The sequence below is a fragment of the Enhydra lutris genome, unplaced genomic scaffold (genome assembly GCF_002288905.1).
Source record: "Enhydra lutris kenyoni isolate GAN:26980312 unplaced genomic scaffold, ASM228890v2 scaffoldscaffold1, whole genome shotgun sequence".
Lineage (NCBI taxonomy): Eukaryota > Metazoa > Chordata > Mammalia > Carnivora > Mustelidae > Enhydra > Enhydra lutris.
Genome location: NW_019154085.1, coordinates 14,773,898 through 14,991,228, shown reverse-complemented (window position 1 = coordinate 14,991,228; position 217,331 = coordinate 14,773,898). Strand labels below are relative to the sequence as shown.

The 217,331-nt window shown below is 35.9% G+C and overlaps 2 protein-coding genes and 2 pseudogenes across 3 annotated transcripts in view; 1 reads left to right on the top strand and 3 right to left on the bottom strand.

The window, feature by feature from the left end:
• Positions 1-12,701: 12,701 nt before the first annotated feature.
• On the bottom strand, positions 12,702-196,172 carry LOC111155465 (neurobeachin like 1). Its single transcript, XM_022515656.1, has 54 exons — positions 196,127-196,172; positions 170,706-170,797; positions 166,096-166,257; positions 158,532-158,613; positions 157,648-157,775; positions 148,450-148,532; positions 142,598-142,683; positions 138,568-138,874; positions 137,040-137,146; positions 129,458-129,544; positions 127,321-127,404; positions 123,809-123,907; positions 123,141-123,721; positions 122,280-122,412; positions 121,537-121,656; positions 119,295-119,598; positions 116,854-116,939; positions 112,736-112,825; positions 109,320-109,488; positions 108,727-108,860; positions 108,127-108,286; positions 107,918-108,020; positions 107,222-107,378; positions 105,377-105,535; positions 102,867-103,026; positions 98,639-98,727; positions 96,039-96,614; positions 95,519-95,694; positions 94,649-94,802; positions 94,014-94,142; positions 88,774-89,079; positions 88,527-88,676; positions 83,285-83,442; positions 81,046-81,170; positions 75,268-75,394; positions 64,483-64,631; positions 63,519-63,652; positions 61,815-61,916; positions 60,076-60,171; positions 59,565-59,689; positions 57,296-57,436; positions 53,744-53,874; positions 49,588-49,697; positions 42,014-42,131; positions 39,149-39,246; positions 30,106-30,222; positions 26,853-26,942; positions 23,101-23,210; positions 21,454-21,626; positions 19,074-19,168; positions 17,299-17,415; positions 16,492-16,653; positions 14,807-14,955; positions 12,702-13,001 (listed from the first exon to the last, which is right to left on the bottom strand). The coding sequence occupies exons 1-54, from the start codon at positions 196,142-196,144 to the stop codon at positions 12,725-12,727; spliced, it is 8,175 nt and encodes a 2,724-aa protein (XP_022371364.1). The 5' UTR covers positions 196,145-196,172; the 3' UTR covers positions 12,702-12,724.
• Positions 147,499-147,948, bottom strand: LOC111142387 (annotated as a pseudogene).
• Positions 154,140-154,447, top strand: LOC111142288 (annotated as a pseudogene).
• A 9,355-nt stretch (positions 196,173-205,527) lies between the features above and the next one.
• LOC111153967 (calcium responsive transcription factor) overlaps positions 205,528-217,331 on the bottom strand; it is a 104,883-nt gene continuing 93,079 nt past the window's right edge. For both annotated transcript variants that reach the window (XR_002641054.1, XR_002641061.1), the window contains one exon: positions 205,528-205,556. The gene's annotated coding sequence lies outside the window, so the exon portion shown is untranslated. The remainder of the gene's footprint in view (positions 205,557-217,331) is intronic.

The following is a 217,331-nucleotide window of genomic DNA, read 5'->3' as shown; positions in this document are numbered from 1 at the left end:
GGAACTAGAGGGTATCATGTTTAGTGAAATAAGTCAATCGGAGAAAGACAACTATCGTATTATCTCCCGATAAGAGGAAGTGGAGATGCAACGTGGGGGGTTGGGGTAGGAGAATAATAAATGAAACAAGATGGGATCGGGAGGGAGACAAACCATAAGTGACTCTTAATCTCACAAAACAAACTGAGGGTTGCTGGGGGGAGGGGGGTCAGGAGAAGGAGGTGGGGTTATGGACATTGGGGAGGGTATGTGCTATGGTGAGTGCTGTGAAGTGTGTAAACCTGACGATTCACAGACCTGTACCCCTGGGGATAAAAATACACTATATGTTTATTAAAAAAAAAATTACTCCTTGCCAAGATAGAGATTTTTCTTTTGGAAAGATAATATAAGCAATGAGCTCCTTGAATAAGATTTGTCTCTATATTTTCCATAGCATATGTATCATATATTCCCTTAATAATTTATTAATAACCTTTTAGTACATATTTATTAAGAATCCCATACTTGTTACCTAATATTTAAACATATGTAGCAATAATCTGGATTCTTATAATTAATATGTCAATTGGCCTTTCATTAAAGTGAAATTAAAATTGTTTCACAATGGTATATTTCCTTTAAAAAATTTTTTTTTGGCTTATGATCTTATGAATCACAACTTACCTAACAGCCATCCTAATACATCTCATCATTCTTCAGATGACTGCCTGTGTCTGCTCTGATTAATGATATGCCGGGCTTACAATTTACATTCACAGGGCAATCGATGATCCCGCATTTCCTTGTTCTGATTTTTATTTTTTTAGTAGTCTTTACACTAAAGTGGGGCTTGAACTCATGATCCTGACTGAGATCATGTCGCATGCTCTTCCAACTGAGCCAGCCAGGCGCCCTCAATAGTGTATTTTTAACCTCTGATCCTTTAATATAATTTCATTTGATCCCTAAACCATCATTAACGTTCTATTTTGTACACGAAGTAACTGAAACCAGATCTTTAGTTCCAGGTACATGCCCTTTCCATTATATCACAGTCTATTAGACATAAGATAGTATCTCAGAATCTTGACCAATATTGTTGATCATAGATCAAAATTTCCTGTTTCAATATACTTAAAAAATAGTAGTGAACCTAGTACACCAGTACATTAGGATCTATTGATGGTATGTAAGACAACTGTGAGAAATTAATTAAAGAATGAAGTTTTGTGTTTTTTTTAAATTTCATCCATTTGTTTGACAGAGAGAGCACAAGTAGGGGAGCAGCAGGCAGAGGTAGAGGGAGAACCAGGCTCCCCACTGAGCAGGGAGCCCGATGTGAGGCTTGATTCCAGGACCCTGGGATCATGACCTGAGCCAAAGGCAGACGCTTAACAGACTGGGCCACCCAAGCACCCGAAGAATGAAGGTTGTCTTAAGAAAAAAAACCACTAGAATGAATATACTGCTTGCTATGGTGTTACGGACTATCTCACAAAAGCAAGGCAGTCTTAATTAAACCTTTTACTGATCTGGCTTTGACTGTCTTGTGACTGTGAGTTCTTACCAGATGAAATTAATGCAGGAAATTTCCAATTCTAGCACCATCTTCAATAAAAGTGTAGTATCATATATCGATGGCATCAGGCTAGAAAAAGACTAATGTTCATTTCTCCGTGTTGTTACTCTGGATCTAGACAAAAGTACTTAGAAAGACCCTGACACAGAGCTTAGATTCTGTTTTATTATGGATTAGGATTTATTAACAAACATAGGAAGATTAGGTCAACATTTAGACTGTCAAAAGTTGATGAATAAAAGATTTTAATTATGGGAAAGGAAAGAAAGTTGAGGGAAAAAAGCCCAGCTTAATGTATTATTCAATGAACTACAAATGGATATCTCTGGCTTATGATCATTTCCTGAGGAGGGAAATGTAACAAGTTTCTGAGGTGGCTTTAAAACCAAAGGCATAATATCTGTTGTTATATATAACAAAAACTGGTCAATTAACCTAACATTTATCTTGTACACACAGGACTGCAGAAGAAATTCTCATATGAAAGCAGTGATCAATTTGCTGCTTAACAAAAACTGTATTTAATCTCTTGCTCACTCAAATAATTTAGCCAAGGCTAAATTCTAATCAGACTATGATGTGAGAATTACAAATCAACTGAAGAAAGTAACATCATTTTTTTATTTGATTTGAACCCATTTTCATATACAAAGCTAATGTATTATGTACAAAATAAATGTATATTCTTAAAAACTGTTAGAATACAAATTTCCAAAGGACTAAAAAAAGTGCAAAATTCTCAATTATCTTCAATCATGCTATACAGAAACAAATCAAATATTAGCTCATATACACACACTGAAAAATTTTCAAACACAATGTAACAAAACAAAACATACATCTTATATATTCAACCTTAAAAAGATGAGGAAGGAAAGAATGTATTGCACCAAATTAACAGTAACTTCATTATAATGAGAAGACTAATCAAAATTATTTACACATCTTTATTAAAAATTTTCTCAACTTTAAGACCTTTTTTTGGCATACAAATATTCACTGAGTCACAGTTTGCACAGTCAATAATTAGATATAAATAAGGCTTAATATTCTCTTTTTCATGGTCAATTCCAGTAGAATAAATGAGAAGGACCGTTTAATGATAACTACACAACTTTTGAATTCCTTAAATATTTAAGTAGCAGCACAATTTGCAAGTATTTTTCTTTAAAACAAGTAATTATGAATTTTCAGCTGTCCTCCTCTGACTATGTGCATTCACATGCATTCAAGTCACTGTCACCCTCTATGATAACACTGAAATGTTCCTATTTAATCTGGGTCCCAGAAAAACCAACATAAGAGACAAATCATATGTGGTTGATATTTTTCTGTCTTAATGGATTCATTTTTATAGCAGTGCATCTGACAGACAATGTCTAGCTAAATCTCTGATTATTTTTTGCTAAATTTTTTGCTCCAAATATATAAAAGCTAACAACTGGGGGAAGGAACGCCATACTCTTTAGGAGTTTCTGAAGAAAACAGACCAGCCATACAGTTTTTTTTTAACAATTCTTCTTATGTAAAGTAAAGCTAATTATAAGACAAACAGTATTCACAAGTATTTTTGATGATAGTATTTTTGAATCACAGAGAGTAGTAACATGTTAGAAGAGGGGGGGGAAAAGTCTAAAATGTAAAAGATCTTCAATAGCAAGATCTGTTGTAATATGTCATAATTTTAGAAGAAGGTAGAAACTATGATAAATACTTTTAAGAGCAATCAAAATCCCAAAGGAAAAAATAAAGTTATTTTCTTTAATCCCATATAAGAAATTAAGAGGCTGAATTTTTTCAGTTAGGTCTAACAACTGGTATCTCCTTACCAGAGCCACTTCTAAAGTGTTTATGATTAATATGATTTTAACATTCTGAAGAGCAAAATAATGCCAATCACAGGTAAGTTTTTTCCTTCAAAATGCAAGATAGGCATTTGTTGAATTTATAGGTTGAGCCCATTAAATTTTTTTTTTTTTTGAGCCCATTAAATCTTAAAAACGCATTGCTTGGATAGTGTAGGAAATGTTTCCAAAGGAAGGAACATCAAAAATAGCATTTTAACTTTAACTAGTTAGTACCCTGGCTACCAGAGAACCTCTGGTTTTAATACTTATTATTTTGAAATATATTATTACCAAAATAAAATTTTAAAAGGTCCAATTGGAGTAAGACTCTTTAAAAAGTTTATATTTTAATCAAAAAATATAATTTTATTTTTCAACCCTACCTAAATCCTAACTTTCTATTCTTAAATTACAGTGCTACATTGTAATATTACAAATAGCTAATCATTTTGTACATTCAAAAAGTTATAGATTTTAAATGAGACAGCCATCATATTATAAGTGGAAAAACACACACAAAAACACCCAAAACGCCACTAACAGTCAACTTTGAAAAATGAATGGGTAATTCAATGACAGAACTGTGCTGTTTTTAGTTATTATGGTAATATTTGTAAAATAACTTTCAAAGGAAACATTAAAAATCTATACCACAGAAAACAAATGTTATATTAGTGACTTTCTATTTGTTCTTTTCCCTTGAATTTTCAGTTTATAAGATTATAGGCATTAAGACGAAAGTGAATACAGTTGTATCTCTGTCCTTGCATTTTTCACTACAGCCATTAGCTTCATAGGTCCAAATCCTTTAATATGTTTAGAAATCAACCACATGTGACGACAAATGCCAGTGAGATAAACTAATATGTCTGATGAATTATGTACTCTAGATAAAAGTATGTGATAGCCACTTCTAGGCAGGTTTCTTATACTGAAGAAAATCATACAACTCCTATATCTAGGATGGAGATTATATATATATATATATACACACACACATACATACATATTTTTTTAAGGATGGCTTTATATTTTTAACATAGAAAACTGCATCATTTCCAATATAGGCCTAAATATCTTAAATGTTAATGCTTTATTTTCTGTAATATTAGGACTTTTTATATGAAAAATTTAAAGATTATTTCCATACTGGGAAGTCATCAGAAGCACTTAGGGAATATATCCAGTGCTTTTTAATTAGAAAAATTCTAACGATTACTACCTTCAAGGCTATGAGAGCCCTAATTCTATTTTTAAACCTAGCATTTGGTAACTCGTGCTTTTTATTAATACTTTAAAGTGTTAAATAATTCACATACACAAAATATTCACTGACAGTCACTAGGAACTAATAAAAGCAAACAGACACTTTTTTGGAAGCAAATTTTAGTTATAATATTCAAATGTGAAAGGTCTGAAGAAAGTTATAACTGAAAAGGAAATTTGACCGGTTCAGTGGCAAGCAAAACAAAGACAAGAAAGCCACCTGAACAAATTTAGAAAAATGTCTCCAAGTGGTGCCTGGGTGGCTCAGTGGTTAAGCGTCTGCCTTCTGCTCAGGTCATGATCCCAGGGTCTTGGGATGGAGCCCCGCATGGGGCTCCCTGCTCTGCGGGAAGCTTGCTTCTCCCTCTCCCACTCCCCCTGCTTGTGTTCCTTCTCTCGCTGTGTATCTCTCTGTTAAATAAAATAAAAAAAATCTTTAAAAAAAAAAAAAAAAAAAGAAAAATGTCTCCAAGGATAATGATTAAACCTATTTTCATATAGGCCTGTGAATAAACAATCTGACTTATAAAAATAAACAGATATAATTTCTTTTTCTTTCCTTTTTTTTTTTAAGATTTTACTTATTTATTTGACAGAGAGAGAGAGAGAGCAAGAGAGGGAACACAAGCTAGGGGAGTGGGGAGAGGGAGAACAGGCTCCGCAGGGAGCCCAATGCCATGTGGGGCTTGATCCCAGGACTCTGGGATCATGACACCTGAGCTGAAGGCAGACACTTAACAACTAAGCCACCCAGGCGCCCCTGACTATAATGTCTATAGTGTAAAATATTTTAAGACTTAAAAATCCTGAGGCATAATTTTTTTATACTAAGAGATTCAGAAAGTCCAGAGTAGTGCCTAGACTTCTGTATATTTATAGAACTTCACAGACAAGTCTGATCTGCAATCCTAATTAAGAAATACTGGCTTAGAGGGGCGCCTGGGTGGCTCAGTGGGTTAAGCCGCTGCCTTCGGCTCAGGTCATGATCTCAGGGTCCTGGGATCGAGTCCCGCATCGGGCTCTCTGCTCGGCAGGCAGCCTGCTTCCCTCTCTCTCTCTCTCTCTCTCTGCCTGCCTCTGTCTACTTGTGATCTCTGTCAAATGAATAAATAAAATCTTAAAAAAAAAAAAAAGAAACACTGGCTTAGAAAATTCTAGATTCAAATTAAAGAAGTTGTGGCCGGCATTTTAATAATATTGAAATGATGGCTAATAATACTATATGGTTGTTGCAATAATGTCATAAGAAAAAGCACCACCAAGATATAGGAAAGTTCTTCAGAACAATGTTCTGGGTGGGGTCAAATTTTAAGCAAAGCAAATGTTGGTTATATATGATAAAGGAATTAGGCAAAAAGAATATTGAGAATGGATATTTGTTGGGAGTGATAAAAATATTTAAGATTGACCACTTACTGGGAAAGAACAGAGTCAGCTGATTAAAGTAACAGTAATCAGGACAAGCTAGGAGTCTGGGTGATAGAGGAAAGCAAGAGATTAGATTTAGAAAAGAAAAAGAATATAAATTCATTCTATCAGTTAAAAATTTTATCCCACAGACAGGTGTAGGAACTTATTTATGAAGACAATTGTATTGATGTATTTGAAAAGACCAACCTTCACTCATTCACACACACATCCTATGATAGTACATGTAATATATATTATTTAATATTTATATTTAATATAGTTCATGTACTTGCATCTTTTCACTTGAAGGGTGATAAAGACAATGCTACTCATTTTATAAATGTAAATATATAAGAGGAGCTAACCTCTTTAAATTTAACTAAAAGATTTCCATTAGTGATTTTTTTAGTAACAACAATAAAAATATACTTAAAGGCCATGTGTCTATCATCATTAAATAAAAATCTGATATTTGAGTTAAAAAAATTTTTTTTAAAAGATTTCATTTATTCAATTGACAGAGAGAGAGAGAGATAGCAACGGAGGGAACACAAGCAGGGGGAGTGGGAGGAGAAGCAGGCCCCCCCACTGAGCAGGGAACCTCTGTTATGGGGCTCCAGCCCAGGACTCTGGGAACATGACCTGAGCTGAAGGCAGACGCTTAATAACTGAGCCACCCAAGTGCCCCTCAAGTTAAAATTTCCTCAGCCTACTCTTATTCAAGTAAAATATAAACAATCTTAGGTTAAGATTCAACTTTCAAATCTAAATTCTAATTAATTATGAGGGTACATTTACTCCTTCAAATGCATAAAACTGATTTTCAATACCAGTTCTTTAAGGATAATTGTTATATGCCTTATATAGAGAAAAAAAGGAAGACTCACTGACATTCCTTGCTAATGACATGAATGCCTGGCATTTTCTTTCCTACAAAAAGGATGTGACCTAAAAAAATTGCTGTGACCTAATGGAAACTAACAGGTAGAAACTTATTAATAGATGACATGAGCTTCACAGGCTTAAAAGATTTTAAGCCAACTGGACAAGCTTTAGTTTCATCATATATTTTTCTAATTTTCATGCCCTGATCTATTTTTTCTTTTCTCCTCCAATTTTATCTAAGCATCATGGAATACTAATTGGAGAGTGAAAAATTGGTTCTTTATTCTCTAAATGAAAACAGTTATTGTATGTTTTAATATCTGAGACCTCACTTTCTAGGAGTAAAATCATTATCCTAGTATAAATCTCTATCACCAGGATGCTGAGATCTTTCATTGATTTCGTTGATGATTTCCATCATCACCAGTGTCAAGAAGCAAAAGCAGATGAAAATTTCCTTAGATAACAAACTTCATAGCAGCTAAGTTTAGATATTATACTGATGAACTAAAATCACCTGTTATTCTATTCTAATCATACCATTGTTCATTTCTCCCATTATATAAATAGAAACATCTTCTATGGATAACACCTAAATATACCAGAATCCCCCAAAGTATATCTTTCCAGTGATTTTATCTAGTCATTTTTAATTCAGTGGGCTACACTGTTTAGAAGAGGTTTATATTTTTCATATAGAGGTTTATATTTTACTATATTTGCTTACTTTAATAGCTGAACACAAGTTCCATTCCCCTAGACTAGTATTAGTATTCTTAGGTTTTCCTGAAAATCTTACATTTTTGGTTTTTACTTTTTGGAAAAACTAATATAAGGAAGCATTCCACAGTTCTGAGCACCTACTGTTAGTCCAGGTAGGATGTTTATTTTACTGTGAACGAAGGGTCTTCTATTTGTGCTACAAAATGAATACTGCTTGTTTGGTTCTTCCATCTAAAGAGCAGCAAAGTAAAACACCATAAATTTGGGGATTTTGCCCTGAAAAGTTAAACTTCTTTGTAATTTTTGTAAGCATTCATCCAAAATAATTCCAAAACCAACATTAAGTAACCTTAAAAATAAAGAAGACATCCTTATACCAAAATCTCCAGAGGAGTAAGCAAAAGAAAAATTTCCAACATTTTGATTCAGAACAGTTTAAAAAAAAAATCAACATTTAAAATATCAAAAGTCAATCATGTTGGTTCTGATGACCTGAAACCTCCTAAAAAATGTAATATAAAAAATTGAATGAAATAAATAGAAGCAACAAATCTCAATAAATAATTATTTCTATTGACTTGTTTTGAGACCTTTTCACCAGAAATTTCTTAAGTCCTTAAAATGGAAATTTTCACATTTATATATGCTCTATTTTACAATTGCTGCATTGGTTTATTTCAGTGCTATTTACCTAAAACATAACCGTTTTTCTGTTGGTGGTGGTGTTTTCTTTTGCTGAACAAAGCAGGGGATTTTAAATAATTGGAATGAAAATTCTTTTATAAATTATTAGTCCTAACTCAAACAGATCATATCTATTCAAAAAAGCTTCCCTAAACTGAATCTTGTACTTCTCTTAATTGTTTTACTCACTCATAGGATTAAAGAAAATGGTATTAAATACTGTGGACAACTGAAGAGAAGAATTACAGAGGGAAAGTTTCTTAAAGATGCCATTGAGAAGAAAACTAGATGTAAGGAAATCTATGATTTGTGGAATAAAAAGGAGTATTATAAGAAACTATTATTGTGAGAAGTCTTTTTTTCCCTTCTGATTACAGACCCCTTTATGAAAGTCACACATGCACTCCTGAAAAAAATGCAGTTAACACACAGAATTTCCATACAATTTCAGAGGATTCATAAATTCCCCCAAACCCATGGAATCTCAGATTAAGGACACTTATAGTTGAAAAAGCTCTCTGACTTAACTCCAAAGATGACCTTATAAAAGCACTAGGTTTAACAATCTCTTTGAATTCCAAAATAAATCAGCTTTTTACTTTAAAATATTGAATATTAAGCATATGTAATACTTAACTATGTATAATAAAATTAATTATAATCTTAAAAGTTATACATAACATGAAATAGAAATGTTTTTAAAAAATTACTGTATCTACATGACAAGTTTAAGTGATAGAAATCTTTTCAATTCATTTATCAATCACATGGAAGTTGTAGGTAAAAATGTTAATGTATTTGGGTATCATTGCTAACACTTCTAATTACAAGGAAAGACACAGTATTTGCTTAGTAAGGAATAAGCCAAGAAATTTTGAACTTCGCAAATATAAATTGTGTTGCAAATGCTACTTAAAAGGTCCACCTGTCAAAATCATAATCAGCATTTTCCCTTCATTATACTACTAATGAAATATATCTGCAAAATATATCTCTTGTTTCTCTTATTCCTACTTAACCTTTATTATTTAAGCATAATAATGTATTTCAGTAAGTTCTCATTAGTAATATGCTAAGTAGTGGAATGACCCAATGTACCGGTTTCAACTGTTTTATATTCAACTTATCATGAAAACCTGGAATTTACATTGAGTTTTGAAAATCCAAGTGTGCAACAGATGCCTTTAAAATATTACCCCAATCAGAAGTTCCATAAATAAACTGATGAATTTTTAAATATGGTGGTCAGTAAATAGGAAAATGATTAAATAAAGAATAAAGAATTAAAAGCCATGTCTCTCAACTATCCAATCATCTGTACTGTTCTTAGAAATACCTTACATTTTGCTGTTTAGGATAATAATGGAATTATATACAACTTCTTCATTTTTGGAAGTTTTTTTCCCCAATGGATCTAATGATCTTCAGGAATGAACCACAAATCTAATTCAATTGTATTTTTTCAAATCCGTCTTGGTGTAGATCAAGAATTAGTCAATAAGACTGGATTCAATGTTAACCAGAAATTTTTAAAGTGGATAATAATACAACCAATGTCTTTATATACACATAGCATACTGAATTTTGGTAATCCCTAAGCGATTTTCAGTGATAAAAGCCCAGATATATTTCAGAGAGTTGAGAGATGTGGTTAAAGTGCCAAAGCAATAAATCAAGTTTCATTTATCCATGACAGAAGATGGAAATAGTAATCACTTGAAATCTTGAGTATTATATTCAGTTTCTCCAGCTGAAATCTGGCTGAGTCGCTTGCTAGATCCCCACAATTTTCGAGAAAGCTGACCTGAACGCATCTGTTTAAAGTAATTCAGAGAAACAAAGAATAGATGTTATTACAAAAAAGAAAAAAAAAGAATAAATGAAATTGATATACAAGACACCAATTCTGTAGAATGCAGAACGTAGTTTTGTTAACAGAATAATTAACATTTTAGTGATTCGTGATTAATAGTAATTAAAGAAAGGCTTCTCTACGTTGGTTGTCTTTCAACTAAGAAAGGTCTAATGCTAATGTTAATTCTAAATTTTATAAAATTAAGTGTCCCAGTTTGTCCAAATTACCAAATTACCATGTCCCTTTCTTTATAAATTAACAAAACCAGATGTTATATGCAACTAATGAATTGTTGAACACTACATCAAAAACTAACGATGTGCTAAATGTTGGCCAAATGAACATAATGAAAATTTTTTTAATTAACAAAAGTATATTTTACTATATTAAAATAATCTTCTGAAATTTTACTTTAATAAGACACATAAGTTGAGTATTTTCTCCTCTTGTATTCTAAGTAATATTAATGCTTGTCACAAGGATAAGAAAAAAGTAAAATAATGTTTGGATAAAAAGAAAATAACTTCAGGATATTCTGATATATAAGAATTTAAAAAGATAATATAACAAGAGAATGATAAAATGTGATTTAGAAAACAAGAATAGCATCAGTTCTCTGAAGATAAGAATCACATTTTGTCCATCATTAAATTTTTACCACCTGCCACACTTCTCAGAATATAATAATTATTTATTTTTTTTTTAAAGATTTTATTTGTTTATTTGACAGAGAGAGATCACAAGTAGACAGAGAGGAGGCAGAGAGAGAGAGAGAGAGAGGGAAGCAGGCTCCCTGCTGAGCAGAGAGCCCGATTCGGGACTCGATCCCAGGACCCTGAGATCATGACCTGAGCCGAAGGCAGCGGCTTAACCCACTGAGCCAACCAGGCGCCCACAGAATATAATAATTATTAAATATTAATCCAACTGGTGAGTAAATTCCCTTTAAAAGTGCTTAAACTTCTAGGTAGGGCAAAAAAAGAACCCATGTGGGAAACATTTCTCAGTCTAAGCATATGATTATGATGTCAGAATTACTTTCCCAAGTGCAACCTACTTTTTAATGGTGATTCATCTGCCACCCTTTTTCAATGGTTATCCTTCTCTAAGGTACACTTATTGAAGGGATAAAAAAAAATCAAGTCTCATGCAAAGACACTTTGGGATGCTTGTTTTACATTTTCATTTCTAGATGTATTTCCAGAAACACTGTTTCCATACTCTATTACCACATTACCACTTTATTTATAAATACAAATTTTGTACTGAGAATGTAACATATAAAACTGATGACTTAAAATACACATTAATCAAGATTTTGATCTTTTAGATAAATTCAGATATTGAAATAAAAATCTTTTCATACCTAAATCTTGATTTAATTTTGATACTGTCATATACAATTATATTTCAATTATGCAAGATTCTAAGTATTCAATTATATACTAAAGTAGAACTATACTTCAGCTGATACATCCAAAGATATAAAATGATAAATACTCCTATTCAAAATATACACATAATTCAGATTCTCTGTGTTGTAGACTACAAAAATCTTTCAGTGAAGACAAAAAACTTATTTAGTAAGTAGTACAAAACATTGACTGAGGCCTATGAAATGAAGCTATTTAGGGTTTTTTTCCCCAGTCAATTTTTAGAAGAAAATGTGTGCACATAATGGTCACTTCACTTAAAAAAAATCAGTAAAATAAAAAAGTGAAGCATACTCAGTGAGAAAAAGTGCTTAAAATGTTTTAAATATAAGTGAATACCAAGATATGGACTTGCTGACATTGTTTGGGGGATTGTTAAACTAAAGGTAATTGACAATATCAATTTAATAAGACCTCTGTTTTGTTACAATAATATCTTGAAAAAGAGTATAAGAACTAACAAAACCTTAAAATATATATAAAACAAAAATGCCCCCATGATCCGTGGTAGATTTATTAAAACCAGTGACAGTGTGTTATTCACTAGTGTCTTCTCTTGAAATGATTCCAAGAGTTGCCATTATTTTAGATTTCTCAGAAGAGACTGATGCAATCAGTACAAATTTATAATGCTTAATTTGACTCTATATAATAAAAGAAATTTTCTAGAAGAATCACTAAATTACTTGGAATATAGCCACTAAGTTTTCGAAGGAACAATACCAGACTTATGGTATCTGAATATTCAGTGATTGATAAGCCACTGGCAAATCTATAGTTAAGTACAAGAAACTCACTGAGAATTAAGCATATTTGTTCTGCTAATTCTGGTATTCTTGTTGAAAGTAAAGTATATAGTTTTATTGTTGGAGTCTGTATTTCATTTTTTATAAAGGCTTTTATGTATTAGAAATCCAAGTAGTGTCTTGAATCTAGATTTGGAAAGATAGATAATAAAAGAACTTCCTTATTCATATAGAGGGATAGAAACCACCAAATATGTGCTTTCACTTATATCACAATATAAACATCACTCTTGAATATTAGATTTATGCCCTTTTCATTTACTGCCCTTTGAAAAATCAAATTTGGTTTTTAGTTTGTTCATCCATAATGGAGACTTCTGATTCAGCTGGAACAAAGGAGAACCAAAGGAATCCCCAACAGTATGGGAAAAGAAGTTCTTGATGCTGTGTTTTACCTCAGCTGGCTTCCCAACACCCACTACAATCAATTTGCCATCTTCTAATCCTACAAGAATATGGCTGTATTCTTTGGTGACACAAACACAGTGGATAGGCATTCGCATGGCTAATGGGTTCATGCTGAGATTCAAACTAAAAGAGAAATAAAACACACACATAATTACATGGATACATAATAGATTCAGAGAATCTTATACCTGGAAGATAACCTAATGATCATCTGATTCTGGATTCTAATTTTACAGGTGTGTAACTTAGATTCAGAAAGCCTGAATGACTCACCCAAGGGCCCACATTACAGCATTACTTAAAATATATACTGGTTTTTTTCTAGTCTCAACATCTGTTTTTCTTCTAACCATATATACGATCTCTCATGAAATGATTTTTACCTTGTTGATTAAAAAGTTAAAGTAGAATAAAAAGGAAAAAGTTCAAAAAGTGTTCGTGTGCATGTTGGGGAGTAAAGTTGATAAAACTGTTCTATTTGCCTTGTCTTAGAAAGATGTAATATATAAACATATAAGATAAAACATAATAAAATAATATATAATATTTAAAAACAGAATGATATAAAAACATAACACAATACTCAATTATGGAAAATGTCCATGGCTTTTAGGATTAAAGAATAAAGAATCCTCTGATGTACACACTATGTTTGGACAAACCTGCTAAAAGATCTCATTCATTTTTCTGATCTGTGGTTCTATTTTTTTTTCCCCTCACTACTGATCTGGGATTCTCTTAACAATACTGTAAAAGAAAATGTTGGAAAGATATGATTCAAATAGGGACTCAGTGCTTTACTGCTGGAGAAAGAATGACAAAACTAAGAAGAGAATTACAAAAATGGGGAAAGGATGTTGGTACAGAAGTGATTCTGATATGAATGTGGTAAGAGAGAACACCCTGGGATCAGGAAATGATTTATAAGAAAGGTTTGGGAGGGGCCACGACCGTCTCAGGAATATAAATATAAATATAAACCATAATAAATTTTTTAAAAATGGAGGAAAGGATATATTTAGGAATAAAAGGAATAACAGTGCTTTGTATATATGTTAGTAAATATGAAGAATATAAAACTTAAAAACATATCCACTATTTAAACATCCTTTTCCCAGTGCTTTAAATAATAAGACTCCCCACCAATTTTACATATACATAATACACAATCATGAACAGATACATTAGCCTTAAAAATACTTTAGCTTGTTTTGCCACTGTTAAAAACAATTTTTAAGACCTAGCTGTAGTTTGTAAAAATTCAAACTATAATTGAACAAATTTACAAATCTATAATCCAGGCTTGGCACAATGAAAATTCTTTTTCTGGCTTTTTAAAAAAAAATTTACTATGCTAAAATACACATAACATAAAGTTTCCTACATTTTTAAAACATACATCTATATTTCATTTACTAATCCAGAAATAATTTAGCTTCCCCAATTTTTTTCAGAGTTGTTAAAAATGACAGGTTCACAATAAATGATAAACTTTACAAAAGATTAGAAATCTGTGATTGCTGATTTCTACTCTAGGCTGCAAGTATTACTACCTTTTCTTTCTTTCTTTTCTTCTTCTTCTTTTTTTTTTTTTAATATTTTATTTATTTATTTGACAGAGAGAGAGAGATCACAAGTAGGCAGAGAAGCAGGCAGGAAGTAGGCTCCCTGCCGAGCATTGAGCCCGATGCGGGACTCGATCCCAGGACCCTGAGACCATGACCCAAGCCGAAGGCAGAGGCTTTAACCCACTGAGCCACCCAGGCGTCCCTCTTTCCTTCTTTTTTTAAGATTTTATTGTTAAGTAATCTCTACATAAAACATGGGATTCGAACACACAACCCCAAGATCAAGAGTTGCATGCTCCAGTGAGGTGCCCCTATTACCACCTTTTCTTAAGTCAGACTTCAAAGAATCTTATTATTTACCTGTGGAGATTTCTTATGGACAGGAAGCCTTGTAAGCTGCCCGTGATAATATGTTCTCCAGTGATACATATATCTGATACTTGTTCTGTCAGGACTTGGGACCCTAGATACTTGCCATTTATGGAAAACAGATGTAATGCATTCTTATCCTGTAAAGATTAGATGAAGAAAATTTAATGATCTCATATGAAAATGGGGTTTTAATACTGGCAATTAAAACTGTGACTATAACAGAATGACTACTGGATTTAAAATTTTGAAATAAACATATAGTTATGTTTATTTTTTATTTTTATTATTTTTAAAGATTTTATTTATTTATTTGACAGAGAGAAACACAGCAAGGGAGGGAACACAGGCAGAGAGAGTGGGAAAGGGAGAAGCAGGCTTCCCACCGAGCAGGAATCTGGGATCACAACCTGAGCAGAAGGCAGCCACTCAACCAATTGAGCCACCCAGGCGCCCCTACAGTTAGTTATATTTAAAGAAAAAGTGTGTAGACAATATTATTACTGTGATTTTAAATGAGAAGTAGCTGTATATTTTAAGAAAATATTTAAATAAGTAATTGCCAAGTAAATAAATATTAAACAGGGACTCTCATCCCTCCAAAAGAATTAAAATCTCACTCAGCCTAAAAAAAATCCCACAATACATTTTTTTAAGCCCCACATTTTTAACACAGAACAAAAAGACTCTCTTAACTTTTTTTAAAGCTACAGTTTTTTTAAAAAAAATTTATTTTAAGTTATCTCTACGCCTAGTGTGTGGCTTGAACTCATAACCCGGGGATCAAGAGTTTCATGCTCTACCAACAAAATTTAAAAAAATTTAAAAAAAAAATTTTTTTTTTTTTTTGAGAGAGAAAAAGAGAAAGAAAGAAAGAATGTATGTGTATATGGGCATGCAAGTGGGGGAGAGGCAGGGGGAGAGAGAGAGAAAGAGAGAGAGAGAGACAGAATCCCAAGCAGACTCCCCACTCAGTGGGGAATCCAATGCAGGGTTCAATCTCACGACCCTGAAATCATGACCTGATCTGAAATCAAGAGTTGGATGTTTAACCAACTAAAGCCACCAGGCCCCCGGTTCTCTAAATTTTATTATTTTAAAAAATATTTTAAAAAAGATTTTATTTATTTGAGAGAGAGAGAGAGAGAGCGAGCGAGCACGTGAGCGCATAAGCCTGGTGAGGGGCAGAAGGAGAGGAACAAGCAGACTCCTTGAGCAGGGAGCCCACCTTGGGGCTCAATCCCCAAACCCCAGGATCATGACCTCAACCAACTGAGCCACCAAGGCACCCCATCAGTGCTCTAATTTTTTAAAAACCTTGACCATGGAAAGAAAAGGAATATAATTCATAGCTCCTTTATACCCAACCTGTACAAAAAGAATTTAATTTGGTTATAATTTCCACTGAAGCTTCTGAAGTCCCACATAACCAGAAATTCTTTTTGCAATCATATATTATATAGATCAATAGAAATCCCTAAAACAAAATATGAACATGAGGCCAACACTATGATGGGGTCCATCTAATGGTAAGGAATAAACAAATTAAAAGATGAACATATCCTTTTAAAAATATGGTGTTCTTCATCAAAATGCCTCATATATACAGTATAACATGGAAAGAAAAAGACAGGCTTATAGATAGTCTAGCCCTCCTGCATGTAACTGTTATATACCTTGAGATTGGTCTTTTCTTCAATGCTGGAATAGATAACAATATGTCCTTCCCGAGATATAGCCAAATTAGGAACAGTCAGGAGCACAGAACTCTCAGAAGGTGGCCGTAAAGTCCTCATGTATTGACCTTTCTGAATGGTATGTATAATCACAGTGCCATCCTACATACAGAAAATAGTAGAGTATAAAAAAGAGAAACAGAACAACAAAAAAGAAGGCCAGATAAATAAATACAGGAAATGAACTCAGAAAATGATTATTCTACCAAGGACTCACGTTATCTTAGGAAAAATTTCAATCTTGAAATTTGAAATAGTATTTTATTTCATGAGATGCTCTCTTTCTGTAACTAATAAGACCAGTAAATTACCAAAGTAGAATCCAGTCTTTTTAAGTTTCTTCTGTGTTATGCTACTTCTGCAAAGTCCTACACAAACAATAAAGAATTCCTATACTTTTACCAGTCCCCCTAGAAGAAAAGTTGTCATTCTAATTTTAACATATGTGCCTCCAAAGCAAGTATGAAAATAAATATAAATATTCCTTCTCAATTTGTAGAAAAAAACTAGCATTTTTTTTGAAGATTTATTTATTTATCTTTAGAGAGAAAGTGAGGGACGGGGGGCAGAGGCAGAGGGAGAGAGAATCTTAAACAGACTCCCCACTGAGTATGGAGCCCAAGGTGGGGCTCAATCCCATGACCCTGAGATCATGACCTGAGCCAAAATCAAGAGTCGGATGCTTAACTGACTGAGCCACCCAGGCACCCTGAAAAAAGTGAGCATTTCTTAAAGGTGAAATCTTACCCTTGATCCTGACACTGCCATATCTAGTTCAGTGCTGATGCCAACACTCAATACCTCATCGGTGTGTCCATACAGAATCTGAAAGGGTTTAGATGCTAAGCCCACAGGAACACCTCCCTAATGTCAAAAGAGAAGCAAAGGTTAATTTTCTAGTAGGCTATTTTCTACAAAAAGGTTTATACTATATTTAAATTGTCTAATCGCAAAGTAATATTGCAACTAGTTCTTACCACAGCATCTATTCATAACAAGACTCATTCTTGTGTTCCTCCTTGGATTCTCAAATTATTCTCAGTCCTTTGAAGCTCCAAAACTTAATCTGAATCATTTCCAAGTTGACTGCATTGGATCAATTCTAACAGGTGTATTTTTTGTCCTTTTCACCCACAGATTTGCTCTTCCTGTACTACAAATAAACTTCATATTCTTTCTCTGAATACTTTTCTTTCTTTGTTTTTGGTTGACATAAAATGTCTTTTCTTTCTTTTTTTTTTTTGGTTGACTTAAAATGTCAGGTATACAACAATGATTCAACAGTTCTGTAAATTATGTTAATACTGACCATGGTAAGTGTAGTTATCGCCTGTCACCACACAACATTATTACAATATATTAGCTATGGTCCCTATGCTGTATCTTTGTGACTTATTTTATAGAACTTAATTATTTTAAATATTTCATTTTAATAATTTGATATTCAGCCACATCAACTCTGTTGCTTGTTGTTTCTACTTTTGAGTTTATTTATTATATTTGTAATGGTATTGGTTTTAATATTGGTTTGATTCTTCTGCAATCACCCTTTTCATCTTATTTTTTTTAAGATTTATTTATTTTTAGAGAGAGAGAGAGAGCACACACATGAATGAGTGGGAGGGAGGGGCAGAAAGAGACGGAGAGAAGCAGAACCCCCACTGAGCGTGGATCTGGATGCAGGGCTCCGTTCCATAACCCAGAGACCATGACCTGAGCTGAAATCAAGAGTCAGTTCCTAAGCCGACTGAGCTACCCAGGTGACGATTCTTTCCATCTCTCTCTCTCTCTCTTTTTTTTTTTTTTTAAAGATTTCATTTATTTATTTGAGAGAGAGAGAGAAAGTGAAAGAGCACAAGCAGGGGGAGCAGTAGAGGGAGAGGGAGAAGCAGAATCCCCACGGAACAGGGATCCTGACGTGGGGCTTGATACCGGACCCTGTGATCATGACCTGAGCTGAAGGCAGATGTTAAACCGACTAAGCTACCTAGGTGCCCCTCCTTTTCATCTTATTACGCCACTGTGTGATTTCATCTTTGAGGTCCTTCATGTTTTATTGAATTGATATTATATTCTTCTAATAACACAATTTTATTGCAGAGATCTCTTTATACTTGAGTTGTTGTCTTCACCTGTGTTTAGCATGTATTGTTTGTACATTACTTTCTATATATAGATATAGAATGTTTGAGTAGTTGCCATGGTATTTGTTTTATAATTATATATAGAGTACATATCTATACTCTTACTCTATATTAAACTTAAAGAAAAGTTAATTACCAATGGATTAAAGATTCAAATGTAAAAAAGAAATAAAGAAAAATATTACAAGAAAATTTTTAGGTAATTATTTTAACAAATTTGGAAAAGAAAGACTGTTAAGCAAAGTAGAAAACCTAAAAGCCATAAAGAAAAAGGACACTTTCTTGAAGGAACATTATGAAGAGTATAATACGGTTGATGAAAATAATAATCATCAATTTTTAGCAGTCCCACCACAAAGGAAGATAAAGTGTAACTACCTGTTGTGTTATTTGCCATATCATACATGTAGTATCTCTGGAACCAGAAATCAAATGTATTCCACAATAATCTGTAGCTAAACAAGTCACAATATCTGTAAGAAAAAAGGAATTACAAAGGATGAAATGGTGTGGTTTTTCTGAATAGAGCTCTAAGAGCAATTTTAATTTATATTCTAACTATTACTAAATCAGTTGTTTTAGCAGGAGAAGTGTTAAGAATGGCAACAGAAAAGCACTGGGAAAGGGTGACACAGGAAAGAAGCAGTATTTTTTTTTTTAAGATTTTATTTTTAGGGATCCTGGGTGTAGACACCCTGACTCTAGACTTTGGCTCAAGTTGTGATCTCAGAGTTGTGATATCAGGCTCTGAGTTGGGCTCTGTGCTAAGAGTGGAGCCTGCTTGGGATTCTCTCTCTCCCTTTGCCCCTCTTCCTCCCCAACTCCTCCTTTCTAAAATAAATAAATAAAATCTAAAAAAAAAAAAAAAAAGAATGTTAAAGATTTTATTTTTAAGTAATCTCTGTACCCAATGTGGGGCTCCAACTTACAACCCTGAGATCAAGAGTCACATGCTCTACCAACTGAGCCAGCCAGGCACCTCAGGAAAGAAGCAGTGTTACTACTGGGTATTTACCCCAAAGATACAAATGTAGTGAAAAGAAGGGCCACCAATGTTCAAAGCAGCAATGGCCACAGTCACCAAACTGTGGAAAGAACCAAGATGCCCTTCAACAGACGAATGGATAAAGAAGATGTGGTCCATATATACAATGGAATATTATGCCTCCATCAGAAAGGATGAATACCCAACTTTTGTATCAACATGGATGGGACTGGAGGAGATTATGCTGAGTGAAATAAGTCAAGCAGAGAAAGTCAATTATCGTATGGTTTCACTTACTTGTGGAACATAAGGAATAACACGGAGGACTTGGGGAGATGGAGAGGAGAAGTGAGTTGAGGGAAATCAGAGGGGGAGACAGACAAACCATGAGACTGTGGACTCTGAGAGACAAACTGAGGGTTTTGGAGGGGAGGGGAGTGGTAGGTTGGGTGAGCCCAGTGGTGGGTACTATGGAGGGCACGTATTGCATGGAGCATTGGGTGAGGTACATAAACAATGAATTTTGGAACACTGAAATTTTTAAAAAATGGAAAAAAAAAAAAAAAGAAGCAGTGTTAAACTCAAGTAGGAGAGCTTTGAGAGTGAAGAGTATACACGGGGCAGGGAAATGTCTGCTGGAGTCCGGGCAGTGGGTGAGGTGGCTTGGAATGGATTCCCAGGAAGTTTTGATATGCTTCTCTGCTCTCTTACTCTCTCATTCCCATTCACCTTCTACTCCCATTAAGCACTGCAATCCTGTGGAATATGTACCTCTAACCAAATTAGTACATACTACATTGCAAATTCTCAATATGAAATAGATTTTTTTACTAAACAGTAAAAACCTGAACTAAGTGTCATCTCAGGAGTCACCTGTATAGAATTAGTAGCAGACTCCATTTCCCTTTCCTAATAGGTATACTAGGGGAAAATCTACATGGTCTTTTGTTTTTAGAGACAGCGAGCGTAGAGAGAGGGAGGGACCGAGGGGCAGAAGGAAAGAGAATCTTTAACAGGTTCCATGCCCAGCGTGGAGCCCAGTGCAGAGCCAGACACGGGCCAATCTCACATCCCTGAGATCGCAAACTGAGCCGAAATCAAGAGTCAGACACTTAACCTACTGAGCCACCCAGGCACTCCCACAATATTTTATTCTTTTACTGAAGGCTGAAACACTAAGAAGCACCAGGTTAAACTACCTTCAGTAATTTACCTCCCTCATGCTTAACTAATAGGGCAGGAGATATCTTATTCAACAATGACAGATTATTTTTTTTTACCACTTTGTCTTAAAATTCTTATTTGTATTAACTAATTTTTATTTATTTTTATTTTTAAAAGATTTATGTATTTTGAGAGAGAGGTGGGGTAGAGGGAGAGGGAGAGAATCTCAAGGAGACTCCTTGCTGAGTTGCAGAGTCAATATGGGGCTCCATCCTACTACCCTGGCATCATGACCTGAGCAGAAATCAAGAGTTGGGTATTCAACCAACTGAGTCACCCAGGTACCGGTTTTCAACTAACTTTTTAAAAAAAGACTTAGCCTAACATTGTTCAGATACTATAAAGCTGTATTTAGTTTGTATAGTATTTAGTATATCCCAAATACATAAATACTCTTAAAGAAACCATAATGCTCTTAACACTGCTCTATCAAAAAGTCTACTTAGCTTCAAAGGTAAATTTTAATGCTTTCTATAGGAACATGTACTACTTTTGTAGTTAGAAGAAAGTGAAACTTTTCTTTTTTGGGGAAAAAAAGTTAATACTTACCCATGTGTCTAATATTGTGTGAAATAATTTTGCCTTTTGTAAGTGACATCACTTGAATGCTATTATCCCAGTGTCCAGCACTGAAAAGCAACTTCGCATCATGTGATACTATGAATAGCTTAGAAGTGATCTCCAGCCCTGGAGCAAAAGGACCATTCATAATACGCTGAGTTCTGTAAACACAATTAAATATTAGACTTTTCCTTAAAAGATCACTTAGGCTGATACCAATTATTTTTTAAATCTCTCTGAAAAAGAAAAAAAATTAATCTGTTCAACCATTCAATTTGAAATGTCCATTAGTGAATGATAACAACTTTCAGAAAATATATTAATAGTATTCATATTTTTTATTACATAAGAAGGTACATAACAAATAGTCTCAAGGGTTAAGCTAAGAAGTTGAGACTGGTGAAGGTGTGGAAAAGATTTAAGTCTTGCCTTTCAAAGCCAATTTGGAAGATTGTCAATTCTGTAAATGGTAGTATCAAAGTATAAAGGACAAGATAATGATATGACAGGATGAGGAAAGTTGGAAATCAACTGAAAAAAGGAATCTACTGCACAGGCAGATAAATGTGTACTTAACAATACTCATGAAGATGATTTCTCACTCAAACGAAAGCAAGGATATGGGTTTTAACTGCTTTCCTGTGAAATAAATACCTGTGAGGTCAGCCAATCTAGATTTTGCAGACACACAATGAAGTTATACACAACCAATGAATCATTGAATACTACATCAAAAACTAATGATGTACTATATGTTGGCCAACTGAACATAAAAAAAGAAGTTATTACACTTCAGTGTGTACACAGAGAATGAGGGTCAATCTGACAGTTCAGCTCTAGAACATTATTATTCAGTATTAATTTGCTGAAGGTATGCTTTGTACCAAGCACAACAGTACTAAGTTCTGCATGGGATAAGAAGGAAAAAAGACATCGCTCCTAATAAACATACAGCTAACACAACTCAGAGTAAGGGAAACATTACTTGAATTTAAAATGTAACCTTTGGATATTTAAAAAATTAACTAAGGTAATAAATAAATAAATAAATAAATAGATTTTAAAAATCTAAAAGAAATAAAGTAAAATTAAAAAAATAAAAAATTAACTAAGGTACATAATAAATTCTTATATAAAATACACAAGGCTTATTTATAAGTAAAATTGTGCAATAAAAATACGATCAAGCCTAAAAACTACTAATAATTTCTTTTTTTTTTTTTTTTTTTAAGATTTTATTTATTTGTCAGTGAGAGAGCAAGAGAGAGAGAGAGTGACGAGATCGGGCGCGTTCAGGGTGGTATGGCCGTAGACTAGAGAGAGAGAGTGCCACAAGCATGGGGAGTGGCAGGCAGAGCAAGGAGCCTGATTCAAGATTCACTTCCACGACTCTGGGATCATGACCTGAGCTGAAGGCAGACGTTTAACTGACTGAGTCACCCAGGTATCCTAATTTCTGTTTCTATAATGGTATTATAAAAATTATTTTATCCTGAAGCCAGGAAGAGGGAAAAAGGGAAGAAAATCTACATGTCTCCTGTATTACTTTCCAAATGACACCAATCAATTTAGTTGTTTTTCCTGGCAATAAGGTACCAGGTACACCTGTTTTGCTTTAAATATTCATTTACTTACTTTGGATTTGTTACAGTTTGATCTCTGATGAATGTAAAGTAATTGGAAATGTTTCTGTCATAAGGCAGCCATCCATGGGTTCCAACAATGTAATTCATGTTTACTGTTACCTGGTAAAGAACATATGAAGACAAAAATGAAATAAAAGATTAAAGAAAGCAGCACAAAATAACGAAATGCTCATATGATGTTAGCATTTACCATTTAAGGAATAATGTGGGATTGTGTACTTAAAGCACAAAATTCATTAATTCTTTTTCTCTTTAAGATTTTATTTTTAGGTAATCTCTATACCCAAAGTGGGGCTCAAACTCACAACCCTGAAATCACATACTCCACTGACTGAGCCAGCCAGGTGCCTTGCATTAAGCCTTAATAATAATAATTAATAAAGTCTTAAAATGGAAAAATCTCATTGTCTATTCTTATCTTTTAGTTTATCTTATATCTCATGGCAAGACAAGTTGTTCAACTATCTTTCCTCTTTTTTAGATTTTATTTATTTGAGAGACACAGAGGGAGAGAGAAAGAGCATGATCAGAGGGAGGGGCAAAGAGAGAGGGACAGATTCCCTCCTGAGTGGGGAGCCCAACGTGGGGCTCAATCCCAGGACCCTAAGGTCATGACCTGAGCCTAAGTCAGATGCTTAACCGACTGAGCCACCCAAGGGCCTCTGTATCTTTCTTTAGTGAGATAATTTTCCTCCTCATTTCTCAAAGTTTACTAGCATCTATTAGTTGGCATTTGGAAGAAATTAAAAGTATTAAAAAGAAGCTCTCTCTTAGTGATAGTCATAGTGAATATTTTTTTTTAAATAAGATTTATTTATTTGAAAGAGAGAGAGAACAGGCAAGCACAGGGAGGAGGGGCAGAGTGAGAGAGAGAATCCCAAGCAGACTCCCCTCTGAGCACCGAGCCTAACACACAGGACTTTATCTCACAACCCTGAGATCATGACCTGAGCCAAAATCAAGAGTCAGAGGCTTAAGCAACTGAGCCACCCAGGCGTCCCTTTAGTGAATAATGAAAAGTCCCCCCCCCCCCCACCAAATTATAAAACAGATTACAAAGAAGATATAACTTAAAGAAATACAGGTATTAAAGGTGAAAAATCACAAGAATTCTACCACTGAAAGGCACTTTTTTTTGGGAGTATGTCTTTCTAGACTTTTTTTTCTAAGCAAACACACAATATACATAATTAGAAAAATAGGTTTAATTCTGGAATCTCTACTGATCCCTGTACTATATTCTTGTCTTATAATTTGTACATGACCGAATGTGAATAAGACAGACCTAGGTTTGGTCCATGTACCTGGGTCCCAGATCCCTTGCTTTCTAGCTCTGCAACTATGAGCAAATTACATTTGAGTTTTAATTTCTCATCTGTACAAGGGAAATAATAATAGTGCCTATCTCACAGGATTGTCGGTGGATTAAATTACAAAATTCATGTAAAGCACTAACATGTCCTGAGTGTATATACCTTAATCAATTTTGTATTATTTCTCATTTTCATTCTTTTACTGCCTTATAATATATTATAATAGATGATGTTATATTGTATTTTTCTTGTACAAAATTTTCTGGTATTTTCAGATATTTATTATTCCAAATAAACTTTAGAATTACAGTTAACTTGAATAACGCTATGAAACTAGAAGTCAACTTCAAGGAAAAAAATCTGCAAAGACCACAAATACATGGGGTTAAATAGCAGGCTCTTAAACAATGAATGGGTCAACCAGGAAATAAAAGAAATAAAATATATAGAAAGAAATGAAAATGAAAACACAACAGTCTGTCTTTGGGATGCAGCAAAAGTGGTCCTAAGAGGGAAGTATATAGCAATAGTGGCCTACCTCAAAAAGCAAGGAAAATCTCAAATATTCTAACCTTATACCTAAAGGAGCTAGAAAAAGAACAGCAAACGAAGCCTAAAGTAATAAATGATAAACTAATAATAATAATAATAATAATAATAATACAACAGATCAATGAAACCAGGAGCTAGTCATTTGAAAAAAATAATACAACTGATAAACCTGTAGACTCAATCAAAAAGAAAAGAGGTGTGCCTGGGTGGTTCAGTCTGTTAAATCTCCAACTCTTGGTTTTGGCCCAGGTCATGATCTCAGGGTTGTGAGATCAAGCCCCATATCAGGTTCCCCACTCAGTGGGGAGTCTGCTGGAGATGCTCTCCCTCTCCCTCTATCCCTCCCTTGCTTGCTTGCTCTAAAATAATAAATAAATCTTAAAAAAAAAAGAGAGAGAGAGAGAGGAAGTACCCAAATAAAATCATAAATGAGAGGGGAAAAAATAACCACCAACACCACAGAAATACAATTACAAGAGAATATTATGAAAAACTATATGCCAACAAATTGCACAACCTGAAAGAAACAGATAAAGTCCCAAAAATACATAAATTGCCAAAGCTGAAACAGGAAGAAATAGAATCTGAATAGACCAATAACCAGCACTAATTTATTTTTATTTTATTTAAAAACTTTTTTTAAAAAAAAATTTTATTTGTTTGACAGAGAGATAGAGCACAAGTAGGCAGAGCAGCAGGGAGAGGGAGAAGCAGGCTCTCAGTCTAGCCCGGAGCCTGATATGGGGCTTGATCCCAGGACCCTGGGATTATGACCTGAGCAGAAGGCAGCCGCCTAACTGACTGAGCCACCCAGGGACCCTGTCCAGCACTAATTTAAAGGGAAACACATACCCCAATATTTATAGCATTACTACAATAGCCAAATTAGGAAACAGCCCAAGTGTCCATCAATTGATGAATGGATAAAGATGTGGTCTGCCTATCTATACATAATGGAATACTACTTAGCCATAAAAAGGAATAAAATCTTAATATTTGCAATGACATGGATGGAGCTAGAGAGTATTATGCTAAGCAAAATTAGTCAGTCAAAAACAAATACCATATGATTTCAGTCACATGTAGAATTTAAGAAAGAAAACAAATGAGCAAATGGGAAAAAGACAGAGAGAGAGAGGCAAACCAAGAAACACACTGTTACCAGAAGGGAGGTGGGAGGGGAGATGGGTTAAACAGGTAAGGGCGGGGAGGCTGTTAAGGAGTGCACCTGTTGTGATGAGCACCAGGTGATGTATGGACGTGTTGAATCACAGTATTGTATACCTGAACCTAATATTACACTGTATGTTAACTAACTGGAATTTAAATTAAAAGTTAAAAACAAAACAAAACAAAACAACCATTTCTGATTCTAAAAACAGACCAATAATACTCAATAATAAAAAACAGACTCAATAATAAATTGAGACATATTTATTGAAATAAAAAAAAAGAATTACAGTTAAGTAATTGAAATAAAAGCTGTGTATCTAGAAGAGATGTATTTTAAAAAGATTTATTTATTTTAGAGAGAGCATGAGCAGGAGGGGCAGAGGGAGAGGGAGACAGAATCTCAAGCAGACTCCATGCTGAGTGTGGAGCCCTATGCTAGGCTCCATCGTAGGACCCTGAGATCATGACCTGAGATGAAACCAAGAGCTGAATGCTTAAGTGACTGTGCCTCTCAGGTGTCCTCAGAAAATACATTTTCATATTTGATCAAAATAATTCCATAGAAATCTTCTTTATATTTTTAAGAAGTCTTTAAAAATTTATTTTGTCAATTTTTTTGCTAAGTTTTTTGTAATGTATATTTTGTAAGTTTTTTGTAATGTATTTTGATGTAGCAGTGTGAAAAAAATATAAGTCAACTTACCAATAACTCAGGACTGCCTTGAGACATAAAAGAACGAGACTGATTTTTGGGGACAATGGCCTTTATTAGTGGGACACCATCACTAATTCCCTATAAAATAAAGACAGAGGCTTAGTGGCTAGTTCTGCTTATCTTTATTAGGTTTAAGTTACTGAAAACTTCTATTTCTTTGAACAAGAATGAACCCTGTGAGACAGCATTTTACTCTTATCAAAATGTAACATTTAATTAAAATGTAGAAAAGGAGAATCATTATGCTGTACACTTGAAACTAATGTAACATTGTGTGTCAAATAATACTTTTTTAAAAAGCCTAAAAAATGTAGGAAAGGAACTATGTACCATGTTTGAGTGGCATACTTCAAACTTCTAAAACCCGTAATTTTCTTGTATTCTACTACTCTGCTGTGAAAGAGAGATGCAGATTTCAAGGAGCATCAACCATTTAACACAGCCAATGATTTCAAATCTTTCCTTTTCCATTGCCATGCTGACATGAATATAAAGTAAAAAATGTAGACCATATAAGAGCATATTGCCCAATTAAGTCAAATACAATAACTGGTTATATTTTTATAGAAGTTCTTTTTGGGTTTAACCTTCAAAACATAGATCTATCCCATTAAGTGAGAAAATCCTGAATGATGGAACACTAGTACCAGAAAATAAAGTCCTTAGAAAATATCTGCCATTATCTTATTACAACATGAAAGAGAAGAGTGATTTGAACCAAGTTTTTTGATGTAACAGTAGTTCATAAATTATACCTCACATTTATTAGATAAATTATAACCTAACATTATTGGGTATATGTTATGTGTCAGGTATTATTCTAAGATACTTACTTGAATTAAATAAAGAATTATAAACCATACAAAATTAGTCCCTATCTCTTCTCTTCACTCTGTGAATCAAGAGAACAACTTACACTTGCACAAGCATAAATGAACATGGTGTTTGAAGAAATCCATTTATTAGGCCTTTGCTTTCACTGCTACCTCTGTTTTCTTTATCATTTTAGCAACTAGGAAGAGATAACTACAGACAGGCCTTCTCTTTTCATATGAATGAGTGGGGAAATAGCTCCCCCTACAATGATGAACAGGGATTAACAAATTACTAGCACCCAAGGATATTTATTGTGTTCTTTGTCCTGCTCCAGATTCTGGTCCTGGGGATAACTACCCTGTGACATGTTGGGTTCAAAGGGTTCAAATGTCACTGAATCTGCAGATGGAACTTGGAATGCATTATTCTATAAAAACAAAGTCACAAATTATTAGACATGATGAAATAATTTTATCACCATTGCATAATATAGTATAACATGTCCATCAGATTATGTGTTCAATAATGGGTTGTCTATGTGCAGTGAAGAGTTATCATAGCAGGCTCGAAATAGTCTCCTTAGAACGGCCTGCCTTTAAGGTTGGCCCCTGGCTTGCATCTGGGAACTTGGTGGTCAGAGCTCCCTACACTGATACAAAACTTGTCCTCAACGATATAAACAGCTCGTTATTCATAGATTAATTGTGTAAACAACATGGTTTATGCTGAAGACCCTATTTTCTCCTGGGAGTCTGGAATTTTGGCATGTACAAGGCACATGTGACCAGCCCCCAATAAAAACCCCGAGTGTTGAGTCTCTAATGAGCTTCCCTGGTAGACAAACATGTGTTTTCACATTTCATTACTGGGAGAAATAAGCATGTCCTATGTGACTGTCCTAGGAGAGGATTCTTGGATACTTGCCCCTGATTTCCCCTATACTCCACCCCATGTGCCTTCGTCCTTTGCTGATGTTGTTTTGTATCCTTTCACTGTAATAAATTTTAGTTGTGAGTACAACCATATGTTGAATACCCTGAGTCCTTCTAGCAAATCATCAAACCTGAGGATGGTCTTAGGGACCCAGAACACATCCAGGAATTAGTCATCTTTTCTTTTATCTTTCTTTTTAAAAGTTAAGCTCTATGTCTAACATGGGTCTTGAACTCATGATCCTAAGATCAGGAGTCACATGCTTTACTGACTGAGTCAGACAGGGGCCCCAAAATAGTCATCATTTCTAAGCACTGTTTCTATGTATGCCAAGTTCCAGGCAACTGACTTAGATACTTTGGGAAAACAACTGATTCTGGAGAGTTTGTATTGTTAAACACTAAATAACTGTATCTCACTAAACATGAATCTAGGAAAGGAGTGGCAAGAATTAATTATGAAGTGTTTTCAGAAACATGGGGAAACATTTAAAGTACTATAGAGTTTAGTACAACATGATTCATTTGAATAAAACCCAGTATAAAGCTAACTATAATAGAAACTTAATAAAATTTTTTTACACCAAATTATTTAAAAATTCTAAAATTATTTCCCGTGCTAGTGAACCTAAGAAACACATTATAATGATGTTCTAAGGCAGGATTTGACAAACGGCCTATGGTACAAGTCCAGCCTACCACCTGTTTTATAGGCTGTGGGTAAGCAAAGAATGGTTTTTACATTTTTAAACGGTTCTATTTTAAGTGGTTACATATGTACCTATATAACATTCTTGATTTTACCTTTTGACTACAGAGTCTAAAATATTTATTATCTGGCCCTTTAAGAAAAGTTTTCCAATGTCTATTGTATTGTGTGAGAGCTATTGCTTTTTTCACACATTTCCAAACTATTCTTTATAACTTTTTATCATCATTTTTTCTTCTTGCCAAGAATATTATGTCTTAACCAAATTCGTAGGTATAAATGCATTTCACATTTACACTGTGAACGAAAGTAATTCAGTATGTATATAAACGTTAGAATTTAAAGTACTCTTTCAATTATAGCAATAACTATCCTGTTTTACTTGATTATTCCTTCTGATATTAGCAATTAACAATCTGACTTATTGGGACATATTTTATAAATGAGCAGACACTATAATTAGGAGTTATTTTACACTCTCTCTACGTATCATTTCAGCTGTCATGAAAAGCAATTTAAATCAAATTATTTATTCTTCCTTGTCTGGAAAGTGTGAAGTAGAAGACAGCAAGCCAAGAAAAATAGGTCTCACTACCACTCAGCAGCAAACAAAAACCTCCAGCAAGATTGTTTTAAAAACCAAAAACATATTATTGCAATATTACTTACTTACTATTTTGGATTAAATATTATGACCCCCCCTCCTTTAGAGAATAAAAGGAACATTGATTGGTGTATAGAATTCACAGAGAAAATGCTTTGATATTACCAAGTTGGATATTACCTCTATAAAAAATGACTTGAGTTCGGAGAGATGTTGAAATACATTTAGGGTTGAAGTGTCTGTTTTGGTCTGCTTCTGCACTGCTTCTTCTGCTGACAATCTAGGAGGATGTGGTTCCTTCAAAATAATTTTAAGAAAAAATAACTCCATAACTATATTAAGACATCTCTCACTGTATTCCTGCAGCCATACTGGACTCTAGCTACAATGGATTACATACCATGAACTGTTGACAAATTCTAGGCCACTGTTCAGAATACTCCTTCAGCAGAGTTTTTATGCTGCTCATTTCTAGAGAAACCCTAATTCTACTTTAAAGTTTTTCTTACTGATGTCTGTCTTGAATTTCTAAGCCAGAATTAACAATTCTCTTTTATTATTTTTACTAGCACACTGTTTTGTTTAGTATTTTATTTAGTAATTATTTCTGTGTTGGATTATGTAGTTGTTTATGGTCTATCTTTTCCAACTAGGCAATGGGTATCTTTTTAAAGATTTTTAAAATAATTTTTAAGTAATTTTTAAGTAATCTCTACACCCAATATGGGGCTTGAACTCACAATCCTGAGATCAAGAGGTGCATACTCCACTGACTGAGCTAGTCAGGTACCCTTAGGCAAAGGTATTGTAAAATCAGAAAACAAATCTTACTCATTTTTGGATTTTTGATACCCAGAATAGTGTATTGAGTGTGATAGATGCTTAATAAATATTTGGTAAAATTAAATGAATCATTCAAAAGTCAAAATTTATATGGGTAAATCCTTATTTCCTGAAATAAAAATCAAAATGTCAATACTATCAAAATCAAATTATAAATATTGCTGCATTCATTTTCAAATAAAATATTCTTCCTTAACTTTAATGTCAGCAACACAGAACAGTGTTACCTTTATTAAGTAAGAAGTAGGGGCGCCTGGGTGGCTCAGTGGATTAAGCTGCTGCCTTCGGCTCAGGTCATGATCTCAGGGTCCTGGGATCGAGCCCCACATTGGGCTCTCTGCTCAGCGGGGAGCCTGCTTCTCCCCCTCTCTCTGCCTGACTCTCTGCCTACTTGTGATCTCTCTCTCTGTCTAACAAATAAATAAAATCTTAAAAAATAAATAAACAAACAAATAAATAAGAAGTAAATGGCAAATCAAATTAATAAGCAAAAAGTATAATTAAAATATATAACAGAATTCCATCTAAAGGGGATTTTTCTATATCACAAAATATTAGATGACAGAAAATAATATGACAGCTATAAGTACTTCAATATTTAGCTCTCAATCCATATGAGTACTATTCACTTTATTTTATTTTATTTTATTTTATTTTTATTCACTTTATTTTAAATCAAAGGCTGACTGGAAGTTAAGATGGTGGAGGAGTAGAGGGATCTAAGTTTGTCTCATCCCTCAAATACAACTAGATAGTTAACAAATCATTCTGAACACCCAAGAAATCAACTGGAGATCTGAGAAAAGAAATGCTGTAAGTCTAAAAGTAGAAAAGCAACCACTGTTTGGAAGGTAGGAGGTACAGAGACTTGCATCCAGTGTGAGAGAGCTGAGGATACAGCAGTGGGGAGGAGGCCTGCTTAAGGAGGCAACCACAAAGCATCATAAGCAGCTGAGTGCAAAATCAGAACTTCTGGAAGATTGCTCCTACAGTGAGGGACATGCCTGGCTTATAGGTGCTCAGATGGTGAAGTGGGGCAGAATCCCAGGTGTGACAGCATGATCTGAGGATCCCTGGGGTCACAAGAAGAACGGGTGGCACCTAAGGGTGGCACAGTTCCCAAGTACAGGAGCAGAGAAGCCAGCTGACAACAGTGAGTCTAAGTGCCAGCTTTCTGCTCTGTGTTGCCATAAACTGATCCCCTGTGTGATCAAGTGACTGCTTTCCTGAGACAGGTTTCCCAAATGGCAGAAGGGTGGCAAGACCATCTCTGGGAGGAATAGGGCGGGTCCAAACCGTGGGAGTCCTTAAACTTTGGAATTTTGAAATTCAGTCAGGTGATAGGGATAAAAAAGCTTGGACATGGGGAAGGTGAACACAGAGTTCTGACAAAAATGCGGGAGACAAGAGTGAATGAGTGCTTTTCTGTGAGGGCTCACTGAAGAGTGGGGGGCACAAATTTTCAGCTTGGGGGGCTAAAAAACAGAGTCCTGCCATATTCATCCTGCCTGTCAGTGCTAAAGTCCTCAGGGAGCAAAAGAGAGCCACCTAGTGGAGTCTGCAGCCACTTACACCAGCCCCTGCCTCCCTGTGCAATGCAGGCACATTTCCACTACAGCAATTCCACCTGAGAATGAGCACAATGGGGCCCCTCTCCCAGAAGACCAGCACAAACAACTCCCCTGTACCAAGTCTACTGATCATAAAGGGCTGAAAAACTTCAGCTCTAGGGGAAAACAGTAGCTAGTATTCTTTGTATTGTTATTCTTTAGTCTTTCATTATTATTTTTTGTTATTTTCTTATTTTTTTCCAATTCCTTTTTAAATGTTTACTTTCATAAACACTACATAGATGTTTTATTTTTTGTTTCTTTTCATTTTGTGTGTGTATAATTTTCTTATTTTGGGATCTAGTTTATTTTCTTTTTAATATTTATTTGAGAGAGAGAGTACAAGAGAGATCATGAGTAAGGGGGAAGGGCAGAAGGAGAAGCAGACTCCCCAGTGAGCAAGAGCCTGATGTGGGACTTGATCCCAGGGCCCTGGGATCATCACCTGAGCTGAAGACAGATGCTTAACCATCTGAACCACCCACATGCCTGGGATCTAGTTTCTTTTAACAAGCAGACTAAAACACATCCAGGATTTAGTTTTTTTCTGTTGATATTGTTGTTTTTCTTTTTCTTTTCTTTTCTGGACATAATGACAAGACAGAGAAATTCACCCCAAAAGAAAGAAGGGGGGTTAGTATTCACAGTCAGGAATTTAATTAATACAGATATAAGTAAAATGTCTGAACTAGAATTTAAAATGATGATTATAAAGATACTAGCTGGGCATGAAAAAAGTAGAGAAGACCCTAGAGAATCCTTTATTGTAGAGATAAAAACTAAAATCTAGTCAGGTTAAAATTAAAAACCCTATAACTGAGATACAGACCCAAGTGGAGGCCATAAAAACAAGCATGAACAAAGCAGAAGAGTGAATCAGTGATACAGAAGATAGAATTATAGAAAGTAATGAAGATGAAAAGGAGAGGGGAATAAAACTATTAGAGCATGAAGGCAGACTTAGGGAGCTCAGCAATTCCAAAAAGTGAAATAATATCCATATTATAGGAGTCCCAGAAGAAAGGGGACAGAAGGTTTATTTGAACAAATCATGGCAGAGAACTTTCCGAACATGGGGAAGGAAACATACACTCAAGTCCAAGAGGCATAGAGAACTCCCTACAAAAGCAACAAAAATAGGTCAACACCATGACATGTTAATAGTGAAACTTACAAATTACAAAGATAAAGAGAAAATCCTGAAAGCAGCTTGGGACAAGAGGTCCTTAACCTACAACAGTAGACATGTAAGGCTGGCAGCTGACCTGTCCATAGAGACCTGGTAGGTCAGAAAGGACTGGCATGATGTATTCAATGAGCTAAATGGGAAAAATATGCACCCAAGAATACTTTATCCAGTAAGGCTGTAATTCAGAATAGAGGGAGAGATAAACAGCTTCCAAGACAAATAAAAACTAAAGGAATTTGTGAACAGTAAAGCAACCCTGATGAAAGGGGGCATATGAGCAAAAAAGATAAGAAAAGTAACAATGACCAGAAAAGAACATAGACAATCTACAGGAGTAGTGATTTTAAAGTAATACAGTGATACTGAATTCATATCTTTCAATAATTACTCTGAATGTAAATGGACTAAATGCTCTAATCAAAAGACATAGGGTATAAGAATGGATAGAAAAATAAGACCTATTGATATGCTGCTTAAAAGAGACTAATTTCAGACCCAAAGACACCTCCAGATTGAAAGTGAGGGTTATCTCCACCATTTATTATGCTAAGGGACATCAAAAGAAAGCTGGAGTGACCATCATCCTTATATCAGACAAACTATGTTTCAAATTAAAGACTGTAATAAGAGATGGAAAAGGACACTATATCATAATAAAGGCGTCGATTCAACCAGAAGATCTAACATTTGTAAATACTTATGCCCCTAACTTGGAAGCAGCCAAATATACAAATCAATTAATAACAATCTTAAGGAAAGTCATTGATAACAATACAATAACAGTAGGGGACTTTAACACCCCACTCACACCAATGAAGAGATCATCTAAGCTGAAGATTAACAAGGAAACAAGGGCTTTAAATGACACACTGGACCAGATGGACTTCACAGATATATTCAGAGCATTTCATCCTAAAGCAGCAGAATACACACTTTTTTTAGAGTGCACATGGAACATTCTCCAGAATAGATCACATACTGAGTCACAAATCAGGACTTGACCAGTACAAAAAAGACTGAGATCATACCATGCTATTTTCAGACCACAATGCTATTAAGCTTGAAGTCAACCACAAGAAAAAAATTTGAAAGGGCCACAAATACATGGAGGTTAAAGAACATCATACTAAAGAATGAATGGGTCCACAAGAAATTAAAGAATTTAAAAAAATACAGGGAAGCAAATGAAAATGAAAACATGACAGTTCACAACCTTTGGGATACAGCAAAGGTGGTCCATAATGAAGTATATACCAATATAGGTATACCTCAATATATACCAATATAGGCCTTCCTCAAGAAGCAAGAAAAGGCTCAAATACACAGCCTAACCTTACCCCAAAAAGAAGCTAGAGAAGGAACAGCAAATAAAGCCTAAATCTACCAGGAGAAGAGAATAAATAAAGATCAGAACAGAAATCAATGAAATAGAAACCAAAAGAACAGTAGAACAGATCAATGAAACTAGGAGCTGGCTCTTTGAAAGAAGAAGATTGATAAATCCCTGGCCAGACTTATCAAAAAGAAAAGAGACAGGACCCAAATAAATAAAATCATGAATGAAAGAGGAGAGATGACAACTAACACCAAAGAAACCAAACAATTATAAGAGAATATTACGATCAATTATATGCCAACAAATTGGGCAATCTGAGACATGGAAAAATTCCTAGAAATATATGAACTATCAAAACTGAAACAGGAGTAAACAGAAAACCTAACAGACCTATAACCTGCAAAGAAATTGAATCAGTAATCAAAAATCTCCCAACAAACAAAAGTCCAGGGCCAGATGGTTTGCTCAGGGGAATTCTACCAAACATTTGAAGAATTAATAATTCTTCTTCTGAAACTTCCAAAAAATAGAAATGAAAGAAAAATTTCCAAACTCATTCTCTGAGGCCAGCATTACCTTGATCCCAAAACCAAAGACCCCACCAAAAAGGAGAACCAAAGGCCAATATCCTGATGAACATGGTTGCAAAAATTCTCAACAAGAGACTAGCTAACAGGATCCAGTAGTACATTAAAAGAATAATTCACCATGACCAAGTGGAATTTATTCCTGGGCTGCACAGGTGGTTCGACATCTGCAAATCAATCAACATGATACACTGCATTAATAAAAGAAAGGGTAAGAACCACACGATCCTCTCAATAGATGCAGAAAAAACATTTGACAAAATATACAATCTTTTCTTGATTAAAAACCCTCCACAATGTAGGGATAGAGGGAACATATCTCAACATCATAAAGACCATATATGAAAGACCCACAGTGAATATCATTCACAATGGGAAAAACTGAGAGCTTTTCTCTTATGGCCAGGAACACAAAAGGAATGTCCACTTTCATCACTGTTGTTTGACATAGTACTGGAAGTCCTATCCTCGGCAATCAGAAAATAAAAAGAAATTAAAGGCATCCAAATCAGTAAAGAAGAAGTCAAACTCACTATTTGCAGATGACATGATACTCTATGTGGAAAACCTGAAAGACTCCACCAAAAAGTTGCTAGAACTGATACAGGAATTCAGAAAATCCCAGGATATAAAAATCAACACACAGAAGTCTGTGGTATTTCTACAGACTAACAGTGAAGCAGTAGAAAGAAAAATCAAGGAAATCAATCCTGTTCACAATTGCACCAAAAACTGTAAGATACCAAGGAATAAACCTAACCAAAGAGTTAAAAGATTTGTACTCTGAAAATTATAGAACACTTATGAAAGCAATTTAGAAAAGACAAAAATAAAATGGAAAAATGTTCCATGCCCATGGATTGGAAGAACAAATACTGTTAAAATGTCTATGCCACCTAGAGCAACCTATACACTCAATATATCTATCAAAATACCATCCACTTTTTTCACAGAGGTAGAACAAACGATTCTAAAATTTGTATGGAACCAGAAAAGACCCCAAATAGCCAAAGGAATGTTGAAAAAGAAAACCAAAGCTGGTGACATCAAAATTCTGGACTTCAAACTCTATTACAAAGCTATAATCATCAAAACAGTATGGTACTGGCACAAAAACAGACACATAGATCAGTGGAACAGAAGAGAGAACCCTCAACTCTATGGTCAACTAATCTTTGACAAAGTAGGAAAGAATATCCAATGGAAAAAAGACAGTCTGTTCAACAAATGGTGTTGGAAAATTGTACAGCCACATGCAGAAGAATAAAACTGGACCACTTTCTTACACCACACACAGAAATAAATTCAAAATGGAAGAAAGAACTAAATGTAAGATAGGAATCCATGAGAATCCTAGAGAAGAAAACAGGCAGCAACCTCTGTGACCTCGGCCACAGCAACATCTTACTAGATAGAGGTCTCCAAAGGGTAGGGAACAAAGGCAAAAATGAAAATTGGGACTTCATCAAGATAAAAAGCTTTGCACAGCAAAGGAAACAAAACCAAAAGACAACCAACAGAATGGGAGAAGATATTTGCAAATGTCTTATCAGATAAAGGGTTAGTACAAAAATCTATAAAGAACTTACCAAACTCAACACACAAAGAACAACTAATCTAATCAAGAAATGGGCAGGAGACATGAACAGTTATTTCTCCAAAGAAGACATATAAATGACCAACAGACACATCATCTGGCATAAGGGAAATACAAATCAAAACCACAATGAGATACCACCTCACATCAGTCAGAATGGCTAAAATTAATTACTTAAGTCAGGAAACAAGAGGTGTTGGTGAGGATGCGAAAAAAGGTGTTGGTGGGAATGCAAACTGGTGCAGTCACTCTGGAAAACAATATGGAGGCTCCTCAAAAAGTTGAAAATGGAGCTACCCTATAACTCAGCAATTGCACTACTAGGTATTTACCTCAAAGATACAAATGTAGTGATCTGAAGGGGTATCTGTACCCCAGTGTTTATAGCAGCAATGTCCACAATAGCCAGACTATGGAAAGAAGCCAGATGTCCATCAACTGATGAATGGATAAAGAAGATGTGGTGTATATATAGAGAACAGAATACTATTCAGCCATCAAAAAAGAAATCTTGCCATTTGCAATGACATGGATGGAACTAGAGGGTATTATGCTAAGCAAAATATGTCAATCAGAGAAAGATAATTATCATATGATCTCACTCATACATGGAATTTAAGAAACAAGGCAGATGAACATAGGGGAAGGGAAGGAAAAATAAAACATGATAAAAACAGGGAAGCAAACTGTAAGAAACTCTTAACTACTGGTAACAAACTGAGGATTGATGGAGGGGAGGTGAGTGGGGGGATGAGGTAACTGGGTGATGGGCATTAAGGAGGTCACCTGATGTAATGAGCACTGGGTATTACATGCAACTGACGAGTCACTAAATTCTACCCCTAAAACTAATAATATACTATATGTTAACTAAATTGAATTTAAGTAAAGAATTAAGAAAAAAATCAAAGGCTGACTTTTTTGGTAATTTTTTATGGTGATAAAAACTTATCAGCACTACTCTTATGAAAAAAGAAAAGTTTAAAGCTGGTACAAAAATATTATAGAATCTACTTTAAAGCTCAGTGAAGTGTTCTGTTTTCTTCTGTTACTTTTGCATTCTAACAGCAGATAGGTATAAAGCATTGATTTTAAATAGGACTATTCTGTGAAAAAAGCAAATGTTGGAGGCTTTAAACAAACTCTGCTAAGGAACAGTAGCAATTACAAACCTTAGTCTGATAACTGAATTAACAAAAGTTCAACATATTTATAGGCCACAATTTAGATACATTCTTGCTGTAACACTTGTGGAGATTCGATTTATAAATATTTACTACACAAATACTATATGCAAGAAACATATAAAATGATTAGGAACAGTTGCCGCCTGTAACATACTTATAATAAAGTGAGGCAACTAAGGCAGGAAATGTCATTATTAGGATATAAATAACAGCCCACAGAACATGGAAAGTGGTCTGAATTCAATAAAGGAGTTTACAGCTCTTAATTCAGAGGAGACATGGCATGGTAGAAACACTTCTAGGTTAGATGGTCATGAATCCAAATCCTGTTGCAGTAACATTTTAGTTGTTTAAACAAAATTAAGTGATTGGCTTTCTGAGTAAAAATAAAACTCTGCTGTGATTTAAGTTATTGACTATATATGTGGATTTTGACTACAATATTTTGTTATTTCAAAATAGGAACCATCATTTCAATCTATTTACTTTTTTAAAAATATTTTTTATTTATTATTTATTTGACAGATAGAGATCATAAGTAGGCAGAGAGGCAGGCAGAGAGAGAGAGAGAGAGAGAGGAGGAAGCAGGGTCTCCGCCGAGCAGAGAACCCGACGTGGGGCTCAATCCCAGCACCCTGGGATCATGACCGGAGCCAAAGGCAGAGGCTTTAAACCACTGAGCCACCCAGGCGCCACAATCTATTTACTTTTTAAGTGACAGTATAATTTTTCTTAAATTCTAGATAATTCTGAGAGATACAGTTTTAAATAATTAAAATATTCGAAAATGCTGGTAGTACTCCTTAGCAATTAAGTTTTAGACTTCCTATGTAATCAATAACATTTTTTTAATAATCAATAACTTTAATGATACCTTTAACAGTTGACAAGGTGTTTGCCCAAAATTATTAATCATCCCTTCTAAGGCTTTTCTTTCCTTCTCATCTGTTAAGGCATCCAGATCCACAGCTCCTAAAACAAGGAGAAGTAGTCAACTCACTACAGAGTGAAAACAAATCAGGAAGCCACACATGTTTATTAATATATGAGACTGAATAATGTATTTTCAACAAAATATCATTCTGTTCAATTTGAAAGAATACTGCGAAAAAGGCAATTTTTAATTTTTTTATACGATTTTATTTATTTATTTTATAGAGCAAGAGAGCACATGAGAGCTCGAGTAGGGTTGGGGTGGAGGGGGGAGAGGACCAGAGAGAGGGAGAGGGACAAGCAGACTACACGCTAAGTGTGGAGCCCAACTCAGGCCTTAATCCCACAAGCCTGAGATCATGACCTGAGCTGAAATGAAAAGTTGGACACTTAATCCACTGAGCCATCCCGGCACCCCAAGAGGCAATTTTTTAAAAAACAGTGACTCCAAACATTAAATATGTATAAAAATAAATTCCATCCATGATTTAGAACAAAAATATTTTAAGCAAAAGTTAACTGGTAGTGCATAAAAAAATTTTTCTTAAAAACGTACAAACTGGGCGCCTGGGTGGCTCAGTTGGTTAAGCCGCTGCCTTCGGCTCAGGTCATGATCTCAGGGTCCTGGGATCGAGTCCCGCATCGGGCTCCTTGCTCAGTGGGGAGCCTGCTTCTCTCTCTGCCTCTGCCTCTGCCTGCCGCTCTGCCTGCTTGTGCTCTCCCTCTCTCTCTCTGACAAATAAATAAATAAAATCTTTAAAAAAAAAAACTAAAAAACGTACAAACTATCTCACAGTACATCTACTTATTTTCTTCATGATAATCAAGCTGAACCAGGTATAATAATCACACAAAATACTACTGTAAGTTACTGCTTATCTAACAAATACTGGCATAGGTGATAATATCCAACTGTACTTGTTATGGTTAGTAAGTGGCCAAACTAGGGAAGTCGGATTTCAAAGTCTATGCTCATAACTACCATGCATACTAGCTCTCTACAAAACTATTACCAGATGAACATGGCAACACAAATACATGCTTGTCTATTTACCAAAAGGCATGTGGACTCTGTTCAAGTTCACATAAATTCACACTATTCACAATCTTTACTACTGAAGGATTAGAGAAAACTACTTCTTAAGGCTTTTAAACCCTTCAGAAAATGTTCTTGATTCCAAGCTAAACATTAGAATGAGGTCACCTTTTTTTTTTTTTTAAACATTTTAAGAGTTTGTTATTTATAATACTAAAGATCTTCTTTCAAAATCTGCTAACAATCAACACTGAGTTTTTATTTTAGGACCTGACTGAATAGGACACTTACGGCAAGTAATCTAAAATTTTATGCCACCAATAACTGACATTTATAAGATTTGCATATATACTTATTTTTTTAATCCCCTTTCACTCTTCCCTGCACCTATACCCCCTCTGGAAACCATTTAGTTTGTTCTCTGTATTTCAAGAGTCTGTCTTTTTGTCTTTTACTTTGTTCGTTTTGTGTTTTTTAGAACTTATTTACATCATTTTAAAATTCTAACAGTTTTTTTTTTTTAAGTTTTACTTAAGTTCCAGTTAACATAAAGTGTAATATTAGTTTTAGGTGTACAACACAGTAATTCATCAATTCCATACATCACCTGTAGCTCATCAGGACAAGGGCACTCCTTAACCCCATCACCTATTTAACTCCTCCTTCCATCTTCCTCCCCTCTGGTAACCATCAGTTTGTTCTCTATAGTTAAGACTCTCTTTCTGGGTTTGTATTTTTTTTTCCCCCCTTTACTCATTTCTTTTTTTTCTTAAATTCCACATATGAGTGACATCATATGGTATTTGTCTTTCTCTGACTTACATCTCTTAGCATTACACCCTCTAGATCCATCTATATTGTTACAAATGACAAGATCACATTCTTTTTTATGGCAGAGTAATGTTCCATTGTATATGTTTGTGTGTGTGTGTGTGTGTGTATATATATATATATATATATATATATCTCATATCTTATCTATTCATCTATCAACGGACACTGGTTGCTTCCATATCTTGGCTACTGTAAATAATGGTGCCATAAACATAAGGGTACAGAGCTTTTCAAATTAGTGTTTTCAAATTCTTTGGGCAAATATCCAGTAGTGGAATTACTGATCATAGCATACTTCTATTTTTAATTTTTTGAAAAACCTCCATACTGTTTTTCACAGTGGCTGCACAAATGCACAAAGGTTCTTTTTTCTCCATATCCTTGCTAACACTTGTTATTTCTTATGTTTATTATTGTAGCCATTCTGACAGGCATGAGATAATTTCTCACTGTTTCTTTTTTTTTTAAACTGTGGTTTTGATTTGCATTTCGCTGATGATGAGTGATGTTGAGCATTGTTTCATATATCTGTTGGCATCTGGATGTCTTCTTTGGAAACATGTCTCTTCAGGTTCTCTGACCATTTTTAAAATCAGATTCTTTTCTTTGGTGTTGAGTTATACAAATTCTTCATATATTTTGTATATTAACCCCTTATTGGATATATCACTTGCAAATACCTTCTCCCACCGAGTAGGCTGCTTTTTTGTTTTGTTGACAGTTTCCTCAACTGTGCAAAGTGAAGATTTGCATACATACTCTTAACTACTATTTTAAAAAACCACACATCAGTCTCTTAATATTTCAAATAGAAAAGATCATTAAAACAATTTTTAAATGTAGTCTTTCTCATGACCAAAATATCACATATAAACACCTATTAAATGATACTTTCCATCAATGGAATGTAAGATAAAAAGTATAATAGACTTATACCTTCGTAACTACAGTAATAGAAAACATTCAGTGCTTCCACTGCAGCTGGCCCCCTCTGTTTGTAGCCAAAAATCAGATCTATCCATTCATGAAGATGAGCAGAAACATATTCAGACTCCTAGAAAAAGAACACATAATATAGAGATACCTTCCAACTACAATGTAATCACTGGTCCTTTAAAAAAGTAAGAGAAGATTAAAAATTTCCACACACAATTCTTATCAAATAAAACTATTCCAAAATCATGTTAAAACATTTAATTAGGGGCGCCTGGGTGGCTCAGTGGGTTAAGCCTCTGCCTTCGGCTCGGGTCATGATCTCAGGGTCCTGGGATCGAGCCCCGCATCGGGCTCTCTGCTCAGCAGGGAGCCTGCTTCCCCCTCTCTCTCTGCCTGACTCTCTGCCTGCTTGTGATCTCTCTCTGTCAAATAAATAAATAAAATCATTAAAAAAAACACAAAAAAACATTTAATTAGTATCTATTACATATTTACATATATTCTATCTAGTTAATGTAGACATATTTATTAATATTTAATAATACATATATACTTCTTAAATAATGGGTAAGAAAATAACTCAATAGCCTAAATATCAACAACAAAAAACTTAATGATGGCTATGAATATATATTTGCTGTGAAATTTCCATTGAAATAGCTTTCTAGAAATTCAATTCAAAGAAACAAACCAGTTGGTGTTGATTAAAGGTGGCTGAAAGTCACTCCCTCCAACCTAGCCAATCTGACACCACCCCACTAAGAAGGTGGATTGTGTGGCAGGCAGAGGCTTGAAGGACCTCCTGAAGCCTGTTAGTTACGCTTTGAAAGACAGTATGGAAATTGTTATTGAGACAGGAGAAAAGGGGGCTCAAGTTTATTTCCATCAACGATAGGAAGAGTACCTAATCAACTCATGAATCTGGGGATAGATTTTTTTAATTTTTTTTAAAGATTTTATTTATTTATTTGACAGACAGAGATCACAAGTAGGCAAAGAGGCAGGCAGAGAGAGAGAGAGGAGGAAGCAGGCTCCCTGCTGAGCAGAGAGCCCGATGCGGGGCTCAATCCCAGGACCCTGAGACCATGACCTGAGCTGAAAGCAGAGGCTTTAACCCACTGAGCCACCCAGGCGCCCCTGGGTATAGATTTTTTGGTAATATTAGATTCTGGTGTACAACATAGTTTTTTAACACTTCCATACAGTGGGTGAGGGGATGGGTTAAATAGATGATGGGGATTAAGGAGTCCATTTGTTGTTATGAGCACCTGGGTGTTATCTGGGGATGGAGACTTTCATGCTAATTGTTTTTTTTAGCTGCCTGTCACAAAGTGTGGAAGGAGTAAGATGAATTTAAAAAAATAACTATTCATGCGGTGCCTGGGTGGCTCAGTGGGTTCATTGTCTTTCTTCAGCTCAGGTCACGATCCCAGGGTGGTGGGATGGAGTTCTGCATTGGGCTCCCTCCTCAGCAGGGAGCCTGTTTCTCCCTCTCCTCCCTGCTCATGCTATCTCTGTCTCTCTCTCTCAAATAAGTAGATAAAATCCTAAAAAAAAAAAAAAAAAAAATTCAGGTTTTAAGCACAATTTAAAATATATATAAAGGAGCAGGTCTTGCTGGGTTCTAATTAAAATTATTTCACTCCCTGGATACTAGAGAGCAGAGTCTTTAATTGAGAAATGGCCAAGGTCAGTGATCAAATCAAGAGAGTCACTAGTAAAATACGGCCTAAGGTGAAAGTTTAGTTCAAGACTGTAGCTGTGAAGCAATGTGCTGAGACTTCAAAGATTTAAGGCTGTGCTGCACAGACCGACTCAACTAGAAAATAGAACATTTTTTTTAAGTTTTAAAAAAATTAACATGTATTATTTGTTTCAGGGGTACAGGTGTGTTAAATCGTCAGACTTACACAGTTCACAGCACTCACCATAGCACATACCCTCCCCAATGTCCATTACCCAGCCAGCCTATTCCTCCCCCTACCCCCTCCAGCAACCCTCAGTTTGTTTCCCAAGATTAAGAGTCTATTATGGTTTGGTTTTTCTCCCTCACCAGTCCCACCTTGTTTCATTTTTCCCTCCCTCCCCCCACCCCTGCCTTGCCTCTCAAATTCCTCATATCAGAGAGATCATGTGATATTTGTCTTTCTCTGACTGACTTATTTCCCTTAGCATAATACCCTCTAATTCCATCCACATCATTACAAATGGCAAGATCTCATTTTTTTCTTGATGGCTGCATAGTATTCCACTATATATATATAGATATAGATCTATCTATCTATATATATACACACCACATTTTATCCATTCATCTAGGCTCTTTCCATAGTTTGGCTATTGTGGACACTGCTGCTATAAACACTGGAGTGCACGTTCCCCTTTGGATCACTGCGTTTGTATCTTTAGGGTAAATACCCAGTAGTAGGATTGCTTGGTCGTTGGGTAGCTCTATTTTCAACTTTTTGTGGAACCTCCATACTGTTTTCCAGTATGACTGCACCAGCTTGCATTCCCACCAACAACAAAGGAGAGTTCCCCTTTCTCCGTATCCTCACCAACATCTGTCATTTCCTGACTGGTTAATTTTAGCCGTTCTACTGGTGTGAGGTGGTATCTCACTGTGCTTTTGATTTGTATTTCCCTGATGCTGGGTGATGTAGAGCACTTTTTCATCTGTCTGTTGACCATCTGGATATCTTCTTTGCAGAACTGTCCGTTCATGTCTTCTGCCCATTTCTTGATTGGATTATTTGTTCTTTGGGTGCTGAGTTTGATAAGTTCTTTATAGATTTTGGATACTAGCCCTTTATCTGATATGTCATTTGCAAATATCTTCTCCCATTCTGTCAGTTGTCTTTTGGTTTTGTTGACTGTTTCCTTTGCTGTGCAAAGCTTTTTATCTTGATGAAGTACCAATAGCTCATTTTTGCCCTTGTTACCCTCACCTTCGGCTATGTTTCTAGGAATAAGTTGCTGTGTTCTCCTCAAGAATTTTGATGGATTCCTGTCTCACACTGGGGTCTTTTATCCATTTTGAGTCTTTTTTTTGGACGGTGTAAGGAAATGGCCAAGTTTCATTTTTCTGCATGTGACTGTCCAATTTTCCCAACACCATTTGTTGAAGAGACTGTCTTTTTTCCACTGGACATTCTTTCCTGCTTTGTCGAAGATAGTTGACCACAGAGTTGAGGGTCCATTTCTGGGCTCTCAATTCTGTTCCATTGATCTATGTGTCTGTTTTTGTGCCAGTACCATACTGCCTTAATGATTCAAGCTCTTTGTAATAGAGCTTGAAGTCTGGAATTGTGATGGCACCAACTTTGGCTTTCTTTTTCAACATTCCTCTCACTTATTAGGGGTCTTTTCTGGTTCCATACAAATTTTAGGATTATTTGTTCCATTTCTTTGAAAAAAGTTGATGGTATTTTGATAAGGATTGCATTAAATGTGTAGATTGCTCTAGGTGGCATAGACATTTTAACAATATTTGTTCTTCCAATCCATGAGCATGGAATGTTTTTCCATTTCTCTGTGTCTTCCTCACAATTTCTTTCATGAGTACTTTATAGTTTTCTGAGTATAGATTTTTTGCCTCTTTGGTTAGGTTTATTCCCAGGTATCTTACGGTTTTGGGTGCAATTATAAATTTGATCGAGGGGCACCTGGGTGGCTCAGTGGGTTAAGCCTCTGCCTTCAGCTCAGGTCATGATGTCAGGGTCCTGGGATGGAGCCCCATATCGGGCTCTCTGCTTGGCAGGGAGCCTGCTTCCCCCTCTCTCTGCCTGCCTTTCTGCTTACCTGTGACCTCTCTCCCTCTGTCAAATAAATAAATAATCTTAAAATAAATAAACAAATAAATTTGATTGATTCCTTAATTTCTCTTTCTTCTGTCTTGCTGTTGGTGTATAGAAATGCAACTGATTTCTGTGCACTGATTTTATGTCCTGACACTTTACTGAATTCCTGTATGAGTTCTAGCAGTTTGGGGGTGGATTCTTTGGGTTTCCCACATAAAGTATCATATTATCTGCAAAGAGTGAGAGTTTGATTTCTTCTTTGCAGATTCGGATGCCTTTTATTTTTTGTTGTCTGATTGCTGGGGCTAGGACTTCTAGTACTATGTTGAATAGCAGTGGTGATAGTGGACATCCCTGCTGTGTTGCAGACCTTCGGGGAAAAGCTCTCAGTTTTTCCCCATTGAGAATGATATTCACTGTGGGTTTTTCACAGATGGCTTTTATGATATTGAAGTATGTATCCTCTATACCTACTATCTATTCCCTTTAGAGTTTTGATCAAAAAAGGATGCTGTACTTCGTCAAATGCTTTTTCAGCATCTACTGAGAATTTATCATATGGCTCTTGTTCTTTTATTAATGTATTGTATCACACTGATTGATCTGCTGATGTTCAACCAACCTTGAATAAATCCCACTTGGTCGTGGTGAATAATCCTTTTAATGTACTGTTGGATCCTATTGCCTATACTTCGATGAGAATAGAAAACAGAACATCTTAAGAATCTTAATTTTCCCACAGCAGCCTCCCACTGGACCCACTGTTTTCTAAAGTAATGTGAAATGGTTATTATCCAATAAAGATGATGCCTAAGAAATTCATAAAATTTTATTTTTTAAATTTTTAAAGTCTTTTTAAGGTTTTATTTATTTACTTGACAGAGAGACAGCACAAGCAGGGACAGAGGCAGGCAGAGGGGGAGGGAGAAGCAGGCTCCCCAACGAGCAGGGAGCCCGATGTGGGATTCAATCCCAGGACCCCAGGATCATGCCCAAGCTGAAGGCAGCAGCTTAACTGACTGAGCCACCCAGGTGTCTCTATTTTATTTTTTTCAAGATTTTATTCATTTACCTGACAAAGAGACAGAGAGCACAGAAGGCCAAGTGGTGTCAGGCAAAGGGAGAGGAAGAAGCAGGCTCTCTACTGAGCACAGAGCCTTATGCGGGGCTTGATCCCAGGGCCTTGGGATCATGACCTGAGATGAAGGCAGATGCTTTGACTGAGCCACCCAAGCGCCCTGAAACCCATAAAATTTTAAAATATACTGTTATTACTTCAGACTGCAATAGGCAGAAACTATTCAAAAAAGATGAGACCTTCGGCTTCCAGTTTACTGTGGTTAAGTAAGAGGCTGACAAACATACTCATGGAAACATTTTTTTTTTTTAAATGTAAAAGAAAAAATGTACTTTTTTTTTTAATGTAAAAGAATGACTCAAAGCAGGAAGCTAAGAGCCAAAGGGTAAAACAAAATAGCCATGGGGAACCACTCTGAGGGAAAAGGACTGGGCCCTAATAAAGGAACTGAAAACGTGTCCCTGCTGGAATTCTGAATTGTTGTAATCCAGTTACTGCTAGGTACCTCTTGTTTTTCTCTCCCACCTTTTTAAATTAAATTCTACGCCCAATGTGGAGCTCAAACTCTTAAGCCGATAGATCAAGAGTCACATGCTCTAGGGACTGAGCTAGCCAGGCACCCCTTCTAATTTCTCTTTTAAATGAGAATGTCTATGATGGTTCTTCTGTCTTTGTCACACCACTGTTGTTACATGGGGACAGAGAGCCTGTCTCTCTACTCTACAGTCTTCAGATGCAAGAGCAGACAAACCTGAGTAGTTTTATGCCCACATGCATTTGATTTAGATTACTGACAAGATTCCGGACTTCAGACCTCATGCCTTAATGCAGGGATCAGTAAATTACTTACGGCTTGTGGCCCAAATTTTACTAGCTCCAGATTTGTAGAGTAGTACAAAAAAGCTACATCCATTTTCTTTTGCATTACAGTGGCAGAATTTCGACACAGGCCTTACAGCCAGCGAAAATATTTACTATCTGGTCCTCTACAGAAAAAGTTTGCAGATTCCTGACTTAAAGGTCGCTGACATGAGATTTTGGGAGGATCTTGAGAGGAAGTACATACATTTTGCATGTAGAAGGAATGCAAATAATTTGTAATCAAAGAGCAGACTGTGTGTGGAGGATTAAAGATGGTTGCAAATTCTTTTCCCCTCCCACCACTGAGAGATGGAGTTTACCTTCCTCCTCTTGAATCTGCACTGATCCTATTAATGTCTGACTCTGACAAGGTGACAGAACTGCGGTGACCATTCACAGCCTTAAGCCTTAAGAAAGCATGGAAGCTTCCAATTTTGTACTCCTTCCTGAGCCATAGACAGGTGCACGTCTGGCTACCTACCTAGAGCGACCACACGAATAGGAGATATCCTGAGATTACATGGGAAGGAAGAAAAGCCCAGCATCCCAGTGTCTCTCAATGCATATGACTCCATCTCAGTTGCTATGACTGCAAGGGCATGAGAACCTTTTAGTTGAGACTAAACTAGGATGATAACTTTTTAGTTGAGACCAGTCAACTCACAGAACTGTGAGAGATAATAAAATGACTGTATTTTAAGCCACTAAATTTTGGAGTTTATTGCACAGCAATACATAACTGAAACAGAGGCTTCCAACATATTAATACACGGAGCATGTCTTCCTAAAATCCTAGACCCCAACTTCATATCATAGATACAGAGGAATGCATCTGAGAAGGTCCTGGCTAGCCAATAAGTAACAGATTTTTTCTGAGTTGCTTAATTTTTTTTCCAATTCCTTATTCATGCATAGTGTTATTGCTTACAAATATTTTGATCTAATTCTGATTTTTACAAATCTGACACACTATATACTAATGACATGGAATGTTTCCAAGCCTAATTAGCTTCAGGCTCTGAGACATTTCAGTTTAGACAGAGAACTAAGTGGACTATTGTGGGGGGAAAAAAAAAAGCATCATTTACAAAATGACATAATATCAGTGCTTAACTCTCACAACTCTTTAAATCCCAAACTAGAAATTCAGCTAAAAACTAACATTTTTTAGAAGTGGAATTTAGGATTTAGCAGTCATATTAAAAACTTACTGAAATTCTTCAGAGAAAACAAGAATGTACTCATCCTTGTTTTTTTTTCTTTAAGATTTTATTTATTTATTTGAGAGAGAGAGAGAGAAAGAGAGAAAGAGAACACAAGCACAAGCTGGGGGAGGAGAAAAGAGGAGGGAGAGAGAGAATCTCAAGCAATCTCTACACTGAGCATGCAGCTTAACAAGGGGCTTGCTCCCAACACCCTAAGATCATGACTTGAGCTGAAACCAAGTTGGACTCTTAACTGACTGAGCCACCTAGGAGTCCCTCATCCTTGTTAGATCTAAAACAAATGTGGGAACTGCAAAACACCAAATGACCCCAGCTTGGTGGATGGAATAGCTTAAAATACAACAGGCGGTTATCTTATAGAATACACACACACACACACACATACACACATATATATATTTTGCTATATATCCACAGGACTATACCATATTCTTACTGTATCAGAAGATTCATAGCCTCAAAATAAATTACATTATACTCTCCACAACAGTATACAACAGATGACAAATTAATCTAAAAAAATAACAGCTAGATATACATTAATCTATTCTCTAGAGAACACATGCATCTCTATCTTGGTAACCTAATAACTAAACACAAAAATCTTACCAGAGCTTTCCTATGTTTATAGATGAAATCTTCAGCTGACTTAGCCCAATTGGGGAGAATGACGTCATTTACTACTTCTTTGGAAACTTGCAGACAACCCAAGTTAAATTCTAAGACAAGTAAAAGATAAATGCATCAAATCATTTTAGATTTAAATAAATCAAGTAAAACAGATATAAGGGCACAATTCTTAGCAAAACTGAGACTCTTCTCTAATAGGTGAGAACCAAGTTCCCTTCTTGATCTAAATTTACTGAACAGGTGAAAATAATTCTTTTCATATTGAAATGCATTTTACCAGTTGATTGAACAGGTAAATGAAAATAAAATACTTCTAAATTAGTTATTATAAAGTAAATCAGATTAACAACTGATTTTTGGTTGAGAAGCAGGGTATACTATAGATATGACCAAAACCTTAATCTAAACAAAAATGCAATATTCAGTATTCTGACATTAAAAATAATTAATATAATAGTCCCTGTTAATTTACAAAATACAGCTCCTTAGCGCTTTTGGTGTAACTCATACTTTAAATACACTCAAAGGAAGTGTTGTATTTGTCATAATGAAAAAATATGTATTTGTATAACCCTCTTCTAAGTAATACTGACATAAAGATTTTCTCATATAGTTAAAATACAGTACTTTGACAAAACTATCCCAAAGATGAGGTTTTCTTGTTTATATAGCATGGAAAGAGAAAAGCATTCACATAAAAGATCTTCATAAAGGAATCCACCCTAAAATATCAGTGTGTCCCAAAGCTGGAAAGAGGTTTGAATGTCATAAAATGACAGGATGCACAGGGCCTGTGGCTTTGTTAACCCAACTACTGTGTAACAGACATTGTTGCCAACCTGCTAGCCATCCCTCTTTATTTGGTAACAGAACCTTGATTTTATTCAAGTATCCATCCTTGTGCTTTATTTTATGCCTGTAGCAGGCTGACTGGTATAAGCACAATAAGGAGAGGTTACAAGAAAGGATTTCTCAGTCTTAAGAAGTGACACCAAGAATTAACAATCCACTTCTAAGACACTATTGTATCTGCCTATGAAGCCTAGAAATGCGTCAGTCATTTGTAACCATGAGAGGGACTAGCCAAGGACAAAGCCCAAACACTTGGAACAGCAGAATGAAAATACAGGAAGAACTTGGCTTTGATGATGTTGTTAAGCTACCTGGATACTACCATACCTTAGGGTTTTCACTGTGGAAAATACTAAAATTTTCTTGCACAATTTTGAGTTAGTTTTACTAATATTTGTTTTACTAATTAATATTAAAATTTATTGACATTCTAACAAATGTACTTTGCTTTCTCCCACCTAACTCATTTCAAACAAAGAAGCAATATACAATTAGAAAAGGAAGCCAGCAAAACAGTAATTCAAGACAGCAACTTGCTCTAGTGAACATCAGAAATTGTCAAGCTTAACTTCTGTGTCCAAATTTGTATGGAATCAGAAGAGACCCCGAATCACTAAGGAAATGTTGAAAAACAAAAATAAAACTGGGGGCATCACGTTACCTGATTTCAAGCTTTACTACAAAGCCGTGATCACCAAGACAGCATGGTACTGGCATAAAAACAGACACATAGACCAGTGGAACAGAGTAGAGAGCCCAGATATGGACCCTCAACTCTATGGTCAAATAATCTTCGACAAAACAGGAAAAAACACACAGTGGAAAAAAGACAGTCTCTTCAATAAATGGTGCTGGGGAAACTGGACAGCTATACATCGAAGAATGAAACTCGACCATTCTCTTACACCGTACACAAAGATAAACTCAAAATGGATAAAAGATCTCAACGTGAGACAGGAATCCATCAGAATCCTAGAGGAGAACATAGGCAGTAACCTCTTCGATATCAGCCACAGCAACTTCTTTCAAGATATGTCTCCAAAGGCAAAGGAAACAAAAGCGAAGATGAACTTTTGGGACTTCATCAAGATCAAAAGCTTTTGCACAGCAAAGGAAATAGTCAACAAAACAAAGAGACAACCCACGGAATGGGAGAAGATATTTGCAAATGACAGTACAGACAAAAGGTTGATATCCAGGATCTATAAAGAACTCCTGAAACTCAACACACACAAAACAGACAATCATATCAAAAAATGGGCAGAAGATATGAACAGACACTTCTCCAATGAAGACATACAAATGGCTATCAGACACATGAAAAAATGTTCATCATCACTAGCCATCAGGGAGATTCAAATTAAAACCACATTGAGATACCACCTTACACCAGTTAGAATGGCCAAAATTAGCAAGACAGGAAACAACATGTGTTGGAGAGGATGTGGAGAAAGGGGAACCCTCTTACACTGTTGGTGGGAATGCAAGTTGGTGCAGCCACTTTGGAGAACAGTGTGGAGATTCCTCAAGAAATTAAAAATAGAGCTTCCTTATGACCCTGCCATTGCACTACTGGGTATTTACCCCAAAGATACAGATGTAGTGAAAAGAAGGGCCATCTGTACCCCAATGTTCAAAGCAGCAATGGCCACAGCCGCCAAACTGTGGAAAGAACCAAGATGCCCTTCAACGGACGAATGGATAGGGAAGATGTGGGCCATATACACTATGGAGTATTATGCCTCCATCAGAAAGGATGAATACCCAACTTTTGTAGCAACATGGACAGGACTGGAAGAGATTATGCTGAGTGAAATAAGTCAAGCAGAGAAAGTCAATTATCATATGGTTTCACTTATTTGTGGAGCATAACAAAGAGCATGGAGGACAAGGGGAGATAGGAGAAGGGAGTTGAGGGAAATTGGAAGGGGAGGTGAACCATGAGAGACTATGGACTCTGAAAAACAATCTGAGGGTTTTGAAGGGGTGGGGGGTGGGAGGTTGGGGGATCCAGGTGGTGGGTATTGGAGAGGGCACGGATTGCATGGAGCACTGGGTGTGGTGCAAAAATAATGAATACTGTTACGCTGAAAAAATAAAAAATTTAAAAAAACAACAACAAAACAACAACAACAAAAAAACCCCAAATTTAATCTGCTCATCCTCCTAGCCTGGATACCCTGTTTTGGCAGTTCTAGTCCTATGGCTAAGAGTCTAGAATCAGAGTCCGTCAATAGATTCATTTGATTTTCTGAAAGGGACGAATTTTAAATATCTTACTCTGAGAAATCAGATGCCTCCAACAGCATGTCCCAGAGTGCATGATCAGAGGACACAAAGCCCTGGATATGTTCTCCCTAATGTGGCAAACAACTCTACTACAGAAGCAAAGGGTCAAACATTAACACTTCATACTAGGGGAAGAAAAGGAAATTGGTAATGGTCCTTTGACACTGTAATTTTTCTTAAGAACCCCAGTAGTAACAATCTTCTCATTTTCTTACTGTGCTTAAAAGGAAATCTAAAATTCCTTCATAGAGGAAGTATTTGGATATTTTTAAAGACTGTCTTTGGCTCCATAATGCTCTACTTCAAAAACATATGATTTTTCAAATATTGTGGTAACTTATACCTTGTCATTAATTTCAATTTGCCTCCTCTCTTCTGCTCTAAACCAAGAATCAGCCTACTTTTTCCATAAAGTGTCAAAGAATAAATATTTTTTGCTGTGTGAGCCCAATGGTATCTGTTGCAACTACTCAAATAAGCTATTATTCTATGAAAGCAGCCACAATCTACATGTAGATGAACTGGTTTGGCTGTGTTCCAACAAAATTTTATTTATAAACGAATGAGTCTACCCTGTGAATCTGACCCATGACCTACAGTCTGCAAACCCCTGGTTTAAATCCTCATCTTATCTAACTCATGTACTTTTTTTTCTTTCCCACCCCTAACTCAAACACTTTTAGCCTAAGTGGCTAGCTATATGGCTGAAATAGCATATGGCCATTTTTGCATTTTTGCATTGGGTTCTAGAAAACCCAATACTCTGATAAATTCTCTCACCAATTCAAATATGACTCATTTATCACGGTTCACCACAGCACTTCCCTGGAAAAGTAAGACTACATCTGGGCATCAGTCAAACCCTATCTGTGAATAACAGACCGAGTGAACCTTAAGTAATCTACAGAATATCACAAAAATTTCCTGAAAGGTATTTTTCAGGATCCTTCACTGGGACCCATTGAGTCAAAATTCTTAATCTCTCATTTCTTACGATTTTGATTTTCCAAAAACTCCGGGAAATAGAAGAATTCGGGAATAAGCTCCTTCACATCATATGCATTGTCCATGAGAGCCTGCCAGGTGGCAGGGATGGAATGGAACTGTCGATCTGCGCAGTCAAACCTGCATGTGGAGATTGACAGAGAACAATGAGTAAATTTCAGTGAGAGCAACAACAGCCATGAAACAAGCCTTTCACTCCCTTCAGGTTACTAATGATTAGAGCCTCTCTCTCATTCACCTTTCTCTTAATGTCTAAAAACACAATTTGGGAGGCACTTAGGTGGCTCAGTCAGTTTAAGTGTCTGCCTTTGGCTCAGGTCATGATCCCAGGGGGATCTGGCCCCCCATCAGGTTCCCTATTCAGCAGGGAGCCTACTTCTCCCTCTCCTACTCCCCGTTTGTGCTCTCCCTCTCTCTGTCAAATAAATAAATAAAATCTTTTAAATTAAATTAAATTAAAATACAATTTGTTTTTCGTACTTACAATAATATGATACATTCATATGATAATCTTTCATATTTTGTTGCCAGGAACTAAATACTACAACTTTTTTTTGAAGATTTTATTTATTTATTTGAGAGAGAGAGAGAGCATGAGAGTGGAGTGAGTGGCAATAGGGGACAATGAGGGCAGAGGGAGAGGAAGAAGCAGGCTCCCGGCTGAGCAGGGAACCCTATGCGGGGCTCAATCCCAGGACCTGGGAACATGACCCAAGCCGAAGGCAGACACTTAAGCAATGGAGCCACCCAGGCACCCCTCACTTTAACTTTAATCACTAGTATCATTTTAGTTAGAAGAGCTGAAAACCAAATCACACTGGAGAAAATTTTTAAGTAATTAAATGTAAACCTAAGAGACTTTTAAAGAAAGGCCTAATTTTTGCTGAGTAAAATTCATTACCGAGAGTGAATAAACATTATTTGGATATTTTAGATTCACAGAATTTAAATATCATTATTAATATACATGGTTAACAGATCCATAGGAGAGCTGCTGATTTAATCCTCTATACAAACTCTTCTAAAAACCAGAGGGTGAGTTAGGGAAATGGTTCTTTTTGTAATATATATTAAATATTAATATATAAATATATGATATATTAAATATATATACTTATATATATAAATTTTATATTTTAAAAATATTTTTTATATTTTACTTGCATATACTATTATCTGATTTTATTTTTAAGTTCCACCACAGGCCTATGGTAGTTAAAGAAGCTCAAGTAGTCATGCTGCGATTTTATTATACTGTTTTTACGTATTTTCCATTCACAAAAAGCATAAACCCCCATTTAATCTCCTTTGATATTGTTTTCCTGGATTTACTTAGTAATACCTACCAATCTTGGTTTGAGGTGGAGCTGAACTTAGCAGAATTCTGAATTTAATTATGGTCAGTGATTGGGTCATCAATAAAGTCTAATAATGGTGTATCCAAATTCAAGGAGATATAGTTTTAATGGCAGAATTTTTTTGTTTGGGAGAACTGCTTTACTGAGATATAATTCACATACAATTCACAATTCAATGTTTTCAATATATTCATGAGTTGTGCAACAATCACCACAATCAATTTTGAACATTTCTATCACTCCTAAAAGAAACCTTGTATCTATTAGCAGTTACTCTCTATCCATCCTACCTCAACTCTGGCAACTGCGAATCTACTTTCTGTCTCTATGGGACACTGCATGTAAATCATACAGCATGTGGCTTTTTATGTCTAGTTTATTACATTTAGCATACTGTTTTTGAGGATCATTCATGTTGCAACATGTATCTTTCATTACTTTTATCTACTCATGGCCAGGTAATACTCTGTTGTATGGATATACCACATTTTATTTATTCTTTTATCACCTGACAAACAACCTTTGGGCTGTTTTTACTTTTTGGCTATTACAAATAATGCTGCTATGTACACCTTATATAAGTTTTTGTGTGAACATAAGTTTTCAATTATTTTGGGTGTATAGCTAAGAATGGAATTACTAGGTCAGGATAATTTTATGTTTAACCCTTTGAAGAACTGCCAAACTGTTTTCCACAGAGGCTACAGCATTTTTCATTTCCGCAGGCAGTACATAAGGGTTCTAGCTTCTCAGCATGCTCATCAACACTAGGTATTACCTGTCTTTTTTATCATAGCCATCCTTGGAGGTGTGAAGAGGTTATCTCAATTTGGTTCTGATTTGAATTTCCCTGATGACTAAGGATATTCAGCATCTTTTCATATGTTTCTTGGACATTTGTATATCTTCTTTGGAGAAATGTACATTCAGATCCGTTGTTCAGTTTTTAATTGGGTTATTTATCTATCATTGCACTGTAAAGGTTATTGTATTGTAGACTTCAAGTCCCTTAGCAGATTATACAACCTACAAATATTTTCCTCGGCTGAATGGGTTGTCCTTTACCATTCTTGATGGAGTCTTTTGAAGCAGATAATCTATTTCTAAAGCCTTGTAGTAAAATCACTAATTGTTAAAATCATTAAAAGCTGCAAAGACCCAGTTATACCTTAATGGGGAGAAAACTACCTGCTATCGTGTGTATGTAACATTTGGAGATGGTTAATGTGATCACAGGGACAGAGTCTCTTCTTGAAAGCCAAGGCTTATTGCACTAAAGATAGGAGTAAGGTTAATTTTGAGAGATAAAGACTATATGCATGGAGAATAGAATAGGCAATAGTTTACATAGCTCGATTGGGTGCATAGGAAAGGTGAAATAGTAATGTTAAAGAATAAGGCAATATGGAGATAAAATGTAAGTAAGTAGGAAGCTGTAGAGAGGATACATTGGAAAACCGAGGATTCATAAAGAAGTTTGTTTCTTTAAGATTATCAGGAAAGTGTGAACATAATATATTATAATTCTGAGAGGTAATATGATAATACAGTGGAATCATAGACCTGTGTGGATTATGTAAGAGCCCCTCATTCTTCCTCATTTTTATTCTTTAATAAAATATTTTAAAGAGGACCACACAGGCATTGGTTAGGTTTAAATCTTTGGTAGATGTCATGGATCTAGGTCTAAATCAGTTCAAACTCTCAGTCTCTGGCAGGTACCTAAAACCAGTAAGAATCACAAAGCTACACTAGATAACCGTAAAAAGGAATTCTCCTTAAAGGTCATTTGTGTAAGTCAGTTGGAGTGACTTATTCTCAAACTAGTTTGGCTGTTTTTATTTAGAGGCTATTAAATGAAATAAAATCTAATAGAGGAGACTAAAACTGATAAGGCCCTGTTATATAGTACATGACACAAAGGCAAAGAGTTTTCAATGCTAACATGTGGTCTTAAGAAAATAGCTTATTTGGGGCACCTGGGTGGCTCAGTTGTTAAGCATCTGCCTTCGGCCCAGGTCATGATCCCAGTGTCCTGGGATCGAGCCCCATATCAGGCTCCCTGCTTGGCAGGGAGTCTGCTTCTCCCTCTCCCTCTGCATATATGCCCTCTCTGATAAATAAATAAAATCTTAAAAAAAAAAAAAAAAAAAAAGAAAATAGCTTATTTACCCAAAACATACCTTCCACTCTGAAGCTGGATGTGGAGGGTGGTGAATGGTTCTGTACGAATAAGATAGTGCATAACCCCAGCAGAATTTGAATAGTGAGTACCATAATGAAATTTATCAATAGTTCCCATAGGATCCTCAAAATTTTCATATCTAAAAAAAGAAACTAAACTTTTATAACCATAATAGTAATACTAAATTAGGACATAAGGTTGTAGTGCATTGCTAAAAACATAGTTTTTAAGAAGTCCTTATTAATATTCATTGTTTACATATTCATATCATCATACCAAGTTAACAAATGAAAAAAAATTATTCATTAATACTTTATCTGAACGTAGTATCACTAGAAACAGTAATACTGTGTTTCATATTATGCAATAATACATATTCACTGTAGATAAATTAGAAAACACAGAGTACCAAAAAAGGAGAAACTTAAAATCAAGCAGAGATAATTAACATTAACATTTTGATGAAAATCTGTCACCCTTAATATATAAGTTAGTACACAAATGTATTTCAATGTAAAAGTGCTATACATAATACATTGTTCACAACCTATTTTTTCGTTTAGCAGTTTTCTATTTGTCTTTCCAAATGACTGAATAGTCTACTTTTTAACAGCACCTGGTATTTATAACGGTAACATATATGAATGTATGACAATTTAACCATTTCTTTAGTTTTGGATATAAAGGGTTATTTGATTTTTCTGCTACCATAAGCAATGTGATAATGAGACATTCTTTAGTGGACAACATAATGGAAGAAAATATGGAGGATCAGTCAAGAATTGTGGAAATGAATGTCTATTAATTAAAGGAAAAAGAAGGTTGTCTAGGAAGGAAGATGATGGATAGGAAGACCTAAAGTAGGTAAAAAGGAAAGGATATATATATATATATAGTTAATTCTAAAAGCACTACAAATATGTAATTGTTTTGAATGGTGGTTTGAATATTGACATCTGAATTAGTGGGTACAAAATCTGAATAAGAAGAGTTTTTGGGGGCGCCTGGGTGGCTCAGTGGGTTAAAGCCTCTGCCTTCAGCTCAGGTCATGATCCCAGGATCCTGGGATCAAGCCCCTCATCGGGCTCTCTGCTCAGCGGAGAGCCTGCCTCCCTCCCTCTCTCTCTTGCCTGCCTCTGCCTACTTGTGATCTGTCAAATAAGTAAATAAATAGATCTTAAAAAAATTTTTTTTTCAGCTTTAACTAGATCTGCAAAAAAAAAAATTTTTTTTTCTACATTGTCAAAAAAAAAAAAAAAAGTTTTTTGGAGGAAATAAACACTAAACTTTTCAAACCAAAACAGTAATTAGTTCATCGAGTTGAGGCCAATTTCCTTTTACGCAGAAATCATTAATATTCAGGAGAATAAAAAGCTTTCAGGTCAAAGTCATATCCATCTATGCAAAAACATACACTATTAAAATTTAAAACAGTGTTTCCTGTGGAACAGTATTTTTAAAAGCTTGTTTTTTTGTTATTGTCAAAAAAGTTTGACTAATGGTGGTGAGGTTACATATATACAGAATTCCACTAGTAAATCAAATCAAGTATCAAACACTACAGAGTCCTAAGATAGATTTGCAGATAAAATGAAAAAAAAAAAAAAAAAAGTACTTTCAAATAAATCTACATTATTTGTTTGCAAAATAGTTTTTTGCATTTAATGTAAGTCATTACTGACAATTCATCCACAATTTCACATGGAGAGAAAGGGAAATTAAAATTAGATTATTCTTTTACCTGTCAGCAGCTTGCTTTGAAGAAAAAAATTATAAGACATTCACAGGATAGATCATAAATATACAGAATTATAAAAATTCCTTTCCTTATTAAAAGATAGCAACTTTCTACACATTTCGGTATACTTTATTCACATTATTTGTGAATCATAGGTTAGTATTAATTTTATATCTACCAAAGTATTGTATTAAATTAAAGGTATTTTTTCATGTTGATTAGGAGGTTAATAAGGCTAAAATATCTGGGAAGAAAAATTACCCTTTAGCACATAAAAGGTGAAAAGAAACTCTAAACAAAATCAATTTAAATTGGCACAGAAGTGAAATTAACTGAATACAGGTAAGATACTTGAGGGATAATCATATATTTTCAAGAAGATACATTGAAGGGATTATCAGACTGATTACCAAAAACAGTTGTGCATTTAAGAAAAGTAACACTTGGTTGGCCATATTGGAAATCAATGCAAATTCAAAATACCATCAAAAGTGATGGGTATCTTTCAAAAGGCATAAAATGCACTTACTTTTCTCGCATGGCTTTGGCATTTTTATCATTAACTACCCCAATTGGTTTGGAAAGATCTCGAAATACAGATGGGTTATTAAGGTCCAACTCTTCTGAAGTATAATCTTGTAAAATCCAGGGAAACTAAAAAACAGCCACAATTTACAATTTAGACATTCCTTTCCAGAGAAGTTGTAATATCAAATGCTTATCTAAAGACAAAAAGGGTTAGTCTTTAAAAATATTTTTCTGTTTCAAATGTTTATTCATCTTCAGTTCCATAACCAGAAGCATTATTTGCTATAATTCCACTGGAATATTTTCAATGAAGTGAAAAAAAAAGCTTTTATTATTTAAATACTCTTCATGTTTATATACGTTTTGAAGATAGCAGGTAGAAAATATACAAAAGGCAAAAACAGTTTTTGTATCTTTTTTAAAGATGACAAATAATCATCATACACATACATTTTTAGTGTATTATAAAACTGAAAGGCAATACCATATTTAGAGATTTCTATAAAACTTACCACAGGATACTGCGCAAGGTCATTATAGGTTCGTCCTGCCATTGTATTTATTTGAATGAGGTAGTCAAAATTTGATATCTCTCTGTTCACCCATTTCTAGATAGTACAAAAAGCAAAATCAGAACTAACTTAAATTTTTAGAAGTTAGTAACTATTACTGATAGTACTAACATAATCTTTTGTTCCCATTATCTTTATCATCTTACTAATAAAAGGAATGGGACTTCAAAAAAGGCTTAAATCAATAAACTTTTCCTAAATTTCTTTCCTTTAAAAACTGGTCTTTAGAAAAGGAAGAGAAAATCAAACATAAATTTTTATTATAGTCAAAAAATGCAAAAGAGTTCTTTTTTCCAGTTAAGTTATTTAAATATCTCAAAAATGTCAATTTTAGGACTGTCCAACATGGAAAATTTTGTTATAAACTGATATTTTTAGAAGTGCACATATTAAAGAAAAGCATCCTAATGTACTAAAATGATCTGTAAATTTTAAATAAATATTATCTAACTATTCTCAGAGAACTGCCTTGAGATTTTGCTACATTAGATAATTTCCTATGAGATTTTGCTACATTAGATAATTTCCTAAAGAAAAACATAATCACCATTTTCTTTTAATCACTAGCCTATTAATTACTTACACAGTATGGGTATGCTCGAGAATTTTGCTGACAGATTAACATTCACTTTTAAGTTTACTGTTTGCCTTAAGCAAATAATACGCTTAAGGGAATGGTGAGAAATGAATCTATAGCCTTAAGCAAATAATATGCTTAAGGGAATGGTGAGAAATGAATCTATATATATAGATTTAATAGAAAGCCCAATTATAATTATACTTGAGTGCTAACTTTAGAAGTACTTTAACAAATAAAGTTTATTCCACAAAAAATTAGCAAATACTCCATTAAATAAAGCTTATTCCACAAGCAATACGAAAGAATTGCTGATGATTTCTGAACAAGAGCAACACTTCAGATTATGATTAAAGCATATGGAAGAGGGAGACCTAATTTAGAGACCTAAATTAGTAGACTATTGCCAGTTCTGGAAAACAAAAAAACAACGGCCTTTCCTTGGATGTTGGTAGTAGAAATTCAAGATATATTGGGATATAGGTGAGAACAAAATATACAAGAGCATTAATCAGATTTGGCTAATAGATGAACTGATTTTTTTTCCTTTTTCCCCCATGGGGTCTTTTGTATTTTCCCACATTTTACCTCATGCACAGATAAATTTTATTATTAGAAAAACCCAACAAAGGGTGCCTGGGTGGCTCAGTGGTTAAGTGTCTGCCTTCGACTCAGGTCATGATCCCAGGATCCTGGGATTGAGGCTTGCAGCAGGCTCCCTGATCAGCGGGAAGCCGGCTTCTCCCTCTCCCACACCCCTGCGTGTATTGCCTCTCAAGCTCTCAAGCTTGTATTATCTCTCTGTGTCAAATAAATAAACAAAATATTAAAGACAAGAAAAAGAAAACCCCAGCAAGCCTACCTGTTATATTTTAAAAAGTAAAATTATTAAAATAGAAGAATTTGTAAGATATACCCCATGAACCAAATGGTATGGGAGCTGAAAGACAGGACACAGTGTTAGTGAAACAGAAAGATTCAAAGATAATTCAAAAGATCAATTTGAATGGAAGAATGGTTGTAATAACCAAAATAAAATAATCAGAAGAGGAAAGAGCCTGAAATATAATATGAACATTACAACAGTGTTGAAATTTCCTACCTGTGTCAATCCAGATGCTTTGAATAATTCCTGTGGTGATCTGGTACCATAACTATTTGGAGAATGCAGTGACAACAGTCTACTATATACTTTGTTTCTAACCTATAAAAAACAGTATTTTACAGTTTAAAAATTATCAAGACAAATTGGGATTGCGACTTTTGTAACTGCTTTATTGAAATACATTTCACATACCAAAAAATTTACCCTTTTAGAGTAGATAATTCAGTGGGCTTTTTTTTTAATATATATTCAAAGAGCTGTGCAACCATAAACACTAACTCTGGAACATTTTCGTCATCCTTGAAAGAAACTTCATACTCACTAGTCATCAACCCCCCAATTCTTACTCCCTCTCATTCCCTGAAAACCACTAATCTACTTCCTGCCTCTACAAATCTGCCTCTTCTGGACATTTCTCTTTAATAGAGGATTATGGCTTTAACTACTCTACTAGGTTTGGTGAAGTCAAGCTATATATTTTTTTGAAGAAATTACAGGGTATAATGGAATGATCAGCAGATACTGAATCAGAAAATAAGCTGGAGTCCAATTCCAACTCAGTCCTGTCATTTACTAATCATACTCGCAAATCAATTACTTTACTGAGTCTCATTTATACATTAAACATAATAACCTCTACCCTTACAGTTTTCTGAATTCCTCAAGGCTATACAAATAAAGTAATAAAATTCATCTTTGAACTTCAGTTTCCTCACCTATTAAAAAAGGAGTAACAGAATTTGCCACAGTGAATCTGAAGGTGGCTATAAAGGTTAGAACCACATATAAATGTGTTTTAAAAACTATAAATAAAGTTATACAAATAAATGTACAGTATTCAACAGGAGCATGGTTGGTTTAATTATATGACATAGCTTCCTAATAAACACAAGCTTTGTATATTCCTACTGGGAAATTTTATTTTTAATAGAAAAAAAAATATCCTTTTGTAAAAATACAGAAATGCCCTTTAAACCTCTGAACAAAATCAGCTGTAAGTAAACCTGGATCCCACAAATGAACAGAAACTTAGTTACTGACTGTGCTAATCCAGATCATCTCCGAAGCAGATGAAGAAAATGGAACTGAGTATTCAAGGATTTTATTAGGAGAGATGCCTGTGACAGAAAATGAAGAAAGAGCTAGGCAAGACAGGAGACCTATCAGAAACTGATGCAAGTGTCACCCAAAGCGAGTAACAGAGGGAAGGAAGGTTGGGGGCAAGCATCCCAAGTAACGTGCTGAAGATAAATAGCTAGTATCTTGATCCAGATAATCAGGCTTCAAGGGTAATCTCTTAACCACTTACACTATTCCAGAATTTACTCTATTCCCAGAAGAAATACCTGCCTCATTATTATTTAACTGAACTGAACCCAATTTCATAAATCCTATCATATCCTATATATTGCATATTATTTCACAACTGGATATTGCGTGAGGCACCTATTGGCTGACACCCAGTATTTTACTGATTTATCTACTCATAGATTAAAAACTGAAAACAAGCACCCTAAAAAATACTCAAACATAAATCCCCCCAAAATTAATTTACTCCTTAGCTCCTAAGGCACATGTTTTTTCCTCTAGTATTTTGACTTCACAAATAAGTAGAGTCCAAAGTTTCATTATAGCTCACCAACCAGAAAATTACTTCAAGCTAATACTCTGGGACTTCCAGAAAGGCAGCATCTTACATACCTCTTTTTTGAAATTGAGAAAGTAGTTGGATTGGTCAACATGAAAAATCTCAAGAGCTGACCTCCTTAAATTATAACGCCGCAGGTGAATCTCTCGAACTTGAGAATGAGGCCACTTGAAATCAAAGCCTACTCCTAAAAACAGAAGAAATCTTGTGACCAAGGTACCATATGAAGTTCCTCATGTTATGCAGAAAATATCTCCTAGTTCCTGACAAAAGTAGCACTTAAGGAAAAGGAATTAAATTTCTGTTTCACAGAAATCATTTGTTAAATTTAGTGGATGTTTAAATGGCTTCTTTCATTTACTTTTTTGAGAGAGAGAGAGAGCGAGAGCGAGAGCGAGCGTGCAACATGCATGCAGGGGGTGGGGGGTTGCAAAAGAGGGAGAGAGAGAGAATCTTAAGCAGTCTCCACACCCAGCATGGAAGCGGCTCAGGCTCAATCTCAAAACCCTGAGATCATGACCTAAGTGAAATCAACAGTAGGATGCTTAAGTGTCTGAGTCACCCAGGAGCCCGTAAATGGTTTAAAACTTTAAAAAAATTCTATAGCTGTTCCCCTTCCTTCTCATGAGAACAGAGAATAATCCTGATTATTATATCTCAAAAACATGTTTTCCTTTTCTCTTTATGTTGGCATTTTAGATTTAAATATCCTTTTTCTTTTCAAAGGACTAGGTGAGAAACTGATGGAAATAAATGTACAAATAAAATTAAGATTGCATTTTATAAAAACTTTACAGCAATCTCCTTTCATCAAAACCATTAAAAACATTAATAAAAAAGCATTCCTTTTAATACAGTGTTGAATAATAAATTGAATCCCATATTGACTTTGTATTTCTCCTTTTAGATGCTAGACCACAATTCCAGTCCTATCTTATTATTTTCTTCTCATTAGTATTTGATAAACTGGATACTTAACTATTGAACAACAGAAATTATTCCCCCAGAACTCCTCACCATCTTCTTTTTCAATGCTGCAATCATAGAAGTAAATGTGTTGAGTAGTGATTTCTAATCTGCCAGGAATTACGTCAATTATTGTAATGAGTTCACAGTCTTCTGACAACACCAATTTTTCTTTTTGATCCTGTTCTTCTTTCTCATCACTGTAAAAACAAGTATCAACCAAACAAAAACCACTGAACAATGTATTCTGTGTAAATGGAAAAGAGTATTAAGAAAGTATAATTGCATTACTTAAAAAAATATTTTACTGCATATTAAATTACTGAAATGCTGTCCAAATGTTACTGCTCAATAACCCAGTTTCCAAAAAAAAGTTTTACATTTTAATTGTATGTAACCCATTAAAACAAAACATAGTGAATCTTTAAGACTACTGGCAGAGAACAATTCAAACATGCAGCAATTTGGGATTTTAGTTATATTTGGGAGACATGAATTGAGAACATATGAATCTATGAATAAAGGACTGCATCATTAGTGATGTTTTATAAATAATTATCAGAAGCATTAATTGTAACTGATTCTCAAACTGTAAAATGAGACTTTTCAAGAGTAACTAAATCTAGATAATGTCCCCTGACCGTGGGACTGGGGAGGATACTACTGCAATACCTTACTTAGAGTGAAGTCACCTTGTATCAAGAAAACTGCTTCACTTTATTTTTTTGGACAAGATAACTGGGAAGGGTGAGTCTTCTGGTGGCTTAGGTGACTTCTGACTGCCAGATAAAGAAATAGGAACTCCTACCACTCACAGAATGCCATTCAAGTAAATCTTTCAAGCCAGGTGTTTCCTGGTCCTAGATATTTCACATCTGCCCCATTTCCAGGATAGCAATGACTAAGTCTAATTTTTTCTCCCCAGTGGAGTTCCAGGAGGAAGTATCCTGGAAGTATCAAGTATTACCAACCTAACTGGTGATACTGTAGCCCATGACTTAAAGCTAAGCTTTAAAAAAAATAAGTAAATAAAAATCAAGAATGTTTTTCCTAAACAGTGAAATTCCAATATTTATAGTGATGAAATAGAGAAATAAGTGACCTAAAAGAGTAAATAATCTGAAGGTTATTTATATTTTATAAAAGAAAGGTTTTGTTTTTTTAGTTTATAATTAATGAGACTGAATATTCACTGAATTTACTAGTCATTAAAGTGAGAAAATAAAATCCCTATTAAAAGGCTGATTAATAATATACCAAAGATAGCACCCTATATAACTAACCTTACCCAATTCCCTGAAAATTATCAAGGAAATCTTAAAAATTATTAAAATTATATGAACTTATTTATGCTAACAAACTATACTATTGAACCTGGTCAATTTGTAATACTACTAAAATAAGTTCCAAAGAAATATATGGCATGTGTAGCTTATAATCCACAAAAAAAGTGATGTTCAGAATAAATTATGTATTTGGGTCTTAACTACTCATTTTTGGCTGAAGGTGAATCTTTACAACAGAAAGTAAAAGGGCAGATGTGTAAATCACAAAATTTGAACACACTCCCTAAAGCACACATAATTCTACTGGCAAAGAATGGCAGTCTTTTGGAACAAGGGGCTTAAATATAATCAACTAAATGATTATTGGCTGACCACCAAGCTATACTAACTAATTAAAGGCCAGTTTTTTTTTTTAAACAAACTTTTTGTCTAAAAACAAAACAAAGTGAGACAAAAACCCAATGAGTACAGACATCAGTAGCAACATGCAGCAGGTAAGACATACTCCATAGAATTAGTCCAGGAAAATCACTAAACAAAAATATCACCGCAATAACCACCATCAAGGAAGGGTACAGGAAACCCAAGTGGTTACAATTTATTACCTAAAATGCACAGATTTCACGAAGATTATGAGACATACAAAGAAAAGGTGAAGTATGGGCTATAAAGACATAAGCAATAAAAATAAACTATCTGGGGCGCCTGGGTGGCTCAGTGGGTTGAGCAGCTGCCTTCGGCTCGGGTCATGATCTCAGAGTCCTGGGATCGAGCCCCGCATCGGGCTCTCTGCTCAGCGGGGAGCCTGCTTCCTCCTCTCTCTCTGCCTGCTTGTGATCTCTCTGTCAAATAAATAAATAAAATCTTAAAAAAAAAAAAAAAACTATCTTTGGGGGACCACAGATGTTCAACTTAGACAAAGACTGTAAAGTAGCTATCATTAAATACATTAAAACAAGTAACATAAACTATGTTTAAAGAACTAAAGTGCATTATGGCAACAAAGCCTAGTCAAATAGAGACTGTCAATTAAGAGACAGAAATTACACGTCCACAATAGCCAAATTATGGAAAGAACCTAGATGTCTATCAACAGATGAATGCATAAAGAAGATGTGGTATATATATACAATGGAATACTATGCGGCCATCAAAAGAAATGGAATCTTGCCATTTGCAACGACATGGATGGAACTAGAGGGTATTAGCTTAGCAAAATAAGTCAATCGGAGAAAGACAACTATCATATGATCTCCCTGATATGAGGAAGTGGAGATGCAATGTGGAGAATTTGGGGGGGTAGGAAAAGAATAAATGAAACAAGATGGGATTGGGAGAGAGACAAACCATAAGAGACTCTTAATGTCACAAAACAAACTGAGGGTTGCCAGGGGGAGAGGGGTAGGGAGAGCGTGGTGGGGTTATGGACATTAGGGAGGGTATGTGCTATGATGAGTGCTGTGAAGTGTTAAACATGGCGATTCACACACCTGTACCCCTGGGGCTAATAATACATTATATGTTTATAAAAAAATTAAAAAATTATAAAAAAAGAGACAGAAATTACATACATATCTGTAAAAGAAAGGACCACATGGAAAACTGTCCAATCAAAAAACTAAATGAAAAATTCACCAGAAGGACACAATAGCATATTTGAACTTGCAGAAGGCAGACCCAAGACTCTTGAAGACAGTTCAAAACAAATTATCCAATCTGAGGCACACAAAGAAAAAAAAAGCAGGATGAAAACACCTCAAAGTGTTATTACCATCATGGGGGAAAAAAAATGTGTGTAAAGGAACACCCAGAAGGAGAAGACAGAGGAAAAAGGGCGAAACATATATTTGAAGAAATAATGCCTGACAACTTCCTAAATAACAATAACAGTAACAACAATAATAATAGCAGCAGTAGTAGTAATAATAATCTACACATCCAGGAAGATTTCATGAATATCCAAAGATATCATGGACATAAAGCCAAGGTGTTGAAAGGTAAGGACAAAAAACACAACAATACAGGACACTAAAAGGTAGTGGGATGACATATTCAAAATGCTGAAAGGAAAAAAAAACTTGTCCACTAAGAACTGTATATCCAACAAAACTATCCTTTAAAAAAAGAAAGTAATGGTTCCCAGGCAACTGGATAATCACATAAAAAAAAATGAACATGGACTCCCATGTTATACCACATACAAAAATTAACTAAAAATGGATCAAAGACCTAAATGTAAGAGACAATATATAAAACTCTTAGAAAATGTAAAACTTCTGCGCATCAATAAAATGAAGGAAAACACATTCAATGGGAGAACATTTTTTAATTCATACATCTGATAGGACATTTATTCCTAAAATAAAGAACTATTATAACTTAATAATTAAAAGATACCCCAATTAAAAAGTGAGCAAAGGATTTGCATAAATATTTGTCCGAATAAGATATATAAATAGTAAATAAATACATGAAAAGATGCTTGGCATCATTAGTGATTAGGAAAATGCAAATTAAAATTACAAGGTACCATTTCAAATCATATAGGATAGTATAATAAGTAAACATATAAAAGAACAAACATTGGGGTAGATGTGGAGAAATTTAAATCCCCATACATTACTTGGGGGAATGTTAAACAGTGTAGTCATTGTGGAAATACTTCTATAATTCCTTAAATAAACACAGAATTACTATATGACTAACAAATTCATTCCTAGATATATACCCAATAAAAGTTAAAATGTATGTTGACACAAAGATTTGTACATGAATACTCATGAAGTATTATTTTTAATAGCCAAAAAGTAGAAATAACTATAAGTTCATCAATTGATGAATAAACAAAAGTGGTATAGCCATATGATGGAATTTATTCAACCAAAAAGGAATGAAGTACAGTTCCATGCTCCTCTAAGAATGAACCTTGAATCATTATCTTGAATGAAATGAGATGGACACAAAAGCACACATATTTTAAGAAATAAATTAAATGTTGAAAACAGGCAAATCCAATAGAGACAGAAAGCAGATTAGTAGTTTCCAGGGGATGTACACAGGGGAAAATTGGGAGTGACTACTGAAAAGTATAAGATTTCCTTTCAGACTGATGGAAACGTTCTGGAATTAGTGGTAATGTTCACACTGTGAATATACTAAAACCTGTGGAACAGTAAGTAAACTTTAACCTAGTAAATTTTATATACGAATCTTAATTTTCAAAAAATAGAACTCTAGTTTTTAAGAAGAAGCCAAAAATGGAGGCAAAAATAAAGACTTCCACAGATAACAAAGACTGAGAGAATATGTGGCTATCAGACCTTCCTTGTAAGAAAACAACACAAATCCTTCAGGCTGAAAGGAGATGACACCAGATGTACTCTGAATGTGCACAAAGAAACAAAGTATATAAGCATGGTAATTATTTTCCTTTAACTAATTTAGATAAATGCCCAAAACAGTAACTATTAAACTGTATTGTTGGGAGAGGAGTCCAAGATGGCAGAGGAGTAGGAGTACTTGTTTTGTCTGGTCCCGCGAATTCAGCTAGACAGCTACCAAATCATTCTGAACACCTGTGAACTCAACCAGAGATCTAAGAGAATTGCTGCAATTCTACAAATAGAAAAGTGATCACTTTCTGTAAGAATGACAAGATGGAAAAACTCACCTCAAAAAAGAGAACAAGAGGCAGTAATGACTGCCAGGGACCTAATCAGTATGGATATGAGTAAGATGTCAGAACTAGAGCTCAGAATAATGATTATAAAGATACAAGATATGCTTGAAAAGAGCATAGAAGACACCAGAAAATCCCTTTCTGAAAAAATGAAAGAATTAAATCTAACCAAGTTGAAATAAAAAAGGCTATTAATGAGATACAATAAAAAATGGAGGCTCTAACTACTAGGATAAATGAGACAGAAGGGAGACTTAGTGATATAGAAGACCAAATGATGGAGAGAAGCTGAGAAAAAGAGAGATAAAAAAACTACTTGATCACGGAGGAGAATTTGAGAGATAAGTGATAAAGCAAAACAATATTAGAATAATAGGGATCCCAGAAGAAGACAAAAGATGGGGGGGGCGGCACAAGGTATATTGGAACAAATTATAGTGGAGAACGTCCCTATCTGGCGAAGGAAACAGACATTGAAGTCCAGGAGGCACAGAGAATCCCCCTTCTAAATCAATAAAAATAGGTCCACATCTGAACATATAGTACTGTAGCTTGCAAAACTCAGAGACAAAAAAGAAACCCTGAAAGCAGCTCGGGACAAAAGGTCCGTAAACTACAAGGGTAGAGTGCTGGGTGTTATACACAACTATTGAATCACTGAACACTATGTCAAAAACTAATGGTGTACTATCCAGTGGCTAATCGAACATAATAAAAAAAATGATAAGTCCAAATAAGTTAAAATTTTATTAAAAAAAAAAAACAAACAAACCTACAAGGGCAGAAACATTAGACTGTCAGCAGTCCTATCCACAGAGACCTGGCAGGCCAGAAAGGACTGGCATGATATATTCAGGGTGCTAAAGGAGAAAAATACACATCCAAGAATACTTTGTCCGACAAGGCTATCATTCAAAATAGAAGGAGATAAAAAACTTCCAGGATGAACAGAAACTAAACCAGCCCTGCAACAAATATTAAAGTGGATCCTTTAAGAGAAAAGAGACCCCAAAAGTAACACAGACCAGAAAGAGAGACAATATATAGAGACACTGACTGTACAGGTAATATAATGGCACTAAATTCCTATCTTTCAATAGTTACTCTGAATGTAAATAGGCTAAATGCTTCCTGTCAAAAGACACAGGGTATCAAATTGGATAAAAAAGCAAGACCCATCGATATGCTATCTGCAAGAGACTCATTTTAGACCCAAAGACACCCCCAGACTGAAAGTGCGGGGTGGAAAACCATTTATCATGCTAATGGACATCAAAAGAAAGCTGGGGAAGCAATCCTTGTACCAGACAAATTAGATTTTAACCCAAAGACTGTACTAAGTGGTGAGGAAGGACACTGTATCATAATTAAAGGGTCTGTTTAACAAGAAGATCCAATAATTGTAAATACTTACGCCCCTAACATGGGAGCAGACAATTATGTAAGCCAATTAATAACAAAATTAAAGAAATACAATAATAGTGAGGGACTAACTTACAGCAAGTACTTACTTACTTACCGCAAGGGACAAGCAATCCTTGTCTAAGCAGAAGATCAACAAGGAAAGAAGGACTTTATATGACACATTGGACCAGATGGACTTCACAGATATATTCAGAGTATTCCATCCTAAAGAACAGAATACACATCTTCTCGAGTGCACACAGAACATTCTCCAGAAAAAACCACACACTGGGTCACAAATCAGGTCTCAACTGGTAACAAAAGACTGAGATTATTCCCTGCACACTTTCAGACCACAATGCTTTGAAACTTCAACTCAATTACAAGAGGAAATTTGGAAAGAACTCAAATACGTGGAGGCTAAAGAGCATCCTACTAAACAATGAATGGATCAGCCAGAAAATTAAAGAATTTAAAAAATTCATGGAAACAAATGAAAATGAAAACACAACTGTTCAAAATCTTTGGGATGCAGCAAAGGCAGTCCTAAGAGGGAAGTATAGAGCAATACAAGCTTTTCTTAAGAAACAAGAAAGGTCTCAAATACACAACCTAACTTATACTTGTAGGAGCTGGAGAAAGAAGAGCAAATAAAGCCTAAACCCATCAGGAGAAGAAAATAAAGATTAGAGCTGAAATCAATGAAAAGAACCGTATACCAGATCAACTAAACTAGGAGCTGGTTCTTTGAAAGAATTAAGAAGACTGATAACCCCCTGGCCAGACTTATCAAAAAGAGACGAGACGACCCAGATAAATAAAATCATGAATGAAAGATGAGAGATCACAAACAACAACGAAGACAATTAAAAGAATTACTATGAGCAACTGTATGCCAACAAATTAGACAATCTGGAAAAAATGGATGCATCCCTAGAGACGTAAACTACCAAAACTGAAACTGGAAGAAACAGAAAACCTAAACAGACCCATAACCAGAAAGGAAATTGAAGGAGTAATCAAAAATCTCCCAACAAAAAAGAGCCCAGGGCCAGATGGCTGCCTAGGGGAGTCCTACAAAACATTTAAAGAAAAATTAATACCTATTCCTCTGAAGGCATGAAACATACAAATGGAAGGAAAACTTCCAAACTCTTTCTACGAGAGCAATATTACCTTGATCCCAAGGCCAGACAAAGACCCTGACAAAAAGGACAATTATAAACCAATATCCCTGATGAACACAGAATTCTCAGCAACATACTAGCCAATAGGATCCAAAAGCACATTAAAAGGATTATTCACCATGACCAAGCAGGACTTACTCCCGGGCTGCAAGGGTGGTTCAACATCCACAAATCAATGTGATACACTACATTAATAAAAGAAAGGACAAGAACCATATGATCCTCTCAAATGATGCAGAAAAAGAAATCTGACAAAGTACAGTATCCTTTCTTGACTAAAACTCTTCACAGTGTCAGGATAGAGTAAACATACCTCAAGATCATAAAATCCATGTAAGAAAAGCCCACAGCAAATGTCATTCTTAATGGGGAAAACCTGACAGCTTTTCTCTAAGGTCAGAAACATGACTGGGATGTCCACTACCACCACTGTTCAACATAGTATTAGAAGTCCTAGCTTCAGCAATCAGACAACAAAAAGAAATAAAAGGCATCCAAACTGGCAAAGAAGTCGAACTCTCACCCTTCGCAGATGACAAACTCTCATTCTTCCACTCTATGTGGAAAACCCAGAAGACTCCACCCCAAAATTGTTAGATCTCATGCAGGAATTCAACAAATTGGCAGGATATAAAATCAATGCACAGAAATCAATTGCATTTCTATAGACTAATAATGAAACAGAAGAAAGAGAAATTAAGGAGTCAGTCCCATTTACAATTGCATCCAAAATCATAAGATACCTAGGAATAAACCTCACCAAAGAGTAAAAGAATCTGTACTCAGAGAACTATAAAGTACTCAAGAAATTGAGGAAGACACAAAGAAATGGAAAAAATTCCATGCTCATGGATTGGAGGAAAAAATATTAAAATGTTTATGCCACCTATATATTCAAGGTGCCTATCAAAATACCATCAACTTTTTTCACAGAGGTGGAACAAATGATTCTAAAATTTGTATGGAATCAGAAAAGACCCCAAATAGCCAAAGGAATGTTGAAAAAGAAAAAAAAGCTGGTGACCTCACAATTCCGACTTCAAGCTCTATTATAGAGCTGTAGTCATCAAGACAATATGGTACTGGCACAAAAACAGACACATAGATCAGTGGAATAGAAGAGAGAACCCAGAAATGGACCCTCAACTCTATGGTCAACTAATCTTTGACAAAGTAGGAAAGAATATCCAATGGAAAAAGTCTCTTCAACAAATGGTGTTGGAAAATTGGACAGCCACATGCAGAAGAATGAAACTGGGTCACTTTCTTACACAATAAATAGAAATAAATTAAAAATGGAAGAAAGACCTAAATGTAAGACAGGAATCCATGAGAATCCTAGAGGAAAACACAGGCAGCAACCTCTGTGACCTAGACAGGTCTCCAAAGGGAAGGGGAATAAAGGCAAAAATGAAAATTGGGATTTCATCAAGATAAAAAACTTTTGCCCAGCAAAGGAAACAAAATCCAAAGACAACCAACAGAATGGGAGAAGATATTTGCAAATGTCTTATCAGATAAACGTCTTTATCAAATAAAGGGCTACTATCAAAAATCTGTAAAGAACTTACCAAACTCAACACCCAAAGAACTAATCAAATCAAGAAATGGGCAGAAGACACGAACAGATAATTCTCCAAAGAAGACATACCAAAGGCCAACAGACCCATGAAAAAATGCTCCACATCACTTGCCATCAGGGAAATACAAATCAAAACCACAATGAGATACCACCTCACACCAGTCAGAATGGCTAAAATTAACAAGTCAGGAAACAACGGATGTTGGCAGGGATGTGGAGAAAAGGGAACCCTCTGACACTTCATGGGAATGCAAGCTGGTGCAGTCACTCTGGAAAACTATATGGAGGTTCCTCAAAAAGCTGAAAATGGAGCTACCCTACAACCCAGCAACTGCACTAGGTATTTACCCCAATGATATAAATGTAGTGACCTGAAGGGGCACCTGCACCCCATGTTTATAGCAGCAATGTCCTCAATAGCCAAACTAATAAGAACCCAAATGTCCAACAACTGATGAGTGGATAAAGAAGATGTGGTGTATAGATAGAGAATGGAATACTACTCAGCCATCAAGAAATGAAATCTTGCTATTTGTGACGATGTGGATAGAACTAGAAGGTATTATGCTGAGTGAAGTAAGTAAATCAGAGAAAGACAACGTATAATCTCACTCATATGTGGAATTTAAGAAACTAAACAGAGGATCATGGGGGGAAGGGAGGGAAAAGTAAAACAAGACAATCAGAGAGGGAGACAAACTGTAAGACTCTTAATTATAGGAAACAAACGGAGGGTTGCTGGAGGGGAGGTGAAGGGGGGGATGGTGCAACTAGGTGATGGGCCATTAAGGAGAGCATGTGATGGAATGAGCACTGTATATTATATAAGACTGATAGATCACTGAACTCTACCTCAAAACTAATAATATGCTATATGTTAATTAATTGAATTTAAATTTAAAAATATAGTAAAAAATAAACTGTATTATTGGGGTTAAACCATATGAAAGCCTAGGGGCGCCTGGGTGGCTCAGTGGGTTAAGCCGCTGCCTTCGGCTCAGGTCATGATCTCAGGGTCTTGGGATCGAGTCCCGCATCGGGCTCTCTGCTCAGCAGGGAGCCTGCTTCCCTCTCTCTCTCTCTCTGCCTGCTTCTCTGTCCACTTGTGATCTCTCTCTGTCAAATAAATAAATAAAATCTTTAAAAAAAAAAAACATATGAAAGCCTATATTGATGACAATAATAACACAAAGGAGAATTAAGGAAATTAATATATTTTCTGTTAATACTGATAGACACTTAACAGCTGACATAGCAGTAACAGATCGATGCTGGAAATACAGTTGACCCTTGAATAATGCAGGGGTTAGTGGCACTGAACCCTGTGTAGTCAAAAATCCATGAATAAATCTGACTCCCTAAAAATTTAACTTTTGATTGCCTACTGTTGACCAGAAGCCTTACCAGTAATATACACAGTCAATAATACATATTGAATTCTTATAATAAAGTAAGCTAGAGAAAAGAAAATGTTTTTAAGTAAATTACTCAGAAAATACATTTATAGTACTATACTGAATTAAATTGCAAATATACAGTATTTACTGAAAAAAATTGTATATATGTGGACCCATGCAGTTCAAACTTTTATTATTCAGGGTCAATGTACTTAAGATTATAAGCAAATACCTTCCACAATTTTATAGGCCCCTTTTCAGAACAAAATAATTTTTAATTCTTTCAAATACTTATACATACATATTTACTCTCGCTGTTAAGTCGTCTTCAGGAAGGTCTAATTTATCCTCCTCCATATTGCTAACTTTTACTTGTTTCACTACTTCCAAAAGCAATGAATCACTGGAAGGCTGTGAGTGTTGGATACCTGTTTAAATAAATACAAAATATCCATTAAACACAGTAAAAAAAAATCTTATTACAGGCCTTCTATAATTCCTGACTATTAATTACATAATAATAATAATGTGTATTTTAAGTAAAGGAGAAGGGCAGGGGAATTGGGTGAAGGAGTCAAAAGGTATAAACTTCCAGTTGTAAGATAATAAAGTATTGGGCATATAATGGGCATGAGGACCAGTTAACAATGCTATATGGCACAGCTGAAAGTTGCTACAAGAGATCCTAAAACGTTTCATCATAAGGAAAAAAAATTTTGTAATGATGTGATGGATATTAACTGTACACTGCTCTGATCATTTTGCAATATGTGCATATCTCAAGTCATCACGCTCTACACCTTACACAGTACTGTATGTCAATTATATCTTAATAAAACTGGAAAAAAACTAAGAAGGACTTAACATTTTCTAAGATAAAAAAGCAATGTACAGGGTCCCTGGGTGACTCAGTTGGTTATGCGTCGGCTCTTGGTTTAGGCTCAGGTGGGGTTGTGGGATTGAGCAGTGTGTGGGGCTCTGTGCCCAGAGGTGAGTATACTTGGGATTCTCTCTCTCTCCCTCTGCTCCTCAAACCTCTGCCCCCGCCCCTGCACTCATGAGCTCTCTCTCAAATAAATCTTTTTTTTTTTTTTAAGATTTTATTTATTTTTTTGACAGAGACACAGCGAGAGAGGGAACACAAGCAAGGGGAGTGGGAGAGGGAGAAGCAGGCTTCCTGCCAAGCAGGGAGCCCAATGCAGGGCTTGATCCCAGGACCTTGGGATCACGACCCTAGCCGAAGACAGCTGCCCAATGACTGAGCCACCTAGGTACCCCTCTCTTAAATAAATCTTAGGGAAAAACCTCAGTTTACTACAGAAAAGTTTTTATACATGATTTAGAGTAATCTAGGTTATTTGTGATCTTAAAAACTATTACATGTATAATAAAAGGAATAAATGTTTTAAAAATAGGTTATCTATTTTAATGATGGTATTATTTATATTTCAACATGGGCCAAGTAATCTCTTTAGTTCTAAAGTATGCCAATAAGTCACAGAAAGAATTATTCTCACTGTATTAACTTTTTTTTTTTAAGATTTTATTTATTTATTTGACAGAGAGAGATCACAAGTAGATGGAGAGGCAGGCAGAGAGAGAGAGAGGGAAGCAGGATCTCTGCCAAGCAGAGAACCTGATGCGGGATTCCAGGACGCTGAGATCATGACCTGAGCCGAAGGCAGCGGCTTAACCCACTGAGCCACCCAGGCGCCCTCACTGTATTAACTTAATAGAACTATTCTTACTTTGTATTTGTACTAAGGAAACATTAAGAAAGAAGATGACAAATTATCTTTAATTGGAAGAGAATACATAACCCAAGAGCTAAAGTTTTTTTTTTTTTTTTTTTTTTTCTGGTGCACATGAAATTTATTAAGTAATTCTGGATACAAATATATGCAATAAATGCAATACATTTTATAAACTATACATTTTATAAGAAGGCAGAGCTAGTATAATGGGATGAATGAAGGCTGTGAAGTGGTAAACTTAAATTCAGATTCTGTTCTACCACTTATTAACCAGGTGACTCCTCTGAATCTGCTTTCTTAACTGTGAAATGGGGATACATCACATCACAGTGAGTATAAGATAAACGGCAGCTATCATTATTATACATCCACTTCTCAATTACCTGAGTAACATAAGAATAGTAATAAAAATAACTGCATAATTTATAGGTAGGACTGGGAAAATTTTATGTATGTAACTATGAATAAAGATATTTCAGTTGTGGGAAATAAAAATAATTCATACTAGTGAAGCCTTGCTAAGATTCTCTCTGTTCCTCTGTCCTTCCACCCCTCCCTAATGAAAAAGAAGAAAACAAAACAAAACAAAACAAAAAAACCCTAAGTAACAAAACATTATAAAGATGACAAATCCTCCCTTAGTTTTTCAAATGGTATCATTGCTCAGACATAAAAAATGAGTCAATGTAAATCTGCTTTGATCACACCTTTGCTTATACCTAGGGAGGTACTGGCTCACACTTTTCCTAGAACAATTTACTATTTTTACTGAACATGTTTCTTCATGTAGCCTAATTTATTTTGTATGCCAAAATTTATTGTTAAACACTTAATTAAACAAAGCACATGAGAATATGCAATGAAAACTGAAAATAAGGAATCTAGATAATCCGACACAAATAGAAAACAGACTTTATGTAGATGAATGACATTACTCCATTAAGGGTTTAAGTTCAAAATTTGATAAGATTGGTGAATGAGGGGCACCTGGGTGGCTCAGTGGGTTAAAGCCTCTGCCTTTGGCTCTGGTCATGATCCCAGGGTCCTGGGTTGGAGCCCCAGGGCAAGCTCCCTGTTCACTGGGGAGCCTACTCCTCCCCTCAGCTTGTGCTCTCTGCCTCTCAATTTTTTTTTTTTTTTAAAGGAAGATTGGTGAATAAAATGAGGATGGAAAACATGTCAGGCTAAGAGGCCAGCTGGGAAACTACTGTTAATTTTAGGAAAAGGTAGCACTAAGCTAAGCCATGGCAACAGCAAAGGGAATGAGAATAAGAAAAAACATTCAAAAGATGTGTAAGGGAGAATTAACAGGACATTATACCTATTATGTGTAGGGGATTAAAAGGGATAAGGATAGATTCATGGTTAATATTAATGATTCTGAGAAACTAATAGATGGAGAAAATAAAACTACAACCAAGATACAAGAAAAGCAGAGTCTAGGGTGAGGGGTAGACAAATGAGCAAGATAACGAATTCAGTTTCAGTTCTTTTATATGGAGGTGTCTGTGGAAGAGGTATCCCAACAGGCAGACACGCAACTGGAAACCTTGGTCTAAAGTTCAAAAGGCAGGGGCACCTGGGTGGCTCAGTTGTTAAGCATCTGCCTTCGGCCCAGGTCATGATCCCAGTGTCCTGGGATCGAGCCCCATATCAGGCTCCCTGCTTGGCAGGGAGTCTGCTTCTCCCTTTCCCTCTGCATATATGCCCTCTCTGTCTCTCTCTCTCTGATAAATAAATAAAATCTTAAAAAATATATTTAAAGTTCAAAAGGCAGGTAAGAATTAGAAATACAGGTGAGAAAGCATCATTTCATATACATGGGTAAGGTCATGAAATCACCACTTCACAGAAAGCGTAAGTAAAAGGCAAAATGGTATGGATCAGGGAACACAATCATTTAAAAGGTGACCAAGAAAAGAAGACTAAAAATTGGTAAAAAAACAAACAAAGAAAGAAAAAAAGTTGGAGTTTAAGCACCAGCGCTTGAAAAAAATATATACTTATACAGGAGGATTACTACCTAAGTTCAGAGATAATGGAAACGGTGTAAGGACTAAAAACACGTTGTTGCAAATACTCAGGAAAGAGTATTTCTAATGAAGAAGTAAGAGCAAAAAAATTTCTCTAAAACCCAAACCAAACCAAAACAAACAAAAAAACAAACAAAACAATTTTTTTCTCTAAAACCAAATATTTTTTTCAAAAAATATTTATTTGTTTGACAGAGAGAGAGAGAGAGAGAGATCACAAGTCAGCAGAGAGGCAGGTGGGGAGCAGGGGGGAAGCAGGCTCCCTGCTGAGCAGAGAGCCTGATGTGGGGCTTGATCCCAGGACCCTGAGACCATGCGCTGAGCCAAAGGCAGAGGCTTAAGCCACTAAGCTACCCACCCAGGCGCCCCACTAACTATTTAAATTCCATAATTTGTAGGTGGTTGTGCTCCAAAAGATACTTTACAAATCCCTTGTTTAATTCACAATGAATTTCTCATCAAAAATGTTACAGATAATAGTTAATTTTGTAGTTTAGCCCACAATGTAAAAACTATTCTGCACATTTGCAATGGGATGCTTGCAAAGCAGTACTGGGGTATGTTAAACAAAACAAAATAAGAAAATATTTTTAAAATACTATGAATTCTGGCAGCTGATAAAAATACTTACAGACAAAAATAAGGAGCAGGTAGAACATTTTACAATTATTTCTGAAGGATACTTCGGAAACTCTAAAGAGCTTTAGAGATTGATAACACTATGAATTTTTGTTTCTTCTGTACTATATTTTTGTCACTATTATACTTGGGGTATATTTGAAAATTAGGTAAGGAGAAAAACTGAGAAATGAATAAAAGAAAGAACACAAGTTTTCCTAGATTTATTTAAAACCAAGAAGAAGTGCTCGCTTCAGCAGCACATATACTAAAACCAAGAAGAAGGGTCATAAAATTGTATCTGTGTACCAGTATAAAGGGGTGAGGAGAGGAAGAGGAACAAGAAATTTCCTGGGAGGAATTTCTTCACAAAAAAAGAAGAAAACAATAGGGGACACTATTCTTTAAGAATTACTAGATTCGGGGCGCCTGGGTGGCTCACTGGGTTGGGCCGCTGCCTTTGGCTCGGGTCATGATCTCAGAGTCCTGGGATCGAGCCCCGCATCGGGCTCTCTGCTCAGCAGGGAGCCTGCTTCCTCCTCTCTCTCTGCCTGCCTCTCTGCCTGCTTGTGATCTCTCTGTCAAATAAATAAATAAAATCTTAAAAAAAAAAAAAAAAGAATTACTAGATTCAAGTCATTCACCAAAGATATTTGCTGAGTGATAAGTGTAGTAAAATTTCAAGGAGTAGAGAAAGTATAACTGTCTCAAGATACGTACAGGGAGAACAAGCTGTAAGCAAGTGACTTCATATATAAGATACTCTTAGAGTTTCTTTCATGGGTAGGGTAGGGCCATTATTTTGCATTAAAGGAAATGAGTTACTGCATCTGATTTATTTTAGGATGTAAGACTGTAAACGCCAGGCATCACAGAAAGCACTCTGGATTAATTTATGGCATCAACTGTATTGGCCAATATATTAAGGCAACTTTAAAAAGACTTAAAAACTAGTACTTGAATTTCATCTAAAACTTAGTCACTGAACACAAGGTAGCTATGATAAAGCAAGTTAGTACACATATGACTGCCAATGACTCGACAGTCAATATTTTGGGTATTTCACAGATCTGTCTTCAAAAAGGGAGATATGAACTCAGATGGTTAGAAAGGCAGGGTTTCCCTAAAGAGTTGTAGAGACTCTTTGAAATCTGTTTCGAAATACTGCTAAGCTATGTGTTTTTGTACTTTTCTCTAGAAAAAGGCATTGGCCCATCTAAGATACTAAAGGTTTAAAAAGAACAGGTTATAAAACAAAGATAGAAAGCATTGCTAAGAATTCTAAATATATCTAACATTAGCCTTGATCAAGGTAAGCAGACTAAGGGAAAAGAAACACTGTTTCAATATATCACAATGGATACAAGAGATAGTACATTGCACATAAACTACAGTATCATTTTAGGATTATATATATGTTTTTCTTTGAAAAATTACAATTCATACAGTAATTCATCTTAGATTTAGGCCAAAGGTAACAGAATTTAACCTTTACAACCCTTTAAGTATCAACTAATTTCTGTACACCAAAGCTTTGTAAATAGTATCTTAACATTTTGAAAACAAAATGGCCCCCTTCATTCCTGAGTAAGCAATTCTGAAACAATTAACAAAAACAATACCAACCCACCAATACCCTCACTAAGATAACAAATAAACAGCATCAGGACTCACCTAGATTATCTCTCAATGCACTAGCGTCTTCATGAGTTTTGAAGTTATAATTTGGCACCAATTTAAGTCTCATGCGGGAGTAATTTTCTACATTAGCTAGTTTCCAGTGAATTGGACTTTGCTTCCTATGAATATTCATAAGTAAACAAGTAAAATTACTTAGCTTGAAGTTATAAAGATTGGTTGATTGAAATAGAGTAAGAAAGTATCAGGAATTTTGCATTTGTTTAGCACCATTTTATAAAAACACATTCATTATCTCGTTTGACCCAAAGAACCCTGAAAGAAAACCAGTGTGGATATGCACAGCTGCGGTTTATTTACATGAAGAACCTAAGACAGGCTAAATTATTTGCCTGAGATGCCAAGTTGTTTGCAGGTATCAGAAATAAGAATTGAACATAAATCTTCACACTTATAGCCTGGTATCTTTTACTCTTTAACTGCTCAATGGAAGTTCTTAATTAGCTATACAATGAATTTATTCTAATACAGTATTCAAAGTAAAATAATTTTACTACAAATAACGAGAATATAATTGATCTAAATATAAGAGCTAAAACCCTTAGAAGAAAAGACAGGAGCAAATCTTGTTACCTGGATTTGGGAATGATTTCTTAGATATTGTATCAAAAACAAACAACAAAAGGAAAAAAAGAGATAAATTGGACTTTGAAATTTAAAAAAATTCGTATACCAGAGGCAATTATCAAGAAAGTGAAAAGATAACCTACATATTTACAAATCACATATCTGGTAAGGGTCTATTATTGAGAAAAAGAACTCTTACAATTCAACCATAAATGTCAAACAATCCCATTTAAAAATGGGCAAAGAACTTGAATAGACATTTCTTCAAAAAGATACACAAATAGCCAACAAGTGCATGAAAAGATACTCAATGTCACTGGTCATTAGGAAATACAAATAAAAAATCATATGATACCACTTTATATCTACAAGGACAGTCATAATTTAAAAAATTGGAAAAAATTTACAAGCACTGGTAAGGCTGTGGAGAAACTAGAACCCACAAACAATGCTGATGGGAATGTTAAATAATGCAGTTTCTATGGACAATTGGCAATTTCTCGGTAAGTTAGACACTGGATTATCTCATGACTTAGCAATTTTATTTGTACGTGTATACTTTCTTAAAGGAATTAAAAAACAGATGTTGAGGGGTGCCTGGGTGGCTCAGTTGGTTAAGCATATGCCTTTAGCTCAGGTCATGATCCTGGAGTCCTGGCCCTGCATCAGGCTCCCTGCTCAGGGTGGAGCCTGCTTCTCCCTCTGCCCCAGACCCCACTCATGATCTCTTCTCTCTCAAATAAATAAAATCTTAAAAATAAGAAATTAAAAAAATACTGACACAAACACTTGTTCACAAATGTTCACAGCAGTACTATTTATAATAGCCATATGGAAAACCCAAATGTCTATCATCTGGTGAATGAAGAGACAAAATGTGGAATATCCACACAGTGGAATATTATATGGCCATTAAAAAAGAAGTACTGATACATGCTACAATACAATGAAAACATAATGCTAAGTGAAAGGATTAAGGCCACATATTATATGACTCTATTTATATAAAGTATCAAGAATACACAAATTCAGAGAGAAAGAAAATGGATTGGTGGTTGCCAGGAGCTGGGTAAAGGAATAGAGAATGACTGCCTAACAGGTCCAGGGTTTCTTTTTGCAGTAATGAAAATGTTCTGAAGCTAGACAGTGGTAATGACTGTACACTATGAATGTACTTAATGTCACTAAATTGGATATTTTTAAATGGCTAAAATGGTAAAGTTTGTATTATGTGTACTTTACCACAATAAAAGGGGTGTATTATATATATATATTACATTTTACATTATTTTATATATATATGTAATTCAGCAAAATGTATGTGACTTAGGATCAAGTAAATTGTAAAACAGTGAAACACATAACATCACTAACTAGCTCAAAGAGGCAGTATCAGGAAGACAGATTTAAGACTTAAGTTCTACATGACAGGGTAAAAGGAAGGGAAGTAACTCCATGTGAAAAACATATATACAAAGCTCTAAACATTCCAGACCTGTAATTCACAAAAAGAAAACCAAATTAATTAAATGCAATTTTTTATAAGTTGAATGTTTTAAAAATCGGATTGGAGAGGTCACTGGCTCAAAAAGTTCTAGGCAGGAGTTCTAAAGAAAAAAGGGTTATTTGATAAATAATATCCTCCTACCTTTTAGCCCAAGGTCCTCTTTCAGATGTGAGGTAGAGCTGTACTGCCTTCCAGCGTCTCAGAGTGATTAACTGTTGGCTGCTAAGTTGTTTAAGAGTATTATTATACCTCAAGTTCTCTTGCCGTGCTTTTCTATTAAATGGTTCCACAAAAAATTCCTGAAACAGCAACAAATAATAGCATTGAATCATTTATTTAAAGAATTTTAAAAACCTGACCCCAAAAAACCATGCAGTAAAGGAAAGAAGCTGGTAACCCAACAGTACTTTCTTGTTCCATTAGAATAACTTTCTTTAATGAAGCATATGATTCTAACTATAGTTTATCTGTATTTTGTAAAACTTAAAAAATTAAACATGTGAAGAACTTCAAAAGTGTAACATACCTCAATACAGGATTTTTTACAGAAACTCAGAATTATTAACGTCATACAGTCAAATAAAATGATCTTCCTTTGGGACCCTTTGGTTTTTAAGGCAATGGAATGAGACTCATGCTTAAAATACAGCAGAAGGAAGAGTAACCGCATCCATACTAATACTGGGGACCGGAAAAGAAATGCCAAAGACAAAAGAAATCTACAGGGGCAAATCTCTCACAATGAAAAATTTCAACATTTGGACTGCTGCTCTCTGAAAAACATCCTAGTTATTAGCAAATGAATTCACGCACTTAGTCCAGTTTTCAGGATAATATAGACCCTAATAATAGGTTCTATCAGGATATAACGTTAAGCCCTGAAATTCAAGTTTTATAGTTTTCTAAAAAATTTTATTTGAGAGAGAGAGATAGTGACAGTGATAGTGATGGAAAGCACAAGTGGGGAGGAGAGGGAGAAGCAGGGAGCTCAGCAGGGAGCCCGATATGGGGCTTGATCCCAGGACCCCGGGACCATGACCCAAGCTGAAGGCAGACACCCAACCGACTGAGCCACCCGGGTGCCCCAAGTTTTACATTTTCAAAAAGACAAGCGGTAAGACTGACTTATCTGACTCACATTGATATTCATCTATCAGGAATTAAATTAACAGTATTAATTTGTTTCAAAAATCAATACTGAATTACACTGAAAACAGTTAAAGACATGGATTTAAAAGACATCTTTTATTTATTTTTTATTATTTTTAAAATTATGTTATGTTAGTCATCATACAGTAGATCATTAGTTTTTGATGTAGTGTTCCATGATTCACTGTTTGCCTATAACATATCTTTAGAGAGGTAGTACAGCAGAGCGTGGTTAAGAATATAACTTTGTGGGCTCAACTGGTTAAGTGCCTGCTTTGGCTCAGGTCATGATCTTGATTTTGGGGTCCTGAGATCAGCCTTGCATCGGGCTCAGTGAAGAGTCTGAGTCTCCCTTTCCCTCTGTCCCTGCCCTCAGCTTGTGTGTATATGCTCTCTTTCTCTCAAATAAATAAAACCTTAAAAAAAAAAAATGTAACTCTGGAGTTAGGCCTGGGTACAAATCTTAGCTACTTAATTCTCTGAGGCCCAGTATCCTCAACTCTAAGATGAAGTGGACAATAATTGTCATCAAGAAAGATTAAGATTTAAAGTGCTTAATATAGTGCCAGAAAAGTAGTGAGCTCTCAGTGAAATGTAGCTGTTATTACTATAATTGTTACTGTAATTATTACTAGACCTTTAGGAAATCAATGATTTGGTATTATCAAATATTTACCACAGATCCTTGCTAAGAAAACTGCAGTCATGATAGCTTCATAATAATTAAACATGAATTTCATGGTGGGTGAAGTTGAAGCAAGAAGAATATTTTAAGGTTAGGTTTCCCTAGAAAAGCTAAGAGTAAAGTTGCGGAGAAAGTATTGACTGGAATAGAAATCGACAGAACTATGAGGACAGTGCAACAGTTAAAAAAAAAAAAAAAAGATCTTATTTGTCAGAGAGAGAGAGAGCTAGAGCGTGCAAAAGAGCATGAGCGAGCACAAGCAGGGGGAGAAGCAGTCTTCCCACCGAGCAAGGAGTGGGAAGCAGGAATCAATCCCAGGACCCCTGGGATCATGACTTGGGCTGAAGGTAGTCACCCAGGCGCCCCCACAGTACATTTCAAGAAAAGGAGTAGCAAACAAACAAACAAACAAAACTGTCATTTTGGTTTAACCACATATATACATAAAAATCAGGAAGGATATATACCAAAATGTTAATAGTGGTGGATTACAAAGGTTTCTTTTTATATCATTTTATGGAATAAATGTATTTTTATTTGGTCATCTTTGTTTCATCATGTTTGTTTTTAGATCCTGTACAGATTTTGTTAGATTGATATGAGTATTTTATTCTTTTTAGAGCTATTGTAGACCGTGCTTTTTCAAAATTTCAGTTTCCAGTAGATCGTTGTTAGTATACAGAAATATGATTAAATTTTGTGTATTGATCTTATGTCCTGAAATGTTGTTAAACTCATTAATCACAAGAGATTTTTGGTAAATTCATTCAAATTATCCATATGATCGTAATATCTGCAAATAGTTTTATTTCTTCCTTCTCAAGGTAAATGACTTTTATTTCTTTTTCTATTCTTTTTAAAAAAATTTCTATTTATTTGAGAGAGAGAGAGCTGGTGCAACCAGGGGGAGGGGCAGGGGGAGAGGGACAGGAAAATCTCAAGCGGACTCTGTGCTGAGCCAGACATGGGGCTCAATCCCATGACCCCTGAGCTCATGACCTCAGAGGAAACCAAGAGTCAGATGCTCAATAGACTGAGCCACCCAGGCGCCCCTCTGTTTCTATTCTTAATGCATTTGCTAGGACTTACAGTATAACAGTGACTAGAGGACTGGTGAGAGTGGATGTTCTCACCTAGTTCTCTTCTTACAAGAAAAGCACTGTTTTCCATCTTTTTCCCCCCTACAGATTTATTTAATTGAGAGAGAGAGGAGAGAGGAAGCAAGAGCGGCAGGGGGCAGGAGGATCAGAAGGAGAGAGAATCAAGCAGACTCTGTGCTGAGTCTGACATGGGGCTTGATCCTACGACCCTGAGATCATGACCTGAGTGAAAACCAAGAGTCAGATGCTTAACTGACTGTACCACCCAGGTGCCCCCAGTTTTCCATCTTTAAATATGAAGCTGGCTGTAGGATTTTTGTAGTGATTCTTTTCTATTTCTAGTTTGCTGACAGCTTTGAACATAAAATGGACATTAAATTTTGTCAAATGCTTTCTCTACATCTATGGATATGATCATTAGGTTCATTTTAACAAATATGAATTTGGTCCACTATCATTATATTGATTAATTATCAAATGCTGAAGCAATCTTGCATTCCCAGGATAAATCACCTGGTATAATGTATTATTTTTTTATATATTGCTGGATCCAGTTTGCATTTATGTTCCTAAGAAATACTGTAGTTTTTTATATATTGCCAGATCTGTAGTCTGATTGTAGTTTTCTTGTACTACTTTTGTGATTTTTTTTAAAAGATTTTATTTATTTATTTGACAGACAGAGATCATAAGTAGTCGGAGAGGCAGGCAGAGAGAGGGAGGAGGAAGCAGGCTCCCTGCTGAGCAGAGAGCCCGATGTGGGGCTCGATCCCAGGACCCTGAGATCATGACCTGAGCCGAAAGCAGAGGCTTTAACCCACTGAGCCACCTAGGCGCCCCTACTTTTATGATTTTTAACCAATATAATAAATATACAGTGTTACAGGAGTTTCAGGTGTATTTTTGGATTATTTTTGTATGGTTTCAATAAGAGGATACTATTGCCTTCAGATAATGATTTGATAAGTGATTCTACTTTTCTGTTTTCTAAAGAGATTACGAGGAATTGGTGTTATTTTTCCATTAAATGTTCAATAGAACTCACCAGTGAAACCATTTAGGCCTGTAGTTTTCCCTTTTGGAAGGTATTTATTTACTTATTTACTTATTTATTTATTGGAGAGAGAGAAAGAGAGAGAGGGGGAGAGGGAGGGAGAGAGAAAGAGAGAAAGAGAAAGCACAAGCAGAGGGAGAGGCAAACTCCCTGCTGAGCAGAAAGCCCATTTGGGACTCGATCCCAGGACCCTGGGATCATGACCTGAGCTGAAGGTAGATGCCCAGGCACCTCAGAAGGTTTTTAAAGTATAAATTCAATTTCTTTAATAGATAAGATTATCCAGGCTATCAATTTATTATTGGATTAGTTTTAGAAATTTACATGTGTCAAGAAATTGATCCACTTAAGTCATCTTATTTATGTGAATAGATTGTTTGGTGGCAGTCTCTTATTATCATGTTGGTATATGTGGGGTCAGTGGTGATATGCCCCCATCATTCCTGGTAATGATAATTTTCCACTTTCTTTTTTTGCCTTGTCAATCTGGCTAGAAGTTTATTAATTTTATTGACATTTTCCAAAAGATTTGTTTATTTATTTTAGTATTTATTCAAGAGACAGAGAGTGTGAGTGAGTGCAGGGGAGATGCAGAGGGAAAGGGAAAGAGTCCCAAGACTACACACTGAAAGCAGAGCCTAACTCAGGGCTCAACTTTACAACCCCTGAGATCACGAACAGAGCTGAAACCAAGAATCAGATGCTTAACCAACTGTGCCACCCAGGCACCCCAATTTTATTGACATTTTAAAGAACTAGATTTTAGTTTTAATTTTCTCTACTGTTTTCCTGCTTTCAATTTAATTGATTTCTGCTCTTATTTTTGTTAGTTTCTTATTTGAAACTAGTTTAGATTAGTTTTCTTTCTCTAGTTTAAGATAGAAACTTAAATTATTAATTTGAGGTCTTCCTTCTTTTCTAAAGTAAGTATTTAGTGCTATAAATATTCTGTAAGCACTGATATATGCCCAGCCTCCTTAGAGATATGTACTATCAGCTTAACAGACTTTTTACATATGAACTATGCATAGAACATTTTGACATTAACTTTTTAGTTGTTACTGACTAATCTTTTTCTTTCACTTCTGAAATATTTTTAAGATTTTATTTATTTACCAGAGAAAGAGAGATCACAAGCAGAGAGGAGAGGCAGAGGGAGAAGCAGACACCCCGCTGAACAGGGAGCCAGATGTGGGAATTGATCCATCATGACTAGAGCCGAGGGCAGATGCTTAACCAAATGAGCCACCCACCACCCTCAATTCTGAAGTAATTTTCAAACAACAGGAAATACCATTTGTTTTCAGAGTTCAGACGTGTTTACTCTTATCTGAATATTAAATGCTTGAAATCAACATAAAAAACTAGATACGAAAAACATTTAATAATTTTTACCTGAAACTTAAGCTTGCTTTCTCCTCCTTCCCGGTCTCGTTTATGCATATTCACCATTAAGGCTTCATAACAATTCTTCCAATAAAGTGCCATGTCCTCATGACCCTCATAAAATGTATGGGTTTCATACTGCTTCATGTAAGGCACGATCTTGTAAATATACATATATATACACAGAAAATTTAACAGAGACTTCTATAAAAATGACAACTTAGAAAAATATCACTCAAAATAGATTAAAACTTACATATTTTTCGATGTAAACTTGCCATTCATTTGAACTGCAATATTCTTGAAAATCTTCAAAAAATGAAGAGCTACCATTGGTAAAAGGTAAAGAAGGCAGGTGCAAGTTCATGAAGAGAAGTTCATAGATTTTGGAAACCAGGGTACGGACCAGGGGAATCAGAAATGAATAGATTTCAGTCTGCTCCTTAATTGACTGACTTAGAACATGTTCCAGCTTCCCTAAAATGTAACACGCTTCATCCTGATTTTCAATCACTTTGGTTTGAAGAAGGGTGTTTAGCTTAGCTGACGCCATTGCACAAACCTGAGGAAACCACATAGGTGAGAAAGAACAGAATAAAGCAGACATTTAGCAAATGTTCTCTGGCTCTTCCTGAAGTTTTTTTGTTTTTTTTGTTTTTTTCAAAATCATAATTACAAAAGCAGAACATACAGAAAAGGTGGAGTGGATAATTAATCACCCCAAAATCCATTCTACTCCTTCTTATAGTCTGCAAGGATAGGGGAATGATTCCATCTCTAGTTCCAACAACAGGTCTTAAATGATATAAACCAAACAGAATATCCAAACACCTTGCACAGTGAGTGGCTCAGGTAACTAATCTTTCAGTCAACTCATGTCGCTGTTTGAGTCACAGAGATTCATTTGGGGATGGCCTTATCAGTTCAAGTTCAGAACTTTTACATAATAACTGTCAAGCACTGTGAAGGGTTTCAGATTTTGCCTAACCTCCAAGCTAACAAATTAGCCTGCCACAGTTTCTTAGATGCTGGAAGAAGACATGAGACTCCTGGTTCAGAGACAAAGACCTACAGCAATCCCAACAGCCAGAATATCAGTGTTTAACCTGGTTCCCTGAACTGATATTCCCATGGGGAGAGATGAACAGGACTAGACGATGGATGTACACCAGTGGCTGCAGTATAGGGGAGGAACCCCAAACATAAGGAACCTAAATCTTCTATACCAGGCAGTAAATTAGCCTGAACTTTGCCTTGGAGGGAGACACTATATTACACTGGGCAGTAAACAAACCTGCCTTTTGCTCTGGAGGAAGACAGAATCTCGGTCTTCCAAAGCTGTTGACGATATCTGCATCCTCAAAAAGATAGTTCATAATGAAGACATCTAGTGCCTCTATTTATAAGATACAGAGAAACACAAGAGATCCATGAAGAACTGTCTACCAACAGTGACAGTAGAAAGAAGGACTCTCTCCCTCTCTTTTGAAGATTCTATTTATTTATTTGAGAGAGAGAGCATGAGTGGGGAGGGGGGCAGGACGGGGCAAAGGGAGAGGGAGAAGCAGACTCCCCGCTGAGCAGGGGCTCTATCCCAGAACTCTGAGATCATGACCTGAGCCAAAGGCAGACACCTAACCAACTGGACCACGCAGGTGCTCCAGAAACACTCTTTTTATCTGATACAAATGAGGAAGCATGTAGCACCAAATGCTATTGGCAGATATTTTGTGACAAGGGCAGCCAGCTTAAGACAAGCTGACTCATGAGCGAAAGGAGTGCTGTGAAAACAGCAAATAAATGGAACAGATTCCTTGATTAAATCATGCCTTAAACTGAACTACAGAATTTGCTATTATATGAGCCAATAAATCTCCTAAACTCAGTCAGTTTGGGTTGATGCTTCTGTTATTTGGAATCAAAGCATTATGATACATAAAGCATAGGTACAAGAGAGACTGAGTCCTTGACAGAAATGTCACTACCCTTAAACTTCCCAAGGAAAATACATGTACTAATAAGCCCAGGCAAAGGAATGCTCCATATTCCCATTAAACATTGTCCTTAACCCTGACACAGGAAGGTAAATTAGGTCATAAATGGGGTCTCCTTCTGTCCAGACTAGATCTAAGCCATATAACCATGGTAAGACAAATGATATAAACTATCTCCTTCTCACTTAACACTATATATTACAATGCTGGATCTTATTACTTTCAAAATGAAGAAAAGCAAGAGAAAAGAGGAAAGTTATCAGAATCTGACATCACTTTATGATTGCACTTGTTTCAAATGCAGTCTGAGCTGTATGCACAGGTCTTTGCAGGCCAAGGCACTAAGAGACCTTAAGCAGTCTTTCCACACAAGCCTTAAAAAGGCAAATAGCACCGGAGGAAACAATATCTAAGATGGCTCAAGACTTTAACTTTTCTACTTTTAACTTAAGCTTCTACTGGTGAAACTTTTATACTCTCCTCAGACTTCTGCAAATCCTTCATTTTAGTCTTTGAATGTGACTAAAACAACTTAATTCTAATAGAGAACAACAAATATAAGAAAAAAGGATATAAAATTTCATCATACAGGCAATTCCAATACTAGCAATTCCGGGCTTTTTTGCTATGTGTTTTTTAAAATACTGTTTATTTTAATTAAAGTTAAATATCTAGTGCTTTGTTTTTAACTTATTATCAAATAAACCATATACTTATGTATTTATTTAAAATTATAAAGATACTTGTAATGAATACAAGATAATTTATTTGACCACTGTCTTAATTTTGGATATACACACACACACTACATAAGTAGTGTGATACATATGACCCCTCCCACCTCCACTATAAAGAGTACTGGATTAGGGTCACCTGAGAAATTACAAAAAATACCAATGCTCTAGTTCCTCCATTCTGATATAATTACTAAGGATGATGACCCACAAAGGTATTTTTAAAAAAGCTCCTCCAGGTGATTTCATATTCTCATCACTGGTTGAGTTAACTAGGGACAAAATGGAGACCACACGCTGCACTAAATAAATCAACAACCACCTAATCCTGCTTTAGAAGCTAGAAATGCTGACATTTATGTCAATATAATAGTTATATACAGGCAATTAACTAATAAGTATGAGTGAAACAAAACAAGTTTGTAGCCAGATTGGCAAAGAAGCTCTATTATAATCCTTTAAGGGAAGAAGTTGCTTTCCCAGCCTTTTATGTTTTTACTCCCAAGAGAAAAAAATTAAACAACTAGCTAGTAAAAAATGTTTTAGGTTACTAACTACTGGTAAATAAGGTATCTACGTATAGGTTATGTACTCTATTTATGTTTTGCCTCCAGGTTTTTAAAAATTTAAGTTCAATTTAATTACCATATAGTGTATTATTAGTTTCAGAGTTAGAATTTAGTGATTCATCAGTTGCATACAACACCCAGTGTTCATCACTTCAAGTGCCCTCCTTAATGCCCATCACCCAATTACTCTATCCCCCCGCCACCTCCCCTCCAGCAACCCTCAGTTTGTTTCTTATAGTTAAATCTCTTACGGTTCGCCTCCCTCTCTATTATCATCTTATTTTATTTTTCCTTCCCTTCCCGTGTTTCTGTTTTGTTTCTTAAATTAAATATGATATGACATATGGTATTTGTCTTTCTCTGATTGACATATTTCACTTAGCATAATATCATCTAGTTCCATCTACCTCATAGCAAATGGCAAGACTTTATTCTTTTTGATGGCTGAGTAATATTCCATTGTGTCTGTGCGTGTGTGTGGGGGGGGTATTATACATACATATATACCACATCATCTTTTTTTTTTTTTTTAAAGATTTTATTTATTTATTTGTCAGAGAGAGAGAGGGAGAGAGAGCAAGCACAGGCAGACAGAATGGCAGGCAGAGGCAGAGGGAGAAGCAGGCTCCCTGATAAGCACGGAGCCCGATGCGGGACTCGATCCCAGGACACTGGGATCATGACCTGAGCCGAAGGCAGCCGCTCAACCAACTGAGCCACCCAGGCGTCCCATCATCTTTATCCATTCATCTGTTGATGCACATCTGAGCTCTTTCCACATTTGACTATTAAAAACACTGCTGTTATAAACATGGGGGTGCATATGCCCATTTGAATCTTTATTTAACAAGTATTTATAGAGCCCTACTATGGGACAGACACTGGATATTTAATGGTGGACAAATTAAACAGATATTTTATTTATGAAAATTTCGTCAAAGATAAACACTGAGAGTGACTAGAAGTGGGGAAGAAAAAAAAAAAAAAAGTCCTCACATCTAAAATAACTATCTGGCATACTGGTTGCTACTGCTTTAACAGCCATCAAGCTAGTATTACTGAAAAAGCCCCAAAAGCTATCCTCATCTTACTTCTAGGTAGAGAAAAATAGAATACTACCATGAACATCTATGTGTACAAATGTTGTCTGGAATTTTGGATTATTATCTGAGTATAAGAGTGTGATCATTTTTTTAAAGTACCTAATTCATGTATTTTCCAGTTGCATTTGTTTTTTTTTTTGTTTTTTTTTTTAGATTTTTTATTTTTTTATTTATTTGATAGAGAGAGATCACAAGTAGACGGAGAGGCAGGCAGAGAGAGAGAGAGAGGGAAGCAGGCTCCCCGCCGAGCAGAGAGCCTGATGCGGGACTCGATCCCAGGACCCCGAGATCATGACCCGAGCCGAAGGCAGCGGCCCAACCCACTGAGCCACCCAGGCGCCCCTTCCAGTTGCATTTGAATGGCTGCACAATTCAAGCTTCCACCATCCATGTATCAGAAAGCCCACCTTCTTATTTATCTAGTTTTTCTGCATTTTCCATGTTTCTACAATGAATATGTCACTTTTGTGATTAAGAAAAAAAAAACCCTATTTTTAAATAGCTAGTAACATAGTACTATTCACATTATCATATTATCAAAATATGTGAAAATTTCAATCATCTGAAAAAAATATACACATAGAAAAATACTGATAGTTATTTCTTCTCGGGCTATGGGATGATGGATTTATTTTCTTCTCTTTTTGTTTTTGTGTATTTTCCATAATGAGTACATGTTACTTTTATAATTAGAAAAAAAAATCTATTGAAAACTATGGCCTTTAAAAAATATAGCAACCTTATAGAATTTTAATCTCTATTCTCATCATTATGGCAAGTTTATATATATTAGAAACCATACCTACCCCTACCAAGTACTTAAAATTCCAATTATCAAAAGAAAATAAAAAGGGCTAAGTATAAATCCTTTAAAAGGAAAACTTAAAATTACACTGAGTCATATACATCAGGAAGAAACAATGAGCTGCCTCTGAAGCTTCTTTCTGATTAACAAAACTGAAACTCGAGGGAAATCATGGATATTTTTGGAACTATTAAAAAAATAAAAATACTGAAAATTTATTATCATTTAGTTAGTACACAACTCCTATGCTGCATGCAAAGTATAGAAAATAACACAAAAGAACTGACAAACCTGCAAATTTCCCCTTCCAATGAATCCTAGAAGCAACTGGATTTGGATTCGAGAAAGTTTTGCCCACACTTGACCTTCAGAATACCAAACTGACAGACCATCGAAGAGCAGCATCAGATCATCTAAAAGCTATCACAAGGGAAAAATTGAGAAACAAAAACACTGTCTTAAATTCTACTGATGAGTTTTCCCCAAAGTAATACACATCATAAATATTTCAAAACTAGCTTAATTAATGTTCAATTGATAAAAACCAAAAGAGCTATTCTAGTAATAGCTAACAAAGTTAACTATCACTTTTTATCCATGTTCACTGTATCTGATTAAATATTAATGCTCTAAACAGAGAGGGTACAGGGGCACCTGGGTGGCTCAGTGGGTTAAGCCTCTGCCTTCAGCTCAGGTCATGATCTCAGGGTCCTGGGATCAAGCCCAGCATCGGGCTCTCTGCTCAGCAGGGAGCCTGCTTCACCCACCCCTTTCTCTCTCTGCCTGCCTCTCTGCCTACCTGTGATCTCTGTCAAATAAATAAATAAAATCTTAAAAAAAAAAAAAAAAAAAGAGGGCACAAAATTTTTTTGTTGAATAAAGTCCTTGACTACCAGAAAAATAATATCAAGGAGTTATTACTGCACCTTCTCAGTCCACATGTTTGAATTAACAAGCCCCTCTGACTGCAGAAAGTCCTGTATGATCAGGATGAGTCGGAAGGCATTTTCAGCAGTTACTGGATTCATTTTTGATTCTCTGTTTTCTGTGACTGTCCATTCTAACATGTTCTGTAGCAAACTAAGTGCAAAACAAAATCCTCTTAAAATCATTTTAAGTTTAGAAAAATAGTAAAACATGAAAAGAAACCCAGTTATTCATTATTATGTCTTTAAAGATATACTATCACTGGAAAGGATCAGAAGATATTTAATAACAATGAAGCAGCTTTTTAATCTCTAAAGTATCTATCTTTAATAAACTTGATATAAAAGGCAAAGTAAAAGTTATCTGTTTAATTATAAAAAAAGCTATTGAAATAATTCAAATTCCAGTCTCTAGTAGGTACTTAAAAGTTTAAAGTTGGAAACTGGGAAGGTAAGAAAAAAAAGCCTTATAGGACTTGCAGAAGGTCTAGCCCTGCAGAGAACTCTAAGTGCTTTACAGAAGTAATTTTTATGAAAACATTACTTGGTTCCCTCAGCATGGAAACTCTCAAACATGGACAAGACTGCAGAACACAATACACCACATGTTTACATGTTACAAAAACTAAGTTAAACAATAAGGACTATATATTACTGAAGCCCAAACTAAAGATTTAAATCTCCTCATGCCTTTGAATTTCTTTCTAGATTCCATTAAAATGGCAACAGAGAGGAAAAGGGGCTGAGCACGAAGTTTTTCCTTTTCTCTCACTAAACCCACTGAATCCTGAATAAATGTTCAATAAAAAGTATCATTTTAGACTCCCATCCACTCCAAAGGAAAGAGGAAATCACCAACTGAATGCTTACATTAATTTTATTTCATCTGATGGTCGAAGTAGTTCACTGGATATTCCTGGTTTACTTAGTGCTGAAAACACTTGTCCCCGTTCAATCCAAGTACTATCATCAGACTTTTCTAATCCCCTACACATTACATAGTTCAAAATATTTGTCAGTAATTGAAGAAGCTCCTCCTCACATCTCTAGAAAAAAAGATGAACTAATATCAAATTATTGGAAGGAGGTGGTGTTAAAAGCACATAGAAAGAACCATCACATATACTGACTGTAATCATTTAACATATTTTTAAAGTGTCTTGATGAACCCGTAACTTTGCTAAGTAGGCTCTAGAGATACGAGGATGACTAAAACACCTGCTTTTCTCAAGATACAATTCAGTGACTTCCAGGCTTCCAAAATCTTAGATCATGAGACTCAGAACATGAATAGAATATGGAATTGCTAACAATTACACACTTCTAAGGATTAGAAGTGTGTAATAGACATGTGAAAATAAAAACAGCATTTGGACACAAGGAATTTTACCTCTTGGCTTTCAAGTAAAGAGAAGTCATCACCAAACCCAGGATCATTTAAGACACCGCTCTCTTTGTCAGACTGCACGGAAAAGGATTTGGCAGATTCTATTGGGGAGGGCGTGCTAGGCAGGCTGTCTGGCATGTGACTTCCACTGTCGCTCAGTTCACATGAGTCTATTCCACTGAGATCTAAACTCAGATGTGAAGGGTTATTATTCCAGAATTCTTCTTGATTCTCTGATCTGAAAGATAATTCTCCCACAGAACTATCTTCTTGAAATAATGGTATGTTTGAGTCTAGAGAGTGTCCATCCTCTAAACTCCACTGATCTGAAGACACATTGGCTGAGGCAAAAGAGTTGATTTTTTCCTCATCAATCTTTTCATCAAAGTTCTTCTTAGTATCTTCAGCTGATAAATTTTTGTCACTGTCTTTTACTGAAACAGCCCTACTGTGCTTATGAAGAGTATTTCCATTTTCAAAATTTGTTTGTAAAAAAAGCCTAACTAAAGTGTCTTGCCAACCCACTTGTTGAGATATTTGATGTGCTGCATCTGGCTGGGACTGCAAAATCTGTAAAATCTGCAAAGATTAAGAATACAAAATTCATCAAAAAGTACACAGTACTTCACATCAAAAAGTTCTTTTTCTGTTATTTTAGTGACAAAGTAATTTAATGAGAAACTGTGGGAAGATAAACTTTCACAAGATTATGTTCTTAACTGGATTACAAACTATCTGTAGGGTACATACTGTGTTTTTAACTAATCTGCATATTACTCATTGTACATAGTACTTAAATATTTGCTGAAAGATAAAAAAGGGAAAAAATGATCCTCCACATGTCAACATACTCATGTTGTTAATTTGGTCAGAGAGAAAATATAACTAGAATGAAGTATATATAAAATGTAATAAAGCTATATCCTCTCAACTAAATATTTGCCATGACCCTACTACATTTGTTAAGCAAATACTGAATACGTACTATGTACCAGGCCCTGTTCTGGCCCTAGTGTTAAGGGAGTAGTAAAGAACGACACACTGACACTTTAATAGAATCTAGATATCCCAAGAATGTTTCCTTGGCTCATTTTTTTTTCCAGGCAAAGTTAATGGTTGCTTTTGCAAAAACATATTTTTTCCATTAACTCTATATTGTACAAACACTAATTCTAACAAGATGGATGCCACTATTTAGCTGTAAAAAGAAACTGAAATTAAAGAAGAGACATTGACATCCAATATGTATGATCTCTACTGTACAACTGATTCCACATTTTTTGGATAACAAAGTCTTAAACACCGTCAGATACCCAGTTAAGACCTTTCAAACATTTTTATCACAAAGCCAGTAAACTTCTATGTAGATGAAAAAAATTTTTGCTCCCAGTATTTAGAAAATCTCATTTATCTCTAACTCTGACAAGTGTCATAGGAGATAAATAATGTTGGTAGGGACTTCAGAATCAGTGGCTCTAATTCCTGCTGATGCTGATACAAAAAGCAACATGTCACAATGAGTCACAATGATGTGAAGTTCCTTTCCTCACTAATGCTGTCGGTGAGCTACCATTACTCTACTGATGCAGAATATCCATTTTTTTCTTAGGGAAGAAATTTTCATGATTTTAAAATTTCCTTAAAATAAGACTTATTTTATGGCTACTTTATATGCATGTAATGGATAAAAACGAGGCTTCATTGAAAGCTGTTTTCAAACTGAAAGGAAAGATCAATCTCTATGACCTGCTTCAAGAACACTATGCCAGAATCCATCAAAATGTGGAATATGAGTACACTCTGACACAGCAATTCCACTTCATGGATAATGTCTCACAGATGTACTATCAAAACCAGGTAAAAATATATGTAAAAAAGTTCTTAACAGAAGTTTTACACAGAAAAACAGGAGACAACCTAAACATCCATGAATAGGGAACCAGGTAATACTTTATACAATAGCCACAGAATAAAAACTATACATAGCTGTTAAAGAAAAAGATATATATCCAGACTTACGGATGGAAAAATACAATAACATAATTAGGGAGTAAAAGTAAAAAGAAGAGCAAGGAAGCAAATTAAATAGTAGGTCAGTGACTACTAGTGGAAGAGAGAGAAGGCCAAAATCAAGAAGAAGCACACGGGGTAACTATTTCTTGACTCAAGTTAAAGGCATGCATGGAAGGCAAGTCACTGTTGCTTTTCCACAAAGTTCAAGATTCAGAAATTCTAAAATATGATATATGAATTAGAAATGGTCATAATCGTTGAAGTTTCCTGACAAAAAAACTATTCTCTTGTACTAATTTTTTTTACTGTGGAAAGGAAATATTTCCAGGAGACCATGTAAAGCTAAGAACACATTTTTATGCTGATTTTTTAATTACAATGAAGTTAATTCACCTCAAAAAAGAAAATTACTTATTTATAAAATTGTGTCACTTATAAAATAACAGAAATTAAAACGTACACTCAGTGTAAAATACTCAGTATAAATTTATTCATTAATATATTCATCATGAATATAAAATTATTCATCAGAATTATTCACAGTATAATAATACTGTCATTTTTAAAGTACATCTTAAAAGTTTACTAACCTTTCTGCAGATAACCACTCTGACATTTATATGTGTTCTGTGAGATATATATACCACAGACAACAGATCTTTGAAATTAATAGCAGTATCTATGGTGGGAAAAAAAAATAAAAATTTAAAATTAAATTCCAGAGATAGCGAAAGAGACTGAGTGACAGATAATAATTGTTTCATTTTTATTTTTCTTGCTGCCAACAAGATATCCTTTATTTTTTTCTAGCTTTATAGCGATATAACTGCCATAAAACAGCATATAAATTTAATTTACAACAGGATAACCTGATATACTTATATACTACAAAATAATTACCACAATAAGGTTAGTTAACATCCATCACTTCACATAGTTACCATTTTCCTTTAGTGGTGAAAACTTTTAAGATCTGCTCTTTAAGCAACTTTCAAGTACATAGTATTATTAACTATAGTCACCAGGTTGCGCTTTAGATCCCCAGAACTTATTCATCTTATAAGCGGAAGCTTGTATTCTTTGGCCACGTTCACTCATTTGCCCTCTGCCCCCAGCCCCGGCAACTACCAATCTACTGTTTCTAGGAGGTTGGTTTTTTGAATTTCACCTATAAGTGAGACCATAGAGTATGTGTCCTTCTCTGACTTATTTCACTTAGCAGAATAATGCCCTGCAGGTTCTTCTGTTACAAATGGCTGAATAATATTCATATAAAACACCTCATCATTATCCACTCATCCATCAGCAGACATTCAGGTTGTGTACGTCTTGGCTATTATAAATGACGCTGCAATGAACATGGGGATGCAGAAAACTCTTCAAGATAGTGATTTCATTTTCTTTGGATATGTATCTAGAAGATGGATTGTTGGCATATATGACAGTTTATTTTTAATTTTTGGAGGAACCTCCATACTGTTTTCCACAGTGGCCATCTAATTTGCATTCCCAGCAACAATGCACAAGCGTTTCCCTTTCGCCATATCTTCACCACCACTTGTTATTGTCTTTTTGGCAATAGCCACCTTTTCAGGTGTGAAGTGTTATCTCCTTGTGGTTTTGATTTACACTTCCCTTATGATTAGAGATGTGGAGCACCTTGTCAACTACCTAATAGTTATTTGCATGTCTTCTTTGCAAATATGTCTATTCATGCCCTTTGCTTTTTTTTTTTAAATTTTAGTTAGTTGACATACAGTTCAATACTGGTTTCAGGAGTTGAGTTCAGTGGTTCATCATTTACATGCAACACCCAGTGCTCATCATAACACGTGGCCTCCTTAATATCCATCACCCACCTATCCCATCCCCTACCCACCCCCCTCCATCAACCCTCAGTTTGTCTTCTAATCAAAGAGTCTCTCATGATTTGTTTTCCCGTCTCTTTTCCTTCCCCCTCCTGAAAGTTCATCCATTTTTTCCCCCTAAATTCCACATATGAGTGAAATCATATGATATTTGTCTTTCTCTGATGGACTTATTTCACTTAGCATAATAAACTCTGGCTCCAACCATGTCATCGCAAATGGCAAAATTTCATTTTTTGATGGTTGACTAGTATTCCACTATCTTCTTTATCCATTCATCAGTTGATGGGCATTTGGGCTCCTTCCATGGTTTGGCTATTGCTGATATTAATGCTATAAGCCTGGGATGCATGTACCCCTTCAAATCTTTATTTCTGTATCCTTTGGGTAAATACCTAGAAGTACGATTGTTGGATCATAAGGTAGTTTTTTTAGGAACTGCCATACATTCCTAAGTAGGAATTTATAAATGTTTAGCTTTTTTAGGCTGCCATACTGTTCTCCGGAGTGGCTGCACCTGTTTGCATTCCCACCAACAATGCAAAAGGATTCCTGTTTCTCTGCAGCCTTGCTGTTTCCTGTATTGTTAATTTTAGCCATTCTGACAGGTGTGAGGTGGTATCTCATTATGGTTTTGATTTGTATTTCCCTGATGATGAGTGATGTTGAGTACCTTTTAGCCATCTGGATGTCTTCTTTTGAGAAATACCTATTCATGTCTTCTGCCCATTTCTTAACTGGATTATTTGTTTTTTGGGTGTTGAATTCAATAAGTTCCTTACAGATTTTGGATACTAACCCTCATTTGCAAGTATGTTCTCCTATTTCATAGGCCGCCTTTTAGTTTTGTTGATTGTTTCCTTTGCTATACAGAGGTTTTTCATCTTGATGAAGTCCCAATAGTCCATTTTTGCTTTTGTTTCCCTTGCCCCCAGTGATGTGTCTAGTACCTTGTTCATTTTTTAATTGGATTTTTTTTGCTATGTTGTATGATTTCCTTACATATTTTAGATACTAATTCCCTCTCAGATATTTGATTCACTAGTATTTTCTTCCACCCTATAGACTGCCTTTTCACTTTGTTGATGGTTTTTCTTGCTGTGGAGAAGCTTTTTAGTTGGATAAAGTCCCACTTGTTTATTTTTGCTTTTACTGCTTGTGTTTCTGGTGTTATTGCCAAGACAAATGTAAGCACTTCTCCTCCTACTCATGTTTTCTTCTAGGAGTTATATAATTCAGGGCTTACATTTAAATCTTTAATTCATTTCAAGATAATTTTTGTGAGTGGTGTAAGATAAGGGCCCATTTTCATTCTTTTTTTTTTTTTTTAAGATTTTATTTATTTGACAGATAGAGATCACAAGTAGGCAGAGACGCAGGCAGAGAGAGAGAAGGAAGCAGGCTCCCTGCTGAGCAAAGAGCCTGATGCGGGGCTCGATCCCAGGACCGTGGGATCATGACCTGAGCCGAAGGCAGAGGCTTAACCCACTAAGCCACCCAGGTGCCCCGCCCATTTTCATTCTTTTGCATATGAATATCCAGTTTTCCTAACACCATTCACTGAATAGACTATTTTTCCCCCACTGAGTATTCTTGGATCCCTTGTCACATATTAGTTGACCAGATATACATGGTTTTACTTTTGGGCTTTCAAGTCTGTTCCACTGGTCTATGTGTGTTTTTATGCTAGTACCATACTGTTTGGATTACTGTAACTTTGTAGTATAGTTTGAAATCAAGAACTGTGATGCTTCCAGCTATCCTCTTCTTTTTCAAATTCTTTCTCAAAGACTGAACTGTGGGAAATAGTTATATAAATACTGAAATAACTGTCTCATTTAAAATAAGGATTATAGGGGCGCCTGGGTGGCTCAGTGGGTTAAAGCCTCTGCCTTCGGCTCAGGTCATGATCCCAGGGTCCTGGGATCGAGCCCCACATCGGGCTCTCTGCTCGGCAGGGAGCCTGCTTCCTCCTCTCTCTGCCTGCCTCTCTGCCTACTTGTGATCTCTGTCTGTCAAATAAATAAAAATAAAATCTTTAAAAAAAAATAAAATAAAATAAGGATTATAGAGGGGCTCCAAGGTGGCTTAGCCAATTAACCAGCTAACTCCTGATTTCACCACAGGTCATTATCTCGGAGTCCTGGGATCAAGCCCTGTGTTGGGGAGTATGTCTGAAGACTTTTTCTTTCCTTCTTCCTTACCCTCCCCCATATGCACTCTCTCTAAAATAAATAAATCTTTAAAGAAATAAAGTAAGAATTACAGATGTTTAAATTTTATGAAGAAAATAGATTTAGAATATTTGACAGTCTCCTGAGTAAGCCCTAAATAACTGTTCTTTTCTTTTAGTTGCCTGAACACACCATCCATACTGTTTTGATCTTGTACTATTATTTATCTTTTTATGTAAATGTCTTATATCTTATATACTTATCAATGAGAAGATAAACCATTCAAAACAAAGAACCTTAACTTATACCTTTTGAACCCTTAGCATCTGACATAAACACTACAGTTTATAGTAAGTACTAAAAAAGTTTTATTAAAAAAAAAAAGAGAAACAAAAAAGAATATCTAAAAGAATATCTGAAATTAAGGGTTTAAGCTCCCTAAAGAAAAAAAAACCATGTTTTGTATGTTATTTTCTCCAGCATCCTTTTCTTATTATAGAGGACCCTATTATTTACTAATCAATGAATCAATAATTATTGAAAGCCTACCAAGTAAGGTACTATACTATGCCCTGGGGAGACAAAAACAAAAAAGGTAAATAAAAAATAGTACCCAAGAAAAGCCCTGCTGAATCAAACAATAAATAGTTAAAAAGTAACCTGAGGAAGGGAAAAAAAAACTCTTTAGAAAAAAACAATTGAGAACCATCAAACAGAATTATGCTACTACAAAGAACATTTCTTAAATATATCAGTATTATCAGCCTTAATCATACCTGTATTTATAATTTGATTGGTGAGGCTTTTAATGAGAGAGGTATTAATGGGTGCTTCATTAAGAAGAAGTCCCAATCCTGAATAGCCAACTTCTCTGAGCCGAATACGTTGTTTACTTCGTTCATAAACATTTGTGCATTTCAACATTTGTTCCATAACCTGGTCACAACAGTAATATATTCTTCTCAATACAGAGAACTAAGAACAGTCTGTCACTTAAGTTAATATTAAATATAATGTTACTGTACAAGCATGATTTTGGAGAATCATTTTTTCCTTAAGTGTAACAAACAAACCCAGCAGTAACAGGGAGGAATATTCCATATCATACTCTTATTAAAAAATGGATTTAAGAAGATTGAACTAAAATGCATTTGTATTTAAATAATTAATATATTTAAACCTGTAGTTTACATGTGTTTGCATGTGTTTACATGTGCTTCCTGTGTTTACATGTGTTGCAGATCAAAGAAATAACTTAAAACTTCCTTTTTAATGGCTAAGGCTTAGAAACAAACCCTACAGCCTCCATGAAAAACAAAAGTATGTTGTGAAAGAGAAAAAGGATATTCCAGATCCATCTAGTGATTTATCTAACATTTATGTAACATTTATATAAGAGTTATCAAAATAATTGTCAAGAACAAGGAAACATTTTGTGAAGCAACACATCCATATGCCAAAATGGGAGAATGAATTAGTAATTCCATACTTTTTGAAGTGAGATCAATGTTTTAAAAGTGACATACTGAAACCCTATGGAAAGGGTAATTTTGGCAGAATAATATGATGAGCAATCCATATAAGGCCATTTTTGAACAACTAACATTTAATCTCCATAAAGGAACATTTGTTTGGGCAGATACTTTAAAGAGCAGCCATAGGGGTCACCATAATTAATACTCATGAGAGACTATGCTAGGTAATTTTTATTGCACTTTTGTTTTCCAAAGTTTAGGGATTCCAAACAGCAGCAATCCAAACTTGACCACATACGTAGACCTTATAATGTAACACTAATGAAACAAGAGGAAACAAATGTCACAGGCGATCAGGCATAATGAACAGAATAAATCATGAGAAGTAGAAATATGACTTTTTTTTTTTTAAAGATTTTTATTTATTCATGGACAGAGAGAGATCACAGTAGGCAGAGAAGCAGGCAGAGAGAGAGAAGGGTGGGGGGGAAGCAGGCTCCCTGCTGAGTAGAGAGCCCGATGCAGAACTTGATCCCAGGACCCTGAGATCATGACCCGAGCTGAAGGCAGAGGCTTAACCCACTGAGCCACCCAGTCGTCCCGACTAACTCTTTTTTTTTTTAACAAAAAAGGTAAGGTGGATGGCTTCAACTAAAGTTCAAAGTGACTACTTTGGATAGCTTAACAAAATATATTCATTATCCTTTGACAAGTTACTAACCTCTCTGGCCTCAGTTTATCTGTAAAATGGGACTAATGATATCAACTTCGTAAAGTTTTTGCAAGGACTAAGCTAGCTAATATATGAAGAATGTTTACTGCCTGATAAATAGTGGGTGCTACATAAGGTTGGTTATTATAATTAACTGCTAAAATGTCTGACCTGCCTCACAGACCCATGGTAAGTCAAAAGAGAAATGAGACAAAATTAATGAAAGAGAGTGGGAGGTACACGCCTCTAGTTATGAAATGAGTAAATCACAGGAATAAAAGGTAGAGCAAAGGGAACATAGTCAATGGTATTATAATAAGGTTGTATAGTGACAGATGGTTCCTACACTTGTGGTGAGCACAGCATATGCATAAACTTGTAGAATCACTACATTGTACACCTGAAGCTACTGTAACATTACATATCAATTATACTCAAATAAAAAAATGTATTTTAAAAGAAGGCAGGGCGCCTGGGTGGCTCAGTGGGTTGAAGCCTCTGCCTTCGGCTTGGGTCATGATTCCAGGGTCCTGGGATCGAGTCCCACATCAGGCTCTCTGCTCAGCGGGGAGCCTGCTTCCTCCTGTCTCTCTCTCTCTCTCTCTCTGCCTGCCTCTCTGCCTACTTGTGATCTCTGTCTGTCAAATAAATAAATAAAATCTTAAAATAAATAAATAAATAAATAAATAAAAGAAGGCAAAAAAGGGAAATGAGAGGTTTTATACTGAGGATGATATAACAAAGTGGATTTTCCACTAAATAACTGATCAGATTACAATACAATTAGTTTTTAAATGTTCAAAATAGGAGAAATATATATCAAAACAAACTGAAGAATTAATTAATTAATTTTTAATGTAGGCTTCACACCCAACATGGACCCAACGTAGGACTTGAACCCATGATCCTGAGACTGAGACCTGAACTAAGATCAAGAGCTGGACACTTAACCTACTGAGTCAGCCAGGCACCCATACAAGAACTTAAAATTAAAGTAGACATGAAAAGAGAATTTACATTCATAAAATGGATATTTACAAGTAAATTCATATACTCACAAATGTCCCCAAATATAAAGATGCTTAAGAAATGTTTGTACCTTAAAAACGATTTCTCTTAGTCTGTCAGAGTACTTCTGATTTAACAGCAAGGCATAAAGTATGTCAGCATTTCCTGGTTCAAACAGCAACAAGAAAAGCTGACCTCTAGTTGGGCTGGTACGGAGGAGACTGAAGAGCATATCCAAAATTCCAAAGAGCTTTTAAAATTAAACAACACAAAACAAACAACCACACTTATATATGGAAGTACAAATAAAGTCATAAACCACAAACAGTTATTTAAACTAAATCCTATATACCCTAATGTTTTAGTGCTTAACTCAATGATCTGATGTCTTCTGAAATAGCCCTGCCTTTTACCTCCATTATGCTTTTGGCTTATTTCCTTTTGTAGATCCTTTCAATACGAATATTCACCTGCTAGGCCATATGTATAATGCTGTAGCCACATAAAAAACCATGTCTTCCATAAAACCTTTCCTGGTCTTCTCAACAGTAATACTCTTCTATGAAAACCTCATAGGACTTTGCTTCTCTCTTATAGCTGTTGTCATAGTCTTTTTTTGTTTGTTTGTTTCATAATTATTTATAAACCTCTCTTATCCACCCTTGCTTCTCTTAGGTTAAAAGAATGCTAATTCATTCATTATAACATACCTATAGTATCTACTATTACTCTGTGTGTATAATCAGCATTCAGTAAATACCTCTTTGACTGAATTGACCAAGAAAATATCACTGGCAATGAATCACAGTGGGTGACAACACAGCTATCATGAAATAAGACTATTGGTTACTCTAAATAAAAAGAAACTTCTTCTTCTTCTTCTTTTTTAGTATTTTATCTATTTATTTGACAGAGAAAGAGCAAAAGCAAGGGGAGCAGCAGAGGAGAGGGAGAAGTGGGCTCTCCACTGAGCAAAGAGCCTGATGTGGGGCTTGATCCCAGGACCCTGGGATCATGACCTGAGCCGAAGGCAGATGTTTAATTGACTGAGCCATTCAGGCACCCCAAAAGAAGCTTCTGAAGTAGTCTAACTTTATGGGGAAATAGATTAAGTTAACTCACTTATATAAATCAATTATGAAGTCATGTAATCTCTGAGTACACAACAAATACTTCATTATAGAGCACAAAATATTTGAATCAGCATAAATTAAGGATACTTAAGTTTGGTGCTGAGAGTGGTATACAGAAAGAGCAGAGAAACAGCAGTAAATATGCCTGTGTTCTGTTCCCGTGTTTGTCAGATGTATGACTTTTTAAGTCACCTAATCTACCTGAAAAGTACTTCCAAATGCGCAAATGGGAATACTGATTCCTGGTCTGTATACTTAACATCAGTGGTCCTCAAATTTTACCATGCACCATAATTACCTGGAAGGCGTGGTTCAGTAAGTGTGCGTTTATGACAGGTAAATCTGGTCAGGAACCATACATTGAGAACTATTGTCTTAAAGGGTAGCTCTGAGGTATAAATGAGAAATGTACGTAAAAGTATATAAAAATAGAAATATAATTTATTCTTTATGCAAAATTTTTAAGAACCTATGTTAAAATTCATGTCAGAAATCTGCCCAGTATCTTTGATGACAAGTAAGTATACATTGTGTGACCTATGAAAAAAGGCTTCAGAACTGCCAAACAACTATTTCCAGATACTACTTTTTAGCTAACTAGAATATTTTATTGCATCACCATCTATTATTTTATTTAACTTTCAGTTAGGAAATAAAAATTTACTTCTATAACTGCAAAATACTATATTTTACATAATAAACATCTTACTCTTAAAATATTTTTAATATATGTATAATTTCAAAAGATGATATAGCAACTTAAGTGTGAAAAAGAAAAAACAGATTTTTCTTGAGCAAAATACCTGTTCTTCTTCATTGATAGCAGCTATGTAACCCATAATACTCTGTATCTCTTCATGAGTTCCACCTTTGCACAGAAAATATTTAATTAGTCCATACAAAGAATTCCTTATTGTCCGAATGTCTTCTAGAGACAGCTCACTATATTTACAATCACTCCTGAAAGAGAAAGTAAAAGTGCAAGAATTGAAATTTAAAATGTTTACATTTTAGTGCTTTTTTTATACAAAAGAATTCTTAGTTTAAAAAAAGATGTTTCCATGTAACTATTAGAATTCATGGTATCTTTCTTTTTCCTTTTAAGGAAAACCTTGGGTTTCAATGACAAAGATATAGTTAAAACAGCTTATATTTAAACAACACTAGGTGACAGACACAGTTTTAAGTGCTTTACATGTTATTAATGCATTTAGTTTAATCCTCAAAATGGACAGGATGTCACAGGTTTATTATCTCTTTGTCACAGACAAGAAAACTTAAGCACAGAAAAGTTGAGTAAGTTGCCTACAATCAGACAATTAACGAAACACAAGATTCAAACCCAATCTACGTGATCCATTGTTCATCATCTTAACCTCTGCATCATCTTTCTGAAGTTAAAGGATATTAAAATTTCTGGAAAATAAATAATCTAGACATTCCAAGCAAGCAGCAGGCAGAAAACAACATCAAACTGAGAAGGAGCAAGGACATCATACCCATAATAAATCCTAAGTGTATCTAGGAGAAACTGCACACCATACTTCTTTCGGAAAACTCTCCTGCTGTCTTTGATGATGGTGGAAAGATACTGTATATGACCTAAAATACAAAGTTCACTCTTAAATGAATAACTAAAATAAAACCTCACAAGTAGTTATAAATTTCTAAAACAAATGTAAAATTTGATCCAACAGACTGTTCTCACCGATTCGAAAGGGAAAATCTCCACGGTTCCAAATACGGAAGTCAAAAAGTAAATATTGATACATTTGCTGCAGGAGCTGCATATTTTTCTCTAATGACACCTGTTCAATTAATAACTGAACTGCCATCAGTACATTAACATCCATCAAGGAGCTTGGCACCTGAAATCCAAACAGATGAGGGTCCTGTAAATTTCAGTTTAATAATTATCATTAAGCTACACTTAATTTCAAATGATTAATTTAGAACATCTAAATATGAGAATCTTTGTTACAAAAATAAAAACTTTAATTTACCAATGTACATTAGAACATATTTTTCCACAACAGTTTTAGATTTATCAAATATCCCAAATACCAAGATAAACAAAGTCCTACATATCAAAGATTATATACTGTTATATAAGATGAGTAATTCTTGTAAAAAGGTGATTCAGAGTAGGTTTTAAAAATCTGCCTGTGAAATAAAATTAAGTCCACTAATATAACTGAAGCCACAATAGTGTTTTTAAAAAAACATTTACTTAGTAAGAAGAAAACCCCTAAAGACAAACTGCTAATTACAATCATTGGCCGTATCTTCGAATGTTAAACTAGCTCACCTTCTGCAGCAAGGCACCAAGAGTGGCAACTCCATGGGAGTGAGTAAGATTGTCCTGGTTGATAGGATGTCTTTGAATAAAGTGCTTCACAATCAAGATAAATGTTGCAATTAAATTCCTTTCTAATCTTGACTCTGAGGAATTGTGAACATGTCTTTAATTATCATAATTACTCTAATCACTTTTACATCACATTTTCTATGTTATAGCACGTGTTGTAACAAACAAGAACTTTGGTTGAGCAATTTGTTTCCAAAGGTCACTTGCAGAATGCAAGTGTCAGAGAAAAGCAGTGACTGCATATCATACACTTACATACACATGCAAATATTTTCATTACCCTAAATTTAGCAGTTCTATCATATTTCCACTAATAGTACAAATTAAGGATAGTCAAGAGTAAAACCAATTTCTTAATTTTTTTGACTAAGGTATTATGAACTTTTTGAATCACGTTAGTAAAATTAGGAGTGGGCTGCTTCAGCTACAAATGGTTAAGTTTCTTCCTAACGGTGGTTAAGACATTTTTATCTATTTTTCAATTAATAACCAAATCTCTCAATGACTATTTTGTATTAACTTTATCTCAATACCTGATGCCTTCGTGGAGGTCAGTACAACCCAATCTCCTTCTACAGGCGTTATCAATTCAGAAACTGTGCTTTCATTCATTCCTTCAGAAATCTGTCCTTCACCAAAGTGGCTGATTTGTTCCAACAAAGGAAACAATACATTTAATCCACCTATGCAGTTTATGATGTCCTGAAAAAAGACAATTACAATTTTTTAATTTTATAAAACAAGGACAATTCTGTCATTTATTATTCACACAAGCATGTATAAAGTTACAGTTTGCCAAGCTTTCAGGCAATGTCGAAGTTAAAGGAACCCTTGTTTGGGCAGCTGCTTTAAAGAATAGCCATGGGGTCACCATGGTCGATACTTGAGACTATGCCAGACCATTTTTACTGCACCTTTGTTTTCCAAAGTTTAGGGATTCCAAATGTAAGGGCCTACTTAGCCAGAGCGAGCCATTCTGTTGTTTATGCAGTAAACTTAGATTGAACATGCCCCTTCCCCCAAGAGGAAAGCGCTTAGAAACAGAATTGGTGAAATACAGCCAAATAGCCCCCGATAACGGAGTCCAGATTCAAGGACGTGTCCAGCCAGATGGAAACGTCCAATCAAGGGAAAGTGCACGTATTACCTCCCTACCCGCCAAGGACATGTTCGGCCAGGTGGAGACATCCAATCAGGAAAGCACCTCCCTAACCACCCAAGAATGTGGGCCCTGCCTTTTGGGCGCCAATTCCGACCAGGGTGATAGGCTAATTCAAATAACTACTATGGGGTAGAATGTAATTCAATTGGCCACCTGTGTGTAGTCAGGCTCAACCACATGGCCTTTACTCTATAAAAGTTAGTCTGTGAGGCTGGTGGGGGGGGGGGTCGCCTCTTTGCAAGAGACGGCCCTGGCCGGTCAGTTTGATTCTCAATGCTTGGCACGAAATAAAGCCTTGCTTGACCTTTGCTTTGTAACAGTCTCGTCCTTTTGTCTACGGACCCTTTCACAAACACAGGCAATCTAAATTTGACCCCATTAAGTAGACTTTATAATACAACACTAATGAAATAAGAGGAAACAACTGTCAAAGGCAATTAAGTATAATGAACAACAAAATAAATTAAGAAAAAATTACATTTGGTGGTAGAAATATGACTGACTCCTCTCCTTTTACTTAACAAAAAAGTGAAGTGGGTGGTTTCAACAGAAGTTCAAAGTGACTATTTTGCATAGCTTAACAAAATACAGTCCATATTCTTTAACAAGTTACTAAATAGTGTCTTACAAACCGGGTACTACCCAAGGTTAGCCAACATTAACTGCTAAAATGTTCCGATCTGCCACCAAGACTGAGTTTCATTTATTAAAGAACCCTCTTCATACTTTTTGCCTGTTTTTCATATTGATTTTTAAGGTAATAGCAAGCAAATTAACTTTTTGGATGGCAAGTATTTTTTTCTCAGTTGTCATTTAACTATTTTTGTGTTTGATTTTGTTGCAGTATAAAAATACAATGAATGTAAGAGACACTGAACTCTAGGAAACAAACTGAGGGCTGCTGGAGGGGTGGTGGGTGGGGGGATGGAGTAATTGGGTGATGTGCATTAAGGAGGGCACTTGATGGAATGAGAGCTTGGTGTTATATGCAACTGATGAATCACTAAGTTCTACCTCTGACACTAGTAAAAATAGCTCTTAAAACTAACAAAAAAGTAAAATATAATTTTCTGAAGGAAAAAAACACAATGAACGTTCTTATTAATTCTATTGCCATTTGATTTCCCACAGTTATAACTCAAAGGCACCAAAAACTACTTTGATTTTCAAGTATAATGTATAGCAAAAATAATCAGCTTTCTATATATAAGTAAGATATGCAACTAGCCTTATAAGGCCAATCTTACAAGTGACAGCAAAAGTTAACTTATAAATGGACAAATGTCATAAATCTTACTATTTTAACAGGTAAAATTAAGTGGTTTCATCTCAAAGTCAAAGAGAAAAATGCTTTATACCACGAGAATAACACAAGACTAACATTAACTGATAGATTCATTTTTACACTGGCAGAATTATTCTAATTACCTCTGTTCCACTGAAACAGTAAGTGTATTTAATCAGTGTTAACCGACTACAAGATAAAAGGGATCTGGGGGACTCCTGTCTGGCTCAGTCCGTTGAGCATCCAACTCTTGATTTCAGCTCAGTTTGAGGACTCTCTCTTTCTGCCTCTCCCTTACCCCCCCCCCCCCCCCCGTTTAAATGTGCATGCTCTTAAATAAATAAGTGTTTAAAAGAAAAAAAAAGAGGGGCACCTGGGTGGCTCAGCTGGTTAAGCATCTGACTTTGGCTTGGTCATTATCTCAGGTTCCTGGGATCCAGCCCCACACTGGGCTACTTGCTGGGAATCTGTTTGTCCCTCTCCCTCTGCCCCTCCCGTGCTTGTGCTCTGTCTCTCACTACGATAAATAAATAAATTCTTAAAAATATATATATATAAAAGATATATATATATATATTTTTTTTTTTTTGCCAATTTACCAGCAAGTTGCCTTATAACTATCTTTTATATTTTTAATTTTACTTAGGCTATAATTTCTTTGTAAGATAACTTGCAAGGGAATACTATATTTTAGAAATAGGGTATCTCTGACTTGACTTTCTAAAGTCAAGTTAACTTGACATGAATCTAAATAACCTTTATTAATTTAACAATTCAGTAAACAATGTTACTGCATATCCTTGTAAAATGCACAAGTGGAAAAAAGCTGTGGTACGTCCTTTCAAAGTTCTTAAGGACTACTGGAGAATCAAAGCAAGCAAATATCAAGCAAGTCACTATTTACAATAAGTGAAATGATAAAGTGTTACAGTACTCATGACAAAAATGGTTAACTCAGTCTTAGAAAATAAACAGAGGCCTCTTAGATAGAACCAAAGACATTATGTCCAACTGACACACACATATGAGGCACATCAAGAAGACAGACAAGTCATGATAGCTAGAGAGGGATGCGGGGAAGAAGAAAGTCTCTCATCTTTAGCCTCACAGAGGAGAGATCTGTGTTCAAAGCTAACAAACAGGAGACTACAGACAGAAGTAATAGAGAAGAAAAATGATAATCAATGAAGTCCCTGAGAGGTTAGGAGGGGTCGAAATCTGCCACACAGTTTTAGGGATTAAATACCTTAAAAGTGGAGCAATGAACCAAGACAGTATATTCTTCTTAAGGAAACTGTTAAATTTATGACATAGTTTAAGGAGGTAACTAAGTTTCAAGCAAATTAATCATCCAACTACCTATCTGTTTATACTTCAGTTTATCTTGCCTGCAAAAATTTTCACCGGAACTTATTATTCAGATCAATCCGGCGGTGCTTAAAAGTTAAACTCTTTAAAAGGATCAGTAAAGTTACATATTATATAGCTCATCATTAACTTACCTTAATGTCCCAGTTCACTACTTTGTTTCCTGTTAATCTTCCATGCAAACAATTAGTAGATAAATCAAGACAGATTGAATTTTTGCAGGCCTAAGAATAAAAGGAAAATATGGCAAACAGCTAAGCACAATGAGGACAAAACATAATTTTAACTATATGTGAAACATTTCACTATAATTTAAAAGGGTATATATTATAGTCAAAGATAAGATGGTTACAATATGAAGTTTAGTATTACTATTCTAATTGTCCTTTAAAAGAATCAGGGACTAGATTCTAAAGCATTCACTCATCAAAAATAGGCCACTGCTGCATGCCATTTGACAGATGAGCTATAGCAACAACTTACTCACCAATCACCATAGTTTAAAATTTTTTCTCTTTTAAGAACAAAGTGATAGTTGCCACAGGGGAGGGGAGGAGAGGGCCATGGGCAAAACGGGTGAAGGGTTTTGCTTCCAGTTATGCAAGGAGTAAGTGACAGGGATAAAAAGTAAAGCAAAGGAGATACAGTCAGTGGTGCTGTATCAGTGGTGTATAGTGACAGATGGCAGTTACACTTGTGAGCATAGCATAACATAGACTTGTCAAATCACTATGTTGTACACCTGAAACTAATGTAACATTGTGTGTCATCTATACTTCAATTAATAATTTTTTTAAAATTCTGTGAAGTTAAAACAATTAAAAATAGAGAAGTTTTAAGTCAATTATATGCAAACAGATTTTTGGCTTTTTAAAAAGTTCAGTGTTCTGGGAGCACCTGGGTGGCTCAGTGGGTTACAGCCTCTGCCTTCAGCTCAGGTCATGATCCCAGGGTCCTGGGATTGAGCCCCACATCCAGCTCTCTGCTCAGCAGGGAGCCTGCTTCCCCCCCTCTCTCTGCCTGCCTCTCTGCCTACTTGTGATCTCCATCCGTAAAATAAATAAAATCTTAAAAAAAAAAAAAAAAGTTCTGTGTTTTATTCCCATCAGTATTTCACTAGGCATAATTTCACTGATACATATAAAATACATGGTTAAAATGTGATATAAAAAATCACAAAACAATTTACAAAAATCCAGTCACAGACATAGACACTATTTTCTTCCATGTTCTTGACAATTCTGGTTATATTCATACTCAGAGTCTAGTCCATAATTCTAGAAACTGTCAAATTTATTAACTTCCATAAAGAATTATAAAGCACACAACTTCATGTTCAATCTGTGAATTTGCAGATAATGAAGTATCCTTGAATCCAATCACCATTCCAAAAAAACCCCCCAAAAAAACAAAAAAAATCACAAACCCTATAAATTGTAGCACAAATGATGTATTAGTTATTTTCTTCTTAAAGCAACGGAGGAAATATGCTTTAATAAAACAAATGTAAATCGAGTTTACAGTTAACCCAATGTAAACTATATTAGTCTCAGAGACAGAAATGTTTTTCTCCCATTACAACCTTTGTTTGGATATCATGTATCTATGACTTGTCCTCACACAGTAAAACTCCTTATGGCATGACTGCCTCCCATCTGCTATCCCTCCAATCCAACTTTCACAGTGCAACTTCAGACCTTTTTTCTAAAATGCAAATCTAATTATATTTTGTTCTTCTCCTCAAAATCCTGTGCACTGCCTAGTTAGTCTGGCACAGGAGGCTTGCTATCATCTGGCCTCCACGCGCCCTCTGATTTAATTTCCTGCCATCTTCTCTTCTTAGTGCCTGCTTACTTAGTGCCCTAAACCCAAATATATGTAGATCCCAGTTTTATAGTATGTGCCTTTGAAGGTGCTGCTTGTTAGGCCTGGCACATGCCTCATCAACTCTGCTTTTTAAAACAGAAATCAAACCATCTTTTCTATGATCTTCTAGCCTTCTGAAAGAACCAACCACTCTCCTTTGTTGCTCACTGTATTTTGTACCTAATTCCAACACAGAAATATTGTATAGGTTAAGGATATGCATTAAATAGGCTGAGTTCTATATCCAGCACTACCACTCACTACAATTATGAGGCTAGGCAAGTTACTTGTCTTTACTGAGCCTAAGAAAACTAGACTTATAAAAGACACAAGTAATATCATATAACCCTTAGATTTTTGTGAAGGGTAAGTGAAAGAATACATGTAAAACATTTAGCATAATGTTTGATATAGTGTAAATAATAAATGAGAACTAAAATGAAAAATGCTCATAAAATTATATTGCACTTATTTTTTTTTTTTTACATATTTACTTGACTTTAGGTTATAAGCTTCTTAAAGTCAGACACTTTATTCATCTTTATATCCTGAAAGTTCCGCACAATTCTTGGCTCGGAGAAGACACTCAAAAAATTACCAGTAATGGATGGTTTAACACCTCCTACAAATGAGTACAAAAATGAAGAACTGTTGACTGTCAAAAAAATCCTCTAGAGCAGCTCCTCCCAGACTAGCATTTGTTAGTAAGTGAGATTAAAAAATAGAACATGTTCTATGCTCAAATAACTGGTGAAAAAGTAGGATAAAATAAAAGTAAACTAGTTTCTAACAGGATTCTAACAAGATTTTTCAAGTGTATCATCAATCTCCAAAAATGGATATACGGAATACATTTCTCCAAAACTCTGTTAAACACAGAACCCTCGTATCATGATTTTATCACCATTTTCAAGAAATATTCTTCCAAGAAATTCTTTATTGTATATATTTGTCATCTGAGTTTCTTGAAGTAAAACAAGAATGGCTATTTTCTTATTACAAATTTTTTACTGTTGGAAGTTCCAATAATAAAAATTCAACCTAATGTTATCAAGTTTAAATCTGAAAAAAGAATATGACAACCACAATGCCAGAAAGATTCCGTTAGCTATCACATGTCTAGAACATGCTACCAGATACATTAGTGAGATTAAATTCAATTATTTCCTATCTACTTATAATAGAGTAAAAATAAGTATATGATATAGTTCTTGCCAAGAAAATAAAGTTTAGTTCAGCAGACAAACATATCTTTGGAAAAAAGTTAATGTTACAAAAGGCAAACACTAAAAAAAAGGAGGCCCAAGAGACATGATAGCCAACGCAATGCATGAACCTTGCTCCAGATTAAAGTTTTGAAAAGGCTAAACAAAGTATTTTTGGGAAAACTGGGAAAATCTGAATGAATCATATAGTACAGAAATTATTCATAATTTTCCTGGGTACGTTAATGATTACACAGAAATACTTAGGAGTAAAGTGTCTAATAGTTAAGTCAATCTGCCTTCACAAAAGACTGGAAACAAAGTCAACAGGTATGGCAAAATGTTAGTGATTAGTGAATTAGCGAATGAATGGAGAGTACACAGGATTTCAGTTTACCATTCTTTCAACCTCTCTAGGCTTGAAATTAATTAAAATAAAAAGTTAGGGGAATACAAATGATAGGTAAATTTTATTAGGTCAAATATAACAAATAAGTATTCAAAGTAATAAATTATGACCAGGTACTATCTGGCTAAACTAGAAAAAAAGTTTTACAGTGTATAATCTCACAAAAAGCACTTTCTGGGTCAATGTAACATTTAGTATAACAAAGACAACTAATATTGTTTATGCCACTTTTCTTTTTCTTCCTCCCAGTTCTACATTTGATCTTTCCCTCAGCCCTTGTTGACCTTAATTACTTTCACTAGGTAGCTCTTTGAAGGAAAAAGGACAACACATGCTATGCATATATGCAGTTTCTTTTTTCTCCTTCTGAAATAAACATTCCATTTTTGGGGGTTTGTTTCCTTGCATTACATTTTAAAAATAAACAAAAAAATGTTGAGCATAATTTTGTTTAATCTCTCCTTCCAAAGAAGTAGGATAACAAAAAATTTAAATGGTTTCATTTACTGATGTCAATTCATTAGTACAAATTCCCACCCCAACGATTCCCACTCATACTACTGGGATGACATAATAATTAACATTTGAATCCTAGTTGAGAACTGCACTTTAATTTTATTGCTTTTCCTCTTCTTTCGAAAATTAATAATTTTTTAGTGGAAATTCAAGTCTGTCCTTCTTAATTATCCATTGAAATGACAAAAGGAACAAGAAAGGAATTTTAGCTCATAGGATAGTTACAACTAGATACACGCCATGCATTTACTCTCACCTTTGCAGTGTAGTGAAGAAGGATGTTAGCAGGCAGGTCAGCCATGTCAGACTCCTGAAATTTCCAAGGGCTTAAACAGTTTGGACCTGAAAATTATTTATACACATATACACAAACATCATTGAATATATATGGCCACCTTGGTTTGTGTAATTAGAATAAAATTTTAAATTAAGTCGTTTCCAGCTACTTAACACAGTAAAAACATAATAGCCAAAATGAACTTTATTTTTATACCACCTGTAGTTTGTCTAAAACCTAGAAAAGCTGGGGGGCGGTTAGATCTCCACTACAGAAAGGAAATTTTATATGGTATTAAAAGACTAATTTCAAATATAACTAAATTTACCTATTAATTTGTCTAATGTAATTTAAATTTATATGACAGAAGAGCAAAACAATCAACCAATAATGTGAATAGATAACATAGAAATTGAACAGTAAAATAATAGGACTTACTAAAAAATCAAAGAAACAGAAATTACAGCAAGGTTCCATCTTACACCAAAAAATGGAGGAAACAGTACTGATCATTCCATCTTAATGAGCCTGTGGTGAAACTAGTATACCTACATTTTACTAGTATGCACTGTGAATTTGTATACACCTTTTGGAAATTGATTAGGCAACATTATTGAGAGCCCCTCTCCAAAAAAATTCAAACACTCTGAATATTTATCCTGGGAATTTATCATAAGTAAACCCACCCAAATAAGGAAAAACACCAAAAGTACAATAGTTCATCTCATTTAATACCTGAAGTTTATATCAAATTAAAAATTATAAACAACCTAAGTAAATCATGCAATATGGATTCAATGAACTATTATGCAGCCATTCAAAACAATCATTATGAAGACTATACAACAAATAATTATTATTTTATAAGAGTAGAATTATAAGTTGGAAAAATGAAAATAAAATCCAAACTATATAAGCTGTAATGACCACACTAAATGACTCAGTAACTTTAAGTTTATTTAGATTATAGAGCACTTTCATATACTTTGGTGAGTTTTAAAGTAATGATAAGATTCTAATATAAACTTTCAAAGTTTGGGCAGTCCCATTCACCTCAAAACTCTTATGTTACCTAAAAAAGGTATTTTTACATAAAATAGCTCTTCTGCAGTTTATATGAATACTTAGAAGTTTTGAATTTTGAAAATAGTTATGATCCAATAATAACCATCAGTGTGTATCTTTAAAATCACAGCCAAAAGAAAAGGAAAAAGCCAAAACAAAAATAGCTTATAATCTTATCCAAGGTCTCCTAATTCTTCTGTTCTCATTTCTTCAGGTATATTAACAATAAATTATAAAAATGACAAGTTTTAGAACAAGACTCACATGATTTTAGAATCAGTCATATGATTTCTTATAAATACAGGTTTATATTGTGTTTCACCAATTTATTAAAATCTGTCAAAAGTATTGGCAATATTATATACTGAAAAATGTTCCCTCCACATACTCATATGTTGAAGCTCTAACCCTCTTTATGACTATATTTGGAGGTCTTCAGGGTAACTAAGGTTAAGTGATGTCAAAAGGGCCCTTTATAAGAAGAGGAATAGATATCTTTCTCTTTGCACATACACCAAGTGAAGATGGATGCCATGTGAGTACATAGTGAGAAGGTAGCCATCTACAGGCCAGGGAGAGTTCTCAACAAACCAAGCCTGAAGGAAATTTGATCTTGGAATTATAACATTCAGAATTGTGAGGAAATAGTGTATAAGCCACCCAAGTCTGTGGTATGGAGTTACAGCAGTCCTAATAGACTAATACAGACATTATTATGGATGATGTTTGAAAAATTTCTTAGGGTGCCTGGGTGGCTCAGTGGTTAAGCCTCTGCCTTAGGCTCAGGTCATGATCTCAGGGTCCTGGGATTGAGTCCCACGTTGGGCTCTCTGCTCAGCAGGGAGCCTGCTTCCCCCTCTCTCTGCCTGCCTCTCTGTCTGCTTGTGATTTCTCTCTGTCAAATAAATAAATTTTTTTAAAAAATTTCCTAAAGGTTTGCTTTACTTATGCCTACCAAAAAAAGTACAGTGTACTATAATTAACTATAATTAACTACACTATATTTTACCCCAAAAAGCTATTAAGAGAGTAGATCTTAAATGTTATCATCACACATGTAAAACATTGTAATTATGTGAGGGATGGAGGTCCTAACTAACCTTATTTTGGTAATCATTTTGTAATATACATGTGTATCAAATCATTACATTGTACTTTCTAAACTTACCTGTTTTATGTCAATAATATCCTAATCAAGTTGGAGTGAGGGGGCATGGAATGTAGTAGGCTTCTTCTTCCCTTTCAGCTTCCATTACAAATACTAATACACTCTTCAGATCAAATATATTCTTCAAAATATATGTAGGCAACAAAAAGACTATTTAAGTTTAAACAGTATGACTATACATGCTCACCTGCTAAATACAATGCCTTCACCTGAGGAGGCTGTAGTGCTTCAAAGAAGATGATAACAGACCCTAGCTGACCCTCCAGAGATGTGGGGCAGCCCCATTCACTATCTTGGGTTCCAGCTGATATCAATTTGGTAATCAATTTTGATTTTTCAAGTGTTCCTCCCCAGGAGGCTGACGACAGAATTCCACCAAATGATGTCCGATGAGGGGTAATGGGGGAAGAAAAAGGTGGATCTGGGATTTGGGAAGGTGGAGGAGTGGTGGTTCTTTGCCCAGCTGAACCAATGCAGCAGGAAATAAAAGGCTATAAATTAAGAAACAAAATAAATCACATAATTTTAATTACATCTCTATCTTGATATTGAAAATAAAATAGTACATAAAATAAAGAAAACAAATAGATGGAAGATAAAACTGGAAGTTTTAATTATATTGGATCATAATGTGTGCACGTGTGCACATATATAAAGTGATTATAGATATTACTTTCGGCCTATGGGATTTAGATGCATTACTTTTATAACTCACACTTCAATGAGTACTTTAAAAAACTTCCACTATTTTACTATATTCTAAAATAGAGGAAATTACTACTTTTCTCCCTTTAAAATTTATAAAAAAAACTACACATTAGTATAATAATACTAATTACAGGTTATCCTATAATGAGCATCAGGATGAACTTCAACAAGAAATTACTAGAATCCAGGGAGCCTGGGTGGCTTAGTGGGTTAAGCCTCTGCCTTCAGCTCACGTCATGATCCCAGGGTTCTAGGATCAAGCCCCTCATCAGGCTCTCTGCTTGGCAGGGAGCCTGCTTCCCCCTCTCTCTGCCTACCTCTGCCAACTTGTGATCTCTGTCAAATAAATAAATAAAATCTTAAAAAAAAAAAAGAAATTACTAGAATCCTAGAAGAACTTGGGAAATAATAAATTTCGTTATCTTTAATAAAGGCTCTTTCAAAATCATCTAAGAATTCTCAAAAAACTTTTACACTAACGTTAAGAATTATCTCAGTAAATAAATTCCATCTTATATTTGACTACAATATAATATGTAAAGGCTTAAAGTTTCTTCATTATTAATTCAAATTCAGTGGGATGGAAATGAGTCCAACAAAAGCGTCTCTAAGTATTTTGTATACTTGGTGGGCTTTATTTATTATTTATTTATAGATTTTATTTTTAAGGAACCTTTACACCCAACATGGAGCTCAAACTCACAACCCAAAGGTCAAGAGTCCCAAGCTCTTCCAACTGAGCCAGCCAGGCATCCCTTGGAGAGCTTTACTTAATGACCCTTTGCTCTGCTCTACTCAATTTCTCTGGCTTTCCTATTTTAAGCCTGACTTCATCTAATAATAATGGACTAATATTATTAAATATTAACTTACTATATCTTAGAATATAGAAAACACTTTAAAATTCATGGGCACATATTTAAAATAAACAGAACCTTCTACATTAAACTGAAATTTTTCAAAAGTTCTCAATCAATGGGTCCCATAAAGGGTAGGTTAGATACAGAGAAAGGGAAACACTCTTACACTGTTGGTGGGAATGCAAGGTGGTGCAGCCACTCTGGAAAACAGTATGGAGGTTCCTCGAAAAGTTGAAAATAGAGCTACCCTATGACCCAGCAATTGAACTAGTGGGCATTTACCACAAAGATACAAATGCAGTGATCTGTTGGGATACGTGTACCCCAATGTTTATAGCAGCAGTGCCCACAGTAGCCAAACTATGGAAAGAGCCCAGATGTCTATCAACAGATGAATGGATAAAGATGTGTTTTATATACATACAGAGTGGAATACTGTGCAGCCATCAAGAAAAAATGAAACTTTGCCATTTGCAACAACGTGAATGGAACTAGAGGGTATTATGCTAAGCGAAATAAGTCAATCAGAGAAGACAATTATTTAATGACCTAGCTGATATGAGGAATTTGAGAAACAAAAGAGGCTCATGGGGAAGAGAGAAAAAATAAAACAAGAGGAAACCAGAGAGGGAGACAAACCATAAGAGACTTTTAATCATAGGAAACAAACTGAGGGTAGCTGGAGGGGGAGGGAAGAGGGAGCAACGGGATAACTGGGTGAAGGCATGTGATGTAATGAACACTGTGAATTATATAAGACTGATGAATCACTGAATTCTACCTCTGAAACCAGTAATACACGGGTATGTTAAGTGAATTTAAATTAAAAAAAAAAAAAAAGAGTAGGTTAGATGTGCTTACTTCATTCATGGCAGGAAATCTGAGAGGGGCAGAGACCTTCTGCTGTCCATTGTCATAGATAAAGACAAGGCTCTGACCAAAGGGTCTTTTTCCAGGCATGTGAACAATGGTTATGTTGTGCTAATAAAGTAAGACATACATTTAAAGACTAAAATTACATTAAATCTTTGGAATGACAACTGTTTTCAGAGTATTACTTTATAACTAATTTGTGTGAACAATAGAACATTGAGTTTAAGATAATTAAATGCTGGTTAAAATTCTGTTCTTAAAGTGAATGACAATTTTTTCTGTAGTACTATAAAGTATAAAGGCATTTAATCTGTTCTAGAAATTTGTACATAAATGTAACACAGTATCTTCTCTGCATTTTCCAAGTCTGAGTATTCTTTACAATTAATTTTTCTAATAAGAAGCAATTTATACCTTAAGCAATGGAAATGCAATGTTTTCAATAACTTATGTTCTCATTTTAAATTAATTTCAAAATCAAATCTGATTCTAGAAAACTTGAAAGGAATGATAACATTTCCTTTTAACTTTTTAGGAGAAAACTTACTGCTGCTGAATTTATAATGATGAGGAAAGTGTTATTAACTTCCTTATAAACTTGAACATTCATAGAATTTTAAAGTAAAAATTAATCAACTCTCAAAAAGGAGACAACTCCTGATTGTACATGCACCAAATGTGTTTTTAAAGGAAAGAACCAGAAAGTTAAATGTGATGTCCTAAAACCTTACCCAGAGGGAATCACAGAAACTGTGGTCAGGAAGCATAACTGTAGCATATTCTCTTTTTGTGCACACTGCCACAACCAACATACCTGAATGGGTAATAAAAGCTTCGAAACCCATGCCACTTCCTGTAAAGAAGCTAACAAAAATATATATTATCAGAACTTTTGAAATCAGTTGTTCAGCTTTATCACCACTGAAACACACAAAACCATGTTATCATGATTATCTTTATCAATAATGCTGTGGCTTACATTCTACTGCCAAGTATCAGTCCAGTCTTGCTTGAAAGATAATTCTTAAATCTTTCTGGGGATTAATGGTTTAGTAAATTATAAAAGGTAGCCATATGAGTGGAATTCCATTAAAATTCCAGTAAAATTCCAGTAAAATGATAAACTTGCAAATCTTCAAAATTCTTTCAAATAGGATTCAGAAAGCATAAATGAAAGTCTTAAAAACCGCAAGGCATATTAAAAATTATTAGTTACTGAAGTAACTTAAGTTTGGATGTACATACACAAAGGTTTTCTGATCCTTCATATAAATACACAGATTCTTCAATGGAGCACAAAGATCACCATTCATTTTAAAATTTGTTATTCTTTTTTTTCTACTTTTACAATACTTTTAAGAAGGAACTTTCTTCCCAAACTAGCCTAAGAACTGGCAAAATATTTGAGCTATGTAATCAATATCAAGAAAGCAATAAAACACTTATAATTAAACTGTGTACACCCCAAGGATAAAGAGGCTTCAGCTAAACTGTTCTGCATTTAAAAAGCTTGAAAAGCTTTTTCCTATTTGGGAATTACAGCATATGCTGTTATGACAGTATTCATTTATATTCCGTAACTTGTACAGTACCTGTACAATTGTTTTCTTTTTCCTCCTTTGTTAGCGTTGCCAACAGTCAACTGATCCTGATCTAAGCAAAACCAAGCATTGAAAGAAAAGGCAGACCCCGGCCACTTCTGTATGGAAGGCACAGAAATTCCTGCCATACTATGTGACAAGTTAAAATACTGCAGTGCGCTCTCTAGACTTTGTTTTCGGGCCATTGTCAGAATTGCTCGAGTCACAGGAGTGGTATAGGGGTGAATATACTCAGGTTCATCCACTCTCAGCAATCTTAGTAGTCGACGGATTTCTTCTGAGCTCACTGACTGACTCCCCAAGGAACCATGAAGTGCAATCAAGTTCTCAGCACAAGTTCGGTGGAGGGAAGAATGGGAATCAAGGGTTTCGATGATGTGAATTCCCATGTTTGCATTGACACAAATAGTTCGGCTCTGCCTATTAATACAACAAATTCTTTTCAGCCAATCAGAGATGAAGATTTGCAGATCATGGGATTCTAGCTCTGGAAGCCACCGGATAAGAAGCAAGAGAGGGTGGACATTACTAATGCCCAAAATCCCAACTGAAGTGTGGTCACCCTCTACAGCCTATAAAGTAACATAAAAGACAAAAGGTTAATAACCACCTTGGAAATGGAGATAATGGAACTTGTTTAATAAAGCTAAAAAACTCACCATATTCATGAGTTCTTTAAGTAGTTCCCGTGGTGGCTGACCCAGGGATTTTAAAACCTCAAACATATGTGTATAACCAATTCTTTCTTTAAATACTTCCTAGAGGAAGGGAAAAAGGGAAATAAATCCAACAAAGCACATTTTCAAAGACTGAATTTGTTGGAATATTTAAAATGCTGAGTAACACCTGTTTAATTAACTTAATATTAAAAAGACTGAGTTCAATATTTGCTTCTTACATCACTTCTTCATCTTAAAATGGATTCCACATACCTCCTGAAATATGATGTGACCATAATCCACCAAAATGTAAAATAAATGAAATAAGCAATAATTGTATATTATAAAATTATTATATTAATTTCAGATTAGGGTAAAATCACTTCCTTTCTTCACTTGATTTGTAATCACACAGTATTACGTGAAGTCAAAACAAAACTGAAGAAAAAATGAGGAGACTCTGGTGATAACAGGAGTCAGACAGCAGTCTCAGAAGACTAACGAGTTCTCACAATATTGAGTGGTGACCACAAAAAACTAGGTAGTTTTCTCTCTGCTTTTCGTATCTAAATGGAATACCTTATCTGGAACATCAAGTTCATTTTAGTAAGGTCTAAGTCCTATGTATTTTTGAATTTGTGGGCACACAAAACTATAAAGTAAAATAAAAAGATAACCAAAAAAGCTAGTAACACTAAATTGGTCCAGTAACTCAGGTATAAATTTATACACTTACTATAAAATCAAATAATTCAAACAAAATGGGTAACTGGTTATCTCTGGGGAGGGAAACTAGTTGACTGTGAGCCAAGGGTAGGTAGAAAATCTTTTTTCAAAAGGCATTTTTAAATACTAATTCAAAGGGATACAGTAGCCCTATGATTATAGCAGTACTAGCTACAATGGCCAAATTATGGAAACAGCCGAAGTGTCCATCAATTGATGAATGAGTAAAGAAGATGTAGTGTGGGACGCCTGGGTGGCTCAGTTGGTTAAGCAGCTGCCTTCAGCTCAGGTCATGATCCCAGCATCCTGGGATCGAGTCCCACATCGGGCTCCTTCTTCTGTGGGGAGCCTGCTTCTCCCTCTGCCTCTGCCTGCCACTCTATCTGCCTGTGCTCACTCTCTCTCTCTCTGACAAATAAATAAAATCTTTAAAAAAAAAAAAAAAAAAAGAAGATGTAGTGTGAGAGTATGTGTGTGTACAGATAGATAGATATAGAGAGACAAACATATAAATATATACATGATGTAATATTACTCAGCCATAAAAAAGAATGAAATCTTGTCATTTGCAATGACACAGATGGACCTAGAGAGTATTACATTAAGAGAAATAAGTCTGTTAGAGAAAGACAAATACCATATGATTTCATTTATATGTGATATTTAAGAAACAAGACAAACAGGCCAAGGGCAAAAAAGGAAGAAAAAAAAAAAAAAGGAGAGGGGGAGAGTGCAAAGCAAGAAACGGTGTCTTAACTACAGAGAACAAACTAATGGTTACCAGAGGGAAGGTGGGTGGGTAGGCAGGTTAAATAGGTGATGGGGACCAAGAAGTCTACTGGGGCGCCTGGGTGGCTCAGTCGTTAAGCATCTGCCTTTGGCTCAGGTCATGATTCCAGGGTCCTGGGTTTGAGCTCCCCATCGGGCTCCCTGCTCAGTGGGAAGCCTGCTTCTCCCTTTCCCATTTCCCCTGCCTGTGTTCCCTCTCTTGCTGTGTCTCTCTCTGTCAAATAAATAAAATCTTAAAAAAGAAGAAGTGTATTTGTGATGAGCACTGAGTATTATACGGAATTGTTGAAACACTACATTGTACAACTGAAACTAGTATTACACTGTATGCTAACTGAAATTTAAATAAAAACTTGAAAGAGTACCAATCATTTTTTAAAAGAGGGTTTTTTTTTAAGATTCTATTTATTTTATTTATTTAGGGAGAGAAAAAGAAAAAGAGAAAGAGAGAAAGCATGAGTGGGGAGAGGAGCTGAGGGAAAGGGAGAGAAAGACTTTAAAGAATACTCCATGCTGAGCATGGAGCTAGACGTGGGGGTCAATCTCACAACCTGAAATCAAGGCCTGAGCTGAGGTCAAGAGTCTGACGCTTAAGTGACTGAGCCACCCAGATATCCCAAAAAAGGGTTATTTTAAAAATAACATTTTGAATTTTAAACCATGCAAAGGATTACATAATAAAAAAATTTATATTTTAGTTAAGATTTGAACATCATTCCAGGTCTGAATATCATAATACAGTGCCAATCCATTATACTCATAAACCAATTACTGAGAACTTAAAATGATGTTTTTTCTTACAGCAACTATTATAAATGGGATTTGATTCCCAAGCCAGCCTATAAAAGTTGTAAAAGCCTATCTGGTAGGCATCTAACCATGAGTTATATATAGCAACAACTATAGAGCAATTGTTAGATTCCTAAGAAAAACCAGTGGAAAGCAAGGAATACTACTGAAGGCATGGCTTAGGGAACAAAGAATAATTCACTCATGTCTGCCATTAGAAAGGCAAAACAGGGGGAAAAAAAAAAGGCAAAACATGAAATATATTAGAGGTGGTAGAGAGAAGGTAAAACGGTAATAGTAAGAATAATGATGATGATGATAGACACTGATAATTATTAAGCATTTACCATGTGCCTGGCACTATGCTTACCACTTTACACAGATGATCTCACCAATCCTTAAAACTACTCAATGAGACAATTACTAGCACAAAACGAGCATGAGTGAACAGCAGGAGAAAGTCAGTGGTCGTGAATGAGACAGAAAAAAAACCCTGAGAGTAACAAAAAAGAATTTCCAAGGCCATCTGGAAAAACAAGTCCCAAACTGATAAGGCTGTTCACATGTAGAAAATGTTCACAACCTAGGCAGTCATAAACTGAGAAATAGTGAAAGAGTAATTATTTTATTAATGAAGAAAAACTATGATATAAAATGTAATTCTTAGACACACTAACAATTGAATCACATAAAATGATCATTTCAACACAGTGCTACCTTTGTTGACTGACACTGTAAATCTCTACTAGTTGACTATTCTATCGTATAATCCCAAAGTAGTGCCCATAGGTATTTTACTCCAAAATTATTAGCAAAATGATTCTGACACTGAAATAGTTTGTGACTTTTTCACTTCAGGCGTAAAACCACAGGTATTATATACATACTTTCATATATTACTTTGGGAATTATACAGTGAAAATTAGTTTATCTAAAACAACAATTTATGAAACAAGATGGGATCGGGAGGGAGACAAACCATAAGAGACTCTTAATCTCACAAAACAAACTGAGGGTTGCTGGGCAGAGGGGTGTAGGGAGAGGGTGGTGGGGTTATGGACCTTGGGGAGCTTATGTGCTATGGTGAGTGCTGTGAAGTGTGTAAACCTGGCAATTCACAGACCTGTATCCCTGGGGCTAATAATACATTATATGTTAATAAAAATAAAGTAACATAACATTTTAGAAACTGAGGATGTATGTTTCACCTTAGCAGCTGGAGATTTGTTCATTACTGCTGTCAAAGCCTGAATGGCTGATATAGCCAAACAATCCAACTGTCCCTGAAACACCTACCAGAGAGAGAGAGAGAGAAAAAAAAGGGTAAGAAATTAATAATGTGTTTGAGATTTGTATTCCGTTAGGAAACCTTTGTTCTGAAAACCTGAAAAAATAATTACTTAACATGCAATACATTCCTTTTCCAATAGAACAGATTTCTGAGACATACCTGCAAAAAAAGTTACCTACCTGACAGAAAATAAGCCATGTGTCAAGAAGGATAAAGTTAAATTCACTCATTACTTTGAAATGTTTTGGAAAAAAAACAAAAACCAAAAAGAACACCAAGCTTAATACATGCTTTAAAAAATAATGGACAATCTCCAGAGGAAGGAAGGGAAGTCTATCATTGGAAATTCGATCATATTTTAATTTCCCTTCAGAAATATACTAACTTCCTAGTTTGAAATTTCATTAGCATGTATAATAAGATGTTTAAAATGGTGTTGTCTATTTGGTTTACAAGCCCTGCATTATAATTGAAATGGTATGTTTATTTACCGATCATACTTGTAAACATAAGGCATATCTATTTTTAACATAAAATGCAAAATTTGAGGAAGAATAGAAAATGAAATATCTATAATCATTATCACATTTTTGAGAAGGCAACCCTTAATGTCAAAAGCTGTAAAAAATAATTAAAAAATAAAAACCAGCTTCAGCTTCATTTTGTGAATTTCTGTTTAAGCTTCATCATAAAGAGATGTGTTAAATTTCAGGGCTGTACATTTAGAGGAAAAAAAGTGAAAACAAAAGCTAACATTAACAACATTAAAAAACTGAACATGACTTATATCATCAGGTTTAATCAACCATGAAAGCATAGCAGGAGAAGCAGAAAGTTATGAAAACTCATAGTCCCAAAAATCTGCCTTTGGGAATATATTACTATGACTTAAAACTAGTTATTCCATGAATAGAATTTTCCTTTCTCCCTTCCACTAAAAATGATTTGAGTAAAAGGGGACTCATTAGATTTTTGTCATTTTAAGCTAAGCTCTACCACTTTTAGGCAAGTTATATAAGCCAGTATCTTGATTTTTGTTGATGTTATTAAATATTACTACATATACATAGTTTACATTAATCATTCTGTATAAAGAATTTCATATGAATAAGATCTTTCCTACACTTTGTTCAAGACTACTAGAGATCAGTAGTACCTACAATTAGGAATATTAATATAAACCTCTTATCAATATCATTGTAAATATTTTATTAATCTAAATAAGAAGGCCTTAAGACTAACATAGAGAAATCTAAAATAGTACTCTATAGTTGGTATCTTACATCCTGAACAGAAAATAATAGATTTTCATGTCTCTTTATAACACAGCTCTATTTACAAATCTCGGTATTAAGATAGTAATAAAAGACATCATGTAAGCTCTCTCAAAACATTTTGGGGAAGGAAAAAACCAAAGCATTTTTAATCGGTAGTTTCTTCAAAACTGAATTACTTAATGCTGAAAAGCAACAAAAACTGCTTATTTCTCCTCTATATCCATATAGAGGTGACTCTAAGAAAGGAAAACAGTTAAGTTTTATGCTAAATTAAGATTCAAAGTGTTAAGCATCTTCTCCCCTTCCTCCAGGATTTGGATGTCCACTGAATTATAATCATTACTTGTCAAAAAGAAGCAAAGAATCAAGATATTAAAACTGATCATACAAACTCACAAACAAAGCCTAAGATCCCAATACACTGCAATGCTTAGAGAAAGAAGCTCCCAAAATATGAAGTCACCACCACATGGACAGCATTGATACTGGGATCCCATTCCTGTACTCTGTGTCTCTTTAAACTGAAAAGGATGCACACATATACGGATGGAATACTGTTGATCACTTATATCAACCACCAAGATATCAACGTATTTATCTTTTAGATGAAAAAATTTTTATTTTTAATTTTTTAGCAATTTTCAAAAATAATTAATGAAGATTAGAATTAGATAGTGTTTGTGTATTTTAAGACATAAGAAGAAAAGTACAGGAATAGTTGTTCCCATTGACTGATTTTGGACTTCAGCTGAAACAAGATGCAGGCTTTGTAGATACCTGGTCCTCATTTATTTCTGTCAGTAATTTGTTGGCAAGGTCTTTCTCGTTCTTGTCTGCCACCTTATTGTTAGCATTTAAAAACAGCTGTTAAAAACAGAGACAAGAATAATGGAGAAAGAACATTAAATAGTTACCTATAAGCAGAAATGAAGTTTAAGTGGATTTCCATGTTTCTTGAAAATAAATTCAAGAACCCACTGGTGAAGTATATCACTTTTAAACTGACAATCAACTATTCACTTTTTGGGTTACAAACTAACATTAGTTCATACACCATATAATTAATTGTTAGTTATTTCTCTCTTGGAACTCAAAGTTACTAAAATAAGAAATAACAGCAACAAGGAGATTAGTTAACATTTCTAAATTCTTAAAGAATCAGCAGAAAATAAATGTCTCACAAAAAAGGAAATTTGCTATTGAGACAGACTAAAGATACTGTAGTAAATAATGTACAATAAGGATTCTGTAGTCAAGTATGTTTGTAAACTGCTATTTAACTTTAAAGAGTTCTTTCTGAAAATACTTCTCAGTCTCAGGTACACTAATGTGCTTTGACAAAGGAGGTATGTATTTTCCAAAATTATCAAGAGTTGAGTATAATTTATATTAGTTTCTACACAAAAGGGGATTAGGATTATCTCTGACATACATGGAGATTGCTAAGGGAATCTAGTATTTTGGTTTAAGTGTATAAAACTAGCATTCCCAAAGATCTCAGGCACATTTTAGATAAAAAGAAAGATAGTTCAAATGGAAGTGGAAAGGGAAAGAAAGATTATATAGGAATTTAACAAGAGAATCCTAAGAAGAAAGTTCTATCATTTCAGAAAATAGAAAACAAAAGTCCAGCAATATACTGAAATAATGCGATATAAAATAAAATAAAGATAAGGTATGATATGATATGCAGAACATATATAAAGCTTAACCTAAAATTAGATTAGTGTACACAACATAGGCTTTGGAATAGAAATGTGGATATGAATTGTAGTTCTGCTAATTATTAGCTGTTGGTTTTAAGAAAAACTTCTCTAAGCTTATTTTCCCAAAAGGGAAAAGAATAACTCATGAAATAGAGGCGCAGATTAAATGAGATAATCCATGCTAGGTCATTAACACAGTATCTAGCACATAACAAGGATTTAATAAATGAAAGCTGTTATTATTAACAACAAAATTTACTTTTAAAGATTTTATTCACTTATTTGAGAGAAAACACAAGCAGGGTGGAGGGGCAAAGGGAGAGGGAGAAGCAGACTCCCCACTGAGCAGAGAGCCTGATGGAGGGCTCCATCCTAGGACCCTGGGATCATGACCTGAGCTGAAGGGAGATGCTCAACTGAAGGGAGATGCTTAACTGACTGATCAACCCAAATTTTTAAAATAGTAATACTCCATATTACCTGGTGCAAGGACACAGGAATGCTAAAAACTGACGAGAGCAAAAATGAGTAAAGGCTTTCCAGAAAGTAACCCATATCAAGAATTTTAAAATTACTTCTTGTCAGTAACTGTATTTCTAAACATCTACCTATAAGTGGTCAAAAACTCAAATGAAGATTTTAGAACTAAGATGCTCACTTCAACTTTATTTACAATAACATAAAGAAACCACCCAAATATCATTAAATAGTGAGACAGTTAAATAAATTATGATTCAACCATACACTGAAAGGGAAGTCCTTAAACTTTTTGGCCTCAGGACCACTTAATAGTCTTAAAAATTATTGAGAACACCAAAGAACTTCTGTTTATATGGGGTTACACCTCTTAATATTTACCATACGAGAAATGAAAATCAAGACATTTAAATAATATTTGTTTAGTCATTCAAAAACAATAAATGGGACGCCTGGGTGGCTCAGTTGGTTAAGCAGCTGCCTTCGGCTCGGGTCATGATCCCAGCGTCCTGGGATCTAGTCCCACATCGGGCTCCTTGCTCATCGGGGAGCCTGCTTCTCCCTCTGCCTCTGCCTGCCATTCTGTCTGCCTGTGCTTGCTCTCTCTCCCTCTCTCTCTCTCTGACAAATAAATAAATAAAATCTTCAAAAACAATAAACCTATTATATGATGACATAACACATCTTTATAAAAAAAACCTTTATATTTTAATAAATTACATTAGTGAGGATGGTACTGCTTTTACATTTCTGCAATCTCTTTAAAAAGTCTGACTTGATAGAAGACAGATGAACTCTAATACCTACTTTGCATTCAGACTGTTATGATGATGTTGTTTTGATTCAAGTTTATGAAAAAAATCTCGCCTCAAACTGAAATGTTAAGATTAGACTATAGATTCCCTAAAATGATCTTGGGGACCCCATACTTTGAGAAATGCTGGGTTGAAATATTTGCAGTCATTAAAAACAATGTTTTTGAAAAATATATGGGAAAGACTCGTGATATAATACATTTAAAAGCAGAATACAGAAATATTCACTGGTATTCCAATTTTGTAAAGAAAAGTATATCCTTGGAAAAGGTGCCTGGGTGGCTCAGTCGTTAAGTGTCTGCCTTTGGCTCAGGTCATGATTCCAGGGTCCTGGGATCAAGCCCTCTGTTGGACTCCCAGCTCAGCGAGAAACCTTCTCCCTCTCCCGTTTCTTCTATTCCCTCCCTCGCTGTCTCTCTAGGTCAAATAAATAAATAAAATCTAAAAAAAAAAAAAAAAAAGGGAAGAATATATATGGAAATATTGTTATGAGTATTTTGCCACAGTTTTAAAATTTAAATATTTATATATACAGACATGTTTTATTAAAAGATTAAGAAAATATGTTTTTGATTTCATTTTTCCTCCATTAAAATCTATTATTAATCATTGCTCTAGAACTTTAAAAAAATAAAAAGAAACTTGTTCAAATAAGGCAATGTGTATGAATCCAGGCAAGTACAACTCCCAAAATCAACCTTTCAACTATACCATTCTATGTATCCACTCCCAACATTCTTTTTCACAAAGCATCCCTTAGATGCTCCTTTCATAAATTCTCATTCCTACTAAGACTGCCTTAGTGATAAATTTTTTCTTGTAGTTGATTTTTAGGGGTAGATGTGGACAAGAAAAGGAAGAAAGTGAAGAAAACAAATTAAGGAATGTAAACAAGACAACAGTATCGATAGCTTTCCAGAATCTTATGACTCAAGTCCTCAAAAAAAACTTTACATATTTAGAATACATTGCAATGTCTGTATTTTTAAAAAACTGATTAAAACTCCAAGCAGAAATTGCACTACTGGGTATTTACCCTAAAGATACAAACGTAGTGATCTGAAGGGGCACGTGCACCCAAATGTTTATAGCAGCAATGTCCACAATAGCCAAACTATGGAAAGAACCTAGATGTCCATCAACAGATGAATGGATAAAGAAGATGTGGTATATATATACAATGGAATACTATGCAGCCATCAAAAGAAATGAAATCTTGCCATTTGCGACGACGTGGATGGAAGGAACTAGAGAGTACTATGCTTAGCGAAATAAGTCAATCAGAGAAAGACAACTATCATATGATCTCCCTGATATGAGGAAGTGGAGATGCAACATGGGGGGTTTGGGGGATAGGAAAAGAATAAAAGAAACAAGATGGGATCAGGAGGGAGACAAACCATAAGAGACTCTTAATGTCACAAAACAAACTGAGGGTTGCAGGGGGCGGGGTGGGAGGGAGAGGTAGGGTTATGGACATTGGGAAGGGTATGTGATATGGTGAGTGCTGTGAAGTGTGTAAACCTGCCGATTCACAGACCTGTACCCCTGGGGCTAATAATACATTATATGTTTATTTAAAAAAAAAAAACAAAACTCCAAGCAGAGTGCTAAAGTAAATGTTATGGTTTTGAATTCTTCTCTTTGCTACTAGAAATTTGCTGTTATTTTCTTCTCATTACTCCAAATATCCTTGGAAAGTTTCTAAAAATAATTTTACAATAATTCAAAGCATATCCCCCTTCCAAAATACAATATGGTGACACAAAATAACTCTCAAATGTTTAACATTCATCACAGCTATCAGGAAAGTTAAATGTATGATTCCACTGAATTATATTCTAAGTACTTCACAGTATGATGAAACTCATTTTGACAAGCCAAAGGTCCTCACATAAATACTTAAGGAAATTAATGCATAAACTGGCTGGTGAATCTCATAAAAAACAAAGCATAGAAACTACAGCAGTCAGCCTAAAGTTTTCCATGTAATTCACAAAATGTTTGTTTAATAAGCTTTAGTTGACAATGTTTCCTCTGGGTCTGAATATTTAAACAACAGTTGTCTTGATTCTATTCTGTATTACTATGTAAAACAAAATAAATTCTTTATTCCTTACTAACAAAATAATTTAAACAGAAGTCTATCATAATCATCTGTAGCATCCTGTAATACATTTAAGAACAAAGTTTTTGGGGTGCCTGGGTGGCTCATGGGTTAAAGCCTCTGCCTTCGGCTCAGGTCATGATCCCAGGGTCCTGGGTCCTGGGATGGAACCCCGCATTAGGGGCTTCCTCCTTTCTCTCTGCCTATTTGTGATCTCTGTCTGTTAAATAAGTTAAAAAAAAAAAAGTTTTCATAAGATTCCATTTTTATATATTTAAGAATCCTATTAACCTATCCCTATCAAGTGTATTCAACAATAAAACCTGTACTCCTCCTATATTTAATACACAGAAAACATTTTTCTATTGATCTTAAGTACCAGTACAACAAAACTACTACAACCAGTGAACCCAGGGTCAGAATACCTGGGTAAGAAATCCTGCCTCCATCATGAAACATATTAACCTTGTGCTAATCATTTAATCTCTTAGGACATATTTCTTCATTTGTATAATGAAAGGGCTGGACAATTTATTTCAAAGGTTCTTCCATGTTGTTAGGACTCCATAACTATAATGGTTAGTGATGAGTTTATAGTGATACTGACTAGAATATCCTGCCTAGGACACTACCTCCAGCAGAGAAGGCTGGGGATGGTCCCAAAGCCTAGCCTTCCCCTCTGAAATGGGTTTCTACTCTAGCATTTCCTGGCTCAAAACAAAATGTGGTAAGTGCTATCAAATAATTAAATTTTATTTTATTTTATTTTATTTTATTTTTTTTAAAGATTCCACCCATTTATTTGTCAGAGAGAGAGAGGGAGAGAGAGCAAGCACAGGCAGACAGAATGGCAGGCAGAGGGAGAAGCAGGCTCCCTGAGGAGCAAGGAGCCCGACGTGGGACTCGATCCCAGGACGCCGGGACCATGACCCGAGCCGAAGGCAGCCACCCAACCAACTGAGCCACCCAGGCGTCCCTCAAATAATTAAATTTTAAAACACAAGGACTGTCAGCAAGTCTCCAGATCTAAATTACAAGAAACTCTGGCCTATCCAACAGTAGAAAGAGTAAATATTAGCTCAACAGCATGACTGCTATGCTAAAAAGCTTTGTACTTTTTAAAAAGATATTGTTGACCATGATATGACATTTTTAAAAAATACCTGAGTTTCATATATTGAAGAAAAATACTAATCAATTTTAGCAGAACTACATTTTATCTTAGTGATTTACCCTTCTACAATGTGTGACTGGCAGGTTCTCTTATACATGGGAGGTTTTGTCTTGATGAAGTTGCCTTTGTAACTGATATATATATATATTTTTAACAACAAACAAAAGGTTTTATAAAGTTTTCTTATGCTGTTTTCATCTCCCTAGGATTTCTTTCCTAAGAACAAGTTTAAGGGATGGGGGAGGCTTGTTCACTCTCTAGTGGTAGTTTAGTACTTTAATTGAGTCTATAAACGTTCATCACAATTTACATCATCAATATATATTCCTTATTTTTAAAATGTTATTTCTTAACTTTTCACTGAAAGCTAAGCAACATAGTGACATAAATGCTTTCATGGATCTCTCTCCTAACAGTGTGGAAAAATTTGAGGGGCTGATATTAAAATCCTCCTTTTGGGATATCTGCACAAAATCAGGATGAAACCCTAGTTTTTTCAGCACAGATTCCATGAAAAGAATACCTCAAACTGAAAAGTAAAAGCTCTTTGAAGTAGTTCCATTTTCAAAGACTTTTCAAGAAGCACGCTAAAAAATTTCTGATACCATCTTGAAATTTATGAAAATATAATAATCAGATATTAATTATTACATACTCACACACAAATCTGCTACAAGTATGAACTAGTAAAAAAGAAAAATAATAGCAAATTGGCAGTATATACCAAGAATATTAACAGTATTTCTATTTTCTTACTTTTCCATAATCCCCAATTATTTAAAAATTGTTTCTATACAATGTTCCCTAACTTTAAAAAAGCACATTATGCCCTTTGACCTAGAAATTCTACTAGAAATAGAATTCTAGTCTATGAACTTGAAGGAGTTATGTAACAGCAAAAAAGTTGGAAATTAAGTTGAGTATATGCCATAGGAAATAGGTACATTATGGCACATCTACTTAATATTCTATAGGTATTTAAATCATACAGAGGAAAATGCAAACAAAATCATCTTACATGAAATAAAAACACAAAATTATATACATCAAATGCTCACACCAAATTTTAACAATGTACAACAAAAGACTTTAAAACTCAACAACAAAAACAAACAACCCAATTAAAAAAGGCACAAAGAACTTGCACAGACATTTCTCCAAAGAACATATACAAATAGCCAATAAGCATATGAAAAGATGCTCAGTATAACTAATCATTAAGGGCAAATCAAAATCACAATGAGATACCATTTCATACCCATTAGAATTAGAGATCATCTCTAATTCTAGAAAGAAGAAAATAACTGTCAAGGAGAGTGTAAAAAATTATAACCCTTGTGCATTGCTCACAGGAACGTAAAATGGCACAACCACTGTGGAGAACAGTAAGGTGGTTCCTCAAAATACTAAAAATTTAATTACTATATGATCCAGCAATCTCACTTCTGGAATATATCCAAGAGAACAAAAGCAGGGACTTAAAGAGATACGGGTATATTCAGGATCACAACAGCATTATCCACAATAGCCAAAAGGTGTAATCAATACAAGAGTCCATCAACACATGACTAGGTAAACAAAATGTGGTATGTAGACACAGTGGAATATTGTTCAGCCTAAAAAAAGAAAATTCTGCAATATGCCACAACATGGATGAATCTTGAGGCCATAATGCTAAGGGAAATAAGTCAGTCACAAAAATACAAACACTATATGACTCTACTTACATGAGGTATTTAGAGTAACCAAAAATCACAGAGGCAGAAAGTGGTTGCCAGGGGTTGGGGAGAGGGGAGAATGTGGAATTGTTTAATGGGTATAGAGTTTCAGTTCCATAAGACTTAGAGAGTTATAGAGTTATAGAGTTATAGAGAATGGAAGGTGGTGATAGCTGCACAACAATGTGAATGCATTCAGTACCACTGATTAATACACTTAAACATAGTTAAGATGGTAAATTTTATGTGTATTTCACCATAATCAAAAAAAGAAAATTACTAATAATATGTTTAAATTTGAATTAGAGCATAAACAAAATAATAGCTTTTTAAAGTGAAAGACAACAATAATAGAAAAATACCTTGCAATTCTGCAGCAGTCGTATGAGATGTTCAAAGCAATTACTGTTAAGAAAAATGGCCTGAAGAACAGGCCTATCGGTGCAATCTAACATGGCTGTGATGGTATCTAGGAAAATAAAAACAAAATCATCCATTTATATAGTGGAAAATTTGGGATCACAGAAACATTTCCCTCTGGCCATATTTTTAATTTAGGCTTTTCAGTGACAAACAGATGTAACACGAATTAGGAAGAAATAGGGATGGAGATTGGAAAAAAAAACTACTTATTACTTGTTAAGAAAAATGAATATTTTTATAGTTTATTATTAAAAATATTTGTTTTTCTACGTAAGAGTGACATATATTTCCCAAAGATTACAGTTATTCTTCCAATATAATGCTCAAGTATAACTAACTGTGGTTTCCAACTCGCTATTAATAAGCAACACCTAGTTAGTTATATTCTGCAACAGTCTCATTTATACAGTATAAAATTAGCATGTGGTCAGAAAATAAGACTTAGGGATTCAATCCATTTATGATGATGGTTTGCTCTTGTTTCCTACTGAACAGATACTCTCATTCAGAAATCAAGGGATAACTGACATAAGTAATACAATAGTCCTTAATAAATAAGAAGTCTATTCAATATAGACTCAAACTTTCTTAGAAAGTTATAATTAGTACAATTATAAAACATGTTTTATAAAAGAACAGAAACTAGATAAAAGGAATCTTATTTTCTTACAGAAACAAAGTCTCTTGTTGTGCACTGATCAAATTTCACCAAGATTTTGATGTCCAATATTTTTAAGTTGGACACCACACACACCCTCATACAACCATGTTTTTAAGTCTCTAGAGCTGTACAATAAACCATTAATGTCGGTTATGTCTAGGTTGTAGGATTTAAAAAACTTCTTACTTATCCAAATTTCCTAGTACAGCTGTAATGAAAATATTTTATTTCTATAAAAAGAAACTCTCAATTAATAATACTTGTACTATCAATCTAACAGGGGAATGCAATAAGAAACCACATATACTGATGAAAGCGCTTACAGAGAAAAACCAACAAAACAAAGAGAGGGCAGAGAAACAAGACACACATAGATAGAGGCTCTGAGAAAAACCAAATAGAGGCCCTCTGAAGAAAGGACAGATGTTAAAGTGACATCTACAGATATTTATAGAAGGACACTTAATATTGCCGTATGTTACTCTTGCCATAGGTTAGACAACGCAAATGCCATCTCCTGGAAACTGACCTTTCCTAGAATTTGAAAATAATAGCTGACTTTCTTTTTAACAGTGATGCTTTTACTGGAATACACTTTCAAAAAACAATAGAGGCTCAATTTTGTTAAAGCAAAGATGCTATAAACAAACCGATTCCATGTTAATTATTTTAAAGTCATAATCTAAAGTTACATAATAGCTGAATTAAACAATCCATACTTCTATATGACAGCCTTGAATTTCAAATAAGTCTAAAAAAACAGACTCAGAGAAAACGGAGTATAAGAAATTTTATGTAATACTTACTCAACATTTTGATCTGCAGAGCTATGAACCGGCTTTCCCACTGTCTGGATCTCCTTTGATTAGGTAAAGCTGAATGATCTGAATTTAGCAATTTAAAATAGTTCTCCAAAATAGTGCTGGTTTCCACCTGACGTTGATCAGAGCTGCTAGTGAGAAGGATATGTACCACTTCTGTAAGGCACTTCAGAGTAAGTTCGATCTTCCTCCCCACTTCTTCAGGATTTCCATCCTCCCAGGAATCACAATCTGCCAAAACTCTCATAAGAACTTCCATGGTGGCTGGAGAAATTGCTTGCAAAGCATTCCTCTGAAACATGAAAGATAATAAACGTGAAACCCAACCAAACTGAAGTTCTGTATGTTTGTAAAAATAAAGTTTAATAAATCTGCAGACTTTTTCTTTTTTTATTTTTTAAATTTTCTTTTAAGATTTTATTTATTTGACAGACAGAGATCACAAGCAGGCAGAGAGGCAGGCAGAGAGAGAGAGGAGGAAGCAGGCTCCCCACCAAGCAGAGAGCCCGATGTGGGGCTTGATCCCAGAACCCTGGGATCATGAACCCGAGCCGAAGGCAGAGGCTTTAACCCACTGAGCCACCCAGGCACCCCTTTTCTTTTCTTTGTTAAAGGATTTTATTTATTTGACAGAGAGACAGCGAGAGAGGGAATTCAAGCAGCGGGAGTGGGAGAGGCAGAAGCAGGCTTCCCGCTGAGCAGGGAGCCTGATGTGGGGCTCGATCCCAGGACTCCGGGATCATGACCCAAGCTAAAGGCAGACATGTAATGAATGAGCCACCCAGGAGACCCTGCAGACTTTTTCTTTTAATAAATCAACATAAAAAATTTTAAGCACATACCTGATAGACATTGCTAGTTTTTATGCATATTAAGTTTTCATTTCCTTGCTAGATTACTAGATTTTCATTTTTATTCAGGCAGCAATCTGCCTACATAGAAAACTTGTTTACCACCCTCCCTTACAGCTTGGGGCAGCCATGTGTCATAGTTCTGGTCAAGAATATATGCCAGTAGACTATGAAGGAAATATAACTTTACAGATAAAAACAGAAGGACCCTTTGCTCTTGGCCTTTTCATCTTTTGCCTGCCTGGAATGCAGATACCATGTTTGGAGCCACCTTTAAGTCATGAAGAAACAAACCCAAGAATTAAAGTAATAGGCTAAAGAGAGCAGAAAAGGAATGTGAAAGGACTTAGTCCTTGCCGATGCCATGGAGCTGCTGTACCAGCCCAGAACTGCCTACATCTAGATTTCTAATGCAAACAAAAAAAACAAAAAACAAAACCAAACAAAATCCTCAATTTGGCTAAGCTCCTCTAGGGTTTTATGTTGGTTATAGCAAATTCATCCCAAATGACATAGAGATAGAAGAGGACTGGCTTGACTCTGGTTCTACAAACATATTTCTGAAATTCTAAATAACTGGTAGCTATTCAAGGTGATCCATTAAACTTGGAAATAATATATATTGCCTAAAACTGTTAAATTGATATAGAATGAATCCAAACATAATGATGCAAAATCATCTGAAAGTAACAGAACTTAGGCCATTAGAGTTTGTTATTATCAATATAATAAATAATAGCGGTAACAAGGGCTACAATGGAAGAAACTGTCAACAGAGCACCCAATATCCATTTTCCTCCGCTTCCTTATTAAAAGAATCCCTGATGTTTTGGTGGATAGGAGGCTAGCAGAAATAAAGATTACATTTCCTAACCTCCCTTGTTGCCAAGGAGGCTGAGGAAGCAAGTTTTGTTTTTTTGTTTTTTTTTTTTTTTAATCGAAGTTATTATATGGACGTATTTCCTTTTTTCGCAGTTATCTCATGGAGTTTGGCAAATGAGATTAAAAAAAGATGAGTGTCAGCTTTTTAGCATCTCCTTTAAAGATAGTTGGCATGTGCCATTTGTCTCCCTCCTCATCTCCCCCTCCATTTTTGTGCCCAAAGTGCAAATGCAAATGGTTAGAACTCTAGAAGCTAATCATGTAGCAAAAGAAATAATAACAAATTGACATTCAGAAGGAACCTGGATCCTCTGAAGATCCCAGAGCCACCAGATTAACTCTGGACTACTTACTGCTACTTTATTTTTTTATGAAGGAAAAAGGTAAAACTTCTAACTTAAGCTGTTATAGTTTTAGTATTTACTGCTAATTAAGGGAATCACAAATCTGACAGATCTGTGACTTACTTAACGCTTATAAGCACTTTACATATATCATGTGTCATTTGGTCCTTATGACTATCTTGTAATTGTTACTGTTTTCTTATTATTAAGAAACTAAAACACATGTAAATAAAGAAACTAAAACACACGTAAAGTTTATCCAAGGTCACACAATGAGAGACAGACATGGGATTCAAACCTCTGTCAGTCTGTCTCTAAAGCTTATCCTCTTAACAATGCAAAACAACACATATGTCAACAGGAAGTCCAGGCATGATGCTTGGAGAGGGGAGACCAGTCACAGGACTTCAATTTTCCTGCCCTTTATGAGTGAAAGGACTTAGTCCTTGCCGATACCATTCAATTTTCCTGCCATTTACACCTTTAAATATTCATCTAAATATCTCTCTAAATATCCCTGCACTTACTCTATATTCAATAAATAAACTCCTGACCTCAAAATAGCTACAAGTACAGCTATAACCTGATTATAAGGATGTTGAGTATTTTTACTATGTAAAATAATAAATTGGCCTTCAAGTACCTACTTGATTTCTGTGTGAGTTTTAATTACTGGAGGTCTCTTGATCTCTATGTGAATTTTCATTATGGGAGGTCTCTCAAGGCTTGATAACCCCTGGGCACTATCAAAAACAAGTCTCTGTGTGTTCAAAATGGTAACGGGATCCAACCAGCTTCTCCACTAGTCAAAAACACGTCATTTCCAATTTTATTCATGTATACTTATTAATTCTTATTTTTAGTAGCAGAGAAATGATGGAAATGGGTAGATACTGATGCAAAAGAAGATTATCAGCTAATAAAGGAAGGTGACAAAGCAAACAAACTGAAAAATAAGATTCTAGTCATTATCCCCCCTCACAAAAAAAGACTCTTCTACTAGAGTGAAGAGGAAAAGGAAAGGTAGGCTACTAGGAAACCCAAATAGTATTATTAGCAATATCTGAAACTTTGTTAACCAAAAGAAATCCTATATATTTTCATATTTTATAGTTGTTGCAATGTCTTGAAACATCATGTTTGTCTTTTTTTTGAAATCACATTTATTACTAGACTTGCTGCTCTCTTTAGTGTGTTATAAAAACACATTACTATGTTACAAATTTATTTTAATATTTTAGTAACTGCATTTTAGCATGACTAGTTTCTTTTCCGATCTTATGTATTTTATTGCATGCATCTGAAATATTCCAACAAGGGGCTTTATGCAGGACAAAAGGTGTTAGAAACTTCTGATCTAAACTATGTACTTAAAGAAAACATAGAGGATGTTCTTTCTGAATTATAATCCTATTTCAACTAGTACTTATACTCAAAGTTCACCACAGACAACTTTTAAGATACTCACCTTCAAAAATAAAGAAGTAAGTATTACTAGAATTTCTTTCTTGTGAGTAATAAGAAGCTGGTTGGGTTTGTTGAAAAAAAAAAAAGCACATAAACCTTGTATATATGCATTTAGAAATTACATAGACAGAAGAGTGGTTAACTCATGTATACTTAATTTTGAGTTTGATTTCATAATGTGGAGTAACAAGGGGTGATTTTATTTATTTAAGGTAAGAACTAGTAGCTGAAAGTCGACACAACTAAGAACTTACAATAAAAAGATTGTTAAATATGGTTATTTATGTAGTAATTTTATTGTTAGTGCTAATATTATTACTTAGGTTTTTAAAGAAGTTTTAAATAAAAGATTAGTTCTAAACAAGCCGTAAACTTGGAAAAACATCTGTGTGGCTCATGAAATTACAAAAGAACAAAGAACACACTAAATAACCCATGGAAACCTTTTCGCACTGTCAACACTTTCCTCACCTGCCCACCGGCCACAACGGCTCCAAAGAGGTGCAATAAGCAACACTTGAGACTTTCCTTGAGATGTTCACTTTCCTGAAAACACTCTGTGAATATAACACACAAATAAAACAAATCGGATTTCTCTTTCACAGTATGACTTATCTCTGAGGAATGTCTGACACTGAAACATTAAAAACTATTAGAAGGCTAAAAATCTTTAAAAGGCAAGGTTGATACGCATTTTCTCATAATAAAGGAAAAGAGAAACCATCTACCAGGTAGTAGTTTAGATTAGTTATGTTGTCTCATTTAATTCTCATAATACTCCATGTGAGGATGTTTTGCCCTTATTTATAAATGAGCAAGTGAAAGGTCTTAAAGTTACAGAGCTGCTAAGTGACAAGGCCAGAAGCTAACTGAAATCTGACATTAAATTAGATGTGGTTTTTTGCTACTACTACTTCCTCTTATTAGTATAATTGACAATAATTATTCAACTATAAAATTGGAATAATTGATGAAAAGATTTCCTGGGTTTACTCCAAGGCAAACATTCTGAAGTTCTGGTACCAAAAATAACCTTTCTTTTAATATTATAAAGTATTTTATTGTTTTCAAAAGGTTATACATGCACATGACAAAGAATAATTAAAACAGCATAAAACAACTGTGACCAAAAGTAAGTCTCCCCCAAACCTATTCCTCAATATACCATGCTCCCCACACCTTAAAAAAAAAAAAAAGTATACATATACCACTGCATCATGTTTTCTGTTTTTAACACTAATATATACTGGATATCTTTACATATATATCTTCCTTATTCATTTTTATGACCAATAAAATGATGTACCTTAATTTACTTAACCAATTCTCTACTAATAAACATTTATGATCTTCCTCTTCGTTTTGATAGTCTAATAACCCAATAATGAATATTTTTTGTATATATCATAGACAAGGTGTTAACAACAGAATTATTTCAATTTTATACATAATAAACATTACCAAAAACAAACCGCTCTGAGGTAAATATACTGACAGAAATCTACATTTAAAAAATTAAATGATTCCAGCTGTGCTGGAATAACTGTCACTATACATGGCTTCCTCCTAGAAATAACTAGAAAATTAGACGATATAGGTAGAAATTAATGCACTCTAGAAATTTTCCTTCTCTCAAGAGAAACAAAGTAAGCTCAATGATTACCTCAGTTTCCTGTTGTACATATGTTCGGAACAACTGCACAGAAAAGGGAAAACCTAAAGGAAGATGACTATTTGTTGAGTTAGGAGGCAGATGAAACGTTTGAGAAGGCCTAGGCAAGCAGTACAGGAGTGGAAGGTATAAAGAGAAAGCACTCCAGAAATATTAGTAGGACTCACTTTGAGTCAAAGTATCAATCCTTATATGATACTGTGAAATCCCACATGGCAGGAAAAAACCTAGCAAGAAGTTTTAAGCTGAGTAACTGTGAGATTTTACACAGAGCTGCAAGAAGACAGAGTTCTAATCAGCCACAGGAGACACACAGAAAATATGTACAGGATATAAAAAGATAAACCATGTAAACGTTAATCATAAGAATGCTGGAGGGGCTATATTAGTATCTGACAAAGCAGGCAAGAAATATTATCAAGGTAAGGCAAGGAATATTACTATGGGTAAAAAGGGAAATGTCATTATTAAAGATAGGAAATGAAAATGAAACTCACCTTTTAAAAAATCTACAATTTATTTTAAAGACTTCACATTTCTAAGTACCTTTGATAACTTCTTTAGGATAAACTATCAAAATATGTGCACAATCTATATTCTGCAAACTATAAAATATTGATTGAAGAAATAAGTAACAAATAATGAGATTATCAGATTCATGCACTGGAAGTCTCAGTATTCTCAAGATGTCAATTCTCCTAAAACGGTTCCTAGATGCAATACAATCCCAAACAAATATATCAGCAGGCGTTTTTGTAAAAAAATATTTAAAAACTGGTCTCTAAAATGCATATAAAAATGTAAAGGGTCCAGAACAGCCAAAAAATTTTTGAAGAAAAACAAAGTTAGAGGACTTAATGATTTCAAGATTTAGCATAAAGTCACAACAATCAATGTAGTGTGGTAATATCATAATGGCGGCTATGTGGAACAAAAAAAGAGAATCCAGAAATGAGCCTATTTTGATTATCTAGCTGAAGCCAATATTACCACTGGTGGTCAGAGTGGGCACTGCAATCATCTTCACCAGGCACTCAAACAAAGGACTATTTCTCTCTTTTTTAAAATCATACCTTTAATGTGTGTATATTCATTTCCAATGATAAAAAGCAAAAAAAAAGGGGGGGGCTATTTCTGTTTTGTTTTAAATTCTTAGGAAAAAAAGAAAATAGAACTAAGGCAAATATAGCGAAATGTTACGGCAAGATCTGACAAATGAGAGTAGGAAACACAGGGTATTCCTTGTATATATTCTGCAATATCTTCCATATTCCTGAACTATGGCATAACCATTTTTTAAGAAAGAAAATTAAATCCACATAGATCACGCCTATAGTAGCCAAATCTCTTCTAAGTTTTTTTTTAGTTTGACTATTTAATTTTTAATTTTTTTAATTTAATTTTTTTCAGTGTTCCAAGATTCACTGTTGATGCACCACACCCAATGCTCCATGCAATACCTGCCTTCCTTAATACCCACCACCAGGCTCACCTTTCCCCCTCAAACCCTCCCTTGCAAAACCCTCAGCAGTTTGTTTCTCAGAGTCCACAGTCTCGTGTAAGGGCCTATTCAGCCAGAGCGGCCCCATCCCGGTTGAACAGCCATTTTGTTGTTTATGTAGTAAAACTTAAACCGACCCGGGAACTTACTTAAAAGCAAGTCTGGGAAACCAGTCCCAGGTAAGGAACTTACTTAAAAGCAAGTCTGGGAAACCAGTCCCAGGTAACAAAGCCCAAATACATGGGTGGGTCTGGTCAGGTGGAGATAACAACCCGAATGCTGGGCATGAGTTGGGTCAGATGGAGACATCCAATCAGTAAAGCGTGCATACTGTCTCCCTAGCTACCAAGGAGTGTGGGTGCCGCCTTTTGGGCACCAGTTCTGACCAAGGTGATAGGCTAGTTCAAATAGCTACTATAGGGTAAACTGTAATTCAATTGGCACTTATGTGTGACCTAGCAGGACTGTGCAGCTTTCTCCGTGTTACAATCTCCTTGGTCACCTGTGCGTGGCCAGGCCCAACCACATGGCCTTTGCCCTTTAAAGCTAGTCTGTAAAGAAGAGAGAGGTCGCCCTCTCTGTAAGGGACAGCCCCCACCCGTCTGTTTGATTCTTGATGCTTGGCGCAAAATAAAGCTTTGCTTGACCTTCGCTTTGTATCAGTCTCGCTCCTTTGACCATGGACCCATTATTGGGGGACCCAACACTCTCATGCTTCATCTCCCCCTCCAATTTCCCCCAATTCACTTTTCCTTTCCTTCTCCTAATGTCCTCCATGTTACTCCTAAGGTTTTTTTTTTTTTTTAACTCACATAACTATTTAAGTGAAAACACATTAAAAAACACATAACCTATAGATCATCCTTTAAAACCAAAACAGCCAAGTGAAAATTCAGTAAAGAATTTTTACTTTAAAAAGGTTTAATAAATAAATAAATAAAAAGGTTTAAAAATTAATAAGCAGAAAATTTATATACATATATACACATATGGGTATGGGGGTGTGTGTGTGTGTATGGTTAGAGAAAGAAAGAGAACACATCAGGAATTCAACAACTATGTTCTTCTTTCTGGAGATGTGACATCATGTTTTCTGGTCAGTGATGTTCTTTCAAACACTGTACTGAATCAAAGCAAACAGATGACCAGTAAAGCTGTTTGCTGTATCCTATTCATGCTGATCTGATTACACCCATGGAAAGCATCTTGGTAGATTTTGACAGGAAGAAGGAATTCCTTACCTCAAGAGAAAACCTAATGAACCTGTTTATACAGCAAGGGTTTTAGCAAACCTACACAAACACTTAACATGCTATAAGAAAAGGATACCTTTTAATTTACCTCCAGCAGAAGTATACATTTACTGGTACTCATTAACAGAGAAACACCAAGGCAGAAAGCATTTTTGCTTTCATAGTACTAATAACTAAAAAGCACACAGCATATATTAATTTGATCTTCAAGTGGGTGATCATGGAAGTTCCAAGATTACATCTACTAGGTGAGCCTGAGTATTCATCTAAAAAAATATTTTTTTCAAAATGCTTACAATAAGTTCAATTAACAGTGGAACTACATCAGGACCAGCAGAAGACAGTGACACAAGGATTGCAAATATAAGACTACAAACTTATCTTCACAAGAAGCTTTTGGGTAAAGGCCCACCTCCCTCACTTGATTCCTTTAGCCAAGACTAACTGCTACAGGAGAAGCTTCAGAAGTTTCAGGATGATCAGCTGGCTTAATGCCCTGGATAAATACTCCTAGTCAAAAACCCCAATGAGGCTGCAGGATTGAAACTTTGATGCAAATAAAAACCCGAGTGTACAAAATGCCTGTTGGGACATGCAAAGCCTGTTGGGCCAAAGAAGGTTGGTGATGGTGAAAAACACTGACACACCAACATGTATGCTGGGGAAGAGGCCCCCAGGTGGCAGGCTGGCCTTTGAGCTTGACTCAAAAATCCCTGAGAAAGGTGTTTACTACAGGGAGGAGTAACAGGGTCACTGAATACAAGATGGTGTTACTAGAGAAACAGGTCCCAGGAGGGTCAGGTAATTTTCTTTTCAACCCAACAATACTTAACATTAATGAACAGTTGCCAAACAGAGTCATTCTTTCCAAGATGTATTCTTCTGTCCCGTTAGCTTTAGCCTCCCCCAGCCTAATGGGCTGGCACACCCACAATGATCACACTGCCTAGAGGTGCGCCCTAGGCCTCAGATCTGTCTGGGAAGCTGATAAAGATGAGTTGCATAACAAAGTCACCACTAAATCGCTCCATAAACCCAATCCCCAGACTTCTTTTTCTGCTCTATAGCCCAGAAACATTTCTTTAAAAGCCAGAAATGCTGTAAACATGAACAGCATGTCCAATATGTCACCAGCTACTTCATCTTCGCAGTGCTGGAAAGACGCTGTGCGAGTCACCATGTTAAATCCAGAAATCTGCTCTAGCAGATGTTCTTCAATATACTTTTCTACCGAAGACATATACCCATTACAAACAGGTGGGAGTGCCTGTCTATAAAAATTTCCTTTAATAACTGGAATTCTTCATCCATGATAATAAAATCCAACCACAGCATCAAATTCTGTATCAGAGGTGGAAAAGGACAGTGCAAAGCTCTCTTCCTCTAGGGTGTCCATCACCATCACCCCTACGCCATCCACCGTGGGGTGAGTGGGCCTTGTAGCCCCCTATCCCAAATGTGGCCTGGGCCCAGGCTGCACTCAGCTCTACTGAGCCCCAATTGGCAAAAGGGAGGCCTCATCCATGAGTCCACCACCAGCTCACAGCCCAGCTGGGTAGTGCCTGGGCAGGAGGCCCTGGCCTCAGGCTCCCCGGCAGTGGCCATGCACAAGCTGGGCCCCCATGCTGCTCTTACGTTTATTTCAGTAAAAATTCAGAAGGTCTATACTACAGTCATTACAATATTAAGCTCTTCTCAAAATAAAAACACTTTCAGAACAATAAATTAGAGGAAGAACAATAATCATAGCAAAGTATGAATCAAGTACTCCAGTGATAGGTTCTTATAATCTTTAGTTAACAAATACACAAAGATGAATCAAGTAGAATCAGAATAAGAATATAAAGAATAATCAGAATAACATCAAAATCAAAGAGAAATTAGGATCGATACTTACGATAAAAGAAAGGGACAAACTCCACTGTGAGAGAAGCTGGTTTATATTTCTGTCTGCTCTTTTCCACAGTACTAAGGATTCGTCTGTCATTAAAAAGAAGTTAATACCAAATTATAACCATGGTGAGTAGAGATGGCATAATTACAGAAACAACTATAAAATAAATTTAATATATTACTTTATATGTATATACTGAACAATACATCTCTAGGATTGAGATAATTTTAAAAACGAAGTCCGGCCTACAATTTAAATGCTCACCAATGAAAGATTTCTTCTTTTGAATTAAGCAAAAAAATTCTAAATGCTTAATGGTGAAACAAGCAGCCAGGTCAAGTCACCAAACAACTAGAAACAGAAAAAGGAGCTAGGCATTTAAAATTTCCAATCTGTAAAATTAGTTTTTCAGCAATACTGCTAATTTGACACCTAAGTCTGTAACTTATTATCACAGGGCAAATAAAATTGATCAGAAATCACACCACTCTGCCACTTTCTGAAACTTTATCTGAATACAAAGAATCTATTCCACTGCCTTCTTCATTTTAAATTAATGTAGATCTAGTATGGGCTGGGATTATTTTTTTTTAAAGGATTTTATTTTTTATTTGACAGAGAGAAAGCAGAGCAAGGATGAGTGGGTCTGAAGGGGAGGGAAGGGCTGAGGGAGAGGGAAAAGCAAGCTCCCTGCTGAGATGCAGGGCTTGATCCCAGAACCCTGAAATCATGACCCGAGCCAAAGGCAAATGCTTAACTGACTGAGCCACCCAGGTGCCCGGGAATTATTTTGGTTTTTAATGACAATTCCAGTAGTTTTGATGGCTGAAATATTTCGATAGACTTTGGTAAGGCCAACACAAGTTATCATGTGCTTTTACCAAGATCATTCCAATTCAACACAAAATGAGTCTCTTAAATGAGCATGGTAGTATGGGGATTGGGAAATAAAAGCTACTGTTAAAATGATACATCTGACTAGCGGACTGCAGAAAATTAAAAAACAAAGAACTCAGACACTTTTTTCATACCCTGAAAAAAAAACTCTTAATGTTATTAGGTAAACCCAACAAAAAAGGAAAGATTTGAAAAACAGCCACAAAGAACTTCTATATGTCTAAATGTGATCTACTGATAAAGCAATAGATTAAGAGGACTTCTTTTTAACAACCATAATTGAGATATTAAAATTATTTTCTTTACTTAAAGCTAGAAAGAAAAGTCTATTGGCGACAGAATAAATCAAATAAGATAGACACAGCTGGCCAATAATGACAGAATAAAGAGTTCTAAAATCCAGATCTAATATTCAGATTCACTAGAAATTGTATTAGACAGCATTTGCTATAATGCTTTCCAAATCTGTGCCTACTCCCCCTTTTTTTTTTTTTAAGATTTTATTTATTTGACAGAAAGTGTGTGCGCACAAGCATGGAGAGCTGCAGGCAGAGGGAAAACCAGGTTCCCCACTGAGCAGGGAGCCTGATGTGGTACTCGATCCCAGGACCCCAGTGGGATCATTACCTAAGCTGAAGGCATACACTTAACCCAACTGAGCCACCCAGGTACCCCCAAATCTGTGTCTATTTCCATTGTGGAGAAGGCAAAAGAATTATCATATTTTATATTCATCTTAAATTCAAACATAATATCCTAGAATATTATTGGATCTTTCTATTTAATTAAAGCCAGTACCAAGATTTTTCTTATGTCTTTAAGATAATACAAATATTACTAGAGTTTCATATTAAAAATTCAGTCATGCCTTTAAAAAAATTAATGTGGTAGAAAAATTAATTTTAAAATGACGATTTGGGGGGAGGGGGGTCGGAAGAGGGGGGTGAGATTATGGACATTGGGGAGGATATATGTTATGATGAGCGCTGTGAGGTGTGTAAACCTGGCGATTCACAGACCTGTACCCCTGGGGATAAAAATATATTATATGTTTATAAAAATTAAAAAAAAATTAAAATGATTTAGCTTTCAGGTAGGTCTTTCATGAGATTACTTACATTGTTTATATTTGGCACATTTATTATAAGTTATAGTATGAACTAACAGATTGGATATATCCTATCCAAATATCCTGTACTACAAACAATATACATTCTTACTTTAGTAATATGATGAAAATGTACTCCTGCAATTTGTGAATAATGACTTATTCTAAAGGCCCTGTATTAGATGTAACATATGAACATAAATAATTTCAATCATGGGGCACCTGGGTGGCTCAGTCAGTTAAGCATCTGCCTTTGGCCCAGGTCATGATCCTGGGGTTCTGGGATCAAGCCCCAGTAGGGCTTCCTGCTGAACAGGGAACCTGCTTCTTCTTTTCCCTCTGCCGCTCCCCCTGCTTGTGGTCTCTCTAATGAACAAAATCTTTAAAAAAAATGATTAAAAAAAAAATTCCTGGGTTCCGGGGTGGCTCAGTTGGTTAAGCATCTGCCTTTGGCGCAGGTCATGATCTTAGAGTCCTGAGATTTAGTCCCACGTCAGGCTCCCTGGGTCAGCAAGGGTCTGCTCCCTCTCCCTGCTTTAGTTCTCTCTTTCTCTCTCTCTCTCTCTCTCTCTCTCTCTCTCATAGATAAATAAAATCTTAAAAAAGTAAAATAAAAAAAATTTTTTAATTACCATTATTGTTGTAGTGAAATTTAATATACTAACATGAATAAAGGGGGTAAAAACCATTATATGTAACACAAACATTGAATCATAAGTAGTTTGTACTACACATTTGCAACACGTTAAGACAGAACAGCTAAAAATGAATTTAGTCTTATTTTTAAATCACAGTGTACTTTCTGGTTAAATTATTATCTGATATTTGGGTCAAGCACGTGGCACCTAGCAGAGACTAACACATACCAATTTCTGAGGGTTGTAAACATGTTTGCATCTTAGTTTTCTAAGCTCGTGTCCCTTGGTCAATTACTCTGTACTTCTTTCTTATGTTGCGATCATGTCTAAGACATAACTATTTCTCTTAAGGTTTTAATCTGGAAATAAATTCAAGCTCTTGCAAAAGTTGCAAGAATAAAAATTGTATAACTTCAAATATATCTCACCCACATTCATCATGAAAATTTTACCCAATCCTTTATTATTTGTTCACCTTTCCCTATTATACAAAGGACACATATTTATATATACATGCATTCACACAAATAGCACTTTCCAGAACATTTAAAGGTAAATTATGTATATTTTGGTATATTATTTCTAAATACTTTAGTGAATACCTGATATGGTCTTACACAATAACAGTATAATTCTAAATTTTAATACATTTAATATTAAAAAAAATATTTATCTACCATTTGTAATCCCGTTTTGTTAACTGACCCATTAGTATCCTTTGCAGCATTTTCTCCCCCTCTCAGTATAGCTTCCTGTCCAGATATTTCATCTGGCTGTCATGTCTCTTTGCCCTCTCTCAATCTGAAACATTTCTACAGCCTTTATGACATTTTTGAAGAATGCTGTCCCACACTCCTTCCTTTTATTCATTAAAATATTCTTTATTTTGGGTTTGCTTGATGTTTCTATATAATTAGATTCAGATTATGCATTCTTGGTGGAATACTATAAAAGCAATGATATGTCCCTCTAAGAGCATCACAGTTGGAGGCACAAATGTCCATCTGCTTGTCACTGATGCTAATTTTGATCATCCAGCCAATGTACTATTCAGTACTATACAAAATAACTACTAATTTTTCCTTTGCAATGAATAAATAATCTGTGGGGAAACATTTTAAAACTATGCAAAAATCATGCTCTTTACCAAAACTTTCCCTAGATTTACCATCCTGATCCACATCTTTCCTATAATTTGTGTAAAATGCAGATTTTCTTCCAACAATCCCTATACATTTACTAACTGGCACTTAGCCTTCTACTATAAGCAAGGATCCTCTCTTTTCCCTTTATCTATCTACCTACCTACCTATCTACCTACCTATCCATCCATCCATCCATCCACCCACCCACCCACCTACCTAGCTATCATCTATCACTGGTATGGACTCATTAATTCCTTTTCCCCCACAATGGTTTATAATTCTTTTTTTTTTTTAAAGTGAACTCTACACCTAGTGTGGAGCACAAATTCATGACTCCAAGATCAAGAGTTATATGCTCTACTGATTGAGCCAGCTAGGTGGCCCTGTTTATAGTTCTTTATGGCAATTAATTATTTTCATATATACATTGTTCCAGATTTGGCCAGAAGGAGCCCCAGGGCATAACTTAATCTAATTAAATTGTTTTTCTCTTTGGGCAGGTAGTAAGTCCTACTGTACTTACACTGCACAAAGTAGAAACTCAATAAATATATTTTTAAATAAATTCTTGAATGATAAGGCCTTTTCAGGAAAGAATTCTTTCCCGACATATATTTTATTTCCACTTGAGAAAATCTTTCTAAATATGTAAGATGCTACAAACAGAATCAAAATTGAGCTAATAGATTAATCAAATCTATTCCTTAAATCAAATTACATCTGGAGAGATGAAAAAATCCATATATTTCATCAAATAAGAAATATACTTTTTTTTTTTTTTTAAAGATTTATTTGAGAGAGAGCAACAGCACGCTAGCAGAGGGAGGGACAGAGGGAGAAAGAATCCTCAAGCAGACCCCACCATACACTGAGAACAGAGTGCGGGGATGGATCCCAGGACCCTACTACGATCACGACCTGAGGTGAAACCAAGAGTTGGGACACTTAACCAACTAAGCCACCCAGGCGCCCCAAGAAATATACTTTTAAATGGCTCTGTATTTGGAATAATGCTAATTTACATTCGTTCTAATCTGTTTTAGTGTTTTAGTAAGCAACAAACATGAATAATACATAAGAAAATACATACTTTTCATGTTTCCACTTAACTGTAGAATTAGATCAATATATAAGGTATAAGTTATTGCTACAGCTCCCTTATATAGGTCTCCCATGAGCTATAGATTTTTCCTAATTCCATGATTTATTTGTAGTATGTTTCATTTCCCTATCAAAGTCAAAGAAACCCAAGTCTGAACCCTTGCTATACTGTTTACTTCTGAAGCAGTTCCTACTATTAAGAGCAAAATTTGTTATGCCCTGTAGAGATATGGGGACAGCTTCCAGCCTAATTCCTGGTATGTATATTGGACAAAGTTAAGAAATGCCACCACTCATCCGTTACTTTGTTCCTCTTCCTGTTAACTTTATATATGCAGGATTCTCTTTCTATACCATAGCATTTAAATATCTTCTTGTTTTCGGTTCTCAAAAGTTGTTTTTTGCTTTCATTTACCAATTTTATTTGTTTTAATTTGTTGTCAGATCCACTTTTTTATATCTTCTCTCATTCCCCCAATTTCAAATTCATTTTGTTCTTATTAAGATTCCTTCAAAAGTTTCTCCTCTGTCATTTTCAGACTGATCTCATGTTCCTCTTTCTGTATATGTCTTGCGGTCTATAAAGAAAAACTATCTGTCATTGTTTCAAAACTTAAAACATTATCTTAGATTTGCCATTACTGACAGATCTAAGGTAGAGGACGGGGAAGTAGCAAGAATGAAAGGAAGAGATATAATTTCCTTAAGAAATCCCTAGCATCAATGTCAAAATAGAGAGAACACTGGCTTCCACCAAGGGAGCCATGAGGAGAAGCCGCTAAGGCTCTCCACTACCTATGGCTAATGGGCCTCAACAAGGGCCACAAGAATGACAAAGAATGTGAGCAAGCTAAGGCACACCAAGTTTGTGTGGGACATGATCCAAGAGGTGTGTGGCTTCACCCCTATGAGCAGTGTGACACGGAGTGCTCAAGATTTCTAAGGGCAAGGGCGCCCTTAAGTTCATCAAGAAAATTGTGGAAACACACATCCGTGCCAAGAGGAAAGAGAAGTTAAGCAATGTGCTGGCAGCAATGGGGAAAGTAGCAGCCAAGAAGGAACCCCTCCCCCCTCTGTATATTATAAGCCTTTCTGGAAAAAAAGAACCATAGTGATAAATGAGTAGAAAGGCTACAAATGGAACACTGGTATGCGCCTCTTTCAATCTTCAGAGTCATGAGCAGTGCTCAAGCAGAGGCAGAAGGTAGTGACAGTGTCATCTGCCAATTATTCCCATGTCTACCCCTTCTAGTCAAAGTAGAACTAACTTCTTGGTTTCACTGTAGTAGATGGGGATGTGGGACTAATTCTGACCAATGAGTTCTGAATGAAAATAGGATGTGTCATGACCAGCCGAGAGCATTAAATTGCTAATGTGAGACATTTCAGAGCTTTTTTTTTTCTCAAGTGGTAACTAGCAAAGCCTTAGATGCTTGCTCCTCTGTCAGCTTAGGATCTTGAGGGACTAGGATGACTGAGGGCTTCCTGCCAACGATGGTAGACAGCATGAACAAGAAATAGACCTTTGTTATTCTAACCCTTTATTTGTTATTGCAACATCGTCTGTCTTATCCTGACAGATAAAACATCTTTGTCAAGGAAAATTCAAAGCACTTTCTCTCTGGGAAAAAAGACATATTAAAGCTCAATAGAAAAGAAGTATTCAATACTAAGTAAATTGTAATAGAACTGTTTACTTGACACAAATTTGAGAGTCATGAATTTCCAATAATATAAGTGCACTGTAAGCAAAAGCTAGGTATAGCTTAGGTTGGTATTTTGATATAATAAGTACAAACTATTTTTATCTATTCTTTAAAGCAGGACTCCTGTTAGATAGCACCTTTTAACCCTGGTTCCAATTGCAGTATTTCTTTGAACACAATATTGTTCCTTTGGTGGGAAGGGGAGAAAAGGAAGCATTCAGAAGTCATTACTTACTTCCCATTAATGAACAGTCAAGAAAATTATTAGGACAATGTGATGGTTAATTTAATGTGTCAGCTTGGGAGGGTGTTTTTGGATGAGATTAACATTTAAATTGGTCAAATACAGGGGCACCTGGGTGGCTCAGTCATTAAGCATCTGCCTTCAGCTTAGGTCATGATCCTGTGATCCTGAGATCGAGCCCCACATTGGGGTCCCTGCTCAGCGGGAAGCCTGCTTCTCCCTTTCTTAATCCCCTTGCTTATGTTCCCTCTCTCGCTGTCTCTGTCGAATAAATAAAATCTTTTAAAAAAAATACAACATTCAAATTGCTCAAATATGGATAAAGGAGATTACCCTATACTAAATGGCTCAGTCAGTCAGTGGAAAGACTGAGCAGAACAAAAAAATTGGACTCTCTAAGCAAGGGGGAGTTCTCCACCAGAATGTCTTTGGACTTCATCTGCATCATCAGTTCTGGGTCTCCAGCCTGACTACATTTGGACTAGAACTTGAACGTTGGCTTTCTATCTGCCAGCTTTCAGACTGTAACTGTACTTTGGCTTTCCTGGGTCATAAGCCTGAGAGCCCACATTGCAGATTTGGACTTGTCTGCCTCTAAAATCACATGAAGCAACTGCTTATAATAAAACTCATTTTGTGCGTGTACATGCACGCGTGCGCACACAAGCACACGCACACACCCAAGCACACGCACACCCCCCCTACTGGTTCTGTTTCTATGATGAAACCTAATAAAGACAACTTCTTTCAACATATATAGGAAAGACCATGTAAAAATAAGTAGATAGGATTGTTATATTTAATAACTAGAGTACTTGTTCCTATTATATCTACTTTTTATTTCTTACTTTAACTATAGGATGTGTTATTTCAATAAAATATTACCACACAGAACAAAGTACCACCATATAGTCTACATAAATGTTCTCTCAGTTAATCAATTCTTCACCATTATCTAATGGTGGCAACTCAAAGTGAGGGTATAAGACCCTAATAAGCCTATAAAGACGAAACATTTTAGTAGCGGCAAGTTGCAGAAAGTGCATTGGTATAAGTAGGTTGATTAAATTAAAAATGAAAATGGAAAAATTGAAAAAAAGATTTTTCAATCTCAAAAAATATTGAGATTGAAAACATAGCAGATTTGGGAGACCTAAAAAAGAAGCCTGACTGTAGTTAATGATACAACTCTTCCTATTCTGTGTCCACTGGTAATAAAGTTATGAGTTCAAAACTCTTCTCTGTAAGCCCTGAACTGTTATTTATACTACTGTCACTAAGCTGCAAACCCATCATCCTATATTCTATCTGCTTTGTGATGCTGTGACAAGCACTCTGCAAACTATACTTCTCTTTTTCCAGGTACTCCACTGTTGGATTCACCAACAGTGCATACTAAACAGAGAATGGAAGGCTAAGGGTGAAAAAGAAACTGATTTCTTAATCCTTATTTTCTTATCAGCCAACAGTTCTTAACTGTAGCATTCACAGCTGGTTCTTTGTCTTCAGGTTATTTTTGGTAATTCCAGCACCAGCCTACTCACGGCTGCTCAGTGATACCTGCACAGCTAAGCAATGCTCTTTCAACAGAGGGCTGAGACCCAACTGTAGGAGCTCTTCCTCAAACTTATAGTTTCAGATAACTCCAGTTTCTTCCTTTTGTCGCATACCCCCAGGGAAGTATCTGCTTCCTGAAGTCACTATCTCTGTATTACATCAGTATCCCTACTTGCTTTTTGAGTCCTCTAATACCTATTTAACAATTTCCTTCTATTATATCTTATAAAATAACTGGTATGATTTCCGTTTTCCTGACCAGACCCTAGTGGACACAAGCTCCACAATTAAGAGACAAAATACTGTTAAAATCATTTTCATCCCATGAAATGAGCTTAAAAAAAAGAGAACTTTCCTTGAAAAATATGTACACTCTACTTGATGTTACTGTGCTTTGAAATTTTCCTATTAGATTATTAGAATTCCAAAACAAGAGTTTACAGGAAATTTCATTACTTCTAACATGGTTCTATATCTCAGAGATAAAGATAGGGGTCTTATACACACCTTGCATACTTCTTTCACAGAGAATAAGACCTGCATTGAAGAATTACATATATTTATGACATTCAGGTTTTTTTTTTTTTAAGAGTTTATTTATTTTGACAGATCACAAGTAGGCAGAGAGGCAGGCAGGGGTGGGGGGAGGAAGCAGGCTCCCCGCTGAGCAGAGAGCCCGATGTGGGGCACGATCCCAGGACCCTGAGATCATGACCTGAGCTGAAGGCAGAGGCCTAACCCACTGAACCACCCAGGGGTCCCCACATTCAGGTTTTAAGTGAACATTATGATTTATAAGACATACCCTGAAATTCTATGCCTCCAATTCCGATATGGATCGTATAAACTCTCACAAAATGCCAATGCATGGATTACAAATTCTTCAATAGATGTCTGATCTGCCAATTCCTTCTCTTTTTTTTTGCTTTTTAACTGGGAGTAAAGTTAAAAAAAAAATTATAGTTAGAAATATTAAACTGCATAACATACCTACATCATTTAAAGACAACATGTTTTATTAATTATCTAATAAATCATTTTTATTCAAATAAACCTAAGTTCCAATGGAGTTTAAAGCGCCAGTTAATCATATGGACTGGACTGGACATAATCCTTCAAATTTTAAATATGGCCTAGGAAGAGTTTTGAATGGGTAGCAAAACAGAATATGTTTTCAATAAGAGGGATATTTGATGATAAATAACATATACATAATATACATAAATTGACAAATTATGTCATTGTAAAAAGCCATTTATAAAACACTTTCATTTTTAATTAAAATAAATTAATAATTACTTTTCTTAGATAATATGTTTAAGATTTCTGAAATATATAGTACCTAATGGAAATTTTTTTTTTTTAAAGATTTTATTTATTTATTTGACAGAGAGAGATCACAGTACACAGAGGCAAGCAGAGAGAGAGAGAGGGAAGCAGGCTCCCTGCTGAGCAGAGAGCCCGATGCGGGACTCGATCCCAGGATCCTGAGATCATGACCTGAGCCGAAGGCAGCAGCTTAACCCACTGAGCCACCCAGGTGCACCCCTAATGGAAATTTTAATTCATTTCTTGATTACCTCCTCTAAAAACTTTTAACTTTACGATAATATTTTACGATAATATTTTAAAAAGTAAAACCTAGTTACTCTCAGTAAAGCAACAAAAGGAATATATTAAGTCACCTACCTGCTGAATATAGAGTGTTGTCATAGTAATGACATGATTAATATATGAGCAAGTCCCAATTTCTTCCACATTAGACAAATTTCTGTGAGGAAAAAAGGAATATTTATTATATGAATAATGCCAAAAATGTATGTTCATCTATTCAGGATGAATTTTGAAAATACATGCTGGTAAAGGAAATATAAATGACATTTATTAAAACTTAAAATCAATATATTACATAACTGTTTTTCCACTAAGAATGTGAAACACACCTCAAGCACCATTTAGCTACTCTAAACAGAATGCTTAAGAAGTACATGCTGATTAGCAATTATTTATTATAGAAAAAGTAAAAAATATCACAAAGTAGAAACAAAAGAGAAACAAAAATCAGAAATATTCTCTCAACCCCAATATTCACAACTATTTACATTCTGGATTATTTCTTTTCAGGTTTGTTTTATTTTTGTATGCAGATTCTTAGTTCGGTTTTGTACATATTATTGCCATTATAGCATATGTATAGTTTCAGAATTTTCATTTTGCTCTTTGAAATTACAGTTCCCTTATCTAGACATATTTCTCAACTATACTGAAAGGCCTTGATAGAAAAGCCAGCATCTGTACATACATTCGCCATGCGAGCGTAGTATATATCTTGTTTAAAGCAGTGAGTGGCTCAATAAGTGATGTTTAATTACAATGTGGTTGTGGTCCTCATTTTTACCTCATTTTTACAAGACAAGATAGGACACATAATGCTAGCATTTCGTGCATCTAACATCACCAATCTTTTTCTTAGCATAATAAAACAGTCTATTAATTTTCACTTCTGAGACACTGTGACACTGAAAAAAACTATTTATCTAAAATACCGCAGAAGTCCATTTAGGATGACATGGATGGAACTAGAGGGTGTTATGCTAAGCAAAATAAGTCAATCAGAGAAAGACAATTAACATATGATCTCACTCATATGTGTAATTTAAGAAACAAAACAGAGGATCATAGGGGAAGGGAGGGGAAAAACAAGATGAAATCAGTGAGAGAGACAAACCTTAAGAGACTCTTTTTTTTTTTTTTAAGATTTTATTTATCTATTTGACAGAGATCACAAGTAGGCAGAGAGGCAGACAGAGAGAGGGGGGGAAAGCAGGCTCCCTGCCGAGTAGAGACCCCGATGTGGGGCTCGATCCCAGGACCCCGGGATCATGACCCGAGCCGAAGGCAGAGGCTTTAACCCACTGAGCCACTGAGCCCCCAGGCGTCCCCCCTTAAGAGACTCTTAATCAGAAGAAACAAACTGAGGTTGATGGAGGGGAAGCGTGGGGGATGGGGTAACTGGGTGATGGTCATTAAAGGAGGGTACGTGATGTAAAGAGCACTGGGTGTTATGTAAGACTGATGAATCACTGAACTCTACCTCTGAAACTAATAATACACTATGTATTAACTGAATTTAAATTAAAAAACAAAATAAAATACAAAAGATGTTAAAAGAACCCAAAAAACAACAGAAATAACAGACCTGTACCCCTGAAACAAATAATATATGTTAATTATTTTTTTAAGATTCTATTTATTTATTTGACAGAGAAATAGAAAGAGACCGCAAGAAGGCAGAGCCACCAGCAGAGGAAGAGGGAGAAGCAGGCTCCCTGCTGAGCAGGGAGCCCGATGTGGGGCTTGATCCCAGGATTCTGGGATCATGACCCGAGCTGAAGGCAGCCGCTTAACCGAATGAGCCACCCAGGCGCCCCTATATGTTAATTTAAAAATTTTAAAAATATATATAAAAAGTAAATGAATTGTGAACAGTGGGAGGGCACCTGTAGAAACTATTATCATCTTCAAGTAGTAGGTGACTGCTCTTTGTAGAGTGTAATTGAGAAGGGAAATTTTAGCAAGCTCACTGACCTCCAGCGACAGCTAGGATGTGCGTTCTCTAGCCTTCATGAGGCTGGGTCAAGTTCTTTAAGTCAGAACACAGATTCAGCTCTGACATTCTGATTTGAATGATACTGTTCAGGAATCAGAATCCTGTCTATTAGACTGGACAGCTTGTGGCAGCGAATTTGTCTGTAACAAGCCAGAATTTTTTTTTTAATTGATACTGTAAATAATGTGTGTATATATATATATATATATATTTGTACAGTTATCTAAGTTAATTTAAAGTTGTTTGTGCCTTTTTGTTTATGTTTTTAATGCTTTGATATTTCAAATGTTAGCCTCAATTCTGAACACCATAGGTTGGACGTAAAGCTTGTCTGATAATTCAAAGCATGAAATGGATATTCAAATGGAAATTCTGCTCAGAAAGATAGTCCATCAAAACAGATGTTTACTGAATATGGAGCAGTGATGTCCTTGGAATTCTGATCTGTCAGTTGGAAATGTGGTAGCCTTACTATTAATGAACAAGTAGCCTCTATGAAAACACAAGTGGCTCTGGATAGCTGATTTAACAAAAAAAGGATTAACAGTTTTTAATATAAAAAGTCAGACTGGCATGACTTCTTTGGGAAAAGAAAAAGTACAGGACAGGTAAAATTCAAAGACCCTATGGAGAAGTCTAGGAAGATGGCAGAAAAGGAAGCACCAGGAATCTGTCTCCATACCTAGAAAACAACTGTGCTGGATAAAACTTATTCTGGAACTCTGAAGTCTGCTGAATGCTGGAAACTTCCAGGGGAAGATATGGGACAGTAAACTGCAGTTAATGTTCATTAATTTTGGTAAATTTCAGCTATTATTAGCACCGTAACAACCATTCATGTGGTAGGCAGCTCTGCACATCTTTCCAGAACCTCCTGCTAACAAGTGAAAGGAACCAGGGTGGGCAAAAGGACCTTGTCCTTCAAATATCAGGGATTTGTGCTCTGATCACTGACTGCTGCTGCTGATCACAGAAATGTAGACAAAGAGATGGGCAGCCACTGTTAGTGCACCTTGTCCCACTGTTGGGAGCCCCTTGCTCTCTGGATGAAGTAACTTTAAGGGAACTTAAAGAGTCGTGGATGAAATACCTCAACATAATAAAAAGCCATACATAAAAATTCTACAGCAGACATCATACTCTACGGTGAAAGACTGAAAGCTTTTCCTCCGCTGCTATTCAACATAGTACTAGAAGTCCTAGCCTCAGCAATCAGACAACCAAAAGCAATTAAAGGCATCCAAATCAGCAAAGTAGAAGTCAAACTATCACTTTTGGCAGATGATATGATACTTTATGTGGAAAAGCCAAGACTCCACTCCAAATCTGCTAGAACTTATACAGGAATTCAGTAAAGTATCAGGATATAAAATCAATGCGCAGAAATCAGTTGCATTTCTATACACCAACAAGACAGAAGAAAGAGAAATTAAGGAATCAATCCCATTTACAACTGCACCCAAACCCATAAGATATTTAGGAATAAACCTAACCAAAGAGGCAGAGAATCTGTACTCAGAAAACTATAAAATACGCATGAAAGAAATTGAGGAAGACATAAAGAAATGGAAAAATGTTCCATGCTCATGGATTGGAAGAACAAATACTGTGAAAATGTCTATGCTGCCTAGAGCAATCTACACATTTAATGCAATCTCTATCAAAATACCAGGAACTTTCTTCAAAGAAATGGAACAAATAAGCCTAAAATTTGTATGGAACCAGAAAAGACCCCAAATAGCCATAACAATGTTAAAAAAGAAAGCCAAAGTTGGTGGCATCAGAATTCCAGACTTCAAGCTCTATTACAAAGCTGTCATCATCAAGACAGTCTGGTACTGGCACAAAAACAGACATAGATCAATAGAACAGAACAGAGAACCCACAAATGGACCCTCAACTCTATGGTCAACTAATCTTCGACAAAGCAGGTAAAAACGCCCAATGGAAAAAAGACAGTCTCTTCAACAAATGGTGTTGGGAAAATTGGACAGCCACATGCAGAAAAATGAAACTGGACCATTTGCTTACACCACACACGAAAATAAGACTCAAAATGGATGAAGGACCTCAATGTGAGAAAGGAATCCATCAAAATCCTTGAGGAGAACAGAGGCAACAACCTCTTCAACCTCAGCCATAACAACTTCTTCCTAGAAACATCGCCAAAGGGAAGCAAGGGAAGCAAGGGCAAAAATGAACTCTTAGGACTTTATCAAGATCAAAAGCTTTTGCACAGCAAAGGAAACAGTCAACAAAACCAAAAGACAACTGACAGAATGGGAGAAGATATACAGGAATGACATATCAGATAAAGGGCTAGTATCCAAAATCTATAAAGAATTTATCAAACTCAACACCCAAAGAACAAATAATCCAATCAAGAAATGGGCAGAGGACATGAACAGACATTTCTGCAAAGAAAACATCCAGATGGCCAACAGACACATGAAAAAGTGCTCCACATCACTTGGCATCAGGGAAATACAAATCAAAACCACAATGAGATACCACCTCACACCAGTCAGAATGGCTAAAAATAAGTCAGGGAATGACAGATGCTGGCGAGGATGCGGAGAAAGGGGAACCCTCCTACACTCTTGGTGGGAATGCAAGCTGGTGCAGCCACTCTGGAAAAGAGCATGGAGGTTCCTCAAAAAGTTGAAAATAGAGCTACCCCATGACCCAGCAATCGCACTACTGGGTATTTACCCTAAAGATACAAATGTAGAGATCCGAAGGGGCACGTGTACCCGAATGTTTATAGCAGCAATGTCCACAATAGCCAAAGTATAGAAAGAACCTAGATGTCCATCAACAGATGAATGGATAAAGAAGATGTGGTATATATACACAATGGAATACTATGCAGCCATCAAAAGAAATGACATCTTGCCACTTGCAACGACATGGATGGAACTAGAGGGTATTAGGCTGAGCAAAATAAGTCAATCAGAGAAAGACAATTATCATATGATCTCTCTGATATGAGGAATTTGAGAGGCAACATGGGGGGCTTGGGGGATAGGGAAGGAAAAAATGAAACAAGCTGGGATCGGGAGGGAGACAAACCATAAGAGACTCTTGATCTCACAAAACAAACTGAGGGTTGCTGGGGGTAGGGGAGTATGGAGAGGGTGGTTGGGTTATGGACATTGGGGAGGGTATGTGCTATGGCAAGTGCCGTGAAGTGTGTAAGCCTGATGATTTAAAGACCTGTACCCCTGGGGCTAATAATACATTATATGTTAATTAAAAAAAAAAAAAAAAAAATTAGGGAAAAGCAAAAAAAAAGGAAAAAAAAAAAAAAAAAAATCAGCGGTTGTCAAATGTTGGGCATGACCAGAGAGAAATGAATAGATGGAGCATGGGGCATTTTTAGGGTGATGAAATTATTCTGTAAGATACTATAATGGTGGATACATGACAGTACGCATTTGTCAAAACTCAAAGAACTGTACAACACAGTAAACTCTAATGTACTCTACAGACTTTAATGATATATCAATACCTTTTCATCATTGTAACAAAGGTATCAACCTAATGTAAGATCTTAATAATAGGGGAACTATGGAGGAAGGAGAAAGAGCATACAGAAACTCTATACTTTTTCCAAATTTTTATATAAAACTAAACTGCTATACAACATAAAACTTACTAAAATTTTTTAAAAGAATTTTTTTAAATGAGGTCTCTGAAAATAGAAACACATTCTGTGATTGATAGCTATTAGACATTAAATTTGAAATAAAATAAACATTACACTTATCATCAGAAATTATCTCTTAATAAAAAAAATTCAACCAAAAGAGTGTTGGAATATTCCAGTGTTTGCCTATAATGATCAAGAGCTATGGGAGCCTGGGTGGCTCATTTAGTTGGGCTTCCAACTCTTGATTTCAGCTCAGGTCATGATCTCGAGGTCATGAGATCAAGCCCTGTATCAGGCTCTGTGCTGAGTGGAGTCTGCTTGGGATTCTCTCTCTCTCCCCCTCCATCCCTCCCCCAAGTTGCATGCACACACCTATGCTCTCTCTTTTCCTGTTTCTAAGATAAATAAATAAATAATTTTTTAAAAAGAGCTGAACACAGTGGATTTATTTTTTTTAAGATTTCATCTACTTATCTGAGTGAGAGAGAGAGCAAGAGCATGAGCGGTGGGAGAAGCAGAGGGAGGAGGAGAAGCAGACTCCCTGCTGGAGAGGGAGCCCGATGCAGCGCTCGATCCCAGGACCCTGGGATCATGACCTGAGCCGAAAGCAGACACTTGGAACCAATGGAGCCACCCAGGAGCCCCTAAACATACTGGATTTAAGACAGTTATTTATCTATAGATTTCTGATTTCTGTAAAACTGTACTAAGTAGTTAACAGGATAAAATAGATCAACAGACCAACTCATGTTTTATTGCCTAAATAAACCCTCTTTCCCTCACCCCTTTAATTCTTATATTATTTTTCTGAATTTTAAGGATAATAAAGAGCACAAAATCAAAAAAATGTCTACAATTCTGGGAGAGCCTAAATTACAGGGAAAACATTTTAGCAATTATTGCTCAATCTTTCCATGATTCCTGTAATCAAATACAATGAGCAATTATGTGAAAGGTAAATAAATGCACAGTAATTTAAGTCCCTGTTTGTCTACTAATTCTAAAATACTTACAAATCAAATAGCATATATTATAGGAAATGGTTTCCAAAAAGAAGATAGACTTTAAAGAGGAATAAAATGCCCCTAACCCAACAGTTCTTAAATTTGCATATGCAGGTTAATAGGGAATTCATGAAAAACCAGAATGCCTGAGCTCTTTGGAGTCAGAATTTCCATAAGGCTCAAGCTCTGTAGTCCTATTAAGCTTCCCAGTTGATACTTATGCACATCAAAATTTAAGTGCCACAGACCTAATCATCTATAAACCTGGAAATATAAGCTGTAGAATAATTCTATTTTTTTTTTGGTGAAATTATAAAATGAAAGATTAGAAAAATACATTTCACAAATGATAATACACAGTACTCGTGCAACAAATCTTGGTTAGGTAAAAACTTCAGTCACTGTCTTTAGAATAAGTTGTTTTTTTTTTTTTAATTTTGGCTGAGTCTCTCTATAACTAAGTATGGTACCTAAAAGGCTTTCTAGTAGGGCGCCTGGTTGGCTCAGTCGGTGGAGCATGAGACTCTTGATCTCAGGGTCCTGAATTCGAGGCCAAAATTGAGCACAGAGTGTACTTCAAATAAAGAAGTAAAACATTAAATAAACAAACAAATAAAAAGCTTTCCAGTATTATAACAAATTATAAGCCGTTCATAAAGGCTGCACTCAAGGGGTGCCTGGGTGGCTCCGTTGGTTAAACGTCTGCCTTTGGCTCAGGTCCCAATCTCAGGGTCCTGGGATGGAGTTCTGAGTCGGGCTCTGCCATCAGCAGGGAGCCTGCTTCACCTGCTCCCTCTGCTCTTCCCCTGCTTGTGCTCCCTCTCTCTTTCTCTCCCTCTCTCTCAAATAAAAAGAATAAACTCTTTAAAAAAAATGGCGCACTCATCTTTAAAGCTCCATATGAACAACAAACATTAATAATCAACAAATGCATTGTTATTTTGGTAATTTTTAAAAACATATAACTAGTTTGTTTGTACCAGATACCTGCAAAGAATAATGAAGAACTTGACAAGCAAAACTGACAAAGCTTGTTGTTGTTCCTCTAACCCATCTGCCATTTTCTGAACACACTGTAGTAGCTGGATCCTTAAAACCTGCAGAATATTATCAGGAAGGAGAGATATTCCTGGAGGCACATCATCTACCCTATAAGGGGGAAAAATAAGAAGGGTGATTAAGTGCAGGACTAAAATCTTTGACACGCTAAAGGAATAGCATTTTCACCTCAAACCCTAAAGAAAACTCTTTTATTCCATATGCTCTATGCCTTCTCCACAAGTCACCACCAGATGATCTCTGTGATCCCTTAGAAGGTTAGTAGAGCACAGTGGTTAGTCTCATTTCAGAAGAGGCTTACTGAAAAGAGGGAGAGTTAGAGAGCGAATCTATTCAATATCTTCAATTGTGCTATTTTCAAAGAAAATATTAAGAATTAATTCACTTTCTACTTAGAAATAAAACGTGTGTGTATATATACGTGTATACCATTTCTAAAAGGAACAATAACTAGCAAATAAAAATGGAGTACCTATAACTAGTTTAATATCTGTCACCTACTTTACTAAATAAACAATATTCACCTACCTATAGGCTTCCCAAGCCATGTGGTCAGAAGAGGGAGAGAAATTAACCAGCAAAAGGAAAGGAGAAAGGTGAATGGAGAACCCTAAGCATGAACATTAATAAATTTTTTTAAAGTAATACATAAATATTTTATGACAACTGGTTTCTGGGTAAGAAGTCCATCTGGGGGGTGCCTGCGGGGGCTCAGTTGTTAAGCGTCTGCCTTCCGCTCAGGTCATGATCCCAGCGTCCTGGGATTGAGACCCATGTCGGGCTACCTACTTTGCAAGAAGCCTGCTTCTCCCCCTCTCCCACTCCCCCTGCTTGTGTTTCCCCTCTCGCTGTCTGTCAAATAAATATAAATAAAATCTTTAAAAAAAAAAAAAAAAAGAAGTAGAAAACCATCTGGTTCTTTAAGGACAAAGCCAAGACCAGATGTGACTGGCTACTCTGTCTTAGAGAGATTCCCCTAGAATCTACGTGAGAAGACCTTTGTACCAAGTTCTACCTCTGTACCATAAAGTATGGTACTTAATCTCTGAAGTGCCCTAATCTATAAAATTGTAATATCATCTGCCCTATTTCACAGGGTTCTGAAGCCAAAAGGTCAATGTCCATTTTTAACAATGAAATATGTAAAGAACTATAAAAATGTAATATATTTTAAGTATACTATCACCAAAGCCTACATATCTTTTCATAAAATCACTGAATACTAATTTTCCTATCTCTATTAAGAAAAATACCTAATTGCAAAGGAGCATCATGAAGAGCTCCTATGATTAAATGACAATCCTACTTTATAAACAGTATCTTCTTCAGGTAACACTTAAGATGAAGATTTACTATTATTTTTACCCTGAGTTTAAAGCTTCATTCACTGTAGACAGAAAAATTTGAAGCACCTTACCAGTAGTCATATAATTATATATGACAAATGTTTTTAGCCTCTTCCAGAATCATCCCACAACATAAAGTGCTTTATAAAATAAACACATGACTTCAATTACACAGAAATCATAAAGCACATTACCAAGGCTGCAGAATTCTATAACCATGTCACAAAAATACATGTTTCATTTTAGTCTGGGAATCACTTCACTTATAACTTGGATTCCTTCATTCTCTTTTATAAGTGGTGTAAGAAAAACTCTCATTTTTATACATACATTTTTCCGTGCTAAAGAGCTAAAAAGAGGTGATGAGAAAAACCACAGTAACTTCTAAATAATATTTAAATTTAAATATAACTGATTTTAAGACTAAGCTAAACTATTCCTACTCACTTTTCCAAAATCATAAGTCAACAAGAAAGAAACATTAGATTTCCCAATATTCAATCCTAGTTACTTAAAGGATTTCTTCCCTTTTTCCTTCATTGTCCCATTCTTTGTTGCATTAAAAAAAATTTTACTAGACAAGGGCAACTGGGTGACTCAGTGGATTAAGCCTCTTCCTTCAGCTCAGGTCCTGATCTCAGGGTCTTAGGACTGAGCCCAGCATTGGGCTCTCTGCTCAGCGGGAAGCCTGCTTCCCCCTCTCTCTACCTGCCTCTCTGCCTACTTGTGATCTCTCTCTCTGTCAAGTAAATAAATAACATCTTTAAAAAATTTTTTTACTAGACAGAAAAAAATTAGCTCCTAAAAGAAAAATCTATTGTTGTACTTATACTCATTATAAAATTGGCAAGCTTTGATTAGAACATGACTCAGAAAGTTTTGGCCATATTCCTAATGTGATGAGGATTTAAGAATTTGGAAGCATGGGGCGCCTGGGTGGCTCAGTGGGTTAAGCCACTGCCTTTGGCTCAGGTCATGATCTCAGGGTCCTGGGATCGAGTCCCACATCAGGCTCTCTGCTCAGGAGGGAGCCTGCTTCCCTCTCTCTCTCTCTCTCTCTGCCTGCCTCTCCGTCTACTTGTGATCTCTCTCTGTCAAAAAAATAAATAAAATCTTTAAAAAAAAAAAAAAAGAATTTGGAAGCATTTTCCCATGATTAGGACTTTACTGCCCCCAAATTCTAAGCATCTTTTGCTGCAATTTCCCAATCCCCAGAAATCTGTTTCACTCCTCTGTTTGGCTACTAAATGTCTATATTAAACAGCTGCTCATTATTGTCTCCATCTAACACAGGAAAAAGTCCAGCTTAAATTCCAAGGCTTTAAATTCTGGGAAAAGCATTCCTTGCCTTGCATTTTGAATTCTCTAACTTGGAAGTTCTACCAAGTCAGTTTAATTTAAATGAGGATTATCTGTGAGTTTCTTATCTTTAAGGTGAACAGACTAGTTTTACACATCTTGTACATCATATTCACTTGAAAAACTAAAAGTTTTCTATTAGTAAAATCTAAATTCATGGTTTACTCTCAGGTATGAAATAAAATTTTAAATAAACCAGCTAAATCATGAAAAAGGCAATGTTCTGGCATTCTTCATCTTATTTTAAATATAGTAGCAATGTAAGTCTACATAATGTTTTTAGATATGACCTCCCAAGAAAGGAGATATGTATAATAAGTACATCTTCCAAACTTTAGAAGACCTCATTTCAATATTCGAAGTATTCAAAGGCCCAAATCCTGACCTCATAAAATCCTTAGGCTCATGATTTTAAATGAGCTGCAAATTATTAAAATAAAAGCACTTCTAAGCACAAACCACAAGAATACTTCTATGAGTAGAAACCAATAATATGTAATCTTGTTTTGAGTTCAAGATTTAATAGTTTTCAACTTTTATAAACCTACTACAAGTCATCTAATGAAGAATTCTGAAACTGTATTTATAAATAATGAAGCACTAGTGCTTTCTGAGCATTAAAGCACATCTTAAGTTCAATGCCTTGGTCCAAAGCTCTAATGATATCTTCTCTGAATTATTAAAATTGCCTCTTAACTGTGCTTATCTTCAGTCTCAAACATTTCCAGTTCAACATCCTAATGCTACCATAAGGACTTTTAAAAAACAAAATTCATCATGGCATTCCCATGCAGAAAATTCTTTAGTAGAGCCTCGCATCTTCTGTTACAAAAAATATAAGTCCATTAGCAATGCATGCATGGCATTTTATGATCTGGCTTCTGATTCTCTAGGCTCAGTTCACACAGGCCCACCCTCTTACTGCCTACCTCTATCCCCAAACTGCAAACACTTTCTTCCTTGAAGATTTATAATTCTCTAAATACTCTTTCCCGTCATCGACCACCACCCATTTCTCCCCTTCCATCTCAGTATATCTCTATAAATGGATTCCTTTTGTGGCTGAAAGTGTCTAGTGTCTCCTTTTTTTCTCCAGCTTTTTACCCCAGCCAACCTAACCTCTCTTACCTGAGTAACAAGTATGACGTCTTCAAGATGGTTTGAGAAAAAAGAAAAAACTTTTTCTGGGAAGTGGGCCTAGGAACTGTAATGTAGGATGGTAGTAGGCAGAGCCATGGGAGCTAAGATTTATACTTTCACTTGCACTTTTCCACAAAATTTGAATTCCCCCCCATTTTATGATTTTTAAATCTAGCTTTGAAAAATCGGAATACTTCACCTCCTCCAAGATGTTTTCTAAGACCTTACTCTATAATGAAACCATAATTTTAAGTATAGTGTTTTCAGTGAATTCTGTGGGTCTAATTACTGAACTAATTACTGAGTCATGAAAGCTTTCAAATTTGTATCCAGTTGGTCAGAGATATGGGTGGCTTCCAAGACGTGCAACTGGTGTCTGAAGCGAGGGCAGTCTCGTTGAGGACTTTGCTCTTAATCTGTGGGATCTGCCACTAACTCCAGGTAGTGTTAGAAATGAAGTGAACTGCAGGACACCCAGTTGCTAGTAGTTAGTTCTCTCTACTCCTCGGAGCCAAATTTCATATTAGCAGGAAAGCCTGTTATAATCAATTAATAAAGTCTGCCATGAGAGCAGGGTTATGCAGGAATACTTTGCATGTCACATAATCGCCATATTTCTAACAGGTCTTCAATGAAGTCTTTGTGCCTCAAATTAACAAACTCATCTAAGGTTAAGAAATTGTTTCTACAAACCTGGTAGGCAGCTTTTCAAAGTCAACATCTAAGAACTGTTCATAGCTAGAAACAAAATTGTCCAACCAGAGCTTCAGGTAATCTGGATCTTTCTGAAATAAGAAAACCAAGATTAAGTACATCTATCAGAAAAAAAAAAATGCTTTCATTCCTATAAGCAGATATGAAGCAATAATATGAAATCTCTTAAGTTATATTCATGAAAATGTATGTGCTATTTTAAAACGTCTATTAATTATATGCGCGCCTGGTGTGGCTGTCAGGTTAAGCGTCTGCGTTCAGCTCAGGTCATGGTCTCAGGATCCTGGGATGGAGGCCCACATCAGGTTCCCTGCCCAGTGGGGAGTTTGCTTCTACCTCTTCCTGAGTCCCTCCCTGCCACTCATGTTCTCTCTCTCGCTCTCAAATAAATAAATAAAATCTTTAAAAAAAATAATAAAATGTCTAATAAAATAATAAAATGTCTATTAAGTACAGGGAACCCTCAAATGGCTTCCCATGTCACTCACACAAAGAGCTACAGTCTTAACAATGTCCTACAAGATTCTAAACAATTTGCCCTCCCCTATCTCTCTGACCTTATCCACTATTAGCCTCTACTACTCTGGCTTCCTGGCTGTTACTGAGACAAGCCAGACATACTTCCACCTTAACTCCTTTCAGTAGCTGCTTTCTCTACCCAGAAGACTCTTCCCCCAGATAGATGAATGGCTAACTCTCTCACCTTCTTCAAGTCATTCCTTAAACAACATTCTTGGAAAAGCCTATTTACCACCCTTTCTTAAAACTGCAAATCTTCTTACTAACCTTTACCTGGTCCTATTCTTTTCCCCACTGCACAATGCTTTCTCACCATCTATCATACCATGTCATTTACTTAGTTATTAATTTATTGTCTGTCATTACCCCTAGAATATAGGCTTCACAAGTGTAAGGCCTTTCTAAGGGCTTATCACAAGTGACTTCTTTTTTTTTTTTTTTTTTTTTTTTGGGTAAAGATTTTATTTATTTATTTGACAGAGAGAGATCACAAGTAGGCAGAGAGGCAGGCAGAGAGAGGAGGAAGCAGGCTCCCTGCTGAGCAGAGAGCCTGATGCGGGACTCAATCCCAGGACCCTGGGACATGACCTGAACCGAAGGCAGAGGCTTTAACCCACTGAGCCACCCAGGCGCCCCCACAAGTGACTTCTTTTCGTTAACTGATGGATACCAAGTGCCTAAACAGTGCCTGGCACTAAGCACGTGCTCAATACATATGTGATTAATGAATTAGTGAGAAATACAAGATACATGAATAAAAATCAGATATAGATCATTAACCTAAACATAAAAATTAAAACTCTTCTAAAAGAAAATATAGGAGATATAATATACCTTTTATGAGATACACCTTTGCAACCTTGGGGTAGACGAAGATTTCTTGGGGAGCACACAAAAAAATCACAAACCAAAAAAATAATAATAAGTTTTAATCAAAATTAAAAAGCATCTATCCACCAAAAGACACCATTAAGGAAATGAAAAGGCATGCCATATACCAGTTGAAAATATTCTTAATACATATATCTGACAAAGAACTTACACCAAGAATACATAAAGAACTCCTAAAAATCAATACCAAAAGGACAACCACTCAATTTAAAGATGGACAAAGGGCAGACACCTCACAAAAGGGGATACAGGAATGACGAGGATATGAAAGCATGCTCAAAATCATTAGCTCTCCAGAGAAAAGCAAATAAAAATCTAATGGAATACCCACTGCACACTCACTAGAATGGCCAAAACTAAAAACCCTGGTAATTCCAAGTATTGGAGAAGATGTGGAACAACTAGAACTCACACTTCTGGTGGGACTATAAAATGGTATAATCATTTAGAAAATAGTTTAGCAGTTTCTTTTTTTTTTTTTTTAAGATTTTATTTATTTGACAGAGAGAGATCATAAGTAGGTAGAGAAGGCAGAGAGAGAGGGCGAAGCAGACTCCCTGCTGAGCAGAGAGCCCAATGCAAGGCTCAATCCCAAGACCCAGAGATCATGACCTGAGCCCGAAGGCAGAGGCTTAACCCACTGAGTGACCCAAGTGCCCCTTTGGCAGTTTCTTTTAACGTTAAACATAGACATGTCACTTGGCCCTTCCATGAGAGAAGGAAAATCACAGAACTACAAAAATGTACAAAAATGCTCATAGAAGAATTATTTTTAATAGGCAAATGCTAGAGACAACCCAAAATTCCATCAACCTGTTCACTGACAAAGAAAGTATTGTATATTCATACAGTGGATTACTATTCAGGAATAATACTAAATGAAAAGTTGATACAATGACAAGCAGAAATTTTAAAAACATGACTCAGCAAGAAATGCCAGGCATTAAAGTGTATACACTGTATGATTTCATTTATACAAAGTTCTAGAGCAGGCTATGGTGACAGAAATGAAATTAGATCACTGGCTCTCTTTCAGAGGACTGACTCTAAAGGGAAGAAAAGAAACTTTCCTAGGTGATAGGAATTTTCTATTTTTTTATATAGTAGTTACACAATGTTTGCCTGTATCAAAACATGCAATTTCACACTTAAAATGTGTGCATTTCACAGACTGTAAGTTATATCTCAAAGCTTATTTGAAATAAAATGCTTCCTCAGGGGGCGCCTGGGTGGCTCAGTGGTTAAATCCTCTGCCTTCGGCTCAGGTCGTGATCTCAGGGTCCTGGGATCGAGTCCCGCATTGGGCTCTCTGCTCAGCAGGGAGCCTGCCTCCTCCTCCTCTCTCTCTCTGCCTGCCTCTCTGCCTAGTTGTGATCTGTCAAATAAATTAAAAAAAAAAAATCTTAAAAAAAAAATGCTTCTTCAGAAATGTCTTTTTAAATATAAATCACTAAAAATGATGCTCAAATTTCTTTCCTTCCTCTCCTTAACTCTTCTTTACTGCAGTCAATTTCAACAATTCTCAGAAGTTTTACTTAGTCATTAAATATTATTGGTTAGGCATTGCACTTGGAAAGGGAACTCAAGTAATTTATTTCCTAAAATAAAAGCATTACACTACAAATCAGAATTGCTAAAAGAATGTTCCCAGAATGTACAGAGACTGCTGACCTTTTGTGTATTTGCTTTTTTCTATTAATATACTGTTCCAAAATCAGATTGTAAATTGCCACTATCTACATCATCACTGAGAAATAAAATGGAAATATTTCGGAAAAAGATTTCTCATGTGAGAAATTTTCTCAAGGGTTCCATTACTTGCTATTTTCATTTCCAACTAGCACAGTCCTCATTTATTCATTTATCCACTCAGAAATGGAATCCAGAAATACAAATAGCTGGAGCTCTCCCTATCACTTTTGATAAAGCAGAGGATTATCTCTCTGTAAAAGTTAGACACAAAACAGTCTCATAACACCATAAAGAATTAATGCATTTGTCCTCATAGTTTATTTAGGAACTCTACAGTATCTGGTTCAAAGTCTAAAGGTCAGGGTTACCAAATGGTTGGCAGGTACAAGGTTATCCTAGGAAGTTGAACAACTATACTGAAAGAAAAGATACTTAAATCTGGAAATGTTTCATTTAATAAAAAGTAAAGCAGTTGTAGTTTTTTGAGCATATCCATGTGCTAAGTACTACAACAGGCATTTTCAAATACATATCATTCCATTTACTCCTTACACCTACCCCAGAGGTTTCATTTCCCCATTTTGTAGGTTAGAAAAGGGATGTTCTAGAATATGTAACTTGTCCAGTCACACAGTTAGTAATTGATAGTGCTGGGATTAAAATGCAAGATACATGAATCCATCTGTGCTCCTTCTACTACACTATGCTATCTTTGAAATACGAGCACAGCTTTAGTGAGCAAATAGAGGAAAAGAGTTATCAGGGTCAGCAAACTCAAAGCCATAAAAATTTAACACAAAAAAAACAGCCACATTCTACACAGCCTGATAAAATTCTTAGAGAATCTACACTTTACTGCCAAAAACCATAAAAAGAAAGATCTCCACAAACCCAGAAACCATATTAATTAAATCTCAAATTTAGTCACTTTCATGGTTAAGAGTTTGGTATGCTGAAACACCATAGTACAACCTATCTTACCATTTGTACACTATTAACATAACACATAAACGTATTATGTACTCAGGAGCACTGGGGCCAAATTACAGGGACTCTAATATCTGCCTGGCCACTTTCTTGAACAAGTCATCCTATGTTGGTATATCAGTTTTTTCCTCTATAAAAATGAATATAATTATAGTACCTTTCTTACAGGGCTGCTATAAAAATTAAATAACCTAATACATGTCAAGGACTTAGAATAATTCCTTGCACAGAGTATATGCTTAAGTATTAATAATATTTTTATAACCTACTACATGTCAAAATTAGGAAACTCCCATAAAACAGAATACCCTATGCAACAAACATAAATGATCCCCCTTGCCAAATGATTTTAATTGTATTATTTTCTTTTTAAATCTCTTTGCATTTATTATCTGCGTGACTTTGGCCAGGTTACTTGATTTCTGCAATCCGATCTTCATCTATAATATTATTTCCTACCTCATAGGGTGTTGAGAGCACTAAATAAGATAATACACGTAAGGCATTCAACAATGCCTGTCATTTAGCGATTATTTAAAACATGCCCGTTACCATTATTAAGATACAGACTCTGCTATCAAGTTGGCCATGATTCAGTGTTAATAAAATAAGCACTTACGAAATAACTACAAAATCAACTTTACTGATTCTGCTCTCAAATATTCATTCAATCATCTGCCATTGTTTAAAATAATCTTTCGTTTGAACTGTTAGATAGGTCTCTACTGGTCTTTATAGCTTTAATTTCTCCTCCCTATACACAGTTACTAATGGGATTTGTTAAATTTAAACCTAATCATTTCTTCCTTCCTGTTCAAATACCTTCAATGGCCCCCATAACCACAGGATGAAGTTTAAACACTGTCCAATACAGTAGCCACTAGTCAAATGTGATTATTTAAATTACATTAACACACAGAAGGCTTTTACCTTCCCTTAGCACCCACTCCCCCTGTTGGAAAGCATTAGTAGGTAATGGAATTAGGAAATCCAAGCAATTTCACCTAGTTCTTAAGGGGTGAGGTAACAGGTAAAAATGGGGGAACACCTGACTTCCTCCATGCAATATTTGGAATGTAGTATTCCTTCAAGTTTTAAAACTATACACTTTTAAATACAAAGACGTATTTCAACCAATACTAGGCAGTTCCCAACTTACATATGAGCTGTATTTATAGAAGTTCATTTAAGTCAGTTACATTCATAATATAGTTTCTAATTCCTACCAAAAGAAGATAAATCTCCCCTCAATAGAAACACAATTATTAAGGGTAAATCATCTTTCAGGTCAGTCCTCAAGTTTTTCTTGACAGAATCTAACTACCTCAAAAAAACATTTAGTAAGTACATACAACCATGTAAATCAAGAACAGTACTAGACTCGGGGCGCCTGGGTGGCTCAGTGGGTTAAGCCTCTGCCTTCAGCTCAGGTCATGATCTCAGGGTTCTGGGATGGAGCCCCGCATCAAGGTCCTTGTTCAGCGGGGAGCCTGCATTCCACCCCCACCCCCCCACCTGCCTCTCTGCCTACTTGTGATCTCTCTGTGTCAAATAAATAAATAAAATCTTAAAAAAAAAAAAAAAGAATAGTACTAGATTCTATGGCTATGATGACAACTAAAATGTAATCTTAAGTCAATTTTACCTAAAGAAACAAACAAAAAACCTATAATCTTATCCTCAAAGTGCTCATTGTTCTATAGAAGAGAGGCATAAATAAATAAAATGCACAACAGCGTTAAGAAGTAAAGCAGTTGTAAAAAGTATTGAAATAATAAAAAGGTGAAGCCTAGCTGGCTCAGTTGGTAGAATACGCAACTCTTGATCTTGGGGTTGTGAGTTCACGCCCCACTGTGGGGGTAGAGAGTCCTTAAAATGAAATCTTAAAAAAAGAGGTAAAGGATCTGTACTTGAGGAACTACAGAACACTCATGAAAGAAACTGAAGAAGAGAGAAAAAGATGGAAGAGCATTCCATGTTCATGGGTGGGAAGAATAAACATTGTTAAAATGTCCATACTGCCTACAGCAATCTATACTTTCAATGCCATCCCGATCAAAGTTCCACCGGCATTTTTCAAAGAGCTGGAACAATCCTAAAATTTGTATGGAACCAGAAGAGATCCCGAATTGCTAAGGAAATACTGAAAAAGAAAAACAAAACGGAGGGCATCACATTGCCTGATTTCAAGCTTCACTATAAAGCTGTGATCACCAAAACAGCATGGTAGTGGCACAAAAACAGACAGACAGACCAGTGGAACAGAGTAGAGAGCCCGATATGGACCCTCAACTCTATGGTCAAATAATCTTCGACAAAGCAGGAAAAATATAAAGTGGAAAAAAGACAGTCTCTTCAATAAATGGTGCTGGGAAAACTGGACAGCTATGTGTAGAAGAATGAAACTCGACCATTCTCTTACTGCATACACAAAGGTAAACTCGAAATAGATAAAAGAACTTAACATGAGGCAGGAATCTATCAAAATCCTAGAGAAGAACATTGACAATTAATCTCTTCAACATCAGCCACAGCCAACTTCTTTCAAGACATGTCCCCAAAGGCAAAGGAAACAAAAGCAAAAATGAACTTTTGGGACTCAATCAAAATCAAAAGTTTCTGCACAGCAAAGGAAACAGTCAACAAAACAAAGAGGCAACCCATGGAATGGGAGAAGATACTCACAGATGACACTACAAAGGGCTGACATCCAAGATCTATAAAATACTCCTCAAACTCAACACACACAGAACAGATAATCACGTCAAAAAATGGGCAGAAGACATGAACAGACGCTTCTCCAAAGAAGACATTCAAATGGCTAACAGACACATGAAAAAATGTTCATCATCATTAGCCATCAGGGAGATTCAAATCAAAACCACAGAGATACCACCTTACACCAGTCAGAATGGCCAAAATCAACAGGACAGTAAACAAGTGTTGGACAGGATGTGGATAAAGGGGAAGCCCCTTACACTGTTGGTGGGAATGCAAGTTGGTGCATTCCTTAAGAAATTAAAAATATAGCTACCCTATGACCCTGCAATTGCACTACTAGGTATTTACCCCAAAGATACAGATGTAGTGAAAAGAAGGGCCATCTGTACCCCAATGTTCAAAGCAGCAATGGCCACAGTCACCAAACTGTGGAAAGAACCAAGATGCCCTTCAACAGACGAATGGATAAAGAAGATATGGTCCATATATACAATGGAGTATTAAGCCTCCATCAAAAAGGATAAATACCCAACTTTTGTATCAACATGAACAGGACTGGAGGAGATTATGCTGAGTGAAATAAGTCAATCAGAGAGTCAATTATCATATGGTTTCACTTACTTGTGGAGCATAAGAAATAATATGGAGGACACTGGGAGAAGGAGAGAAGTGAGCTGGGGGAAATCCGAGGGGGAGACAAACCATGAGAGACTGTGGACTCTGAGAAACAAACTGAAGGTTTTGGAGGGGAGGGGAGTCGGGGGTTGGGTGAGCCTGATGGTGGCTATTAAGGAGGGCACGTACTGCATGGAGCACTGGGTGAGGTACATAAACAATGAATTCTGGAACACTGAAAAAAAATAAAATTTAATTTAAAAAAAAGAAAAAGAATTAAAAAGGGAGTTATTGACTGTTAAAATCAGAAATAACTGAGACTTGCAAAAGAAACTGCTATTAACATACTCTTAATCTCACCTCCACATTCTTAAGATTATATACATATAGTTCATGCCATTCATCCCAAGATGTTATATAGTGACTTATTAAAATTAAATACACTCCTTAATACATGTCAGCCTTCTTATATATGTGTATTTCTTACAAAAACTGAAAAACAATAAATTTGAGAGAATTTTCACATTAAAAAACTTATAATTTCCCTCACTCTACCTTCTTTGCATTTATTCTTGTCTTCTTGAAATGGGTGGTGTATTAATAACCTATTTCTGCATAACAAATTAAATAAATTCAGGAGTTTAAACAACAAATATTTTATCAGTTTTTTGGGTGAGGAATTCAAAACCAGCTCAGAATTTCTCATGAGCCTTCATCATAATGAAGATGTCAAGCAGGGCTACAGTCATAGCAAAGCTGGAATGGGCTGGAAGAACTACCTTCAGCCTCACTCATGTGGTGGCTGGCAAGGCTTCAGTTCTTCATAACATGGGCCTCTCCACTGGGCTGAACACAACACAGCAGCTGGCTTCACCGAGTCAATTTTCCAAGAAAAAAAAGGAGTAACTGAGATGAAAACAAGAAATGTCTTTTTTTTTTTTTTTTTTAAAGATTTTTATTTATTTATTTGACAGAGAGAGATCACAAGCAGGCAGAGAGGCAGGCAGAGAGAGGAGGAAGCAGGCTCCCTGCTGAGCAGAGAGCCCAACGCAGGGCTCGATCCCAGGACCCTGAGATCATGACCTGAGCCGAAGGCAGCGGCCCAACCCACTGAGCCACCCAGGCGCCCCAAGAAATGTCTTTTCTAATTTCAGAAATGATACACCATCACTTTTGCTAAATTCTATGGTCACAAAAGAACCCTGGTCCAAAGTAGGAGAGGATGTGAGGATCTTAAAGACTGGTGACCACAAATGTCTTTCTAAGTTCACTAATTTTTAGCCTTTTTTTAAACATATGTATTTTTTTAAGGTTTTATTTATTTGACAGAGAGAACACAAGCAGGGGGAACACCAGGCAGAGGGAGAAACAGGATCCCTGCTGAGAAAGAAGCCCAATGCAGGACTCAGTCCCAGGACCCTGGGATCATGACCTGAGCCAAAGGCAGATGCTTAACAGACTGAGCTACCCAGGTGCCCCTAAATAGATGTATTAAAGCAATAAATTTTCCTAAGTAATGTGTAGCCACTTCCCATCAAGTTCTAAAATACAGTATCAATCAGGTCCCCCAAAATTCTTACTTATCTATTTTAGGGGGGCGGCTGTGGAGGAGGGACAGAGGGAGAGGAAGACAGCAGGCTTGGGTCTCCATCTCACAACCCTGAAATCATTAGCTGAGGCAAAAATCAGGAGTCAGACACCTGATTGAGCCACACAGGTGCCCCTCAAAATTCTAATTTTTATTGCTTGTTCTTTAATCAAAAGTTTATTTAAAAGGGTATTTCATGGCTTCCAAACATTCCTTTTTAATCTTTTTGCTATTGATATCTTCTTTCATTGTCATTGTTAAATATATTCTATTATTTTGATCATTAGAAATTTGTTGAAATTTGCTCTAAGGTCTGTTATATCACTTTTGTAAATGTGTGCTTGAAAGGAATGTATGTTGGGTATAGTGTTCTACATAAATCCATAACATCAAGTTTATCAATTCTATTGTTTGAGTCTTCTGTATCTTTACTGACTTGTCTATTCATTCTATCAAGTACTGACTTTTTTTTTTCTTAATTAGGAAGGCAAGTTAAATAGAAAAAAAAACCTTACAATTGTCATATGTTCATTTCTCTGTGCTTGCTTTAAGACTATGAGGTACACACAAATTTCAAATTGTTAGATCTTCCTGGTAAACTCAACTGTTTTGTTTTGCTCAACATGGCTTTATTTCACTTTACCCTTTGGAAAAATTTCATTTGGTTAGAAATAATAGATTTAAAATGTCAACCTTTTTCCTTCTGTCATTCTTACTGAAAAATCAGCTAGTAATCTGTCATCCCTTTGAAGATAATCTTTTTTTTTTTTTCCTCTGACAGCTTTTATGATTTTTTTTTTTTTGGTTGTTTTCTGCAAAACCACTACAGTTTCCCTACAATGTATCTTGATATGGAATTAGTTTTAATTATTCTGCTTGAAATTCAGTGGACTTTCATTAATCTTGGAATGCTCTCACCTGTAATCTCTTCAAATATTACATTTGTTTCATTCTTCCTTTCCTTTCCTTTTCAGAGTCCAATTAAAGTGGAGGTACAGCTCAGTGGCAGAGCATTTGACTGCAGAGTCCAATTAAACATGGATTAAAGCCTTTTCATACTAGCCCTCCTACCTCTTAACCTTTCTTCCCTATCTTCCATTTCTTTGACTCCTACTTTATCCTGTAGAAAGGACTTATCTCCCTTCCAATTAACTAATTCTCTTTGGCTGTCTAAACTCTTATCAGCCACATTTATTGGTTTTTAAATATCATTATTAAGTCTCCCCCCTATTTCTAGATACTCTATTTCTTTTTTTGAAATTGCTAGTTCACTTTTTATATATTTCTCTGATTCTAAGTTGTTTTGTTTTTAAAATTTTGATATCTTTGAAATCAAAACGCATCTTATTCAGAGAGGCTGCTATTAAGACCTATTTGTCAATGCCTGTGCAAACCTGGTAAAAGCTGTTTCATATTGTCCTTTCACTAGATTCATGTACAAATTACTACATGTTAAATAATTGGTCAAAAAATTATAATATGATTATGCAATAAAATGAAGTTTTCATGTATACAAAAAAAAGACATGAAAACAGAGCACAAGGGTATAATTTGACATTAAAGATACACCTATTCTTTACTATAGAAATAATCACAATTTTATGTTTTATGGCAAGGCAACAGCTAAGGGCTTTACAAAGTTGATAATGGCAGATACCCTCAAATAGAGGAAACTGAAATACATGCAAAAGAATTACCTACCATATGCCAATCAGTACAAATAAAGACTAGAGAATCTGTCAAATCCCTTGGAAAATACGAAAGAAATTCCAAGGCAATGAGAGTCTAGTATGGTTGATTCATACATCATGAGTTAAAGTATTAAGTTGCAATTTGAAAAAATATTTGGTATCTGAAGTTTCTTCTTCCAGAAGGACTGCGTTTGCTTTTACCAAGCCACAGACTAGAGTCTGCAAGACCTAGGGCTTTTGGACTTTACCTACAATGAAAGGCAAATTTGATTTGCAAATTCATGAAAGAATCAACTGGTGGTCTCATCCTCTCAGGGACTTTTTACCTTTTGGCTCTGTTAACAAAGTCATTTTCTCCTGGAGTCCCCAAGTGAAGATCAAAGAGTGAGGTGGGTTTGTTTCCACTTGACCTTTACCCCACGGGTGTATTCTTTTGGGGGTCATAATGGAAAAATCTATTAGACTTCTCACTCTGATTAGTCCCTTACCTTTGATTTCTTCCTTCCATCCACAAGACCACGAAAACACAAAAGCTCAAGTTCGCCAGGAAAGGTAGCTTCATTCTCCATCTACCTAAGTTCCTGTTTTCACTAAGATATAGCCTCATAATGCCTTACCATCATCTTGCCAGCTTCTCAATGCCATTAAGATATTTCTTAATTGTATTCAGAATCGTAAATGATTTTCAGAAGGGTTGGTCTAACAACCTAGACTAATTTATTACCAAAAGTAAAGTCTAAACTAAGGTCACTTTTCCTTCATACCTTTGGTCAGGATTTCTATGAGCCTGGAACATATTCTGTGGCTAATAAACTACTATTCATTCTTTAAAACCTTGACCAAATGCTACCTCTTTAAGCAATCCATGATGACTTCATTCATCTTCCCTAAGGTCTCACATCTAAGCCCACAATCTAAATGGGAAACTGACTATTTGGAGATGAAGTCAGTCAATTAAATAGATAAAAGAGACAAAATTTTGATGAAAAGAAAGTCTGTCACATCTTGAAAGGTTTGGAAGTCATTTGAACATAAATGAAAAAGCAACATTCAAATAGAGGTCTAGATAAAAAATTAGGTGTAGAATACACCAATCCCTAGAGAGAAGATTTCAAATTTTACTTTAGGTATATCTTGAGTTTTATTTTACTTATTTAATTTTTTTTAAAGATTGTACTTACTCCTTTGTCAAAGGGAGAGAGATAAAGAACAATCACAGGAGCAGCCAGCAGAGGGAGAAGCAAACCCCCAACTGAGCAAGGAGCCCGATCCCAGGACCCTGGGATTATGATCTGAGACAGATGCTCCACTAAGCCACCCAGGCGTCCCTGTATTTCTTAAATTAAGGGAAAAAAAACCAAACCTATTGTTCAGATAACTAAGTTCCAGGTTTGATCAACGTAGTGCAGAAAATTAGGCTAAACTTAGCAAGACTTGAAAAGACAACATCTGGGGCGCCTGGGTGGCTCAGTGGGTTAAGCCGCTGCCTTCGGCTCAGGTCATGATCTCAGGGTCCTGGGATCGAGTCCCGCATCGGGCTCTCTGCTCAGCAAGGAGCCTGCTTCCCTCTCTCTCTCTCTCTCTGCCTGCCTCTCTGTCTACTTGTGATCTCTCTCTGTCAAATAAATAAATAAAAATCTTAAAAAAAAAAAAAAAGAAAAAAGAAAAGACAACATCTGGAATGTTTTAATGTTAGGTATAACATGACTCGCTGCATTAATTTTGTGCTCACCTTGGAGTTTCACACACGGTAGACAGGTAAAGAAATGTCTGACTCAGGTGTTTTTGGGAAGGCAGTCAAGTGATCAAATGTACCGCTGTGGTATGGCATGCTACTAGCAGGAAAGGCTGTACATATGTAAGGACAGGAAATACAAAGGAACTCTCTGTACTTTCTGTTCAATTTTGCTATGAACCTAAAACTGCTCTAAAAATGAAGTTTAAAAATTTTTAAAAAGAGAAAAATACACAATTCAAGGGATAAGATGACAGTAAATAACATTTGTATACAGCAGGCACCCAATAACTAGTTGAATTGGACTACAGTGAATCCTTTTTTTTTTCTTTTTTTTTTTTTTAAGATTTTATTTATTTGGGGCACCTGGGTGGCTCAGTCCTTAAGCGTCTGCATTCCACTTGGGTCATGATCCCAGGGTCCTGGGATCAAGCCCCACTTCAGGCTCCCTGCTCAGTGGAGAGCCTGCTTCTCCCTCTCCCTCTGCTGCTTCTCCTGCTTGTGCTCCCTCTCTCTCTCTCTCATTGCCTTTCTGTGTCAAATAAATAAAATTTAAAAATAAAATCTTTTTTTTAAGATTTCATTTATTTATTTATTTGACAGAGAGCACACAAGCAGGGGGAACGGCAGGCAGAGAGAGAAGCAGACTCCCAGCTAAGCAAGAAGTCTGATGCAGGACATGATCCCAGGACCCTGGGAACATGACCTGAGCCAAAGATGCTTAATGGACTGAGCCACCCAGGAGTCCCTGAATTCTGTTTGTTTTTTTAAGGTTTTCTTAAGTTTATTTTTTTTTTTTTAGTAATCTCTATACCCAACATGGAGCTCAAATTCAAGACTCTGAGATCAAGACTTGCATACTCTTACAACTGAGCCAATCAGGCACCCCTACCTACAGTGAATTCTTTTAAGAAAAGCCTACCATTGTGAATGTATTAACCAAAAATAACACTGATACTTTTTAATTGGAGCTTAAAATCTTAAAGTTGAAGTTTCATGTCAGGTTGAAGTTTTTCAAATTTAATATCTTAATGATTCACAGTAGTAAAGGTAATTAATTTATAGACACCCATAAAGTACTTTAACTGAAAATCTCTAAAAATGAAATTTTTTACTTTTAGCATGTCTGTATTTTCTATAACTAATTGTATCTTAAATTTAAAAAATTGTAATTCTAACATAAAACACTACTTTCCTTAGAACATAAATCTAAATTAGAAAATTTATGTATTTTTATGCCTAAAAGGAAGCTCATTCACTCAAAAATTGAAATTTTTATTTAAACTTATTTAGGGGCACCTGGGTGGCTCAGTGGATTAAGCCGCTGCCTTTGGCTCAGGTCATGATCTCAGGGTCCTGGGATCGAGTCCCACATCGGGCTCTCTGCTCAGCGGGGTGCCTGCTTCCCTCTCTCTCTCTCTCTCTGCCTGCCTCTCTGCCTACTTGTGATCTCTCTCTGTCAAATAAATAAATAAAATCTTTAAAAAAAAAAAAAAAAAACTTATTTAAATATTGTATTTTGACAAAAATCCTAAGTCAAAATTTCTCAATAAAAAAGTATAAATTCACCTCACAATGATACCATAAATTAAAATAGTACTTATCTTTCTTACTATTCAAATGTTTTAATGTCATGAAAAATAATTTGACAATTAAATATATCAAACAAAACTGATTTTTTTTTAATTTTTTTTAAAGATTTTATTTATTTATTTGACAGACAGAGATCACAAGTAGTCAGAGAGGCAGGCAGAGAGAGAGGAGGAAGCAGTCTCCCCGCTGAGCAGAGAGTCTGATGCGGAACTCGATCCCAGGACCCTGAGATCATGACCCGAGCTGAAGGCAGAGGCTTTAACCCACTGAGCCACCCAGGTGCCCCAAAACTGAATTTTTTTAGAGGCAAATTGTAAACTTTTTTAAGAGACGTATGAATCAGTTAATGCTTTGGTTCAATGTGAATAGACAACTCTGAGTTTGAATTTAAGTCACAAGACATAAATTAAAAATGTTGAAACACCCAAAGAACAAATAATCCAATCAAGAAATGGACAGAAGACATGAACAGATATTTCTGCAAAGAAGACATCCAAATGGCCAACAGACACATGAAAAAGTGCTCAACATCACTCGGCATTAGGGAAATAACAATCAAAACCACAATGAGATACCACCTCACACCAGTTCAGAATGGCTAAAATTAACAAATCAGGAAACTACAGATGTTGGCGAGGATGCAGAGAAAGGGGAACCCTCCTACACTGTTGGTGGGAATACAAGCTGGTGCAGCCACTCTGGAAAACAGTATGGAGGTTCCTCAAAAAGTTGAAAACAGCTCTACCCTATGATCCTGCAATTGCACTACCAGGTATTTACCCCAAAGATAGAAAGGTAGTGATCTAAAGGGGCACCTGTACCCCAATGTTTATAGCGGCAATGTCCATAATAGTCAAACTAGGGAAAGAGCCCAGATGTCCATCAACTGATGAATGGATATAGAAGATGTGGTATATATCTACAATGGAATACTACTCAGCCATCAAAAAATGAAATCTTGCCATTTGCAACAAGGTGAATGGAACTAGAGGGTATTATTGTAAGCAAAACACATCAATCAGAGAAAGACAATTATCATATTATCTCACTGATATTTGTAATTTAAGAAACAAAACAGAGAATCATAGGGGAAGACAAGAAAAAATGAAAACAAGATGAAACCAGAGAGGGAGACAAACCATAAGAGCCTCTTAATCTTAGGAAACAAACTGAGGGTTGCAGAGGGGAGGGGGATGGGGGATGGGGTGGCTGGGGGATGGGGTGGCTGGGTGATGGGACATTGGGGAGGGTATGTGTTGTGGTAAACGCTGGGTGTTGGGTAAGACTGATAAATCACAGAGCTGTATGCCTGAAACAAATAATACATTACTGTTAATTAAAAAACAAAAAAAATTTAATTTAAAAAAATTTAATTTAAAAGAAAAAAGAGAAAAGGTTGATATGCCTTAGATATAGATAAGAAGACATTACTTTGAATATTTTAAAAGACAGTATAGTAGCTCAACCAGTTAAGTGTCTGTCTCTTGATTTAAGCTCAGGTCCCAATCTCAGTATTGTGAGACTGAGCCCCATGTTGAGCTTGGCGCTGGGTGTGGAGCTTGCTTAAGAGTCTCTCTCTCCATCTCTCTCTGCCCTTCTTCCTCCCCATCCCCCCAGTGCCATTGCTGGCCCATGCACACACATTTTACTAAAAAAAAAAAGTTTTAAAAAAACAGTATAGTACATATTAAATATATTTAAGAGCAGAGCTCCCTGTTTTCCTTATTGAAAAAGAAATAAGGTGACTTCCATTCTTTTTGGTAAAAGCTGAGGAAATGAGGAGGAAATGAGTGTTGCTAACTCTTGTCTGAATTCTGACAACATCAAAGGAACTGATTTACAGTTATGATAGATGCCAGTCATTTCAGATAGCTACCACATCTTGGTAGATTTTTAATGACCAGAATAAAATTTTCTGAAAAAATAAATACCATTTTCATAAAATAAATCAAAAGTTTATCAAAACCTCTAAGTATAAACAAAAAAAGCAAGTTAGGTAGGTCAAACACTTAAATTCATATACTACAGGGCAATAAACTTTGATCTATTAGCATTATATTTTACCTATTTTAAAATGAAGGACTACTGAGAATTAAGTGCAGTGCCTGATTCCAAATGTACCTACTTATAATTCATAATGATTCTAATAAAGGAGAATATTTAAAATGGCAACCACTAACTACCAAAGATTAAAGTAAGTTATGATTTTTTCATAACTTTTTCAACTTTAGTATTTTTCTGGAACTTAGGAATAGTCTAATTATCCACATCTTAACAAGTACACACATAAAACTATTCTAAGTAGTTTTATAATATATTGTAAAAGTAGCAAACCTGCATTAGAAGTATCAATAGTATACCTAAGAAAAAAATGAATAAAATAAAACATCTATCATTTACCTACCATAAATCTGATCCATGAGTTAGAGGAACTATACATTACAGGTCTTAGTCCCAATGCCTGAAGCTAACCTAACAGGAAACCCCAGCATTTTCCCCGCTAAAGTGAAGGGGAAGACAAATATGTCTTTTATTTCAAATACTACAGAACATCATGCTGGAGTTATTAGACAACGTAGTTTCTAAGACAAGAGAAAATAAGTGAAGGCAGAAGAATTAGAAAGTGGACTTCCCATTTTCTATAGGGGACTTTCTGTATGCAGAAAGCCAGATGAGTTGTTCAGTCATAAGAAAGTATGGTCTCCAGTGCCCTCCTCAGATGTACCAATAGAACATCTAAGAATATGGAGCCAAGAGCAATAAAGAACAGTGGCCTGTGCAACTATACCCAAGAACAGAACCATGGGAACATTCCTTCTCTGAAAGTAAAGAGACCAGGACACATTTGCCCAGTTTTCAGAATTGCTGTGGACCAAAGCCTCCTATATGCCTCCCATTCTTTCTGTTGTTTCAAGAGTCTTTATTGTGGCATTCCTATTTCAGTTACTACAGTATGTTGGGTTGATCGGGGCCAGATACCAACAGTATCTTCTGAGGTCACGGGTCTCAGTATCAATAAAAACCACAACTAGACCTAATACATATTACAAGATCTTGGGTTTCAACTAATTCCATGATTGAATGAGACTTCTGGAATTCTTAAAATGGAGATGAAGCAGATTTTATATATGGGAAAGATATGAATAACTGTAACCAAGAAATCAGAAGGTGGTAGACTAGATTCTTGATCCCAAATTTCACCCCCTTGTAATAAACCTGCCAAGTAATTTTGCAATAGGGAAAGGAAGCTATAGAAAAGGTAAGGTAGCAACAACGTGTCAATACTGATCAAGGTTTCCCAAAACATGTCCAAGAACCCTGGGAATTATTAGAAATATTTCTGGTTCCATAAGTTTCATATAAAAGTTTGTGAAGTTTGTATTTACATTTCTATTAATTTCAAATTAATTTAAGTATATTAAAGTGGACTACCTTGTAACTAGTACTCAATTTCAATGGTCACATTTGCACTGCTACCAACGAATATTAGTCACTCTGCAATTTGCAGAGCTACATTTTTCAAATTACAGATGGATTCTTGGCAATCTGAAATTTTTCAGATATTCTAGAGTAGTGCCATGCAAAGTGTGGTATAGACAGCAATAAAGGTCCCTTGGCCAGAGAAGTACAAAAATCAAAATTAACATTTTCAAACCTTAAAAGGAGCAGTTTGGCAGTAATTTTAAGCCTGCTACTTTTAATTTAAAAATTAATGAAGTGGGGATTTATATTTTTAACATTTTTTCCCACTTGTTTTAGAGTTACTTGGCTAAATAAAGCCAATAATAATCTCTTTTTTAAAAAGTATTTATTTGAGAGAGAGAAAGAGAGATAAGGCATGGGGAGGTGGGTAGAGGGAGAGGAAGGGAAGCAGACTCCCTGCTAAGCACAGAGCCCCCACGTGGGGTTCAGTCTCACAACACTGAGATCACTACCTGAGCCAAGAGTCTGTGCCACCCAGGCACCCCAACAATAATCTCTTAACTATCCATTCCAATATATGTTCCATAATGCTTTTCTTTATTGCCATACTGAATTTGACAGTATTGACTAGTCCCTTCTTTATAAAAGCCCTCTACTTGACGCAACTACTCACTCCTGGTTCTCCTCCTTTATAAACCCTTTACAAACCCTTCTTCTATCCTCTTCTTAAATGATAATGTTCCCCAGGGCTCCCTATGACCTTCTTCTCTTCTTACTTCTATATAACTCTTCAGTAATTGCCAATAAACCTGAATCTCCCAAGAAAAAAACTGAAAATTATTTTAGCCTATTATTTTTCACTCATGCTCCTATCTACACAATTAAGTGCTATCAATTCTACTTTCTACCAGGGAAGTTCAAATTCTGATACTCAAAAAAAAAAAAAAAATATTCATGCATCTTAACAACTCTTTCAAGTGGTGCATGAGCTCCTCAAGTCAAACCACAAGGGTAATATTCCTTTCCTAAAGGCTACTTCCATGTTTGTTGATATAAAATATTCATTTCTTGCTTTCACATCTAACCCTAAAACAAACAGGTAAACCACTACTACTGAGCTGCTAGCAATTTTTTTTGTTTTGCTTCAAGTCAAACTTTACTTTCCTTATATACAAAGTCATTATTAAGCCACAAAAGATTAAGAGCCATTTTCTATATTACACATACCAGAAACTTATTAAATATAGGTTAAATTATAAGGGCTGATGTATATTGAGGCATCTTACTAAAAGCTTCACTTTGGATTATAATTAAATTATAATTTTCTCATTGGAAGAGTTTATGTTCATCCCTTTTTTTCCAAATCTACATTTAAAAAAGAGGTACTTGCCTTTTTATTTGAATAAAACAACTCTAAATTCTATTTTCTTTATGAAGCAAAACTTTTATTCTGAAAAGGAAGTTTACTCTGAGCTCATTGCAAAACTATCTATTTCAGTCATATTCCAGATTTAGCAGGACAAAGGGCAACAGCAGGAAATGGAGCATCACCAAGGTCCAAAACAAACTTGTTTAGAGTAAAAAAAAAAAAAAAAAATCTCATATTAGGATAATTAAGCACTATGTTTGAAAGAAAAATAAAAACAGATTAGAAATTAAGACACTGAAGAGGGGCACCTGGTGGCTCAGTGGGTTAGAGCCTCTGCCTTCAGCTCAGGTCATGATCCCATGAGAGCCCTACATCAGGCTCTCTGCTCAGTGGGGAGCCTGCTTCCTCCTCTCTCTCTGCCTGCCTCTCTGCCTACGTGTGATCTCTGTCAAATAAATAAATAAAATCTTAAAAAAAAATTAAGACTGATGAGCACTGCTTCATCACTAGATAAAAAGATTTGAATATTATTCTGTAATATTAAATAAAGGCAAAATGGAAGTAATGATACACTCTCCAGCTCATACATGTATTTCAAAACTAACAAAGATAACATTTTATATTTCATAGCCTTACAGTGCATTTAATATAATCAATTCATCTTTTCTCAACAACTCTGAGATGCAAAAATAGTTATTCCTTTCCATTTCACAGATGAGAAAACTGTTAACATGAAGAAATTATGTAACCTCTTGTCAGGTCCTTCCTTAAGCTCAGAAGCAAACTGGGACTAAATCTTGGCTAATTCTGTAGCTTCCCAAAACTTTTTAGTGTAAAATGAGTATCCAAAAAAAAAAAAAACAAATGACCAAAATGAACCATAAATTTTCAACCCACATTGCCACATTTCAAATGTCATGATGCTTTTGAGTCACCTTGTATCTTTTTAGTGAGTTCATGCATTTGATACTTTCCACTACACAGAACAAAAATAACTTAATCTTATCTAAGAATTTGAGAAGTTCAGTTTCTCTTTTGCATATTCTGGGGATCAACTATAGCACTCCCAAAAGGCTAAACGTGGAACAGAAATATATCCTAATGCCTATCCAAGGGGAGTTGAGAGAAGGATTTTATGATACATGTATGTCTTGCTACTTATAATATATGAATTCCAAAAAGTTGTAGGATAATATAGAGATGAAAACTCAGCACTCTCTCTCTTACCATAAGCACATTATGTAAAAAAAAGTCAAAGGATACAGGGAATAACATGGTGCCTACGACAGATAATATGCACTAAAATGTAAATCAATTTGTCTTTAAAACTTAAGAAAAATATGCTCAGACAAGAAATAGTTAAGTACTAAACTAAAATACAGATACATGATTAAACCTGTTCAAATTAATGTTTAACTTATAAGAGCTATATGAAATGCACTGTTAATGAAATCCTTGATCCTGGGTGTGTATGACCGTTTGGAGGTAAGAAAAGTTCAGACTACATAATCTAGTGAAATTATCTGTAGAACGTAGGAATGCTGGGTGTTCAGAAATCATCCTTCCTATATTATGTAATAATAACTACATGACATTAACAAATAAGCCACTAAGAAGATGCATGTTTCTAACAATGCAATTAATTTCTACTCCTAGAAGGAGAAAGTGAAAAATCAGACCTGAAAAGTTTGGTTAGAAAAACAAATAGGCAAGGGGCGCCTGGGTGGCTCAGTGGGTTAAGCCTCTGCCTTCAGCTCAGGTCATGATCTCAGGGTCCTAGGATCAAGCCCCACATCAGGCTCTCTGCTCAGCAGGGAGCCTGCTTCCCCCCACCCCCGCCTGTCTCTCTGCCTACTTGTGATCTCTCTCTCTGTCAAATCAATAAATAAAATCTTAAAAAAAAAAAAAAAAAAGAAAGAAAGAAAGAAAGAAAAAAAGAAAAACTAATAGCCAAGTTTTTTACCCCAATTTTTTTTTAAGATTTTTATTTATTTATTTATTTATTTGACAGACAGATCACAAGTAGGCAGAGAGGCAGGCAGAGAGAGAGAGGAGGAAGCAGGCTCCCTGCTGAGCAGAGAACCCGATGCGGGACTCCATCCCAGGACCCTGAGATCATGACCTGAGCCGAAGGCAGAGGCTTTAACCCACTAAGCCACCCAGGCACCCTACCCCAATTTTTTAAATATCAAGTTTAATATGTGGAAAGCCACCTGCTAAAAACTGAAGCCAGTAATTTAATTGTACTTGAAAGCCTTTAATCACTAGCATTTAAGCTTACAACCAAACCCAGACTAATAGAAAACATATTTATATATTCTCTTTTCTTTTGCCTACCTAAACAGTATGACCCAAGGACTATTTCTGATATTACCCTATTTAAACACCTACTAAAATTTTATAATTCTAAGTGGTAACTTTTAAAACATTACATTACACAAAAACCCTAGAATAGTATCTTAATATTGATCTATAACTAATGCACTGTGGAATACCTATGCTGGTTAGCACTGTGGCAAATACGGAGGATGTCCTAACCTTACCACTCTAGAGCAGATTTTCAAAAATTTTCAAAGTCATCTTCTTTATCGGCCATGTATACGATGTTTGGTATGTATAGCACACCAACTAGGGCAGCAAAATGGTAGACAATATTTAAATTTTAATCATTAAAGATGAACTTGTGGGGCACCTGGGTCAGTTAAGAGCCTGTTTTCGGCTCAGGTCAGGATCCTGGGATGAACCCCACACTGTGCTCCCTGCTCAACTGGGAGCCTGCTTCTCCCTCTCCCTCTGCCTGCCACTCTCCCTGTTTGTGCTCTCTCCCTCTCGCTCTCTTTCAAATAAATAAATAAAATCTTAAAAAAAAAAAAAGATCAACTCGATACTTAAGAAAGATAAGTGGTCACCTTGGGGGGATGCTAATAAATCCAGTCATTAAAACAAAGAGAAAGAATCAAATATTTATTCTGCTTGCTTTCCCTTCAAGGAACTGTCAAACAGCTGACAAGAGAACGCTTATCTATGTATGTTCTGCCAATAAAGAAATGATAGAATTGGAATATCACAGTTTTGCAAATTCCTAATGAAAAAATCAATACATGTAGGTAAAACTCACTGATAGCGGAGACACTTATAAATTATTCTAGGCTTCCCCCACCAAACAGAATGTGAATCAGCCAAGTCTCTAGATCTGCTAGTGTGCAGACACCAAGAGAGAAAAACAATTATAATCAAGGATGTAACCAGCAAAATCCAGACTGAGGAAAACGCTAAAGTCAAAAGCTGGTTTTGTCAACAAATAAATAGAAGGAACAAAAAGTATGGTGAGGGAGAAATATTTAACAGACATGTTAAAATATTTAACAGACATTTTCAACAAATATGATGTGTATACTTTAAATACTGAATCAAACAAACAGCAGGAAAATAAATTTATGATACTATAGAAAAGTTTGAATACTGACCAGGTATTTGATGATTCAAAGAATTATCGTATTCTGATTGTTTTTAAGAAGAGTTCTTGTTTTATAGATATACTTTTAAATACTTATTAGATAAGATTATGTTGTCTAGGATTTAAAACAATGCAGGAGTAGTAGATTATTGATGAAAACATTACTGAACATGAATCGAAACAGGATGACAGATACAAAAGTGTTCACTATATTATCTTATGTCCACTTGAAATTTTCCATAAGGAAAAGCTTAAAAAAGATGAACTTAAAAAGGTCTATATGACAATCCACAAGCATAAGGACAAAATACGCCTCACTCCGAGGTCAAAACAAATGAAAATCTTAACGGTGAGTTAAGCAAGCATTTTCCCTACACACACACACACTCTTAAATGAAATATGAGAAAATGAGACCAAAGAGGTAAGTCTTGCTCAAGGTCACAAAATAAAATAGGAGCAGAACCAAAACTTGACTTCTCAATTACAAGCCCACAAAGAAGTCCAAGTTGGAGCTAAGGTAAAAGATCTGTGCAATCCTGAAGAAGACTGATGGCCCATCAAAGGTGTTAAAAACGGTATTTAAAGTTGGGTGAAAAAAAAAAAAGGCAGGTGTTTTGAAAGACAAAATGCTAGAATGAGAACAATAAGCCTAGGGTATAGGGACCTGGGCATTTGGTAATCATCCTCAACAGGGGAGCAGAAGTGTTAAATCTAGGATATATATTTGGAAACTATTTGAATTCAAGGTGTTGGTAGAAAAAAAAGTTGTTACCTAGCTTACAAGCTTATACTTAAACTGATGAAACATTAAATCATTATTTTAATAACAATTTTTGAAAATCGAAAAAATCTTAAATCTTATTACTTGCACAACTGATTTAAATCTTAAACATAAAAATGGATTTATAAAAAAAAGGGGGAGTGACTTATCTTCCTGTCCAAAAATAGGCTTTAAAATTTGACCATGAAGGGTCTTCGTTATCTACTCAGACATCTTCATAAAAAGAGTGAAGATTCATATTTATATTAAGTTATCAAGAATAAAACTCTGGGGGGGCGCCTGGGTGGCTCAGTGGGTTAAGCCGCTGCCTTCGGCTCAGGTCATGATCTCAGGGTCCTGGGATCGAGTCCCACATCGGGCTCTCTGCTCAGCAGGAAGCCTGCTTCCTCCTCTCTCTCTCTCTCTGCCGGCCTCTCCGTCTACTTGTGATCTCTCTCTGTCAAATAAATAAATAAAATCTTTAAAAAAAAAAAAAAAAAAAAGAATAAAACTCTGGGTATGCCAACAAACTATTTTTTTTTTAAGATTTTATTTTTAAGTAATCTCTACACCCAATGTGGGGCTCAAACTCTCAACCCCGAGATCATGAGTTGCACACTCTACCAACTGAACCAGCCAGGTGCCCCATACCAACTTTTCAATAAGCACAATGACAAAACAAGAACTCCACCTACAAGCAACATAACTAATGAACAAGACAATGTAATGCCATTTACCTTTTATCATCCTAAAAATATAAAACCTACTAAGTTTAATGTATTTTTAAATAAATCATTTTTAGACCACCAGACATTCATACTAAAATGCATTTTAATTTTTGGCTGACATGTGTTAGTGACTATTTTCAAAAGTGGTGAATTAAATTCCTTTTTTATTAGAAGAGTGGTCTATTTTTAAAAAGACATTTCTGGCATTAAATTACACAAGACTAAAAAGCTATTTTAAAAATCCATATCAAACATTTCAAAGTGGATGTCCTTCAGTAATTTTGAGAACTACCAAACCAGGAAGTCAAAGAAAATTCCAGTGTGATCTCTAAAATTTAGTATTAGAGATAACTGAGATCGTTTGTTAAAGAATAACTTGTTCTTTAAAAAGCTGAATAAAAAAGGAGCCCAGAGGGATAATGCAGAAACAGAAGCTGAGACTTGAGAACTTCACCAGACTTAAAGTAACTCAAGTAGTAAATTAGAGATGTTTCTCTAACCCTCGCCAATATCTTCAAACTACTAATGTAGCTCCTCTCTTGAAAAACATGTTTTTAAGTAGTATCTTTCTCCCCCAACAACCCCAAATCAAAGCTAAGGTGTAAAAATTCACATAAAGACAAACACAAAAATTTCCTTTTAAATGCGAAAATAGGGGTGCCTGGGTGGCTCAGTGGGTTAAAGCCTCTGCCTTCAGCTCAGGTCATAATCCCAGCGGGGAGCCTGCTTACTCCTCTCTCTCTGCCTGCCTCTCTGTCTACCTGTGATCTCTGTCTGTCAAATAAATAAATAAAATCTTTTAAAAAATGCAAAAATAAAATATATTAAGAAGTCATAATGGATAAAAGCATGGACCTGACTCAGGTGGTTCTGCTTCTCATAGCCTGTTTAACCTCTGCGTCAATTTTCATATCAGCAAAAGGGGATAATTACAAAACCCATCTCACAGGATTTTTGTGAGTCTCAAATGAGACAACACTCAGAAGGTCCTATCATCGCAGTAAACTTATAGTAACCACCTCAAACCAATAACCATTTTCACATAAGCAATAACCTTTTTTAAGCTAATTAAAAGGTTAACTATAGGAAAAATGCTGAATGCTCTTCTCATAAAAATATCTCTATCCCACCTCCAATTTGTGGGAGAAAAAGAAAAACACATAAACAAATATTTTATTTTTCTCCTAAGGTCATAATATCACATATAATTTGGGGATCACTTAAGAAAAATATCAAAACCAGGGGTGCCTGGGTGGCTCAGTGGGTAAAGCCTCTGCCTTCGGCTGGGGTCATGATCTCAGGGTCCTGGGATTGAGCCCCGCATAGGGCTCTCTGCTCAGCAGGGAGCCTGCTTCTCCCCCTCTCTCATTCTGCCTGCCTCTCTGCCTACTTGTGATCTCTCTCTGTTAAAGAAAGAAAGATCAAAACCATACCTACAGGATTTAAAAATTTGTCAGTATTGTGTATGTGTTCAAACCTGGAAAGGTGGAAAACAGAAAACTCCATGTTTTTAAATTTGGCCTCACCACTATGAATAAAAATATGCTACTCCATTAAATAAAATAAAGCCAGTCACAAAATTTTATAACAAAGTATTTTAAAACTTAGAAATAAAAAGGAAAGCAATTACCTTTGTACAATAAAGCATCCAAAGTTCAAAGAGCCTCTCTCTGGATGCCATTCTGACTTTCACTCTGGCACTTTAATTTTTCCTCCAAAAAAAATTGTGTTCAAGACCACAGCATGTTCATTTTATTCTCCAAATTTTTCAGCCGTTACAGTAAAGCTCAAAGCAGCAGGGAAAACAAAAAGAAGTGAAACAAATGGACTGTCTTCTGGCCAATAAAATTCAGTTCAAGCAGTTACTCCAACTTATCTTCATCAGTGTAGCTGGGCGATTAAATAAATCTGCGAAAGAGAAAAATACGCAAAGGTTTGCTAGAAACAAAGACCATATTTTTAAAAATGTAGATTTATCAGAACTATAGATGATTTTACTTCACTTCCCGCAAACAACCAGCTAAGCTTTTCTAGTTGAGTTCACAGAAACTAGTGCTTCAGGAAAACATCACAGCCAACACAATATTTCACACCAACATCAAGTCAGAATTCCCTACGGCAGATCCTGAAAGATGAGTACTCATAACCAAAAATTCATCCTGTTGCCACTCGTTTATTTTCTATAAACATAAAGCCACACTCAGTAGTGCTGTATTTCAAAGACAAAGAATCCCTTAGAATTTTCTAGTCCGCTTCTCAAAACTTGTTGGGAATGTTTGTCGTTCCGTCGCAGGGCAGGGCGTGGGGAGGAGGGTGAAGAATTCCTGGTTTGTTTATTTTAACAGTATGGGAGAGTGAAAGTTGCCCAGCCCACCTGGCCTCACAACCTCTCCATCCGGGAAGAAGAAAGGAGCAGCACAGACCCTCCCAGTGTTTTCAGGGATCTTTAAATTGCCTCCCCGCATCCCAGACAACCACAACAGAGGCAAACCTAAGGTGTGCCAAGCTGCGAGGAGAAGCTCTGGAAATGCAGCGACGCGAGCTCGGCATCCTCCGACCCGCTATCCACGCCCGGCCGACCGCACTGGGACACACCCGGGTCCCCCTCGCCCCCTCACAGCTGCCCCAGACTCTACAGCGCACCCCGGGCCCTCCCACATCTGCCACACAGCCACTTCGTCCCCAAGACCCGCTCCCCTCACCGCGCTCACATGGGGGGGGCTGCGCCAAGGCCGCCAGGCCGACGTCTAACTTACTTCCCTCGCCCCCTTCCCCAGCCGAAGCCCCGTGTCACCTCGCAGCAGGACAGGCGGGCGGGAGAGGGAGGCGGGGCGGGGACCGAGCGAGGCGGGGAGCGAAGGCCTGGACGAGCCAAGGGCGGGACCGTCCTCTCGGCTAATCACTCCGGCCTCTGAGGATTTATCCGGCCCCGGGGCAGGAGCTGTTCATTGGCCGCACAGGCTGGAAGGGGGCGGGTGACTTGAAGACCCGCCCCAGCATTCCTGCGCAGTCGCAGTCGACCGTGCTCCCGAAGATTCGGGGACTGGCGCCAGCTGGGCGTTCCAGCGAGTCGTACCCAGGCTGGACATGGAGGCTGACCGACGTGCTGACGTTCTTGCCCCGCCACGACAGGGGACGGTAGCGTTCGGCTGACGGCGTCATTTCCGGGATTCATCCGGGGGCGGAGAATCCTGGAGTGCTAACTGGAGGGGATTTCGTCTTGATTTTGTGTAGAAAGGGGTTTGGTCTTGGGCGCGTATACTAATGTGAAAACAAAACAAAACAAAAAGTCCTTTTCCCCTATTCGCGTTTGTGCTTTTTACTTTCCACGTTGCGAAATGTCCGATCCGAAGAGGTTATTTTGACAATACTAAAGGCTTCAAAGGGTTTTTGCTTTTTCTTGAAAACAAAAAGCAAAGGCTGCATTTCCTAGATACAGACAACTTTCAGGAGATATTAGTCTAAATGGAATGGGAAGATACGTAGATTAATCACCTCTGGTATACCCAAACGTTGTAAAAACTTTGTATTATGAAAAATGTCAACCATATACAAAAGTAAACGAGTATAAGGAAACTCCACATACCATCACCCATCTTCAAAGATTACCAACTAATGTCCTATCTTGTTTCATCTATACCAAAATTTGGCAAACTGTAAACAGTAATATTTTAGGTTTTGCGGACTGTCTTGCTTGGTACGTATTTAAAAATTAATAAAAGAATATTTAGTGACATTTGAAAATTAGGTGAAATTCAAGTTTTAGTGTTGGAAAGTTGGTTGGAACACAGCCATGCCCATTCCTTTACTTTTTATTTACCACCACCACTACCACTCTGAGGTGAGTTACCACTAAATCTTTTTGAGGTTATTATAACAGCCCCTGCCTCTGCACTCTCCTCACCCACGGATCTCCCAACACAGTAAGCAAAGTGACCTTTTAACCTAGAAATAAGATGTCACCCCTCTCCTAAAAACTCTCCAGTGGTTTCCCATCCCACTTAAAACAGTGAACAAGGACCTGAGTTTTCCTTCCACACTCAGCTCTCTAAGTTCTCCCGACTATACTGGCCTTCCCTTATTTCAGTCCAGACCAATGGCTTCCTTGCTGCTCCTAAAATTCACAAAGCTACTCCACAGTGATTTTACATAAGCTGTCCCTCTCCTTGGAATGCTCCTTCCCCAAATGTCCACACACAATCTTCACGTCTCTGCTGAAGAATCACCTTTTCCGTTAGGATAGTCTGAATGTTTGTGTCCTTCCAAAATTCTTATATTGACATCCTAACACCCCAAATAATGGTATTAGGAGGTAGGGCCTTTGAAAGTAGAGCCTGAGGGAGGAGTCCTTATGAATGGGATTAGTTTCTTATGAAATCAATTTCAGAGAGCTTCCCTAGCCCTTCTCACTACGTGAGAATACAAGATGTCTGGGATCTGGAAGATGGCATTCACATAATCACCCTATCTTGGACTTCCAGCCTATAGAGCTTTAAAAAAAAATTGTTTGTAATCTACCCAGTCTGTGGCAGTTGTTATACCAGCCCAAACACTATAAGACATCAGTAAAGCATCCCTCATCCTTTTCTTTGGAAAATAGCATCCCTTTTTCTCCCTTACTCTATTTTTCACTGTAACACCTAACAGCTGACATACAATTTCTTTGTCTATTATGAATTTCCCCCAGTAAAATGTAAGCACTATTAAAACAGGGACTTGGGTGCCTGGGTGGCTCAGTGGGTTAAAGCCTCTGCCTTTGGCTGGGGTCTTGATCACAGGGTCCTAGGATCAAGCCACGCATCAGGCTCTTTGCTCTGCGGGGAGCCTGTTTCCTCCTCTCTCTGCCTGCCTCTCTGCCTACTTGTGATCTCTGTCAAATAAATAAATAAAATCTTAAAAAAAAAGGAAAAACAGGGACTTTATTCACCGGTATATATTTTCAGGTCCTTGAATAGTGTCTTCTACACAATAAGTGCCCAATACATATTTGCAGACTATAAAATGAAATAGTCTATTTCGCCATACGTCTGTGTATTACTCTAAGTCTCTTCGTGAGTCTGTCAAATTCTGCTGCATTTAGATGACATCTAGGTGTCAGCAAGATGAAAACAAGTCTTCCACTGCTGAGATTTCTGACATCTCCCTGGAGTGGGGATAAGCATCAGTTTTATGAGTGGGTCCTTAACCAATACTTAGGTGTCTCCGCTAATGAAGCTAAAACCTCTTTATCTTCAGATATACCTCAAGGCAAACACATTTGCCATCTGGAGAACACATTTTCTTATTAAGACTGTTAGTTGCCGGGACGCCTGGGTGGCTCAGTTGGTTAAGCGGCTGCCTTCGGCTCAGGTCATGATCCCAGCGTCCTGGGATCGAGTCCCACATCGGGCTCCTTGCTTGGCAGGGAGCCTGCTTCTCCCTCTGCCTCTACCTGCCACTCTGTCTGCCTGTGCTCGCTCTTGCTTCTCTATGTCAAATAAATAAATAAAATATTTAAAAAAAAAAAAAAGACTGTTAGTTGCCTTCTGAAACAACATGGCCTTATGTTAAAATCATATTTCTGGCCTAATTTTCCTGACAAAACGTGTTAACCTTAAAAAGAAAACCAGAGGGGTGCCTGGGTGGCTCAGTCGTTTGAGCAGCTGCCTTAGGCTCAGGTCATGATCCTGGAGTTCCTGGATCAAGCCCCAAATCGGGCTCCCTGCTCGGTGAGGAGTCTGCTTCTCCCTGTGCCCCTACCCCCCCCTACTCGTGCTCTCTCTCTCATTCACTCTTTCTCTCAAATAATAAATTTAAAAAAATTTTTTTAAAGCCAGCAAAAATGGCTTTATCTGGGAATAACAGAATTGCAATTCAGAACATGCACTCTAAGGCAAAACCATATGCAAATCCAACAAACAAAGGAGAGGAACTTTATTTTATGGAGGAGGAGGAAGTTGGGAGGGATTGCTCTGAATGAAAGTCCATTGGACAAAAGCACGAGTTCTGCACAATGATGGTTTCTCACTGGCCACATTGCAGGGGTAGTAGATTTCTTGCAGAAGGTGCAATGTACCTCTCCCTATTGGGACTGTAACTGATGATTCTCCCCTGTTTAAGATTCTTCTTTTGAGGTCTATAATTGACAGTTCTTCTGGTAACTGATGTTGAATAGTACTGGCTCCCACTGGCTTCTAACCTCCCTTTCTATCTTTCCTACTCTACTGTAGTGAGGATTCTCTTTATTTTCGAAAGGCATACTCATGAACTGAAAAGGGTCTGCCTAAATCCACTGGATGTTTCTGTGTTCAAATAGCTTCTCCTCTGATAACAGGGTTAGGAGTCCCAGTTCATTTCAGGCATATAACCTTAGATTGTTACTAAATTAATTAACAATGCAAATTACATCTACCAAGACTATTGGATAACTTATGTAAATCAGTCAGGGCATTATCATCCCAGAAAAATAATTACATAAAGAAGTAAATTATAGGGGCACCTGGGTGGCTCAGTTGGTTAAGCATCTGCCTTTGGCTTAGGTCATGATCTCAGAGTCCTGGGATCCAGCACTACATCAGGCTTCTTGCTCAACAGGGAGCCTACTTCTCCCTCTCCCTCTGCCTGCTGCTCTCCCTACTTATGCTCTCTCTGACAAATTAATAAATAAAATCTTAAAAAAGAAAACTCTTCCTTAAAAGAAGAGAGGTAAATTATATCTTGGATTGCTTTTTTGCCATAATTCAAAGCCAGTAAAATTAGTAAGATTAACTTGATAGGTAGTGATATCTTGTAAAAACCCTGCACGCAGTCATTCCCATTACGGACAACCTGCCAACTGAGGCAGATACTCAACTGTGTTAGATAGAACAAAGTTTCACTTGGGCAGAGCTAGAGACATACAAACAAATTATTGCTCTGAACTTCCCCGTTCATAAGTTCTGTCCTGCCCATTTCTCTTGAATCCATACCTTTTCAGTCAGCATGGCTACAGCCTTGTTGGTTTTGTTGATCTTTTCCTAAAACCAGTTTTTGGTTTTATTGAGTCTCAATATTATTCCCTGTTTCCAGTTTCATTGATTTCTGCTCTAATTTTTTATTTGTTCCTGCTATTCTTTTTCTAGTTTCCTAAAAGTTTAGATGATTTTAGATTTTACTTCTATTCTAATGCATTCAGTGCTATGAATTTCCCTCTAGCACTGACTTTGCTGCACACCTCACAAGTTTTTGTGTGTGTGTGTGTGTTTTTTAAGATGTCATCTATTTATTTGACAGAGAGAGAGAGAGAGCATGAGCAGGGAGGAGGGGGAAAGGGAGAAGCAGTCTCCATGACGGGATCATGACCTGAGCCAAAGGCAGATGGCAGATGTTTAACAGACTGAGCCACCCAGGTGCCCCCACACCTCACAAGTTTTAATAAGCTGTATTTACACTTTCATTTAGTTCAAAAAATGTTTTAACTTTTCATGGAATTTCTTCTTTGACCATATATTATTTAGAAGTGTGTTGTTTAGGGGCACCTAGGTGGCTCAGTCAGTTGAGCATCTGCCTTCAGCTCTGGTCATGATCTCAGGGTCCTGGGACCCAGCCCCAGGTCAGGCTCCCTGTTCAGTGGGGGATCTGCTTCTTCCTCTGCCCCTCCCCCTGCTTTTGTATCTTGCAACTTTACTGAATTCATTTATCAGTTCTAGTAGTTCATTCCATGGTGTCTTTGGGTTTTCTATATATAGTTTCACGTCATCTGCAATAGTGAATGTTTTAATTCTTCCATAATGATTTAGATGCCTTTTATTTCTTTCTGTTGTCTGATGGCTGTGTCTAGGATTTCCAGTACTATGTTCAATAAAACTGGTGAGAATGGACATTCTTGTCTTGTTCCTGAACTTAGGTGAAAAGCTCCCAGTTTTGCCCCTAAGTTCTATTCTTTTAAATGTGTGAAGGTGTGTTTTAGTCACAGAATGGAGTCTATCTTGACACATTTTCCAGTAAACTTAAGAATAATATGTGTTCTGCTATTGTGTGAAGCAGTTGATAGACGTCAACTGTATCCAGTATGATTGATGATGACGTTGAATTCAACTCTGTCCTTATGTCTGCCTGCTGGATTTGTTCATTTTTTTTTTATATAATTGGAGTGGATTCATCTATTTCTCCTTGAAATTTTATCAGTGTTTCCTCACATTTGATGTTTTCTTCTTAAGTACATACATATTAAGAATTTGCTTATTTCTGGGGCGCCTGGGTGGCTCAGTGGGTTAAGCCACTGCCTTCGGCTCAGGTCATGATCTCAGGGTCCTGGGATCGAGTCCCGCATTGGGCTCTCTGCTCAGCAGGGAGCCTGCTTCCCTCTCTCTCTCTCTCTCTGCCTGCCTCTCCGTCTACTTGTGATCTCTCTGTCAAATAAATAAATTAAAAAATCTTAAAAAAAAAAGAATTTGCTTATTTCTTAGTTAATTTATTTATTTAAAGTAAGCTCCAGGACCACCTGGGTGGTTCAGTGGGTTAAAGCCTCTGCCTTCAGCTCAGGTCATGATCCCAGGGTTCTGGGATCAAGCCCCGCATCGGCCTCTCTGCTCAGCGGGGAGCCTGCTACCTTCTCTCTCTGTCTGCCTCTGCCTAGTTATGATCTCTGTCAAATAAATAAATAAAATCTTTTTTTTTAATAAATAAAATCTTTAAAAAAAAATAAAGTAAGCTCCATGCCCAATATGGAACTTGACCTCACAAACCTGTGATCAAGACTCGTGTGCCTACTGACAGAACCACCCAGGCACCCCATGAATTTGTATATCCTCTTGGATAATTGGCCCCTTTATCATTATGTAATCCCCCTCTTTATCCCTGATAAATTTTCTTTCTCTGAAGTCTGCTCTGTCTGAGGTTAATATAGCTATTCCTTCTTTCTTTTGATTAGTGTTAGGATGGTTTATCTTTCTCTGCCCATCTATTTTTCACCTATATGTGTCTTTATATTTAAAGTCTGCTTCTTATAGACAACCTATAGTTAAGTCTTATTTTTTGATCCACTTTGACAATCTCTGTCTTTTAAATAGTGTTTCCTGAGATTAAGAGTCTCTTATGGTTTGTCTCTCTTCCCAGTCCTATCTTGTTTCATTTTTCCTTCCCTTACCCCATGGCATCCCCCCCTCTCAAATTCCTCATATCAGAGAGATCATATAATTGTCTTTCTCTGATTGACTTATTTCACTTAGCATAATACCCTCTAGTTCCATCCATGTCGTTGCAAATGACAAGATTTCAGGGGGGTTTTGATGGCTGCACAGTATTCCATTGTATATATGTACCACAACTTCTTTATCCATTCATCTGTTGATGGACATCTAGGTTCTTTCCATAGTTTGGCTATTGTGGACACTGCTGCTATAAACATTCGGGTGCCCATACCCCTTCAGCAAATCCACTTTTAAATAACCATATACTGTTTCACAGATATTTTAAGAGCCTTATAATAACAAAATATTTCCTAATTCCTCCCTCCATCCCCTGTATCATTGCTGCCATTCATTTCACCTATACATAAGCATGTAAATGCATATATACATAAACACATAATTGAATGTATTATTGGTATTACTTTAAATAATTGTTAGAGCATTGAAAAATAAAAGGTTTTATTTTATCTTCACTTATTCTTTCTCTGATGCTCTTCTTCTCTTTACGTAGATTGGAGTTGCTGACCTATATCTTTTTTCTTCTCTCTGAAAAACAATTTTTTTAAGAGAGACAGAGAGTGAGCTGGGGGGAAGGGCAGAGAGAGAGAGAGAGAGAGAGAGAGAGAGAGAGGGAACCTTAAGCACACTCCATACCCAGCCTGGAACCTGACACAGGGCTCAAGCTAACAACCCTGAGATCATGACCTGAGCCAAAATCAAGAATGGGACACTTAGCCGACTAAGCCACCCAGGTGCCCCTCTGAAGAACTTTTAATATTGCTTGGAAGGCAAGAATTTCCCTTTTTTTTATTATTTATTTATGTATTTATTTTGTCTAAGAAAGTCTTTATTTCTACCCCCTTCATTTCTTTTAAATTTTATTTTTTCAGTGTTCCAAGATTCATTGTTTATGCCACAGCCAGTGCTCCATGCAATATGTGCCCTCCATAATACCCACCACCAGGCTCACCCAACTCCCCACCCACCTCCCCTCTAAAACCCTTAGTTTGTTTCTCAGAGTCCACAGTCTCTCATGGTTCATCTCCCCCGCTGATTTCCCCCAACTCACTTCTCCTCTCCTCCCAATCTCCTCCATGTTATTCCTTATGCTCCACAAGTGAAACCATATGATAATTGACTTTCTCTGCTTGGCTTATTTCACTCAGCATAATCTCCTCCCGTCCCGTCCATGTTGGTACAAAAATTGGGTATTCATCCTTTCTGATGGAGGCATAAAATTCCTTTGTATAAATGGATCATATCTTCTTTATCCATTCGTCTGTTGAAGGGCATCTTGGCTCTTTCCACAGTTTGGTGACTGTGGCCATTGCTGCTATGAACACTGGGATACAGATGGCCCTTCTTTTCACTACCACTTTATACCAGTTAGAATGGCCAAAATTAACAAGACAGGAAACAATGTGTGTTGGAGAGGATGTGGAGAAAGGGGAACCCTCTTACACTGTTGGTGGAAACGCAAGTTGGTGCAGCCACTTTGGAAAACAGTGTGGAGATTCCTCAAAAAATTAAAAATAGAGCTACTCTATGACCCTGAAATTGCACTACTGGGTATTTACCCCCTTCATTTTTGAAGGATAATTTCACAAAGTACAGAATTCTAGGTAGGTGTTTTTACTCTCAGTACTTTAAATAATTCACTCCACTCTTTATTTGCTCAAATGATTTATGAAAATTAGTCAGACATAATTTTTATCTTTGCTTCTCTATAAATAGGTACTTTCCCCCCTCTGGCTTCTTTTAAGATTTTTCTCTTATCTTGGGGAAGCGTGGGTGGCTCAGTCAGTTAAGCATTTGCCTTCAGCTCAGGTCATGATCCGAGTCCTGGGATCGAGTCCCACATTAAGCTTCTTGTTCTCCCTCTTTCTGCTGCTCCCCTTGCTTGTGCTTGCTCTGAAAAATAAATAAATAAAATTTTTAAAAAATATTTTTCTCTATCTTTGATATCTTTGATATTCTAATATTTGAATATGATATGTCTAGGTGTAGCTTTTTTTGGCATTTTTCCTACTTGGTGTTCTCTCAGATTCCTGGAACTGTGATTTGGTGTCTGTCCTTACTTTGGGGAAATTTTCAGACTTTATCACTTCAAATATTTCTTCTGTTCCTTTTTTCTCCTCTGGTGTGCCCATTACATATGTTGCTCTTTCTGTAGTTGTTCCACAGGTCTTGGCTATTCTGTTTTTATTTTTTCAGTTTTTTTCTCTGCTAGGCAGTGAGCCTGCTTCCTCCTCTCTCTCTCTCTCTACTTGTGATCTCTCTCTGTCAAATAAATTAAATCTTAAAAAAAAAAAAAAAAAAAAAAAAAAGAACAGAATGCCCTGGTTACTTGAAATGGTTCCTTTTCCTCTTCCCATACCGGAAGCATGAGGGGATTTTTCTCTAATATTTACTCTGAGAACTTCATCAAGCTCCTAGAAATAAAACTCACGAAACTGTGCCCCCTGCCTATGACTGGGACCCTCTAGATTTTTTAACTCTCAGACTTACCCACTTTGAGCCTCCAGCAGTTCATCAGTTATAATTTATGTTTTCGCATCACAGTCTGGGTCCCTAGTGAAGATTCTGTGAAGGATTTCTGCTCTGATAAGTTGTAATTTTCATATTCACCTGTCTCTTCAGTTTTGGGAGTACTATTTTGCCCTGTGACTTCACATCTCTGATGGAGCTAAGTAGAACTGAGTTTTCAGTTTGTTTGGCATTTTACTTGGTATTAGGATGGAGTGAGGACTTTTTTTTTTTTTTTTTTTAAGATTTTCTTTCTTTCTTTCTTTCTTTGGCAGAGAGAGACATAGCAAGAGAGGGAACACAAGCAGGCGGCGTGGGAGAGAGAGAAGCAGGCCTCTAACCAAGAAGGGAGTCCGACGTGGGGGTCTATCCCAGGACCCCAGGATCATGACCTGAGCTGAAGGCTGACACTTAACAACTGAGCCACCCAGGTGCCCCATGACTTTGAAGATCTTAATGCTAAACCAGAAACTGGAAGTCTAGTCCTTATCTTTGTTGTAGGTACCATAAAGTTGTTTAAGCTTCAGGGTCAGACATGTAAAGACAAATGCTCTAATTATGATTGCACTGATTAGAATATAGGTAATTCCAAAGTCTCTTAGCCACCCATCTACCATTCTTTTATTAAAGTACATTACTTTATGTATTCTCCTTCAGAGTGAGAAAACTAAGGGTGATTGGCTGGCTCAGTTGGCAGAGCATGTGGGTCTTGATCCCAGGGTTGTGAAGTTTTTTTTAAAGATTTTATTTACTTGAGAAGGGTGGGGGAGGGGGACAAGCAAACTCTGCACAGAGCGTGGAGCCCAATGCGGGGCTCAATCCCAGGACCCTGATATCACAGCCTGATCCCAAACCAAGAGTTGGACACTCAACCAACTGAGCCATCCAGGTGCTCCTCGGGGTCATGAGTTTGAGCCCACATGTGGCACAAAGTTTACTTAAAATTTAAAAAAATCAGAATCACAAAACTGGAGAACTGAAAGTTACCTTAGAGATCATGTCATTCATATCTCCATTATAAATATTGAAAAATCAAGGCTTGATTCTGAATGTAATGAAGTCTCTAGACCAGCCTGTTCAATAAAAACTTTTGCAATGATGCAAATTTTCCACATTTGTGCTGTTCAGTGCAGTCGCCATTAGCCATACACTGCTACTGAGCAACTGCAATGTGACTTGACCACCAGAGAAATTTTTTACTTTTACTTAATTTTAAGTTAAGTAGACACCTGTGGCTAATGACTGCCATATTGGACAGTGTAGCTCTAGAGCTAATTTACATGGTAGCAAACAGAGGATAGAAGAATAAGTTAAATTACTTGTCCTGCAATGCACCATTTGTGCAGGAACTAGAACTAGAACCCAAAACTCCTTAATCTTGGACTTTTTTTGACTATATTGTGCTGTCTTTTCAGAGTCCATAAGATGATGAGTTGAAAGCAGGATTTCTCATCCTCAGTACAATTGACATTTGGACTGGACTAATTTTTTTTTTGCCCTGTTCATTGTGGACTGTTCAACAGCATTCCTGGCCTTTACCCAGTAAATGCCAATAGTATCTTCCAGCTGGAACCACCAAAAACGTCCCCAGACAAAGCCATACATCTTGGGGGCAAAACTGGAGGCAAAATCATCCCCAGCTGAGAACCTCAGATTCCCCGGATTTCCTAAGCACGTAAGATGTCCTTCAGGGGGTGCCTTGGTGGCTCAGTCAGGTAAGTGTCTGACTCTTGATTTCTGCTCAGGTCAGAGTCTCAGGGTTGTGAGATCAAGCCCATGTCAGACTCCACGCTCAGCGGGGAGTCTGCTTCTCTCCCTCTCCCTCTGCTCCTCCTCCCACCTGGGTGTTCTCTCTCTCTTTCTGTCTGTCTCAAATAACCCTTTAAAAATAAATAAATAAAAGATGTCCTTCAGCATCCCCATAAGAGGAAAGGTAGATGCAAATCAACCGTGCAAATTAACTCAACAGGGCTTCCTATTGGTGGCTACCACTAGAATGGGGACAAAAATCAAGTACCCGTAGTAGTTTGTTGAATGTTTACTATGTACATAATACAACGTGCTTTACATATTTTATCTCTAATTCTCAAACTAACATTGCAAAGCAAATGGAATTCTCTTCATTTTACAGATTAGACAACTGTAGTTCAAGAAAGTTTAATTGGTACAAGGTCACAGAGCAGGCTAGCAAAAGAGAAATGCAAAATTCATATCTATTAGTTATAACTGAATTTTACACCAATGTTATTTTCTACTTAGGTCTATGTCTAACAACCTCTTTAGCACTCAAGACTGAAAAGCCAGATCAGAAACATAAGACAGAGAAAGAAATATAAATAGAATAAAGAGAATTCTTAAAGGGTGGGGACATTCAGTGGACAGATATGCAGGGAGATACCACCAAGTGATTACTACAATTAAGGAAGGAAGTGGTACCCAAACTAGATCTTGAAAGAATGTCAGAAAAAGGAAAAAGAGAGAAGTCTGAAAAGAGTATGCTTAAGGATTGACTCCCAAGAATTTCCCAAGGAAATTCTCCTCTGAATTTTGAAGAGATCATGATTTACTTGAGCAGTCTAACTAGGGTGGAAGAAGGAAGAAGATGAGGTTGGGAACATAAAGGTTGCAACTAGTTCACATTGGGTCCTGAATACTGATTCAATGATTTAGATTTCATTCCATGTCAAATGAGAGTTTTAAAGCAAGGCCCTGACAAGATTAAAATTTCATTTGTTGTCCTAGACCTCGTGATATCTTTCCCAAGGCAACATGTAATCCTATACTCTTCCAATCACACAGAATACAGTAATTAAAATTCAGTTGAAACATGAAAGAAAACCACTTCACTTTCATCTATAATGAACATTCCATGGTAGCTGGGAAGTTAATTGAAAGTTAAGACTTCCACAGTGTACAGTAGAGGAAAAAAAATCTTTAATCAAGAAGAAAAAAGAAAAAAATAAAGCAGAAAAAAGAAATTACAGGAAAATTTTACTTGTAAATTAACATTTTCTCTTTTTAGATTATTTCCTTTTACTTAAATGTGAAGAAAAGAAAATTTTGAGATTAGGAGAGGGTTCTTTTTCTAAGAAAGCAGCTTTTTTTGAAACCCAATTGCTCTAATTCAAATACAAGTTAATCAATATCTGAGATCTCTTGTTATGTACCAAGTATTATTTCTTTCCTACATCAATACAATAAGAATTAAAAAGAAAATAAGGGGCACCTGGCTGACTCTTGATCTTGGGGTTGTTAAGTTTGAGCCCCACTTTGGGCATAGAGATTAAAAATAAAATCTTAGGGTGCCTGGGTTGCTCAATGGGTTGAGCCTCTGCCTTCCACTCGGGTCATGATCTCAGGGTCCAGGGATCAAGCCCCTAGTCAGGCTCTCTGCTCAGCAGGGAGCCTGTTTCCCCCCCTCTCTCTGCCTGCCTCTCTGCCTACTTGTGATCCCTTTCTCTGTCAAATAAATAAATAAAATCTTTTTTAAAAAGAATAAAAAAATCTTAAAATAGAAAAGAAAAAAACCTCCGTGTGATCTCTAGCCCATGTATGTGGTACAACCGTACATCTCAATTACTTTTTTCCCCTACATTCTTCATAGTAAGTAAAGAACGTGTGATATTTCTGACATTAATCTAGTAGCATTCTTAGGAACTATATCTGGCACTGGTTTTCAGTTTTTTTGGATAATTCTTTTCATTTGTATATTCATTTGATTTATTGGCTTTTATTTTTTGTTTGAGTAATAAAGTACATTAATAATTATCAGCTTATTTGGAATTAAGGTTATAAGATCTATAGTGTCGGAGGTTAAGCACTATGACTCATATGGCTTTACTTTTCCATATTACAACAAAATTTTAATAGTAATCAAAAAGGATGGGGCACCTGGGTGGCTCAGTCGTTAGGCTCTGCCTTCAGCTCAGGTCATGATCCCAGGGTCCTGGGATAGAGCCCCATGTCAAGCTCCCTGTTCAGCCTGCTTCTCCTTCTCCTGCTTCCCTGCTTGTGTTCCCTCTCTTGCTGTCTCTCTCTCTTCATCAAATAAATAAATAAATAAATAAATAAATAAATAAAATCTTAAAAAAAAAGGTAACACTTTTTAAAAATCTGAGATTGAGTAGTTCCTACTTAAATTGATAGTTTGACACATATTAAAGGCAGTCAACTCAACAATGATTAAAACATGAAATGCTTCACAGTTTTTAAAAGACATTTCTGAAAAAAGTTATATATTTTTACTTATTTCACCTTACCTATTTTATTATAATGGATTTAGTTAAGGGGAAAGATCTTTGTTTACTGAGCATTATATTCTCATATTTATCTCCAAAAGGATCATTAGCTTTTGTTTATCACATGATTCATCATAGTGAAACACATTAGCAGATCAAGAAGATTATGGTTTCAAAATAAAAATTAAAAAAAAAAAAAAGAAGATTATGGTTTCCAGCTGTGAATAAGCAGATGGAAAATAGTGCCCTCAAGAAATAAGTACAAATGAAACAAAAGCTTATTTCAGTACAAATCAAGAGGGAGAGTAGAAAATTAAAGAAAAAAATGTCTCAATTTAGTTTTTAGGTTTCCAGATGAGAAATCAAGCAGCCTCCGTAGAGAATATATCCTCATCTGAATAATTTCACAAACAGAAATGGCATACAAAAGTCTACTTTTCCAATTATATCTTCTTACTGTTTACAGTTAACCACTCAGTCTTATTAAAAGTTTTCTGATGTTTTATTAATATTTTATTACCAAAAAAAGAGGACCACTTAGGGTGGTGTAGGATGGGGAATTATTATTTAATGGTTATAGAGTTCAAGTTAGAGATGATGAAAAAGTTCTGGAGATGGATAGTGGTGATGGTTGCACAACAGTGTGAATGTACTGAATGGTAATGAACTGTACACTTTAAAATAGTTAAAATGGTAAACGTCTCCTTATGTATAGTTTATCATTAGAGAGAGAGGTGTAGTTGTTCCACTTGACTGGGATATGGACAAAAGGCAAGAATTCTAAAAGCCAGTTAGGACATTTTGTGTAATATTTTATGCATTATGAATTTTATTTCTCATCAGTCAGCTGTAATAACTATTAAAAAACAATAGAGGTTATAGAAGTGATTATAAATTCCAGAGACCTGAGTGACCAGTAACTGACCAGCTGAGTCAGCATATGATTAATAAAAGACAGCAACTTACTTTCCCTTTTAGCTTCCCAATCCCCCCTTTACAGATTTTGCTTTAAAGTGATGTCTTGATAATTTCCAATCTTGCCAGCTTCCTAGGCTGTGCTCCTAGGAATCCTATTATCTTTCTGTCTCTCCACTCCTATTTTTAACTACCCGTTTAAGTTAAGGGGTGGGGGTGGGGAGTGGGAGTAGACTAATGTAACACAGATACAAAGTGCAGCGGATTAAATAAGACAAGAATTTAAAGCATTGTCTTGTAACAGTCTTAAGGGAGGAAAACTGTCCAGGTAATAGGCAACTTCATTCCACAAAGACTTAAGGACCATAGTTCTCCCCTTCTCACTGCTCTTCCAACCCCCAGGATGCTGTCCTCATTAATCAGCTTATAGAAAGGAAGAGAAAGTGGAAATGAAAGACCAGTTCCTCCTAGATAACATAGAAGTTGCACTCACTTCTCATATTCCATGAGCAAGACCTTAGTCAACACCTACATCTAGCTGGAAAGGATACTGGAAAATTCTATTTCACACTAGGAATCCATATGCCTAGCTGATACTATGAGATGGATTTGGGGAGAACAACTTGCAGTTTGCCATAAGACCCTATTCCCAATGTCATCAGGATGACTGAACATGGTTTGTTTGATTCTCTTACTATCTCCAGAGACTAAAAACTATTAAGTTGCACCTATCACAACATTCTTCTAAAAGGTTCCCATGGTCTTTTTATTCTACAATTCTTTTTTTTTTTTTTTAAAGATTTTATTTATTTATTTGACAGAGAGAGATCACAAGTAGACAGAGAGGCAGGCAGAGAGAGAGGGAGAGAGAGAGAGGGAAGCAGGCTCCCTGCCGAGCAGAGAGCCCGATGCGGGACTCGATCCCAGGACCCTGAGATCATGACCTGAGCCAAAGGCAGCGGCTTAACCCACTAAGCCACCCAGGCGCCCCTTATTCTACAATTCTTATATAACAAACCATCTTAAAACTTAGTGGTGCCCCTCAAAGGCATTATGTTCAGTGAAATAAGAAAGAGAAAGAGAAACACTGTATGATCTCTCTTATATGTGGAATCTAAAAAAAAAAAAAATTTAAATAAATAAAAACCAAGCTCATAGATACAGAGGATGGATTGATGGTTGCCAGAGACAGGGTTGAGGGGTGGAAGAAATGGATGAATTGTTGTTGTTTTTGTTTAAATAAATGAAATAAAAAATAAATATTTGGAAAGATCATCAGGTATCTTGAAATTTGAGTAAAAATTCTCTTCCTTTTAGCCAACTTTGTGTCATTATGTGTAAATACGTGTGATCCAGAGACAACCATGACAACTCAGTGTACATTTCCCCCCATTTTTCCAAATATATTCAATGATGCACATATATATTTTAACAAAATATAATTATGTTATGCATTAAAAAAAACTTAGTAAAACTTGGTGGCATAAAGCTACCATTGGGGCACCTGGGTGGCTCAGTGGATTAAGCATCTGCCTTCGGCTCGGGTCATGGATCTCAGGGTCCTGGGATCAAGCCCCGCATCAGGCTCTCTGCTCAGTGGGGAGCCTGCTTCCCCCTCTCTCTCTGCCTGCCTCTCTGCCTAATTGTGATCTCTGTCAAATAAATAAATAAAATCTTTAAAAAAGAAAAAAAAAGAAAGGATGCTGTATTTCATCAAATTTTTTTTCTGCATCTATTGACAGGATCATATGGTTCTTGTCCTTTCTTTTATTAATGCATTGTATCACATTGGTTGATATGCAGATGTTCAACTACCCTTGCAGGCCAGGAATAAATCCCACTTGGTTGTGGTGAATACTCCTTTTAAAGTACTGTTGGATTTATTGGCTAGTACCTTGGTAAGAATTTTTGCATCCATGTTCATCAGGGATATTGGCCTACAATTCTCCTTTTTGGTGGGGTCTTTGTCTGGTTTTGGAAGGAGAAGGTTAATGCTGGCTTCCTAGAAAGAGTTTGGAAGTTTTCCTTCCATTTCTTCTTTTCTTTTTTTTCTTTTGTAACAGCTTCAGAAAAATGGGTATTAATTCTTCTTTAAACATTTGGTAGAATTCCTCTGGGATGCATCTGGCCCTGGACTTTTTTGTTGTTGTTGGGAGATTTTTCTTTTCTTTTCTTTTTCTTTTTTTTTTTTTTTTTTTAAACTAACATATAATGTCTTATTTGCCCCAGGGTACAGGTCTGTGAATTATCAGGCTTACACATTTCACAGCACTCACTATAGCACATACCCTCCCCAATGTCCATAACCTAGCCACCCTATCCCTACCCACCCCCACCGACCCCCCTGTTGGGAGATTTGTTACTACTACTTCAATTTCCTTGCTGGCTATGGGTCTGTTCACATTTTCTATTTCTTCCTGATTCAGTTTTGGTAGTTCATACTTTTCTAGGAAAGCATCCATTTCTTCCAGATTGCCTAATTTGTTGGCATATATTTGCTCATAATATGTTCTTATAATTGTATTTCTTCGGTGTTGATTGTCATCTCTCTTGTTTCACTCATGATTTTATCTGGGTCCTTTCTCTTTCTCACTCTCTTTTTTGATAAGTCTGGCTTTTTTGATCTTATTAATTCCTTTAAAGAACCAGCTCCTATTTTCGTTGATCTGTTCTACTGTTCTTTTGGCTTCTATTTCATTGATTTCTGCTCTAATCTTTATTAATTCTCTTCTCCTGCTGGGTTTAGGCTTTCTTTGCTGTTCTTTCCCTAGTTCTTTTAGGTGTTAGGTTAGGTTGTGTATTTGAGACTTTTCTTGTTTCTTGAGAAGAAACTAAGTTTTTAAATGGGCAAAATATTTGGATTGGCCATTCACAGGAAGGGAAATATAAATGGTGAACAAATACTGAAAAGGTACTCAAACTCATTTGCACTTAAGGAAATGAAAATTAAAACCTCAATTTAACAAACAATAAATATCAGTTTTGAAAAATTAGGAAGTCTGACAACAAAAGATATGAAACTGCAATTATCATACACTGTTAGTGAGAATATACATGGGTACAGTCAGTTTGCAAATCAGTTTGGCAGTATCTGGGAAAGCTAAAGATATGCATATCCAATGATCCAACTATCTTTATGTAGCTGGAGAAAATGTGTGCATATGGACCAGAAGATATGTATGACATGTATCATTTAAATACCAATTTATATAGAAAACAAACTTATGATTACCAGAGGGGAAGAGAGGTAGGGGGATGGGTTAAACAGACGATGGAGATTAAGGAGTATACTTGTAGTCATGAACAAAGAGTGATATATGGAACGGTTGAATCACTATATTGTACATCTGAAACTAACACAATGCTGTATGATAACTGTAATTAAAATAAAAACTTAAAAAAACAATCTATGCATTTCACAAATGTAACAGACTAAGGGAGGAAAATCATATAATGATCTCAAAAGATATGGTATGTGACAAAAGTCAACATCTATTCATAAACTCTTGGCAAACTAGAAAAGATCTAAAATCTAGAGAGCTTCAAATGTGTATGAATTACAGAATGTAATGCTTACTTTCCAACTTAAATATCCTTTGAACTATTTGGTCTACAAAATCTAAGACAGTAGTTCAGTGCCAACGTTCCTTGAAAATTGCCCCTCAGGGTGTCTGGCTGGCTCACTAGGTAGAGCATGCAACTCTTGATTTTGGGGTTTGAATTTGAGCCCCATGTTGGGTGCAGAACTTATATTAAAAATAAAGAAAGAAAGAAAACTTAAATATCATCCCTCTGTTTATCAAATCTTTATAATATCTTTTTAATTAAATATTGTCCTGCAAGATATTTTGAATATCAAGATGGGTTGCAAATAAAACTGAAGTGTTAATACTACTTAGGAAAAAATATTAGTTCCCCCATTAATATATTAATGCATATCCTACAGTCCCTTATCTTTTAATTTACAGACTCTAGATTGGCAGGAAGTATATTCTTCCATGTGGTGAATTCTGACAGTTCATGAATTGTTTAATTTAGAGTTAAATCTGATTTTAAAACAGACTTTGGGGTAAAAAGGTTTTGAGTTTAGATCTTTGATTCTTGGCTTCCTAGCTATAGGAAGGATTATATAGCTATATGGCTATAGGATTCTTGGCTTCTTGGCTTCCTAGTTATGTATAATCTTGGGCAAGGTACTTAATCTACCTGTTTGTTTTTCTTCCATAAAATTGGGATAGTAATACCCAGGCCAGGTGTGAGGATTAACTGGTAAGTACAAAGCATCTGGCACTCAATAAATGTTATTTATTATCATATTTTGGAACCAGCTAAAGTAAATATAAGTTAAACTGTTGCCAGGTGAACTTAAGAGACCCCAGGCCCTGGGACCTCCACCCAACCCATCCCAAAGATGTTGCTGAAGATCCTTCTTCTCATCACCAGAAAGAATTCAAGGACAGACCCAGGACAGCAAAGGAGCAACACAAGCAGGAAGGTTTATTAAATTGAAAGTACATTCTTGAGATGTGAGAGCAGATGAGCTCGAGAGAAGGAGAGAGAGAACAAAATCACAAATTAAAGGAGAAATAACAACCAACACTAAGGAAATACAAATAATTATAAGAGAATATGAAAAATTATATGCCAACAAATTGGGACAACCTAGAAGAAATGGACAAATTCCTTAAAACATATAACTTCCCAATACTGAATTAGGAAGAAATAGGAAATTTGAACACATTGATTATCAGCAATGAAATTAATCATTAATCAAAAAAACTCCCCCAAAACAAACAATTCAGGAGCAGATGCCTTAACAAGCAAATTCTACCAAACATTTAAAGAAGAGATAATATCCATTCTTCTCAAATTATTGCAAAAAATAGAAGAGGAAAGAAAACTTCCAAACTCATTCTCTGAGTATAGTATCACCCCAATACCAAAACCAGATAAAGACACCACAAAAAAAGAGAACTACAGGGCAGTATCTCCAATGAGCATAGATACAAATATCCTCAACAAAATATTAGCAAACCAAGACCAACAAAACATTAAAATAATCATTCACCATGATCACATGGCATTTATTCCTGGGATGCAACAGTGGTTCAATATTCCCAAACAAATCAGTGAGATATAGCACATCATTAAGAAAAAGGATAAAAACCATATGATCACTTCAATAAGTGCAGAAAAAGCATTTGACAAAGTACAATATCCATTCATTATAAAAACCCTCAACAAAGTAGGTTTAGAAGGAATATACCTCAACATAATAAAGGTTGTATATGAAAATCCCACAGCTAATATCAAACTCAATGGGGGAAAAATGAGAACTTTCCCCCTATGGTTAGCAACAAGACAAAGAAGCCATTCTCACCACTTTATTCAACATACGACTGGAAATCCTAGGCACAGCCATCAGACAACAGAAGGAAATAAAAGGCATCCAAATCATTAAGGAAGAAGTAAAACATTCACTATTGCAGATGACATGATACTATATATAGAAAACTCAAAAGACTCCACTAACGGGCACCTGGGTGGCTCAGTGGGTTAAAGCCTCTGCCTTCGGCTCAGGTCATGATCCCAGGGTCCTGGGATTGAGTCCCGTATCGGGCTCTCTGCTCAGCGGGGAGCCTGCTTCCCCCTCTCTCTCTGCCTGCCTCTCTGCCTACTTGTGATCGCTCTCTCTCTGTGTCAAATAAGTAAATAAAATCTTTTTTTAAGAAAGGCTATTTCTTGTTTTGTCTTTCTTTTTTTCCCTTTATTTTATTTTTATGTTTCTTAAATTCCACATACGAGTGAAATCATGAGGTATCTCTGTCTTTCTCTGACTGACTTATTTCCCTTAGCATGATACTCTCTGGCTCCATCCATGTTGTTGCCAATGGCAAGATTTTGTTCTTTTTTATGGCTGAATAATATGCCATTGTATGTATATAAAAGTCTATTTCTTGGGGCACCTGGGTGGCTCAGTGGGTTAAAGCCTCTGCCTTCGGCTCAG

Bases quoted from the DNA above. Each gene is read 5' to 3' on its own strand.
- LOC111155465 (XM_022515656.1), bottom strand. The intron at 116,940-119,294 runs GTGAGCATGTAT...AATAATTTTCAG, and splicing joins GAAGGCATTGTATTTAGCAG to GTCCAAACTGTTTAAGCCCT. The intron at 108,287-108,726 runs GTGAGCTAGTTT...TTTGGATTTCAG, and splicing joins TTGGTGCCTTGCTGCAGAAG to GTGCCAAGCTCCTTGATGGA.